The 288,358-nt window shown below is 44.7% G+C and overlaps 1 protein-coding gene across 1 annotated transcript; it reads left to right on the forward strand.

Annotated features, from left to right (window-relative positions):
- The first annotated feature begins 4,648 nt into the window (after nt 1-4,648).
- On the forward strand, nt 4,649-182,233 carry CHD7 (chromodomain helicase DNA binding protein 7). The gene is made up of 38 exons (XM_069731389.1): nt 4,649-4,986; nt 63,670-65,483; nt 106,765-107,174; nt 139,262-139,433; nt 139,712-139,849; nt 142,345-142,410; nt 147,028-147,083; nt 148,909-149,023; nt 152,808-152,891; nt 155,802-155,939; nt 156,039-156,160; nt 158,153-158,396; nt 159,241-159,417; nt 160,128-160,271; nt 160,386-160,647; nt 163,523-163,733; nt 164,177-164,372; nt 165,312-165,479; nt 165,819-165,998; nt 166,095-166,205; nt 166,286-166,491; nt 166,705-166,904; nt 167,461-167,620; nt 170,388-170,477; nt 171,383-171,486; nt 172,921-173,050; nt 173,137-173,209; nt 173,353-173,410; nt 174,409-174,634; nt 174,710-174,918; nt 174,999-175,673; nt 176,754-176,914; nt 177,776-178,003; nt 179,473-179,916; nt 180,152-180,373; nt 180,573-180,713; nt 181,006-181,110; nt 181,295-182,233. The coding sequence occupies exons 2-38, from the start codon at nt 63,840-63,842 to the stop codon at nt 182,192-182,194; spliced, it is 8,970 nt and encodes a 2,989-aa protein (XP_069587490.1). The 5' UTR covers nt 4,649-4,986; nt 63,670-63,839; the 3' UTR covers nt 182,195-182,233.
- The last annotated feature ends 106,125 nt before the right edge of the window (nt 182,234-288,358 follow it).

Genomic DNA, 288,358 nt, shown 5'->3' on the forward strand with positions numbered 1-288,358 from the left:
TCTGTGTTATGCAGAACAGAGATGAGCTTTGTAACCATTCACCTCTCGGGCCAGTATATGAGGATCCTATACAGAAGACCCCTCTAATAACTAAATTTTTTACATCGGTATTCCAAGTTCTGCAAGCCTTGCAAAAAAATGGACTTTGGTTATGCCTCAAACCAGGCATCCAAAACAGCCATGGCATCAGAAATGGTGTGAAATTTGGTACCCTTGAGGTGTTTCTTCAGGTTTGGAAACAGATGATAGTCGGAGGGAGCTAGATCTGGTGAATAAGGTGGGTGGTCACCCAGCTGGAAGCCCAGCTCTGTCTGTTTTGCCTTGGTCGCTTGTGCAGTGTGAGCAGAAGCGTTGTCTTGCAGGAACAAGATTCCTTTGGACAGCTTGCCGCACCTTTTGGCCATCAGAGCTGCCTTCAATAGGTCCAACAGTTCTAAGTAATACCTTGCATTGATGGTGGAACCCTTTTGAAGGTAGTCCACTAGTAGCACACCCTCCTCATCCGAGAACACAGACGCCATCACCGTAGTGGCTGATTTTTGCACCCTGAACTTCTTTGGACGAGAACCACTGTGCCACCTCTCTTTTGACTGCTCCTTGGTTTCAGGGTCATGCAAATACATCCAGGTCTCGTCCACAGTGATCAGTCGATCCAGGAATTTCTTATCAGTCTGGAAATGCTGACAAATGGACTGGGAAGTTTTCACTCGCATGCTTTTCTGATCTGTTGTCAAAGATTTGGGGACCCACTTTGCAGATAGCTTCTTCATGCCTAAATGTTCATGGATAATTACACAAACACGTTCATGGGAAATCCCCATGATGTCTGCTAGTGCTTTAGTTGGAATTCACCGATTGTCCAGGATGAGGTTGTGCACAGCATCGACAATCTCTGGAGCAACATCCACTCTTGGTCGTCCAGGACGTTCCTCATCATTGGTGCTGAAGTTTGGCAACCCAGTTCTTAACTGTAGAATATGAAGGGCATTGACCCCCCAATGTCTGCGACATATTACCATGAATATCATTTGAAGACGTTCCTTGCAGAAACAAGCAATTTATCACTCCTCTGCTCTCATTTGCTGTGAATATCGCATTAGACTCCACCATTTTGTTTTCCCGTGTGTTGCCATAAGCTAAAAACCACAAAATTTTGAAAACATATATTAGACATATAAGGTTTTCATGTAATGTAACATTCATTACCATAGAAACAAAAAAAGATCACAAAGTCAAAGACTTAGCAGCAGCCCCTCGTACCTCAGCAGTATAAGAAATGAAAGCTGAGCTGTGATTGGTTGTTATGGGGAGCAAAGGCAGATTTTGTCACAGTTCATAACAGCGAGGTGGTGCCCATAGCAACCAATCAGAGCACAGCTTTCATTTTACCTCAGTATAAGAACTGTAAGCCGCACTGTGACCGCCATTTTACAGTGAATGCAGCTGATGTCTTCATATCAGAATTATGGGCTGTAAACATGGATCACTGATAATCTGAATCATTTATTATGGTTTTTCAATGTGTGTGTCCATAAAAAAAATTCAATTTTTGATAAATTGTCCAGAAACAAAATGAACAGTCAAATTGGCAACTCTGGTTTCTTTTAAGCTTCACACAGAAATCAAGTTCTCGTTTCTCAGTCTTTTCCCGTCTTCTATTCACTTTTTGTTTTTTTCCGATTCACTATGAAATTTTTAAAACCATTTTTGATGAAAAAAAAATATTTTAAGTCTTCTAGTCAATCAGATGTTTGTCATAAAAGCTGACAAAGTGTCACTACAAGGGGGATCTCCGCTGCGGATAATCTCTGCATACAATAAACTGACGACAAAGTATCTCCTGACGGGAATCCGATAATCCGCGGGGAGATCTAGAAGTGAGGGTTCGATTTCCTGGCAGCGCCACCACAGGGGAAATTACACACTGCATGACCCAGGACAGGTCCTCCGGAGCGACGTTCTATGGGACGCTTTAATCTGGCCTGGAGATGAGGGTCCTGAACGGCGCACCCCCTAAAGTAACTGAGAATTCAGGATTTTCTCAGCAAAAACAAAACAAAACACATTTATTATTTATTGTTATAGCGCCATTTATTCCATGGCGCTTTACATGTGAGGAGGGGTATACATAATAAAAACAAGTACAGTAATCTTAATCAATACAAGTCACGACTGGTACATGAGGAGAGAGGACCCTGCCCGCGAGGGCTCACAATCTACATTTAGCTGTTTACTTAAATGAGAGATGGCATCTCTCGTCCTATCGTGAGACCATGAAGATTTGTCAAGATGTCCCCCCATTCCCTACACATAAGGCTCTCACATATTCTGCCACTTTGAAGAACAGTGCAAATTCTGGATTTGGACTATTTCCTTTGCTGTGTTTCCGACGAGTTATTTGCAGAAAAGGTCTTGAAAATCTTGCCAAAAAAAGTGAGGCATTACTTCTCTGAGGAGGAATCCTCCTGGGATCTGCTCCATGTTTCACTGTCAAGTCAAAAGGCTGCAGAACACCATGCGGAAGAATACGCTCCAAAATCTCTTCAAGAAAAAACACTCCAAAAACAAGCAGCTTTTCCTGAGGTGGAATCCTCTTGAAAAACTTATTTCTCCATCTCCAAAAAAACCCTGTGAAACCAGCCTTATTTATTTTACTCATGATACACCCCCATCATATTCCACAGCGTTTACAGACATCATTGGGGCTCAAACTCTACATCCCCTATCAGTATGTTATTAGAGTGTGGGACAAAATCGGAGAACCCGGAGAAAACCCACACAAACTCGGGGAGAAACCAGGGCTGCAAAGCAACAGTGCTAACCACTGAGCCACCATGCGGTAATGTAGTGCTAACCACTGAGCCACCATGCGGTAATGCAGTGCTAACCACTGAGCCACCATGCGGTAATGCAGTGCTAACCACTGAGCCAGCTCACCTCTGATATTTGTATTCTTTACACTGGGGGAGGGGTGTTTGTTTACTAGTGACATATCCCGTGGGTTCTATGCTTGTTTAAGTAAACAGTGCTTCCTTTTCAATGGTGCCCCCTCAGTAGTGCTCCCTTCTCACTACTGCCAACTCTTCTCTGATTCCCTCTTCCCATAAGTGCGTCCTCTTGACTAGTGTCTCCTTACCACTGCTCTCTCCGTATTAATGACCCCTCGTCACTGGTGGCTCTCCTCATTGGTGCCCCCTTCTCACTATTGCACCATCAGTAGTGCCCCCTCTTCTCTGTTACCCTCTCCTCATTGGTGCCCCCTCCTTACTATTACACCTACCTTCAGTGGTGCCCCCTCTTCTCTGGTGCCCCCTCCTCATTGGTGCGTGCCCCCTCCTTACTATTACACCTACCTTCAGTGGTGTCCCCTCTTCTCTGGTGCCCCTTCCTCATTGGTGCGTGCCCCCTCCTTACTATTACACCTACCTACAGTGGTGCCCCCTCTTCTCTGTTACCCTCTCCTCATTGGTGCCCCCTCCTTACTATTACACCTACCTTCAGTGGTGCCCCCTCTTCTCTGGTGCCCCCTCCTCATTGGTGCGTGCCCCCTCCTTACTATTACACCTACCTTCAGTGGTGTCCCCTCTTCTCTGGTGCCCCCTCCTCATTGGTGCGTGCCCCCTCCTTACTATTACACCTACCTACAGTAGTGCCCCCTCTTCTCTGTTACCCTCTCCTCATTGGTGCCCCCTCCTTACTATTACACCTACCTTCAGTGGTGCCCCCTCTTCTCTGTTACCCTCTCCTCATTGGTGCCCCCTCCTTACTATTACACCTACCTTCAGTGGTGTCCCCTCTTCTCTGGTGCCCCCTCCTCATTGGTGCGTGCCCCCTCCTTACTATTACACCTACCTACAGTGGTGCCCCCTCTTCTCTGTTGCCCCCTCCTCATTGGTACCTCCTCCTTACTATTGCACTTTCAGTAGTGCCCCCTCCGCACTATTGTACCCACCTTGAGTGGTGCCCCCTCTTCTGTTATCCTCTCCTCATTGGTGCCCCCTGCTCACTGTTGCACCCAATTTCAGTGGTGCCCCTTCCTCACTACTGCACCTACTTTCAGTAAAGCCCCCTCCTCACTATTGCCCCCACATTGAAGAAGTGCCCACCTCCAAGTTTAACCCACCTTCAGTAGTGCTGCTTCTCTGTTACCCCCTCCTCACTAGTTCACCCACCTTCCATAGTGCCCCCTCTTCACTATTGCACCCACTTTCAGTAGTGCCCCCTCCTCTTAGGTGATCCCCCCGTGCTCCCGTTTTTCTGAGCCTCTTCTCCGTTACAATAAGGCTGTGGACTCGCCACTACGGGGACTGTTGCTGTGACCGCCATTGCTATCACGCTCTCCCGTGCCTGCGGTGACACAGTGCGATGCCTGGTGCCGTGTGCTGAGGGCCCGGGGGTGTGAGGGCAGCAGTGTACACACAGTAGTGGGGCACAGGCGCGGGGCCCTTTAAGAGCGGAGGAGGAGGGGGACCTGAATGAAAAGCACTAGTGAATTCTTGCATAAATTATGCCTGGTGGCCGTGTGACGTCACGCCTGTGTGGCAGGGGAGCGGGGGAGAGGGAGGAGGAGGAGGGCAGTGTGGGCGGGGCTTCCTCTGAGTGTGCGTGTGTGTGTGTGAGAGTTGTCGGGGGCGCGCTCGGTCCTCGGGGAGGGCACATGCACGCGGCTGGAGCTGGTGCCCGGAGTGAGAGGATCCCGAGCAGTGAGTGTCCGGCGGGGCCGCGGGTTCGCCTCCTCCGTGCGGACGCGCTCGTACACTATCGGATTAAAAACTTGAGGCGAAATTAAAACACAAAGGGAAAAAGAAGGGAAGAGAGAAGGAGAAGAAGCCGGAGCTCAGGACGGGGATACGGATAAAGGTGGAGTGTGGGAAAGAGCGTAAACTCCAGGCACACACACGGCGCCTCCTCCCGCACAGCCCGGACCGGGGCAGACGCCAGTCCCGTCCTCCGCAGACAATAGGCTCCGGGGCCGCTCTCTGCCCGGTAAGTTGGGGATGGGGAGTTGTGTAGTGGTGCGGACCCCGGGCACAGCGTGGCCACAACAATGCCCACGCAGGACGCCATCCTGCCGGATCCACGCCGAACTTACTGCTCCCGGGAGCAACTTTGCCGGTGGCCCGGGTGGGGGGAGGGCTCCTGACCGCACCATCCGCCCGCTGCTGGCGATCACTGCCGGGGTGCTGGCGATCAACTTGTGCGAAGTGTGTGTGCAGCATCCCAGAGATGGAGGGCACTGCCATTCACCCTGGGGGGAGGGGGCGGCTGCAGGAGCACGAGGAGCCCAAAAGTGTCCAGGAGAAGTGTGGGGGGCTGGCTGACCCCAGGTGTGTGTGTGTTTGCCCAGAGATGGCTGCTGTGTGCGCACGCCCCCCGTCACCTCCTCAGCTGGGATAATGGGGGGCTGAGGAGAGGAGGTGGGTGTGGGTCATTGTCCTCTGCTGGGATGTGATGGGAGAAGACATGGCCTCCTGTTTATTCCCTGGTGGTGGAGCAGGGGGGGATGTGGGGAGGGAAGGATGAGGCTCATGGAGAAGGCGCTGCAGGCTACCAGCAGCCATCATTGCTCTGGCTCCATCTCCTCCTGATGGCCTTTCACTGGAGGGTACCCTGGGGTAGGAGGAGGAGGATGGGAGAGACCCCCGCCACACATGCCCGCTCACATACCCCATTGACTTGGGCACCTCTCTCTCTGCTTCTTTTTTCTGTAGCAAGTATTTTCTTTCACCTAACAAACAATAGACAAAGGACACAAAGTAGCAGTTGAGGAGGAGTTTCCTTTTGAATGGGAGAGATCACCGACCCGCACCATGCTCTGTGTGCTGTCCCCCCAAGCGGAGATCCTCCATGTGGGGCAGGTGCTGGCCCACAAAACTTTTATTCCTTCTTCTCAATTTGTTCCTGTGACTATGGAGATGTCCTCACCAGTGCCCCATATCATTTGTCAGCGCTGACCCAGGAGAGCCGGGTGCCACACATGTCACTGATGCCATCACTCCCCCAACCTCTCATCATTCTCACTTATTTGCAATTTTTCTTCTGAGTGGAAAATTTGTCTCAACTTTTCCAAATACCTATAAAATTCTATCTAGCGCTAAAAAAATAATAAAACTGTGTATAGTTGCCTAAATGTTGCAGCTTGAAAGTGTCGGTGAAGTCGCCTCATCTGCTCAAAAAAAAAAATTTATTTAACAAAAGTTGTTCCCCTATTCTGCCCCCGTGTGCTTTGTACACAGCGGCCTCCCAGTCACCGAAAATGGCAGCTTTCATTTATGTGGGACCATTCAGTGACACTGATAGCACCACAAGGGCACAATGGCCTCTCCCCAGGTTTTGTTCTACGCCGCGAAAGCCAGATTTGATTAAACGTCCCCTTATATTCATCGTTTTAATCGAATTTAATATAAGCTTTTTCTAGCATTGTTTACACTTGAATATAGTATAGAAAGCCTAAATTTATATAAAGTTTCTACAGCACAGATGGGTGTGATGTAAGAGGGGCAGGCTTGTTTTAATATTTTATTTCTAAAAAGAGGAGGGGAAACTTGTCTGAAATATACCGTAGTTTTGGTTTAAAAAAACAAAACTTCCATACAAGGACTAGATCAACACAAGTGAAAAGTGATTTCCTCTGTTTGATGTAACAGGTATTACTTTGACAGTTTGTAAGAGATGCTGGAGGATTAGAACTTTTATTTTTCTGTAATTTAATATTAATCTAAAAGTAATTTGACAATTCTGTAGGATTGACACTTTGACACTCTAATAAAACATGGATGCGTTTGTGAATATTATTTGCTTCTGGGACCATAGATCACGTGTTTGTGGAGTTAACTATTGTGGTTTTTATATGAATTGACATTTATATGTTTCAATATTTGTTAATTTTTTTTTAGATTAGCAGGAAAGAAGTGTAGTTTTAAATGGCTAAAGTGGATTACAGGAGTTTTGTTTGTTTTTTCCTTTGGTGGCCAAGATTTCCGAGCAAATGTTGTGATATTTAGTTGATTTTCTTTCCTTCTATTGGAAAATCTTTCTTTGTTTACAAACCTTATGCCGGTATGTTCCATCTTTGTGTTCAGTTTTTCTTAGTCAAAAATTAATCCTTTTTCTGTAACATCTACTCTTTATATATAAATTTGATTTTGTGCCACTGGCATTTTAGTTTTTTTTTTTTTTTTTGATATTGTCTAATTTTAACCAAGGAATTGTGCTTTGCTTCCTTCTGTGGACGCCACTTGTTTCCCCCTGATGTCACTGGCCGGTGTTTATCAGCAGAGGGTGATGGGAAGGATGACATCACATGTTCGTGGAAGATGTCGAATGTGTTCAGCTGTGTGGGGGTTAATTTGCCATGAAATGCCAATGTTTTTTTTACATTATTTTTGCACGTATGATCAGTGCACAGATTTTATATATTAACCTTAAGTTTGTTTAATATAAGCACACAGTGTATCATTGAAATGATCTCTCGCATTAAACAGCGCTCTGGCTAATATGTGCCATCTTTTCTGTTTTTATTTCCTTTCAGAGATTTATTGTATGCTCTTGATATGTTGGCAGATAAGGTGGCAGAATATACAAATTAACATCTGTCGATGATGGATGTCGGCGTTTAACCCTCAGTTGTCCTGTGCAGATAAGGTGAATGCCATGGCTGTGCCCAGCAACAGAAGGAAGTCTCCCTTTAATGCAGCCAATGGTTAATGTCCCTTATCTTGTGACAATTGTAACCAGAGAAGGCAGTACTGGAACCAGAGCCATATGTGGAGCGCTGGTGAAACTGTGGAGCCCATGTATAATTTACTATTGGGAACTTTGCTGTGACACTTGCTCTGTTGAGCTGATTGTGTCGGGTCTTTCATGTTCTGTCCCAGCCAGCGAGAGTTTACAAAGCAGAGTCTGATCTGCTACTTCTCTGTATTTCTCACTGCTCCTCCTGGGGCATCATGTACAACAGGTTACTGCGCACTTTACTTTTCCTATATACTTTTTTTTTTCTTTTGCTCAGAATTGTCTTCCCAAGCTAGCTCAACATGCTGAGGCAGGCATAACCAATCTGTTCCTTGGGCCTTTAATAACAATTTATCCTGTCATTTAGAAAGAGACACATTGTTTCCAAACCCTTTTATAAAGACCTTGGAAACTGTACTTTATAATTATTGTCTGAGCCACTTGCTCTTGTAATATTCCTTCCGCGGTAATACTTTGCAGGTGTAAAACTTTGCCAGTAATTCAGCTTTGTCTCCCGGACTGAGCTTTAGCTTGGATGTAAAGAAGTTGTAGAAACGTTTACATTTCGTAAAAACGCTACTTAGTGTGAATACTACTATAAAAACCGATCAATGTGAGACAAGCAGGTCCAGCAGAGCTCAGCCTGAATCTGATATTTTACAGAAGAATCGGCTGCTCTAATGAAGACATGGTGAATATCTGAAGACGTTGACCCCATTTTGCGTTTGTCATGTTTGTACCTTATACACACGTATTTCCTACGGATGGATCTTGTACCTATTAAAGTCTGTGGTCCTTTCCATGTGTCACAGCAACATGTCAGTTTTTGATATTTAATCGATGAGCTGTCCAAGATTATAACTCCAATTTATAAGATGTGAAATGTATTTTTTTTTTATCAGTCAAAATCACTGGTGGTTAAAACTGATAGACTGATGAAACTCAGGCTATATTTTTTTGGGTGTCAAATTCATATATCCGCGCAAATCATTCCAAAATCGGACAGCAGTGCATGGACTGGCTGCAGGTCTCCCGACTCCAGCGTACCTGCTTCATATATTTCAGTGAAGCAGTCACACTCGGATTGGGAGAACCACGACCAGGTCATGCAATGTGGTCCGATATTGGACCGATTTGCATGGATGTCTGAATGCGCCTTTGATTGCATAAAGAAATCATGGACCTCTAAGGCCTAAGAGTGCAGGATTGTAGATGTTTACGGTTGAATGTGACTGAGTCACTAATATATTCACTGTCCGGATTCAGCTATGCTTGATGGTTCCATCAATCGTCACATGACCACTTAACTCATGTGCAATTTTCATACTTACGGTCACGTGACAACAAGCTTTTCTTCCGGTTTTTCACTGTATATGGTGAGTAGGTCTTTGGCACTTGGGGAGGATTGGGTGCCAAACTGAATTCTTGCCCTGTATGCCAAAAAACCTAGATACACCTCTGTGTCTTTCGCCCTGCTTGCCGCATTTCCTGATTCCCGGCTTCTGCTCCACACAAGTCCTCCTTGACATGAGAGATCTTATGATTTACGTTATTACTCTACTAGTTTTCGGTCTACCTGTGCCCACAACAGATGTCCTTGACAAAGACAGCTCCTGGTAGGAATGTTGGACCATGTCTGATTTTGACTCCTTGCCGGATTAAAATAAACTATCACTGCAGCAAGACCTACAGTCTCATTTTCTTTTGTGGTGCTGGGGTTCCTTCCTCAACAAGTCTGGACCACGAGTCCCTTCCTCAAGCTCACAGTTTTTAATAGGACAATGTGACTGTCTTTCTTTTTCTAATGCGTGTCTGAAGAGTTACATATTTGTCACTGATGGAGAGGTTGGGGTTAAACGGCTGTGCTGTATAATAAGTAGGCTATGTATGACAACAGGGCACTTAAGGATGTTCTCCATAAGTAAGGGAAAGCTGATTACATCCGAGCAGCAGCATGGAGTTCTTTAAGCTCGTCCTAGGTAAGATTTAACATCTGAGATGCTAACGGGACATAATGTTTGTGAAGCAACATCAAAGCAATTAGTACAAGTGACACCCCCACTATACTACCCCTTGTTTAAGGATACACAATATAATGGTTACTGGAGGGTATGTCTGGGCCTGTGCTGCCACTATGCTGTAATCCAACCTTCAGTGTATGTTGTCTGGTCCTTCACTAGGCTGTAGTACAGACTTGTAATAGTGGCTCTATACTTACTGTGAAATGTCAAATCTCAATGTTCATTTAAAAGGGCTTGTCCCACCTCATGAACATCTATCAGGGCCAGCTCCAGGTCTTTGAGGGCCCCGGGCGAAAGAGTCTCAGTGGGCCCCCCCTTTAACACATACCACGATTCATGATCACATATAAACACAGCCCACGTAGCATATAGCACGGCCCACGTAGCTTATAGAACAGCCATCTAGTATATAGCACAGCCCAGGTAGCATATAACAGCCCACGTAGTATATAACACGGCCCACGTAGTATATAGAACAGCCATGTAGTATATAGACACTTGCCCCATATAGTGCTGCACAAACGTTATGGCCCCATAGATGCTTAATACAGACACTTGCCCCATATAGTGCTGTACAAACGTTATGGCCCCATACAGACACTTGCCCCATATAGTGCTGCACTAACGTTAATTATGGCCCCATAAGATGCTCCGTACAGACACTTGCCCCATTTGCTGTTGCTGCGATTTAAAAAAAAAATCACATACTCACCTCTCCGTCGCTCAGGCCCCTGGCACTTTCAATATTCACCTGTCCTCGTTCCAGCTGCTGCTCCATCTTCTTCAGCATCTTCTGCACTGATGCTCAGGCAGAGGGCGCGCACTAACCACGTCACCGCGCCCTCTGACATCAGGATCACTGCAGAAGACGCTGAAGACAGAGCTGCGCCCGGAACGGGGAACAGGTGAATATCGCGCAGTGCTCACCTCCCCGTTATACTCACCTGCTCCTGGCGCTGTGCAGTGCCTGCTTCCCCAGCGCTGGCAGCTTCTTCCTGTATTGAGCGGTCACCGTTACCGCTCATTACAGTAATGAATATGCGGCTCCACCCTTATGGCAGGTGGAACCGCATATTCATTACTGTAATGAGCGGTACCATGTGATCGCTCAGTACAGGAAGAAGCTGGGGAGCCGGGGACCTGCAGGAATCGTGCCAGCCGCCAGGAGTAGGTGAATATAATTAGACAGCCCCCGGCTGCTCCCCCTCCCCTGCCGAGTCCGCTCCGTTATGTGCCGCTAGCTGAGGGCCCCTGGGGGAGCGGTGGTCCTGGCAGCTGCCTGCCCCTAACGCCAGCCTTGAATGGGCCCCCGTGTCTCGCCAGGGCCCCGGCACTTGCCCGGGTACGCCGGCCCTGACATCTATCCATATGCCTCCTACGGTAGATTGTCTCTGCAAGGCTGTGTTCACACGGTCATATGTAAAGTGCAGCTGTGATTGGGTCCGTGTGCTCTGCCACATAGCTGAATGGCCCAGGAGCTGCCTGCTTTGGATATGCACCAGTTTTATCCAGTGACCAGACCAGACTAGTGCATGCTGGCTTTTTTTTTTTTTTTTGTATTGACATGGACCATTTATATTCACCTGAGGTCCATGTGGCACATAGGCAAACATTGGGTCCTTGCACTGTCTGTTTTCCACACGGAATGAAAATACTTTAGTCTGAAGGTTTCCAAAGCTGAGAGCTGCTGCAGAGAGTGAGTCCTGGAAAATATCGTATTGAGGGCGTTCATATGGGCTGATCCACTGTGGCAAGTGTTCACCAAACTGTGCACGTCCCGTGGTTTTCATTCCCTTTGATGCAGGTTTCATCCTTTATACAGTGAAGATCTTCAGGATTCGGGAGCATCCACACAGGCCACATACTCACGCATTGTGGAGAAAAAGCACTATTTAAATTGAGCAAAGCTGCTGATTTGACATCTGCATTCTATCAATTTATGATGTGGCTTTTGCTACCGATTTACCATGGATTTCGTCCTTTACTTTGCAAAGGATGCAGTCTGTGTTTAATTTGCAGTGAAAACTGCACCATTTGCTAAAATTGGATTGACATGTCTACAAAACATCTGCCCAGTGTGAATTTATCTTTATGGTGGGTTCACATGCAGTAGATTTATTGCCGAAATTTCTAACAAAAAATGAGCTCCATTCATCCAAATGAGGATGTTTTGGGGACAAGCGCATGGCAAGCCCCGTTCAGTTGGATGGGACAGCCGCAGAATTGATGGCATATTCACACACGCCTGATTTATTGCCATCATGAGGAAAAGTTGTCCTGATGAAGAGGTGTAGGGTGCAGACCACAGATCTGCGGTATGAGCCTACAGATGGACTGAATGTGTACTGCAGGTGTCCTCTCTCCAAGGATCTACAAGTAGTGTTAATGTGACGTTATTAATCTTCATTTATTAGGAATGGATTCAGTGTGAATACTAGGAGTGAAGTCTTGATGACACAGTAATACTGCTCCGTGTGGCTTCAATGGGAAATGCACTGTGGAAATAATAGCACTAATTGAGCAAGATGCAGTAAGAACCACCGCGCCTCGTCTGTCATTCCTAACCTGCAAGTCACATTTGCAGGTGGAGAAGCGCTATTTATTTTTCCCCATTTACTTATTTCAGTTGTTAATCGGTGGCCCAACCTGAAACTAAAGCTTGTAGAGTGTGTGCTTGTCGGAGCTGTCAAAAGGTTTTCGCTTCAGCGGAAGAGTGTTAATGCCCATCCTATGGTATATTGGGCGTTATTACCCCTTCCTGCCATTTTCTGTGTGATCACAGCCTGTCTGTAGTTTCTTGCATGTTATATCTTAGTGGCACCAAAATCTCTTGGCTTGTACAATGTGGGAGGCAAATGAATGACCTTTTCCATGTTGGGCAAACTGTTTAAACTTCTAATGTGAAGTAAATTACTGATTGCTATAATTGTGATGGGCCAGGACGATTAGTGAGGAAGCAGATTATTGATGATCGGTGGAGACCCTCAACTTTATTACAATCCTAAAGAAGTTGAGCTGATTTGTGCCACTGCTGTCATACAACATGGATGGTTCAATGTACTGCCGGTATCTATTGCTAAGTGACTCGTGATGGTTTTTTGAGAAGTCTTAAGTTAGCACCAAAATATAAGATTTTCTTTTTTTTTGTATAGTAATGCTCAGGATGTTTGTATGCAACATCTCATTATGGAATTTGGCCATGAACATTTTGGCTAAAAGCACGTAATCTACATAGACCTCATCTAGATACACTTCAGGAGCCTTAATGCTTCTGGAAGTGTGCTACTGACTACATTGTAGGAATTTTACTGCATAGCCACAAAAAGCGAATTCTCTCATGGAAAGAGAGGTTCAGCTGTCATCTAAAGTCAACAGTCTCAGCCATGTTCGGACTCGGGCTGAAATTCAGTCCTGGCATTTGAAATCACACGGGCCCATGTTGTCCCCGTCCCCAAGAACCAGATGGGATATATTACTAATATTACCCTGGATAGAAGAAGGATTTACTACAAGTCCAATATTTCTAATCATACCGGTGGCCTGGTGGGGTAAGTCAACAACTTTGTGCTCCATCACAACTCTTAACAGTATGGGTGTCTTGAGAACACTGATTCTGTTAACGTTGCAGACAAGGCAGCCCACAACCAGACAGGCCTGTCTGGCATTTGCCAGAATTGGCAGATGGCCAGTCTGGCCCTGGTCTCAGCCTTAGTCCGAAGTCACACTACCGTAGAATACGGCGAGGTACTATGCGATAAAACATCTCACAGCACTCGGCCCAGTGCTAATCTATGGGGCAGCTCACATCAGTTTTTATTTTCTCAGGCATATAATCAAACATGTTAAAGGTAAAAGCTATAAGACCTTCTCCGAGTAGTTTGATGTTCCTGTGACTACAGTTGCACATATTATTTAGAAATTTAAGATCCATGGAACTGTAGCCAACCTCCCTGGACGTGGCCGCAGGAGGAAAATTGGTGACAAATCAAAGAGATGGATAATGCGAATGTTAACAAAAGAGCCCAGAAAAACTTCTAAACAGATTAACCCCTTAATCCCATATGACGTACTATCCCGTCAAGGTGCCCTGGGACTTAATTCCCAGTGACGGGATAGTACGTCATATGCGATCGGCCGCGCTCACGGGGGGAGCGCGGCCGATCGCGGCCAGGTGTCAGCTGCCTATCGCAGCTGACATCCGGGACTATGTGCCAAGAGCGGTCACGGACCGCTCCCGGCACATTAACCCCCGGCACACCGCGCTCAAACATGATCGCGGTGTGCCGGCGGTGCAGGGAAGCATCGCACAGGGAGGGGGCTCCCTGCGGGCTTCCCTGAGACCCCCGCAGCAACGCGATATGATTGCGTTGCTGCGAGGGTCTCCTACCTTCCTCCCTGCAGCAAGGCCCGGATCCAAAATGGCCGCTGCATCCAGGTCCTGCAGGGAGGGAGGTGGCTTACCAAGTGCCTGCTCAGAGCAGGCACTTAGTAAGCCTGCACTGATCTGACATAGTGCTGTGCAAACTGTCAGATCAGCGATCTGTGACTTCCCCTTCCCCCGGGACAAAGTAAGAGTTAAAAAAAAATTTCCACATGTGTAAAAAAAAAATAAAAAAAAGTTCCTAAATAAAGAAAAAAAATATTCCCATAAATACATTTCTTTAAATTAAAAAAAAAAAACAATAAAAGTACACATATTTAGTATCGCCGCGTCCATAACGACCCCACCTATAAAACTGTCCCACTAGTTAACCCCTTGTGGAATAACATGCGATCAAAAAGACGGATATAAATAACCATGGTACCGCTGAAAACGTCATCTTGTCCTGCAAAAAAACGAGCCGCCATACAGCATCAGCAAAAAAATAAAAGTTATAGTCCTGAGAATAAAGCAATGCCAAAATAATTATTTTTTCTATAATATAGTTTTTATCGTATAAAAGCGCCAAAACATAAAAAAAAATGATATAAATGAGGTATCGCTGTAAACGTACTGACCCGAAGAATAAAACTGCTCTATCAATTTTACCAAACGCAGAACGGTATAAACGCCTCCCCCAAAAGAAATTCATGAATAGCTGTTTTTGGTAATTCTGCCTCACAAAAATCGGAATAAAAAGCGATCAAAAACTCACGTGTCAGAAAATGTTAATAAAAACGTCAACTCGTCCCGCAAAAAACAAGACCTCACATGACTCTGTGGACCAAAATATGGAAAAATTATAGGTCTCAAAATGTGGAGACGCAAAAACTTTTTTGCTATAAAAAGCGTCTTTTAGTGTGTGACAGCTGCCAATCATAAAAATCCGCTATAAAAGTAAATCAAACCCCCCTTCATCACCCCCTTAGTTAGGGAAAAATAATAACAAATAAAATAAAAAAAAATGTATTTTTCCATTTTCACATTAGGATTAGGGTTGGGGCTAGGGTTGGAGCTAAAGTTGGAGCTAAAGTTAGGGTTGGGGCTAAAGTTAGAGTTGGGGCTAGGGTTAGGGTTGGAGCTAAAGTTAGGGTTGGGGCTAAAGTTAGGGTTTGGATTACATTTACCGTTGGGATTAGGGTTTGGATTAGAGTTAGGGGTGTGTCAGGGTTAGAGGTGTGGTTAGGGTTACTGTTGGGATTAGGGTTAGGGGTGTGTTTGGATTAGGGTTTCAGTTAGAATTGGGGGTTTCTATTGTTTAGGCACATCAGGGGCTCTCCAAACGCGACATGGCGTCCGATCTCAATTCCAGCCAATTCTGCGTTGAAAAAGTAAAACAGTGCTACTTCCCTTCCGAGCTCTCCCGTGGGCCCAAACAGGGGTTTACCCCAACATATGGGATATCGGCGTACTCGGGACAAATTGGACAACGACTTTTGGGGTCCAAGATCTCTTGTTACCCTTGGGGAAAATAAAAATTTGGGGGGCTAAAAATCATTTTTGTGGGAAAAAAAAGAATTTTTATATTCACGGCTCTGCGTTATAAACTGTAGTGAAACACTTGGGGGTTCAAAGTTCTCACAACACATCTAGAGAAGTTCCTTGGGAGGTCTAGTTTCCAATATGGGGTCACTTGTGGGGGGTTTCTACTGTTTAGGTACATCAGGGGCTCTGCAAATGCATCGTGACGCCTGCAGACCAATCCATCTAAGTCTGCATTCCAAATGGCGCTCCTTCCCTTCCGAGCTCTGCCATGCACCCAAACAGTGGTTCCCCCCCACATATGGGGTATCGGCGTACTCAGGACAAATTGGACAACAACTTTTGGGATCCAATTTATTCTGTTACCCTTGTGAAAATACAAAACTGGGGTCTAAAAAATCATTTTTGTGAAAAAAAAAAAGAATTTTTATTTTCATGGCTCTGCGTTATAAACTGTAGTGAAACACTTGGGGGTTCAAAGCTCTCAAAACACATCTAGATAAGTTCCTTAGGGGGTCTACTTTCCAAAATGTTGTCACTTGTGGGGCGTTTTAATGTTTAGGCACATCAGGGGCTCTCCAATTTCGACATGGTGTACCATCTCCATTCCAGTCAATTTTGCATTGAAAAGTCAAATGGCGCTCCTTCCCTTCCGAGCTCTGCCATGCGCCCAAACAGTGGTTTACCCGCACATATGGGGTATCAGCGTACTCAGGACAAATTGGACAACAACTTTTGGGGTCCAATTTCTTCTCTTACCCTTGGGAAAATAAAAAATTGGGGGCGAAAAGATCATATTTGTGAAAAAATGATTTTTTATTTTTACGGCTCTGCATTATAAACTTCTGTGAAGCACTTGTTGGGTCAAAGTGCTCACCACGCATCTAGATAAGTTCCTTAAGGGGTCTACTTTCCAATATGGTGTCACTTGTGGGAGGTTTCAATGTTTAGGCACATCAGGGCTCTTCAAACGCAACATGGCGTCCCATCTCGATTCCAGTCAATTTTGCATTGAAAAGTTAAATGGCGCTCCTTCCCTTCCGAGCTCTGCTATGCGCCCAAACAGTGGTTTACCCCCACATATGGGGTATCGGCGTACTCAGGACAAATTGCACAACAACCTTTGTGGTCCATTTTCTCCTGTTACCCTTGGTAAAATAAAACAAATTGGAGCTGAAGTAAATTTTTTGTGAAAAAAAGTTAAATGTTCATTTTTATTTAAACATTCCAAAAATTCCTGTAAAACACCTGAAGTGTTAATAAACTTCTTGACTGTGGTTTTGAGCACCTTGAGGGGTGCAGTTTTTAGAATGGTGTTACACTTGGGTATTTTCTATCATATAGACCCCTCAAAATGACTTCAAATGTGATGTGATCCCTAAAAAATATTGGTGTTGTAAAAATGAGAAATTGCTGGTCAACTTTTAACTCTTATAACTGCCTAACAAATAAAATTTTAGTTCCAAAATTGTGCTGATGTAAAGTAGACATGTGGGAAATGTTCCTTATTAATTATTTTGTGTGACATATCTCTGTGATTTAAGGGCATAAAAATTCAAAGTTGGAAAATTGCAAAATTTTCAAAATTTTCGCCAAATTTCCGTTTTTTTCAGAAATAAACGCACGTTATATCGAATAAATTTTACCACTATCATGAAGTACAATATATCACGAGAAAACAATGTCAGAATCGCCAAGATCCGTTGAAGCGTTCCAGAGTTATAACCTCATAAAGGGACAGTGGTCAGAATTGTAAAAATTGGCTTGGTCATTAACGTGCAAACCACCCTCGGGGCTTAAGGGGTTAAAGGTGATCTCCAAGCTCAAGGAACATCAGTGATCACACCATTCGTAGTTGTATGAGCCAAAGTGGACTTCATGGGAGACGACCAAGGAGGACACCATTGTTGGAATAAAAAATCATAAAAAAGCCAGACTGGAATTTGCCAAACTACATGCTGGCAAGCCCCAAAGGTTTAGGGAGAAGATGGACAGATGAGACAAAAATGGAACTTTTTGGCAAGGCACATCAGCTCTATGTTCAGATGGAAAAATGAAGCATATCAAGAAAAAACACTGTCCCTACTGTGAAACATGGAGGAGGCTCTGTCATGTTCTGGGGCTGCTTTGCTGCATCTGGCACAGGGTGTCTTTAATCTGTGCAGGGTACAATGAAATCTTAAGACCATCAAGGGATTCTATAAAGAAATGTTCTGCCCAGTGTCAGAAAGCTTGGTCTCAGTCGCAGGTCATGGGTCTTGCAACAGGATAATGACCCAAAACACACCGATAAAACCACCCAAGAATGGCTAAGAGGAAAACATTGGACTATTCTGAAGTGGTCTTCTATGAGCCCTGACCTAAATCCTATTGAGCATCTTTGGAAAGAGCTGAAACATGCCGTCTGGAAAAGGCAACCTTCAAACACGAGACAACTGGAGCAGTTTGCTCTTGAGGAGTGGGCCAAAATACCTGTTGAGGTGCAGAAGTCTCATTGACAGTGACAGGAATCGTTTGGTTGCAGTGATTGCCTCAAAAGGTTGTGCAACAAAATATTAAGGGTACCATCATTTCTGTCCAGGCCTATTTCATGAGTTTTATTGTTTTTACTTCTGTGGAAGCATTGGTTGAAAAGCAGTGTCTGACTTTCATTTGTTCATTTTCATAGATTTCTTAATTTTTTTTAATTTATATTACTTTTGTCAGATTCAAGTTATTTCTGTGACCATTGTGGGTTTTTCTGTCATTAAACGAGGGGGACCAACAATCTTGACTGTTTATCTATCTAGCAATTCAGCAGCCGAATACAGTGTAATGTCACTCCCAGCAGGAGCCAACAGTGCGTGTGCAGCTTACTGTACATGTATTTAGTAAAATAATATTTTTCTAAAAAAAAAAAGGCTACCGTGTAATTTTCTTAACCATCAGAGGGAAAGGCGATGGCTGAGGGCAGATGTTTATAGCCTGGAAAGGGGGTAATACCAATGGAGCTTCCCAGGCTAATAATATCAGCGCACAGCTGTATACTTGGCCTTTTTACTGGCTATTAAAATGGGGTACCCTAAAAAAGACGTATGGTTCCCCTCTAATAACCAGCAAGGGTTATGCAGACAAGCGCGGGGCTGATATTAATTGCCTAGGAATGGGCCATGGATACTGCCCCCCCCCCCCCCAGCTAAAAACATCAGCTCTCAGCCATCCCAGAAAAGCTGCATCTCTAAGATATGCCAATTCTGGCACTTATCCTCGCTCTTCCCACTTTCCCTGTAGCGGTGACAAGTGGGATGATAGTTGGGGGGTTGATGTCACCTTTTCATTGTCAGGTGACACCAAGCCCCGAGCTTAGTAACGGAGAGGCGTCTATAAGAGACCCCCATTACTAACACCATAGTCACATTGTAAGAAAACAGTCACCCAGAAAAAAAGTCCTTTAATTGACACAGATTCCTTTAATATATCTGCATTAAACCATACCTGCGAGTTCGCCCATTCCACTGACGCCATTATCATCTGCAAAAGAGTTAAAAATAAAAAACAAAAAGGGACAATATATTTCAACTTTCCGCAGAGATACTGCTAATCCATTTGTCCCATGAGGGGTCTTACTATGCTACATCTAGATGGCAGGTTGCATGATGCGAGCATGCAGCCTGTCATCCAGCAGAGACCCTGAGCAGAGTGTGCTCAGTGTCTCCCTGTGAACCCCTATTCCCTGTCTGACAGCTCCGCGAGCGTTAGAAAGTTCTGCTTGCGGTACCGTCAGACAGGTCCTGTGATTTCACCTATCTGACCTCAGCTGGATCGCCATGGGAAAATTTCCCACATAAAAAAAAAAAATACACTGGTCAAAAAAATAAAGGGAACACTTTAGCAACAGAATATAACTCCAAGTACATCAAACTTCTGTGAAATCAAACTGTCCACTTAGGAAGCAGCACTGTTTGACAATCAATTTCACATGCTGTTGTGTAAATGGAATAGACAACAGATGGTAATTATTGACAATTATCAAGACACACTCAATAAAGGAGTGGTTCTGTGGGTGGGGACCACATCTCAGTACCAATACTTTCTGGCTGATGTTTTAGTCACTTTTGAATGTTGGTTGTGCTTTCACACTCGTGATAGCATGAGACGGACTCTACAACCCACACAAGTGGCTCAGGTAGTGCAGCTCATCCAGGATGGCACATCAATGCGAGCTGTGGCAAGAAGGTTTGCTGTGTCTGCCAGCGTAGTGCCCAGAGGTTGGAGGCACTACCAGGAGACAGGCCAGTACACCAGGAGATGTGGAGGGGGCCGTAGGAGGGCAACAACCCAGGAACAGGATTCTACCTCAGCCTTTGTGCAAGGAGGAACAGAAGGAGCACTGCCAGGGCCCTGCAAAATGACCTTGAGCAGGCCACAAATGTGCATGTGTTTGCACAAACTGTTAGAAACTGACTCCATGAGGATGGTTTGAGGCCCGACGTCCACAGATGGGGGTTGTGCTCACAGCCCAATGCCGTGCAGGACGCTTGGCATTTGCCACAGAACACCAGGATTGGCAAATTCGTCACTGGTGCCCTGTGCTCTTCACAGATGAAAGCAGGTTCACACTGAGCACATGTGACAGTCTGGAGACGCCGTGGAGAGCGATCTGCTGCCTGCAACATCCTTCAGCATGACTGGTTTGGCAGTGGGTCAGTAATGGTGTGGGGTGGCATTTCTTTGGAGGACCGCACGTCCTCCATGTGCTCGCCAGAGGTAGCCTGACTGCCATTAGTTACAGAGATGAGATCCTCAGACCCCTTGTGAGACCATATGCTGGTGCGGTTGGCCCTGGGTTCCTCCTAATGCAGGACAGTGCCAGACCTCATGTGGCTGGAGTGTGTCAGCAGTTCCTGCAAGATGAAGGCATTGAAGCTATGGACTGGCCCAACTGTTCCCCAGACTTGAATCAGATTGAACACATCTGGGACATCATGTCTCGCACCATCCACCAATGCTTTAGTCCAGGTCTGGGACGAGATCCCTCAGGAGACCATCCGCCGCCTCATCAGGAGCATGCCCAGGCGTTGTAAGGAGGTCATACAGGCACGTGGAGGCCACACACACTACTGAGCGTCATTTCCTTGTCTTGAGGCATTTCCACTGAAATTGGATCAGCCTGTATTTTAATTTTTCACTTTGATTTTGAGCATCGTTCCAAATCCAGGCCTCCGTGGGATATTGATTTTGATTTACATAGATAATTTTTGTTTTAGGGTATGTGCACACGTTCAGGATTTCTTGCAGAAATTTCCTGACAAAAACCGGACATTTCTACCAGAAATCCGCATGCGTTTTTTTGCGCGTTTTTCCCAATGCATTAAATAGAGGGAAAAACGCGCAAAATTAATGAACATGCTGCTTTTATTCAGTGATATCTAGGATGTGGTATCTTAGTGTTCTCTTTATTTTTTTGAGCAGTGTATATATGCTAGACTTGCTGTGTTATGTTGACTATGAATGACCATATGATCGGCTGAGGTCTGTATCCTAAAGTGAAAGATTTTTTTTTTTTGGGGGCTAAAACAATAGTCAAGGTGCATACAAATTCATCTCTACTGATCTTAAAGGGAACCTGTCACCCCCAAAATCGAAGGTGAGCTAAGCCCACCAGCAACATGGGCTTATCTAAGCATTCTGGAATGCTGTAGATAAGCCACCCCCCCCCCCCCCCCCCCATGTATCCTAAAAGATGAGAACTAACCTCTTTTTCTCATCTTTCAAGATACATCGGGGTGGTTTAGCTCATCTTCGATTTTGGGGGTGACAGGTTCCCTTTAACCCCTCTGTGACCTTAGACGTACTATCCCGTCGAGGTGCCCTGGGCTTATCTGACCCTGGACGGGATAGTACGTCATAGCCGATCGGCCGCGCTCACGGGGGGAGCGCGGCCGATCGCGGCCGGGTGTCAGCTGCTTATCGCAGCTGACATCCGGCACTATGTGCCAGGAGCGGTCACGGACCGCCCCCGGCACATTAACCCCTGGCACACCGCGATCAAAGATGATCGCGATGTGCCGGCGGTACAGGGAAGCACCGCGCAGGGAGGGGGCTCCCTGCGGGCTTCCCTGAGCCCCCCGCAGCAACGCGATGTGATCGCGTTGCTGCGAGGGTCTCCTCACCTCCCTCCCTGCTCGAGCCCCGGATCCAAGATGGCCGCGGATCCGGGTCCTGCAGGGAGGGAGGTGGCTTCACAGAGCCTGCTCAGAGCAGGCACTGTGAAGCAGCCTGCACTCCTATCAGATCAGTGATCTGACAGAGTGCTGTGCAAACTGTCAGATCACTGATCTGTGATGTCCCCCCCTGGGACAAAGTAAAAAAGTAAAAAAAAAAATTTCCAAATGTGTAAAAAAAATAAAAAAAAATATTCCAAAATAATGAAAAAAAAAAAAAAATATTATTCCCATAAATACATTTCTTCATCTAAATAAAAAAAAAAAACCAATAAAAGTACACATATTTAGTATCGCCGCGTCCGTAACGGCCCGACCTATAAAACTGGCCCACTAGTTAACCCCTTCAGTAAACACCGTAAGAAAAAAAAAAAAAAAACGAGGCAAAAAACAACGCTTTATTATCATACCGCCGAACAAAAAGTGGAATAACACGCGATCAAAAGGACAGATATAAATAACCATGGTACCGCTGAAAGCGTCATATTGTCCCGCAAAAAAAGAGCCGCCATACAGCATCATCAGCAAAAAAATAAAAAAGTTATAGTCCTGAGAATAAAGCGATGCAAAAATAATTATTTTTTCTGTAAAATAGTTTTTATCGTATAAAAGCACCAAACCATAAAAAAATGATATAAATGAGGTATCGCTGTAATCGTACTGACCCGAAGAATAAAACTGATTTATCAATTTTACCAAACGCGGAACGGTATAAACGCCTCCCCCAATAGAAATTCATGAATAGCTGGCTTTTGGTCATTCTTCCTCACAAAAATCGGAATAAAAAGCGATAAAAAAATGTCACGTGCCCAAAAATGTTTTCAATAAAAACGTCAACTCGTCCCGCAAAAAACAAGACCTCACATGACTCTGTGGACCAAAATATGGAAAAATTATAGCTCTCAAAATGTGGTATTGCAAAAAATATTTTTTGCAATAAAAAGGGTCTTTCAGTGTGTGACGGCTGCCAATCATAAAAATCCGCTAAAAAACTCGCTATAAAAGTAAATCAAACCCCCCTTCATCACCCCCTTAGTTAGGGAAAAATAAAAAAAAATGTATTTATTTCCATTTTCCCATTAGGGCTAGGGTTAGGGCTAGGGTTAGGGCTAGGGTTAGGGCTAGGGCTAGGGTTAGGGCTAGGGTTAGGGCTAGGGTTAGGGCTAGGGTTAGGGTTAGGGCTAGGGTTAGGGCTAGGGTTAGGGCTAGGGTTAGGGCTAGGGTTAGGGCTAGGGCTAGGGTTAGGGCTAGGGTTAGGGCTAGGGTTAGGGCTAGGGTTAGGGCTAGGGTTAGGGTTAGGGCTAGGGTTAGGGCTAGGATTAGGGTTAGGGTTAGGGTTGGGGCTACAGTTAGGGTTGGGGCTAAAGTTAGGGTTAGGGTTTAGATTACATTTACAGTTGGGAATAGGGTTGGGATTAGGGTTAGGGGTGTGTCAGGGTTAGAGGTGTGGTTAGGGTTACCGTTGGAATTAGGGTTAGGGGTGTGTTTAGATTAGGGTTTCAGTTATAATTGGGGGGTTTCCACTGTTTCGGCACATCAGGGGCTCTCCAAACACGACATGGCGTCCGATCTCAATTCCAGCCAATTCTGCGTTGAAAAAGTAAAACAGTGCTCCTTCCCTTCCGAGCTCTCCTGTGTGCCCAAACAGGGGTTTACCCCAACATATGGGGTATCAGCGTACTCAGGACAAATTGGACAACAACTTTTGTGGACCAATTTCTCCTGTTACCCTTGGGAAAATACAAAACTGGGGGCTAAAAAATAATTTTTGTGGGAAAACAAAAAGATTTTTTATTTTCACGGCTCTGCGTTATAAACTGTAGTGAAACACTTGGGGGTTCAAAGTTCTCACAACACATCTAGATAAGTTCATTGAGGGGTCTAGTTTCCAATATGGGGTCACTTGTGGGGGGTTTCTACTGTTTAGGTACATTAGGGGCTCTGCAAACGCAATGTGACGCCTGCAGACCAATCCATCTAAGTCTGCATTCCAAATGATGCTCCTTCCCTTCCGAGCCCTCCCATGCGCCCAAACGGTGGTTCCCCCCCACATATCGGGTATCAGCGTACTCAGGACAAATTGGACAACAACTTTTGTGGACCAATTTCTCCTGTTACCCTTGGGAAAATACAAAACTGGGGGCTAAAAAATAATTTTTGTGGGAAAACAAAAAGATTTTTTATTTTCACGGCTCTGCGTTATAAACTGTAGTGAAACACTTGGGGGTTCAAAGTTCTCACAACACATCTAGATAAGTTCATTGAGGGGTCTAGTTTCCAATATGGGGTCACTTGTGGGGGGTTTCTACTGTTTAGGTACATTAGGGGCTCTGCAAACGCAATGTGACGCCTGCAGACCAATCCATCTAAGTCTGCATTCCAAATGATGCTCCTTCCCTTCCGAGCCCTCCCATGCGCCCAAACGGTGGTTCCCCCCCACATATCGGGTATCAGCGTACTCAGGACAAATTGGACAACAACATTTAGGGTCCAATTTCTCCTGCTAACCTTGGAAAAATACAAAACTGGGGGCTAAAATATAATTTTTGTGGAAAAAAAAATATTTTTTATTTGCATGGCTCTGCGTTATAAACTGTAGTGAAATACTTGGGGGTTCAAAGCTCTCACAACACATCAAGATGAGTTCCTTAGGGGGTCTACTTTCCAAAATGGTGTCACTTGTGGGGGGTTTCTACTGTTTAGGTACATTAGGGGCTCTGCAAACGCAATGTGACGCCTGCAGACCATTCCATCTAAGTCTGCATTCCAAATGGCGCTCCTTCCCTTCCGAACCCTCCCATGCGCCCAAACGGTGGTTCCCCCCCACATATGGGGTATCAGCGTACTCAGGACAAATTGGACAACAACTTTTGTGGTCCAATTTCTCCTCTTACCCTAGGGAAAATACAAAACTGGGGGCTAAAAAATAATTTTTGTGGGAAAAAAATTTTGTTTTATTTTTATGGCTCTGCATTATAAACTTCTGTGAAGCCCTTGGTGGGTCAAAGTGCTCACCACACATCCAGATAAGTTCCTTAGGGGGTCTACTTTCCAAAATGGTGTCACTTGTGGGGGGTTTCAATGTTTAGGCACATCAGTGGCTCTCCAAACGCAACATGGCGTCCCATCTCAATTCCTGTCAATTTTGCATTGAAAAGTCAAACGGCGCTCCTTCCCTTCCGAGCTCTCCCATGCGCCCAAACAGTGGTTTACTGCCACATATGGGGTATCAGCGTACTCGGGACAAATTGGACAACAACTTTTGAGGTCCAATTTCTTCTCTTACCCTTGGAAAAATAAAAAATTGGGGGCAAAAATATAATTTTTGTGAAAAAATATGATTTTTTATTTTTACGGTTCTGCATTATAAACTTCTGTGAAGCACTTGGTGGGTCAAAGTGCTCACCACACCTCTAGATAAGTTCCTTAGGGGGTCTACTTTCCAAAATGGTGTCACTTGTGGGGGGTTTCAATGTTTAGGCACATCAGTGGCTCTCCAAACGCAACATGGCGTCCCATCTCAATTCCTGTCAATTTTGCATTGAAAAGTCAAACGGCGCTCCTTCCCTTCCGAGCTCTCCCATGCGCCCAAACAGTGGTTTACTGCCACATATGGGGTATCAGCGTACTCGGGACAAATTGGACAACAACTTTTGAGGTCCAATTTCTTTTCTTACCCTTGGAAAAATAAAAAATTGGGGGCAAAAATATAATTTTTGTGAAAAAATATGATTTTTTATTTTTACGGTTCTGCATTATAAACTTCTGTGAAGCACTTGGTGGGTCAAAGTGCTCACCACACCTCTAGATAAGTTCCTTAGGGGGTCTACTTTCCAAAATGGTGTCACTTGTGGGGGGTTTCAATGTTTAGGCACATCAGTGGCTCTCCAAACGCAACATGGCGTCCCATCTCAATTTCTGTCAATTTTGCATTGAAAAGTCAAACTGCGCTCCTTCCCTTCCGAGCTCTCCCATGCGCCCAAACAGTGGTTTACTGCCACATATGGGGTATCAGCGTACTCAGGACAAATTGGACAACAACTTTTGAGGTCCAATTTCTTCTCTTACCCTTGGAAAAATAAAAAATTGGGGGCAAAAATATAATTTTTGTGAAAAAATATGATTTTTTATTTTTACGGTTCTGCATTATAAACTTCTGTGAAGCACTTGGTGGGTCAAAGTGCTCACCACACATCCAGATAAGTTCCTTAGGGGGTCTACTTTCCAAAATGGTGTCACTTGTGGGGGGTTTCAATGTTTAGGCACATCAGTGGCTCTCCAAACGCAACATGGCGTCCCATCTCAATTCCTGTCAAGTTTGCATTGAAAAGTCAAATAGCGCTCCTTCCCTTCCGAGCTCTCCCATGCGCCCAAACAGTGGTTTACTGCCACATATGGGGTATCAGCGTACTCAGGACAAATTGGACAACAACTTTTTGGGTCCAATTTCTCCTGTTACCCTTGGTAAAATAAAACAAATTGGAGCTGAAGTAAATTTTTTGTGTAAAAAAGTTAAATGTTCATTTTTATTTAAACATTCCAAAAATTCCTATTAAACACCTGAAGGGTTAATAAACTTCTTGAATGTGGTTTTGAGCACCTTGAGGGGTGCAGTTTTTAGAATGGTGTCACACTTGGGCATTTTCTATCATATAGACCCCTCAAAATGACTTCAAATGAGACGTGGTCCCTAAAAAAAAATGGTGTTGTAAAAATGAGAAATTGCTGGTCAACTTTTAACCCTTATAACTCCCTAACAAAAAAAAAAATTGGTTCCAAAATTATGCTGATGTAAAGGAGACATGTGGGAAATGTTACTTATTAAGTATTTTGTGTGACATATCTCTGTGATTTAATTGCATAAAAATTCAAAGTTTGAAAATTGCGAAATTTTCAAAATTTTCGCCAAATTTCCGTTTTTTTCACAAATAAACGCAGGTACTATCAAAGAAATTTTACCACTATCATGAAGTACAATATGTCACGAGAAAACAATGTCAGAATCACCAGGATCCGTTGAAGCGTTTCGGAGTTATAACCTCATAAAGGGACAGTGGTCAGAATTGTAAAAATTGGCCTGGTCATTAACGTGCAAACCACCCTTGGGGGTAAAGGGGTTAAAGAATAACGAATGCCCCTGGTCTTGGAGAATTTTCTTTTTTTAAATTAAGGTATGTAGTTACTTAAAGTAATTATATTTTGTGAGTTTGATTGGCTGCAGATGTAGGCACATGTTACCTTGGTCCAACAGGTTTTATTGGCAGCATTTCAAGATTTAGGGTAAGTTCACACTAGGTGTTTTTACTGCAGGTGCTTTTTCGGTAGCAAAACCTGATCTCTTGGCAGGAAAGAAACTGCATAAAAAACATGATATTTTTTTTCTTGCGTTTGTTTGCAGCGGTTTTGGCATGCTAGATTTTTCTCTTGTGCATGGTGATAAAGTTTGGGGGGAAAAATAAAGTCCTATTCTATAGAATCCGGTTTTGGCACAAAAGAAGCAGCTAAACCTGATACCTGTGTTTTTTTTTCACCGCCCATTCATTTCAATGGGTGATGAGCGCTGAAAAAAAAAAAAAAAAAGACCCGTGACCTGCTCCATTGTGCAAAAAACCATGCAAAGCTTTGATGGTACTGTAAAACACAGCTGGAAATTTGCATAAAAAATGCTGCAAAAAACCGCCTAGTGTGAACTTAGCCCCAGATTGTGAATGGAGCCGCCTGCTGCAGTGTTGTAGCATGGGGACATGTGCGCACGTTTCTTATTTGCAGCAGAAAACGCTGCTTCAAATTCTGCAGTGTTGACAGGAAAAGCACTGCGTTAAATCTGCACCTTTTTTTCCATGTCATTCATTTGAATGGGTGAAAAACGCTCGTAGAATTGTCATGCGGCTGATTTGAAACTTCTTGAAATCTGCAAGATAAAAACCAGCAACGTTTGCATGAGAGATCGGAAATCTAATTCACTTCACAGGTGCTGTAAAAGACTGCTTTTTTCATGGCAAACGCAGCGTGTGAACATACCCTTACGGTACCTGACACCTGTCCACATGATGCTTCCATGCTTGTATTTTGGTTAGTTAACCTGGAGCCTCATAACGAATTCACTTTATTTTTTTGTGCTTTTTTTTTTTTTTCCTGCCATTTTTTATTTGAATTATTTTAAATGTATTTTCCACTTTAATACGCTTTGCAGCATTTGTGATGACAGATCAGCAGAGTCTGACAAGCGCTGTAGTGTTCTGTATGAATACTGTATAGCTTGTCCTGGCGATGGCGGGTGCATGAGTTGGCACTCTCGTCTCTATTCATTGTTGGGCTGTTATCACACAATGTCATTTGTGTTCTGCTCCGAACGCTCAGACTCCACCCTCCGTTCCTACTAAATAAACACGCGCGCTTGGTTTCGTTGGCAGCTCTCCCCTTGACGCGTAGACGGATGTTTAGCGCAGACCACCATCTACTACGTTAGCCGATCCCTGTTCTTAGATTGTCCTTTCTTTTGTGTGAGCCTCCGGAACTTCTTGTCTGGTTGAGGAAGCCGGGTTTGAATTCATGACTGCTTCTTAAAGAGTTCGCCTAAGGAGTTAAAAATATCAATATTTGTGTCAACAACCGGTGAGAATGTTTTGTAGACAGAAGGGAAGTGTAAGTACTGAGTGTATGTACCGTCTGCAGGACCATGGCTTCGTCAGCGCGCAATGGAGCAGAGCTCCAGCACTGGAAGGAAGCTGGCACCGCCTTTCTACACATTGCTGTCGCTTATTAAAACCTTTTAGAGATGTTTTCACACCTCGTCAGAAGTTATTCCTTCCTCTTTAAAGGGTTGTCTGTGCCCCAAAATTATGTATCTGAGCTTAAGAGTGAGTTCTACAACTTGCTGCTATTGTTCAGTTAGGCCAGGTGTCAAACTATAAGGGTTCCTGCAGACAAACATAAAAATCAGACTAGTGACATCCGTCGTTTTGACAGCTATCATTCATCCTCATGTTACTCTATGGGACCGTGCACACCGATGGCGTGTGTGACACCGATCCAGCGATGTCTTCACTGGTAACCAGGGTAAACATCGGGTAACTAAACGCAGGGCCGCGCTTAGTAACCCGATGTTTACGCTGGTTACCATGCTAAAAGTAAAAAAAAACAAACACTAGATACTTACCTACAGCTGTCTGTCCTCCAGCACTGCGCTCTGCACTCCTCCTGTACTGGCTGTGAGCCGGAAAGCAGAGCGGTGACGTCACCGCTCTGCTTTCCGGCTCCCAGCCAGTACAGGAGGAGTGCAGAGAAGCAGAGCGCAGCGCTGGAGGACAGACGGCTGTAGGTAAGTATGTACTGTTTTTTTTTTTTTTACTTTTAGCATGGTAACCAGGGTAAACATCGGGTTACTAAGCGCGGCCCTGCGCTTAGTTACCCGATGTTTACCCTGGTTACCGGCATCGTTGGTCGCTGGAGAGCGGTCTGTGTGACAGCTCTCCAGCGACCAAACAGCGACGCTGCAGCGATTCGGATCGTTGTCGGTATCGCTGCAGCGTCGCTAAATGTGAAGGGGCCTTTAGCTCACCTTCGATTTTGGGGGTGACAGGTTCCCTTTAAGATCAGTAGAGATGAATTTGTATGCACCTTGACTATTGTTTTAGCCCAAAAAAAAAAAAAAAATCTTTCACTTTAGGATACAGACCTCAGCCGATCATATGGTCATTCATAGTCAACATAACACAGCAAGTCTAGCATATATACACTGCTCAAAAAAATAAAGAGAACACTAAGATACCACATCCTAGATATCACTGAATAAAAGCAGCATGTTCATTAATTTTGCGCGTTTTTCCCTCTATTTAATGCATTGGGAAAAACGCGCAAAAAAACGCATGCGGATTTCTGGTAGAAATGTCCGGTTTTTGTCAGGAAATTTCTGCAAGAAATCCTGAACGTGTGCGCATACCCTAAAACAAAAATTATCTATGTAAATCAAAATCAATATCCCACGGAGGCCTGGATTTGGAACGATGCTCAAAATCAAAGTGAAAAATTAAAATACAGGCTGATCCAATTTCAGTGGAAATGCCTCAAGACAAGGAAATGACGCTCAGTAGTGTGTGTGGCCTCCACGTGCCTGTATGACCTCCTTACAACGCCTGGGCATGCTCCTGATGAGGCGGCGGATGGTCTCCTGAGGGATCTCCTCCCAGACCTGGACTAAAGCATTGGTGGATGGTGCGAGACATGATGTCCCAGATGTGTTCAATCTGATTCAAGTCTGGGGAACAGTTGGGCCAGTCCATAGCTTCAATGCCTTCATCTTGCAGGAACTGCTGACACACTCCAGCCACATGAGGTCTGGCATTGTCCTGCATTAGGAGGAACCCAGGGCCAACCGCACCAGCATATGGTCTCACAAGGGGTCTGAGGATCTCATCTCTGTACCTAATGGCAGTCAGGCTACCTCTGGCGAGCACATGGAGGACGTGCGGTCCTCCAAAGAAATGCCACCCCACACCATTACTGACCCACTTCTTTTGTGTGAGCCTCCGGCACTTCTTGTCTGGTTGAGGAAGCCGGGTTTGAATTCATGACTGCTTCTTAAAGAGTTCGCCTAAGGAGTTAAAAATATCAATATTTGTGTCAACAACCGGTGAGAATGTTTTGTAGACAGAAGGGAAGTGTAAGTACTGAGTGTATGTACCGTCTGCAGGACCATGGCTTCGTCAGCGCACAATGGAGCAGAGCTCCAGCACTGGAAGGAAGCTGGCACCGCCTTTCTACACATTGCTGTCGCTTATTAAAACCTTTTAGAGATGTTTTCACACCTCGTCAGAAGTTATTCCTTCCTCTTTAAAGGGTTGTCTGTGCCCCAAAATTATGTATCTGAGCTTAAGAGTGAGTTCTACAACTTGCTGCTATTGTTCAGTTAGGCCAGGTGTCAAACTATAAGGGTTCCTGCAGACAAACATAAAAATCAGACTAGTGACATCCGTCGTTTTGACAGCTATCATTCATCCTCATGTTACTCTATGGGACCGTGCACATTTCCGTTTTTTTTTTTTCCTCCGCAAATCGCAGCAAAAGACGAATCCAATTATCATCGCACTTGGCTATTCAAGTATATGGGTCCATGGAAAAAATGATATCTCACTCGGATGACATCCAAGTGCGGCCAGATTTTCACGGACTACCTGATCACGCTCTGATTTACATAATCTGATCGATTTTTTTCGGATGAGATAAAAACAGTCATGTGACCCTAGCCTAATAGTAAGTTATACTCATGGCAGAAAGTGTTGGCACCCTTGAAATTGTTACAGAAAGTTAAGTATTTCTCACAGAAAATTACTGTAATTGCACCTTTTGTTATACACTTGTTTATTTCCTTTGCGTGTATTGGAACACACCCCAAATTTTTTTTTTTTAAAAAAAAAAAGGCAAATTGAACATAATTTCACACACAACCACAAAAATGGGCCAGACACAATTGTTGGCACCCTCAGCTTAATATTTGGTTGAACACCCCTTGGAATAAATAACTGCAATCAATTGATTTCTATAAGCATCAACAAGCTTTGTACACCTCCCGACTGGAATTCTGGATCACTCTTCTTGGGCAAACTGCTCCCGGCCACATATTTGAAGGCTGGCTTCTCCCAACAGCAGGTCTAAGATCTCTCTACAGGGAGTTTAGGTCTGGACCCATTGCTGGCTCCTTGAGAACTCGCCTATGTTGTTTCCATCCCTTTCTGGGTGCTTGTTGAAGTATGTTTGGGGTCATTGTCCTGCTGGAAGACCCATGACCTAGGACGCAAACCCATAGATTGCGACCCAAAGTCCTCTGGTAATCTTCAGATTTCCTGATGCCTTGCACACAGTCAATACATCCGATGCCAGAGGCAGCAGAACAAGTAACAATTTGCCATGAGGCAACTAATCCCTTAACCAAAAACCTGAAATTTAACTTTTATTATTAATGACTAAAGGAAACAAAATATTAAATAAAACTCGCACAAAATCCGTTTGAATTGGTGGGCACCAGCGTGCTAGTATCAGCATACTTTGAGTACTAAAAGTCCTACCTATATATTTATATTATTTCATTTAGGTGTGTGGATCAAGGTACGGCCGCTACCTCTATACCACATCTATTGCCCCAAGAAAATTCATTGACCTGCTGTTAAAATCTGCCCTAAGCCTCCCCAACACGTTTCGCCAGTAACCCTGGCGTCATCAGGGGATTGAGGCTTTAGCTTTATAGGGTGCCATAGGTTACATACATAGGTTACAGGTCAGGGATCATCTATAGGGTGGACGTAGTGTGCACTTTTAGCATGGTGTGTGTTACTGTATGTTGTTTGTCCCTTTTTACTTGAATAAAGGTATAACTTTTTATCAGTCTTTAATGGGAAACAGTCGTTTACCCACAATTTTGGATGATTTTTGAGGTTTTGTGTGTACTTATGTCCAATTTCTCTTTCAACCCTCCCCCACCCCCCCTTCCCCGTGTTTTCATGTTGTTCCAATAAACACAAAGGAAATAAAAATAAAATTGCAATAATTTTCTGGGAGAAATACTTAATTTTGTGGAACAGTTTAAAGGGTGCCATCACTTTCGCCCATGATTGTATATAATATATTCTTTAAAGCTCATTTTTGCTTGCCAATCCCCTTCAGGGGGAGTTAATTTGGTGCTTTACTACTTTAGAAAATTCTGTTTCAAAAGCCATCCATTGTCCTGTATGGGAGAAAATAGTGCACAAAATACTTGAAGGTTGCCCCTTGTGATATTACACGTGAAAATGGGCAACACGGTGGCTGAAACGTGCTGACTTTCGCATTTGTATTGATTTACTGTCCTTATGACAATATAAGAAGTCTCGCAGTGGAAAATGTTTGGTTGAAGGTACGATTTGGTCATGTGGAATTTCAACCAATCTTTAAAGGGGAAGCCATGAGAAAATGACCGACGTAAATCAGGTTTTTGTCTTAACTTCCAAAAATAAAATTAATCCAATTTTTTTTTCCCCACATAATCTGTATTAAAAATAGAAGTCTTCCAATATGTACACTGGTCACGAGGGGCTTATTTGAACACTAACTTCCTCTGTGTGAAGGACACGTACGCTACATTAGCAGCAATGAGCAGACTGACCCCATCTTTTATATTTAACTAGATGGCAGCCCGATTCTAAAGAATCGGGAGTCTTGAATCCATATATACTTTATTTATTCAAATGTAAGAATAATACAATTAATAAATAATCGTAAGAAAGAACAAAAATAATAGGCAGTATATGGAGAAAACACCAAACAAAAGTTCAAAATTGGTGTGAAAATGTCACTGAACCACTTCACAACTAAATATATATAGTTTTGGTAAATGGTATTATCATTTTTTTGACGAAATTCGGCAGGAGCTTGAAGAGCAACGTCACTGGGCCCGCCTCCACGCAGTAGAAACTTGCTGTGAGGTAAAAATTCAAAAATCACACCAAAATGGCGGGCGGAGTGTGTCACAGTACGGCACGTTTCTGATTGGTCGCTCGCAGCAGGCGGCAACCAATCAGACACTGGACACTGTTGACGTCACTTATCTCCGGACATTATCTCCGGACATTATCTCCGGACATTATCTCCGGACAAAGCCACGGAAGTTGGCACAAATTGCAGGAAGTAGTATTCTAGGCAATTATATATTAGATCCTCTAATGAGCGCGTGCCGTGGCCAATTGTGAACGGTGGATCCTCTGTTATCTATCCTAATAATTCTTCCTCTGATGATAATGAGCCTGCTGAAAGGATACGAGTACAAAATGCCCCCAGTAGCCAGTTTGAAAACTGCAAGATTACTAATTTTGTTTTATTATTAAAAAAAAAAGTTTTTTTTTTTTTCCCCCTTATACTTGTAACACAAACCTGATTTTAAACAATAGTTGTTTTCTGATAATAGCCTGCTTTTATGCTGAGGGGTTCGGCAGCGATTATTTTCTACATTAAATTAAACATGCACATCTTATATATAATTGCCTAGAATACTACTTCCTGCAATTTGTGCCAACTGCCGTGGCTTTGTCCGGAGCTAATGTCCGGAGCTAATGTCCGGAGATAAGTGACGTCAACAGTGTCCAGTGTCTGATTGGTTGCCGCCTGCTGCGAGCGACCAATCAGAAACGTGCCGTACTGTGACACACTCCGCCCGCCATTTTGGTGTGATTTTTGAATTTTTACCTCACAGCAAGTTTCTACTGCGTGGAGGCGGGCCCAGTGACGTTGCTCTTCAAGCTCCTGCCGAATTTCGTCAAAAAAATGATAATACCATTTACCAAAACTATATATATTTAGTTGTGAAGTGGTTCAGTGACATTTTCACACCAATTTTGAACTTTTGTTTGGTGTTTTCTCCATATACTGTGAGCCCTCGCGGGCAGGGTCCTCATTCCTCCTGTACCAGTTATGACTTGTATTGTTTAAGATTATTGTACTTGTTTTCATTATGTATACCCCTCCTCACATGTAAAGCGCCATGGAATAAATGGCGCTATAACAATAAATAATAATAATAATAATAATAATATACTGCCTATTATTTTTGTTCTTTCTTACTATTATTTATTAATTGTATTATTCTTACATTTGAATAAATAAAGTATATATGGATTCTAGACTCCCGATTCTTTAGAATCGGGCTGCCATCTAGTCAGAGTTAAATAAATAAAATTCAATCTAGCTTTCTCTCTAGGCACCATCCATGGCTCACCCAGCTGTTGGGGCCCAGTTTTCTAGTGGGGATTCTCATAGCATAGAGCTATTTTTCGACATTTCCGGTAATGTGATGTGCTTCTATAATGGATCATTTGACAAGTATACAGTGGTTGCTTTGATATGGAGGTGTTACTGTATCTCTTTGATTCGGCTTTGCAGCAACTGTTCACTTTGCTGAGTGCTCTTGTGTCTTCGGCACATGATTGGGCAAATCCAGATGCAGAGTGAGGTGGCCGATGTACCTAGAATGCGTTCCTGGTAGCTAACTTTCTGTTGATGTCTATGAATAGACTGATTCCTTGGCTTCTAAAATCAGAAACTTCTGTGGTCTAACTCATGAGAAGAGGAAAACTGCTGTACCGCTATGTTCTTAGTCTGTAGCACTTGCGGTACATCACAGCTAGCATTCGTGTTGTCGGTGTTGGAGCAGCGCCTGTACCCTTCCATAAAAATAATTTGCTCCATTGATAAATTATCAGCATCATGATGGTGTTCAGGTTTTTCATCCGAAAGTGGAAACCATCTGAATTCCTTAGAAGGGTAGGTCCGTATTCTGTGCGGAAATGAACCGGTGTAAATTTTATATCCCCAGCATGTTGGTGACTGTGGATATAATCTATGGGGAAATCAAGAGTACGACCAAACTCCATTTGTCGCAGTTGTTGCTGCAGATTCTTAATGGATCCACGGTAGACCTCATAGGTGAGGGGTAACAAAACAAAAACGACCTACCTCCCTGGGGCTTTTGTGGCTCATTTGCCTGTAATGCTGGTGTTGGTGTCTTGGCCCGTCTGACCGTGGTTACCAAATCGCAGGCTACAGCGATCAGACATCTTGAGACCTCAGAGGTGACTAGATAATGCAGGGACTAGCAGTGCACCAAACAAGACCCACGCAAGCACATGTGGAGGTGAATATAGTGGTATATGTGTGTGTGTGTGTATATATAGCTATACAGGTCCTTCTCAAAAAATTAGCATATAGTGTTAAATTTCATTATTTACCATAATGTAATGATTACAATTAAACTTTCATATATTATAGATTCATTATCCACCAACTGAAATTTGTCAGGTCTTTTTATTGTTTAAATACTGATGATTTTGGCATACAACTCCTGATAACCCAAAAAACCTGTCTCAATAAATTAGCATATTTCACCCATCCAATCAAATAAGTGTTTTTTAATAACAAACAAAAAAACCATCAAATAATAATGTTCATTTATGCACTCAATACTTGGTCGGGAATCCTTTGGCAGAAATGACTGCTTCAATGCGGTGTGGCATGGAGGCAATCAGCCTGTGACACTGCTGAGATGTTATGGAGGCCCAAGATGCTTCAATAGCGGCCTTAAGCTCATCCAGAGTGTTGGGTCTTGCGTCTCTCAACTTTCTCTTCACAATATCCCACAGATTCTCTATGGGGTTCAGGTCAGGAGAGTTGGCAGGCCAATTGAGCACAGTAATACCATGGTCAGTAAACCATTTACCAGTGGTTTTGGCACTGTGAGCAGGTGCCAGGTCGTGCTGAAAAATGAAATCTTCATCTCCATAAAGCATTTCAGCCGATGGAAGCATGAAGTGCTCCAAAATCTCCTGATAGCTAGCTGCATTGACCCTGCCCTTGATGAAACACAGTGGACCAACACCAGCAGCTGACATGGCACCCCACACCATCACTGACTGTGGGTACTTGACACTGGACTTCAGGCATTTTGGCATTTCCTTCTCCCCAGTCTTCCTCCAGACTCTGGCACCTTGATTTCCGAATGACATGCAAAATTTGCTTTCATCAGAAAAAAGTACTTGGGACCACTTAGCAACAGTCCAGTGCTGCTTCTCTGTAGCCCAGGTCAGGCGCCTCTGCGGCATGTGGCACCTGTAGCCCATTTCCTGCACACGCCTGTGCACGGTGGCTCTGGATGTTTCCACACCAGACTCAGTCCACTGCTTCCTCAGGTTCCCCAAGGTCTGGAATCGGTCCTTCTCCACAATCTTCCTCAGGGTCCGGTCTCCTCTTCTCGTTGTACAGCGTTTTCTGCCACATTGTTTCCTTCCAACAGACTTACCATTGAGGTGCCTTGATACAGCACTCTGGGAACAGCCTATTTGTTGAGAAATTTCTTTCTGGGTCTTACCCTCTTGCTTGAGGGTGTCAATGATGGCCTTCTTGACATCTGTCAGGTCGCTAGTCTTAAGGTACTGTCACACTAGACGATATCGCTAGCGATCCGTGACGTTGCAGCGTCCTCGCTAGCGATATCGTCCAGTGTGACAGGCAGCAGCGATCAGGCCCCTGCTGGGAGATCGCTGGTCGGGGAAGAAAGTCCAGAACTTTATTTCGTCGCTGGACTCCCCGTAGACATCGCTGAATCGGCGTGTGTGACACCGATTCAGCGATGTCTTTGCTGGTAACCAGGGTAAACATCGGGTAACTAAGCGCAGGGCCGCGCTTAGTAACCCGATGTTTACCCTGGTTACTATCCTAAAAGTAAAAAAACAAACACTACATACTTACCTAACGCTGTCTGTCCTCCAGCGCTGTGCTCTGCACTCCTCCTGCTCTGGCTGTGAGCGTCGGTCAGCCGGAAAGCAGAGCGGTGACGTCACCGCTCTGCTTTCTGGCTGCCCGGCGCTCACAGCCAGACCAGAGAAGCAGAGCGCCGAGGACAGACAGCAGAAGGTAAGTATGTAGCGTTTGTTTTTTTACTTTTTAGGATGGTAACCAGGGTAAACATCGGGTTACTAAGCGCGGCCCTGCGCTTAGTTACCCGATGTTTACCCTGGTTACCGGGGACCTCGGGATCGTTGGTCGCTGGAGAGCTGTCTGTGTGACAGCTCTCCAGCGACCAAACAGCGACGCTGCAGCGATCCGGATCGTTGTCGGTATCGCTGCAGCGTTGCTATGTGTGATGGTACCTTTACCCATGATGGGGGTTTTGAGTAATGAACCAGGCAGGGAGTTTATAAAAGCCTCAGGTATCTTTTGCATGTGTTTAGAGTTAATTAGTTGATTCAGAAGATTAGGGTAATAGGTCGTTTAGAGAACCTTTTCTTGATATGCTAATTTATTGAGACAGGTTTTTTGGGTTATCAGGAGTTGTATGCCAAAATCATCAGTATTAAAACAATAAAAGACCTGACAAATTTCAGTTGGTGGATAATGAATCTATAATATATGAAAGTTTAATTGTAATCATTACATTATGGTAAATAATGAAATTTAACACTATATGCAAATTTTTTGAGAAGGACCTGTATAGCTATCTATCTATCTATCTATCTATCTATCTATCTATCTATCTATCTATCTATCTATCTATCTATCTATCTATCTATCTATCTATCTATATATATATCTATATATATAATTGTCTAAGGGTTTTTCCGTCTGTCTGTCTGTCCTGGAAATCCCGCGTCTCTGATTGGTCGAGGCTGCCAGGCCTCAACCAATCAGCGACGGGCACAGTATCGACGTAGAAATCCCGCGTCTGATTGGTCGAAGCCGCCAGGCCTCGACCAATCAGCGACGGGCACAGTATCGACGTAGATGTCATAATGGTTGCCATGGCGACGATGTCATAAAGGTTGCCTCGACCAATCAGCGACGGGCACAATCTGCCGTGAATTCTGGAATCATCATTGTCCATATACTACGGGGACATGCATATTCTAGAATACCCGATGCGTTAGAATCGGGCCACAATCTAGTATATCTATAATTTATTATTATTTATTTTTTCCTCAAATTAATGGGAACACTTAAAATAAATTCCCACATCCTAGATATCACTGAATGAAATATTCCAATTGTAAATCTTTATTCATTACATAGTGGAATGTGTTGACAACAATAAAACCTAAAAGTTATCAATGTAAATCACAACTAATATCCCATGGAGGTCAGGAGTTGGAATGATGCTCAAAATCAAAGTGAAAAATTAAGTTACATGCTGATCCAAATTCAGTGGAAATGCCTCAAGACAAGGAAATGATGCTCAATAGTGTGTGTGGCCTCCACATGCCTGTATGATCTCCCTACAACGCCTGGGCATGCTCCTGATGAGGCGGCGGATGGTCTCCTGAGGGATCTCCTCCCAGACCTGGACTAAATCATCCGCCAAATCCTGGACAGTCTGTGGTGCAACGTGACGTTGGTGGATGGCGCGAGACATGATGTCCCAGATGTGTGCAATCAGATTCAGGTCTGGGGAACGGGCGGGCCAGTCCATAGCTTCAATGCCTTCATCTTGCAGGAACTGCTGACACACTCCAGCCACATGAGGTCTGGCATTGTCCTGCGTTAGGAGGAACCCCGGGACAACCGCACCAGCATATGGTCTCACAAGGGGTCTGAGGATCTCATCTCTGTACCTTATGGCAGTCAGGCTACCTCTGGCGAGCACATGGACAGCTGTGCAGTCCTCCAAAAAAGTGCCACCCCACACGATTACTGACCCACTGCCAAACTGGTCATGCTGAAGGATGTTGCAGGCAGCAGCTCACGCTCCATGGCGTCTCCAGACTCTCACGTCTGTCACATGTGCTCAGTGTGAACCTGCTTTCATCTACAGCACAGGGTGTCAATTTGCCAAAATGCCAAGCGTCCTGCACAGTGTTGGGCTGTGAGTACAACCCCCATCTGTGGACGACGGGCACTCAGACCATCGTCATGGAGTCGGATTTCTAACCGTTTGTGCAGACACATGCACATTTGTGGCCTGCTGGAGGTCATTTTGCAGGGCTCTGGCAGTGCTCATCCTATTCCTCCTTGCACAAAGGCTGAGGTAGCGGTCCTGCTGGCTTGTTGCCCTCCTACGTCCCCCTCCACATGTCCTGGTGTACTGGCCTGTCTCCTGGTAGCGCCTCCAACCTCTGGGCACTACGCTGACAGACACAGCAAACCTTCTTGCCGCAGCTCACATTGATATGCCATCCTGGATGAGCTGCATTACCTGATCCACTGTGTGGGTTGTAGAGTCCGTCTCATGCTACCACGAGTGTGAAAGCACAACCAACATTCAACAGTGACCAAAACCACAGCCAGAAAGCATTGGTACTGAGATGTGGTCTGTGGTCCCCACCTGCAGAACCACTCCTTTATTGAGTGTGTCTTGATAATTGCCAATAATTTCCATCTGTTGTCTATTCCATTTGCAGAACAGCAGGTGAAATTGATTGTCAATCAGTGTTGCTGACAGTATTGTTTGATTTCGCAGAAGTTTGATTTACTTGGAATTATATTGTTGTTTAAGTGCTATATATATATATATATATATATATATATATATATATATATATATATATATATATATATATATATATATATATATATATAAAATTTTACCCTATCCAAAGCCATAAATCAACAGTCACCAAAATTGACATGATTTCATAAAATTTTTCCACAGCGGATGTCTTTGATTTTGCAAATATAAATATACCATCAACTTTTTTTTTGCTGTGACATTGCTGCTTTGTACCCTAAAATGAGTATGAGATTGGAAGTAACCGCTGTGTCCCGGGAGTCTTCTTGATACTGTAGACCAGTTTTTATGTTAATGAGCATGTCATTTAAAATTTTCCACTTGACGGACCAAATCGAGATGGCGTCTCCTCCGTTTTAACAGGACTTGTATGTCCATAATTGCCATTTTCTTGCAGATTCCGTCTAAAGCGTTCCGGGCTCTGTTTACTCGTGGTGCAGTGGAGCCGAGGGAATCTGGCTTTGACAAGCATGTTTTAGTCCAATTCACGACTAGCAAATCGCGTTGTCTGGTAGTAATTTGTGGTAAATAGTAAAATAGTTTTCCTAAGTGAATGCAGCCGTCTTTCAAAACTTTGGCCTGCGCTCAGGCTACTGGACATGGTGTAGAAATTGTAACCACTTCCAGGAACTCCGCGATCTGATCTCGTACACTTTGCACTATGTCTTTTCCAGGTGTTGTACCACATAAAGCTATAGAACAGTAAAATGTGTCGGCTTACTGTAACCTAATGTTACTATTATATAGTGTCATAATTTTCTTTATTTGGAAGGGTTTTAAAGGAAAACCCAGTGCTTTCAGCTGTTCCTCTTGGTATCTGGTTGGTCCATCGTAATGGAAGCACTATATGTAGTTGGATAGTGTCGGACAGGGGTCGGCTACCTGACATTTCTGATTTCAAGTTCAATGTGGCCTAAGTCATATATACTGCTGACAGCAATCTTATACTTGCTGGACTCCCATTAAAGGGAACGTTTCCAATTTATCACCCATTTATAAGAAAGGTGATAACTCGCTGATGGAAAAGAAGGGGTGGGGGGCAGTGGCTGTGAAAACTGGGACATCCACGTTTTTGCGCATGCACTTCGAAAAGCCCCGCAGAATACTGCACTCCATTGTCTCAGGTGATTGCTTGGGGGTGGGGAGGGGGATTGGACAGTCTTTTTCTGGCTGATCTTGCACATGGAGTATTTGTTTTATATATCGTTATGAAAATCTGCATGTATGTAAATATTAAAGGGAATCGGTCAGGGGGCTCATCCCTCCTAAGTCATCTATATGAACATGTAAGTCATAGGAAGCTGTATAGAATTATACCTTGATATCTGAAATCTGATGCTTATTCCAGATAATCAACGTTTTACTTAATATGTAAATGAGCTGTATAGGATTATGGTCCGGACACTGATCTACAGTACAGGCCAAACGTTTCGACAGAGCTTCTCATTTAAAGATTTTTCTGTATTTTCATGACTATGAAAATTGTACATTCACACTGAAGGCATCAAAACTACGAATTAACACATGTGGAATTATATCCTTAACAAAAAAGTATGAAACAACTGGAAATATGTCTTACATTCTAGGTTCTTCAAAGTAGCCACCTTTTGCTTTGATGACTGCTTTGCACACTCTTGGCATTCTCTTGATGAGCTTCAAGAGGTAGTCACCGGAAATGGTTTTCACTGTGCAGAAGTCTGGTGGATACACAGCTGATAGTCCTACTGAATTGCATCATGGCAAGAGAAAAGCAGCTAAGTAAAGAAAAACGAGTGGCCATCATTACATTAAGAAATGAAGGTCAGTCAGTCTGAAAAATTGGGAAAACTTTGAAAGTGTCCCCAAGTGCAGTGGCAGAAACCATCAAGCACTACAAAGAAACTGGCTCACATGAGGATCGCCCCAGGAAAGGAAGACAAAGAGTCACCTCTGCTTGTGCAAAGCAGTCATCAAAGCAAGAGGTGGCTACTCTGAAGAACCTAGAATATAAGACATAATTTCAGTTGTTTCACACTTTTTTGTTAAGTATATAATTCCACATGTGTTAATTCATAGTTTTGATGCCTTCAGTGTGAATTTACAATTTTCATAGTCATGAAAATACAGAAAAATCTTTAAATGAGGTGTGTCCAAACTTTTGGTCTGTACTGTATATGAGAATCTGCCTCCAGAGATTATTGTAAATTAAAGGGGAGTTACCAGTGTGAGACATTGTGTCATGCTGAGTGAGGGAGAAGCTAGGTGCACAACAACCAGAAGAGGGTGGGGGAGCCCAAACAATTGGAAAGGGGGAGTGGAGACGCCTAGGCAGATCTGATAGCACCCTGTCTGCCCTTACGTCCCTAAATAGGTTCCGCACCTATCGCCGAGCAGGAACCTATTCCCTTACCGCCCCTAGCGATAGGCCCTGGATAGTGAGGGGATGATTGTAGCGCTAGTAAATCTCCACTACAACTAAAGACAAATGAGGGAATACACTTGGCTTGAGGCTGCACAAGAGAGCTCATGCCAGCAATCCTCCAACAGGCTCCAAGAAGAAATTAGTCGACTTCTTGCACTTCCAACAGACAGAGGTAAATAGAGCTATTACCGGTGCCTTGCGGAAGCGACTAAAGGTATTTAAACATTCAGCAAGGGTGTGTTAATCAGCAGCAGACTGTGGAGATCACCACAAGGTCCTAGAGGGAGAAGGATCTCACTCCACAGCAGAGATGCAAGATTCAGAAGGTGTCTGCAGAGCCTGGCGCAATGACCTTTTACAGATGGAACCAGAATGACTGTCACACCTGACCCACATGTGACTCTGGTAATGTTCCCTTCCATTCAGCATCCCCTGTAGGCAGATTCTCAGGGAGATCTATGTCCAGCCCACAGATTTAGACAGCTCATTTACATATAAAATAAATGTGAATTTCTCTGGAATAAGACACCAGATTGCAGATATCGAGGTATCATTTTATTCCACTTCCTTTGACCTCCATGCCCATGTAGGAGGGTTGATCATACTGACAGATACTATTTATGGTCTCATTCAGACATCTGTGTGCTGGATGAGGTTTCGATCGTTTTTTTTGGGCTGTATGTCTGTCAGTATTTACATAAGTGTTTCATCAGTTTTCCTTGTTAGCAGCCCCATCTATTATAATGGGTATATATTTTCTCCATTTTTAAAGGACCAAACATCTGAATGAGGCCTGACTTGGAAATCTCCCATGGCCTCACAGCTCTGTGGCACTGGCTCCATTGTGTTTTATGCATGGACATATCTGCCTTTCTGACGTCAGGTTTACAGCATGCAGCATAGCAATATATAACGCAGTGTGTTTTATGTAAGGGTTTGCAGATTACATTTGGAACAGTAGCTACATATATATATATAATACTAGCTATTGAACCCGTTCTACGCCCGGGTGGCGAGCATTTATATTGGTATATGGTCTCCATCCTGGTATGTGCTGCTCCATCCTGCGCCCCCATCCTGTCATGTGCTGCTCCCATCCTGCGCCCCCGTTCTGTCATGTGCTGCTCCCATCCTGCGCCCCCGTTCTGTCATGTGCTGCTCCCATCCTGCGCCCCCGTTCTGTCATGTGCTGCTCCCATCCTGCGCCCCCGTTCTGTCATTTGCTGCTCCCATCCTGCGTCCCCGTTCTGTCATTTGCTGCTGCCATCCTGCGCCCGTTCTGTCATGTGCTGCTGCCATCCTGCGCCCGTTCTGTCATGTGCTGCTGCCATCCTGCGCCCGTTCTGTCATGTGCTGCTGCCATCCTGCGCCCGTTCTGTCATGTGCTGCTGCCATCCTGCGCCCGTTCTGTCATGTGCTGCGGCCATCCTGCGCCCGTTCTGTCATGTGCTGCTGCCATCCTTCGCCCGTTCTGTCATGTGCTACGGCTATCCTGCGCCCGTTCTGTCATGTGTTGCGGCCATCCTGCGCCTGTTCTGTCATGTGCTGCTGCCATCCTGCGCCCGTTCTGTCATGTGCTGCGTCCATCCTGCGCCCGTTCTGACATGTGCTGCTGCCATCCTGCGCCCGTTCTGTCATGTGCTGCTGCCATCCTGCGCCCGTTCTGTCATGTGCTGCTGCCATCCTGCGCCCGTTCTGTCATGTGCTGCTGCCATCCTGCGCCCGTTCTGTCATGTGCTGCTGCCATCCTGCGCCCGTTCTGTCATGTGCTGCTGCCATCCTGCGCCCGTTCTGTCATGTGCTGCTGCCATCCTGCGCCCGTTCTGTCATGTGCTGCTGCCATCCTGCGCCCGTTCTGTCATGTGCTGCTGCCATCCTGCGCCCGTTCTGTCATGTGCTGCTGCCATCCTGCGCCCGTTCTGTCATGTGCTGCTGCCATCCTGCGCCCGTTCTGTCATGTGCTGCTGCCATCCTGCGCCCGTTCTGTCATGTGCTGCTGCCATCCTGCGCCCGTTCTGTCATGTGCTGCTGCCATCCTGCGCCCGTTCTGTCATGTGCTGCTGCCATCCTGCGCCCGTTCTGTCATGTGCTGCGGCCATCCTGCGCCCGTTCTGTCATGTGCTGCGGCCATCCTAAGCCCGTTCTGTCATGTGCTGCGGCCATCCTAAGCCCGTTCTGTCATGTGCTGCGGCCATCCTGCGCCCGTTCTGTCATGTGCTGCTGCCATCCTGCGCCCGTTCTGTCATGTGCTGCGGCCATCCTGCGCCCGTTCTGTCATGTGCTGCGGCTATCCTGCGCCCGTTCTGTCATGTGCTGCGGCCATCCTGCGCCCGTTCTGTCATGTGCTGCGGCCATCCTGCGCCCGTTCTGTCATGTGCTGCGGCCATCCTGCGCCCGTTCTGTCATGTGCTGCGGCTATCCTGCGCCTGTTCTGTCATGTGCTGCGGCCATCCTGCGCCCATTCTGTCATGTGCTGCTGCCATCCTGCGCCCGTTCTGTCATGTGCTGCTGCCATCCTGCGCCCGTTCTGTCATGTGCTGCTCCCATCCTGCGCCACCATTGTATTATATGCCCCCCGCTCCAGTGTGTATGCCCCCGAATGCTGCTGCCATATAAAAAAAAAAAAAATACCATACTCACCTATCGTCCGGCTCCACTGCAGGTATGTCTTCAAGAAAATGGCGCCGGAAAGCGGGGACTGCGCAGGCGCCGATTCCGGCAGCAGGAATCGGCGCCTGCGCAGTCCGCGCTTTCCGGCGCCATTTTCTTGAAGACACACCTGCAGTGGAGCCGGAGTGTGTCTTCAAGAAAATGGCGCCGGAAAGCGCGGACTGCGCAGGCGCCGATTCCGGCAGCAGGAATCGGCGCCTGCGCAGTCCGCGCCCTTCGGAGCCGGGAGCAGAGGAGCCGGGAGACGGAGCCGCAAGCAGCGCTGGAACCGGGAAAGGTGAGTATACTTACCCTCCCTCCTGGCGGTCCCTGACTCTCCGGTGGAGATCGCGGTATGCGTTCAGTGCTTACGCATACCGCGATCTCCCGGGAGCGTCGCTCTGTGAGGCCCAGACTGCGCCGGCGCTTGCGCTTGCGCAGTCTATAGAGGCTTCGGACAGAGTGACGCTCCCAGCGTTATATTATAGATAATTTTTGCCGAATAAACCCTTCTGAAAAAGCCTACAGTGTTGTTTTTCTCTGTGAATTACAGACTTTTATGCCAAACCTGGTTGACTTTTTATTCAGACCATATGTGCTCATGTTTTATCCAGGCTCCCGCATAAAGTTAGGACTTCCACATCCCACTCATTCCTGATCTGGTCCAGGGACAGTGGGTGGCCACAGTAGTTGGGCAGCACTCGAGTCCTAGCAGTCTTTAGTTAGTGGGGGGGAGCTTCTGGTTTGTTTTTTTGTTTTTTCCATTGCCAGATGTAAAATCTTTAAATGGAAGATTTATACTAATTATTTTTTTTCCCCATCCAAATTACATTTCATGATTTACAAGTAATGTTTCATGTTTTATTTTTGTTTATTATTTGTATTGACATTTATTTCTGTATTTTTGTTTATTTTTCCAGACTAATTTCTGCATAAAATGATTATTTAAAATACCATATTTGCATCCCTGTTCTCGATTCTCTGTACGTGTCAGCCTGTGGTCTGAAATGCGAGTGTCCTAAGATTACACCTGTGAATTTCTATGTCAAACTTTAGCAGGGAAACTTTGCTACATGGTTATAGTTCTTACAGGCTGTGCTTTAAGCAGGACTGTATGGCCAGTACAAGCCAAGCGCGATATGGACACATGCCCCGACCGGAAGTAACCCTGCAGCCAGTTATGGTCACATGAAACTGGCCTAACCCTAAATTCAGATGTAGTGATATTAGATCAGGTAATCGGCATGTTGTGGATGAGAAATGGCATGCTACGGGTGTTCACCGCTGGGGTCGCCTCCTTCCTATAATGAGCTTTTGGTTAGTTGTTGACACTGTATTTTTGTTGTGCCAAAATGCAGCGTTTTACAGTTCCAGCAAACTGGATTTAGGCTATGTGCACACGTTGCGGATCCGCAGCGCTTTTTACCGTGCAGAAACGCTGCAGATCCGTAAGTGATTTACATTACAATGTAAATCAATGGAAAAAAATGCTGTGCTAATGGTGCGGAAAACTACGCACTGAAAATGCTGCGGGTTAAAAGAAGGAGCATGTAATTTATTTGTGCGGATCTACAGCGTTTCTGCACCCATTGACTTGCATTGAGTCGGGCACATCCGCAGAAAAAACGCAGATCTAAAAAAGATCTGCAGTTTTGCTGTGAGAAACGCTGCAGATCGGGAGAGGGGAAGAGTGCGTAGGCGGAGACTGTGTGTGTGCGGGGAAGATGTGCGTGTCTGTGTGCAGCGATCATGGGGGTCTGCGGCGGGCTGTGGGGGGGTCTGTGCCGGGCTGTGGTAGGCTGTCGGGGGGTCTGCGGCGGGCTGTGGGGGGGTCTGTGCCGGGCTGTGGGGGGTTTCTGGGGGTCTGTGCCTGGCTGTGGGGGATCTGCCACGAACATACAACAGAACATACGACGTACATATAACATGACAGAACATACAACATATGACAGAACATACAACATATGACAGAACATACAACATATGACAGAACATACAACATATGACAGAACATATGACAGTACATACAACATACGACAGTACATGCAACATAGGACAGTACATGCAACATAGGACATAGAGTACATACTCAGCATCACTTGTCACTTTGTTCCCCGAAGCCAGTGTAACGTGTAAAAAATATTAAAATAACAAACACTATACTCCCTGATCCGCAGAAATCCACGAGTGTCCCACGACGATCTCCCGTGGAGAGCAGCAGCATCAGCAGCTGATGCGACTGCTCTATAGGGGCTCCAGGAATACAGTGACGGGAGGGAGGTATCCTTCCACACTGTATTCCTCCACCACTGTAAAAAATGGTCCCTAGCCTCACTTTTGGCACTGCTGTGTGAGAAAGTTCCCATGCAGCAATTGCCATAAAGTGAGACCAGTGAACTACAGTAACCTCTCAGTGATGCACTGCAGGAGCCATTGTCTCCTGTCAGTGTGTCACTGAGAGTCCTATAGAGCAGTGACATCACCTGATGTCACTGTTCTATAGGGGAGATTGTCATGGGACACTCGTTATTAATTGGACTACGCCGGACAGGTAGTATACGGTTTATTATTTTACGTTTTTTGCAGGTGATCGAGTATGGTTAAATTAAGAATAATAAAATACTTTTTTCTGGCTGTGTTTTTTTTTTTTTTTTTTAACTCTTTCACTACTCTATGATTAATAATGGATAGGCGTAATTGACGCCTCTCCGTTATTAACCCGGCTTAATGTCACCTTACAATAGCAAGGTGACATTAAACCCTTATTACCCCATATCCCACCGCTACACGGGAGTGGGGAGGGGGACTAAGATGCGCCATTTCTGGGGTGGCTGGGTGCTGGTATTTGTAGCCGGGGTGGGGGGCAATACCCATGGCCCCTCTCTAGGTTATGAATATCAGCCCGCAGCTGTCTGCGTAGCCTTTCTGGCTATAAATATAGGGGGACCCCACGTCATTTTTTTGGGGTCCCCCTATTTTAACAGCCAAAAAAGGCTACGCAGACAGCTGCGGGCTGATATTCATAACCTAGAGAGGGGCCATGGGTATTAACCTCTTCCCAGGCTACAAATATTGGCCCCAGGCTGTCGGCTTTCCCCCTCTGGCGTAGAAAATTGCACGGGGGCCCACACCGTTTTTTTTATGTTCATTAATCAACATCGGCCTATCTATGGATATATCTATCTATAGATATATCTATAGATACATAGATGTTTCTATCCATATATCTATCTGGGTAATTTCACACATCAGGTTTTTGCCGTCAGGCACAATCCGGCGAGTTTTGAAAAAAAAGGATCCTTTTTTTTTTCTGCTGGATCCGTTTTTCTCATAGAGTTTTATTAGCGCCGGATTGCACCTGATGGCCGCATATTTCATCCGTTTTTTGCCTGATCCGTCAAAAAAGCTGTTTCCGCCGGACGGAAAACACATAAAAGAGGAACGGTTTTTCTGTCAGGCGAAAAAATGCACAGCGACGGATCCGGCGAAAAAACATATGAAACTGAGATGTTAGGCTTCTTTCACACTTCCGTCGGTACGGGGCCGTCACAAAGCGTCGGCGTGTCGCACCGATGGACGTTGTGAAAATTCGGCACAACATGGGCAGCCGATGCAGTTTTTCAATGCATCCGCCGCCCATTGTAAAGTCCCGGAGAAGAGGGGGCGGAGTTCCGGCTGCGCATGCATGGTAGGAATTGCAGGATCCGACATATGAAAAAACGTTCCCTTGAACGTTTTTTTCGCTATGACGGGCCGCCAAAACACGACGCATCCAGTGCACGACGGGCGCGACGTGTGGCCATACGTCGCGATCCGTCGGCAATACAAGTCTATGGGAAAATGCAGGATCCTGCATTTTCAAAAATCGACGGATTGCGACGTATGCAGAAAGACGGAAGTGTGAAAGAGGCCTTAAATGATGAATCCGGCCTCCGAATCCGGTTTTTCATGCATGTTTCCATTCAAATCATGCACATTTTCCGTTCGCTCTCTTTAAAAAAACAAACAAACAAAAAAAAAACGGATCAGTTGCATCAGTTTTTCACTATTTGCAATGGATCCGTTTTTTTCAAAAATTCGCCGGATCCTGCCTGACGGAAATAAACTGATGTGTGAAAGTAGCCTAACTATCCATATATCTATCTACATTTATCCATCTCATTCCTTCTATCTATCTATCTATCTATCTATCTATCTATCTATCTATCTATCTATCTATCTACTACATACTAGAAAAAAATGGAACAGCACAGATCCTATACTTATCTTCGGGTGCAAAGCCCAAACAACCCGTCCAATGGTTGTTATAAATCCAGATAGATCACAAAAGCAGGCAGCACTCCATGTTCTTAAAGGCAATATGTAGGTGTTTATTGAGCCCACATCTCCATGCAAAGTAGCCTAACTATCCATATATCTATCTACATTTATCTATCTATCTATCTATCTATCTATCTATCTATCTATCTATCTATCTATCTATCTATCTCAGGCCGGCGTCACACTTGGAGTAGGAAAATACGGTCCGTTTTTTATGGGCGCAGTACTCTGAAATGTTCCCAAAACAGTGTTCTGTATGTAATCCGTTGGCAAGACTTTCATTGGCGGAATTTTTTCGCAATACGCTGACAAACGCAGCATGCTGCGATTTTTCTACGCCCGTAAAATTCGGCTGCGAAATATACGGCAGATAGGAGCTGCCCCATAGAGAATCATTGGTCCATGTACAATGCGTTGTTTTGGCGCCTTTCATACGTCCGTAAAACTCTCTAGTGTGACGCCGGCCTCATTCCTTCCATCCATCCATCCATCTCATTTTTTCTATCTGTCTATCTGTGTGTAATGGAGTGTGGGTTGGACAAATGTAAAATAGGAGGTTGGACAAGAAATTACATCACAAATCCTTTTTTTTTTTGTAATAGATCTTTATTTAGCTTTCAAAAACGCATACAAAATCCGCATGGAAAAAACGCATCAAAAAACGCAACAAAACCGCACCTGCATTTTCTTGCAAGAGAGGGAAGAATCTGCAGCAGAAATTCCTAAAGGTACCGTCACACTCAGCGACGCTGCAGCGATATAGACAACGAGCCGATCGCTGGAGCGTCGCTGTTTAGGTCGCTGTAGAGACGTCAAACACAGCAACTCCAGAACGATGCAGGAGCGATCCTGTGACGTAACGGCGACTCACTTATCGTTCTCGCTGGTTGTTAGCTCCATGCAAAAACATTGCTGGCATCGTTGCTTTTGATGTCAAACATGACGATACACGCCGACCTGACGACCAAATAAAGTTCTGGACTTCTAGCTCTGACCAGCGATGGCACAGCGGGATCCAGATCGCTGCTGCGTGTCAACCATAACGAGATCGCTATCCAGGACGCTGCAACGTCACGGATTGTTGACATTCTCTTTGCAAAGTTGCTGAGTGTGACGGTACCTTTAGGCTAATCCGCAATGTGTGCACATACCCTTATAGAAATCTCCTGCCCACTGTGCTTCTTTTTTAATGCATCGTTACTGACCTGAGGTGCGGGTTTCAAATCTGCAGTGTGTCAATTTTTCTTGCGGGTAAACTGAGTTTTCTGAGCAGATTTTCCCCATAGATTTGCATTAGGTGCAGAAATTCCGCCGGTAAAAACGAACCTACGTTTTAAGTGTTTCCAAATCGGAAACTCGTACAAAAAAATATACACCTAAGTATATCAGTAAAGTTTTTTTCAAAGCTAGATACCAGGAAGTATCAAAAACAATGCAGCTTTATTTAAAGCATGACCTACCAAACGGACAAAAAACGCGATGAAAATTCTGTTTAAATAACCCCAAATAACCCAATGCCAATAGGTGCAAAATTTCTGCAACATCCAAAACTCAACAAGTGGTGGGAAGATAGGAGTAGTAGTCTGCGCTGCTGTGCTAGATTCAAGAAATCTAGAGGAAGTGATGAGGGATTAGACCATGCGGTGTATGCTCAACGCGTTTTGAAGTTGCAATAACGTCTTCATCATGAGAATCATAATCTAGCACAGCAGTGCAGACTACTACTCCTGTCCTCCCACCAGTTGTTTTACATAGTGGGATCTCCTAACCTGAGAGTACTGTAGCAGCGTTTATATCTTGATTTTTTTTTTTTCCCAGTTGTGGACCCCAAAACGTGAGCAATTCTTTTACCTCTCACCTAGACCGGTTTCTTCACCGGATAAGACCCTATTGCGCCTGATGTCTCCTCTTCTTTCTAAAAACTCCACAAAAGCTCATCCTGCGAACGCAGCCTGGTAGGGATTTGTAAGTAGTTTCACATGTGAAATATCCAGCAATACCGTAATTGTACGCAACAGATTTCCTAGTATAAGGTGGAAAGTAGACTTGTTAGAGTATAGGTTTAACTCCATGGACTTGTTGACCTAAGGCCCCTTCACACGTCCGTATAATATCAGTACTATTGTCCTCAGTGTTTTGTATCAGTGTCCCTTTTTTCTTCTGTTATGGCTCAGCAAAAAATAATTTCCAAAGCTTCTCCCATAATTTGCAATGTTAAACACTTACAGCACATGGATGCCACCCGTGTGCTGTACGTGTTTTACATGGATCCTCAGCCTTGTATTGGCCCTTGTTATCCGTTCTGCTGGTAAAACATGGACATGTGAAGATCACCATAGGTTATAATGGCTACATGGGGGGGGTTCGAGGTGCTACCATGTACTGCAGACACGGACAGCAGTGTTTCCCAAACTCCAGTCCTCCTGGCCACCAACGGGTCCTGTTTTCAGGATTTCCATAGTGTTGCATCGGTGAAAACATTCTTGATGCCGTGATGATACTTCCATCACTTGTGCAGTACTAGGGAGAGCCTGAAAAATGACCTGTTAGGGGGCCGTGAGGACTGACGTTATGGGAAACGCTGATCACGAGGAAGGCAGAAACCCCATGGGGCAGACCCTAAGGGTATGTGCCCACGATCCAGAAGCAGCAGCGCTTTAGACGCAACATATGTCCGCTACGTGCAAAGAGCTGCCTTCTATTGAACGCAGGTAAATCCACATGTGTTCCCTGCGCCCCATGTCGGTGCCCGCGGCTGATCTACCGGCGACTATGCACGTATAGTGGACATGTGATTTCTATAAATGCCATCCACTATGGTTTAACATCTGGCCGCTGCGGGTTTGACTCTGCATAAATACGCAACTTCAAACCCACAGCAATTCCTGATCGTGAGCACATGCCCTAATGGCTCCATATTAGGCCACAGTCAGTATTTTAAATCAGTATAAAAGAAAAAAGAAACCCACTCACCCTGTGTAAAGCGCGGACTCCAAGGGACTGCTTGAGAGGCAACAATTAAAGAAATAGAGGTCCAGCTTCCGATAATTTTTCAATAAATTCAAACTTTATATTCAAAGGGGAAAAATTCCTTCCCAAGCCACATACAACAGAGTAAGCCTATGACTAAAGGTGTGTATACGCCTAAAACGCCTCAGGTACGAGGCCTCTGCTTTTGATGTTTTAACCACGTTTAAAGAATCCATTTTATCCCTGGCAGTTGGGCCTGAATCTTTCTCCATTTTTCGTATATGACAGAGTAGTTCTCTGGATCAACGTTCCATTACATAATTTAGTGCCCATAATCTGAAATATTATATTTTCAAAGAAAGTCATCCTGACCCACATCTTTAGTAGTGAATCAACCATGACAGCATTATGTGGTAGAGCGTTCCATAGTCTCACTGCTCTTACAGTAAAGAATCTACATTTGTGATTATGATTGAACCTTCTTTCCCTTCTTTTCTCTATACGGAATGCCTCTTTGTCGCTGGTCTAAGTGTAAAAAGATCATTAGAAAGATCTCTGTATGGCCCCCTCATGTTTGTACATTGAATGTTAGAGTTGGAAGTGACTTCCAGGGTGACCATGTCCAACCCCTTGCTCAATGCAGGATTTGCTAAACTATCTTAGACAGAGATGTGGCCAACCTCTGTTTGAAGACTTCCATTAAAGGAGAACTCACCACCTCTTATGGCAACCTTTAGGCTGTGTGCACACGTTGCGGTTTTTTTCGCGGTTTTTCCCGATAAAAACGCTATAAAACCGCAAAAAAAAAACCCGCATACAATAAGCATCCCATCATTTAGAATGAATTCCGCATGTTTTGTGCACATGATGCGTTTTTTTTCCATGGAAAAAACCCATCGCGGTAAAAACTGCAGCATGTTCATTAATTTTGCGTTTTTTTTTGCGGATTTCCCACTACAAAATGCATTGGAAAATGTCCGGAAAAAACCGCGGCAAAACCGCATGCAGATTTCTTGCAGAAAATGTCCAGTTTTTCTCAGGAATTTTCTGCGAGAAATCCTGAACGTGTGCACACAGCCTTACTGTCAAAAAGTTTTTTTTCTAATGTCGAATCTGTATCTTCTCACTTTCAGTTTCGTTCAATTGCTTCTCGTGTTTCTATGTGCAAATGAGAATAAGGATGCTCCCTCTACACTGTGACATCCCTTCAGATATTTGTAGACCGCTATTACGCCTCCTCTTGGCCTTTTATTTTGCAAGCCAAATGTTCCCAGATCCTTTAACCGTTCCACGTAGGACTTACTTTGCAGTCCACTCACCACCGTGGTATCTCTTCTCTGAATTTGCTCCAGTTTTTCAATGTCTTTTTTTAAAATGTGGTGCCCAGAACTGGACACAGTATTCCAGATGAGGCCAAACCGACGAAGAATAGAGGGGGATAATTACTGCACGTTATCTAGACTCTATGCTACCCTTAATAGATCTTAAAACTGTTTGCCTGTTTGCTGCTGCATCACACTGTTGACTGATGTGCAGTCTATGATCTGTTAGTATACCCAAGTCTTTTAAACACGTCTTGTTGCTTAGTTCTATTCCTCCCATTCTGTAGATGTAATTTTTATTTTTCTTGCTTAGCTGTAGAATCTTGCATTTCTCCCTGTTAAATACCATTCTATTAAGGTACCGTCACACTAAGCGACGCTGCAACGATACAGACAACGATGTCGATCGCTGCAGCGTCGCTGTTTGGTCGCTGGAGAGCTGTCACACAGACAGCTCTCCAGCGACCAACGATCCCGAAGTCCCCGGGTAACCAGGGTAAACATCGGGTTACTAAGCGCAGGGCCGCACTTAGTAACCCGATGTTTACCCTGGTTACTGTTGTAAATGTAAAAAAAAAAAACACTACATACTTACATTCCCGGGGTCTGGTCACGTCCCTCGCCTTCAGCTTCCCGCACTGACTGAGCCGTAAAGTACAGCGGTGACGTCACTGCTGTGCTGTGCTTTACGGCTGGCCGGCGCTCACCAGTCAGTGCGGGAAGCTGACGGCGGGGGACATGACCAGACACCGGGAATGTAAGTATGTAGTGTTTTTTTTTTTTTACATTTACAACGGTAACCAGAGTAAACATCGGGTTACAAAAGCGCGGCCCTGCGCTTAGTAACCCGATGTTTACCCTGGTTACCAGTGAAGACATCGCTGGATCGGCGTCACACACGCCGATCAAGCGATGTCAGCTGGAGATACAGCGACAAAATGAAGTGCTGGACTTTCCCCAGCGACCAACGATCTCCCAGCAGGGGCCTGATCGTTGGTCGCTGTCACACACAACGATTTCGTTAACGATATCGTTGCTACGTCACAAAAAGCAACGATATCGTTAACGATATCGTTATGTGTGACGGTACCTTTAGTTGTTGCCCATTGTTCAAGCTTATCTAGATTCTTCTGAATCTTTTCTCTGTCTTTAGTGTTTGCTATCCCTCCTAGCTTTGCATCATCTGCAAATTTGATTAGTTTACCTTCAGTTCCCTTAACTAGATATTTTATAATAATTAGTGATGAGTGAGCTTACTCGTTGCTCGAGTTTTCCAGAGCACGCTCAGGTGGTCTCCGAGTATTTGTAACTGCTCAGAGATTTTTTTGTTGACGCAGCTGCATGATTTACAGCTGCTAGCCAGCCTGAGTACATGTGGGGGTTGCCTGGTTGCTAGGGAATCCCCACATGTATTCAAGCAGGCTAGTAGCTGTAAATCATGCAGCTGAGGCAACGAAAACTAAATCTCTGAGCAGTTGCAAATACTCGGAAACCACCCGAGCGTGCTTGGGAAAACCCGAGCATCAAGTACACTCGCTCATCAATAATCCTGTAAAACAACAATGGGTCCAGGACAGAGCCTTGTGGTACTCCACTTGAAACACTCTTCCAATTGGATGTGCAACCATTTATCACCACTCTTTGAGTATGATCACTGAGTCACTCCCATACTTGGTCATTTTTTCAATAAAGATAGCATGAGATACTTTATCAAATGCTTTGCTAAAGTCAAGATATAGTATATCTACCGCATTTCCCTGATCCACCCAGTTAGTGATTTCATCATAGAAGGAAATTAGATTGGTCTGGCATGACTTGTTTGCTACAAACCCATGCTGGGTCTGGTTAATTATTGTGTTCTTATCGAAGTACTCACATTATGCTGTTAAATAATTTGTTCAAATATCTTTCCTGGTATAGAAGTAAGGCTCACAGGCCTGTTATTTTCTGGCTCCATCTTCTTTAGTTTTCTGAAGATGGGCATAGCATTTGCCCTTCTCCAGTCTTCTGGGACTTCTCCTGTTCTTCAGGAATGTTCAAAGATTCTGGCTAGTGGTTCTGCAATTTCCTCTATCGTTTTTAGTACCCTAGGATGTAAATCACCTGGATTTTTCCTTCAATAGCACCGTGAAGATCAATTGATGTTACAATTGCTTTCTTAGAGAACCAGATGGAAAATATTAATTTTATGTTTGGCCTTCTCAACACCATTTTAACCACGTCACCCTTTTCCTTTTGTAAAAATCTTATAGCATTTTTGACTTTTCCTTTTGACATACACCAAAATCCTTTTTTATTGCGTTTGGTCTCCCTTGCAAGCCTCTCTTCATTACTGGCTTTAGCTCTTCTAACTTTTGCTCTTCATTCCCTTTAGACAGCATTATATTCTTTAGATATGCCCCCCTATTCCCATTTAATATACCTTTTCTTTTCTTTTCTTACTTGTGTTTAAGTTCTGTGTTCATCCATCCTGGTCCAATTCTTCCTACTTAGATTTCCCCCTAAGCATTTGTTTTTTCCATACTGAACCACCCCAAGTTTAACAACCTGTCTTGATATTGCAGCGCACCCATTCCGTTAATAACCTTGATCGATTTGTTATCGACGCTTCTGCTTTCGAAAGTTGGGTCTTTTGAGGGGTTGTCCTGTAGCAAAGACAAGTATTTCTTCAAGCCCTGTTCACCTCTATGGGGGCAGTTGCAGACATTTTTGCATGAGGACTTTTCAGTACTCTCACCTGTGCTGGTTTTACGTAAATCAAGTGTTTTCTCACAAACTCCATATGAATTTGCCAAAAAGGTGATTGGGGGGATGCGTAAATATACTCCATAACTACGGCTGTAGTTCTGCACACGTGGCAGCGAGCAAAAGCCATGCGACTAAGGGGCTATACCTCTCCGTTCACTGCTCCACGTACCCATTCTACAGTGGTGGGTGATGGAGGATGGCTTCTCTTCACATTTTTTGACTGTTTCCAGTTGTATCAAGGGTTCTGTAAATGTAAGCGGCAAGAATGGTGCCGTCTGATCCGCCATTATAGCTTCCGGAGCCGCTCTGGAAATTGGGTGGCCACCATTATAAGTCCATAGGCTTGGTCAGCGTCGATGTCGGGGCTCCCTTACCCAGGCCATGGCTAGGCTACATAGTGCAGGCGCCCGTTATGTGTGAATAGTGATTCATGCACATCTGGCTATTTTGTTTCTGCAAGGAAATGGTTTGTGTGGCCGCTATTTATTCAATGGTCACGTTTTTTTCTCTATAGTACATTGTGTGGTTCACTGCAGCAAAATGCTTTGGGTAATTGTGTGTGTTGTGGGGGGGTGGATGAGCGTAATACCCTCCAGCTCACTAGGCTGACCTTTGCCCCTTTGTATCCTGTGACACTCAGCCAGGCTTTGTGCTGCAGTTTATTCATGATGGTTCTGTTTCCCCCATCACATATGCCACAGTCTTCCAAAGAGAGGAGATAAATTATTTTCAGCTGCAGCTCCGGCAGAAGAAAAGGCCTTTGGAGGTGTGGAGAGGGGGAAGGGTTGACCGCACATTCTCCAGAGGATGGGCAGGTTATTGTAGATGCCTGCTGCTGCCTTTCCTAGGCTTTCGTCCTCCGTAGGGCCGAGGTCACACACGCCGTGCTGATAGGGTTTTTCTGCAGTACTGCATCACTGTAGAAAAACCACAACAGCCTGATGAGAGTTGTAGTGAATGGAGCTCTATTGTTTGGAAACAATGGTGCAGGTCTGTTAATAAGGTGGCGTTATTTGGGTGCAAAATATCTGTGTGCGCTGACGCGTTTAGTGACTCCTCAGCCAAACCCTTTTCCAATCCTTTCAGTGAGTCGTGAACCTCTAAGTAACCTCTAAGGCTACTTTCACACTAGCGTCGGATTCAGCCCGTCGCATTGCGTCGGGCCGAGATTCCGACGCTAGCGTTTGTTGCGCCGCACAACGGGTGCAGCGGATGCATTTCTCCGGCGCATCCGCTGCCCCAATGTGAGGTGCGGGGAGGTGGGGGCGGAGTTCCGGCCGCGCATGCGCGGTCGGAAAAAGCGGTCCGTCGGCAGCAAAAAACGTTACATTTAACGTTTTTTGCTCCCGGCGGTCCGCCACAACACGGCGCAACCGTCGCACGACGGCTGCGACGTGTGACAATACGTCGCAATGCGTCGGTAATGTTACTCTATGGGGCAAAAACGCATCCTGCAAACAACTTTGCAGGATGCGTTTTTTCCCCTAAATGACGCATTGCGACGTATTAAAAAATAAAACGCCAGTGTGAAAGTAGCCTAAGCCACAATTTACACTTGGCACCCAGCATGTCTGACACTTTATACAGTTTGTTCCAGAATTCTGGAGCCTTTCACTCTATGGCCGGATTATCAAGACTGATAGTGGGAACACTGGAGTAAGGTGCTCCAAATTAGTTAGGGCCATGCCCCTTTATTCTTCTGCATCGTCCCGCTGCTGTGCGCCAGTGTAAGGCAAGGTCTGGGGAACATGAGTGGTGATTTATGCCACTTTTGTTGGCCATATCACGTTGAATTTGCTGTACAGTTAACCACGTCCCCTCCTGGCTAAACTTCATCCCACCCCACGTGGGTATCAAAAGGATGGCAGAGCAGGCTGGGGGTGGTGGTAAAAAAACAAAAACCCCTATACATTGTGCAAAATCATGTGTTATTTGCCCTCCCCAGGTCCATGCCTGTCTCTGCCACTGCTCTGGAGATTGTGTATAGACTTCAGCTGCCAATCGCTCGGCTCAGGCTTTGCAGCTACATTTCTTTATTCCATTTTTGCGTGTATTTTAAAAATTTTTTACACTTATTAAAACTTTCTGTAAGGCCACGTTCAGTATTTTGTCAGTATTTTACCTCAGTATTTGTAAGCCAAAACCAGGAGTGGCTGATACATACAGAAGTGGTGACATGTTTCTATTATACCTTTCCTCTGATTGTCCCACTCCTGATTTTGGCTTACACTCATGTAAAATACCGAATGTGTGAACATGGCCTTAGGTTCACATTGCGTTAGTGCAGTCCGTTTAGCGCATACGCTAACGGACTGCGTTAACGCAATTGCCAAAAAGGGATTGCGTTATGCTAGCGCAGATGCTCTATCTGCGCTAGCGGGAACGGACCCAAAAACGCTGCAGACAGCGGCACATCACTAACGCATGCCATGCGTTAGCAATGCGCTACATAATTGCGGTCAATGGGTGCGCTAACGGATCCGTTACATAGCGTTAGTGCCGCTATGAAACGGATTCCGTCAGCGGACACCCACTAACGCAATGTGAACCTAGACTTGTACACAGCCCTATGATGGCGCCTTTATTTTCACTTTATTTTGCAGCCTTGTGTGCCTGAAATCTGCTGTGGAAGTCTGATGGAAAAATACCCTGCCCTGGCACGCAGGCTAGCCTAGGTTCTGGGTTAGTGGGTGCAGGTTAGAGGATTTTTCCATCTATTGGCCAGCCGCCTCCTGAACCCTCCAGTGGCCGCTTTGTCCATCACTTGATGATGAGTAATGGCCGTATTGTGACTGCTCCTCCACACTCCTCCCATCATAATCTATGGAGCATCCAGTCTGTGCTGACACAGAGCATGTCGGCCTACGGACCAGCTGCATCTGAAAACCCAAGGAAAAGCAAGGACGCTGCTTTTTTTATTTATATATATTTTTTGCAGTGTTTTTTTATTCAAATTAAAAACTCATTTTTACAGTACCAGCAAAAGCTGAGATTTCAGAGATGTCATGCATATGACTTTTAATTTTTTTCCCAGAGTTTTTTTTTCACCCATAGAAAGTGATGAGTGCAAAAAACGCTATTAGGTGTCCTTCACACGGCTGTGTTTCCAGTACGTGTTGTAGCTGCTTTTTTCTCCCCTGCCCCCCCCCCACGAAGAATAACACTCACCCATTATAATCTCCGGTGGTCTTCACATGTCTGTGTTTTTATACAGATTGTGTCCATGTAAACCATATGGAAGGAAACATGTTTTGTTTTTATATACTTGATGGTGAAATTATAGTAAAAATGCTGAAATAATTTACATGTTGCTTCTAAAAACAAAAAAAACCCCTCTGAATTTACAAATAAACTCCTCAATGTGGGAGAGATTATAGAAACTTTGGTAGTTTTGCTGCTGCTTTTAAGTGCTGAAAATTTTTCTGCCGAAAAAAAGGATGATTAATATCCTGTTATAATTTAGCGATTTTACTTGTGTTTTCTTCCTAAGGCCAGAGTCAGACTAAATGTGTGAAAAACCTGTCCTAGTCTCCCTGCGGAGAGTCGCACGAGTGTTCTCCGTATGTTCATCCGTGTGTAATGCGTTTGCAATGCGATGATGCGATTTTCCCCCACCCATGTACCCGTATGGCTTTACATTTCTCACTGATTTTTCCCATTGAATTAAATGGCTCAATGGGCTGAAATGAGGAAAATGGTTGCGTATTTGTTGCAAGCTAGACGGAGGGTCCGTGTGGCGTCAGTTTTTCTCGCACCCATAGGCTTGCAAGTCTCAGACGATATACCCGTACAGTTGGAGCATGCTGCGATTTTACATGCACGTCGAATAAAATTGAGGAAAAAATCCGGTGATTAAGCTGCCCCATAGATTAACACAGGGCCGAGTGCTATGTGATGTTTCGTGGCTTAGCACTCGGCCATATTCTACGCTAGTGTGTCTCGGCCTTAGTCCTCTTTTTTTTCCTGGTGATGCGCGTACAGGATGAGCTCCCTTTGGCCAATGTGGTAGGCGGGATGGCCAGGTTTCATTATGTAACGTGCCGATGTCATTCATAGGGATTGTGGTCCATGGGGCTAAGAAGTCCTAGAGAATTAGATGTATGCAGTTTAGCCCTGGGGGTCCGAGCTGTGAAGATTATTGGTCTAATTGTTGTGCAATAAAATACATTTCTAGATCAACGATCAAACTCCAGAATATGACACATACAGATTAGGTGTGTAGTGTGGATCCAGAGCCTTATGACCATCTCTGTTCATTGTCCAAGGACAAATGGCGATGCTGAGAGCTGTAGTTGGTCATATAGAGGGTCTGGCAGTTTCAGGTATATATTACATTGTGCACTACATACTTTGGTTCCCTTTTTATTGTTCTTAAACAAAATTAGACTTTTTTCATATTTGCACAATACCTGCCATTAGATTCTGTCAAAAAGGACTGGCAAGAATGCACAATCAGTTTTGTCTGCAAAGTACAGACACCGTGACTAAAACATGGTGGGCCCTATTATAGTCTACTAGATGGTGGCCCGATTCTAGCGCATCTGGTATTCTAGAATATGTATTTATGTATGTATATAGCAGCCACATAGTATATAGCACAGGCCACGTAGTATATAGGAGCCATGTAGTATATAGCAGACAAATACTACGTGGCCTGTGCTATATACTATGTGGCTGCTATATACATACATATTGTAGAATACCCGATGCGTTAATACAGGCCACGCAGTATATAACAGCCACGTACTATATAACACTGCCCACGCAGTATATAACACTGGCCACGTAATATGTAGCACAGCCATGCAGTATATAACACAGGCCACGCAGTATATAACACTGGCCACGTAATATATAGCACAGCCCACGCAGTATATAGCAGCCACGTAGTATATAACACTGCCTACGCAGTGTATAGCAGCCACTTAGCATATAACACAGCCCACGCAGTATATAGCAGCCACGTAGTATATAATACTGCCCACGCAGTATATAACAGTGGCCACGTAATATATAGCACAGCCCACGCAGTATATAACACTGCCTATGTAGTATATAGCAGCCATGCGGTATCTAACACAGCCCACGTAGTATACAGCAGTTTGGGCACCATATCCCTGTTAAAAAAATAATTAAAATAAAAAATAGTTATATACTCACCCCCTGGGATCCACCGAAGCTCCGGTGATACGCGCGCGGCTGCCATCTTCTGTTCCCAGAATGCATTGCGAAATTACCCAGATGACTTTGCGGTCTCACGAGACCGCTAAGTCTTCTGGGTAATTTCGCAATGCATCGCTGGGAACGGAAGATGGCGGCAGGTGCGAGCGGCTCGGCGGACTACGGAGGATGAGAATAGCAGGTTTTTTGTTTATTATTTTTAACATTACATTTTTTTTTTTACTATTGATGCCGCATAGGTAGAATCAATAGAAAAAAGTTGGGGACACACAGGGTTAATAGCAGCGGTTACGGAGTGCGTTACCCGTGGCATAACGCGGTCCGTTACCACCGCATTAACCCTGTGTGAGCGGTGACCGAAGGGGAGTATGCGGGCGCCAGCCACTGACTGCGGGGAGTAAGGAGCGGCCATTTTCTTCCGCACTGTGCCCGCCGCTGATTGGTCGTGGCTGTTTTGCCGCGACCAATCAGCGACTTGGATTTGGATGACACAGAGGCTGCGACCAATGAATATCCGTGACAGAAGAACAGACAGACAGAAAGACGGAAGTGACCCTTAGACAATTATATAGTAGATGGTGCCTGACAGTCGCTGTTGGTGTCCATTGTATGATTCCTAGTGCAGAATAACGGAAGTGACAGCGGGGCTCCCCGGAAGTGACGGCGGGGCTCCCCGGAAGTGACGGCGGGGCTCCCCGGAAGTGACGGCGGGGCTCCCCGGAAGTGACGGCGGGGCTCCCCGGAAGTGACGGCTCAGATGTGAACAGACCCTTACATTGCACTTTGTATGCGGCCAGATCACATTTGAGAAGGGTTGTAATGCCTTACTCAATCCAGCTTCCCCCCCTCATACACGTTCCCTTGTCTTTCTATGAGGCTTTTGTTATTACATGACCCAAATCCTGACGTTCCTTGAAAGGGCCCTCTCGGTGACTGCTCCATCTTAAGGCATGGTTCAGTGCTGTGGTAATTTTAGGCCGTGAAGGGGTTAATCGCCCGTGCAGCCATCTGTGACGTAGCCTATTCCTGGGGAAAGTTTTGGAGGAGTTATGAATCCAGCTACTTGTTCCCATTGCGTACCGCAGAAGCATCGGCCCACGACCATTAATGCTTGGAAAGAAAAATAAGATTGTGTTGGATTCGTCGTGACAAATTCCTCGCGTGGCTCGGATGCTTCAATACTCTCTTGTTCGCTTTGGTTGCTGAATTAATCATTTACTTTGCATTTCTTTTACTTTTTTTTTTTAAAATGTATTTTCCTGCAGTAGTAGTAATAGCTGGTAAAGGTGACCTTCACATCACAGTACTGGTGGTCTTGCTCCAGCATCAGCACAGAAAGGGTTACAAGCATGAAGCGTCTGGAGAATATAGTTCTCGTTATGATGGGGGTAGTCCTACCCAGTCTACCTTGCAACTCAAAATGCTGAGAAATGGCCCTGAAATGTCTTTTTTTTTGGCCATGAGCCGTGTTTGCAGCAGTGTCCTCCTTGGTAGCCTAATCAGCCTTCCCCTAATTCCATCTTGTAGGATCACACTGGTGTAACCGCACCATGAATCCAATCATTCAGGCAATTTGACCTTGAGCAGAGGTGCTAGAAGTCGTGGATTTGCGGTTGCTGGTGGAGGTGCTGTCCACACACACACCCATGTGGTTTGTAGAAGATGCGGACAATATTGCCCTATATACGGCACCCGGGCGGGGGTGGGGAGAAAAGCCTTCCGCAGATCTGGTTTGAAATGTATTTTCGGCTGCTTTTAAGGGGTCACTTTCTACCTTCTGGTGTTTGTTAAATGGACTAGCGGATTCTGCTAACTTTAGCTGATCCCAGCCCTGGATGCTGCTGCTTGCTCATCTGATTACACTCCTGGGGGAATAAGGTTAAGGACACGCTGTTGGTAACTAGAGCATTTTCAGGGCTTTAGTTTAGCAGATGGGATGCTTGGCTGTATCCATACATCTGTCCGCCTGCTGTGGCAGCTGATGCTACGGCTGCATTTTGTTCTTTTGTTCTGTTCCACCCAATAAATGAATGCGGCACAGCGTTGGTGTCTGTAAGTTTAAGAACTTTTCTTTTGCCCTTTTTGTGCATTTGAAAGGTCCCATTCATAGATGGATGTTCTGTTTTTCACGTGTTTTTTTTAATCTAAGTTTTATAAAAAAAATGTTAACAGTATATATATTTTTTTTTCCTCTTTTCATAGGGACAGACCCCCGTCTCCCTGACACTACATGGTCCGAAAGAATTGAGACAATATGGAATGACATGAAAGAGATTAACTAAGGATTAACGGCTCTGAGGACTAACACCTCTGTTGGGAGGTGAAGCACAATCTCGCACTGGTGGCTCTAAAGAGCCGTGTGCAGAAGCAAAATGGCGGATCCCGGCATGATGAGTTTATTTGGGGAAGATGGTAATATGTTCAGCGAAGGGTTGGAGGGCCTGGGTGAATGTGGATATCCTGAAAATGCTGTCAACTCTATGGCTCCGCAGATGCCATTGGATCAGGGTTTTGGTTCTTTACAGTCTCCGCTCCACCATAATCCCAGCAGTCAAAATCAAGCAAAGCTGACCCACTTTGATCATTATAACCAGTATGAGCCCCAGAAAATGCACATGATGGACCAGCCCAACAGAATGATGGCTAACACTCCTGGAAATGGGATTGCCTCTCCACATTCGCAGTATCACAACACATCGGTTTCTCAGGTCCCCCATGGTGGTGGCCAAATGGGAGTGTATCCTGGTATGCAGAATGAAAGACACGCACCGTCATTTGTAGACAGTGGTTCCATGTGGGGACCTAGGGCAGTGCAGGTGTCTGATCAGATAAGACCACCTTACCAGCAGTCACAGTCACAGCAGCAACCACCCACACCTTCCGGACCTCAGGGTCCCCCTCACCCTCAACATGTTCAACAAATGGGTAACTACATGATTCGAGGAGATTTCTCGATGCAACAGCATGGTCCACTACAGTCACAAAGGATGAACCAGTTTTCTCAAGGACAAGATGGTCTTAATCAAGGAAATCCCTTCATTGGGGCCGCAGGACCTGGTCATATGTCTCATGTACCCCAGCAAAATCCCAACATGGGGCCTTCACTACGTCACTCGGTCCAGCAGTTTCATCACCATCCCCCCACTACTCTCCATGGAGAATCTGTTGCTCACAGTCCTAGATTTTCTCCGAATACTCCTCAGCAGGGTGCAGTTAGGCCACAGTCCCTTAATTATAATTCTAGAAATCAGACTGTACCTTCACCTACGTTAAACAACTCAGGGCAGTATTCCCGCTATCCTTATAGTAACCTTAATCAGGGATTAGTTAATAATACAGGGATGAATCAGAATTTAGGCCTTACTAACAACACTCCAATGTCTCCGTCTGTACCTAGATACCCAAATGCTGTGGGGTTTCCGTCAAACAATAGTCAAGGACTGATGCACCAGCAACCAATTCATCCTAGCGGCTCACTTAACCAAATGAACACACAAACTATGCATCCTTCACAGCCTCAGGGAACCTATGCTTCTCCACCTCCCATGTCACCCTTGAAAGCAATGAGCAATCCAGCAGGCACCCCTCCGCCGCAAGTTAGGCCTGGCAGCGCGGGGATACCTATGGATGTTGGAAGTTACCCAAATATGCCCCATCCTCCAAGTCACCAGCCCCCCGGCAGCATGGGTATGGGACAAAGGAACATGGGTCCCAGAAACATGCCGCAGGGTCAGACATTCATAGGTATGTCCTCAACACCAAGGGAGATGGGTGGGCATATGAGACCAAATGGCTGTTCTGGAGTTAGCCATGCAGATCCACAGGCAATACAAGAACGGATGATGTCTGGCCCGCAGCATCCCGGGCATCAATCTTTTCAGCAGCAAATGGCAAACTGTCAGCCTCATCCAGCTATGCACCATCAGTCTTCACCGCCCTCACATTCTCATCACCAACCATGGACTTCGCTTCACCAGTCACCTCAGAGTACCCCCCAGAAAGTGCCTATCCATCAGGTAAGTGTGCCGGCACGCTGCATTCTGAACACAATGTACTGTTAATGTTTTGTTTTTCCTTTCCCCCTTTCTCTTGTTCTTGCCGGTACGTGTGGCTTTCTCATAACCAAGCTTGTGAACTTCCTGCTCTGCACGTTACTCTGATTTTTAAGAGGGGACCGAGCCGTATGCAACAACAGGAAGCTATATCAGTAGCGTCTGGTTATGAAACAGCTGCAGATTCACAAATTCTTGGCAGTCGTCAAATAACTTCTTCTTTTTGCAATCTATCACCACTTGACATTTCAGTTTTGTGTTCTTCAGGTAAAAAAATAAGGCTATACATATAGATAAATATAGATATATTTGCAAAATGAATGGGAAAGCACATTTTTGGTGAAGGTAATTAATGCTATCTAACTTTTTGTACAGTTTATTAATACAGTGGTAGTGTCAATGCCCGATCCATACCATGGCCTTGTCTAATAAACCGTAAATGAAGGGCAGGAGGTCCTTGTTCCATCAGCAGCTTGGTGGAAAAACTGACTGCAATTACATTCTGGCAGGGGTTGTCACCAAAAGCCCATAGCCCTGAATTGTGCTAAAAATGTAGCGCCCACCCAGCTCCGTGAAGGTGGAAGCTTGTGTGGACAGGAATGTTTTATGGGTCATTTTTATAAAATGGGCACTCTTACGGGAATGGATGGGGGTAAGTGCGTAATCCCGGACACTTTCTTTTAAAGGGTTTCTCCGCCGCTGCTCACTTCAGCGTCAAGAGTTGAGTGGCGCTAACGACATTGTGATAAGTGCCTGCAAGAAAGCTGGTATGGTTTCCGGATATCGCGCACCCGTCCTGCTCTCTAGCATAGGAGGCGTTCATGATGCTTACCAGCCATGCACGAAACCCCGGAGACACTGGTTACTGTAGAGCAGTTTAATTTCTCAGTGTGACTATGACAGCTGGTACGTGCTGCCCGAACCATGGCACGCATGGATCACACTGGCTGTATGCTCTGTTATGTATAATTGTCTCTATAACACATTTTGACACCTTTTTCAAAAATCGGTCAGAGAGGATTTAAGGGTGTGTTTATTCAGTATGGTGCTTAAATGGGTTGTCAAGTACAAAAAAAAAGTGATCACCTGTCCGCATTGATGAAGGAGGTGTGTGGTGAGTCCGAATACTGTGACCTGCACCCACCAGCAGACCTGAGAACTCCTATCCCCTTAGAATGGAGCAGCAGTGTGCATGCCTGTGCTCTGCTTCATTCATTCATTCCCTATTGGGCTGTCAGCCCTGTGCTCTGCCTTTCAACAGCACCATAGAAAATGAATGGAGCAGCAGCCGGCCGTCCAACCTGCCACTCTATTTTGTCATGGGATTAAAGCTCCACGTTTGGGGTAAATATTCCTTGTTGTGACGATTGGATCAAGTCCCAGCGGTGGAACACCTATCAAACTGGCAAGTTACCACCTAAAATGTAGATCAGTGACCTGACAACCATTTTATTTCAGTAGAGTCATTTTGAAATAATGGTAAAATTATCAAATTCGGGTCGTTTTGTGAAATGTGGGGACTGTAGAGTTGCTAGGGAGGAAGAATCTACGGTATATTGTACCGAAAGTCATTACATTTGTTGCAATGGTTATTTGTGACCTTTCTCCCTGGCCAGGGCTTTTTTTTTTTTTTTAAGTGGATGGAGTTTGCCATGAAGCGTGTGATTTACTGTAATATATAACATTAAACCTGCATGCATTATGGCTAAATTCTACATGGACAGTCCAAAGAGTTTGACAATTTTATTTAGAAGTCCGCCACTTAAAGGGAATCTGTCACCATGAAAGTGCAGTGTAATCTACAGGCTCCATCCATGTCATAGAGCTGTTATGGAGCTGAGCAGATTGATATATAGATTTGTGAATAATTCAGTATAACTTGATTTCTTCATCATGTATACTGCTGCTCTTTCTGGGATTCTCGGTCCAGTGGGCGGTCTGATCAGTGACGGGCAGGTTTCTTTGTATTAGGCTAAGTTCACACTAGGTCTTTTCAGGGTTTTTTATTTCTTTTTGCAGCAAAAAACTGATCTCTTGGCAGGAAAGAAGCTGCAGAAAAAAAGCATATTTTCCTTATTTTTTCTTGCGTTTTTTTTTTTTTTTTTTTTGCTGCTGTTTGGCATGCTAGATTTTTCTCTTGTGCATACTGATGCTGATTAAGTTTAGTGTTGGAAAAAAAGTCCTATTCTATAGAATCGGGTTTTGGCAAATAAATTAAAAGCAGAAAAACCTGATATCTGCGTTTTTGATGCTTTTTTTTTTTCAGCACCCATTCATTTCAATCGGTAAAAAATGCTGAAAGTGACATACTCCATTGTGCAAAAAACCACGCAAGGGCACAAAATCCTGATGACACAAAGACCCAAGCTGTGTGCATGAGATTTCTGAAATCTCAGACTTTGCTGGTACTGTAAAACACAGCTGAAATTTTGCATAAAAAGTCGCAAAAACACCTAGTGTGAACTTAGGCTAAGTGCCTACAGAGATGGGACCGTCCACTGGACCGATGATCCCAGAAGGAGCAGAGGTGTAAATGATGAGAACGCCGGTTATGCTGAATCTTTTGTCACAGCAATTTATCAGACCCCCTGCTTTAGATCACGGTGCCTGCAGATCGCACTGCATTTTCATGCTCACTCAGTTCCCTTTAAATTAATCTCTAGTTCAGCCTTTGGGTTCATATCTGGAATATGGAACGTGAAAACCAGCTTTGGGCTTCGTTCCCATGATGAGCTTTTGGGGCAGTTTCTCATGTTGCGTATTTTCGAAAAAATACATGTGACGTATTTTACTTAATGGGTGTCGAAATGGTGCAGAAAATCTAAAAGCTTATTGTGGGAATGTAGCTTTAATACAGGGTTGGCCGTTTATATGGATACACCTAAATAAAATGGGAATGGTTGGTGATATCAACATCCTGTTTGTGGCACATTAGTATACAGGAGGGGGAAAACTTTTCAAGATGGGTGGTGACCATGGCGGCCATTTTGAAGTCGGCCATTTTGGATCCAACTTTATAAATGGCCCACCCAGGTGTATCCATATAAATGGCCCGCCCTGTAGATTTCCTGCATGTGATTGTGTGGACTAGTGGAGTTTTGTCCATGGCTACTGTCATGGAGGTTGTGCGGTCACAGCTTGTAGTACATAAGTGTCTATCACAGATCTCGTCTCTTACGATGTTGTGGTGTTGGGTTTCTCAGCTTCTCTTTTCTAGAAGTGTAACGTACGGAGTCATAAAAGCAATCCTCAAGTGACTGGTACACCCAGAATAGCAGTGGTGGTCCCCGGTATCTTCATACAGAAGGCGGCACAAACTCACTAATGACCCGCTCCGAAGAATGCTCCGTAAACGGGAATTGACATTTTGTGCCGTGTTGTATGATAAGATCTTATCGGCTCTCACTTTTATTTGTAAATGGCAAAGGTCTATCAGGCTATGTGCACACGTTCAGGTTTTTAAGCGTTTTTTCGCGCTAAAAACGCTATAGAAACTCATTAAAAACGCATACATTATGCATTCTATCATCATTTAGAATGTATTCTGCATGTTTTGTGCACATGGATGCGTTTTTTCCGCGAAAAAAACGCATCACGGGGAAAAAAATTAACATGTTCATTATTTTTGCGGATTTTCTGCGTTTTCCCCGCAATTCTATGCATTTAGGAAAAAACGCAACAAAAACGCGTCAAACGCGAAAAAAACGCATGCGGAATTCTGGCAGAGATGTCCGGTTTTGTCAGGAAAATTTCTGCAAGAAATCCTGACGTGTGCACATACCCTCAAGTTGCTTCTAACCAGTTGTCACTTTATTTTTAGCTGCGTTTCCCATTCATGTTATCTTGGGATAAGGCCCCAGGAAATTCCAGACATTTTTGTGACTGAAAGATAGCTGATTTTTAGTTTTTTTTTTTTCAATGACAAATTCTTGTTTTTCTTTTAGCGGCTACAGCTGTCATTTCATCATGAGAAAGGTAGTTGTGTGTCTGCTCCATTGGCGTTTTCTGGGTGAGGAGCTACATTTTTGGGGCACGCTCGGCTTCTCGATAGACAGGTTTAATGAAGGCCAGTCAGATCCCTGTGGCCAATGTGCCGCGTTCTCTGCTACCCACACCTGATGTTTTGGTTTGGGTTCTGTAAAGTAGTCAAAAGATCTATTCCTATGAGATGTTTTTACATGACTGCTACATAGGAGGCCATGCAGGCAGGCAGATTTTGTACCATGAATTAGTGCCTATAGATGCTCCAGTACCGCAGGCACATTGTCCATAGCACCTCCCCGGTTTATACACCGTTCTGCTCCTGACAATGTTGATTTTTGACAGGAGAAACTGTCCAGTCAGCCGAGGAACAAGTGTTTTTTGCTCGTTCTTGAATTTTTTTTTCCTTTTTGTCTGATACCTGCTAATATAAAAGGACCCTTATGCAGAACATGATTGCACGCTGCAGATGTGTAAAACAATGGGCAGATTCCCTATGTACAGGAAGTACATCTTGGGGAATCTCAAAAAAAAATTAGGGCACCCTAACTACCCTACAGGTCATTGTAAACTCTTCCTTTTCATTTTCCTTTCTAGTTATTTTAATGCACTAACTATGCTAAGAGCATTTTGTTTCTCTGCTTTGCTTAGTAAGATCAGATTAGGTGAAGTTCCCACGGTGCGTTTTTTTTTCAGTGTCCAAAAAAACCCCGCAACATCGTAAAGTTCCAGCACAGTGGATTAATTATTTTCTATTTTATTGTGTAAATCTGCAACTTGTTAAATTTTCTATGCTGCATTTTATGTGCAGATTTTCCCCATAGAATTGCATCAGATGTGGACATTCCACAGGAAAAAAAAAAATCATATGTTTTTAGTGCTTTTCAGTTGTGGAAATGCCCTCAAAGCGATTGATATTTGCACTGGTCTGGCTTTGACACAACTTCTTAGATTTCCTGGTATTTGTATCAATGGGATCCAAGGGGTAGCATTTTTCCTTGTGAAGAGTGACAAGCCAGGCCTTGCAGGTCAGTGAGGAGACTTATAGGATATTGACTTTTTAAGATTGCTATTTCCAATAGGTGGCGCTAGAGTTCAAGTCCTTCTCTGAAGAGGCAATTTGCATATTTAATTTCCCAGAGGAGCATGCATGGCGTATAAGGCTAGGTTCACATTGCGTTAGTGCAGTCCGTTCAACGCATGCGTTAAACGGACTGCGTTAACGCAAGTGCCGAAAAAGATCACGTTATGCGATCGCGCTAGCGCAGATGCTCCATCTGTCCTAGCGGTGACGGCACATAGCTAGCGCATGCCGATTATGGCATGCGTTGTTGATGCGCCCGATAATAGGGGTTAATGGCAGTGTTAACGGGCTACGTTATGCCGTGGTGTAACGCAGTCCGTCTAACGGACTGCCATAAGGCAATGTGAACCCAGCCTAAGTCTCCTCACTCTGCCCTGCCAGGCCTTGCTTGTCACTCTCCACAAGGAGAAACATTACCTTTTAGCCCCAGTCTTAAGTCTCTCACCTAGCTAAATCAGATCTCATAATTTGCAAAACACCATGTTGTAAAAAATTGAGATTTTACCCCAAGTCACAAGAAATATAACCCCCCAGCAGCGTTATGTAAAAAGTAGCAAAAAGACACAAAAACACTAAAAAACTTAATGAAAAAACCCTGCAAGTAAATCTAATTTATCTAAAAAGCGCAGACCGTAACTCATTGTGGGAACCTGACCTTATTCTGCTCCCCAGTCCCCCTACCCCTGTATAGAGCCTTGTATCTAGTCTGGTTCTGGACATTGCGTCCTTGGTAGCAGTGATGGGAGGAATGCGTCTTCAGTATGTGAATGATGGCGGACTACGGGAAAGGTGCTGACAAGTGGCGGGCTCTCCGCCTGCGCGAGTCTACACCTTGGACCCGAAGATGCTCTGCACACATTGCCGCTCATTGAGCCTCTGGAATCAATGATTGTTTGTTTTCCTGCTACATAAATTGCTACTTGATGCTGAGACTTTACTGAGACTTTTTTTTCCTTGCCTCCAAACCACAGTGTTCCCAGTGATGAAACCCTGGACAGAGTAAATAAAACTGTCCACATTTTCTCCCGTGGTAAGGCAATGCTTCAGGTGGCCAGCAAACACAAGGTATTTCTGTGAAGATGCCGGAAATCTTCTGCCTGCTTTTCCAGGGAGGAGGGGGTCTCCGCGCCGAGCTGGGAGACTTGCCCAGACTTCTAAGAGCGGAGAGAGGGGGCCACTTCTTCTTTTTATATCTTTTTAACAGACGCTCTGACATCTGTTTTATGTCTAGCAGTTGATCACCATTATTTGTGCTGTAAAATGTCAGTGCAAGGAGTCTCATTCAGCACAATGTATCGCAGCTTCCCTCCAGCCCACTGGGCCCGGGGTTGTGCGTCTGCGGCCTCCTCCCTGCTTGGCGCTGAAACATCTTTGGAGTGATCAATCTCTGGGAAAATATCTCAATTTGGCTTCTTTAAGGGGGTAACTGGTATTGGGGTCTGTTTATTTTGGGGCTTTTTTTCCTGATACGGTGCCACTCTTGTTCAAAGTTTTACCCTGTTTACTTGAGTGCGGCTTCAATACAATTCCAGCTGCATTCTGTAAGCAAGAGTGGCGCTGTGTGTGGACTTCTTTTTTTTTTTTTTCTTTTTGTCTTGACCAATCCATGTAGACTGCAAGGAGCTGAAATGATGCTCATATACATTAGCTGCATAGCAACCGAACCGATCCGGTCAGCTGAAAATCACTGAAGGGGATCTGACTCCATCCTTGGTGTCCGGGAAAGAAAAATCAGGCATGTTGAATTTCAATATGCCCAGTCCTATATCATTATGGGAAGTAAGTTGCCATCAAAGGTGTCTGGTAGCTGCTCATTCCCTTGCATGCTTCTTTTCTCAGGCCCGCGCTCCCTGCAGGGGTAGGCCCGAGCTCCCTACAGGGGTAGGCCCGAGCTCCCTACAGGGGTAGGCCCGTGCTCCCTAAAGGAGTAGGCCCGCGCTCCCTACAGGGGTAGGCCCGCGCTCCCTACAGGGGTAGGCCCGCGCTCCCTACAGGGGTAGGCCCGCGCTCCCTACAGGGGTAGGCCCGCGCTCCCTACAGGGGTAGGCCCGCGCTCCCTACAGGGGTAGGCCCGCGCTCCCTACAGGGGTAGGCCCGCGCTCCCTACAGGGGTAGGCCCGCGCTCCCTACAGGGGTAGGCCCGCGCTCCCTACAGGGGTAGGCCCGCGCTCCCTACAGGGGTAGGCCCGCGCTCCCTACAGGGGTAGGCCCGCGCTCCCTACAGGGGTAGGCCCGCGCTCCCTACAGGGGTAGGCCCGCGCTCCCTACAGGGGTAGGCCCGCGCTCCCTACAGGGGTAGGCCCGCGCTCCCTACAGGGGTAGGCCCGCGCTCCCCACAGGGGTAGGCCGTCACTCTCACACTGCACTTTACAATTTAACAACATATGAATTTGTTGCAGCCTCTTTAACCACAGCATGTAGGAGACACTATTTTTTTTTCTTTACAGTTTTTTTCCTATAGACTTAAAATGTATGACACATCCATCCAGCATGCGTGTGTCCTGATTAGAGAGCCATGTGGATGAGTCTGGTACCTCCAGACACTTGTGGTGAGGCACATGCAGGTTTCAGACACCCCTGGTTCATTATGACGCGTGCTCCTCTTAATAAGTCGGGTGCCTCTGACTGCTCACTCCCCCCTCATCAAGACCATTGTAAGTGACCATGGTCTTGATGAATCCGGACACTTGTCCATTAAAAAAAATTAATATGGAAACTCCCCCTCTTACCCCCCCCGGCTTCACGGCTCAATGTGACCCACACAAGTCTGTGTTTCTGAAGATCATGGACACAATATGTGCGTTATCCATTTTTTATATTGTAATGGTAGGAGAAGCTTGAAATGTGTTTATTTTATATTTTTGGCAAAAGTGGCAATGTAACAGTGGATCTGTCACCAGATTTCAAAAGACAAACTGCATACATCTTTAAGGATGTATCTGAGGCTGGAGGAATTACTGTGTAAATCCATGTCAGAATGGCTGCATAATCCTTTGTGAAAGTTTAAATTGTCACCCTCAGTGTCCCTCCTCCCTGCTGCTGCTGAGATCACACACTGCTCAGTACAAGCTGCAGCTGTCGGTGAGGCTGGCTGTGCGGAGACAGATTACACTTGCTGCACTCATATAATTTTCCTTGCAATATGAGGATTGCACAGCCATTGTGTCATGGATTTTCCAAGTCATTACACCAGGCTGATCAGGTCCAAGAGATCTATTTAATATTGTATACAGTTTGTATTCTAAAATTCTGTTGACTGCTCCCTTCATCTCCATCATGGGGCTGATTGTTGTGAAGTGCCTGTGAGTGTTAATATCACTCCTAATCGTATGCCATCTGCTGCTGATGGGACTGATGTCGCCCAGGTTGCTCTTCCAGATCGCAGCAGCGGCACACCGTGCTGGGGGAGGCAGACATTACGGTCATGGAGGACCCGTTCCTTCCCTCTGTAGATGAGGCTCTGGGTCGAGTGTCTCCTGGCGCATTATCGGCCTGTGTGATATATAAAGGCTCGGCATCCTGTGTACAGCATTTCTCCAGCCACGACTCCTTATCTTCCTCATTCCTCTTCTCCATTACACGTACATAAGGGACTGTTTGCCCTTGAGCATGAAGACCTCTGGATGATTCCTCGGCTCAGGTACTCTGTGGACTGAGTAATTGGTGCCATTCATTATCTGCTCACCAGGCCGGTTATAGGCAGTTCCCTCCATTAACATAATAATGGGAGTCAACATCTGCATTGTGATTTGGTGGCGCTGAAGTCACCTGGCCTGTTACCAGAGGTTGAAATGTTGTATGAAGGTGATGCGGGGGATGGAGACCACCCTTTCTCTGCTGCGGCCTCTGGTGTGAATCTGGTTTTCTCTCAGACCTCTATTGTGACTGTACAGATCACCCATCTCCCTATGAAGGAGAGATGCTGCTGAAAAGGAAGCCGTCTACACACATATTAGTACCCCATGAACCAAAGTTTAACGTCCGCTGTCATCAGAAAATGACCTATGGTGTAAGGAGACGTCTCACCAGTTTGAGCACGTTAAACTGGTCACATGATGGAATAGTGGCCGCAAAGCTGAATAAAAGTAGTTTTCGTGTCTTTATTTCTACAGTCCTTTGCACAGATATTCACTTGTAAAGTGTAGATTCTATTTTATGATAAAGTACAACTGGGTGTGACTCAAAGATTCGTCTCCTAGCGACATATACGTCTTCCCCTGCATGACAGTGAGCAATCCTAAGCAGGAGGCGACATGCAGGGCACAGGAAAAGAAAAACACCCCCAGAGGAGAAAGGATGAACATACTTTCTACTATGAATCCTGTAAAGACAAATATCCCTGATCTCTATAGCTACTATGTAGCGCAGAGCCGGGTGTCATTACAAACACTTCCAACTTTTTTCATTTCATGGCACTCATTGTGAGGGGAATACAGCAGAGTTGACAGTGCTCTGAGAGGAGAGCTGCAATAGAGATTTCTAATGACTTTCAGCTGTATCTCCCCTCACACTACACTGACTGCAGTAAGGTGAAAGCTGGAAGTGTTTGTAATTACTTTCCATACTGGTACTACTGTGAGATCAAAGCTACATGTGTTTGTATTGAATCAGCCCTGGTATACTGGATGGAGTAGCTGCAAAGATCAGGGCTCTCATATAATTTCATGTCTCTTGGGAGAAGACATGTTCTTCTGACTTTTTGGGGTTGTGGTATTCCCCTCATCTTCACCTTTGCCTCCTGCTTATGATTGGGCAACTTCATGCAGGGGAATAAATACACCCCCCAGAGACAACTGTAGTAATGTCTATTGGACTTATCATAAATCTGAAATCTAAACTTTACAAGTAGTGATAAGCGAATGTGCTTGGATGAGGTGTTATACGAGCATGCTCGGGTCTAGCAAAGTGTCTTTGGTGTGCTTGAATAATAGTGTTGACTCCTCGCGGCCGCATGTCTTACTGCTAACAGCTGCGAGACATGCAGCCATGGTGACTCGATGTATTATTCGAGCAAGCCAAAGACACTCCGCACCCGAGCATGGTCGTATAACACCTTATCCGAGCACCTTCACTCATCATTATAAGCTAATCTCTTCACAACAGAGAGGAGAAATGTAAAAATAGAAACCTACGTTTTTTACCGCTCTGCAGCCATAATGATGGGCAGTTTAACATGCTCAAACTGATGAATGGCAGTCTTTAAAAAGATAGTAATATGAATAAAGAAAAAAAATCATTGCCAAAAAGTGCATGTAAACCTAAAAACCTGTTTTAAAGTGACAAGCAAACTTGGCTCTGATACAATTTTCACACTAGCCAATGGGGCTTTTTAAGGGCCCTACTTACGGTCCTTTCCTTTATAACCAGGACTACAATGACAGATGGTGACGTTGAGAAAGCGTCCGAGGACATGAAATGATGGCTGCTGCTGCATGTTTGTCTCCTGCGCTTTATCCTGTATGCACTTTATTCAAATAAATGTAGCTTTTGGATGAGGTTTCTAATGTGGCAAATGCCGTGAATCTCTCCCTACATGAATGATATCGCAGCTCACCCTCCTCACCTCCCTTCACAATGACCTTTGCACAGGCTCAGCACATACATCAGTGCAGAAGATCAGGTTGGGTTTATGCACGTGTTGTTTCCTTAAACAAAAAATAAGTTGGTCTAAAAAAAAACCAAACAAAAAAACCCCTAGTGGTCAGTGTGAAAACTGCCAGATTTCTATTTTTTATTTTGCATACAGATTGTGATATATTAAGAAATATTGCTAGTTAAAAAGAAAATATTGAAGACAAAAATATTTTGTATAACAGGTTATTTTCTGCTGATGTGATACATCAGGAAGTAGTTTCTATTCTAAAAGGTAGGGCTTGTCCCCTTTCAGATAATGTTCCTTCCTGTAGTTTGTTAAAGAATAAAACAAAAAAACCCATCAAATCACATAATACTTTCCTGCCCAGGATCCACTGATGAGTGTTCACCATGCTCCCAGTGTCTGGCATTGGACGTGGTGCTGCGCGGCAGCCAGTCTGTAAGCTTAGCTGTTCTGAAGGGGGAGCCTCATCTACATGGGCAGAGCCGCTGAGGTCTGAGAATAGCTGCCTGGCCATCGCTGTAATGTTAGCGCCAATGCCAGACACCAGGAGCAAAAGCGGAGGTTCGCTGGTGGACTTGGGGAAGCGGGGTACAGAGTGGTTTATTTTTTATTGGAGCTGGACAATATCTGAAAGGAACAATCCCTTTAAAAGATTGTGATGAAAGCCTTTATTGTTTAATTTCGCACTTGCACAACCAAAATAAAGTTAGTGACAATAAAGGGACTTTTTGTCAATTGGTTTCAATATCTGCATTACTCCTTAAAGAGGTTTTCCTACAAACAAAGTACCATACATTTTAATCAATGTATCTTGGAATAATACGTTCCACAATTGGATGTGTTAAAAAATGTTCCTGTGCTGAGATAATCTTATAAATGTGCAACTGCTGTGTACTGTGTAATGGCCGTGTCTGACATTGCAGGGACATGGTCTGATCATATCACAGCTCCTGGGCAGGGGGCTTGGGCAAAAGAATATACAGACATTACAGCAGGGATCACAGCTGCTGCTCTCTGTGAGGTAAAACATTTCCTTGCCTGTTTAAAAACTTGTTTTACCTCACAGAAAGCTGTGAATCCCATGCTGTAACGTCTGTATCCTGTTCTGTACTGGAGCAGCTCTGCAAGGCAAGACACAGCCATTACACACTACACAGCAGAGCTATATTTATAGGATTATTGCAGCACAGGAACATTATTTTTGTAACACCTTCACTTGTGGAACTTATTTTTATCCCAAGATCTATTAAGTAAAATGTACTTAATCCTTGGGACAAGTCCTTTTAAGGCCCATAACCGCCGTGGAATGGGGGTTTATTCAGCAGTGTGAATATAATGCGATGCCCAGCCTTTATGTAGTGAGGCTGAAGAGGACACCCCACTATTTTAGCCCTGGGTAGTCTTCTAAGACATCCTTGCCTAGCAGTTTACTGCACCGCCTCGTGACCAGGCCACCATTGTGCAGGGAAAACTGTGAAGCATTATGCTAGCGCTGCGTCCGCCTCATTGTTAGGGGGTCTCCTAGTCGTAAACAATTGCTTTCTGAATGCCTCTTTAATGTTTAAAGTAGTAATACAAAGTAGGATTGTTTTCGCTCACCCTCTCCACTAAACCGTGTACACGAATCCGGTAGGTGCACAGGAGAATTGTGCGAAAGTTGATCTTTAGTGTTAAGCCCTCAACCCTGGGCCGGAATATTGACTATACATCTCTCATTTATAGTCTCCCTACCTGGTGCCCTCCGTTTGCCTACAGCCGCCTCCTCTACACAGATCGGTGTTCCGTTCCTTCTGCTTCCAAGATGGCCGCCGCAATTGCATGGGGAGTCCTGTGGTAAGCCTTCCCTGTGCTATGGGATAGGTAAGGCAGGAGAGGGTATATTCACACATTGCAGATTTTTCTACGTCTTATTTGCAAGAGAATCTGCAGCAAAATCTACACCTTTCCCATGCGGATTTGGGGCAGATTTCATCCTTTACCACTGCAAAGCGTGAAATCCGTGCTGATTCTGCATAAAGGGCTGACATGCTGCAGATATTAAAGTCCACACCTCAGATCAGTGTCTTTCCAACATGTACAGATTTGTTGAACTCTCATCTGCGTTATATTATGCTATCGATTTTTTTTTTTTTTCCCCCTTGCAAATCTGCAACGTGTGAACCCAGACTAAAAGGGAATGTGTCTCTTATTTATTTCACTAATTAAAGCCAGGTAATAAAACCTATATTGTCCTCATTTGTTTTTATTGTCAGTGTAGAGTTTTCTTTTTATTCTGTTTTCTGCACATTATCTTGCCTGCAATGCTGTTGACATCTAGAGAGCTGCTTTGTAGTTGGCCCCCGGGTCCATTTTCTAGGCGCTGGTTCCATACATACTGGCCACGTACAGGGTTCATTCCTGGACTCTTATGGCCATTGCTGTGTCATTTAGCCTGGAATTACTATAAGCTGCATGCACCGGTGATTGGGTCAGTCACTTTCAGTGGTGACTTTTTTAAATGGGGGTCACACGACCTCACTCAATAGTAAAATGTCCCCTGTAGCCACTGCCCCGGTCATTGCATTGGCTTTCATGGTATGACCCACGCCGTTAATAAACAGGATATATCCTAATCTATTATCCCGGCCGGTACATTGTTATTCTCCACCAAGGAAATAAACAAAAAACAATAACATTTTGAGGCCGGCGTTCTCTGCACAGATCCGTGGGTTTGGGCGAATGTTCAACTAATTAACTTCTCGCTGTGTGGTATGTCCACTTTCTTGGCAGCGTGAAATTTTCACATTCTTTTCAGCTTCCGAACAAATGATTCTTTAAGCTTCAGTATGATGCCACCAGCTTCCTTTCCATGGTGGGTCCTGGGGTATATGCCATGATGTGAGCCCTCTACACAGTGGCAGGGAACAATCACAGGCCCTGATAGGCAAATTAGTCCAAACATCCTCGTGAACTGAACATTTCACCTTTCTTCCGCCCTTGTTTACTAAAGCACAAAGAACATGAATCACCATTGCATCATAGAGGTGAATAACGCACGCAGGCTTGTACCTGGTGTGCTGCAGCCGCTTTCCAGGAGGATGTCCGTGTACAGGACATGATCACCATATTGTGGGGCTAATGGCAGTTAGCAAGAACGTCATGAAATCCATGCTTTTCACAGATAACTCAATGTTTTTGGATATTGCAACATTTTTCTATTTTTTTTTTCAATGTTTGATGATGTGCTGTTTGCCCTGCCACCGTCAATAAGTTAATAGTTAACTTCACATAGTGCCCCCACCTCTTATAGGAGCTGTGACCCAGATGACGGACACTTCAATGTAGTCACTTCCATAGGAGATGATCCAAACGTGCCCTTGTTCTAAAACCCTTAAATCAAGCTGTGCTCCTGTATGTACCTCTGTGTCTGTTTTGATCAGCACAGACAATCTATCCCAAAATTTCTGCACATCGCTGTTTTGTTTTTTTTTTTTTTTGGTACCAAGCACAATGTCTGCTAATAAATCATCCAGGATTGTTTACATTTATTCTTTTGAGTCGGGCATCAGCTTTTCTTTTCTTTTTTTTTTCTTTGCTTCAAAGTTTCTCCTGCCCTTTAGACAGTTAAATAAAATAAAAAAAAAAAAAAAGGTAAAAACCCACTGGTAGTAGTAATAATATGGCGCCAACATAATCCGCAGCGCTTTACAGTTTAACAGTTTCAAACGCAACAGTCATAAGTAACAACATTAACAATAATACAATAATTAAAGCAAAATAAGACGATCCTGCTCGTGAGAGCTTACAATCTACAATGAGGTGGGGGAGATACAAAGTACAGGTGTGCATTTACAATGATGGTCCAGCCATCTTCACGGGGTGGGGGATAGGTGGAGATAGTCAATGGGCTTCACACACACTTACACATAAAATTACTTTGATTAGGGAACATGATAGGCCGCTCTGAACAAATGTGATTTGAGGGAGTGCCTAAAACTGTGCAACTTGTGGCTGGTCCTAATTTCTTGGGGTAGAGCATTGCAGAGGATTGGCGCAGCACGGGAGAAGTCTTGGAGTCGGGAGTGGGAGGTACGGATTAGTGCAGAGGTTAGTCGAAAGTAGTTTGCAGAGCGCAGTGATCGGCTAGGTCGATAGACAGAAATGAGGGAAGAGATGTAAAGGGGTGCCGCACTGTGGAGAGCTTCGTGGGTGAGAACAGGTACTTTGAATTAGATGCCATAATGGATGGGCAGCCAGTGTAACGACGGGCAAAGAGTGGACTCGTCCGAGTACCGATTAGCCAGATGGACGACCCTGGCTGCTGCATTAAGGATAGTCTGGACAGGGGAAAGTCGAGTGAGGGGGAGGCCAATTAATAGAGCGTTACAGTAGTCCAGGCAGGAGTGGCTCAGGGTGACGGTGAGGGGTTTTGTTGTTTCGATGGTGAGAAAAGGGCGGATTCTAGAGATGTTCTTTAGGTGTAAGCTGCAAGAGCGGGCAAGAGATTGAATATGGGAGCTGAAGGAGAGATTGGTGTAAAACATAGCACCCAGACAGCGAGCCTGCTGCCAGGGTGTTATGGTGCCACCCACGGAGAGGGAAATGTCAGATTTAAGGTACCTTCACACATAATGATTTCGTTAACGATATCGTTGCAACGTCACACTTTTTGTGACGTAGCAACGATCCCGCTAACGATCTCGTTATGTGTGACAGCGACCAACGATCAGGCCCCTGCTGGGAGATCGTTGGTCGCTGGGGAATTATCAGGACCTTTTTTTGGTCGCTGATCACCCGCAGTCATCGCTGGATCGGCGTGTGTGACGCCGATCCAGCGATGTGTTCACTGGTAACCAGGGTAAATATCGGGTTACTAAGTGCAGGGCCGCGCTTAGTAACCCGATATTTACCCTGGTTACCATTGTAAAAGTAAAGAAAAAAAAACCAAAAAACAGTACATACTCACATTCCGATGTCTGTCACGTCCCCCGCCGTCAGCTTCCCTGCACTGACTGTCAGCGCCGGCCGTAAAGCAGAGCACAGCGGTGACGTCACCGCTGTGCTCTGCTTTACGGCCGGCGCTGACAGTCAGTGCGGGAAGCTGACGGCGGGGGCCGTGACAGACATCGGAATGTGAGTATGTACTGTTTTTTTTTTTGTGTTTTTTTTTTTTTTTTTTACTTTAACAATGGTAACCAGGGTAAATATCTGGTTACTAAACGTGGCCCTGCGCTTAGTAACCCAATGTTTACCCTGGTTACCCGGGGACTTCGGCATCGTTGAAGACAGTTTCAACGATGCCGAAGTCTTGCCCCTGATCGTTGGTCGCTGGAGAGAGCTGTCTGTGTGACAGCTCCCCAGCGACCACACAACTACTTACCAACGATCACGGCCAGGTCGTATCGCTGGTCGTGATCGTTGGTAAGTCGTTTAGTGTAACGGTACCTTTAGGGAGGTTAGTTGACAGTGGGAGCAGAAGTAGTTCAGTTTTGGAGAGGTTGAGTTTCAGATAGAGAGCGAACATGATGTTGGAGACTGCGGACAGACAGTCACTGGCGATCTGTAGTACAGTGGGGGTAAGGTAAGGGGATGATGTGTGTAGTTGTCATCAGCATAAAGATGGTACTGAAAGCCAAATCTGCTGATGGTCTGTCCAATTGGGGCCGTGTAGAGGGAGAAGAGAAGGGGGCCAAGGACTGAGCCCTGAGGTACCCCAATAGTTGAAAGGAAGAGGGGATGAAGTGGAGCCAGCGAACAAAACACTGAAGGAGCAGTCAGAAAGATAGGAGGAGAACCAGGAGAGAGCAGTGTCCTTAATGCCTAGTGACTGGAGCCTAGAGAGTAGGAGAGTGTGGTCATCAGTTTCGAAAGCTGCAGAAAAGTAGAGAAGAATGAGCAGAGAGTGGTCACCGTTACATTTTTCTGTCAGAAGGTCGTTGGTCACTTTGATGAGTGCAGTGTCTATCGAATGTAGAGGGCGGAAGTCGGACTGTGAAGGGTCTAGGAGGGAGTGAGTGGAGAGGTAACTGGTAAAGCGGGAGTAAATCAGGCGCTCTAAAAGGTTAAGGTACCGTCACACTAAGCGACGCTGCAGCGATACCGACAACGATCCGGATCGCTGCAGCGTCGCTGTTTGGTCGCTGGAGAGCTGTCACACAGACAGCTCTCCAGCGACCAACGATCCCGAGGTCCCCGGTAACCAGGGTAAACATCGGGTTACTAAGCGCAGGGCCGCGCTTAGTAACCCGATGTTTACCCTGGTTACTATCCTAAAAAGTAAAAAAACAAACGCTACATACTTACCTACCGCTGTCTGTCCCCGGCGCTCTGCTTCTCTGGTCTGGCTGTGAGCGCCGGGCAGCCGGAAAGCAGAGCGGTGACGTCACCGCTCTGCTTTCCGGCTGACCGACGCTCACAGCCAGAGCAGGAGGAGTGCAGAGCACAGCGCTGGAGGACAGACGGCTGTAGGTAAGTATGTAGTGTTTGTTTTTTTACTTTTAGGATGGTAACCAGGGTAAACATCGGGTTACTAAGCGCGGCCCTGCGCTTAGTTACCCGATGTTTACCCTGGTTACCAGCGAAGACATCGCTGAATCGGTGTCACACACGCCGATTCAGAGATGTCTGCGGGGAGTCCAGCGACCAAATAAAGTTCTGGACTTTCTTCCCCGACCAGCGACAGCACAGCAGGGGCCTGATCGCTGCTGCCTGTCACACTGGACGATATCGCTAGCGCGGACGCTGCAACGTCACGGATCGCTAGCGATATCGTCTAGTGTGACAGTACCTTTAGAGATGAAGGGGAGATTGGAGACTGGTCTGTAGTTGTTTTTGCAGGATGGGTCGAGAGGGGGTTTCTTTAATAATGGAGTAATGATAGTGTTTGAAGGAGGAATGGTAAAAGCCAAAGGAGAGGGAGAGATTAAAGATTGTAGTTAGGTGAGTGGTGACAACTGGAGAGACTGGAGGAGATGTGAGGGAATGGGGTCAGTAGTTCATGTAGTCGGGGGAGAAGGAGAGGAGCCTGGAGACTTCTGTGATGGGATCAAATGTGGAGAGTGAGCCAGTGGAAATGCAGGGAGGGATGAGAGTCACAGCACCTGGTATTGGGAGCGGATTTCCTGAAGGATATTATCTATTTTCTCTATAAAGTGGGAGGCCAGGTCAGCAGCATAAATGTCTGTGATAGGGGCTTGTGCTTTTGGCCTGAGGAGGGAGTGAAAGGTGTGAAGAAGTTTCTTGGAGTTGTTGGATAGTGAGGAGATCAGAGTGGTGTAGTTGGTGGGCAGAGTTAAAGGTTCTTAACATAAATCTGAAGTGGATGAAGTGTTCTGGTGTGCGAGTTTTCTTCCACAAGCTTTCTGCACTCCTAGAGCATCGCTGGAGAAAGAGTTTGTGATGTGAGCCAGGGCTGTTTTACTCTGTGTTTGGAGGTTCTGAGGGTGAGGGGTGCTACTTAGTCAAGGGTGCTTCTAAGAGTGTCATTGTCACCCGCCGCTATTAACTAGTTAAATGCCGCTGTCAAACTCAGACAGCGGCATTTAACTACCGCTCCCGGCCATTGGGCCGGAAATGCGTGCATCGGCGACCCCCGTCACATGATCGGGGGTCAGCGATGCGTCGCCATAACAACCAAAGGTCTCCTTGAGACCTCTATGGTTGTTGATGCCAGATTATGAGCGCCACCTTGTGGTCGGCCCTCATAGCAATGCAGTAATTCTGCTACATAGAGGCGATCTGAGCTTCGCCTCTATGTAGCAGAGCTGATCAGGCTATGCCAGCTTCTAGCCTCCCATGGAGGCTATTGAAGCATGGCAAATAAAAAAAAAAAAGGGGTTTAAAAAAAAAAAAGAATTAGAAAAAAAGAAAAGTTTAAATCACCCCCCCCCCCCTTTCGCCCTATTCAAAGTAAAGCAATAAAAAAAATCAAACCTACACATATTTGGTATTGCTGCGCTCAGAATTGCCCGATCTATCAATTAAAAAAAAAAGGATTAACCTGATCGCAAAATGGCGTAGCGAGAAAAAAATTCAAAACGCCAGAATTACGTTCTGCGACATTGCATTAAAATGCAATAAATGGCGATCAAAAGAACGTATCTGCACACAAGTGGTATCCTTGAAAACGTCAGCTCGGCATGCAAAAAATAAGCCCTCACTGGACCCGAGATCCCGAAAAATGGAAACGGGTATAGGAATATTGCACAATTTTATCTATTTTTTTTTTAACCAAAGTTTGGAATTTTTTTCACCACTTAGATAAAAATAACCTAGACATATTTGGTGTCTATGAACTAGTAATGACCTGGAGAATCATAATCATAATTAAGCGAACCTAGCAAAAAAGCCAAGCAAAAAAACAAGTGTGGGATTGCACTTTTTTGAAATTTCACCGCGCTTGGAATTTTTTTCCCCGTTTTCTTGTACAAGACATGGTAAAACCAATGGTGACGTTAGAAAGTACAACTTGTCCTGCAAAAAACAAGCCCTCACATGGCCATATTGGCGGAAAAATAAAAAAGTTATGGCTCTGGGAAGGAGGGGAGCGAAAAAGGGCTGCGTCATGAAGGGGTTTATGGGGATTTTGAAGTCTCCCAGGATAAGGGTTGGGGATGAACACGGATCGAATCAAAGTGCGATCTGTTTTTTTTTGTTTTTTTTTGGGTCGATTCATCAAAGCTTTTAGGCCAGAAAACTGATATAGAAGCTTTAAAAAGCTGCAATGTTTTGGTGCAAATCCCTTGTTCAACACCTGTTGCGAATTTTGTCATCTTCCTGCCACTTTTGGATCGGCTTCATTGAAATGTGTGCATCCTAGATGGGGTTTGGCCACTGCCATCAAATCATTCAAAAAAAAGTCTGAGCTTTGTACATAAAAAATGCTGCTCCAACCATTTACTGTAGGAGCATTTCTGGTGCGGCCAAATTCATTGAGTGACACTTAGATGAGTGGGTGCTTCACCAGTCTTGATGTATCAACCAAACTGACTTGAATGTACGATCTTGGTCCGCAAATAAGATCAAAATTGGATCTATCTCCATATTTATTTATTTTTTGTACTGACAGTTGGGCCAAAAACACCCACTCAACCTATTAAAAGCGCCATAGTCTATAATGGGCACATGTTCTATTCGTGAAGCACAGACTTGAATAATGGGTATGTGAATGATGCCTTAGGTGCCAAAAGCTAATTTCTAATTTCCTGGATGAAGTAGGCATTTGGCTGGGCTCTGCTCACCTGTCCGTTCATCTATCAGTTTGTCTGTTCTGGTTTTGAACAGATAAATTGAATTGGCGTCTTGTGTGTCCCTGTTTCATACAGAAGCAGAGGGGCTCCTTTTATTTCTATGGGATCCGTCTGGCCTCCGTTTGATTTCTTTTCCGTTCTAAAAAGATCTTCATGCAGGGCTTTTTTCTTCTGGAGACCAGAGAGACCCCACATAAATGAATGAGGCCCCTTTGCTTCCCTGCGAAACAGGAATGTGCAGGATGCTAATAATTTCTGTTCCGTCCGTCTGTTCAAAACGGAACAGATACATGGAAAAGATAAACCGAGGAGGAAGAGTCCTAGTGGGGTAACTTTTTAAATTCGATTTTCTCTAAAATGTTATCTAAATAGACGTTGTCTCTCCTTATAATGTGCATGTGTGTATCTCGCTATCACCAGTTTGAAGGTACAGCGTTGTCATAAAAAATGGCTTCTCATTTATCAAGCTTGGTTACTTAATCACGTAATCTCATTTTAAATATACCGTAAATTCGGGGACAGCTGTCCCGGCTCAGATAGGATTAACCCTTTCAGGCTAGGGAAGGTGGAGAGTGCACTGTTCTAGGACGACGCTCATCCTGCCAGTTCAGGGGTTAAGGAGTGTTGCTTAGCAGGCTTCCCAATAATTACATCCATGCTGACGAGCAGTTGGTGGGAGAAAAAATAATTTAATCCTGGCTGAGCTCTCATACTGCAAAGTCATTTAAATGGCGACTGTTCTACAGAAAAGGTGTGTGCCGGTCCTTCGGAGGATGGATAATTGTCATGTGGTTGCCTTCTATGGAACCTCATCTTGATATCCTACATTTGCATTGTGAACTACATGACCTTGCTAATACAGGCCTTAGGTCAATGACCGACTCAAGAGCTACAGTATAGGTGGCTTGGCTTCTAGACATTGCGAACGTCTTTAGCATATACATATATTTAGCGTCATGATTTCTAGATGCGATCTAATTAGTCCTTGGCAGAATAATTGTTGTAATCCAGGTAAGAGAGAACGTAGCAGCACCACACAAATTACTCCGATAAACACCATTGTCCTTTATTCAAACAACATGCTGTGGACAAGGTGACAAGGCAGGACGAATTGCAGACAGAGCTGGTGCAGTCAAAAGACTATGGCCGTTTCGCGTATTCCACACTTCAACGGGTCCAGATCTGGAATACGCGAAACGGCCATAGTCCTTTGACTGCACCAGCTCTGTCTGCAATTCGTCCTGCACTCTGTCACCTTGTCCACAGCTTGTTGTTTGAATAAAGGACAAAGGTTTTTATCGGAGTAATTTGTGTGGTGCTGCTACGTTCTTTCTTACCTGGATTGCCGTACATGTGTTTTTCAAGCGAGCACACCAACTCCAGTGTATCCACCGTGGGTGAGGTCGTTGACTCAGCTGCTCCTGCTTCATTAGTGAGTATCCACCTGGTTCTTAGTGCCATTCAGCTTTTTTTCAGTTTTTTTTGTTGTGAGAATAATTGTTGTTATGGTTTTCAGTTGCTTAATTGAATGTTGTTGGCCATGGAGATCATCTCTTCACAAGATGTGCCTTCAGAAGTCTGCGTTAAGGTTTAAAAATTCCAGTTTGGTGTTTTGTAAAATTGCCCCTCTGTTATGTAATGAACAGAATGAATTTGAGCAATGAAGTTGCACTTGTAAGTGACGTATAGGAACCTTGTCCAGCAGCTGGTGGGGCCACCCAGTACCAGACGCAGCAGATGTGGAAAGTCCCTCTGTAGTGTCACTTTCCATTTAGCACCCCGCATGAGATGTCTCTTTAATGCCTTCACAGCTCTTTGATCCCCATGGAAAATAGGTTAATCTGGACAAGACGCAACTGCTCCTCTTGGTCTGGGTAGTCCCGCGGTATCCTGGGTGTGATGTATTGTTCTCCTGGTCATAGGCAGAAATGTACTAGATGGACAGCTACACGGCTTTCCTATTACCTTCCATGGTACCAGTGCACAGTCACCTTCTCCCGCTGTTCTTCAGGCCTTCGTATCTGTTGCTACATACTATCACCTGCAGTAATATCCTTTTTATAGCTTTAATTTTAATTTCATTTATTGAGTTTATATCAAACTGTCCCAGGACTTCCCTAAATAACATGTTCAACTGTGCCGAAGCACCCATCCCAATATATAGTGAATGTTTCTGTATGACAAGAAATATGACCACTATAATACCTTAAGCCTTACCACTTAGCTTTCCCAGGTGATGTACTAGGATGCCTAGAGGATCAATGCTGCCAGTTTCAGAAAATGTAGATGCCCTCCCCCAACCTTAGGGTGCCAATACTCATTTGACTAAAGTTCATAAAAATGGACGATTTCGGCCATAGTGAAAGTACTTTGGGTAATATTACCATGTCCAAGATCCTATCCAAATATGAAGTCGGTGTAATAATATTAGCAAATGCCTGCAGTTAGGAATGTAGTATAGTTTTTCTGATTCGTGATGTCTCTCTCCTCATGTGCAGGCATTGCAAGACCTTAGGCATCCATGGTTACAGCCACTAGAAACTCGTTGTCACTATATCAGTGGTCGTAACCATGGATACCTAAGGTCCTGCAATGCCTGCACATGAAGAACAAGGCATAGTGAATCGTAAGAACTATACTACATTTCTAATTGGAGGCATTTGCTAATAATATTATTATCATTACTACACCTACTGCATATTGGGATATGATTATTGTAGCAACCAATGAAAAACACATCAATGCCTCAGTCAGACATCCCTGAATGATATGCCTGTCTGACAGATAGAACATCTGCCCATTAGTCTATGGGGCTGTCCAAATGACTTTTTTTTTTCTTTGTAGACTGAATGGTCTTCAAAAAAATCATGGCGGCATATCCCAGTGACTGATCAAAATTACCAATACAAGTCTATGGGTCTGTGACAATCATTGATGACACACGGAAGGCATCATTGTGCTGCCCATGGAAGCTTTGTAATTTATTCACTTTTAATCTACAGTATTTTATCCGGAAAGAAATCAGTTCTTCGTGTTATGAAAGTTCCATCTTTCCCTAAAACGACGTTGCAGAAAAATGATTCCCACCTGGCCCGGTGTCACTGACAATGTACGGCCGGGTTGTATGACTACAATGTACATAGCTGTGTCAGTAAAGCGATCATTGAGCCGTTATACTATCACAAACCTTCTTCTCTTTAACACCTTTAGATAAGGAGATTGGTAACGCCCAGTTGTCCATTTTATTCCTATATTTCTCAGAGGAATACATGAGGAACAGGTGTTCCAGAATTTTTGAAAGTAGCATAATCTTTCTTTTCAGGTTTGCCTTTCCGGAGTAGAAATAAGCTTGGTACGTAATGGTGGTCACATAGGTCATTCATCCATCTTCCAAATCCATTAAAGGGGTTGTGGATTGCTGTGGGTCCCACTTCCAGGGTCCACACAGATCCCATGGTCCCTGTGTGCGCAGCACAACACCATTCATATCTGTCTCAGGTGGCAGGACCCCCCGAAACCTGGGATAGGTGATGACTTCTATTTATAGTCCATCCTCTTGGACAGGAGCACAGCTCCACTTTGTGCTGAAAGCATGCACTACCCACAGCAACCACATGCAGTAGTGGGCGCATCACTGCCGTCATCAAATATATCCTCCTTGTAGTTTTCCAGAACATGGCAGCAGACAGTGAACTTCCCATCCTTTTATTTTCAGAGTAAACAGAGCTGTGCAAACATTGCAGGATCAGCTCACCATCTGCTATAACCTATCGTACATTTAAAGGGCAACTTCCCATCAGATAGAAATCCATACCGGCGTGTGGTGGAGTGGCTGCACAGCCCTCCTCTCTCCTCCCCAGATCGTATTGTACAACTGGGCGTTCCCATCATTGTTACCCGAGCTGGAGGAGGATGTACAGCGCAGCGGTTATGTCTGTCGGCTGCAGCCTGCGGCTTTAGTCACTGCCTGATCTTACTCTGTACCTGACATTGGTTTAGTGTGAGAGATTCATGGTGACGCATTGTGCAACATCACAGTTTTTTATTTTTTTATTTTAACCCCTTGTGTCCTTGCTGTTCTGCAAACATATGCACAGAAATTCATGGCATGCGTATTAGGGTATGTGCACACGTTGCGGACTGCTGTGCGGATTTTTCCACACTGATTTTGATAAATCAGCAGGGCAAAAACGCTGCGGATCCGAGGTAAAAACCGCACCGTGTGCACATGGCCTTAGCCTTCGGCCGTATACGTTGACTGACTCTTCTGGGACCACTTTTTGCAGTGTTGTGTTTTAGGATCCCCCCCCCCCTTCCTTTCTCACACACCCCCCCTTCACACACACCCTTACTAGTTGACCAGCTACTCTTCCAGTTTTACTCTCCGAATTGGTCCTGGTGCTGAAGGTCCTAGTGCCCTAGACGTTGGTGCTGAAGGTCCTAGTGCCCTAGACGTTGGTGCTGAAGGTCCTAGTGCCCTAGACGTTGGTGCTGAAGGTCCTAGTGCCCTAGACGTTGGTGCTGAAGGTCCTAGTGCCCTAGACGTTGGTGCTGAAGGTCCTAGTGCCCTAGACGTTGGTGCTGAAGGTCCTAGTGCCCTAGACGTTGGTGCTGAAGGTCCTAGTGCCCTAGACGTTGGTGCTGAAGGTCCTAGTGCCCTAGACGTTGGTGCTGAAGGTCCTAGTGCCCTAGACGTTGGTGCTGAAGGTCCTAGTGCCCTAGACGTTGGTGCTGAAGGTCCTAGTGCCCTAGACGTTGGTGCTGAAGGTCCTAGTGCCCTACACGTTGGTGCTGAAGGTCCTAGTGCCCTACACGTTGGTGCTGAAGGTCCTAGTGCCCTAGACGTTGCACTTTGCATACAGTTCAGCTTTCACTTTCCCCCCCCCGGGTTGAATATTCCGTCATAGCCAGGGTCGCAGTTTCAGCTAGCTTTCTTTGGCTATGATGCATTCCCGACTCCTTTGGGAGTGATGGTTTGGCCTCACTTTATAGCATGTTAATCTATTTAGGCTCCAGTCTTACAAGCAGAGCCATTCTCCATAAGTGTTTCCGACAGGTCTGATTATAAACCGTCGTTCTACGCTCTCACCTTCTGTCAAGCCACTCGCTACAGAGATGCATGAGGGCTTGTTCAAGGTGACCTTTCCTTGAAGATCCCTTAATGATGGCTCCTAGCCTGGCTATTTGGTAATTGTGCAATGTACAGATTCCTTTCGTCATGACTAGAGAAGCGTGCCAGCTGTCCTGCATCGCCTCTGCCTGTGCCCAGATACCCCCGAAATCTCGTACTGAAACCAGGAGTCTATGACCCAGACTACAGGAGAATATACAGCAACTCCATCACATTTCGCTGCACTGTAATAGAAAATAGTCTTGAAATATATAACGGAAGACTAGAGAAATCCCCTGAAGCTGGGTAGTTTTTGTGCATGACATTTGCTTCAGAAGTTTTTTTTTTTTTTGGGGGGGGGTGGGGGGCTGGAGGGTTCCATTGATCCTGTTCCCAGGTGAAATCCTTTTGGACCTTTTCCTGTAGGTACTAACCATCTTACACTGGGAGCATCCCTACAAAACCTGCTGCTTTGGAGATATTCTGACCCAGCTGTCCATTCCGCTCTTTACAGTGCCCATTTGTTTGGCTTCTAACAGAGTTCAAGTATCCCACCCCTTAACAAGAGCCCACCTATTTAGAGAGAATCTGTCACCAGGTTTTCGTTGTGTAATCTGACAGCAGCATTATGTAGGGTCTGAGGGTCCTAATTCCAGCAATGTATCACTTAAAGGGAACCTGTCACCCCGTTTTTTCAGATTGAGATATAAATACTGTTAAATAGGGCCTGCGCTGTTCGTTACTATAGTGTATGTAGTGTACCCTGATTCCCCACCTATGCTGAGAAATACATTACCAAAGTTGCCGTTTTCGCCTGTCAATCAGGCTGGTCAGGTCGGGTTGGCGTGGTGCCATCGCTCTTTTCTTCCCCAGCTTTCCGTTGGTGGCGTAGTGGTGTGCGCATGTCGCAGTGACGAATCCACTGCGCGCACGTGAAGAAGCAGCGCGCGATCTGCGCTATTACCCCCTGTCATCGGTGGGGGCGGCCATCTTCCTGGGGCCGCGCGTGCGCAGAAGAGATCGCGGCAGCCATTTTCCCAAAGCCGAGATGCAAACTCAAATTTGCAAATTTATATCTCAATCTGAAAAAACGGGGTGACAGGTTCCCATTAAGGTACCGTCACACTAGACGATATCGCTAGCGATCCGTGACGTTGCAGCGTCTTGGCTAGCGATATCGTCCAGTGTGACAGGCAGCAGCGATCAGGCCCCTGCTGTGCTGTCGCTGGTCGGGGAAGAAAGTCCAGAACTTTGTTTCGCGCTGGATCTACCGCTGACATCGCTGAATCGGCGTGTGTGACACCGATTCAGAGATGTCTTCGCTGGCAACCAGGGTAAACATCGGGTAACTAAGCGCAGGGCCGCGCTTAGTAACCCAATGTTTACCCTGGTTACCATCGTTAAAGTAAAAAAAACAACCACTACATACTTACCTACCGCTGTCTGTCCCTCGGCGCTGTGCTTCTCTGCTCTGGCTGTGAGGGCCGGGCAGCCGGAAAGCAGAGCGGTGACGTCACCGCTCTGCTTTCCGGCCGCTGCGCTCACAGCCAGAGCAGAGAAGCACAGCGCCGGGGACAGACAGCGGTAGGTAAGTATGTAGTGGTTGTTTTTTTTACTTTAACGATGGTAACCAGGGTAAACATCGGGTTACTAAGCGCGGCCCTGCGCTTAGTAACCCGATGTTTACCCTGGTTACCAGCGAAGACATCGCTGAATCGGCGTCACACACGCCGATTCAGCGATGTCAGCGGGAGATCCAGCGCGAAACAAAGTTCTGGACTTTCTTCCCCGACCAGCGACAGCACAGCAGGGGCCTGATCGCTGCTGCCTGTCACACTGGACGATATCGCTAGCCAGGACGCTGCAACGTCACGGATCGCTAGCGATATCGTCCAGTGTGACGGTACCTCTGCTTCTTAATCACTAGGCTCTATGATGACATAGCAAAAATCTGATGACCGATTCCTTTTTGTTACTGCTGATTAGTTTTTTTTAGAAGATATTTCCAATGGTAATGTCTTGTTTCTCCAAATGGGCTTTACTTGAATAGATATTAAAGTAAAGTTTACAAATGACAATTGTGGCGCAACAACACAATTTTCGATCATTTGGAAACTGTCTTTATACAGGGGTTGTCCCCCCTTTTCAGTGTAGACATTGCTGTTCTAGTTGATTGGTCGTATGTACAGCTACTAAGATTTATTCTTGCTATCTCCGAGACCAGGGTAGGCAGATGGCGTGGAAGTGGCTGCTCCGTCTGACCTTCTTTTTAGATATTAGATGTTTTGAATCGACTCCGATTGCTGTCTCCTCTCCCCATGAGCTGGCTTCGCAGACTAAAATATTAATGATCTACTTTCAGGAATACTTCAGCATAAGTGGTTGTGTTTCAAATAACCTACTGTACGCTCTCACAGGAAGGATTTGGCCAGTGGCAAGCAGTCTGATGTAGGGGAACCTTCAATAAATAGCATCATCCTTCAGTATCGTGGTGTGGAGGCTGTGGCGGCTTTACTTATGAAAGCGCCCTATAGGTAAATGATGTCTGCGGGGAAGGGTTAAGTAGGGTTGTTTGGGTATAATCCGGATTGAAAGCACGCGGCCTTCCCCTAGTGTTACCTTTGTACCTTTCATTGGATTAAATTCTCATCCTGCTATCTTTACATAATAGACCCAGTTTGCTGTAAACCAAAAGCCTATGTCACTTGCTTTGTGAAAAGTTGCGCTACAGGCGGCCCCGGTCACTGTCCTACTTTGTAGCATTAATTTGCTGCTGGAATATGCTAAGCTTTGCTGTAGGTTTTATTATTTTTTGTTTATATAGGTTATTGAAATGTTTTGTGTTTTTCAAGGAAAAAGAACACTCTCCATATCACTAATTCCAATGTACTACTCACCACTTTGCCCAGATGGGAAACGTTGCTGAATTTTGTTTTTTCCCTTGCGGTTTTGGTGGGGTTTTTTTTTTTTTTTTTGGCATCTGAGATTTTACTGCCATTTCCAGTATATTTACTATATAATTGTCTAAGGGTCACTTCCGTCTGTCTGTCTGTTCTTCTGTCACGGTTATTCATTCGCTGATTGGTCTCGCCAGCTGCCTGTCATGGCTGCCGCGACCAATCAGCAAAGGGCACAGTCCGGAAGAAAATGGCCGCTCCTTACTCCCCGCAGTAAGTGCCTGGCGCCCGCATACTCCCCTCCGGCCACCGCTAACACAGGGTTAATGCCGGCGGTAACGGACCGCGTTATGCCACGGGTAACGCACTCCGTTACCGCCGCTATTAACCCTGTGTGTCCCCAACTTTTACTATTGACGCTGGCTATGCGGCATCAATAGTTAAAAATGTAATGTTAAAAATAATAATAAAAAAACCCTGCTATACTCAACCTCCGTTGCAGTTCGCGCCGGCCGCCATCTTCCGTTGCATGTTCCGGTGGCCGAAGGACCTGCCATGACGTCACGGTCATGTGACCGCGACGTCATCACAGGTCCTGCGCTACAAAGACCTGCCATGACGTCATGGTCATGTGACCGCGACGTCTTCACAGGTCCTGCGCTCATACCAACCCTGGGACCGGAACCTGCCATGGACTACAAGGGCTCCCTCGGAAAGGTGAGTATATGTTTATTTTTTATTTTTTCACATGTGACAAACCTGGCTGGGCAATATACTACGTAGCTGGGCAATATACTACGTAGCTGGGCAATATACTACATGGCTCTGTGCTGTATACTACTTCGCTGTGCAATATACTACGTGGCTCTTTGCTGTATACTACATCACTGGGCAATATACTACGTGGCTCTGTGCTGTATACTACGTCACTGGGTAATATACTACGTAACTGGGCGATATACTACGTGGCTGCACAATATACTACGTAACTGGGCAATATACTACGTGGCTGCACAATATACTACGTAACTGGGCAATATACTATGTGGCTGGGCAATATACATCATGACTGGGCAATATACTACGTGGCTGGGCAATAAACTACGTGGCTGCGCAATATACGACGTAACTGGGCAATATACTATGTGGCTGCGCAATATACATCATGACTGGGCAATATACTACGTGACTGGGCAATATACTATGTGACTGGACAATATACTACGTCACTAGGCAATATACTATGTAACTGGGCAATATACTAAGTCACTAGGCAATATACTACGTGGCTGGCCAATATATTACGTCACTGGGCAATATACTACGTCACTGGGCAATATACTACGTCACTGGGCAATATACTACGTCACTGGGCAATATACTACGTCGCTGGGCAATATACTACGTCGCTGGGCAATATACTACGTCGCTGGGCAATATACTACGTCGCTGGGCAATATACTACGTGGCTGGGCAATATACTACGTGGCTGGGCAATATACTACGTGGCTGGGCAATATACTACGTGGCTGGACAATATACTACGTGGCTGGGCAATATACTACGTGGCTGGGCAATATACTACGTGGCTGGGCAATATACTACGTGGCTGGGCAATATACTACGTGGCTGGGCAATATACTACGTGGCTGGACAATATACTACGTGGCTGGACAATATACTACGTGGCTGGACAATATACTACGTGGCTGGGCAATATACTACGTCACTAGGCAATATACTACGTGACTGGGCAATATACTACGTGGCTGGCCAATATACTACGTGGCTGGACAATATACTACGTGGCTGGGCAATATACTATGTGGTTGGGCAATATACTACATGTCTGGGCAATATACTACGTGGCTGGGCAATATACTACGTCACTAGGCAATATACTACGTGACTGGGCAATATACTACGTGGCTGGCCAATATACTACGTCACTGGACAATATACTACGTGGCTGGGCAATATACTATGTGGTTGGGCAATATACTACATGTCTGGGCAATATACTACGTGGCTGGCCAATATACTACATCACTGGACAATATACTACGTGGCTGGGCAATATACTACGTGGCTGGCCAATATACTACGTCGCTGGACAATATACTACGTGGCTGGGCAATATACTACGTGGTTGGGCAATATACTAGATGTCTGGGCAATATACTACGTGGCTGGCCAATATACTACGTCGCTGGACAATATACTATGTGGCTGGGCAATATACTACGTGGCTGGGCAATATACTACGTGGCTGGGCAATATACTACGTGGCTGCGCAATATACTACGTAACTGGGCAATATACTACGTGGCTGCGCAATATACATCGTGACTGGGCAATATACTACGTGACTGGGCAATATACTATGTGGCTGGGCAATATACTATGTGGCTGGGCAATATACTACGTGGCTGGGCAATATACTACGTGGCTGGACAATATACTACGTGGCTGGGCAATATACTACGTGGCTGGACAATTACTACGTGGCTGGGCAATATACTACGTCACTGGGCAATATACTACGTGACTGGGCAATATACTACGTGGCTGGCCAATATACTACGTCGCTGGCCAATATACTACGTGGCTGGGCAATATACTACGCGGTTGGGCAATATACTACATGTCTGGGCAATATACTACGTGGCTGGCCAATATACTACGTCGCTGGACAATATACTACGTGGCTGGGCAATATACTACGTGGCTGCGCAATATACTACATGTTTGGGCAATATACTAGGTGGCTGGGCAATATACTACGTGGACATTCATATTCTAGAATACCTGATGCGTTAGAATCGGGCCACCATCTAGTATTTGTATAATCTGCTAAAAGTGCAGACAAAACACAACACATTCTAAACAGGAAAACCACGCACTCTTTTACAATTTATATCTTCCCATAGTTTGGAAAACTGTAGCCTGCCCACAAACTGTAGTGGATAACCGCACACGGACTGTTCCATGCTGCACAGCTGTAGTTCAAATAGCAAATCCGAGGTAGAAACCCAATGTTTTGCTCCAGCTTTCTGCTGTGAGGTCCGCAGTAAATGGGTCACACATATATATTACATTTTTTTTCAGGGGGGGGGGGGGGAAACTATGTTCCTACAAAGTAAATGCTCAGAACTATTCTGAAACGAGAATTACACAGAATCCTCCATCTGATGAACTGATCCCACTCATACGACCGTATGATGACTGTAATTGTCAATTTGATAATTATAGTTTATTTTTGCATGCAAGATACACGGCTGGCCAAAATGCATTATTTCCTTTTTTAGGCCCCATGCAGACAGCAAGACGCAGTGCCCTGAGCCTGTAGGGTGGCGTATGGCGTCGCCACAGGTGGGTAGTTCATGTCACGACGTGTAGTGCCACAATTTTATTCTCACAGCTGTGTATGGATTGATGAGCGGAAACCCTGTGTATCTAATCGATTGCACATCGGGGTAAGGTATGAGCTCTACGGGCACCAAGTCATCATCCCTGCAACACAAATCCGGGATGCTTGTGGTTTAGTTACAGGTATTAAAATGAATGGTACAGATGTCTCTCACCGCTGACTTGTCTGTTCAGTAAATACTTTATATACCTGAAATGACAAATTTGGAATTTTTTTGTTGTTGAATTTTTTAGTTCTGCATTCTAGAAATGTATTAATTACTAGTGGGTTACCAATTTATAGTGTACCCCTATCTAGGAAAAGATGACAGTATTGACCCCTTACCATAACGTCACAAAATCTGGCCAGGGGCACCATACCAGGGCATGTCGTATACAGCCAGCATCCCCCTGTAAAAGCAGAGACTGTCTTATTTCCTATTTGTCGCTGTTGATCTGTTTAAATGCCATTGTCAGTCACTGTCCACAGCTATTAAACCGCTTAATCGCCAGTGCGTGCTTTCACTGGCTTCCATCGTCTCGCCCCGCTCTCCTCAGTCAGTGCTGGAGGTCTCCCAACACTGCCATCTTTGTCCCATTGGGAAGCTGAGGCCGGCTTCATAGTAGAAATGTCATTTTGTCTATATTTATTTTAATTTTACTCTGTGTGTGTAAAGATATTCCACAGTTCTTTTCGGACGGACATCACTGTCCCCATTGGGGCTCACAGTCCGTTCCCGATCAGTCGTGGGAATAAACTGGAATATCTGGAGGAAACCCACACAGACGGGGAGAACATACAGTGGATTGAACTCAGGTCTGCAAGCCAACAGTGCTAACTACTGAGCCACGGTATTGGCCACAATACAACCGCACTGCGGTGCACAGAACACGCGATCAAACAATCGTAGGGTCAAGTCTCCTAAGGAGGGCAAAAAATAGTTGTTAAAAGAATGAGAAAAAAATGAAATGCTGTAGAAAAAGTAAAAAGCAATCCCTACACCCCACTGCATTATCCCATCAATAAGAAATGTAAACAAAATAATACATACCGGTATTTGGTATCGTAGAATCCGGAAAAGTCCAATATATAGAATGTATTAATCCAAACTGTAAACGCTGCAATGAAGACATTTTTTTTCCGCTACTCTTAAATAAAATAAGCAAAAAATATACATGTTTGGAACCATAGCAATCACAATGACCTAAGGAATCATGTTGCCAGATCATTTTCGCCACATCGTGAACATCGGAAAAACAAAACCTAAATAATGGCGAGATTGCATGGTTTTACTACACCCCCCCCCAGTACTTTGTATGGTAAAGCAGTGTCATTGAAAATTACAAGTTATCTTAAAGAAAAGCCCTCACGTGACTTGTTATGGCTCTTGTAAAAACGGCAGGAAAACACAGAACTTTAAAAACTTCAATAATTGGGAGAAGGCGTTAATAACATTTCCATATTGTAAGAGCTGACCAGTCATCTTTAAGGGTATGTGCACACGTTCAGGATTTTTCGGATTTTTTTGCGATAAAAACGTGTAAAAAACACATATATATGCATCCTATCATTTAGAATGCATTCTGCAATTTTTGTGCACATGATGCGTTTTTTCCGTGAAAAAAACGCATCGCGGTAAAAAAAAGCAGCATGTTCGTTAATTTTGCGAATTTTTCGCCTTTTTTCCCGCTATGTAATGTATTGGGAAAAACTAGCAAAAAACGCGAAAAAAATGCTGGCAGAAATGTCCGGTTTTTGTCAGGAAATTTCTGCAAGAAATCCTGAACGTGTGCACATACCCTTGTTCTGTGTAAGAAATCTGCACCTTATAGGCAACCTGAGACTGTCCATGCATCCTGTAATGCCGCCACTCCCGGAACGTCCTCTGTTGGCCACTGTCATCCTTCCAGTTACTGCAGGGGGAAAGCAATGGCTCTTTACCTAGAAAGGGGGTTGGATCACCATAGAACCCTATATAATGGACTGGAAAAATACTGTAGAACTTAAAACACATCTACCGCATTCACAGAACCATGGCGATTTTTCTATGCAGACATGGAGATATTTGTAAAAATCAATTGGTAGACATTTGCTGATGCCACTTGGTGCATTGCCACCCCGATTTCCGGAGCTGCTCCATACCTGTACCCTACATTGTGTTGCCCTAAGTTCTCATGTGTGCAGTGAAGTAGAGAATGGCAGATCTTAGCGGGCTAAACTGTTCACATCTGCCCTATATTTATGGGGAATTCAGCTTTCCCCCATGTACAGTGGGGCAAAAAAGTATTTAGTCAGTCAGCAATAGTGCAAGTTCCACCACTTAAAAAGATGAGAGGCGTCTGTAATTTACATCATAGGTAGACTTCAACTATGGGAGACAAACTGAGAAAAAAAAATCCAGAAAATCACATTGTCTGTTTTTTTAACATTTTATTTGCATATTATGGTGGAAAATAAGTATTTGGTCAGAAACAAACAATCAAGATTTCTGGCTCTCACAGACCTGTAACTTCTTATTTAAGAGTCTCCTCTTTCCTCCACTCATTACCTGTAGTAATGGCACCGGTTTAAACTTGTTATCAGTATAAAAAGACACCTGTGCACACCCTCAAACAGTCTGACTCCAAACTCCACTATGGTGAAGACTAAAGAGCTGTCAAAGGACACCAGAAACAAAATTGTAGCCCTGCACCAGGCTGGGAAGACTGAATCTGCAATAGCCAACCAGCTTGGAGTGAAGAAATCAACAGTGGGAGCAATAATTAGAAAATGGAAGACATACAAGACCACTGATAATCTCCCTCGATCTGGGGCTCCACGCAAAATCCCACCCCGTGGGGTCAGAATGATCACAAGAACGGTGAGCAAAAATCCCAGAACCACGCGGGGGGACCTAGTGAATGAACTGCAGAGAGCTGGGACCAATGTAACAAGGCCTACCATAAGTAACACACTACGCCACCATGAACTCAGATCCTGCAGTGCCAGACGTGTCCCACTGCTTAAGCCAGTACATGTCTGGGCCCGTCTGAAGTTTGCTAGAGAGCATTTGGATGATCCAGAGGAGTTTTGGGAGAATGTCCTATGGTCTGATGAAACCAAACTGGAACTGTTTGGTAGAAACACAACTTGTCGTGTTTGGAGGAAAAAGAATACTGAGTTGCATCCATCAAACACCATACCTACTGTAAAGCATGGTGGTGGAAACATCATGCTTTGGGGCTGTTTCTCTGCAAAGGGGCCAGGACGACTGATCCGGGTACATGAAAGAATGAATGGGGCCATGTATCGTGAGATTTTGAGTGCAAACCTCCTTCCATCAGCAAGGGCATTGAAGATGAAACGTGGCTGGGTCTTTCAACATGACAATGATCCAAAGCACACCGCCAGGGCAACGAAGGAGTGGCTTCGTAAGAAGCATTTCAAGGTCCTGGAGTGGCCTAGCCAGTCTCCAGATCTCAACCCTATAGAAAACCTTTGGAGGGAGTTGAAAGTCCGTGTTGCCAAGCGAAAAGCCAAAAACATCACTGCTCTAGAGGAGATCTGCATGGAGGAATGGGCCAACATACCAACAACAGTGTGTGGCAACCTTGTGAAGACTTACAGAAAACGTTTGACCTCTGTCATTGCCAACAAAGGATATATTACAAAGTATTGAGATGAAATTTTGTTTCTGACCAAATACTTATTTTCCACCATAATATGCAAATAAAATGTTAAAAAACAGTCAATGTGATTTTCTGGATTTTTTTTTCTCAGTTTGTCTCCCATAGTTGAGGTCTACCTATGATGTAAATTACAGACGCCTCTCATCTTTTTAAGTGGTGGAACTTGCACTATTGCTGACTGACTAAATACTTTTTTGCCCCACTGTAAATGAGCACCGTACACCTTGGTTGTGGAAAGGAAATCGCAACCAAAACTATTGAAAGAATTTACACCCAGTTCACACAGGGGTTAAATAAAACACATTGCTAGTGTGAATAATTTTTCCAGAAAAGCCAAGCCGTTTGAAGCGTTTGTTATTGTGGCTGATGTGTTTCCCAGCTACTAGTTTTAGGGTCACAGCTGTTGGGGTGGGGTGCACAGTTCACTGATGTCATCAAACGACTCTTCCACCCTGAAACTGTAGTTGTTCTTCCACCCCATGGTCCATTCTTGTGCCAAGTATCAGAATTTGCAGAGTTTATTAGGCCCCGGAGTACCCATGGAAAGCCTCACCTCTTGTTTTTTAGCGTTTTTCTTTTTCGTGCTGATGACGTAGGTGATGCCGATAGAGCCTTGACCAGTTTTTTAGACTTTTTTTGGTATTTATTTTTGTGGGCATTAAAGGAGCTATGCAGTTGAGCTTTTTTTTCTGAACATGATTAGGAGAGACCATCTGTTCTTTGTTAAATGTTTACAGAAACAGCTTTCCCTAGAAGATGCGAGACGTTGCTGGTCTACGAAACATTGCTAAACTTCAGCCCCCCCACCCCCACTTATCACTGGTTTGTGTTTCAGATATTACATAAACATCTATTAGTGGATGTGGAGTTTCCGCTCTGTATGGTATCTGCTCTTTTCATACATTTCATAGACCTAATCGGTTTGTATCTGGCTACATCTGACGCTTTATAGGACATGATTGAGGAGATTCGCTGAGTCTTGTAAACCCAATCGGACTTAAGGGCCTCATACACATCTGAGAAAGGTCAGGCGAAACGGCAGATTTCAGTCATAATGAAGGAGCATTGGCGAAACGAACAATTGTTCGTTTTGACCGATGACTTACCAGCAAATGTCTATTACAATTCAAGAGGCTGATCGGACATTTTGGATTTTTCTTTTCAGCTGATCATAAGCTTTGGCTTTTGTTGGCCGAAAAAATCAAACATGTCCTTTTGTAGTCTGAGATGTTTTTTTTTTTTTTTACCTACCAACAATCATTCCTCTGCCTGGATTTGTCTCGTGTATGGAGGTCTTCATGTTCCTGCTTCATTAAAATTTTGTTCCAGATCTTTACCCAACAGTCAAACGATACAATTGTTTTATCATTGATCACATCTTTTCTGCAGGTCTAAGTATAATCTTTGGTCGGCAGCACACCTTCCCCTGTGTAAACATGAACTGTGCTGCAGACTTTTATGGAAATTGTACAGAACCAACAAACATATGAATGTTTGTTCCTTTCCAACCCTCCCAGTAATTGCACCACGTTTAATGTTTTGTGATGAATGCTGATAGACTTGCTTTTATTATGTGCAGTTTATCTGTAAAACGAGCCTAATGCTGGGTGTGTATGTGTAGGTGCGGATTAGTAAGCGATCGTTTCGTAGCCTGAATACATAGGCCGACTGCACTTTTATGCGCATAAAATGGCGCTTTGTGTGCAAAGTATAACCTTGTTCTCAGCAGCACAACACCGGAGGATGTGCTGCCTAGAACTATAATAATCACATCTGACAGATGAGCATTTTGCTTCTTCCTCGGGTAATTCCCATCCTGTTTAGATGCCCTGATTGTTGGGAACAAGCATGCCCAATTATTGGCCCATCATAAGTTTTCCTGTTAACATCCAATTTATGTTTAATTTTCACATATGCTTTTTATTGGGAGGAAAAAAAGCTGCAGCGTGCCACCTTCTTTGACTTTCTTTTAGTGGGTCCAATTTAGATTCTGAGCTTCCTTTGTTATGAATCATGGAAACAGGAACACATGGGCTACTTGCACAGTGAACAAGTCTGTATGATCATGTTCACACACCACCAAGAAACCTGAAGACACAAAAGAGAATAGTAAAACCAAAAACACTCAGTTTGAAAAAATGTTGCAGTAATCCGCAAGTGCTAGTAAAAGATGTAAAAAACAGGGTATTTGGTTGATACGTTTTTTGCAAAAAATGTATACTAAGCTGCTCTACCAATCTTCACGGTATACCCTTATCAGAGCAGTCCTAACTAATGTATGCAATCCCTATCTGATGTATTTAAAAACCTGATCATCTGTATATAACCTGTGTGAACAGGGTTCAGAGAGGAAAAATCCATGTGTGCATACAGGGTAGAACAGCTATTGTGCAGATAGCCCAAGAGGAGTGGTGGAACTCCCCAGTCTTGTAGACACAAGAGAACAATTATGGAAACAGGAACACATGGGCTACTTGCACAGTGAACAAGTCTGTATGATCATGTTCACACACCACCAAGAAACCTGAAGACACAAAAGAGAATAGTAAAACCAAAAACACTCAGTTTGAAAAAATGTTGCAGTAATCCGCAAGTGCTAGTAAAAGATGTAAAAAACAGGGTATTTGGTTGATACGTTTTTTGCAAAAAATGTATACTAAGCTGCTCTACCAATCTTCACGGTATACCCTTATCAGAGCAGTCCTAACTAATGTATGCAATCCCTATCTGATGTATTTAAAAACCTGATCATCTGTATATAACCTGTGTGAACAGGGTTCAGAGAGGAAAAATCCATGTGTGCATACAGGGTAGAACAGCTATTGTGCAGATAGCCCAAGAGGAGTGGTGGAACTCCCCAGTCTTGTAGACACAAGAGAACAATTATGGAAACAGGAACACATGGGCTACTTGCACAGTGAACAAGTCTGTATGATCATGTTCACACACCACCAAGAAACCTGAAGACACAAAAGAGAATAGTAAAACCAAAAACACTCAGTTTGAAAAAATGTTGCAGTAATCCGCAAGTGCTAGTAAAAGATGTAAAAAACAGGGTATTTGGTTGATACGTTTTTTGCAAAAAATGTATACTAAGCTGCTCTACCAATCTTCACGGTATACCCTTATCAGAGCAGTCCTAACTAATGTATGCAATCCCTATCTGATGTATTTAAAAACCTGATCATCTGTATATAACCTGTGTGAACAGGGTTCAGAGAGGAAAAATCCATGTGTGCATACAGGGTAGAACAGCTATTGTGCAGATAGCCCAAGAGGAGTGGTGGAACTCCCCAGTCTTGTAGACACAAGAGAACAATTATGGAAACAGGAACACATGGGCTACTTGCACAGTGAACAAGTCTGTATGATCATGTTCACACACCACCAAGAAACCTGAAGACACAAAAGAGAATAGTAAAACCAAAAACACTCAGTTTGAAAAAATGTTGCAGTAATCCGCAAGTGCTAGTAAAAGATGTAAAAAACAGGGTATTTGGTTGATACGTTTTTTGCAAAAAATGTATACTAAGCTGCTCTACCAATCTTCACGGTATACCCTTATCAGAGCAGTCCTAACTAATGTATGCAATCCCTATCTGATGTATTTAAAAACCTGATCATCTGTATATAACCTGTGTGAACAGGGTTCAGAGAGGAAAAATCCATGTGTGCATACAGGGTAGAACAGCTATTGTGCAGATAGCCCAAGAGGAGTGGTGGAACTCCCCAGTCTTGTAGACACAAGAGAACAATTATGGAAACAGGAACACATGGGCTACTTGCACAGTGAACAAGTCTGTATGATCATGTTCACACACCACCAAGAAACCTGAAGACACAAAAGAGAATAGTAAAACCAAAAACACTCAGTTTGAAAAAATGTTGCAGTAATCCGCAAGTGCTAGTAAAAGATGTAAAAAACAGGGTATTTGGTTGATACGTTTTTTGCAAAAAATGTATACTAAGCTGCTCTACCAATCTTCACGGTATACCCTTATCAGAGCAGTCCTAACTAATGTATGCAATCCCTATCTGATGTATTTAAAAACCTGATCATCTGTATATAACCTGTGTGAACAGGGTTCAGAGAGGAAAAATCCATGTGTGCATACAGGGTAGAACAGCTATTGTGCAGATAGCCCAAGAGGAGTGGTGGAACTCCCCAGTCTTGTAGACACAAGAGAACAATTATGGAAACAGGAACACATGGGCTACTTGCACAGTGAACAAGTCTGTATGATCATGTTCACACACCACCAAGAAACCTGAAGACACAAAAGAGAATAGTAAAACCAAAAACACTCAGTTTGAAAAAATGTTGCAGTAATCCGCAAGTGCTAGTAAAAGATGTAAAAAACAGGGTATTTGGTTGATACGTTTTTTGCAAAAAATGTATACTAAGCTGCTCTACCAATCTTCACGGTATACCCTTATCAGAGCAGTCCTAACTAATGTATGCAATCCCTATCTGATGTATTTAAAAACCTGATCATCTGTATATAACCTGTGTGAACAGGGTTCAGAGAGGAAAAATCCATGTGTGCATACAGGGTAGAACAGCTATTGTGCAGATAGCCCAAGAGGAGTGGTGGAACTCCCCAGTCTTGTAGACACAAGAGAACAATTATGGAAACAGGAACACATGGGCTACTTGCACAGTGAACAAGTCTGTATGATCATGTTCACACACCACCAAGAAACCTGAAGACACAAAAGAGAATAGTAAAACCAAAAACACTCAGTTTGAAAAAATGTTGCAGTAATCCGCAAGTGCTAGTAAAAGATGTAAAAAACAGGGTATTTGGTTGATACGTTTTTTGCAAAAACGTGGGTTTTTAGTGGGTCCAATTTAGATTCTGAGCCTCCTTTGTTATGAATCAGTAGGCAAATCCTAAATGAAATTACAATATTGCATAGCGATTTAAAGGGAAATTGACCTCTCCAAATACAGCCAACTATATATCGTGATCCTACACACATAAAACTGTAAACCAGCCCTTAGTCAAGAACATTCATGTGAATGTCTGAACCACAATAATCCTAATTTGTAAAATCACCTTCCTCTCAGGAGTCGGTAAGCCAAACCTCCAACTCCTCGATTTCCATGACACCGACTCCACCAAAATGGGCCCAGACTCCGACTTCATGACTCCGACTGCACAGCCAAACCTCCAACTCTTCAACTTCCATGACACCAACTTCGACTCTTGACTCCTCCAAAATGGGCCCAGACTCCGACTTCATGACTCCGACTGCACAGCCAAACCTCCAGCTCTTCAATTTCCATGACACCAACTCCGACTCTTAGTAACATAGTAACATAGTAACATAGTTAGTAAGGCCGAAAAAAGACATTTGTCCATCCAGTTCAGCCTATATTCCATCATAATAAATACCCAGATCTACGTCCTTCTACAGAACCTAATAATTGTATGATACAATATTGTTCTGCTCCAGGAAGACATCCAGGCCTCTCTTGAACCCCTCGACTGAGTTCGCCATCACCACCTCCTCAGGCAAGCAATTCCAGATTCTCACTGCCCTAACAGTAAAGAATCCTCTTCTATGTTGGTGGAAAAACCTTCTCTCCTCCAGACGCAAAGAATGCCCCCTTGTGCCCGTCACCTTCCTTGGTATAAACAGATCCTCAGTGAGATATTTGTATTGTCCCCTTATATACTTATACATGGTTATTAGATCGCCCCTCAGTCGTCTTTTTTCTAGACTAAATAATCCTAATTTCGCTAATCTATCTGGGTATTGTAGTTCTCCCATCCCCTTTATTAATTTTGTTGCCCTCCTTTGTACTCTCTCTAGTTCCATTATATCCTTCCTGAGCACCGGTGCCCAAAACTGGACACAGTACTCCATGTGCGGTCTAACTAGGGATTTGTACAGAGGCTCCACCAAAATGGGCCCAGACTCCGACTTCATGACTCCGACTGCACAGCCAAACCTCCAGCTCTTCAATTTCCATGACACCAACTCCGACTCTTGACTCCACCAAAATGGTCTCCGACTCCGACTCCACAGCCCTGCTTCCTCTGTTACAATGACTCCAGTGGCTTTGACCCTCTGGACCCTTACAAAATGTCCACAATTTCTATAATAGAAGTGACTTGTGGTGTTTCATTATAGTGTATCATATACCACATATACTGCTGCTTGGAAGACGGTAAATTAATTTTTCTACTCCTTATGGAATAGACTGTATGTAATGTTATAGTTCGACTACTACCATTCTAAACAGTAAATTTTCTGTTTCAGCATTCCCCATCGGAACCTTTTCTTGATAACTCTGTGCCGGATATGACTCGACTTGGTGGCCCCAATGCTCCTTTAATGACCACGGAAGACTTTTTGCCGTCAATGCAGTCTCAGCCTCCGCAGAAGAAAAGGAAGAAAAAAAACAACCACATTACTGCGGATGGTAGCAAAGTTTTCGGGCTGGAAGGTTTCCCAGGAGAAAACCCAGAGTTTTTAATTGAGGGAGCACCGGATGGGAAGAAAAAGAAAAAGCCCAAGGTTAAAAAAGAACCCAAGGAGCCAAAGGAGCCTAAAGCAAAGAAAGAGCCAAAGGAACCCAAGGCTCCTAAACAACCCAAAACTCCCAAAGAGCCAAAAGAGAAAAAGGTGAAGTCAACGACACCAAAAGCAAAGACCAGCAAGAAGGCAAGGTAAGCACAAGCCATGGCTTTATTCCAAGGTGTAGCCATATACTGAATTGGTAAGATAGTGTTGCGTTGCATATGAAGCTAAGTAATGCTTTACTAATTGGTAATAAATCCTTTAAGACCTACAAACATTCTCATATTTGTTGGTGAATGTAAACTGGTATTGGCAGAAAGAGGAAACTGTCCGAAATAGTGTTGGTTTACACACATCCAGCCTCCTATGTTGGCACATCACAAAGTGGAAGTGGGTGCGCTGTAATAATTCGGTGACTGCCGGAAATCTTCCTGCACTGGACATCACCTTCTGTATTTGTCCTGTTCGGTCATGCAGCCGTTGTAGATATTGTAGCTCTCGTTTCTCCTGTAGAAGTTCCATTGGTTGACAATTATCCGTTCACCTTTCAGACAAATTTTACCTTTTACATGTACAAGTCATTTACAGTCTGTACTGAGGTTCACAGCTGTATTCACAATTCCACAGGAGTCGGAGCTGAAATCTCCATCCTGCTTTCCGTCCCCTGAATCTGCGCAGTAATTGGGTGTTAGAATAGCATCCTCCCTGCACTATAGAAGCACAGACGCCCCCTATGGGAGCTGTATGTAAATTGGCCATGTTGATTGTTTCCTTTGGCAACCAACAGAAGTGCTAAACTGTAGTACGAGGGGTTGGGTCCAGCTGCTATGTTTGAAGTCCGTGGCTGCAGGCACCTGTTTTGATTAGTAAGCCCCCTCGGCGTCATGTGCGCGTGCGTCAGATAACATTTTGGAGCCTACTAATCACAAGAAACACCTTGGATTGCCAGTGACTACCACTGTGGAAATTAGACCAAGGTCCTGCAAATCTTTCTGCTTACCTCTGGTACGAAACGAACAATGCAGTGCATTTAAAAATGTATGCAGTATTATGTTTTTGGGTTTTGTAGCTGCACAAAATGTTAGATTGTGTGAAATGTTCTATAAATCTTATATGCCACAATATCCCAATATCTGTTCCCCTCTTGGACCCACTGCCATTTGTGGGTTTCTACCAAAGAGAGAGAGAGAGAGAAAATGATAGATCTTGCCCTTCCCTTTCCCATCTGTGTTGGCACATAGCTAGAGACATTCTTTAGAGGACGGACTGTTTCATGTCTCCCACCACCTCTTTTTGTCACGTCTGATGTAGAAACAAAAGGGGGCTGGTTTTGCTAGTGAAATGAGCCAGACAGCCAGTCCCCTTCACACACGTTCCCGCTACAGAAGGTTGGGTATATTATATGGCATTTCATATACAATGAAACTTGCTGTGAAACGTGGACATATGTGATCGGAACTAGCTTTATTTCCTGAGGCTGTAGTGTTCTGTCTTTTGCACAGTGTATTGTAGTAGTAAATTGGGTATATCCATCTGTTTAGGTGTGACTAGTAGGTGCCAGTAAGGCATTAGGATGTACGGGTAAAGTCTAATTTTTGTGTTCACATTTCAAAAACGTTTTCCAACTCCTCGGAACATCTGAACCTGCCTTTCAAGCTGTGGCCAGTGTTGGGAAGTATATAATTTCCAGATGGAGGCACAGTCTGAAGTACCTAATCCAAATCGGCTCTGAAACACTGTTTTCATTAGGATTAAAATATACGTCAGATTAGTGTTAGAATTTACAATGCTTTCTGAGAATGTTACAGTTTTCAGGCTTTGTGGAAAAGGCGTTTACGAGGAAGTGTCTGCGCGTTGCATTTCCTGTCTTGGAAGAACATCCACGCCATGTATTTCCACGTTCAGGGATGCGTCCAGAGATGGCTATCGCTGGAGATCTCTCGATACCGGTTACGTTAACAAGAACAACAATAAAGTTTAAACAATTTGTCACTTCCTAATTTTTTGGAAAATTGATTTTCCACATTAAAATTTCTCCAAGCCTCTAGGTGTCTTTAAGAATTTGGACCTTCCCAAAGCAGACCTAGGTAAAGGAAAGATCGTTACTCTAAGATTCAGAGGTGATCTCTTTTATAGGGACGTTATTTCCTGTCCTTGGCACAATTCTTAGTGGAAACCAGTGATTGGCAAATACAGTGAGGATAACGACAATGAGGCTTCAAATTGGAACTTGCTCCCACTCGCAGATTTTAGGCTTTGACCATCTGCAATTGTGTATGCCCGGGAAAAGTTCCCCGTATATACAGTCGTGGCCAAACATTTTGGAGCTGATGCAAATTTAGATTTTCCCAAAGTTTTGTTGCTTCAGTGTGATTAGATCTTTTATAGTCAGATGTTTCTGTAACTCTTTCAGCTTTTTATTGACAAATGCTGTCTTAAGGTACCGTCACACATAACGATTTCGTTAACGATATCGTTGCTTTTTGTGACGTAGCAACGATATCGTTAACAAAATTGTTATGTGTGACAGCAACCAACGATCAGGCCCCTGCTGGGAGATCGTTGGTCGCTGGGGAATGATCAGGACTTTATTTCGTCGCTGGATCTCCCGCTGACATCGCTGGATCGGCGTGTGTGACACCGATTCAGCGATGTGTTCACTGGTAACCAAGGTAAACATCGGGTTACTAAGCGCTGGGCCGCGCTTAGTAACCCGATGTTTACCCTGGTTACCATTGTAAAAGTAAAAAAAAAAAACACTACATACTTAAATTCCTGTCGCGTCCTTCAGCGTCAGCTTCCCTGCGTCCCCCAGTGTCAGCGCCGGCCAGCTGTAAAGCAGAGCACAGCGGTGACGTCACGGCTCTGCTTCCTGGCCAGCGCTTACACAGTGCAGGGAAGCTGACGCTGGGGGACGCGACAGGAATGTAAGTATGTAGTGTTTTTTTTTTTTTTTTTACTTTTACTTTACTTTTTTTACTTTTACAATGGTAACCAGGGTAAACAACGGGTTACTAAGCACGGCCCTGCGCTTAGTAACCCGATGTTTACCCTGGTTACCCGGGGACCTCGGCATCGTTGGTTGCTGGAGAGCTGTCTGTGTGACAGCTCCCCAGCGACCACACAACGACTTACCAACGATCACGGCCAGGTCGTATCGCTGGTCGTGATCGTTGGTAAATCGTTAAGTGTAACGGTACCTTTACTTACAGATTTATCAAACTAGTGCTATATAATTCTTAGACAGCAGACACTTTAGACTCTCTAGTCTTGATGCTGCTAATTTGCCATAATTGTGCATTCTGTTTGATAGACTGTGTGATAGAGCTGAGTGAATCTCCTGAAATTTGGTTTTGGCAGATTGGCTTCATTTTGGGAAGGGCGCAAAGGGGGTTTGTTTTTGCATTGTGTAAATTTGGGGCAAATCAAATCTACTCTACTTTCCTTGGCCCTCTTGGTCCTCCTGGTGCTGCCTCTTCTTTTGCCGCTTTTATCTTCCAGTTGTTTTGGGGTCTTTTCTATCCTGGCATGGCAATGTAGTCCCATTTGGCGTCACACACATAATTGGCAGTGATGACGTGCGTCGTGCCGCACGCGGTCACGAAAGACACAACGCATTTCGTGCTATGTTGCTGCCTTTCGTCCAGTCAGCAGCGGTGCCAGGAGAGAGAAAGCCAGAAGTGGACGGAAGGAGGAGACTAACGAGGAGTTCATCGGAGGTCTGGGTGATGGGGATGGCGCGGAGAGGCAAGCATAAGACTATTTTTTTTTTCTTATAAGTATACCCCTTCCCGGTCCATAGAAGCCAGCAAAATGATGGCTGGCTAGTCTGGATTGTGTTGGATTCACACAGTTAGATATTTTGGCGAAATTTGTTACCGTAGTTTAGAAACTTTGCTCATCTTTGCTGTCTAGTGTAGCATTAAGCCACTTAATTGGCTTGCTTCTTTCCATAAATGTATGCCAAGGTTTTGGCTCATGGTATTGCTCATTAGGCCATGTCCCTTTTAAGCGAGCTCACACCTCATGTTGGACAAGGTGCAGAAACTGTCTAAAATGCATAATAAATTCACAGGCCATAAAAAAAAATTAATTAATTTTTTGGCCACAAATTATACCAGGATTATAATAATAAATAATAATAATAATTTTATTTATATAGCGCCAACATATTCCGCAGCGCTTTACAAATTATAGAGGGGACTTGTACAGACAATAAACATTACATCATAACAGAAATACAGTTCAAAACAGATACCAGGAGTGAGGGCCCTGCTCGCAAGCTTACAAACTAGCTTACTATGTTATAGGATTATAATGTATTTTAGTGTGATTAATGCAACCTTTGGTGATTTTGGGAGGCTCTTCTGTTCCTATAATAGAGCACTGTCGTTGTGGGTCTCGGATCACCCCATTTCATCGCTCTGGATGATGTCTGATCAGTCGTGGAATGAGTTATGTGATCGATCAGTCCTCACTCATCCAGGCAAGATATCGTGTACGGGGTTGGAGAATGAAGTCTTCACCGTTGTGTATGGCAAGGCTGGTGGCGTAATAAGTGTAAAAGCACGGATCACAGAAAAGCCTTGGCCTAAAGTACTTTTTAACATGGAGGAGCTTTTACCAGGTGATATATGGGCAGTTTTTGCTGCTCTTTTATTTCCACTGCTCCTCTAAAATTATTTTTTTTAATCCGCCATACGTACCAGACATAGGGAGTAGTGATGATCTCACATGTAAAGCGCCATGGAATAAATGGCGCTATAATAATAAATAGTAGTAATAAAAATGAGTGAATATACTCGTTACTCGAGATTTCCAGAGCACGCTCAGGTGTCCTCCGAGTATTTTTTTAGTGCTCAGAGATTTAGTTTTCATCGCCGCAGCTGAATGATTTACATCTGTTAGCCAGCTTGATTACATGTGGGGATTCCCTAGCAACCAGGCAACCCCCACATGTACTTATGCTGGCTAACAGATGTAAATCATTCAGCTGCGGCGATGAAAACTAAATCTCCGAGCACTAAAAAATACTCGTGCTCCGGAAATCTTGAGTAAGGAGTATATTCGCTCATCACTAATAGGGAGCTTTCTATGTAGTGCTACTTTGTGTGGTCTTTACAAGGGGGCGTAGCTCAAAGTAATTATGCAGCATCCTAAAGACACTCCCTCAGAAAATCCTGCGAGCCACACCCCTTTGGAAAAGTCACAAAAAATTTGCACTACATTAAAACATCCAAATCTCTGGAATAGTATGGTGGATTTATAAAGAGAAAGGAAAAACTGCCAACTCTCAGCTGGTGACAGGTCCTCTTTAAAGGGAATCTGTCACCTAATTTTGGCCTATAAGTTTCGGCCATCAGGGGCTTATCTATAGCATTCTGGAATGCTGTAGATAAGCCCCCGATGTATCCTGAAAGATAAAAACAAGTTAGATTATACTCACCCAGGGGCGGTTCGGTTTGGGTCCGACGGGCGTCACAGGTCCGGGTCTGGCGCCTCCCATCTTCATACGATGTCGTCCTCTTCCTTGCTGCCATCTCGGCGCAGGCGTACTGATTTACCCTGTTGAGGGCAGAGTAAAGTACTGCAGTGCGCAGGCATCGGGTAAGGTCAGAGAGGCCCAGTACTTTACTCTGCCCTCAACAGGGTAAATCAGTACACCTGCGCAGGAGCCAAGATGGCAGCAAGGAAGAGGACGACATCGTATGAAGATGGGAGGCGCCGGACCAGGACCTGTGACGCCCATCAGACCCGAACCAGACCGCCCCTGGGTGAGTATAGTCTCACTTGTTTTTCTTATCTACAGCATTACAGAATACTGTAGATAAGCCCCTGATGGCGGTGGACGCAGCTTAGGTGACCGATTCCCTTTAAGGGTGAGCGAAGATTTTAATGCATGTATAAAGATGTTGTATTGGGCAGCGCCTCCCCCTCTTTGCCTCTAGACGTACTTACAGTATCATGTCTGCACACATTTGTCTACTACTGCATGTTCCATCGCACTGTGTACACATGTATCCAAGGCTTTACCTGTTACCAATTGTTTTTGGAGCCAACGTTTTGTGCATGTTAGTTTCTTGGTCTATCATTCTCTTACACATTGAACAGTTATGAAATGCAGGCTACCTGCAATCGCCACTAGGGGAGGCATAGAGCTATCACATGTGGCTTTACTATGGTTGAGCGCAGTAGATGAGTAAGCTCCCTCTAGTGGTGACTAATGGCAGTTGTAGTTTTGTCACAAACATTACTGCAGCGGATTGACTAAAACAATAAAATACTTTACATGGAATGAAAAATGTATTGGAAAGCTGAGGTTTAAAGGGAATGAATCATCAGAAAGTGATCTATCAGGGTTTTGTATGAGAGGCATCCAGGACTTTGCTTATTTTTTGCATTTGGCTAAGAACTTGCACCAAGTTGCTAACTACCTGTCTGTTTTGCCCGGTGATTCCCTGCCAGCTCGGGCGGTGACACTCCGGCTTCTTTTCACCTCTTCTAGACACAGCAGCAATTCCTTTACCGGTCTGCTCTGTTGATGGGCTGCCACTGCTGACGTCATGCTGATTGACTACAGGCTCGCCACAGTTAGGCCGGCGTCACACTCAGCGTATGAAAATACGGTCCGTTTTTTACAGCTGTAATACGCAGAAATGTTGCCAAAATAGTGATCCGTATGTCTTCCGTAGGCAGGGTGTGTCAGCGTATTTTGCGCTCCCGCGCAATTTTCACCGCCAGAGTGGGAAAGCCAGTGACTGAGGGCAGATATTAATAGCCTGGAGAGGGACCATGGTTATTGAACAGCCACCCCCCTCCCCCCTGGCTAAAAACATCTGCCCCCAGCCACCACAGAAAAGGCACATCTGGAAGATGTGCCTATTCTGGCACTTGGCCTCTCTCTTCCCACTCTCGTGTAGTGGTGGGATATGGGGTAATGAAGGGTTAATGTCACCTTGCTATTGTAAGGTGACATTAAGCCAGATTAATAATGGAGAGGCGTCAATTATGACACCTATCCATTATTAATCCAATAGTAGGAAATAGTTAATAAAACACACACACACATTATTACAAAGTATTTTAATGAAATAAAGACACATGGTGTTGTAATATTTCATTATACTCTTAATTCACCTGAAGACCCTTGTCACCTGGAACAAGGTTAAAAAAAAAAAACAACAATATTCCATACCTTCCGTCATTCAGTCTTGTCCCACGCTGTAAATCCATCTGAAGGGGTTAAATCATTTTACACCCAGGAGCTCTGCTAATGCAGCTGTTTTCGTGGCTGTAAAAACCCAGGGAATGAATGGAATGCAAGGGAATGACCTGTAGTTACCTTCAGTCGCGGTGATGCGCCCTCTGCTGGATGTCCTCACATGAACTCGAGCGTGGGAAAATATTCTGAAAAGTTCCCAGGCTCGAGTTAATATGAGGACATCCAGCACCCCTTCACCCCCACAGTAGTGACCAAGGCTGTGTCGGTAAGCCAAACCTCCGACTCCTCAATTTCCCTGACTCCGACCCCACTGCACTGGTCACTATTGAGCGCGTACATAAAGTGCAGCACGGATTCATATCAACTACAAGCCGAGATCCTTAGATCAGGAACAGAACAGACATTTATAGGTTTCATAACTTTCACAAATTCTTCTGAAAACATTTGGGCTGTGTGCACACGTTGCAGATTTTTTTTTCGCTATAAAAATGTATAAAAAACCGCATACATTATGCATCCCATCATTTAGAATGCATTCTGCAATTTTTGTGCACATGATGTGTTTTTTTTCCCGAAAAAAAAAAAAACCGCATGGCTGTAAAAAAAAACGCATCATGTTCATTAATTTTGCGGATTTTTCGCGTTTTTCCCACTATTTAATGCATTGGGAAGCTCTGAAAAATGCACAAAAAACGCGAAAAAAACGCATGCGGATTTCTTGCAAAAAATGTCCGGTTTTGCTCAGGAAATTTCTGCAAGAAATCCTGAACGTGTGCACATAGCCTTACAGCACATCCTGCATCGTACTACTGTACACAGTTTATTATATATTTTAGAAGTCAGTCCATTTTTTCCATCAGTATCACCTTTCTCCAGTTTCCCATATTTACCTCTCCATTCCATAGACCAGTATATGCACATCTAGCTTAGCTCTTCTGTCCAGGACTACTCGCAAAAGTCGCCATGTGGATACCTTCTCTTTCTGACTGGTTGCTAAACCTGGTAGACAGCCGCGAGCCACCCATCATGGGCCCACCAGACACATGTGGCTCCAGAGCTACAGGTTGGGGACCCCTGCTTTAGAGCTCATCGCAAGTCACAAGATCCCATATAGTTTTTCCCTTTCAACTAAATTTATAGTACAAGCAGCTGTGCTGTAAGAAACTAATGTATCTTCGAAGAGGAATCTGTTTCTTTCTCCACTTATGACCCATTTTTCCTCCTCCTTCCTGAACTCCCCATCAGTTTTATGAAAAAAACTCAACTCATCTTGCTTAAAGAGAAGATGGATGGGAGCATAGTGAGGTGTCAAAATAAGCATCCTATTGTAACTTATGGAGTGCGTAGTTGGAGAAAGTGCAGAGGGAGAAACAGTTTGTGCTGCAAAATTTTCTTGCGAGTTTTTACTTCTGTTAGAGCTGGATTCACATCTACATAGCTCAGTGCTGCTGATTATTGTCCTCCACGCTGCTGATGCTTCTGTTTTTGTGCTAACTGAGGAATGAAGAGCAGGAATCCCTCACTTTGTGATGTATGGAATCCTCCCGCTTGCTCAGAGTCAATTGGGAATTGAGAGAATGTGCAGGGGCCCTTTAAAAGGAATGGCTCGTACAGGTGGCTAGTAGCGGTTTATTCCATTGAAAGTTCACAACTCATTTTTGTAATGTTTTTCACACTGCAGCGTCATTAGTAATGGCAGTGTTTTCGTGTCGTTAGCTAAAAATGCTACACAAAATAATCGGAGCCGGGCCCGTGGCCTGCCCTCCACATAAGCAGCCATTCTCCTGTTTACAGATGAACTGTTTTATAAAATTAAGAACGCCGGTCATGAATATTTATAGGGAAAGCTTTGATTTTCCTCTTTACTGCTTAAAGCCTGAAAGTTGCCTCTGGTCCTCTTCAGTAGTCACTCTGAGGAGGGGGCGCTGGCTCCTAGGGGCTGTCAGGTTTAACCTTTTATGTTCTGGCCACTGAACAGCCACTAGCGCTTTACTTTTGACCCTTTCGGTTCATACCAGTATCTCTGGATTAATCCTGGGAGGCAACGAGTTAAATTTTTTTTATTTTATTTTTTTTTTCCTTCCTCAGTACTTTTTTATTTTGTTTGCTTGTTTTGTATTTTTTTTTTCCTCCCCTTTTGCGCTGATTCACTTGGATACTAATAAAATATATCTAAATAAAAGGGGAGCAGGAAAGGCGGCAGCGCAGGTGTCGCCAATGTTTGAAAGCTGATTGAGGGAAGCAGATGGCTGGAGTCAATGGCACCCAGCCAAAAGAGCAGGTGCTGGTCACGTGAGCACTGGTTACCAGGGTAATGTGATTGCTCTTGGCGTGCAGATGAAAGGAAGGGGCCCAGCGTTCAGCTGTAGTGTTGGATAATTTGTGGCAGTTAGAGCGGAAATAAAGGCTGGAAATGGAGCCTCATGCTATGGGAGGCTGCTGGCCATGTGCACCACAAAGCCCAGGACAGTGGGGAGGATGGCTCCCGGGTTGGGGTCTGCTGGGAGCTCAAGATTGGGGGGGGGGGTTTCGTTTTTTTTTCTTTTAAGTTTAACCTTTTATAGGAAACTTTTTCTCCGTGTGTCTGATCATACGTGTACGGACTGCAGGATCCTGGATGACGGAGCTGCGGCTCAGCTACGGCTCTCGGCCTAATCATTCCTTAGGCTGTGTGCACACGTTCCGGATTTTTCGCTATAAAAACGTGAAAAAAACCTCATCCATTAAGCATCCTATTAATAGAATGCAATCCACAATTTTTGTGCACACGTTGCGTTTTTTTTCTGCGGAAAAAAAAACGCATTGCTGAAAAAACGCGGCATGTTCATTAATTTTGCAGATTTTTTTGCGTTTTTGCAGCTATATATTGCAATGGGGAAGCTCCGGAAAAAAACGCACAAAAAAATGCAATGAAAAAACACGCAAAAAACGCATGCAGATTTCCTGCGGAAAAAGTCGGGTTTGGGTCAGGAAATTTCTGCAAAGATTCCTGACGTGTGCACATAGCCTAACCGTAGAATTTATGTAAAATGCTGAACCTGAAAGAAGGTAGATCATAAATACAATTTCATATATGTGGAGCAGCACGGTGGCTCAGTGGTTAGCAGGGGCGTAACTACCGCGGTAGCAGCGGTCGCCATTGCGACCGGGCCCAGCAGGTCAGGGGCCCGGGGCCGGCAGGTCGGACTGTCTATCGGCAGAAGAGCCGGTGCCAGTAGTGGGCCAATCGGAGGAGCCGTTGCCTTGGCAGTGGGTGTGGCTGGTGACGTCTGGGTGGGGCCGTTGTCCCTGTGCGATGCGGAAGTTGGCCCCCAGCAGTGAGGCGGGTGGACCGGAAGACTGTGTGAGGAGCGGGGATGTCCGGCTAGGGTAGTGCAGTGCCGGGAGTCCCGGAGTGTTACGGAGGGAGCAGTCGAGACCGCGTCCTGTTCCAGCTATGAGTGAGTGCTGGGGAAAAGTTCGGGTTGTAGTGGGGGGAGGTGGTCCGCAGCCGGGCAGTGACAGGAGCTGGGTGGCACACACTGTATATCCCGTCACCTGCCCGCTCACTGCTCTGCCACCTCCACAGTGTGGGGGCCAGGGTGAGCTGCTAATGGGTGACACGAGAAGGCTGGTGTCCTGGAATTGATGTGACACAGTGATCACTAGGGGTCTTCATACTGGTGACTCCTGAGTGATCCGTGCCCTGTACTATGCCCAGCACAGAGTGTAATGGCTCAGGTCTGTGCCCACTGTAATGTAGTACCCTGGACCTGTGGGTGTACCTCCTGTGTGGTCACATCATTAGTGCGACTCCTGAGTGATCAGTGCCCTGCACTATGCCCAGCACAGAGTGTAATGGCTCAGGTCTGTGCCCACTGTAATGTAGTACCCTGGACCTGTAGGTGTACCTCCTGTGTGGTCACATCATTAGTGCGACTCCTGAGTGATCCGTGCCCTGTACTATGCCCAGCACAGAGTGTAATGGCTCAGGTCTGTGCCCACTGTAATGTAGTACCCTGGACCTGTGGGTGTACCTCCTGTGTGGTCACATCATTAGTGCGACTCCTGAGTGATCCGTGCCCTGTACTATGCCCAGCACAGAGTGTAATGGCTCAGGTCTGTGCCCACTGTAATGTAGTACCCTGGACCTGTGGGTGTACCTCCTGTGTGGTCACATCATTAGTGCGACTCCTGAGTGATCCGTGCCCTGTACTATGCCCAGCACAGAGTGTAATGGCTCAGGTCTGTGCCCACTGTAATGTAGTACCCTGGACCTGTGGGTGTACCTCCTGTGTGGTCACATCATTAGTGCGACTCCTGAGTGATCCGTGCCCTGTACTATGCCCAGCACAGAGTGTAATGGCTCAGGTCTGTGCCCACTGTAATGTAGTACCCTGGACCTGTGGGTGTACCTCCTGTGTGGTCACATCATTAGTGCGACTCCTGAGTGATCAGTGCCCTGCACTATGCCCAGCACAGAGTGTAATGGCTCAGGTCTGTGCCCACTGTAATGTAGTACCCTGGACCTGTGGGTGTACCTCCTGTGTGGTCACATCATTAGTGCGACTCCTGAGTGATCCGTGCCCTGTACTATGCCCAGCACAGAGTGTAATGGCTCAGGTCTGTGCCCACTGTAATGTAGTACCCTGGACCTGTGGGTGTACCTCCTGTGTGGTCACATCATTAGTGCGACTCCTGAGTGATCCGTGCCCTGTACTATGCCCAGCACAGAGTGTAATGGCTCAGGTCTGTGCCCACTGTAATGTAGTACCCTGGACCTGTGGGTGTACCTCCTGTGTGGTCACATCATTAGTGCGACTCCTGAGTGATCCGTGCCCTGTACTATGCCCAGCACAGAGTGTAATGGCTCAGGTCTGTGCCCACTGTAATGTAGTACCCTGGACCTGTGGGTGTACCTCCTGTGTGGTCACATCATTAGTGCGACTCCTGAGTGATCCGTGCCCTGTACTATGCCCAGCACAGAGTGTAATGGCTCAGGTCTGTGCCCACTGTAATGTAGTACCCTGGACCTGTAGGTGTACCCCCTGTGTGGTCACATCATTAGTGCGACTCCTGAGTGATCCGTGCCCTGTACTATGCCCAGCACAGAGTGTAATGGCTCAGGCCTGTGCCCACTGTAATGTAGTACCCTGGACCTGTAGGTGTACCCCCTGTGTGGTCACATCATTCGGCTCTGGTCTGGAGTTATTGTAGGTGCTGTACCTATATCTGAGACAATGGGAGCCGCTGCACTGTTCCTCCCCCTCCCCCCGCCAGTGCCGCCGCCGCATTTAAATATACCGGTGTCTATGACCTGTATATACCCCTGTGTGGGCTGTGCTCTATATACTCCTGTGTTGGCTGTGCTCTATATATCCCTGTGTGGGCTGTACTCTATATATCCCTGTGTGGGCTGTGCTGTATATACCCCTGTGTGGGCTGTGCTGTATATACCCTTGTGTGGGCTGTGCTGTATATACCCCTGTGTGGGCTGTGCTCTATATACCCCTGTGTGGGCTGTGCTCTATATCACTGTGCGGGCTGTGCTGGATATACCACTGTGAGGGCTATGCTGGATATACCACTGTGAGGGCTGTGCTGGATATACCACTGTGAGGGCTGTGCTGGATATACCACTGTGAGGGCTGTGCTGGATATACCACTGTGAGGGCTGTGCTGGATATACCACTGTGAGGGCTGTGCTGGATATACCACTGTGAGGGCTGTGCTGGATATACCACTGTGAGGGCTGTGCTGGATATACCACTGTGAGGGCTGTGCTGGATATACCACTGTGAGGGCTGTGCTGGATATACCACTGTGAGGGCTGTGCTGGATATACCACTGTGAGGGCTGTGCTGGATATACCACTGTGAGGGCTGTGCTGGATATACCACTGTGAGGGCTGTGCTGGATATACCACTGTGAGGGCTGTGCTGGATATACCACTGTGAGGGCTGTGCTGGATATACCACTGTGAGGGCTGTGCTGGATATACCACTGTGAGGGCTGTGCTGGATATACCACTGTGAGGGCTGTGCTGGATATACCACTGTGAGGGCTGTGCTGGATATACCACTGTGAGGGCTGTGCTGGATATACCACTGTGAGGGCTGTGCTGGATATACCACTGTGAGGGCTGTGCTGGATATACCACTGTGAGGGCTGTGCTGGATATACCACTGTGAGGGCTGTGCTGGATATACCACTGTGAGGGCTGTGCTGGATATACCACTGTGAGGGCTATGCTGGATATACCACTGTGCGGGCTGTGCTGGCACCCAACACCATGTTGCAGTGCAGGAGATTCCTCCTGCACGGCAACAGTCCGAGGCGTATCTAAGGCAAGGGGGGGGGGGGGCCCCATTTGGAAGTTCGCACCGGGGCCCTTAACTTTGTAGTTACGCCACTGGTGGTTAGCACTGTCGCTTTGCAGCACTGGGGTAAAATCGCACCACCACACGTGCCAGGATTTTGTATCATCTCCCCGTGTTTGTGTGGGTTTCCTCCGAGTTCTGTGGTTTTCTTCCACACTCCAAAGACATACTGATAGGGGACAGTGATGATGTCTGTAAACGCTGTGGATATAATATAAGCAACTAAAATGTTTATTAACCAGGAAGGGAAGGAGGGAAACCTGTTAAAGGGGTGGGAGAAAAAGGGAAAAGGGTCCCAGAATTCTGATACGTTTACATATAATGGTATACATACACTAGCTATTGAACCCGTTCTACGCCCGGGTGGCGAGCATTTATATTGGTATATGGTCTCCATCCTGGTATGTGCTGCTCCATCCTGCGCCCCCATCCTGTCATGAGCTGCTCCCTCCTGCGCCCCCATCCTGTCATGTGCTGCTCCATCCTGCGCCCCCATCCTGTCATGTGCTGCTCCCATCCTGCGCCCCCATTCTGACATGTGCTGCTCCCACCCTGCGCCCCCATTCTGACATGTGCTGCACCCATCCTGCGCCTCCATTCTGACATGTGCTGCACCCATCCTGCGCCTCCATTCTGACATGTGCTGTTCCCATCCTGCGCCCCCATTCTGACATGTGCTGCTCCCATCCTGCGCCCCCATTCTGACATGTGCTGCACCCATCCTGCGCCTCCATTCTGACATGTGCTGCTCCCATCCTGTCATGTGCTGCTCCCATCCTGCGCCCCCGTTCTGTCATGTGCTGCTTCCATCCTGCACCCCCGTTCTGTCATGTGCTGCTGCCATCCTGCACCCCCGTTCTGTCATGTGCTGCCCTATTCTGTCATGTGCTGCTCCCATCCTGCGCCCCCGTTCTGTAATTTGCTGCTCCCATCCATATGCCCCATACGCTGCTCCATTATGGTTGATGGCCCCCATAAGATGCTCCATAGTATATGCCTCATATGCTGCTCCATTATGGTTGATGGCCCCCATAAGATGCTCCATAGTATATGCCCCGTACACTGCTCCATAATGGTTTATGGCCCCCATAAGATGCTCCATAGTATATGCCCTGTACACTGCTCCATAAAGGTTTATTAAGATGCTCCATAGTATATGCCCCGTAGGCTGCTGCATTATGGTTGATGGCTCACATAAGATGCTCCATAGTATATGCCCCGTATGCTGCTGCATTATGGTTGATGGCTCACATAAGATGCTCCATAGTATATGCCCCGTACACTGCTCCATAAAGGTTTATGGCCCCCATAAGATGCTCCATAGTATATGCCCCGTACACTGCTCCATAAAGGTTTATGGCCCCCATAAGATGCTCCATAGCATATGCCCCGTACACTGCTCCATAAAGGTTTATGGCCCCCATAAGATGCTCCATAGTATATGCCCTGTACACTGCTCCATAAAGGTTTATTAAGATGCTCCATAGTATATTCCCCGTAGGCTGCTGCATTATGGTTGATGGCCCCTATAAGATGCTCCATAGTATATCCCCCATACGCTGCTCCATAAAGGTTTATGGCCCCCATAAGATGCTCCATAGTATATGCCCTGTACACTGCTCCATAAAGGTTTATTAAGATGCTCCATAGTATATTCCCCGTAGGCTGCTGCATTATGGTTGATGGCCCCTATAAGATGCTCCATAGTATATCCCCCATACGCTGCTCCATAAAGGTTTATGGCCCCCATAAGATGCTCCATAGTATATGCCCCGTATGCTGCTCCATAAAGGTTTATGGCCCCCATAAGATGCTCCATAGTATATGCCCCCTGTATGCTGCTGCATTATGGTTGATGGCCCCCATAAGATGCTCCATAGTATATGCCCCGTATGCTGCTCCATAAAGGTTTATGGCCCCCATAAGATGCTCCATAGTATATGCCCCGTATACTTCTGCGATATATATAAAAAAAAAAATAACATACTCGCCTATCGTCGCTTGGCGCCGTGTGCTGGGGGGCCTGAGCAGGCAGGGACATCGGCGTGCTGTGGGGGTCAGGTGCCGGAGTCGCCGCTAGCTCAGGCCCCCGACACTTGCTATAGTCACCTAGCCCTGATCCAGCGCTGCATGCCGCTCCGTGTTCCGGGACCTCTGGCTGTGACTGTTCAGTCAGAGGGCGGCACGCATTAAGCGCGTCATCTCGCCCTCTGAATTGTGAACGTCACAGGCAGAGGACCTGAAAGATGGAGCGACGCGCAACGCTGGAACAGGACAGGTGAATATAGCTTATACTCACCCTCCTGCCACGTCCCTGCTTCTCTCTTGGAGATCGCGGTGTGCGTTCAGTGCTTACGCATACCGCGATCTCCTGGGAGCGTCACTCTGTGGGGTCCAGACTGCGCTTGCGCAGTCTATAAAGGCTTCGGACAGAGTGACGCTCCCAGCCTTATATTATAGATATACATGTATCCAGGGTAATTGTTCTGGTAATTATTTGGTAAAATAAGCTAGGGCTTAGATTCAGTGGAATAGCGACAACATGTTCCATAGCATTGTACATAGTGTCCCCCCACATATTATTTTTCTTCTCTCAGAGGTTGATCAATTGCCATTGACTTTGGGAGCCAGTGTTTAATATATATATATTCTAGAATATGCATGGCCACGTAGTATATTGCCCAGCCACGTAGTATATTGCCCAGCCACGTAGTATATTGCCCAGCCACGTAGTATATTGCCCAGCCACGTAGTATATTGCCCAGCCACGTAGTATATTGCCCAGCCACGTAGTAGATTGGCCAGTCACGTAGTAGATTGGCCAGCCACGTAGTAGATTGGCCAGCCACGTAGTAGATTGGCCAGCCAACGTAGTATATTGCCCAGTCACGTATTGCGCAGCCACATATATAGCACACCCCACGTAGTACGGTGTATTGCCCAGTCATGTAGTATATTGGCCAGCACAGAGCCACGTAGTATAGAGACGTAAAAAAATAAATAAACATATACTCACCTATAGCCCGTTGAAGTCCTGCTATACTCACCCTCCGCCGCCTTTCTCGCTCCTCGCCACGCTCCCGGGACCGTTCCATTGCAAGCAGCAGCTTGCGGTCCCGTCCCAGGGCTGGTGTGAGCAGGACCTATGATGACGTCGCGGTCACATGACCGACCGTGACGTCACGGCAGGTCCTTGTCGCACACCAGCCCTGGGACGGACCGGAAGCTGCCGCTTGCAATGGAGCGGTCCCGGGAGCGTGGCGAGGAGCGAGAAAGGCGGTGGAGGGTGAGTATAGCAGGGTTTTTGTTTTTTTTATTATTTTTAACATGACATATTTTAACTATTGATGCTGCATAGGCAGCATCAATAGGAAATAGTTGGGGACACACAGGGTTAATAGCTGCGGTAACGGAGTGCGTTACACCGCGGGCCGTTACCGCTGCCATTAACCCTGTGTGAGCGGTGAGTGGAGAGGATTACGGAGCGGACGCCGGGCAGTGAGTGCAGGGGAGTAGGGAGGGAGTAATCGGACTGTGCCCGTCGCTGATTGGTCGCGGCAGCCATGACAGGCAGCTGCCGAGACCAGTCAGCGAAGGAATAACCGTTACAGGAGGACAGACAGACAGACTGAAGTGACCCTTAGACAATTATGTATATAGATATATATATGTGCTTGAAATAGGCCTGATACTATCGCACCGGGAGTGCGGTGGAATGAACCTCTGTGTCGGGTACAGCGCGCAGTTGTGGCTGTTACTGGGCATGTGCGGGAATAGCGGAGACGTGTATGTCACTGGCGCAGTTCGTGGCCGCTAGTGACACTGCTGCGGTGCCTTCTGGGATTTGGGGACAGCGGCCGGCAGTCCCAACTGGCGGTTATATACAGTGGGGCAAAAAAGTATTTAGTCAGTCAGCAATAGTGCAAGTTCCACCACTTAAAAAGATGAGAGGCGTCTGTAATTTACATCATAGGTAGACCTCAACTATGGGAGACAAACTGAGAAAAAAAAATCCAGAAAATCACATTGTCTGTTTTTTTTAACATTTTATTTGCATATTATGGTGGAAAATAAGTATTTGGTCAGAAACAAAATTTCATCTCAATACTTTGTAATATATCCTCTGTTGGCAATGACAGAGGTCAAACGTTTTCTGTAAGTCTTCACAAGGTTGCCACACACTGTTGTTGGTATGTTGGCCCATTCCTCCATGCAGATCTCCTCTAGAGCAGTGATGTTTTTGGCTTTTCGCTTGGCAACACGGACTTTCAACTCCCTCCAAAGGTTTTCTATAGGGTTGAGATCTGGAGACTGGCTAGGCCACTCCAGGACTTTGAAATGCTTCTTACGAAGCCACTCCTTCGTTGCCCTGGCGGTGTGCTTTGGATCATTGTCATGTTGAAAGACCCAGCCACGTTTCATCTTCAATGCCCTTGCTGATGGAAGGAGGTTTGCACTCAAAATCTCACGATACATGGCCCCATTCATTCTTTCATGTACCCGGATCAGTCGTCCTGGCCCCTTTGCAGAGAAACAGCCCCAAAGCATGATGTTTCCACCACCATGCTTTACAGTAGGTATGGTGTTTGATGGATGCAACTCAGTATTCTTTTTCCTCCAAACACGACAAGTTGTGTTTCTACCAAACAGTTCCAGTTTGGTTTCATCAGACCATAGGACATTCTCCCAAAACTCCTCTGGATCATCCAAATGCTCTCTAGCAAACTTCAGACGGGCCCGGACATGTAATGGCTTAAGCAGTGGGCCACGTCTGGCACTGCAGGATCTGAGTCCATGGTGGCGTAGTGTGTTACTTATGGTAGGCCTTGTTACATTGGTCCCAGCTCTCTGCAGTTCATTCACTAGGTCCCCCCGCGTGGTTCTGGGATTTTTGCTCACCGTTCTTGTGATCATTCTGACCCCACGGGGTGGGATTTTGCGTGGAGCCCCAGATCGAGGGAGATTATCAGTGGTCTTGTATGTCTTCCATTTTCTAATTATTGCTCCCACTGTTGATTTCTTCACTCCAAGCTGGTTGGCTATTGCAGATTCAGTCTTCCCAGCCTGGTGCAGGGCTACAATTTTGTTTCTGGTGTCCTTTGACAGCTCTTTGGTCTTCACCATAGTGGAGTTTGGAGTCAGACTGTTTGAGGGTGTGCACAGGTGTCTTTTTATACTGATAACAAGTTTAAACAGGTGCCATTACTACAGGTAATGAGTGGAGGAAAGAGGAGACTCTTAAAGAAGAAGTTACAGGTCTGTGAGAGCCAGAAATCTTGATTGTTTGTTTCTGACCAAATACTTATTTTCCACCATAATATGCAAATAAAATGTTAAAAAAACAGACAATGTGATTTTCTGGATTTTTTTTTCTCAGTTTGTCTCCCATAGTTGAGGTCTACCTATGATGTAAAATACAGACGCCTCTCATCTTTTTAAGTGGTGGAACTTGCACTATTGCTGACTGACTAAATACTTTTTTGCCCCACTGTATGTAGATATTTTATAATTTGTGACCAGGCTCCCAGAACTTTAGGCGATGGGACTTGCAGTCGTGGCATGTGTGTGACACTATAAACATTTGGTGACTGCAGGAAAGCAAACCTGGCAAAGTTAGAAGTCAGACAGAACCTTCCAGCTTCAAAATGTTCCCTTATTGTGCAGTTAGTTTTGTGAAAACTTGAAGAGAACCTGTCGCCTGTGGGAAGAACAAATCGCCTGCGTGGTTACGTGTGAGGGTCCCGCATTTCAGAGAAAAAAATATTAACGATCCATCCGGGGACCTAGGGCGAGAAGAGAGCGGCCTGGTGCCGTCCTGCCACTGTGTTCTGCTCTCTGGGATTGACAGGTTTCTTGTGGAGGAGACTTGTCAGTCACTTCTAGCCGCACTGGGATAAGCCAGCCAAGGGTGGTGTAAGGACTAAGACTAGCCTAGTCTCTACCCATGGCCAGACCTCTTGAAATCATATTTTCGCTGGAATGCTTTCAAGAAAAATATACAGCAGTATAAATTATATTTTCTTTATTGAAATCCCTTCTTAAATGCTTAGGAGTCCAGTGGGCGGTCCTACTTGGTGACAACAGGTTTCTCTGTATACACAGGTTGCTAGTCACAGACTTGGACCGCCCACTGGACTCCTAAGTGTGAAAAAAGAAGGGATTTCAATGTATGAATGATTCCCATACTTCAGCCTGTGCTTTCTAGCCTTCTGTCTAGGGGTCAGGCACCAAGTTCAGTGTAACAGGTTCCTTTGTCAGTTGAAACTTATTAATTTTGTAAAAAAAATTTTTTTAAATTTTGTGATAACTTTTTTTCTTCTTTTTCTTCCCAAATAAATGAAGGTCACAAAGCTTGTGTCATTGTGAGCAGTTATTACGCAATCAGGAGGCAGAGAGAGGGATTTCCCAAAGGAAAAGTGTGTATGTGGGTCAAATCCAGAATGTCACGCTCATAAAGCCAGACAGAAACCACAGGCTTGTAATAAATTACCAGATGATGAAAGAGCCGCTGATGTCATCACCTGAGAGGAACTCGGTACATATGCGGACATGTCAGCTAGGGCCATGCAGGAGGGAGCAGCCGGCCCCAGCTCTGTGCACCCCCCGGCCAGCCGCCCTGCTACTCTGCTGTGCACCCCCCGGCCAGCCGCCCTGCTACTCTGCTGTGCACCCCCCGGCCCGCCGCCCTGCTGTGCACCCGCCGCCCTGCTGTGCACCCCCCGGCCAGCCGCCCTGCTGTGCACCCCCTGGCCAGCCGCCCTGCTACTCTGCTGTGCACCCCCCGGCCCGCCGCCCTGCTACTCTGCTGTGCACCCCCTGGCCAGCCGCCCTGCTACTCTGCTGTGCACCCCCCGGCCCGCCACCCTGCTACTCTGCTGTGCACCCCCTGGCGAGCCGCCCTGCTACTCTGCTGTGCCTCCCCCGGCCTGCCGCCTTGCTACTCTGCTGTGCACCCCCCGGCCCGCCACCCTGCTACTCTGCTGTGCACCCCCCGGCCCGCCACCCTGCTACTCTGCTGTGCCTCCCCCGGCCTGCCGCCTTGCTACTCTGCTGTGCACCCCCCCGGCCAGCCGCCCTGATACTCTGCTGTGAACCCCCCGGCCAGCCGCCCTGCTACTCTGCTGTGAACCCCCCGGCCAGCCGCCCTGCTACTCTGCTGTGCACCCCCCGGCCAGCCACCCTGCTACTCTGCTGTGCACCCCCCCCGGCCCGCCGCCCTGCTACTCTGCTGTGCACCCCCTGGCCAGCCGCCCTGCTACTCTGCTGTGCACCCCCCGGCCAGCCACCCTGCTACTCTGCTGTGCACCCCCCGACCCGCCGCCCTGCTACTCTGCTGTGCACCCCCCGGCCCGCCGCCCTGCTACTCTGCTGTGCACCCCCTGGCCAGCCGCCCTGCTACTCTGCTGTGCACCCCCCGGCCAGCCGCCCTGCTACTCTGCTGTGCACCCCCCGGCCAGCAACCCTGCTACTCTGCTGTGCACCCCCCCCGGCCCGCCGCCCTGCTACTCTGCTGTGCACCACCTAGCTTCAACTCTGTGTACCCTCCCCCAGCCACCCTGCTACTCTGCTGTGCACCGCTGCTTTGCTACTCTGATGTGCACCACCTGGCTCCAACTCTGTGTACACCCCCCCGGCCAGCCACTCTGCTTACTCTGCTGTGCACCCCTGACCCCAGCTCTGTGCACCCCCCCAGCCAGCCGCCCTGCTACTCTGCTGTGCACCCCCCGGCCCGCCACCCTGCTACTCTGCTGTGCACCTCCCGGCCAGCCACCCTGCTACTCTGCTGTGCACCCCCCGGCCCGCCACCCTGCTACTCTGCTGTGCACCCCCCGGCCCGCCGCCCTGCTACTCTGCTGTGCACCCCCCGGCCCGCCGCCCTGCTACTCTGCTGTGCACCCCCCGGCCCGCCGCCCTGCTACTCTGCTGTGCACCCCCCGGCCCGCCGCCCTGCTACTCTGCTGTGCACCCCCCGGCCCGCCACCCTGCTACTCTGCTGTGCACCTCCCGGCCAGCCACCCTGCTTACTCTGCTGTGCACCCCCCGGCCCGCCACCCTGCTTACTCTGCTGTGCATCCCCCGACCCGCCACCCTGCTTACTTTGCTGTGCACCCCCCGGCCCCAGCTCTGTGCATCCCCCGGCCCGCCACCCTGCTTACTTTGCTGTGCACCCCCCGGCCCCAGCTCTGTGCAACCCCTGGCCTGCCGCCCTGCTTACTCTGCTGTGCACCCCCCGGCCCGCCGCCCTGCTACTCTGCTGTGCACCCCCTGGCCAGCCGCCCTGCTACTCTGCTGTGCACCCCCCGGCCAGCAACCCTGCTACTCTGCTGTGCACCCCCTCCGGCCCGCCGCCCTGCTACTCTGCTGTGCACCACCTGGCTTCAACTCTGTGTACCCTCCCCCAGCCACCCTGCTACTCTGCTGTGCACCGCTGCTTTGCTACTCTGATGTGCACCACCTGGCTCCAACTCTGTGTACACCCCCCCGGCCAGCCACTCTGCTTACTCTGCTGTGCACCCCCGACCCCAGCTCTGTGCACCCCCCCAGCCAGCCGCCCTGCTACTCTGCTGTGCACCCCCCGGCCCGCCACCCTGCTACTCTGCTGTGCACCTCCCGGCCAGCCACCCTGCTACTCTGCTGTGCACCCCCCGGCCCGCCACCCTGCTACTCTGCTGTGCACCCCCCGGCCCGCCGCCCTGCTACTCTGCTGTGCACCCCCCGGCCCGCCGCCCTGCTACTCTGCTGTGCACCCCCCGGCCCGCCGCCCTGCTACTCTGCTGTGCACCCCCCGGCCCGCCGCCCTGCTACTCTGCTGTGCACCCCCCGGCCCGCCGCCCTGCTACTCTGCTGTGCACCCCCCGGCCCGCCACCCTGCTACTCTGCTGTGCACCTCCCGGCCAGCCACCCTGCTACTCTGCTGTGCATCCCCCGGCCCGCCACCCTGCTTACTCTGCTGTGCACCCCCCGGCCCGCCACCCTGCTTACTCTGCTGTGCATCCCCCGACCCGCCACCCTGCTTACTTTGCTGTGCACCCCCCGGCCCCAGCTCTGTGCATCCCCCGGCCCGCCACCCTGCTTACTTTGCTGTGCACCCCCCGGCCGCAGCTCTGTGCAACCCCTGGCCTGCCGCCCTGCTTACTCTGCTGTGCACCCCCCGGCCCGCCACCCTGCTTACTCTGCTGTGCACCCTCCGGCCCGCCACCCTGCTTACTCTGCTGTGCACCCCCCGGCCCCAGCTCTGTGCACCCCCCGGCCCGCCGCCCTGCTTACTCTGCTGTGCACCCCCTGGCCCGCCACCCTGCTTACTTTGCTGTGCACCCCCCAGTCCCAGCTCTGTGCACCCCCGGCCCGCCACCCTGCTTACTTTGCTGTGTACCCCCCGGCCCGCCGCCCTGCTTACTCTGCTATGCACCCCCCTGGTCCGCCACCCTGCTACTCTGCTGTGCACCCCCAGGCCCGCCGCCCTGCTACTCTGCTGTGCACCCCCCGGCCCGCCACCCTGCTACTCTGCTGTGCACCTCCCGGCCAGCCACCCTACTACTCTGCTGTGCATCCCCCGGCCCGCCACCCTGCTTACTCTGCTGTGCACCCCCCGGCCCGCCACCCTGCTTACTCTGCTGTGCATCCCCCGGCCCGCCACCCTGCTTACTTTGCTGTGCACCCCCCGGCCCCAGCTCTGTGCATCCCCCGGCCCGCCACCCTGCTTACTTTGCTGTGCACCCCCCGGCCCCAGCTCTGTGCACCCCCTGGCCTGCCGCCCTGCTTACTCTGCTGTGCACCCCCCGGCCCGCCACCCTGCTTACTCTGCTGTGCACCCTCCGGCCCGCCACCCTGCTTACTTTGCTGTGCACCCCCCAGCCCCAGCTCTGTGCACCCCCGGCCTGCCGCCTTGCTTACTCTGCTGTACACCCCCTAGCCCGCCACCCTGCTTACTCTGCTGTGCACCCCCTGGCCCGCCGCCCTGCTTACATTGCTGTGCACCCCACGGCCCACCGCCCTGCTTACTCTGCTGTGCACCCCCCGGCCCACCGCCCTGCTTACTCTGCTGTGCACCCCCCAGCCCGCCGCCCTGCTACTCTGCTGTGCACCCCCCGGCCCCAGCTCTGTGTACCCCCGGCCCGCCGCCCTGCTACTCTGCTGTGCACCCCCGGCCCGCCGCCCTGCTACTCTGCTGTGCAGAGCTACGCGCACATTCACCCCTGATCTAATGATGGCTTTAAGCACTTTTGATTCTTTTCTTGTTGGTGATTGAACACTGCGTTCTTGTGTGCTAGTTCTTACACAATTAATTAACACACGTTCCCTACCTGTATTCTCTTACATAAGTATGGAATAGCTAGAATACTTTAGAGACTCCTGCTGGCATAAATAAAATGTGCTTATCTGTGAGACAATTACTGTAATTGAAAAGTTCATCTCTGAGAAGGGGCAGACGTGTTACCTAAATGGCCACTAGGGGCACTGCTTCCATGCAGTAGATACTGTACTGCATGAAAACGTGTTGATCCGGAGCGATCGCTGATTTGCAGTGATCCATGAGGTTTACGTCTGATCACTGATGTTATTATATGAATGAAAAAACGACACATGTAAGGGGATAATCCTATTTTTTATGTTGATTAGGCTTCTTTCACACTAGCGTCGGAATCTCCCTGTCGCAATGCGTCGGGGAGAGATTCCGACGCTAGCGTTTAACGCTTTGCACAATGGGTGCAGCGGATGCATTTTTCCGGCGCATCCGCTGCCCCATTGTAAGGTGCGGGGAGGTGGGGGCGGAGTTCCGGCCGCGCATGCGCGGTCGGAAAAAGCGGTCCGTCGGGAGAAAAAAACGTTACATGTAGGGTTTTTTTTCCCCGACGGTCCGCCAAAGCACGACGCATTCGTCGCAAGACGGATGCGAAGTGTGCAAATCCGTCGCAAATGCGTCGCCAATAGAAGTCTATGGGGGAAAAACGCATCCTGCAAGCACTTTTGCAGGATGCGTTTTTTCTGCAAAACGACGCATTGTGACGGATTTACAAAAACGCTAGTGTGAAAGTACCCTTACTGTGTCTGTGGATTACACTGAGGTTTCTGAAATCCAAGAAATGACCCGGTCTTGGTATCTGTGGTCTCCATGGCATATACAGAAGGGTGGTGGGGGATTGAACTTGCAGTGCCATGTCCTAACAGAATAGTCTTTCATTGTGCTGGGAGCTGAGCACAGAGAATGTAATCAGATAAGGATGAAAGAGGCTTTATACCAAATACAGACAGCAAGTTGTGTATTTCTCAGGCCTGTCCCTCTGCTGCAGCCTGCACCTTGGCCACAAGTCATGCTCCACAAACTCCTTCTTTCACATGTGATTTTTATATTCTGCGCCATTTCTATATTATTTAGCGACAGAAACTGGCCCCTTATCCATAGACTTTAATGTCATCCATGGTGGTATATGGCAATGTAGTCAGACAGTATGGTTGGCACGAACCGGGTCTCTTGTAGGGATTATTATTGCACACAATATTGAAGGAAAGCCAAGGCACTCCAAAATTGCAGATGAGATGTAGTACGTTACTTTTATTGACTTATCCAGACGTGTAAAAAAAAATATATATATATAATCTACTATATAATTGACTAAGGGTCACTTCCGTCTGTCCTTCTGTCTGTTTGTCACGGATATTCATTGGTCGCGACCTCGGTCATGGAAATCCAAGTCGCTGATTGGTCGCGGCAAAACAGCGACGGGCACGCTCCTTACTCCCCTCCAGTCACCACTCACACAAGGTTAATGCCGGCAGTAATGGACCGCGTTATTCCGCGGGTAACGCACTCCGTAACTGCTTCGATTAACCCTGTGTGTCCCCAACTCTTTACTATTGATGCTGCCTATGCGGCATCAAAAGTAAAAAAATGTAATGTTAAAAATAATAAAAAAACAAAAAACCTGCTATACTCACCCTCCGTAGTCCGCCGAGCCGCACGCGCCTGCTGCCATCTTCCGTTCCCGGCGATACATTGCAAAATTACCCAGAAGACTTAGCGGCGAGACCGCTAAGTCATCTGGGTATTTTCGCAATGCATCCTGTGAACGGAAGATGTCGGCAGCTGTGCACGTATCGCCGGAGCTTCACTGGGTCCCAGGGGGTGAGTATATAACTTATATAACTATTTTTTATTTTAAAGGGAACCTGTCACCCCCAAAATCGATGGTGAGGTAAGCTCACTGTCATCAGGGGCTTATCTACAGCATTCTGTAATGCTGTAGATAAGCCCCCGATATAACCTGAAAGAGGAGAAAAAGAGGTTAGATTATACTCACCCAGGGGCGGTCCTGCTCCGATGGGTGTCTCAGGTCCGGAACAGCGCCTCCCATCTTCATTCCACGATGTCCTCTTCTGGTCTTCACGCCGCGGCTCCGGCGCAGGCGTTCTTTGTCTGTCCTGTTGAGGGCAGAGCAAAGTACTGCAGTGCCCAGGCGCTGGAAAGGTCAGAGAGGCCCAACGCCTGTGCACTGCAGTACTTTGCTCTGCCCTCAACAGGGCAGACAAAGTAAGCCTGCGCCGGAGCCAGAGCTGGGTGAGTATAATCTAACCTCTTTTTCTACTCTTTCAAGTAACATCGGCGGCTTATCTACAGCATTACAGAATGCTGTAGATAAGCCCCTGATGACGGTGAGCTTACCTCACCATCGATTTTGGGGGTGACAAGTTCCCTTTAATTATTTTTTTTAACAGGGATATGGTGCCCACAGTGCTGTATACTACGTGGGCTGTGTCAGATACCGCGTGGCTGCTATATACTACATAGGCAGTATTATATACTATGTGGGCAGTGTTTTATACTACGTGGCTGTGCTATATACTATGTGGGCTATGTTCTATACTGCATGCTATATACTACATGGCTACTGTTATATACTGCGTGGGCAGTGTTATATACTACGTCGCCTGTGTTATATACTGCGTGGGTTGTGTTATATAGTACGTGGCTGTTATATACTGCGTGGCCACTGTTATATATTGCGTGGCCTGTATTAACGCATCGGGTATTCTACAATATGTATGTATATAGCAGCCACATAGTATATAGCACAGGCCACGTAGTATTTGTCTGCTATATACTACATGGCTCCTATATACTACGTGGTATATGTATTGGCCAACGTTTTGGTCCAGATTAGAGCTTGATCATAGCCCCCTAAAAAAAAAATAAAAAAAAAAGTGTCCTGTAGATGAGTAGTTTATTTTTTCCTTTTAATCTCCTTCTGTGATCAAGATCTGATATGGCCTAACCATTTGCCAATTCTGTGTTGATGATGACTCGGTGAATGGAGGAACACTTTCTCATCTGCAGACGGCGTACTATGGTATGTGGTAATGGTCTTCTGATTGGGTGACTGTCAGTGAATGAAAATGCTGCGCTTTGTATGTGCACACGTCAGGATTTCTTGCAGAAATTTTCCTGACAAAAACCGGACATTTCTGCCAGAAATCCACATGCGTTTTTACCGCAATTTTACCGCGTTTTTGGTGCGTTTTTTGTGCGTTTTTCCCAAATGCATAGAATCGCTGGAAAAACGCAGAAAATCCGCAAAAATAATGAACATGCTCATTTTTTTACCGCAATGCGTATTTTTCGCGGAAAAAACGCATCCATGTGCACAAAACATGCAGAATGCATTCTAAATGATAGAATGCATAATGTATGCATTTTTAATGAGTTTTTATAGCGTTTTTAGCGCGAAAAAATGTGGAAAAAAAACGCAAAAAAACCTGAACGTGTGCACATAGCCTCAGACTGCCAGTAAAAAAAATTATAATTAGGTGTAGGTGATTTCTTTCATCTTTCTTCTCTTATCTCCTATGATGGACATTTGAAGGATATTGCATACTATATGGAGGCCACATGCTATCACATCGGGAGGGCGGTAATGTCACGATGGGGGCAGGCTTTGCAGCGTTAAGAATCTCTCCCCCCCCATGTGCTCACCCACCTAGCCACTCTCTCTTTCCCCATGTGCTGACTTCTCCCCTCTGTGCTCTCTCCTTTGACCTGTCTACCCCATGTGCTATATGCCCTGTTTTTGTCCCAATGATGCTGTTGCTCTTCAAGGGTCTAATTTTCCCGTTGTTGTCTTTGACGTTGTGCCTTTGCTGTTTCCTTTCATTATCATTGGCGTACTTTTTATGAGGAGCCATGTTGGAGTTGATATTTGCTTTTTAAAGGGGTTTTCCCACGAACGAAAGTTAATTTTAAAAATTGTCTGTGTCTGAACGTGTACAGAACATACCACAGCTCCTGGGCAGGGGAGGAAGCAAAAGACAATACTGACATTACAGCAAGAGATCGCAGAGGATACATTTTGTGAGGTAAAATATTGTTGAAAAACAGTCAGTGAAATATTTTACCTCACAAAATGAATCCACTGTGATCCCCTGCTGTAATGTCAGTATTGTCTTTTGCTTCCTCCCCTGTCCAGGAGATGTGGTATGCTCTGTACACGATCAGTCAATTTTTAAAATGATCTTTCGTTCGCGGGAAAACCCCTTTAATGTGACCGACTTCCTCTGCTTGTAGATACATCGCCCATCTGCCGCCGGGATCAGCCGAATGATTCACTGCACCTACGTTCGTGCAGCCGCAGTAAATCAGACCGCCGCCATCTTTGTGCAGACAGCGGCAGTCACATTAAAACTGTGCATGCGCTCCTCCTGTACAAAGATGGCGGTGGCCAGTGAATCATTTGGCTGATCCCGGCGGCATGTTTGCGACGGTGTTCCGCTGGTGGTACCGCGCAAGAGGCTGCGTACAGCATATACAGTGTGTGTGTGTGTGTGTGTACGGCGTATACAGTGTATATAGATCTTAGAATTCCAAGCGGCAGAAGTTCACTGACCGCCATATTGCGACACCCAAGTGATGGGTGACTCAATATGGAAACTGCTGATGGTACCAGCCTCCTGCGCGGTACCACCAGCACTGTCGCACCACACACACACACACACACACACACACACACACACACACACACACACACACACACTCACACACACTGTATATGCTGTACGCACCACACACCGGACACATCTGGATGGAACAGGATGTGAAGACATTACAAGGTAAGTATATATTAAGATACTGTAGTGCAGACTTTTCATATTTTGTACGTGTAGTGAGGGAGTATGTCCAACTGGACGGGTGTACCGATATACACAAGAAACGTTCAGCTTGTTGTCTGGTCCCTTTTATTTATATCTGTTTCAGTCTTTTTAAATCTCATCATCACAGAACAAGGTTTTTGGTGAACTGGTCTAGAAAAGTTTATTTGAAAGAGTAATTCCAGTGGAAAGAGTAGATGTGTAGATATTGATAATGATGCTCTCGGTATTTAACATTAAAAACAAAGTATTAATTTTATATGCCATTTTATACAGTAATTATCTGCTGAGCACTATCATAGGCTCCATTTATATATATTTATATATATATATATATATATATATATATATCTTTATATATATATATATCTTTATATATTTATATATATATATATATATATATATATATATATATATATATATATATATATATATATATATATATATATATATATATATATATATATATATATATATATCTATATATATCTCTGACTATATCGTGGGAAGCTCAAAACCCACGAGTTTTGGTTGGAGAGTTGGACCAATTTCTGCTCCAAAAAACACTTGAGGAAACAAAAACCCCTGTGAATTTACCCTAAAATAACTGTATGACCCCAGAGAGCTTTTTCCCCCGCTGTCTGGTAGTACACTGCCTGCGCTTGCCGTTTCCCTGCCTTTCTTATGATTGAGATAGCGGGCTTTTATGAGAGTTTGTATAATGGTTGTCATTTCCACTGTGCATAGAACTGAGATGGGTTTACCTTCAATTGAGTTAAATGAGTAATGCTTACAAGTGGCTTGGTTTTCAGTACAGATTTTTTTTTTTCATTTTTAAATATATATTTTTACTAGAAAAAAATAATGCACTTTGTAATCACCCGATTATGGCAGAAAAATGCACACCACTTATCATTCAACCTTCAGCCTTGAACACTTGTTAGATAATACGTCGTACCGGCTGCTTTTACAGCTGCATTGTAAGAATTTTTTTGTAATTTTTTTTTTCTGTCAGAGTAGAATGTAATTTGTGCGATTACCTAAAAGATAGCCTCAAACACAAATCTGCCATTCCTTAAATGTAATTTTGCTTGTTCGGATAATCGTGTTTACCTTGGCAGTACCATGAGCAGTCTGTTGTATTGTCTATCTATCTTTCTATTCCAGATCTATTTAATCTGTATTTATTTACAAATGTTCTGTATTGTTTAGTTCTCTCTCATATCTATCACATATCTTATTTTTCCGTCCATAACTATATCTATTATCTATCTATCTATCTATCTATCTATCTATCTATCTATCTATCTATCTATCTATCTATCTATCTATCTCATATCTTTCCATTTATCGATCATCCTAATTGCCCATTCAGACTCACCGATTATTGGGAACAAATTTTTTGCCAATTATTTAACTTGTCGCTAGTTTCTCAGGTGATTGGATCCTTCATGCCAGCATTGAATTCCTCATCCTTGGCAGCACACCGTCCTGTGCAAACAGATGATGTGCTGCCGATAGCAATATTTTACATGCAGAGGACAATCGTATTAACAATCATTCTGTGCGTGTAGAATTTTGGTCGGTCTGTCTATATAGAGACTGTTTGAAAAGTCACCAATTGGCTTTTATATAGCCAATCAGACGGACGTTTAGGCTATGTGCACACGTTGCGGATTGTATGTGCTTTTGCTCCGGTTTTTCGCAGCGAACACGCATACACAACTCAGCCCATTGAATTCAATGGGATTCAGCAATGCTATGCTAATGCTGTGTATTTTTCCGCGGCAGAATCGCATCGCGGAAAAATACGTAGCATGCTTATTCTTTGTGCGGAATCGCAGCGATTCCGCACACATAGGAATGCATTGATCCGCTTACTTTCCGCATGTGGCTATGCCCACCATGCGCAAAGTAAGCGGATCATGTGCTGATGGTACCTGGGTGTGGAGGAGAGGAGACTCTCCTCCAGGCCCTGGGTACCATATCCCTGTTATGAAAAAATAGTTATATACTCACCTTCTGGCGGCCCCCGGATCCATCTCAGGCCTGAGCGATGCTCCCGTTCCCAGTGATGCCTCGCGACAATGACCTGTGATGACGTAGCGGTCTTGCGTGATGCTGCGTCATCTGGGGTCGTTGTCGCGAGGCATTACTGGGAACGGGAGCTGCTGGGAGGATCGGGAAGGCTGCGGGGGCCGTCGGAAGGTGAGAATATCACGATTTTTTATTTTTTTTATTATTTTTAACATTATATCTTTTTACTATTGAGGCTGCATAGGCAGCATCAATAGTAAAAAGTTGGTCACACTTGTCAAACACTATGTTTGACAACTGTGACCAAGCTGTCAATCAAGTTTCCTAGTGATGCTACAGATCGCTTGGAAAATGCTAGCATTCTGCAAGCTAATTAATGCTAGTGTTTAGCGTGAAAACGCATTCCAATTCCGCATGCGTTTTACTTGCGGCAGGGAGTTGCGGAATTGCCGCGGCAATTCAGCAACGTGTGCGCATAGCCTTAATGGTAACAGAGGAGTCGTTTGTCGCTACACGCAGTTGTTGGATTGCTTGTTGATCACTGGCTTGTGTAGGCCTCCATTTACACGTTGCAGACGTAAAAGCGCAATGTTCTACAGCAAGCTGCACTTTTTTTGCTACTGCAATGTGTGAATGGAGCTTACAACATACTGGCAATCATCTGAAGAACAATCTGCCATTAGCTCGTCCTAGTGGGCCCTTACAGATCTTCTGCTCTTATGTCCTAGTGTGTGTTCATACAAAGCGTTATTTTTTCAAGTAGGTTTGGAGCGGGTCCGTTCTGAAAACTGCCTGAGAAAGCATAGAGAAAATTCCCAAAAGAATCAGCCTATTAATTTCTTTGTAAAAATTACTTGCTGTTCATATGATCAGGCTTTTGAACATCATCTAACCACTTAAGGCTTCAAAAAACTCAAAGTGAGCGAACCAAAAAGCCTAAGAACTTTCCACAACAAAAAACGTTTACAAACCTATTCAGGAAATGTCTGCGTAATGTGCACACAGGATCTTCAGGGAGAAAAACTGCTGGCCTTTCCTTATGTGGTTTCCACTGAAAAAAGCCTTGTTTGTTTAGCAACGTTGTGTGAACATACACTTAGAGGTTTTCTTTCTGTAAGCAGATTGTAGCCCTACTGGCAGAAGGTAGGAGGATATTTTAGTAAGAATAGTGATAGACCACAAATCACACTTCTGTTTGCCAGATCTGCATTCACAGTGTTGGCTATGATGGTATTGTGACTCCTGTCCGCCCAATAGGGCATGTGGAGAGGCACAACTGCACTCCTTGTGGGCCAGGTGCAGGGCAACCATCCGGCCCTACCTAGCCTGTGTATGGCTACCTTATAGCACGGTGCACACTGTTCGCTGAGCAGATGGCAGGAGTGTGTGTCAGCCGGGACATTTCATTATAATGCCTTATACCATGTCATTTATGAATAAACATGAACTTTAATAAGGTTTTCTTTTTTTTACCTTCTAGTAATAAGTCTGATGCTGAGGGAAGTGCACAAAAGAAGAAAGCTGTTAAGGTTAAGCCTGAAGGTGTGGAAGGTTCAGATTTGGACAAAACTACTACTAATACTGCTACTACTACTCCTCCTCCTCCCCCTCTTTCCCCACCACCAGAGGAAGAGGATGACTCTGGCATCCAGGTAATAAGAGGATGTAAATTACTTTTATAAATGTGTATAGATGGTTAATGCGAGGTGCTCGCCCTCACCCCATCCTCCGTCTCCACACTTTTCTCATCCACTTGTATTATATCCTATTGTAACCGGAGCGGTGGTTGTGTAGTCAGCTGCCATATTGATGCCCAGCACAGTGGTCAGTATCTGGTGGCACATATTGGGCAAGTCCAGATCCATATGCCAAATAAAGCTTTATGTTCAAAGAACTTAAAACAATAAACTTTTTTTTAATAATTTTTCAGAAAAGACGGTCCAGCAGGCAGGTGAAGAGGAAACGCTATACCGAGGATCTGGAGTTCAAGATTTCTGATGATGAGCCGGACGATGCTGATCCCTCCGGGAGATATTCTCCATCCAATACATCGCAATCTGAGCAGCAGGTTAGATTTTTTTTTCCTTCACTATCTCCTCTCTGTCTTGAATATATTTTTATGCTCATTCTACAATAGCCCTCTTAGGAGTAAGGCATCAGGCATGGGGAAATCCACCCTGCCCAACACCTCTCGTCATCGGCCTCTGCTGTTGGAGAACACATCAGAGGGCCTTATTTAGCCAAAATCGGGGGACTGAGCACTTCCAGCTCTTGTGCGTGGCCAGCTGTAGTTGCTGGGCATCGGCCATTAATGAAAGGGGCTGCCTGTGTAGGCGGACGGCGTGCTCTTACTACGTACACAGATTCAGGGTTTCTTCATGCTTCTGTGTTGGTAGTGCACTTGCTCTCTCGAGCTCGGATTTGCCATGGCAGAAACTAAGAAGTCTGCGAATCAAAGTGTTCTTTGAACCATCACAAGCCATTACCGTCCTTCCTTTCCTGATGTAGCCGCGCTTGTGAACATTGAGTCAGCAGAAAATTGCCTTAATAGAAAGCATTGGTGTATTTTACAGCCTGGAGCGCAGGACTTCAGTAACCAACCGCTGCTATAATGTCTGATTCATTACTCTTTATTTTTCTGCCATTAATGTAAGTGGCGTTATCTCGCCAGTCTCCTGTAAAGTAGGTTTCATGGGTAATGTCTCCTAGTGAGATGCCAGGGATGGCATAACGCCTGTGAGGCAGTGGCATAGCAAACTTTTCCTCAGTATTTACATAAATAAACATCAGTTATAAATCAAATCATGAAATTGGCGACTCAACTATCAATGCTCTAAAACGGGAGAACCACGAGTCAACAATAGCCAAAGGGTTAACAAACACATATAGTTTATTGAAAATTCTAATTTTCACATAGAGCAAACACAGTATTCCTATATAGTAGATAATTTAAAAAGATTGTGACTACATCCAAAGATACGAAAAATGACCCAATAACACAGTCCGGGACAGTAACAAATATTGCCACTGTTAGTAAATATGCAGCAAACGTGCTGTTACAATATACATGTTGGTGTCTGCCGATATATGGCGGCACAACCTAATATAAGCACATTAGTGGTGCTAGTGAGGTCGCCATATACCTGTGTGCAACAGGTGCGACAGGTGAAGTAAAAGGGAAATGAATTACCCATATGTAGTAGAAGTCCCGTCTGCATCCTGGTCACGTACCCCAACGCGTGTTTCGCGTGCAATTATTACCGCTTCCTCAGTATTGCCTACTAATGTGATTGGCAGAATAAACCTTTGCGTCTTGACACAGACGCAGCATATGTGGGGCAGTCATAACCCGTGTGATTAGGGATCACAGTAATTATAAAGGCGCTAAGATTTTAGCAGGGCTACTGGAAAGCCAGTGCTATGGGGACTCTGGGATTGAGATCTGCATAAAGCCTTAGAATAAGTGTCAGTACAGCTGACCATACACATTTAATTAAAAGTGACTAAACCTTCCAATTTATCGGGACCGTCCTATTATCTACTATGTATTGCATATTCTGCTGATGTGCATTTGGTAGATGTCGATGGAAAGAACGATCGAACATGTTGAATTTCACCCAGCCCAATACTTTGTTCTATTTGGAAGCAGCTTACTTCCCACTCTTTATTAAGACATGCACACTCTGCCGAAACAAGAGTGCATGTGATGGGTTTGTTGGAAGGTTTAAAGGGGTTGTCCAACACTTGGCCAACCCCTTCCCACTTACGATTTGTCCCCATGTAAAATAACCACCTGTAGTCCGCTTCGGTGCTGGTGCCATTCCAATGCCAAGGCCTTGGGGTTTGTGTGACATTATTATGTCACGTGAGCCCTGCAGCCAATCTGTTGCGGCTGATGGCCGCTTCACTCTCCTTTCCTTTGGAAGAAACTGTCATCAGGAGGAGGTCAGAGAGCATCAGCAGCTCTTCACCCAGATGTCAGTCTGAAGGAAGTGAGTGTAGCTGTATATTAGCAGCTGCTGATTGGCTGTGGGGCTCAGGTGACCGAATCGCTGGAAAGGCATCGGAGGCGAGTACAGGCTGTTATTGTACATTGGGGAATATAATCATTTAGGACGAGTTGTCCAAATAGTGACAACCTCTTTTTAGTTCGGCCATCTTAATTTGGACTATATTAGTTATACTGTGATACTCTTATATTGGGAGTAGCAGATGCTTAAACTCTACTTCATCTCTTATGAAGCCATGATCTGATTCATGTGACAATAGGTGGCCTATCCGTTCCAACTTTGAAGACCTGTTTTTTGTTTTGTATTTTTGTACTGATTTCTCTGGTCGCCGGGTGCCATGCTCAGGAGCTTGTGCTGATCAGGTCATTCGTTGAGCTCTGCTCCCAGGCATTGGTGCCGGTAACTGGATTCGGAGCTGGTTCTTTACGCAGCCAATATTGGAGTCATGTGTCTAGAACATCAAATGCAGGTTTTTTTTTGTTTTTTGTTTTTTTTTTTTATTTGGAAATTTTATTTTAAGTAACTGAGCATATTCCTTTTTTCCCCTCGTTAGGAGTCTCTAGATGCGGAAGGACCTGTTGTGGAGAAAATAATGAGCAGTCGTGTAGCAAAGAAACAGGTGAGTCTGTCTTGAGTTCTCAGTGATGAGCTGCTATATTAATTTTTGCTTGAAGGGTAAAGAAAACCTCTCTTCAAGAATAAGCCTAAAAAACCCACTTGAGCCTGGACCATTTACAGTTGTGATTTCCCATCCAACTCAGTTTTTTGACTGTAGTGAAGTAATCTGACTAATCGCCGATGGGCGTCTCCGTTTTATAGTCTAATATGTTACTTTTAGTGCGATGCTTTGCGTAATGTTTAGTAATATTAGGCCTTTCTCAGATTTGTAGGAAAATGTATTTTCAACAGGAAATGATGAGGATTTTCTTAGAAGTGGAGAGGGAGGAGGTTCTTCTTGGCAGATGTGATTTAATCAAGTGCTTGGATAGTACAACAAACCTCTTATATATACTTTGTTCCCTTGCATAATATTCATTGCTTATTCAACACCCTTTCAACGTGCAGATGTTGGGTAATAGGATTTTTCAGTGTTTCATAGACCAGCATAGGCTCTCATATTAGTGCCTTATATGTGACGCTGCAGGAAACTTGGCCAATAGCTGCCAAGACCTCTTATTATTGGAGTGCACAGAAGGTGCCCGTTCTTTTCTGGCCGTAGTAAGAAACATTATTCTATATACACAAATGCAATTTTTTTAAGACAATACCAGGAGTGTATTGAAAAGGAGGGACAAGTATAAAGGAATATGTATTTTTTACTTTTGAATACATTTTCTTGTTTGGTTTGAGAAACTGCCTCATAAAGCTACGGTATATGTAGCCCCATCCTTAAGAGCATCTGTTGCTTAGCAGGTCTCCACAGTTATGGCCACTTTACTTGGGTTATAATCACATTGTTTCATTCTGTTGAGCAAAAATGAGAAAAAATAGTTTGAAAATGATGGCCAAGCACGATATGAGCAGGCCCTAAGTTGGAGGCTGTCCCTGGTGGGCCCTAAGCTGGAGGCTGTCCCTGGTGGGCCCTAAGCTGGAGGCTGTCCCTGGTGGGCCCTAAGCTGGAGGCTGTCCCTGGTGGGCCCTAAGCTGGAGGCTGTCCCTGGTGGGCCCTAAGCTGGAGGCTGTCCCTGGTGGGCCCTAAGCTGGAGGCTGTCCCTGGTGGGCCCTAAGCTGGAGGCTGTCCCTGGTGGGCCCTAAGCTGGAGGCTGTCCCTGGTGGGCCCTAAGCTGGAGGCTGTCCCTGGTGGGCCCTAAGCTGGAGGCTGTCCCTGGTGGGCCCTAAGCTGGAGGCTGTCCCTGGTGGGCCCTAAGCTGGAGGCTGTCCCTGGTGGGCCCTAAGCTGGAGGCTGTCCCTGGTGGGCCCTAAGCTGGAGGCTGTCCCTGGTGGGCCCTAAGCTGGAGGCTGTCCCTGGTGGGCCCTAAGCTGGAGGCTGTCCCTGGTGGGCCCTAAGCTGGAGGCTGTCCCTGGTGGGCCCTAAGCTGGAGGCTGTCCCTGGTGGGCCCTAAGCTGGAGGCTGTCCCTGGTGGGCCCTAAGCTGGAGGCTGTCCCTGGTGGGCCCTAAGCTGGAGGCTGTCCCTGGTGGGCCCTAAGCTGGAGGCTGTCCCTGGTGGGCCCTAAGCTGGAGGCTGTCCCTGGTGGGCCCTAAGCTGGAGGCTGTCCCTGGTGGGCCCTAAGCTGGAGGCTGTCCCTGGTGGGCCCTAAGCTGGAGGCTGTCCCTGGTGGGCCCTAAGCTGGAGGCTGTCCCTGGTGGGCCCTAAGCTGGAGGCTGTCCCTGGTGGGCCCTAAGCTGGAGGCTGTCCCTGGTGGGCCCTAAGCTGGAGGCTGTCCCTGGTGGGCCCTAAGCTGGAGGCTGTCCCTGGTGGGCCCTAAGCTGGAGGCTGTCCCTGGTGGGCCCTAAGCTGGAGGCTGTCCCTGGTGGGCCCTAAGCTGGAGGCTGTCCCTGGTGGGCCCTAAGCTGGAGGCTGTCCCTGGTGGGCCCTAAGCTGGAGGCTGTCCCTGGTGGGCCCCAAGCTGGAGGCTGTCCCTGGTGGGCCCCAAGCTGGAGGCTGTCCCTGGTGGGCCCCAAGCTGGAGGCTGTCCCTGGTGGGCCCCAAGCTGGAGGCTGTCCCTGGTGGGCCCCAAGCTGGAGGCTGTCCCTGGTGGGCCCCAAGCTGGAGGCTGTCCCTGGTGGGCCCCAAGCTGGAGGCTGTCCCTGGTGGGCCCCAAGCTGGAGGCTGTCCCTGGTGGGCCCCAAGCTGGAGGCTGTCCCTGGTGGGCCCCAAGCTGGAGGCTGTCCCTGGTGGGCCCCAAGCTGGAGGCTGTCCCTGGTGGGCCCCAAGCTGGAGGCTGTCCCTGGTGGGCCCCAAGCTGGAGGCTGTCCCTGGTGGGCCCTAAGCTGGAGGCTGTCCCTGGTGGGCCCTAAGCTGGAGGCTGTCCCTGGTGGGCCCTAAGCTGGAGGCTGTCCCTGGTGGGCCCTAAGCTGGAGGCTGTCCCTGGTGGGCCCTAAGCTGGAGGCTGTCCCTGGTGGGCCCTAAGCTGGAGGCGGTCCCTGGTGGGCCCTAAGCTGGAGGCTGGCAGGGATTTAGTCAGAGTGAATGCCATGTATTCATTGCCACCATGGTCAAGGACATTCATGTATGACCAGTTATGTATGATTATTGCTTCTTCTCTCAATGTCTCCTATGTGTTTGTGAGAACAACAAAATGACATGTTATGGCAATATACTTTACGACTTTTACATTTGTGGTTGATGAAACGATATTTCACTATTTTGGATTGGAATGGAAAATATAATGGATGCCTTATGCTTTTATGATTTTCTCTATTGACTTTAAGGCTACTTTCCCACAATGAGCTTTTGATGTGGCTTTCATGCGGAATTTCTGCAGCATTTCTCCACTTATTTAAATTGGGTTAATTCTGTCTTTTCATTGCGTTATTGTGCGTGTTTTTTTTCTCTTCCTTTTAACGTGTGTATTTCGTGTTTGACGCTTTGTTTTTGATGCTTCCTGGTTTCTTGTTTTGACAAAACTTTGATATACGTAGGTGTGGATTACATGTGTTTTTGATGAGTTTTCGCCTCAAAAACAGACTAAAAACGCATTTTTATTTTTTTTGCTGATTTTCCCATGTAAGTCAAGAGAAATTGACACTCTGTGGATTTGAAAAACGCACGGCATGTCTGTGAAAAAAAAAAAAAGAATCTGAGTGGGCAAGAGATTTCTATAAATCCCTTCCACTTGGCTGGAACTGTAAAGCGCTATGTATTTGATGCTGGAAAAACGCACAGCGTCAAAACGTAACCAAGAAAGCATCGTGGGAACGTAGCCTCATAGTAAAATATGAGCGTGGGGGGATTATGTAAACAAAATAACATCCATGAATGTGCACTCGTGAAGGACTAGTCTCAAGTTTGAAAGTTGTCCACCATTCATGGGATAGGGTGTAACTTTCTGATCACTGGGGGTCCGACCATGGGATCCCCCACTGACCCAAGAACTAGGGTTCTGAAGAGCCCCATGTGAATGACACCGTGGCCGATCATGTGTACCGCCGCATTTATTGTGAATGGGTCCCTCTGAGGTAAGAGTGCAGCTCTTGGCTGGCCTTCGGGGCGCATGATCGAGCACTGCTGCATTTACACAGGGCGCTGGGTTCTCGGGATTGGTGGCAGTACGAGCCGCCCAAAGTAGTAGAATTATTAATGGACTTTACTGGGATTGTTAGTTCATTTTATTAATCAGTTAAGTCTATGATGGATATTGCCAGTGTAATATGCGCTTTACTGTGTAATATTGATGAAGGCCGTGAATCCCCCCGATCTGTTTCAGGGGCTTGGTTTTCAGCACCAGTGAGAATCCTGTGTAACATTCGCTTTCGCTTTGCTGTCGAGCCGTGACTCTTTCTAATATACGCCGGCTGACATCGTCTTTCCAGGAATTTTCTTCCTCGCGTACACATTGGCTTCCTTCAGATTCATTCATCTCTAGTTAAAAACAGCTCCGGAGAAAGTGCAGACTCAGTCCTTCAACATCTCCTAAATGAACGTCTTAACTGGTATCTTAACCGCCGTGGCGAGAGCTTTGTATCAAATCCGACTCAATCATGCACTCGCTGATGTCTTAAGTGCGAACACGAAAGCAATATAAATTGTAGACCACAAGCGTTTTGTAGTCCGTGGTTTGCTTCCTCTCAACACACAAGCGCACACCCCGTAGAAGCCAATTGTAAAAATGCAGCAAGACTGTCTTCAGCCAGCCAAAAATAATACATTTGGCATTAGGGAGTGCAGCTGCTAATTGGCTGCTGCCTGAGAAAATGGTACGCTTGGCGTCTACTTAACGCTGTGGGTTTGGCAGCCGGCCAGGTACAGGGTCAGGCTGTTGTGAATGAAACCGGCGTGTGGTGAGGGAGGAGTTAAAAATGAATCATGTCTCAGATATGACAATGCAGAATTGGACAGCTGTGCGTTCCCCAGAAACATTTGCTTTTTATTTCTAAGGATTTAATGGGTAATATGTGACCAGAACTGTATACGGCACGTGATAGACATGGAGTGACGGAGAGCGGGGTCTGCCGTCCAGACTACTACAAATAGTTGTGTCCCACCAGACAGTGTATGACCTGCATTCCTCATCACAAGCTCCTCGCTTGCCCGTAGCCGCGATTCACAGTAAAGAATGTCCTTCTGTCTTCTAGCTGGAGTCTGGGGAAGAAGTAGAAGTTGAAGAATTTTATGTGAAGTATAAGAACTTGTAAGTAAATGTTGTGACCGCTTCACTTTTTTTTGTTTGCAAGAATAGATGTCATAGCAGAGCAGAAATGTTTAGGGTAAGGGGCAGAAAACACTTAAAATTGTCAGATTTTACCAAATTTCATCAACACATTACATGAAAAATCCTCTTGGGTATGGAACCACAATGCAAGGGTTTTTTTTTCTCATCCATTCCGTGTAAATTTTGTGCTACAGTCGCTAATTGCGTAGGGTGAAGTGTATGGCAAATCATTAGCAAAATTCAGGGCATGACTCGTGTGGATTTTGCTGCAGATTTTTGAAGCCCAATTTAGTTACGAGATGAACACACCCTTAAATACATTTTTCAGTTATGAAAATGCACTATAACTGTACAAGAAATTGTGTAAATTGCAATTTCCCCAATACACATGTACGGGAGTGATCCAGTAGTATCGATGCTACGAAGTGTTGCAGATTCTCAAAATGTTAGGACAACTTGTTCTGTCTGCTGATGAATTGTCCAGGAAAAGTAGAGTGTACTACACTCCATGCATCTACGTCATTGACACATTAAAGTCTTGGAGGTTGGGATGCACGGCCGCGCTGCCTCTGGCGTCCTAGTCAGGGAGGTAAATATAGCTTAAGAAAGTTGATTGAAAATTGCTGTTTGGCACCAAACAAGCACCTTCCTCAGGCCGGTCAATGGTGTGGGCTAGACAAAGCCAATCATTGACGGGACTAGCTGAGCCACATCAGATAAAGCACCGAGTTTATCAAAACTACAGCAAGAAGCCCAATATGTGACCCTGCAATAGCAGAAGGGTCTCTGCTCTTTCATAATGCTATCCTTAGATTGGGACGCATGAACCTGGTGAGCACCCGCACTTAATGAAGATTTCCCAATCTCGGAATATCTGTTGTGCTCAACTTGAGCATTTTCGGTGTTCTGCGCTGATATCTTTAGTTTGGTGAACCCTTGGTAATTCTGGCATTTTAAAAGGGGTTGTCCATTACTTGAAAACCCCCTCTTCTTAAATTCTAAAATGCTCTCAATAAAATAAAAAATGCACATACCACCTGGACCCAGCACTGTTCCAGGGATGTTTGCCCCAAATTATTATGTCAGTTGAGTGCTGCAGCCACTGATGGTCTGTAGCCTTTACAGCTCTGTCTGTCAAAATTGTGAAGGCTGCAGCCCATCAATGGCTACTGATGGGCTGCAGTGCTCACATGACATGGCATGCCCAATTTTGCATCACAACACGTCCGGAGTGTGCCAGTGACTTGTTATTTTTACATTATGGCAATGTCACCTGACCGACAGGCTATACAGTGCTGACATCACTTAAACGGTGCTAGCCCAGGAGGTGTGTGCTTATTTTTTTATATTATTGGGGCTTTTTGCATTTGATAAGTGGTTGTCCAGTAGTAGATAATCCTTTGTTTTAAGTTATATGCATTTTTCCATTTGAAGAGAGGGCAGAGCCATCAATCCCATACAAGAGTGTGGCGCCATGGTTGAGCGTGTACGCGACTGCTCCGTTCACGTAGTGGGTCTTAGAACCCCGGTTCTAACAATCATTGGGGTCCGTGCTATCGAACCCCCATGGATGGTACATTTATCACTTGGCCTGATCAAAGTTGTTTAGTAAAATCCCTTTTTAAAGGCATGCAATGCAAATTACAGCGGAGATCTAAAAAATTGTAAAGAATTAAAAGAAAACCAGAAAGTCCCTTTAATGATGAACCTGCAGTGTAGACGGAACGTGTTATGTGATCTGTTCATCCGCTCACGTCCAGTGTTACTGCCATGTTGGTCACGGGAACGTCTCTCCTTTCTGTAGTTCCTATTTGCACTGCCAATGGGCATCTGTGGAGGAGCTCGAGAAGGACAAGAGGATTCATCAGAAAATCAAGCGTTTTCGAGCCAAGCAAGGCCAGAACAAGTTCCTCTCGGAGGTAAGTGGCGCGGCCATATGTACAGATACGTCTGAGAGCTCTGTAGTTTGAAGATTTCAGTGTTGCCGACAGGATACAAGTTGGCTTCCTGCTAGAATGCATAGTAAAACTTGTACTATGAATAATGGTGTGCTGTCCCGATCTCATGATTGACATCTCCCCACCTTCAAGAATAATAGTTGCCGTTTTCACCTAATTTGTAAATGGTTTACGATTGAACCTTCGCCCTGAGGAATAATCCGGGGCTTTGCTGTAATTATTTTTTGTGAGCAGGTGTTTAGGAAGCCGCCGTTATCGCATTAGATTCCTATTTATTTGCAGTCTGCACTGAATGTTTGGAGGGAAATCAATGCTCGTCTGATCGATCTTGTTTGATTTCAGTGCTCTTAAAGGCTGAATTATTTCCCAGTGCACCTCCTGAAAGGGTTCAGTCTGCTTCTTTGTAAAGTTCGCCAGAAAAATGAATCCGCAGCATCTGATCTCTTTTACTGAAGGAAAATTTCACCATTCTCCATCTAGCAGTGGGTGATCGGAGATTTTTGTGTGGTTCGCAAGAAAATTTAAGGTGGAACGGAGCAGGTTAATTATCCGCTATTATCCAGAATCTCCACCCATATGCGATGCTGCTATCAGAAGGTCGCCTGGCACCTAGTAAATTACATGCTGCCGTCACTTGTCCAATATTTCATTCATGCATTGTCTTTCGCTGATAATTTTTATTTGTCCTTCGAGTCCTGACGATTGTAAGGGTTAATGTGGGTGTAGTGTGTGAGCACTCATGCATATTCTGGTCATATCTCTCGGAGAGCTAATTATGCAGGGGATTGTGGCTGTCCTTCTCAGATTTGGACAATTACCCACATGGGACTAAGCTTCTGATCACCAATTTAATTTCACTTAGATCTGTATGTAGAGCCAGAGCAAGGGTCAGGCGGATGAAAGTCTTCACTGTTTCCCCTCTCGGTCTACCCTAGAAGTATAATACTTAAGTGTAATAACCGAGCCTTAAATTTACGCTTTCAATCGGGGAAAACTCTAAAATTAGCAGAGAGGTTCCTGTGCTGTCAAATTTGTCTTCCCTGACCTGAATTGATGAAATATTGTTCAACATATATGTTCACTGTCCACTATAATCTCTCAGAGTGTTTATAGGATGTGCACCAACAAACTGAAGACCATTAGTGATTACATAACTATATGTATTAATTGTGTAGTTGGAGGGATTTATAGAGATTGTGCTTTCTGTTTAATATAACGTCAGGAAATGAAGGCAGACCTATTAAGTCTCCTGACATGTTTTAAAGGGACTCTGTCAGCACAGAATGACTGTTCAATTTAAGTCCCACTGCTCGGTTCTTCACGGCGGGGCCAATCCTTTATATACACCTTCCCACCTGCTTGTTTCCCCTCAATCTCCATCCCCCTCTTCTCTGATTGACAGCTCTGGCTTTATAGAGCCAGAGAAGGGTGGAGATCAATGGCAACTAGGCAGGTGGGAAGGTGTATGTAAATGATTGGCCCCGTCGCAAAGCACCGAGTGTCTGGGCTTGTTTTTTTTTAGTCATTCTGTGCTGAAAGTCCCTTTAATGGCGGCTTTGTTCCTCCTGGAAAAGTAAGACTAGGTTAGCAATGGGTGTTATCATTCACCTTGTCGGTATCGCGTGTTTTTGCGCAATATGGCCCTGTACAATAAGTGTTAGATTGTATAAGGAAAATTGAGAAGTGGAATGGTGACACCCAGTTGTCAGTTCATGCCTACCTTTCCAGGAGGATTAATAAGGCTATGTTCACACGTTCCTGATTTCCCTCCTTTTTTTTCAGGACTAAAAACTGCAGCTCTTGGCAGAAAACGCAGGTCCTTTTTTTGGTGCTTTTTTGGTGCGTTTTTTGATGCTTTTTTTATGCAGTTTTCTATGCAGAGTCTGTGTGTTTTCTAGGAAGTTTTTTAGGGTTAAAATGGCTGAAAATACCCTAACCCTAACCCTAACCCTACCCCTAACCCTATTCTAACCTTAGTGGAAAAAAAAAAAATTCTTAATTTTTTTATTGTCCCTACCTATGGGGGTGACAAAAAAAATAGTAAATGACCCCCACCCGCCTTTATTTTGATCACTGAGATAGGTTATATCTCAGTGATCAAAATGCACTTTGGAACGAATCTGCCGGCCGGCAGATTCGGCGGGCGCACTGCGCATGCGCCCGCCATTTTGCAAGATGGCGGCGCCCAGGGAGAAGACGGCCGGACGGACACCGGGAGGCCGGGTAAGTATAAGGGGGGGAGATGAGGGCACGGGGGAAGGGGGCGTCAGAGCACGGGGGGGTGGCATCGGAGCATGGGGGGGTGGGATTGGGGCACGGGGGGGCAGCCACACTGCAGCGGTTCTGCGCCACAAACCGCAGAAAACCCGCAGATATTTTTTTTCATCTGCGGGTTTTACTGCGGGTTTGACCTCACAATGGAGGTCTATGGGTGCAGAACCGCTGCAGTTCCGCAAAAAGAAGTGACATGGTACTTCTTTTTTACCGCGGCTATTCAGCGCGGCTTTTTTCGCGATTTTCCGCAATGTGGGCACAGCAGTTCCTGTTTTCCATAGGGTACATTGTAATGTACCCTGCATGGAAAACAGCTGCGGACCCGGAGTGGGAAAATCGCGGCAATTCCGCATGAAAAAAAGGATGGTGTGAACATGGCCTAAGAGAAATGAAACACTGGTGTAGCATTGTGCCCCTTCTTTTCACTCCACAGTGGGCACTTGAAGTGGGTTGCAGTGCATTTCTCTGCACAGGTAGCTGGCGGCTCGTCATTGTGCAAGGGAAGCCGGTGAGGGCATTGCGGTGATGCTCTAGAGCTGCAGCCCCTTGGTTCTCAGGACCGTTAGGCGTCCCAGTGGTTGGACCACCATGGTCATAAAGTGTGGCTAGTGTTGAGAAAAACGTCAGAACCCTGATCCACTAGCTATGCCAGCAGTGAGTGGCCGCTGTTCCACAGTCCTATTGCCTGTGACATCCCTGGACCCTCTTCCAATTAGTAGCCCCCTGCAACCTCATGCATGCACAACGCCACAACATAATGATGGCGGCCTACCCATCAGAAGAGGTGTCGAGGATCCCTACGGCTGACGTGGCTTCTCTTCCAGGATCCTGTATATCCTTTTGCTCATCTCTAATGTGGGAATATTCTAGTGATATCCCAAAACTATGAGATGGGGAAAACCTCTTTAAAGGGCCATTAGTGGTCTGACTTCTTTTTCTCTCCCTTTTTTTTTTTTAATACATGATGAATGTTAAATGCCTAATATGATTGCCCTGCATTTAACAAATTAGACATCCTTGAGATCCCGCGGTTCCTAGTAGGGAATAGTAAATCCAGCACCAGCATCTATTTTTATAAACTGGCAGGAAAGTGGTTAACCCGACACCAGCACTTAAACCGCGCTCCTGCAAGCTGTAGATTTCGAGAAACGGTGTGAGCTATAAGCCCTTTTCGATTGCTCATTAGTGAATTGTAATTTCACACTTCATTTAAAATATTCTTCAACTTTCTCCTGCTGTAAAAGGTTTCACACAGTAATTAAGAGGCCCAGTTAACAAAGTCTGAGGAGTCTCTTACCCTCACGGGGAGCGGTGCTGCTGAATTGTACAATTTCAATTAGCATGTTCGAGGTTGTTGAGTCAGATTTCCATGTTTCTGTGACCCTATAGGCACAAATATGTCCTTGGTGCAGAAAGGTTTTTCCCTTAGGAGCACCGTAAATAAGACTCTGATTTTCCCGTTTGTCAACAGATTGAAGATGATCTGTTTAATCCCGACTACGTGGAAGTCGATCGGATACTTGACGTCTCCAATAGCACAGACGAGAAGGGCGAGGTAAGGGATGTTCTTAATGGACATTGTTTTTATTCTCCTTTTAAAATATAAATTGAAATGATCACATTATTTAATTTTTCCTTTTTACGAATGGATGCTCAGCAGATTTTCCTCCATGCATCTACATCCTGAAAATCCATTGCGTAGTACAGTGCCCTCATTGCAGACTAGATGAACTGAGGTTGTAGATGTGAAATCCTTAACATGTTAATTTAAGCTTCTGATTTTGCTGTGGATTTTCCCTATCAGTGAAATAATGTAGTAAATCCCAATAATTCCCTTAATGATCCAGCTGCAGATAAGCCCCCTGTGGTTGTACCCCATGGTCGAGAATTTCACAGCTGAAAAACAGGGCTTTTGAGTTGTTACTTAGTTTGTTCTCAGTCAGTCCGTTAGGAAAAACCTGCTGATCGATTTCCTTTTATTTCCATTGCAATCTAAAGAAAGCAGGTGATAGGGGCTGATATCAGAGATGCCATTTATTAGGCTGTGTTTTGTTTACTTACAATGAAGGTTTTATCACCAGGACATTATCACTGACTGGGCATCTGAGCCCCGGTCCAACCACGCCCCCTCCTCTGATAGGCCGCTCACTGTCAATAGACTAAGTTCATGGGAGCTGTGTTGTGGGTGGGTTTAGCTTTCTCAGCTCTGCTACATGCTGCGTCTAATAACTGAAGGTGTCACAACTGCTGCATCCAGTAAGTGATAAGTCGTTGTAATCAGGGTCTTTTTTCCTACATTATGCTGCGTTCAGATGAGGTAGGCTACTTTCACACTAGCGTCGGAATCTCCTCGTCGCAATGCGTCGGGCAGAGATTTCGACGCTAGCGTTTAACGCACTGCACAACGGAGGCAGCGGATGCATTTCTCCGGCGCATCCGCTGCCCCATTGTGAGGTGCGGGGAGGTGGGGGCGGAGTTCCGGCCGCGCATGCGCGGTCGGAAAAAGCGGTCCGTCAGGAGCAAAAAAAACGTTACATGTAGCGTTTTTGCTCCCGACGGTCCGCCAAAGCACGACGCATCCGTCGCACGATGGATGCGACGTGTGGCAATCCGTCGCAATGCGTCGTCAATACAAGTCTATGGGGAAAAAACGCATCCTGCAAGCACTTTTGCAGGATGCGTTTTTTCTGCAAAACGACGCATTGTGACGGATTGCAGTTAACGCTAGTGTGAAAGTAGCCGTAGCAAAAACATGGTGACCGATTCCCTTTTAAGTGTAACTAGTCCAAAGCAATATGTGCAAATATTTTTACACAGAATTGTGTGTACATATAAAGTCATCATATCATGCTTCTCTCTAACTAATTTGTTAGGAGACTACGTGCACACAAGTATACATAAAAAAAATCATCTGATCTCCTTCCAGAAAAAGCACATGATGAAATCCCCTATATTGTCTGGCATTTGCTTCTATACAGTAGCAGCTATTAATGTTTACAAGAACAAAAAACCATTTCCACTGTTAAGAATTGCAATGTGTTTTTAGAAGTCACCGCTGTACGGTTGATCTGCATGTGCTGTCCATGTAAGGTTGTTTTTTTCCAGACCGCACCGAAAATATGGTCTGTGAACATAGCCTCACTGTGCATTTGAAAATTAATCTGTCCGACAAGAATAAAACAAAGATGGGGGGTTATCCTGCACTAACAAGCAGCTAGTTGCTACCTACCTGCCTATTGTGCTCGGCGCCGTTCTGTGCCGGCACTGAGCGGTCACTGAAGTCTGCCGACGTCACGACAGCAGAGCAGCAGTTTCTCTTCCTGTTGACAGAGCGGGTCTACTGATGTCATGCTGATAGAAAGCTGGCCCTCCGCTGCCTAATTGGGGGAATTTGGCTGTCAATCAGCATGGCGCCAGTAGTCCCACCCTGTCAGCAGGAAGAGAAACTGCTGTTCTGTTGACGCTGAGCAGCTGACTCTGGCAGGCGTGCTCAATGACCGGCACTGGGTACAACATGCAGGTAGTTTCCTCTGTTAGCAACTACATGCCTATTAGTTCGTGGGCACATTTTTGTCTTTTTTTTTTCAGTCCAGGATATGCCCTTTAAATATAAAAATCAAAAGTGATTGAGGCAGCACACCATATTTAAAGTTGAAAAAAGTGCTTTTTAATGGCCCATATGGCGACGTTTCGATCCTAATTGTGGATCTTTCTCTGGCGACGTTTCGACCCTAGGTGTGGATCTTTCTTTGGCGGCGTTACGATCCTAGGTGTGGATCTTTCATTGACGATGTTTCGACCCTAGGTGTGGATCTTTCTTTGGCGACGTTTTGACCCTAGGTGTGGATCTTTCATTGACGACGTTTCGACCCTAGGTGTGGATCTTTCTCTGGCAACGTTTGGATCCTAGGTGTGGATCTTTCTCTGGCGACGTTTCGACCCTAGGTGTGGATCTTTCTTTGGCGACGTTTCGATCCTAGGTGTGGATCTTTCTTTGGTGACGTTTCGACCCTAGGTGTGGATCCTTCTTTGGCGACGTTTCGACCCTAGGTGTGGATCTTTCTTTGGTGACGTTTCGACCCTAGATGTGGATTTTTCTCTGGAGACATTTCGACCCTAGGTGTGGATCTTTCTCTGGCAACGTTTCGATCCTAGGTGTGGATCTTTCTCTGGCGATGTTTCGATCCTAGGTGTGGATCTGTCTCCTAGGAGACAGATCCACACCTAGGATCTAAACGTCGCCAAATGGGCCATTAACAAGCACTTTTTTCAACTTTAAATATGATGTGCTGCCTCAATCTCTTTTGATTTTTATTTATAAGAACTGGTATGAGGCTTTGCACCCTATCCTAACTGTGCTGTTCTATTTTTTTTCTGATTATTATCCTTTAAATATAGAGATAACGTTGCCATGTAAATACATTTTCACGGTTCTTTTTTTAACACTCCGTCTTGTCTCCGGAAGCCTATCACCCACTACTTGGTAAAATGGTGCTCCCTTGCATACGAGGACAGTACATGGGAGCTGAAGCAGGACTTGGATCCAGCAAAGATTGAAGAATTTGAGAAACTCCAGAGCAGGGAGCCAGAAGCAGAGCGCGTGGTAAGAATTGGCACCGCCGACCAGTGTTTTTATTTGAAAATAGCTCAGTTATGTGGTCTTTCGGAAAACCACTAATGGGATTTACTGCATTTGAAACAGGAGCGACCTCCTGCCGACGAGTGGAAGAAATCGGAGAGTTCCAGGGAGTATAAAAACAATAACAGTCTCAGGGAATACCAGTTGGAGGGAGTGAACTGGCTGCTGTTCAATTGGTACAACACGTAAGTATTTTTCCCACTCTCCTAGCAGTAGCTTTACTAAACTTTAATGGCTTTGTTTCATGGCACAGTTTAACCTTACAGATTTTATTGGCATCTTAGGACCGGAGTTTATACTCTGTAAAAAAAAAAAAAAAGAAAAAGAAAAATGTGGAAAACCATATTTTACTGCGCTCAGATCTTTTATAAGCTCTGGCTTTGTGTGAATGCTGGAAAATGTTTAGAGGCAGCGTTCTGCCGATATAGTCACATTAACCCTTTCCTCGAGCTCCTGTCTGTAGTGTGCATTTCTAAAAAAATAAGGATCTTTGTGGTTGTGTTAATCAGCGGAGCACAAGGCAGCTGCCCCCCTATGTTATTAGGAATCCCCCCCCAGCCTGTACACAGGCATGTATGTGATGGCAATGAATCACACAACACTACATCATCGCTGCTTTACATGTGCGCCGTTCCAGCTGCTGAACGATGAGGCATACTTTCCAAGCTGGAAGGAAAGTTTCCCCACTTCGTCTGTGCAGTAATAAACTGGGTCATAATATATGTGCCGTGCGTGACTGGTTCCTGGAAATGCGGCCTTTATTTGCCTTTTTTTTTTGCCGAGGATCATGGGAAATATAGTTCGTCCACCGCTGTGGTTTTGCCGCTTGGTATATAACTCATCAGACATCTTATGCTTCCAGTCATGCAAATCTAACCTGAATGACAGACATTGCCTGTGGCCTTGCTTAGTTTCCCGACTGCAGGGTAGCAGGCTCAGTATTTTACGGATGTAGGGTTTCTCTTCCAGCACCATCACAACCTATGCGGGCATTGGCACACAATGGGATCTGAATGGTTTGTGTTTACAAGCTAACCCCATACATTTCAAGTACACAAGAAACAGAAAATCCACAACAAATCTGCAGCAGCAAAATCCGGGATGTAGATTTATCCCCAATGGAAAGGGGTGACATTTTCAGCATAAAATAACAGGCTATAAATGACAAATATGAGCCGCACCGTTCAGTTTACGCTGCCTACTTTTCTTGGTTAAATTTCAATTAATCTCATCCTCAAAGCTGATGCTGTAATGCACAGCGGATTTTGTGTCCACATGAACTATATATATATATATATATATATATATATATATATATATATATATATATATATATATATACATATATATATATATATACCGTGTATATATATATATATTTTGTCCATATATACCCTTAAAGGAGTGTTTTCATGTATAAAAGTTATCCTCTTTCCAAAGAAATCCCATAGTCGGTCATTTAGCGATCAATGCCTGGTTAGCCCTCGCAGTCTTCGTCTTATGCCGATAACTGTACATTTATTGATCAGTTTATATATCCTAAGCATTCTGTGTACTGTTATTGTATGGGCAGATGGGGTTAGACATTCCCTTTATCGTGGACACGTCTATTTTTTCACATACAGCCAATTGGCTATTTTAATGGTTTTAATATTATGTGGGGGGTTTTGTCTCGGATCAGTAACTATGGATTCTTTGTAGGCGATCTCTTCGTAGTAGGATACTTATTTTTCTTGCAATTCATGTATTTTCTTCATTATGCTTTAGGTTGATCTCGGTTTATAGGGTGGTGTCCTCTCTGCTTTTTGCTTTCCGAAGGATATCTTATCTCTGGGGGTCCGTGGCCCTCACCCGCTCTGAAGAGCCTAATGGAGCGGAGGTCGATCATGAGCATTGCCTCATTATTCATTCTTAAAGGAACGGTTAGCACAGAATGGCTGTTCAGCAAAGATAGCTGGGGACACGAGCAGGTGGGACGGTGCACTTTCATGTTTGGCCACACCATGATGCACCAAGTTCCTGTGCTTGGTTTGAACAGTCATTCTGTGCTGACAGTCCCTTTATAAGAGCGCCAAGACTGTGATGGATGCTAGCATTCGCATTGCTCCATGAACATATGATGTGACGGTGCTATAAAGCTACTGAGTACAATTACCCTTCAATTTTTTTCTATTTAGACGAAACTGCATCTTAGCCGATGAAATGGGCTTGGGTAAAACCATCCAATCCATCACTTTCCTGTACGAAATCTACTTAAAAGGGATCCACGGCCCGTTCTTGGTTATAGCTCCGCTCTCTACAATCCCAAATTGGGAGAGAGAATTTCGCACATGGACCGAGCTGAACGTGGTCGTGTATCATGGAAGCCAAGCAAGCAGGAAAACCATACAGCTCTATGAAATGTACTTTAAAGATGCACAGGTTGGTAGAAGAATGGAGACTGAACAAAGCTTTATTCTTTTTCAATTTTTATTTAATAAGAAAAAAAAGGCTAATAAAAATGACTACTGCTGTTCAGAGTTCAATGATGCGCCTTTTTATTAACTCTGGATCTGATGGATTCTTTTCACCTTTTGTAACATGTAACCCATACACATTTCTACTCTTTTACAGGATGTTGAAAGGACATGGCTAGATAATGGTACAATTGTGTTCAGGGCAACTGGCTTTGTGTGTGCAAGGCCACATATCAGTGTATCAAAGCCGTGAGCCAGACAACACCACCATGAAGAGTAGATTATACTGCTTCCTAGACAACCACTCTCGTAGGACATAGCTGTGGTGAAAAGAGCCACAATTTGGGCTCCAGAAATAAGCAGGAACATGGTCCATGCTGGAGTAAATTAAGGCCTTCGCCATTCTAGAAATACCCAGGGCCGATGATTAGGAGGAGTTGGGGCTTGTATTTTTAGCGTTTCCCCGCTCGCTGTCCTTTCTGCTTCCTAGTTGGTCCTTCTGAATGATGTTCGTGATGTGTAACTTTCCAGCTGTTCCCAAACTACAAGAGCCACCTTGCTCGCGCTCTCTGCGGGTTGCTTGGGGTTAAAAGGCTGTTGGAAAGTAGCAATTTGCTTGAGGACTTATCCACAACTTCTAATTTTACTGCCGACGGTTCGGAGCCATACTTATTTGTAACGCAGCGAATTGTCGAGCACCAGCTTTAGGACGTTGTGAACATGTTGGTTTTCAGTCCTGAATATTAAGGAAAGTAATCTATTTATTATAACACAACCCTATTCTTCCTGCTCCCTCTATCTGAAACCAGGGCCGAGCAATAAAAAATACCCACCGGTTCCACGCCATCATTACAACATTTGAAATGATTCTGACAGACTGCCCCGAGCTCCGAAACATTCACTGGCGGTGTGTAGTCATTGACGAGGCTCACCGGCTGAAGAACAGGAACTGCAAGCTCTTGGAAGGGCTAAAGATGATGGCTCTGGTGAGTACGTCCTACATAGCTTCTCCCTGGGAGGTGCTTCATTTTCCGGGTGGGTGCCTTAATATTAATGGCATTGTTTTATTATCTACGTCTCCATGAAACACCTTTGTGTTCCTTGGAATATCACTGTAGATTTGTTTTTTTTTCTTCTTCTGCATTAGTCTTTTACACAAGAGCATTTTATGGCAGGAGGTGCCACGTGTGACTGCTGAATCAGCACTGCCGGGTTCTGGGGTTGTTACCAGCATCTGTTCTTTAAGCATTAAACTGGGAGAAAATGTCGTTTCTTACCATAAATTTGTGGATTTGGATTGAGGGTTGTGGCAGCCGTTCATAGCTTGTGGCTGCCCAGCTATAATACTGACTGTGCTCCAAGCGGGGCTGACAGGAACATGTTCTCCTCATTTATCTAGGTTTCCTTGCGTTGTGTAATTCTGGATAAATTCTAATATGATGAATCCCAGCTTACGGCTAAACTACTATCTTTTTATACTGTACCCTTTATGTGTGCGTCGGGATAGCCATACAGTCTGCATCCGTTTCCCTATACGCAGCTTGTGTTTTGTATTCCTTATCCCTAAACGTAGAACTGTTGGACCTGTTTTGTGCTGATAAAGGTCTGCCGCTTAGGTGTAGTGAAGGTTTGCTGCCTTTTGTTGTCATGTAGCTGCCTGTTCGCCGCTCTCATCTTTCCCTTGCTGTGCTTTCAGGAACACAAAGTGCTGCTAACAGGGACCCCTTTGCAAAACACTGTGGAGGAGCTTTTCAGCCTACTGAATTTCCTAGAACCTGAGCGCTTCCCTTCAGAGAGCAACTTCATGCAAGAGTTTGGCGATCTGAAAACTGAAGAGCAGGTACGACCCCAGTCAGTCAGTCTTTGCCTTTCCTACGGCAAGCTTTCATCGATCACAAAGTCTCCTCTTAATACGGGACAATGACAGGGTATTTTTACTTTCTCACGTTGCTAGGTACAAAAACTTCAAGGCATCTTGAAACCAATGATGTTAAGACGTCTGAAGGAAGATGTTGAAAAGAACTTGGCACCTAAGGAAGAAACGATTATCGAAGTTGAGCTGACAAACATCCAGAAGAAATATTACAGAGCCATTTTGGAGAAAAACTTTGCCTTCCTCTCTAAAGGAGGGGGTGGTGGACATGCAAATGTTCCCAATCTTCTAAACACTATGATGGAGCTGAGGAAATGCTGCAACCACCCCTACCTTATTAACGGTGAGCGCTTGTTGAGTCTATATGTGGTAGTCAGATTTTGGATTCTGGTGGCCAGTTGTTGGCTATGGAGCCTACAGATGGGCACGAAAATATTATGCACACTAAGATAATTGTGCTCTGCACCTCCACACAGCATCTGGATACATGGCATTGAAGAGGTTGTCTCATTATGAATCCCTTGTCTATATGTGTTATTATAGCACACGGGCATCATGGATGAGAGATCACCCCATCTGAGCCAGAACGGCTGGCCATTAGCAGTCATCATTTGTCATGTACTACATGAATAGCCATTTATTTCATTGGCTAGTATTGAATGCCTCTTTTATAGCCAGCGCAAAGTGGGTATAAGTAGCCCAACCTCCGAATAGGGGTTGTCTTCTGGAGACTACTCCTTTATTAAAGTGAATTTCTCACCAAGTGTTTGTTACCTCATCTGAGAGCAGCATTATGTAGAGGCAGAGACCCGGATTCCAGCTATGTGTCACTTACTGATGTAGTTTTGGTAAAATCACTGTTTCATCGGCAATAAATTATTACTAGAGGACAAGTAAACCTGCTGCCATGTAGTCCTCCATATTCATGTCATCCGATAGGCAGCTTTCTGTGTATACTGTCGATAGGGGCCTGGCCATACCAAATTTATAAATATGGAGGACTACCTGACAGCAGGTGTACTTGTCTTCTAATGATAATTTCCTGCAGATGAGTTAGCGATTTTATGAAATTAGCAAGCAGCTCAGTAAGTGACATATTGCTGGATTCAGGGTCTCTGCCTCTACATCATGCCGCTCTCAGATTAGCTGGCAAAAACCTTGTGATAGATTCCTTTGAAATAATATTTCTCTCTGGTTGACCGTTATAAACGCTTCCCCCAAATACCTGCTTACATCCAATGACTTTTCCCTCTTGCTAATATCAGGTGCATAGATGGGCTCATTAATTCTTGCTTTAGCCTCGCAGTAATGCTAGAGTTTGACTTTGATGCGCAAAAAGGATGCAGATCTTAACATCCTCAGGGTAAGGGCACAAGATTACCCGTTCTTCCTAAATCAAAATCTGCGCAGGCTTGTCTGCTGAACAGTATCTTATGCCTTCATCTTTATATAACCAGACGGTAATAAGCTAGCAATGTCTACGCAGATACATAGACCCTCCCTTACATTATGTAGTAGCCCTAATATCCTCCTCCTTGTGACCGGCTGCTGAAAATGCCTGACTGGTGAGACCTGACGCTATGACGTCTTTTTGAAGGAAGAAAAATGACAAAATCTGTTGCATATTTAAATGTATAATAAAAACATGAAATAGAATTTAAATACAAACTAATAATTAGATTCCATGTGACAAACTAAAATGACCATGGTGCCAATTCCCCATGATTTTGGATTTCTGGTTGGATTGCACTAAATACATATAAGCCCGGTATAGTTGATCAGGTGGCTGACCTCCATTTTGGCCTTTGAGCTGTTCCATACTTTGTCGTTCTTCGCTCTGCAGTAAATACATGTATTCTATTGTGCCTGCTGTGATGTTTCGGTAGATTAGAAAAGTCTGATGAGATTGCACAGTTCTTGTGGAGAGAGAGGAGAATGTGGGTGGCTGTCTCTTTAAGAGCGCATCTGCATTTCCACCTAACCCCCTCATAAAACTGTTTGCAAATTATATTTAATTACAACCTGGTAACCTGCAGTGATTGATGCGCGGCGTCCTCCAGCCCCCTATTTCCTTTTCCCTCAGGCTAAGACTCTCACTCACAATAACATTTTTAGACAAGGCTGTCACTCGTGGGGGCGGATTTCATCCTGGGCAGTTTGCCCCGGGCCCCTTGCTGCTGACTCAGTCAGGAGCTGCTTGTGCCGTCTGTTTGGATGTTTGCTGGCTTGTGCTTTCCTCGGGGCCCTGCTTGCTTTTTCTGCCCTTGGACTGTGAGCCCTCCCCTTTAAGCATTTACGATATGGCTTGCTTTTATAGTAGTGTTTCTCGTTTGTCAGTCCAACGGCCAACTAATTCTCGTCACATCCTGTTTCCAGACTCCTCAATCAATTAGCATGCGCCCAATGAACTTGCTTTAGCATGGATTTTCGGTTGGCGAAGCAGTGAATCATGGCATAACTTGTGCCATGCAAGGGTTAACGGATCTACATGATTTGTACTACTTACAATATATAACCTAAATATTACCTTTTGCAGTAAATTTTAGATGTGGTCTACATCGTGAACTCTTCATGGGACCAAATTGGTGCCTATACTTAAAGGGAATTTGTCAGCAGGTTTTTGCAACCTCATCTGAGAGCAGCCTGATGTAGGCAAAGAGATCCTGAATTCAGAGATGTATCACTTAAATTACTGGGTGCAGCCGTTCTGACACAATCAGAGGTGTAAGATTAAGCAATGCAGCAGAGCTGAGGAAGCTAACCCCGCCCACACCACAGCTAACCCCGCCCACACCAGGCCCTGTATATAGAATATCCATAGACAGTGAGGAGCCTATCCCAGGAGGGGGCGTGTTGGACTAGAATGCATGAGCCGCTGTGTCCCAGCAATGATAAGCAAGCAGAGGCATAGCTAAAATCTATGTATTAACCCCTACCTCATGAAGTCTTTAAGGTGTGCAATATTGCAAACTCTGTGCTAGCCGTGGGTGGCAAACACTTCTAACTACACAGGGTTAACTGGCCCCCTATTACAAGATTTTACATGTAAACACTCATGTCGTTAATCCACAATGTTCCTAATTAGCGATTTTCATCCTGAACACAAGTATAGATATTCCTTCACGTCTGCCATCCTCAGCGATAGATCCGAATTTCCACTTCTGAAATGCTGCACATCCCTGGCTCCCATTTTACCTTTACTCTCAAAATCTCCACAGGTGCTGAAGAGAAAATTTTGGAAGAGTTTAAAGAAGCGCACAATGGTGACCTTCCAGATTTTCCGCTCCAGGCTATGATCCAGGCCGCTGGCAAACTAGTCCTGATTGACAAGCTGCTGCCAAAACTGAAGGCTGGTGGCCACAGGGTGCTCATCTTCTCCCAGATGGTGCGTTGCTTGGACATTCTGGAAGACTACCTCATCCAACGCAGGTGAGTATGTGTGTGAGCGGAAAGATAAAGCGTGCGCTCTGTTTGCAGATCTGTCACTGCTTGACTGACTAGGAGAAGGCTGCAATGTTGCTCATCATCGCTTTCATATCAGGGTGTAGACTTTGGGCCTTGTGGCTTTAAAATTAAAAGCAATCTACGTTTACTGTCTGCTTCATATCGCCTTCATTTATTGATTGAGATTGAATTCCCAGAGCAGGCTCAGATTCCTTCTGAATGGCAAATGTGACTCGTAGCAGCAGGACTAGACTCGCTGCGGCGCTGCCGGTCCGGCGGCCACGAGGCAGGCAAGCGGCAGCTCTCATTTCAATTCCGTTCACAAGTTTGCAGTTGAAATAGATCAACCTTTTCAAGGAGGATGCTGTTGTTTTAAGTAAATAGAATAAATTGAAGTTCTGGTCTTGATAATAACCCGTCTTTTACAGATACCCATATGAGAGAATTGATGGCAGAGTGAGAGGCAACCTGCGCCAGGCTGCTATCGACAGATTCTCCAAGCCTGATTCTGATAGGTTTGTGTTCCTGCTGTGTACAAGGGCAGGAGGTCTGGGCATTAATTTAACTGCTGCTGATACTTGCATTATCTTTGATTCTGACTGGAACCCCCAGAATGACCTTCAGGTAAGAGTTGTCTTATTTCTGCACTGTTAGCCTTTATTTTTGTTTTTTCTTTTATGGGCTCATGTTTTGGGTAATGGATCTTAAGCGGAGAAAGTGTCTTAGAAGATTTTATCTTGACTCATGTAAATTTTATCTGGTCTTGTGTGTCATAAGCCAAGTGTGCCCAAATATTTTTTCAACTAAAGGATGTTGCTGCTTTTCAGACTGTGAGCTCTATTCAGGCAAACATCATTGTCTCTATCTTGGGCAGAGTCACAGCACCTAAGCTGGATTAGTTTTCAAATGTTCTTGCCGAATCTCACATGACTGCTGTGGAGCCTGTATTTTTAATGGCTACTTTTCAAAATACAGGAATGGGTAACAGTCCTATGCAGGCCGTAGTCCAATAGTGAACAGTGTGTAGAACATGACCCAAGTTTAGAAAGGAGGCAAAGAGACCTTACCCCTTTACACTATTAGATGGAAACGTAATTCTTAAGATCCCCTATCGATATTAGACTGCAGTCAGCTACATCCCCTTCAAAATCAACTAACAGACTATTGTATATGAGGTCCCTCTAACAGACTGACAGGGGAGCTAAGGATCTGGCTTGTCCTTTTTTGGATTGCTGATCCTGCTGTTCTCGCCGAAATAAGCCTCCACCAGTGGAGCATGGTGGTGGCTCTCCCGTAGTGAACACTGGAGCACTACAGAGTCTGGAGAACTCAGCAGAGATAGCTGTCGGCCAAAGATTTCTTCGGCTGGTCGCGCAGCTATCTATAGTGTATGGGGGAACCACTTAGCCTGAAATATTCGGAAAAATTCCAATGTTCATCAATTGTGTCTGAGACCTACGATTGTTAACAGGTAATGACCCGTACATTGAACAATGCTATACGTTTTCTGAGAACGTGCAGGTCCTGAGAATTTTTTGTTGAACTTTTGTTACTTTTTCTTAGGCACAGGCAAGATGCCACAGAATTGGGCAGAGCAAATCCGTTAAAATATATCGGTTGATCACAAGGAATTCCTACGAGCGTGAAATGTTTGATAAGGCCAGTCTAAAACTTGGCTTAGACAAGGCCGTCTTACAGTCAATGAGTGGACGGGAGAATGCTACCAACGGGGTAAGACTATTTCTTTATTTTTTACCCTGTATCCGGTTTGGCCATTTTTTGTTTATTTAGTGGTATCTGAGTTACCGCTTGTGTGTATATATATTATACGTATATAGATTTGTGTATGCGCAGGGTTATATCCATCTGTGAGGTGCTTAGAAGCATATTTACAAGTTGCCAAAGTGTGTATGTGCTTAATAACTTGTAAAATAAAGGTGTTACACAAACTAATAAGCTTCACAATCATGAAATCGTTAGCTAATTGTCTCCATGAGCTGCAAAGTGCATAATAAATGGACTAGTTTGCATTTAGAGCATAACTAACTGTTTCCCCTTTACTACCTGCAGGTTCAACAGCTTTCGAAGAAGGAAATAGAAGACCTACTGCGGAAGGGGGCATATGGTGCACTGATGGATGAAGAAGACGAAGGCTCCAAGTTTTGTGAAGAGGATATTGATCAAATTCTCTCCAGAAGAACGCACACCATCACCATAGAATCTGAAGGAAAAGGCTCCACCTTTGCGAAGGTACATGTCCTTTCCCTTTGCGTTTCCTAGATTATCCCCAGATGGTTTTATTTGTGTGCTATATAGGCTATTTTCATTTTTTTATGCTTATTTTAGGCCAGTTTTGTTGCCTCTGGAAACAGGACAGATATATCTTTAGATGATCCTAATTTCTGGCAGAAATGGGCAAAGAAAGCAGAGCTCGATCTTGATATGTTAAATGGAAGGGTAAGTGTTTCCACATCCATTAGTGTAAAGGGTACATGATTAGTTGAAATGCTTCATTTTTGCTTTGGTTGGCCCCGTAGAACACTCTGGTAATTGATACCCCACGTGTAAGGAAGCAAACCAGGCTTTACAGCGCTGTAAAAGAAGATGAACTCATGGAATTTTCTGACTTGGAGAGTGACTCCGAGGACAGGCCCAACTTCAAACCACGTCGTCCTCAGGACAAGTCTCAGGGCTATGCAAGGAGTGAATGCTTCAGAGTTGAGAAGAATCTACTGGTCTATGGGTATGTTCTCTGCCTCCGATCTGTGCAGTGTGTGTCCACGGTCTGCTATGTGACAAAGCAGAATGGTTGAACATGTTCTTTTCAGCACTTGGTTGATGAGAGCTGTAATTCTGAGCTCACGTCATCACCTATTAGGCATCTGAATTCTTGTACAGCTCTCGTTGCGGTTTGTCCTTTGGCACACAGTATGAACCCTTTCCAATTCTGTGGTAGGTGGGGCCGCTGGACGGATATTCTTTCCCACGGCCGCTTCAAGCGTCAACTTTCCGAGCAAGATGTGGAAACCATCTGCCGTACCGTTCTGGTCTACTGTCTGAACCATTACCGAGGGGATGAGAACATTAAAAGTTTCATCTGGGACCTCATTACACCAACAGAGGACGGGCAGACACGTGCTCTGGTGAACCACTCTGGTACGTTACACAAAGCGAGCGTTGTGTTCAGATGCGTTAACCCATTATGGCAACTTGTGTTTAAACCATTTATGAAAAAAAAAATGTAATAACTGTATTAAATCAAGACATAAATCAATATTTAAAAAAGAAAAATCATTGTGTTGCTTGGCTACAAGGCAGGCAGCCCATGAGTGACCACATGTAATCTGCATGCTATTTTGCACATCTAGTGTTTCATACATACAGATGAAGCGTTGGAGCTACTTATTCATGCCGGCCTGCGGCATCTCCTGTCCACACTGTGACCAATACTCTGCGTTGGATTGTTTATTTTTTCTCTCCTTAAATGTTGTATGCCTTACTAGCAATGGCCAGAGAGCAATGGACTATTCATTGCAATAGTTCCCCAACATTTTCTAGGCCTCTGCGTGATGTGAATATGGCTTTTATCCAATCACAACTGCAAACTTTTTTTTTTTTTTTTGCAAGATAAGTTCTTTTCCTAGAGGAGTACCCTATTATGTTCATGGAGAGCCGCACATTGTGCTGATTTTTTTATTTATTTTTTTCCTAGGTCTCTCTGCCCCAGTACCCAGAGGACGGAAAGGAAAGAAGGTGAAAAGCCAGAACGCCCAGCCTGTGCTCAAACACGCGGACTGGCTCCAGAGCTGTAATCCAGACGCCTTGTTTCAGGAGGATAGCTACAAAAAGCATCTGAAGCATCACTGTAACAAGTGAGTAGTGAATGTGGCTTTCTTCTAAGGTGTGACCACACGCCGGAGGCACACGGCAGTGATTCACACTCTGCACCGAACACTGACCTTTCTGTGGTCAAAGAAAAGCGCTCCTGTGATGGAGTGTGTGAAAACTCAGTGCATTGGTTTCACAGTTTTAGGTTTTATCTGTTGTTTTTTTTTTTTTTTGACTGCGGTGTACTGCTGCCTCAATCTTACTCAATTCTTGTGTCCCGGCTACATGGGGTTCCAATGATAATACAATTTTAAATGTGCACCCGATGTCGTGACTTTACGACCCTCGTTTACCAAATATGTAATAGGAAACATGCCTTATTGGCCTTGGCAACCCATTCCTATATATATAGCTTCCACTTTGAGCTTTGGATTAAAATCGTATTAGAAATGTGCTCCTAAAATACTGATATTTTATATTTTTTATTCTGAGGTTTTCATTTCTTAGCTCACTACTAAGTAAAGTGATTGCTGACGGAATCCCTGGTGCTTTAATTATGTAAAGAGGCATAGAGGTAATTTTAATTGGAGACATTATGGAATCTAAATCTGGCTAAACTGATCCAATTTGGGGGAAAATTAGCAGAAAATGGATCAGTTTCCCATCGCAAACAACCAAATTGCAGATCTTCTGTGTTAGAAAATGTCCATGTGATATTACCTTCCATTTCCAATATGCAATTTAGTGTCATTGTGATTTGCTGCATTGCATTTGCTGGAAGTGTCTGGATCCGAAGGACTGGTGGCCAAAGTGAATTCCATTTCCGAGAGTAAAACTTCAGCGCTCGCACGTCCCACTGCTGTAACCTATAGCAGGTTGTTTAGGTGACATTTTTACGCTTATTTTGAGACGTATTGAGTACTGCTGCAAGGGCGTCCATCACCTCATTAACTTTAACAAGTATTGTCCAAAGGCCTGCCACCTGCCGAGAGATGACGTTTCAGATGAAGGCCCACGAATGGCTTCTGCTGCGCAATACCACCTAGTGAGCCGGCATAGATAAATGAGTCCGTCGTAACCCACAGACCTGCATTCAAGCAGAATCGTCTCAACATCTGGCTAACCACTAGTCTCTGAAATAATGCAGCTAGCTATTAATTATGTGGCCAGCAAGCACCAGACTCCAAGCGGTAGAGTCCCAATAACTATGATTACCATGTGTAGCAGGGAGTCGTTCCAGTCTTATAATGCTTCAAGGTTTTTTTCTTGTAGGTTGTTTTTTTTTTTCTAAATGGAGAAATAGGTTTGTCACACAGTAAATTAATGATGAGCGAATATACTCGTTACTTGAGATTTCTTGAGCATGCTCGGGGGTCCTCCAAGTATTTTTTAGTACTCGAAGATTTAGTTTTTCTTGCTGCAGCTGAATGATTTACATCTGTTAGCCAGCATGAGTACATGTGGGGATTCCCTAACAACCAGGCAACCCCCACATGTACTTATACTGGCTAACAGATGTAAATCATTCAGCTGCGGCAAGAAAAACGAAATCTCCGAGCACTAAAAAAATACTCTGAGGACCCCCGAGCGTGCTCGAGAAATCTCGAGTAACGAGTATATTCGCTCATCACTAATAGTAAACCCCAAGACTATTTTTTATTTTTTTTTAATTTCCACTAAGACAAGCAGATTAGCCAAGATTCAAATTCAACAAATGTTGCAAATTTTTACAAGGAAATTTGATGATGATCGAAGCCATGACAAGCCTACATACCAGGCAGGCAGCGTGGGCGGTGATCTGAGTATTTTTAACAGATTGCCACCATTTTGCTTAATTCGTACACAGCAAATTGCCAAAAAAAATTGTGTTCGGGAGAATGCGATATCATGTAAAATTTGAGGAACATTAAATTCCGCTCCAATTTACTCCTCTCTAACTTGCGCCACGATCTAAAACTTTGAGTTTGCGGTTCATGGAGCTCCTGACGTCGCTGATCTCGCCCCTCCTCTCCCCTTGCATGTATTACGTCCCCCCCGTGAACTTCATCTGACGCCTGGCAAGGGTGCACTGAATGAAGTTTAGTCTTGAGCGGCTTTGCTTGAAAGAACGCCTCAAGTTCACCTGCAAAGTGACATTGCCGTTTCCCCTGTGCGGCATATAGTTAATCCTTGGCAGGCTGTGCGGACTTCCTGCAAGGAGCGGGCTGCAAGTGGTTATAGCTCTATAAAACTGGCTTTCTTACAGAAAACAAATAGTTATATAATCCGAAAAACCCACCATCCCATTGTGAGGGTTTATTGTTCAGTGGTTTAAAAAGACAGGAGGAAAAAAAAAACGATTATAGATCTCGTTTATCCTTGCAACTTCTGATGTGCTTCCAAAAATGGTATTAAGGCAGCAGCTGAGGAAATTTTATGAGATAATGAAGCAGAACAGTTACTGAAAGCCATCTGCTCAGTTGTTTACAAACTTGCTCCAGTACTTCAGAGGCAGCGGTGCAGTACGTGTCTGAACTTCACAAGCTGCACTAGGTAGGACTAAATGCAATGCGCCGGGGCTGGGCCCAGCCTGCTCCCTCCCTGTGCAGCGTGAGCGGTTGCCAGGCAGGCCCGTTGGAAGCCAGCAGAAAGCACCACACAGAGGTGATTATATGCCACCATCTGTCACGCTTCAAGCCTACCATACAGCATGGCTAATCAGCCTTGGCAGGATGATGGATGAACAGCAGCAGCTGCCAAAAGCCACTGTTGGCAAACAATTCTGAAGTTAAGAATTTCTCCCCTCACCCCCTCTCCTCGCCTCCTCTCCAGGGTCCTGCTGCGTGTCCGCATGCTGTACTATCTCCGGCAAGAAGTGATCGGGGACCAAGCTGACAGAATCTTAGAGGGTGCTGACTCAAGGTTAGTGAATGTGCGGCTTGTCCTTGTCACAGAAGAGCAAGGTCTGTACCTGCTGCTACTAATTATGCTCCTACGCCTCCTCCATTCTTGAGTTTTCCGTTAACCCTTTGCCAGCTGGGTCCTCTTTGCCTGCAGATTGGTGCAGTCAAATACAAGTGTATATTGCCTTTTGTGGGGTGCCACAAAATGAGAAATGGGCTTGTCACAAGTATAAAGCTAGAGGGGTCATAGTTGGTTCCTGCACTCAATATCAGAAATGAGTGACACTCTTATTTAGAAAAACTAGCATAGCCATTGGATAAATCTGGTCGGTGCAGATTGGCGGGGATATGGGCGGCACACTGGCGACACTGTTTACCTTGGTGACTTTTTACCACTGGATTAGGGATGGTTAATTGCGATCATTCTTATTCCCCCCACTAGCCCATCTACTTAAATGTTACTCCATTTTTTCCTTACTATACTTTTGACACTTTACTACTAATACTGATTTAACCTTCTTTTTTATTACAATTTTATTCACTATTATGTAGCGCCATTAATTCCACAGCGCTTTAGACATTATCCACACTTTCCCCATTGGGGCTCACAATCTAAATTCCCTCTCGGTATGTCTTTAGAGTGTGAGAGGAAACCCACACAAACACAGGGAGAACATAAAAATTTCTTACAGATGTTGTCCTTGGTGGAATTTAAGGCCAGAAAGCCAACGCTGCAAATCAACAGTGCTAACCACTGAGCCATCGTGCTTTGACCGACCTATTCCCCCCCACTAGTCCATTTATATGCGTCACTTTTTTCCCCTACTAATCTGTACAACACTTTACGCCTCACATTGATGTGATCTTTTTTGCTGTGTTTAACTAGTATCATTGGTGAAATTGAGGTCTTTGTGTCCTTTACAGTGAAGTAGACGTGTGGATACCAGAGCCGTTCCACGCAGAGGTTCCTACAGACTGGTGGGACAATGAAGCTGATAAGTCCCTTTTAATTGGCGTCTTCAAGCATGGTATGTCCTGGTTTAAGCTTCCATTGGCTCGGTCCTGGCTTACGGGTCTCTATAACTGCATGATGGACAAGTTGGGTCTTGATCTCTTTGAACATACATTGCAAGAAGTAGTAATAAGGAGAATCTCACTACTTCTTCTCTGTGGGTGGGAAAAAAAGCTCGGCCTGGTATAAAAGCACTGAACGTGACAGCCTGTTATACTCTTCATTGAATTTATCACATTTTCCGCAGAGATAGCGGAAGCTCTGAAAAATACTCCACTTTTTTTTTTGTGCGACGTCCAAAAGATGTGGGCGGGGAATGAAAATATTTAACTCTCATGTATAAATAAAGTAAATCCATATTTGTAGTAATAATGGCCGAGCGGCGCTATAGATCTCCATAAACTTAGCTTCTAGCACTGCGTTTCTTGCTAACTTTGCCAACCAGTGTCAAAGTGGATGGTGGGCTTAACCTCTGCTATTAATCTGTACAAGTGCCTCCTGGGCTTTGTTCCAAGCAATATTTCACAAATGTCAGCGCCGAGAACTCCCAGCTCCCTTGAGTGGGATGCAGCCTTGTTAACTTTGAAAGGCTCGGGGATGCAGAGCTGGCATGATATATACAGTGAGCGATTCCTGATTATAATCCCAATTCTCTGGAGGTCGCATGCGTATTCTCAGCAGCATGGCCCGACTAAAGGGGAGAATGATGGCTTATAAAACCTTTCATGATTACAGTTTGGCTCCAGGCTCTACAGCAGTTAGGAGAAGTGTGTTGTAGTACAAATCCTAATTGAATTGTGCTGTTCTGCCTATGTACGGCCGCCTCGTGCTCCTCTCGTAAATGGGGGGCCTCAGCTGAGGCTAGTCAGATCTGAAATCATTCTCCTGCCGTGCACTGTTGGGATCTGCCATTTTCTATATAGTCACTTCAGCCGGTTAGAAAAAAGGAAAACAAGTGTGTTTAAAACCGTAGAGGGAACAGTGTCATCTTTCTGACACACATCACATGAAACCTAATAAGACAGGTTCGATGGCCTTTCATATAATCCACGTTGGCTGAGTGTGTGGGGAGGGAAGAAGAGCAGTTAAAAATGAAGGCCGGAGCTTGGCCGAACGAAGGCAAACAATGGATTAGAATAAAGGGTGGGCCATGCGAAGTAGACAATGCGAAAGAAATCATTAACCTACTGTTCTCTTCCTGTTGTAGATGAAAATCAAATATATAGACCATGTTCTTCCTGTAATTGATGGCTACTTATTCCTTTTTCCTTTCTTTGTGTTACTATAATCTAGAAGTAATGGCTAAACCGCAGTTCAGATCAGGTGCAAAGCACTTGTATAAAAAGGCATAATACATCGGCCTTCCATACATCCGATGAAGTCTGAGGCTTTTTCATACTTTAATTTTTCCATTACGTGGTCTGAATTCTATACAATTATGCCTGTGTAGGGTACGAGAAGTACAATTCCATGCGGGCCGACTCGACTCTTTGCTTCCTGGAAAGAGTAGGAATGCCTGACGCGAAGGCAATTGCTGCGGAACAGAGGGGGACAGATATGCTGGCAGATGGCGGAGACGGGTATGTTACAGTTTAAGCAATATTTGTTCTCAGTGTAAATTATGTCTTTGGTGGTGACACTTGTGTTATTTTCTTTTTTTTGACAGTGGAGACTTTGACCGAGAGGATGAAGATCCAGAATACAAGCCCACGAGGCTTCAGTTTAAAGATGACATTGATGTAAGGACAGATAGTTACTTCTCGACTCATGGAATTTTTTTGGAACACAATTGTAAAATATTTTGACAACTTAGAAAGGTAGAAAGTCACGAGCAGACTCTGTAAAAACGATCATAACAGTGCTTTTTTGTTTTCGTTTTTAGGAGTATGCCAACTCTCCCTTAGAGGATAAGGAAGAATGCATGGACGTGGACATGCAAGGTAGGAAATCCCCATTTTGTAGTGGTGTCATACCTGTTTAAAGTTTTCTAGTTTTTTAAGGTTGATGGTAGACTTATGTCCATCGAGATCAGCCTATAACCTAACCTGTTGATCCAGAAGAAGGCAAAAACCCCATGAGGCAGACACTAATAGTCCCATATTAGGGGAGAAATTCCTTCCTGACTCCATACAGCTATCAGTCTAGTTCCTTGGATCATTGCCCCATCACATTATCTAGTACCCATAACCTGTAATATTACATTTTTCAAGAAAGGCCGTTGTGAATTTTTGTAGTAAATCAAACGTTACATCATATGGCAGAGTGTTCCATCATCTCACTGCTCTTACAGTAAAGAATCTGTAATTATGATTAGACTTTCTCTTTTCTAGACATAGAAGATGTCCTCTTGTCCCTGTTGCAGGCCTAGGTGACCAATATCCATGCTAGTTGTTCCATCTTTACTAGTTGCGTATGTGAGGTCAAACTCCAAACTTACTGCACTATAGTTCCATTCTTTTAGTTTAAAGTTTATGTAATTGAATTAGAAAAATATTTAGAATTGAGAGTCCTCAGTGGTTGATACCTTTTAATGGCTAACTGAAAAGATGGTAACAAATTGCAAGCTTTCGAGACTACACAGGTCTCTTCATCAGGCAAAGACTAAAACAAATTCTGAAGCTTGCAATTTGTTACCATCTTTTCAGTTAGCCATTAAAAGGTATCAACCACTGAGGACTGTCCATTCTAAATATTTTTCTATCTACTGGCTAACACGGTACCAAGATATATATCTTTCCTGTAATTGAATTAGTCTTTTTTTTAAACCTCTGTCTACGTTCACGTATGTGATTCAGCCATGAGTGATTCATGTAGTTTGAAATTGATCTGATAGCCCAAATGCGACTTGATAGGCTCAACATGTTGAATGCTTTGGGGCTAAATATGACTCAGTAATTGTAGAAACAGTAAAGGTTAATGCAACCTGTTGATCTTGCAGAAAAGAGTGGTGATGGCAGTGCAGAGGGCAAACTATACTGGCCTCATACCTCCGCTCTCACTACTCGCCTCCGGCGGCTCATCACTGCCTATCAACGCAGCTACAAGCGACAACAAATGAGGCAAGAAGCACAAATGAAGACGGATCGCAGAAGGAGACGGCCTCGGGAAGAAGTAAGGGCCCTGGAAGCAGAGAGGGAAGCAATTATCACCGAGCGAAGGCAAAAGTGAGTCCTTACATTTTTGTAGATCTTTTTTTAGTTTCAACGGATGAATACTAACACTGCTTCTATTTTGTGAAGGTGGACGAGACGGGAAGAGGCTGACTTCTATAGAGTAGTCTCTACTTTTGGAGTGATTGTTGACACCGCTAAGCAGAAATTTGACTGGAATCAGTTTAGAGCCTTTGCCCGCTTAGATAAGAAATCTGATGAGAGTTTGGAGAAGTATTTCAACTGCTTTGTGGCAATGTGCAGACGAGTGTGTCGCATGTCCAGTAAGCCTGAAGATGGTATGTAACATAGTTGTATAACTTACGAATGTCAGTCTTTTGGGGGGTTTTCTACAAATTTTGTCTTTTTCTGTTGACAGATTTTTGTGATCTTTCTATGATGATTGAGCCTATAACTGAGGAACGCGCTTCTAGAACTCTCTACCGCATTGAACTTCTGCGCAAAATAAGGGAACAGGTTCTTCATCACCCCCAGTTGAATGAACGGCTTAAGTTATGTCAGCCAAGCCTTGACTTACCAGAGTGGTGGGAATGTGGCAGAAATGACAGAGACTTGCTGATTGGGGCTGCAAAGCATGGCGTTAGTAGGACGGACTATCATATCCTCAATGATCCAGAGCTCTCTTTTCTGGAGGCACATAGGAATTTTGCTCAAAACAGAGGCAATGCACATCCCAACATGCCCATCCTTTTACCACCTGGATCTAGTTATAGTGATACACCACCCATAATGCCCTCCACTCCAGTGCGGGATGAGAAAGCTGGAGAGCTGGAGGAGGTAAAGTCCGAAAAGACTGAAGATGCTGAAGTAAAAGAAGAAGCTGAGGTTAAAGAAGAGGAGCCAGTGGAGTCTGAGGAGAAGCCTGTGAAGCAGGAAACTGAACCTGAACCTGTCCCCGTTAAAGATGAAATTAAGGATGGAGATCTGATACCAGATGTGGACCCAAAATCCAATTCTGAGAAGGGTTCTGAAGAAGATGATGAAAAATTGGATGATGACGATGACAAATCCGAGGAGTCCTCTCAAGCTGAAGGTACATCTGAAGTTTCATCATTTGTTTTCTTGGTTTGGAATACTGTACTTTTGGAAGCTACATTGATCCCATGATAGTTTAGCAGTTTTTATCTAATTGCTTTTTTTTTTTTTTTTTTGCTGCAGTGGTCCATCAGCTTTCCATTGCCAGTAATAAAAAGTGTCAGGAATTAGAATTCCTAATGAATTAATAGGGTTAGCCTGCTCTTTAATTTCTTAAAGACTATCTCTTCTCAAAGTCCTTTTGTAAAGGACAATAAAATTAAACTGACTGAATGGATTGGCCAGGATTAGAATAACGTGGTAATTTTTTATAACAAAAAACACAAAACTGGCATGCTTTACTCACTGTTGCTGGGTACACAGCTGTGTTTCCGACACTGGCCTGGGTGTCTGATATTGGCGGCAGCACTGACGTTGTCGATGGTGTGGCAGCCAATCAGAGAGCTTAACTGCTCTCTGTGGGAGGTTCCGTCTACACGGGCAGAACCGCTGAGCTCACTGACTGCTTTGATAGTGCTGTAGAGAATACCAGGCACCAGGAGCAGTTGCGGGGACTCGACACTGAACCCAGAGAAAGTGTGGTTTATTAAATTTCTTTTAGTAGCTAGCCGCACCCAAGGATTAAGATTTTTTTTTTTTTGTTAAAGGAGACATCCCCTTTAATGTGTCTACAGACTGTGTAGTATGGCAGCTCAGTCCATTTTAAGTGTAAATTGACTGTATTGTAAAGTGGTAAGTTATTGTAGAATTTAGCCATTTTGGGGGCATGCCCAACCAATTTTGTTGGACCCGGTCTATAGCCACTATAGAGTTCCCGGATTAGGGTGCTTTCACACTGTGTTCTGTGACCCCGTCGGGAAAACTGGATTCGGCCGTGTGCTCTGACTGGGCCATAGACTATAAGGGTGCAGATAGAGCAATCGTGTGCTCTGACGTGCATAGTTTTCGGGCGTGTGCGCCTACTGGAGAAGAACACTCCTACGTTTTAGGACTGATGGTTGTGTGGCCACATGTGGGCTCTTATTTTACATATATATATTTTTTTCCCTCTATATTTATTAATTTGTTATTGTTTCAGCTGGAATAAGGTCCCAAGATAAAAACTTTGATGAAGAAAGCAACGCGTCCTTGAGTACAGCAAGGGACGAAACTCGCGATGCTTTCTACTTGGAAGACTGCGATCAATCTGGACTTCATATGCTTCGCGAGAGGACATTTTCCTTTTCTTTCTGGCCCAAGGTATATGGCGGTTTGGAGTATACAATATACTCTGTAGTAAATGGCTGTGATGTGCTCGCTGTATGTTTTAGATTATAATAAGGCAAAAAAGCTTCCTAATCACCATGACATGGCCATCTGGTTATAAAAACAAGACACTAATAGGCTTATTCCTGTGGAAAGGAGGCGGTTTGCAGCAGCTGTTGTGCTCTGGTTGTGGTCTTTAAGCAGTGTCTCTGTTTTGGGAGGTTTTGCTTAAATTGCTTAAAAAAAAAAAAAGGGGACACTATGGAGACATGATAATGGGCCCTGCACAGTAACTGTTGCTTATGTGTATGTGCATTTTCGTGTGAAGCCACTTAGACATTTGGGAGGTGGGGGTTTAAAATAAAACATTTTTTCATTTCTAAATTGAGGTCTATGTTGTGGAGCAAGTTAAGTTTTCGAGGATTCTGGGGAAGGTTGTCTAATGCTGAACTTTATTAGTAGTGACGCTAATGAGGATCCACTCAGAAAGGAAGGCCGGCGTTCTTCAGAGTGCTAGATACTGGAAGCAGATGTTTCTTTCTTTGCTCACCAGCTGATGATTCTAAGAAACAATGCGCTACAGCCTGAAACAGTAGGAGCTCGGCGTATATGCAGACACTGCCTACGATTTTACCCCCCACAGTAACTTTTCTTTTGTCTCCAGAATACACAAGGCTAAAAGGGCTTCTTAAACTCACAGGGGTTAAATGAATGGTAACAAAAAAAAGTAGTAAAAAAAGCTTTTCTGAGAAATTGGCAGGAATCACTTTATTGTAAAAAAAAAAGAAAAAAAAGCGAGTGCAACTTATTTTGTTAATTTCTTCTGTCATTTGTGCTTTTCTTGGTATAATACAGGATCGTGTGATCATCAATCGATTAGACCACATCTGTGAGACTGTACTGAAAGGAAAGTGGCCAGTAAATAGGCGGCAGATGTTTGAGTTCCCGGGGCTCATCCCCGGCTACACACCAACTGCCGTGGACAGCCCGCTGCAGAAGAGAAGCTTCGCTGAGCTCTCCATGGTGGCCCAGGGCAACTTCAGCGGAAGTGAAGATATCAGTGCTTCACCACAACTGTCTCAGGCGAGTTCTGTCGTGGTGATGTAGTGCATGGTCTGCATTTTTGTTTTTTTCCTGGAACGTTACCTTTTTTTTTCTTCATAAAAATTGTAATTTATTCATAGTGCTTTTTGTGCATGTTTCCTGGTCATGACGTATACTTACTATGTGGACAAAACTATTAGGACACACCTGTTAAAGGGAACCTGTCAGCAGATTTTGCTGCTATAGGATGTGGCCACTGCCTTTCAGGGCTTATCTACAACATTCTGTAATGCTGTAGATAAGCCCCTGGTCTGACCTGCAAGTGAAGAAAAATAAGTTATATTATACTCACCCGAGGGGGGGGCGGTCTGGTCCGATGGGTGTCACAGGTCCGGCACCTCCCATCTTCTTGCGATGCCGCCCTCCTGCTTCATGACTTCCCAGTGTCTTGCTCCTGCGCAGGCGTACTTATCTGGGTAAAGTACTACAGTGCGCAGGCGATGGGAAAGGTCAGAGAGGCCCAGCGCCTGCGCACTGCAGGAATTTACTCTGCCCTCAACAGGGCAGAGAAGTACACCTGCGCAGGAGCGCCGATGCCGAGAAGCCATGAAGCAGGAGGGCGGCGTCGCAAGTAGATGGGAGGTGCCGGACCCGGACCTGCGACACCCATCGGATCGGACCGACCCACGGGTGAGTATAATATAACTTCTTTTTCTTCACTTGTAGGTCGGACCGGGGGCTTATCTACAGCATTATAGAATGCTGTAGATCAGCCCTGAAAGGCGGTGGCCGCATCTTATAACGGCAACATCTTTAATCATTGAATTCATTTTTTTTTTTATATTCAGTCCCATTGCCACTGATGTATAAAAATCCATACTCTAGTCATGCCGTCTACCTTAGCAATCCTTTGCAGAAATATAGGTCCTTCTAAAGAGTCCTTCACTGATAACCAGCGTGGTTCTAATAGGATGCCACCATTGCACTTCCAATCGCCTGTGAGTGATAATATTAAAATATGGACGGGTTTAGGAACCGCACATACTTGGTCACAAAGAGTCAGACCTCGCAAAGTTACAGAGCTCGATTGCTGAGGTGCACAGTGAATAAATGTCACCCAAGCTCTGCTGACTCCATAAGTGCAGAATCAAAACTTCCTCTGGCTTTAACAAAAACTATATACCGGGAGCTTTATGTCACAGGTTTTCGTGAGTGAGCAGCGGTATGCAAGCCTTACATCACCAAGCACAATATCAAGTAACCGATGGAGTGGTGTAAAGCCACCATTACGGGACTCTGGTGTACAGGAAACATGTTCTGTAGCGTGACAAATTATCCTTTTTTGTATATAGAATGGGAGGTCATAAAAGCTTCTGTAAGTGTTCCGATCTTCATATGTACATGGACCATGATATTTCATAATCCTACAATATTGTTTTATTTTGTGAATGTTCTCCCCTGTAAGGTTTTTTTTTTTGTAATATTAACAGTCCTCTGTCTATTTCCAGGATGCTGCATTGACTCTGTCTGTGCCACGTCAGCGCAGGCGGAGAAGAAGGAAAGTTGAGGTTGAAGCAGAAAGGGCTGCCAAGAGGAGAAACCTTATGGAGATGGTGGCTCAACTGCGTGGATCTCAAGTGGGGGCAGAAAATGGACAAGAAAGTGTTGTGGATTTATCAAATGCCTCAAGAGAGGCAACAAGTTCTACCTCAAATTTTGCATCTCTTACTCCTAAGTTTATTTTGCCTAATTCATCTACCCCTGCCCCTGATGCCTTCAAAACTCAAATGGAGCGACTGCAGGCAGGTCTTTCTTGCACACCGACCAGGCATCTTCTCAATGGTTCTTTAATAGACGGAGAGCCTCCAATGAAGAGAAGAAGGGGAAGGAGGAAAAATGTGGAAGGTCTCGATCTTTTGTTTATGAGCAACAAGAGGAGTTCATTATCTGCGGTAAGGGAACATGACAATACTACAGATATTCTTAAAGTTAACAGGCCAACTGGGGTGGCTAATTGCTTTCTTTAAAAAAAAAATCATTTTAAATGTTTTTGGATTTGTTATAAGGAGCAAGATGTATGTTCTTAACCAGCAAAAACATTGCATTTACAAAAAGAAATTGCAAACATTTTTTAAAAAGTAAGTATTCATTTATTTGTTAAAATGAACATAATTTTACCTTTTGAAGGAGGATACTGAAGTGACCAAAGCATACGAGGAAGATATTGAAACACCACCAGCCAGAAACATTCCATCTCCCGGGCAGCTGGAGCCAGAAACCCGGATCCCGGTTATTAACTTGGAGGATGGGACCAGACTAGTGGGGGAAGATGCGCCCAAAAATAAAGATTTGGTTGAATGGTTGAAATTGCATCCTACGTACACAGTTGATATGCCAAGTTATGTACCAGTAAGTAGGATAAATCAGCATTTCATAAAGTATAGCTGGAAAATTGAATATTTTTCCCATTTTATATAGACGTGTGTGTGTGTGTGTGTGTGTATATATATATATATATATATATATATATATATATATATATATATATATATATATATATATATAATTTTTTATTTTTTTTTTTTGATATTTTAATTGTCTTTGACAGAAGAGCACAGAGATGTTGTTCTCCCCATTTCAAAAGCCTAAGCAGAAACGTCATCGATGTCGGAATCCTAACAAACTGGATATTAATACATTAACGGGAGATGAGCGAGTGCCTGTAGTCAACAAACGAAATGGAAAGAAGGTAATGACCATTGAAAAAAGTACAATTAGTCTACTAGTGCTTCACACAGGATGTTTTCTCATTCTTAACTGAGCAATAGAAACATTTTCTCATAATAATGTGGTTTATATTTCCACCGGGACACTTAATTGAAGGGATTGGGGCTCAATGGACGTCCCTACTCCCATGAAGGGTCTGTCCTTACTTGGTTAAAATGGTTGAAAAAAGTCAAATTTTCATCACGTTCAACTGTAAAAAGTGAAACCTGTTTTGTTATTGGCTATAATGTATGTTTCACTCTCGTGCATTACAGATGGGCGGTGCAATGGCTCCTCCTATGCGGGATCTTCCTCGCTGGTTAGAAGAGAACCCGGAGTTTGCTGTAGCTCCAGACTGGACAGACATTGTTAAGCAGTCTGTAAGTACCCCGTTTTTAACAAGCTTTTTATTATGGGCAGCTGAGTTGTGCGCTTTCAGAACCATGATATCTTGCAATCTTCTTGAAGAAGTATTGGAGTTGGAGGTACACATTGTGTTTAGAGTTGTAGTCCTTCTTGCATTCTTTTTTTTTTCATTAGTAATTGCAAGTATTTTTATTTTAGGGATTTGTACCGGAATCGATGTTCAACAGACTTCTGACTGGACCTGTTGTAAGGGAAGAAGGAGCTAGCCGAAGAGGTAGAAGGCCAAAAAGTGAAATTGCCAAAGCAGCTGCAGCAGCTGCTGCTGCAGCTGCAGCAGCGACTACGTCTGGAATAAACCCGTTGCTGATGAATAGTCTGTTTGCTGGAATGGATCTTGCCAGTCTTCAGAATCTTCAGAATTTTCAGTCTCTCCAACTCGCTGGTCTTATGGGGTTCCCTTCAGGTCTCGCAACAGCTGCTGCAGCTGGAGGCGATTCTAAAAACCCTGCCGCAATGCTGCCTCTGATGCTGCCGGGCATGGCAGGGCTGCCCAACATGTTTGGGCTTGGTGGACTTCTAAATAACCCCTTAGCAGCTGGTAGTGGTAATTCTACTACTGCTTCCAGTCAAGGAGAAACTGAAGATGGCACTTCAAAGTCTGATGAGAAGAAGGCAGAAACTGATGAGGACGGCAAAGATACTGAGAAAACTACAGATACTGTTAATGCTACTGACTCTGGCGCTGCTGCTGCTGCTACCACCACAGCTGGGTTAGCTGCAAATCATCTGGCCTTCAGTCCTTTCCTACTGTCCACCATGGCTCCAGGCCTGTTCTACCCATCCATGTTTCTACCTCCAGGGCTTGGAGGATTGACATTGCCTGGTTTCCCATCACTAGCTGGACTACAGAGTGCTGTAAGCTCTAGTGAAGAAAAGGCCACTGACAAAGGGGAAGCAGAGAGTCGGGAAGCCAGTGATGTAGAGGAGAACCTGGACAAAACTGCAGATTCATCCGTTTTGGAAGATGAAACCGCACATGGAGAAGAAATGGACTCGCCCAGTGCCGGAGATGAAAATGACAAGGAAAACGATGAATAATCGTCTCAGTTACAGTGTTCTAATTTTTTTTTTTTTCAAGTGGTAGTCCTACTGTTTACACTCACAGTAAATGTCCATAACTAGTTTTTATAAGCTGTTCTGTAAAATAGTGTAGCAAAAAAAAAAAAGAAAGAAAAAAAAATCCAAGTCATGTCACACGGATGTGTCAAAAAGGTATTTTGGTCATTAAGTATTGTGCAGTGCATTATTTATAATTTGTTTTGGAGGACAGATTTTTTATTTTTTTTTCCTAAAGGAAATTTACATAATGCGCTGCAGCGATTTATTTTTGTTATTATTTTTTTACCGTTGGTATTATAAAAAGCAGCGACTTTTTTTTTTTTTTGAATAATGGTGCAACTCGAAGGACAGGCTGCTTAAGGAATTATGAAGTTATTTATCTTTTTTCGTTTGTCTTTTTTATTTTTATTTTGCTGTGAAGGTCAAGATGAATTTCTTACATATCATTACCTTTTTTGACTGTATATGAGGGTTCCACACACAAAACCGTTTCCGACAATCTCCATGATGTAGTGACGTCTCTGTCTAGAGGCACAGCAATACAAGGCAGCTGTTGAATGTGAAAAGTATCCTATTATTTTTTATTTTTATTTTTTCTTTAACACACACACTGCTAAAGTCGTTAGAGGACAAAACTACAGTTAAATCGTCTCATGAATTTTATAATGCACTGGTTTAAGCATAAAATTAAAATCAGGTACCTTTTTGTTTTTTCCTTTTTATTTTTAATTTAAAGGACTTTGTTACTTTAGCCACAAAGCTAAACAGCATTACCTCAACTCTAAAAACTAGCCTTGAAGTTTACAGACATGACTTTGTAAATGTTTGTGTTTATTTTTCTTTTCCTTTTTTCCTTTTTTTTTTTTTTTTCTTTTTTTTTTTGAAACTGCTATCATGTAAGATAAACTGTAAATTGCTGCCAACAGTAGTAATGATGCTTTTAATAAAAGTGATCCATGAGATGCAGTGATGTAATTAGAAAACGTAGAAGTGTCTAGGGAAACCAAATGAGAACTGGTGTACACCACTTTATATTTTGTATTCACAATAGAAGCAAATACAGTATTATGGCTTTTGTATATTTTTCTTTTGCTATTTTTCTAGTACGATCAGTTTTGTTTTTATTTTTTTAATGAAAATTAACTGTTTATATGGCATCCGAGGGAAAAGGAGGACACAACAATATATCTTCTGTGGTTCAGCGTTGGTCTCTGCGCACGCAAGGACTGCAAGCCCCTCCAAACATCGCTAACCTGGGAGATCTCCAGAAAACAAAAAAGTCCGCACAGAGAGATGGAGAAGTCTGAGCGACAAAGGGCTAAAAGGAAAATGAGGCTTTAATAGGCACAATATGTAGGTCATTCATCTGTGGTTAATGGGTAGAAAAACAATACAATGGTGTCGGCTAGAGGCTGACTCACTGGTATTCTGAGCACTGTGCAGCTTACGCAGCCAGCGAGTACTGTGCCAAATAAACATGCGATGAAAACTGACCCAGTTTTCTGACAACCAGAGGCTGTCCGACATCACGTATTGATTTTTCAGTATCCACTGACCTCTGACATTCATATAATGTGGTTACAGACCCACTGCACAATGCAGCAACCGTGCTATCGCCATATGGTCACAATGAGAAGCTTGAGTGCTCCATGTCCACCAAGATACTAATGTGACACTAACACACAGCATGCACCTCTACCCCTGTACCGGCGTAACACTGGCTTATCCAACATTGGATAAAGGTAAGCTTGGTTTGGAATATATCTTAAAGGGGGTTTTCTAGGCTTACGACTATTTCATCCAATATTGGTGGGCTTAGCTTACAGTCTAATGCGTATACGGGGCTCCCAACTCTCGAAAGATGATGTTGGGGGAAGGATACGGAATTTCTGATTACAGACTGCCAATCATTTTGTTCTCGGTGATGTAAGCCTCTGCCATAGGAGTATGGCAGCAGCTCTTATACAGTTTGGTCCAGAAATATTTGGGCAGTGACAGAATCTTTGTGATTTCAGCTCTGTAGGCCACTATTTTTTATTGAACCCCTTAATGACCGCCAATACGTCTTTTAACTGACCTGAGAATAGCATCCCCATACAGGTGACAATTCTGTAGGGTGCGGGCTGTACACTATAGCTGACAACTTGCTGTATCAGCCACGATCAGTGTTGGCACCCTCCATATCTGTTTAACCCCTTAGATGCTATTGTCAATAGTGACTACATCATTAAAAATGGTTAACAGAGTGTAGGGGCTCCTCTTTATCCCAATTGGTGTTCTCAGATCATGATTTTGTGATCCTAATGTTTGCCATGGCAATTCACAACCAAATAGCGGCCTTAGAGTCTGACGGCTTTTGTAACCTGTTCAGACGTTAGCGGCATTTAGGTTGTAAAAAATGCACATTTTCATTTCTGTCATGCCGCTTTGTATTAATTTCTGAAAAGCACCTGAAGGGTTAATAAACTACCTGACTACAGTGTTCAATATGTCAGGGGGTTCTGTTTTTAAAATGGTATCACTTTGGGGGGTTTCCCAATATATAGGACCCTTAAAGGCACTTCAAACCTAGATACGTCCCTACAAAAATACATTTTGTAAATTTCCTTGAAAAAACGCAAAATTACTTCTATTTTTTTTTTAACCCCTTTACCCCCAAGGGTGGTTTGCACGTTAATGACCGGGCCAATTTTTACAATTCTGACCACTGTCCCTTTATGAGGTTATAACTCTGGAACGCTTCAATGGATTCCAGTGATTCTGACATTGTTTTCTCGTGACATATTGTACTTCATGACAATGGTAAAAATTCTTTGATAGTACTTGCGTTTATTTGTGAAAAAAACGGAAATTTGGCGAAAATTATGAAAATTTCGCAATTTTCCAACTTTGAATTTTTATGCAATTAAATCACAGATATATGTCCCACAAAATACTTAATAAGTAACATTTCCCACATGTTTACTTTACATCAGCACAATTTTGGAACCAAAATTTTTTTTTTGTTTGGGAGTTATAAGGGTTAAAAGTTGACCAGCAATTTCTCATTTTTACAACACCATTTTTTTTTAGGGACCACATCTCATTTGAAGTCATTTTGAGGGGTCTATATGATAGAAAATACCCAAGTGTGACACCATTTTAAAAACTGCACCCCTCATGGTGCTCAAAACCATATTCAAGAAGTTTATTAACCCTTCTGGTGCTTCACAGGAATTTTTTGAATGTTTAAATAAAAATGAACATTTAACTTTTTTTCACAAAAAATTTAATTCAGCTCCAATTTGTTTTATTTTACCAAGGGTAACAGGAGAAAATGGACCCCAAAAATTGTTGTACAATTTGTCCTGAGTACACCGATACCCCATATGTGGGGGTAAACCACTGTTTGGGCGCATGACAGAGCTCGGAAGCGAAGGAGCGCCATTTGACTTTTCAATGCAAAATTGACTGGAATCGAGATGGGACACAATGTTGCGTTTGGAGAGCCCCTGATGTGCCTAAACATTGAAACCCCCCACAAGTGACAACATTTTGGAAAGTAGACCCCCTAAGGAACTTATGTAGAGGTGTGGTGAGCACTTTGACCCACCAAGTGCTTCACAGAACTTTATAATGCAGAACCGTAAAAATAAAAAATCATATTTTTTCACAAAAATTATCTTTTCGCCCCCAATTTTTTATTTTCCCAAGGGTAAAAGAAGAAATTGGACCCCAAAAGTTGTACAATTTGTCCTGAGTACGCTGATACCCCATATGTTGGGGCAAACCCCTGTTTGGGCACACGGGAGAGCTCGGAAGGGAAGGAGCACTGTTTTACTTTTTCAACGCAGAATTGGCTGGAATTGAGATCGGACGCCATGTCGTGTTTGGAGAGCCCCTGATGTGCCTAAACAGTGGAAACCCCCCAATTATAACTGAAACCCTAATCCAAACACACCCCTAACCCTAATTCCAACGGTAACCCTAACCACACCCCTAACCCTGACACACCCCTAATCCCAACCCTATTCCCAACTGTAAATGTAATCTAAACCCTAACCCTAACTTTAGCCCCAACCCTAACTGTAGCCCCAACCCTAACCCTAGCCCCAACCCTAGCCCTAACGGGAAAATGGATATAAATACATTTTTTTAATTTTTCCCCAACTAAGGGGGTGATGAAGGGGGGTTTGATTTACTTTCATAGCGAGTTTTTTAGCGGATTTTTATGATTGGCAGCCGTCACACACTGAAAGACGCTTTTTATTGCAAAAAATATTTTTTGCGTTACCACATTTTGAGAGCTATAATTTTTCCATATTTTGGTCCACAGAGTCATATGAGGTCTTGTTTTTTGCGGGACGAGTTGACGATTTTATTGGTAACATTTTCAGGCACGTGACATTTTTTGATCGCTTTTTATTCCGATTTTTGTGAGGAAGAATGACCAAAAAACAGCTATTCATGAATTTCTTTTGGAGGAGGCGTTTATACCGTTCCGCGTTTGGTAAAATTGATAAAGCAGTTTTATTCTTCGGGTCAGTACGATTACAGCGACACCTCATTTATATCATTTTTTTATGTTTTGGCGCTTTTATACGATAAAAACTATTTTACGGAAAAAATAATTATTTTTGCATCGCTTTATTCTCAGGACTATAACTTTTTTATGTTTTTGCTGATGATGCTGTATGGCGGCTCGTTTTTTGCGGGACAAGATGACGCTTTCAGCGGTACCATGGTTATTTATATCCATCTTTTTGATCGCGTGTTATTCCACTTTTTGTTCGGCGGTATGATAATAAAGCGTTGTTTTTTGCCTCTTTTTTTTTTTTTCTTACGGTGTTTACTGAAGGGGTTAACTAGTGGGCCAGTTTTATAGGTCGGGCCATTACGGACGCGGCGATACTAAATATGTGTACTTTTATTGTTTTGTTTTTTTTATTTAGATAAAGAAATGTATTTATGGGAATAATATTATTTTTTTTTTTTTCATTATTTTGGAATATTTTTTTTAATTTTTTTTTACACATTTGAAAAATTTTTTTTTTACTTTTTCACTTTGTCCCAGGGGGGACATCACAGATCGGTGATCTGACAGTTTGCACAGCACTCTGTCAGATCACCGATCTGATAGGAGTGCAGCCTGCTTCACAGTGCCTGCTCTGAGCAGGCTCTGTGAAGCCACCTCCCTCCCTGCAGGACCCGGATCCGCGGCCATCTTGGATCCGGGCCTGGAGCAGGGAGGGAGGGAGGTAAGACCCTCGCAGCAATGTGATCACATCGCGTTGCTGCGGGGGGCTCAGGGAAGCCCGCAGGGAGCCCCCTCCCTGCGCGATGCTTCCCTGCACCGTCGGCACATCGCGATCATCTTTGATCGCGGTGTGCCGGGGGTTAATGTGCCGGGGGCGGTCTTTGACCGCTCCTGGCACATAGTGCCGGATGTCAGCTGCGATAGGCAGCTGACACCCGGGCGCGATCGGCGGTGCTCCCCCCGTGAGCGCTGCCGATCGCATATGACGTACTATTGCGTCCTTGGGAAGTAAAGCCCACCCCACATGGACGCAATAGTACGTCTAATGGCAGAAAGGGGTTAAACCTCTTAAAATGTAGCAAAATAAAATAACATTTTACAAATGGTGCTGATGTAAAGCAGACATGTGGGAAATATTATTTATTAATGTTTTTCTGTGGTGTCACTATCTGGAGTAAAGGGATAATCAAAGTTTGAAAATTGCTAATTTTTTTAACATTTTTGTCAAATTTCTGATATTTTTTTTTTATAAATAAACAAAACATATCGACCTAAATTTACCATTATAAAGTATAATGTGTCACGAAAAAGCATTCTCAAAATCACTGGGATTTGTTGACGTTTTCCAGAGTTAGGGTATGTGCACACGTAGAAAGGAGCTCTGCGGATTTGAGAAACACAATGCCTTTTACCTGCGGATTTACCGCAGTTTTTATGCGGATTTTGTGCGGATGCCACCTGCGGTTTTACACCTGTGGATTCCTATTATGGAGCAGGTGTAAACCGTTGCGGAATCTGCACAAAGAATTGACATGCTGCGGAATGTAAGTGGAGACTTTCATGTTTAAAGGAGTTGAACAAAACTATCCAGTGAAACGTTTAGGAGTTGCAACCATTTTTCTACGAAACATCTTCATTTCAGGGGCTCAAAAGTAATTGGGCAAATTAACTTCAACATAAATAAAATGTTCATTTTTAATACTTTAGAATCCGAAAGAAAATGTACTCCAGAACAAAAAATTTAAAAATATATAATTTTTATTGAGTAGAAAAACACTTACGAATCACATAAAAAAGACACGGTTTAAAAGAGTGGGAACCACAAAATGCCACCATTACCCACTATAAAGCCATAAAGAGGCTGCACATAATAAATACGCCTAATAATGGCCCTCTATTCCCAATAAGTGGAGACAGCATGCGGTCATGGTGTCCCAGCAGAGAACACAAAAATAATCTGTACAGACTAAACAAGAAAAGTGCAGAAAGTATTACCTCCTAGTGGGTGATGGTGCTAGCCCCAACGCATTTTTTGGCATCTGCCTTCATCCGGGGGTGGCATCGGCATCACACCAACAGGAGTTAGGTTTTATAATCCACAATGACCAATCGAATGAATAACAACAAACAGTTTAGCAACAATATCTCCGATTGGTTCGATATACATAGGTGTGTCCGGAACTTCATATCCAAATGACAGAGGTGTGTTGGAGGAGACATAACAAAAAGGGGAGCCAATTGTATTCTAGGAGATGTTACTCATAAAGGGTATGCTGTCCAATAAGGTGTCTAGTTACATATATTAGGGCGTTGCTGCCACACCTACTAAACCCACCTCTTCCTTAAACAAAATAGTGCCTCCCAATAAACACTGTCTTTGTCTTAATTTTTAATATTTTGTAGAGAATCCTTTGCAGGCAATGACTGCCTGATTCTGGGTTTCCTCCTTTGTGATGCTTTTCCAGGCATTTACTGCAGCTGTCTTCAGTTGCTGCTTGTTTGTGGATCTTTCTGCTTTAGGTTTTGTCTTAAGCATATGAAATGCTGCTCGATGGGGCTGAAATCTAGTGTTCCTTGGCCATTGCATATTCCACTTCTTCACCTTAAAACTTCTGGGTTGCTTTGGAATTTTTTTTGTCACTGGACAGCGCATCACAGTACAGATGGAAAATCAACCTTGCTGTATTTTGTTGAATCTGAGCAGAAAGTATTGCCCTGTTTACTTCATCAATTCATCCGGCTGCTCCTGTCTACAGTCACATCATCAGTAAACACTAGTGACCCAGTGCCATTGGAAGCCATGCAAGCCCATGCCATAACACTGCCTCCACCATGTTTTGTAAAGGATGTGTTGTGCTTTGGATCATGAGATATGCCAAGCCTTCTCCATACTTTCTTCTCCCATCACTCTAGTACAGGTTGATCTTAGTTTCATCTGTCCAAAGAATGCTTTTCCAGACGTAGGCTTGCTTGTTTAGATGTTTTTTGGTAAAGTCTACTACTTCCTATTTTAAGGCTGATTAATCATTTACAACTTGTGGGGGATCCCTCCGTGTTTGCTCTCATGAAGTCTTCTTTTTATAGTAGACTTGCAGAAACACCTACTTCATGGAGATTGTTCTTTACTTGGGTGGATGCTGTGAAGGAGATTTCCTTCACCATGAAAAGGCTTTTGTGATCATCTACTGCTGTTGCCTTCTGTGGACATCCAGGCCCCTGTGTTCCCAAGCTCACCATTTTTTTTTTTTTTGTTTTGTTTTTTTTTCCTCTGGTATATTTTGAAATAAAAATTCTATGTGGCCACCTCCTAATATTTCTGCTATATCTTTGATGGATTTCTTAGTTGTTTTTTTTTTGCCTAAAGATGATCTGTTTTCCCTTTCACTCAGAGTTCCTTTGACCACATGTTTAAGGTTCACTGCAACAGCTTCCTAATGCAAATGCCACATCTGGAATCTGCTCCAGACCTATTACCTGCTTATTTGATGATGGATTAACGAGGGCATAGCCCATACAACCCTTTTAAAGAGTTTTGAGATAACTGTCCAAATACTTTTGTTTGCTTTTTAAAAAGAGGGAGCTACAGTCATGGACAAAAATTTTGAGAATGAGACAAATATTAATTTTTCCAAAGTCTACTGCTTCATTTTTTTTAATGGCAATTTGCATATACTCCTGAATGTCAGAGTGATCAGCTTAACAGCAATTACTGTACTTGCAAAGTCAATATTTGCCCAGAAAATGAACTTTAACCCCCAAAACACATTTCAACATCATTGCAGTCCTGCCTTAAAAGGAGCAGCTAACATCGTTTTAGTGATTGATCGCCAGCCCTGTCCTCCAACACCCACACCTGTGTTAATGGATCAATCAGTCATGATTAAGTAAGAATGACATCACTGGACACTTTAAAAGGAGGCTGGTGCTTGGTATCATTGTTTCTCTTCAGTTAACCATGGTTATCTCTAAAGAAACACGTGCAGCCATCATTGCACTGCACAAAAATGGCCTAACAGGGAAGAGTATCGCAGCTACAAAGATTGCACCTCAGTCAACAATCTATCGCATCATCAAGAACTTCAAGGAGAGAGCTTCCATTGTTGTCAAAAATGCTCCAGGGCACCCAAGAAAGACCAGCAAGCGCCAGGACCGTATCTTAAAACTGTTTCAGCTGCGGGATCGGACTACCAGCAGTGCCGAGCTTGCTCAGGAATGGCAGCAGGCTGGTGTGAGTGCTTCTGCACACACTGAGGCGGAGACTCTTTGAGCAAGGCCTGGTTTCAAGGAGGGCAGCAAAGAAGCCACTTCTCTCCAGAAAAAACATCAGGGACCGACTGATATTCTGCAAAAGGTACAAGGAGTGGACTGCTGAGGACTGGCGCAAAGTCATTTTCTCTGATGAATCCCCTTTTTGATTGTTTGGGACATCTGGAAATCAGCTTATACGGAGACGAAGAGGTGATCGCTACCACCAGTCTTGTCTCATGCCAACTGTAAAGCATCCTGAAACCATGTGTGGGGTTGCTTCTCAGCCAAGGGAATCGGCTCACTCACAGTCTTGCCTAAAAACACAGCCATGAATAAAGAATGGTACCAGAATGTCCTCCAAGAGCAACTTCTCCCAACCGTCCAAGAGCAGTTTGGCGCCCAACAATGCCTTTTCCAGCATGATGGAGCACCTTGCCATAAAGCAAAGGTGATAACTAAATGGCTCATGGAACAAAACATAGAGATTTTGGGTCCATGGCCTGGAAACTCCCCAGATCTTAATCCCATTGAGAACTTGTGGTCAATCATCAAGAGACGGGTGGACAAACAAAAACCAACAAATTCTGGCAAAATGCAAGCATTGATTATGCAAGAATGGACTGCTATCAGTCAGGATTTGGTCCAGAAGTTGATTGAGAGCATGCCAGGGAGAATTGCAGAGGTCTTGAAGAAGAAGGGTCAACACTGCAAATATTGACTTGCTGCATTAACTCATTCGAACTGTCAATATAACCTATTGGTACTCATAATATGATTGCAATTATATTTCTGTATGTGATATAAACATCAGACAAACACTAATAAAAACCAGAGGGCAGCAGAACATGTGAAAATATAATTTTGGTGTCATTCTCAAAAATTTTGGCCATGACTGTACATATTAAAGAGCTGTAATTTCTAAAGCCCATATCTTTTAAGCCCATATTGATTTTGTAACTATATCTTGAGTATGTTTTGGTAAACAGCTATAATGACAAAACTTGGTTTACTGTCCTAATATTTTTGGACCGAACTGTAGATTCACACAGAAGTAGTCAGCACACAGTACATGTGTAAGTAGGTGTCAGAAGAGATAGCTGTTAACCATCTCTCCTGACTCCTCCACACAAGCTCTATCTTTACTGTATGGGTGCCTTTAAGTGTATTGATGATCTCTTAAGTATAAGTAGCTAAAGAGTGAATGTTCGCAAATACTGCAACTGAGCTCCTATTAAAGTGTGATTTGGATATGCAGTACCTAGGACGAGCCACTAGACACAGCTGATCGGTGCGATGACCATGTATCAGACTCCACTAATCTCTTATTATTGACTAGAGTTAATGTTAATTGACTCCCATGACCCGGTCTGTCGGCAATGTTATTAATCTGTGGCTGCTTGAGACGACCTATGAGAATCGCCTCTATCTGCACACGTTGCGGATTTTTATTCGGACTCACATGACAGCACCGCGAGTGAGGGGATCCGCCCCTTAGGAACAGGAAACCCAAAGAAACAAAAGGGCGGCACCTCTCCCACGTATCAGTTGGTTTCCTGTTCCTAAGGGGATGGGATCCTACAGAATTTACAAAAGGATCCCATGCCGGCCAACTCAGGTAGCGGGGGGGTCTCCTACCTTGGCCGGTGCAGAGATCCTGGAGATGTCACGGTGGTCCTGGCAGGGCTGCACAGCAATGACATTTTGGCAGGGAGCGGTCGCCGGTGGTGTCCTGTCTCCGGGACCAGCGCTAGGTGAGTATGTCCCCTGGGCTCCTCTTCCCGGTAGGATGGTGTGACTGGGGGCTGTGTATTTGGTGGCACCACCCGGTGTGCTGCAGGCTAGCCGGCGTCCCACGCTGCTCTAAGCACCGACAGGAAGCGCTGGGAGCCGGGGTGACGTCGGAGGCGGAGCCGGCAGTCACTTCCGGGTTTTTGGGGTCCCGCGCATGTGCAGTGTATCCAAGATGGCGGCGCCCACCGGTAATTGCACACTGCTGAAATTCAGACCCCGGAGATGACCTGCACCTGGGGGGAGGCAGGCAGCAAATCAGGGGAGCATATGTGCTGACCGGAGGAGGGGTTATCTGAAGAACTCCGGATCGTGGGTCCTTGCTTCTGGCCTCATTTTGTGAGTATGGAGGACGAGCATGAACAGCAGCCTGAGCTGCTGGAAGAGGTGTCTCAGAAGCCCAAAGGAAAGGAACGCGACAGAAGGAGTAGTGAATCTGGCCGCAAAAGCTCCTCTAGACAAGGAACTGGAGCATCAGCCAGGAAGAATCCCCCTCATATTCCGGTATTTTTTGGGGCGGCAGCCGCTGGTAAGTGATCTTCGTGAAAGTTCACCCAGTGATGTGATTCCCCGTCATATGTATTATAGGGCAAGAAATGCATCAGTAAGGTGAAACGGAGAATGTGGCATCTGCGGGGTTCCCTTACCTGATTCGTGCCCTAAAAAACTACTGTATGTGCCCCCTGTATCCAGCAGATGGTGAAGTCTCAGGAAGGGGGAGGGGGTGAGAGCATTATATCTACATAGATTAGATTGGGGGTGAGAGCATTATATCTACATAGATTAGATTGCCTTACTTGCCCCCTCAGGTAGCGGAAGAATCCCTTACTATGGCCGCAAGCCTGAAAGAGTTGGTCAGGATGGAAGTCAAACAATCCATAAAGTGCCTATCTCAAGCGGGAAGTTCTAAATATAAAGCTCCATTGTTCTCCGATTCTTCAGCGGATAAGGATAGGGAGGAAGTTTTCTCCGGCTCAGCTGCATCTTCCTCGGACAAAGACACCGCTCGCTTCTGTCTACCCCTTGAGAGGATAGATAAGTTAAAGTGGTCAGAGGAACAATGGGCATAACAGAACCAAAACCCCAACTTTCCAAGGAAGAAATTATGTTTAGTGGACTGGAGCAAAAGAAGCGTAGAGTTTTTCCGCTCAATGAAAAAAATTCAAGAACTTATTAATAAGGAGTGGAAGAAGCCTGAGAGAAAAGGTTCCTTACCACCAGCACAGAAACGCAGGTATCCCTTTGATGACCCGGCAGTCATCAATTGGGAAAAAACCCCTAAGTTGGATGCGGCAATAGCCAAAGTGGCAAAACGGGCCTCTCTCCCCTTTGAGGATATGGGAACCCTTAAGGACCCCCTTGGCAGGAAATCGGACACTTTTCTAAAGGGTACCTGGGAAATGGGGGCCGGTTCCTTAAGACCTGCGGTAGCTTCAACCTGTCCAGCCAGATCAATTATGGTTTGGCTGGATCAGTTAGAGACCCAGTTGAAAGAGGGAGCTTCCAGGGTCTCTATTCTTACTGCTTTACCAGTGATTCAGGAGGCAGCTGCGTTCTTGTCGGACGCTTCCATTGACTCCGTTAAAATGGCTGCTAGAGCAGCGGGACTCTCGAATGCGGCTAGGAGAGCCCTGTGGTTAAAATGCTGGCCAGGTGATATACAAACGAGATCAAAGCTTTGTGCCATTCCGTGCAAAGGAGAATATTTATTTGGTCCCACCTCGGATGAACTCCTAGAGAAAGCAGGGGACGACAAAAAGAAGTTCCTTAATCTATTTGGGTCCTATCGTCGTCCCTTTAATAAGAGATTTGGTCGGGGAAGGAAGCGTGCCTTTTCACCTGTAAGAGATCGGTCTAGATGGGACGATAGACGTAGAAGAGGTACAGGATATATGTTCTGTCGTTCCTCAAAGGAGAGAAAGAAGGAGGACAAATGACTAGGAATCCTGGTGGGGGGTAGACTATTGCATTTCTATTCAGAATGGTCAGAGATCACAAATAGTGTTTGGGTACAAAACACTATTTCTCTGGGTCTCACGCTTCAGTTTATCCGTACCCCACAGAATAATTTTAAATTAACTCCTTTACGTTCTTCTCCCCTGGAACAATCTGCTTTAGAAGAAGAGGTGTGGTCTTTGTGCTAAAAAAGTCTTTATAGAGGTTCCAAAGTCTGATAGAGGAAAGGGGTTTTATTCTCCCCTATTTCTTATTCAGAAGCCTGATAAGACTTATAAGACCATTATAAATCTCAGACATCTTAATAGTTACCTGGCTAAACATACCTGTAAGATGGAGTCCATCAACTCAACAATAAAAATGCTGTTCAAAAATTGTTTTATGGTAATAGTCGATTTAAAAGATGCCTATTATCATGTGCCCATTCATGAAGATTTCCAGCAATTCCTGAGGGTAGCAGTATTAATGGGGGGAGTAGTTCACCATTTTCAGTACAGAGTTCCTCCCTTCGGTATAACTTCTGCCCCTAGAGTATTTACAAAAATAGTTGCGGAGGTTATGGCTCATTTTCAAGAATCTAATATTCTTATTGTTCCCTACCTTGATGATTTCCTCATAGCAGGGAACTCAGTGGAACACTGTCTCAATTAGAGGTAACTAAAGTTAAATTGGAACACCTAGGGTGGATAATTAATTGAGAAATCCTGGTTGCAGCCCCTAAAAATTCAAAAGTTTTTAGGGTTTTTAGATTCAACTACACAACAGTGTCTCCTTCCAGAAAATAAATGAAGTCAGATTCAACATCAGATATTAAAGGCAATCAATACACCCTCTATGACCCTTCGACAAGCTATGTCCCTGCTCGGGTCCCTTACATCATGCATCCCAGCAGTAAGATGGGCATAATTTCATTCCAAGCCCCTTCAAAAAGATGTTTTGAATAATGACAAAATCTTGAGGGGTGTATTAGGGGAAAAAATAACCTTGAAACTCGCAACTATTGAATCCCTAAAGTGGTGGCTGGATAGGGATAATTTATCGGCAGGAGTTCCCTGGGTATTAGATACTAACTATTGAACCCGTTCTATGCCTGGGTGGTGAGCATTTATATTGGTATATGGTCTCCATCCTGGTATGTGTTACTTCCATCCTGCGCCCTAATCTTGTCATGTGCTGCTACCATCTTGTGCCCCCATCCTGTCATTTGCTGCTCCCATCCTGCGCCCCCATCCTGTCATGTGCGGCTCCCATCCTGCGCCACCGTTCTGTAATTTGCTGCTCCCATCCATATGCCCCATACGCTGCTCCATAAAGGTTGATGGCCCCCATAAGATGCTCCATAGTATATGCCTCATATGCTGCTCCATTATGGTTGATGGCCCCCATAAGATGCTCCATAGTATATGCCCTGTATGCTGCTCCATTATGGTTGATGGCCCCCATAAGATGCTCCATAGTATATGCCCCGTATGCTGCACCATTATGGTTGATGTCCCCCACAAGATGCTCCATAGTATATGCCTCATATGCTGCTCCATTATGGTTGATGTCCCCCATAAGATGCTCCATAGTATATGCCTCATATGCTGCTCCATTATGGTTGATGGCCCCCATAAGATGCTCCATAGTATATGCCCCGTATACTGCTCCATAAATGTTGATGGCCCCCCATAAGATGCTCCATTGTATTGTATGCCCCATATGCTGCTGCGATATATAAAAAAAAAAATAACATACCTATCGTCGCTAGGTGCCGAGTGCTGGGGTGAGTGAGCAGGCGGGGACACCGGCGCGCTGTGGGGGTCAGGTGCCGGAGTCGCCGCTAGCTCAGGCCCCCGACATTTGCTATAGTCACCTGTCCCGTTGCAGCGCTGACTGCTGCTTCTTCCGGGTCCTCTGGCTGTGACTGTTCAGTCAGAGGGCGGCGTGCATAAAGCGCGTCATCGCGCCCTCTGAACTGAACGTCACAGGCACAGGACCCGGAAGATGGAGCGGCACGCAGCGCTGGAATGGGACAGGTGAATATAGCATACTCACCCTCCTGGCACGTCCCTCCTTCTCCATTGGAGATCGCGGTGTGCGTTCAGTGCTTACGCATACCGCGATCTCCTGGGCTGCGTCACTCTTGGGGTCCAGACCGCGCCGGCGCTTGCGCAGTCTATAAAGGCTTCGGACGGACAGAGTGACGCTCCCAGCGTTATAGATATCCCGGGTGATAACTATGGATGCTAGCTCAGAGTGGGGAGCTCACATGGATGACATGGTGGTTCAGGGACGATGGGAACCATACATAACGCCTTCATCCAATCAGAGGGAATTACTGGCAATTGAGTTTGCAATTAAAAAACTCATGTATCTGCAGGGCCACCACATCAGGATCCTCTCGGTCAACCAGGTGGCAGTCGCCTATATAAATCATCAAGGCGGAACACGTTCTGAGACTCTAATGCAGGTCACAGATCGACTGTTCCAGATGGCAGAGACGAATTTTCAATCTTTGACTGCTCTCCACATCAGAGGAAAGGAAAATACAAAAGTGGACTTTTTCAGCCGCAATATACTAAGACAAGGGAAATGGTCTCTAAATGGAGACGTCTTCAATCAGATTGCCTGCCGATGGGGTCGGCCAGTGGTGGATCTATTTGCTACAACAGACAACAAAAAAAGAACTTTTGTTCTCTGAATCCCAGGGAAAAATCTGTTGGCAGTGGATGCATTCCCCATAAAACAGGATTTTACTCTGGCCTACGCCTTCTCACCATTTAATTTGTTACCTCTAGTGGTGAGGAAAATCAGAGAGGATCATGCGAAGGTCATTCTGATTGCTCCTTTCTGGCCCAGGAGAACCTGGTCCGCATAGCTCAGAACAATGTCGGTAGGCGATCCCTGGGTGCTACCAGACATTCCGAATTTACTTTTCCAAGGGCCGATATTCCATCCACAAGTGAAGGGACTCCATTCAAGGGCTTGGAGTTTGAGCGGTCATTATTAAAAAAATAAAGGCTTCTCCCCAAATTTGGTAGATACCCTTTTAAAAAGTAGGAAGCAGATAACAACAAGAATCTACTCCAGAACCTGGAGAAAGTTCCTGACTTTCTCAGATTTTGACATCAATAAACGGGTACCGATACGCCAAATATTAGAATTTTTGCAGAGGGGGTTGGAGTTAAATCTCTCTACAAGCACTCTAAGAGTACATGTGTCAGGTGTCCTGTTCTCGTGTAATATTGCCAACCATTATTGGGTGTCGATTCATTAAGGCAGTCGGTAGAGCTAGACCGTTACATAAAAATAAAATGGTACCATGGGACTTAAAACTAGTCCTTTCTTCTCTAACAAAAGACCCCATTTGAGCCCTTAAATGAAGCCTCAATCAAAATGTTCTCTCTCAAAACAGCTTTTCTAATAGCTATAACATCAGCTCGCAGAATAGGAGACATCCAGGCGCTCTCTAGACTTCCCCCGTATGCGTAATTTTTTCAGGATAGAGTTATCCTCAGGCCAGACCCAGCCTACTTACCAAAGGTAGCATTGCAGTTTCACAGATTGCAGGAGATAGTTTTACCTTCATTTATCCCTAATCCTTCTAACCCTAAATAAAATGAACTCCATACATTAGATGTCAGGAGATGCCTTTTACAATATATTTCAGTTACTAATGACTGGAAGAAAGATAATGCACTATTCCTATCTTTCCAAGGTCCTAGGAAAGGGGTTAGAGCGTCAAAATACACACTAGCTAAATGGATTAGGGAGGCTATATCTCTGGCTTACACGGCAGGTGGGGGCGCATTCCACCCTAGCCATGGCATCATCCTGGGCGGAAAGGTCTGGAGTGTCAATCGACCAGATATGTAAGGCGGCCACATGGTCATCCCCTTCCACCTTTTTTAAACACTTTCGGTTGGACTTGGGGTTCTCCTCAGATCTCGCCTTCGGGTTAAGGGTGCTGCAGGCTGTGGTCTCTCCCTAAAATGGCTTACATCTCTGTAAATCTCTCGTGCTGTCATGGGAGTACGAATAAAGCATTAAGCTACAGTTAGGTCCATACAGTGGGGCAAAAAAGTATTTAGTCAGTCAGCAATAGTGCAAGTTCCACCACTTAAAAAGATGAGAGGCGTCTGTAATTTACATCATAGGTAGACCTCAACTATGGGAGGCAAACTGAGAAAAAAAAATCCAGAAAATCACATTGTCTGTTTTTTTTATCATTTTATTTGCATATTATGGTGGAAAATAAGTATTTGGTCAGAAACAAACACTCAAGATTTCTGGCTCTCACAGACCTGTAACTTCTTCTTTAAGAGTCTCTTCTTTCCTCCACTCATTACCTGTAGTAATGGCACCTGTTTAAACTTGTTATCAGTATAAAAAGACACCTGTGCACACCCTCAAACAGTCTGACTCCAAACTCCACTATGGTGAAGACCAAAGAGCTGTCAAAGGACACCAGAAACAAAATTGTTGCCCTGCACCAGGCTGGGAAGACTGAATCTGCAATAGCCAACCAGCTTGGAGTGAAGAAATGAACAGTGGGAGCAATAATTAGAAAATGGAAGACAGACAAGACCACTGATAATCTCCCTCAATCTGGGGCTCCACGCAAAATCCCACCCCGTGGGGTCAGAATGATCACAAGAACGGTGAGCAAAAATCCCAGAACCACGCGGGGGGACCTAGTGAATGAACTGCAGAGAGCTGGGACCAATGTAACAAGGCCTACCATAAGTAACACACTACGCCACCATGGACTCAGATCCTGCAGTGCCAGACGTGTCCCACTGCTTAAGCCAGTACATGTCTGGGCCCGTCTGAAGTTTGCTAGAGAGCATTTGGATGATCCAGAGGAGTTTTGGGAGAATGTCCTATGGTCTGATGAAACCAAACTGGAACTGTTTGGTAGAAACACAACTTGTTGTGTTTGGAGGAAAAAGAATACTGAGTTGCATCCATCAAACACCATACCTACTGTAAAGCATGGTGGTGGAAACATCATGCTTTGGGGCTGTTTCTCTGCAAAGGGGCCAGGACGACTGATCCGGGTACATGAAAGAATGAATGGGACCATGTATCGTGAGATTTTGAGTGCAAACCTCCTTCCATCAGCAAGGGCATTGAAGATGAAACGTGGCTGGGTCTTTCAACATGACAATGATCCAAAGCACACCGCCAGGGCAACGAAGGAGTGGCTTCGTAAGAAGCATTTGAAGGTCCTGGAGTGGCCTAGCCAGTCTCCAGATCTCAACCCTATAGAAAACCTTTGGAGGGAGTTGAAAGTCCGTGTTGCCAAGCAAAAAGCCAAAAACATCACTGCTCTAGAGGAGATCTGCATGGAGGAATGGGCCAACATACCAACAACAGTGTGTGGCAACCTTGTGAAGACTTACAGAAAACGTTTGACCTCTGTCATTGCCAACAAAGGATATATTACAAAGTATTGAGATGAAATTTTGTTTCTGACCAAATACTTATTTTCCACCATAATATGTAAATAAAATGATAAAAAAAACAGACAATGTGATTTTCTGGATTTTTTTTTCTCAGTTTGCCTCCCATAGTTGAGGTCTACCTATGATGTAAATTACAGACGCCTCTCATCTTTTTAAGTGGTGGAACTTGCACTATTGCTGACTGACTAAATACTTTTTTGCCCCACTGTATATATTTGGACAGAGACAACATTTTTCTAATTTTGGTTATAGATATTACCACAATGAATTTTAAACAAAACAATTCAGATGCACTTGAAGTTCAGACGTTCAGCTTTCATTTGAGGGTATCCATATTAAAATTGGATGAAGGGTTTAGGAGTTTCAGCTCCTTCACATGTGCCACCCGGTTTTTAAAGGGACCAAAATTAATTGGACAGATTCAATAATTTTAAATAAAATGTTCATTTTTAGTAGTTGGTTGAAAACCCTTTGTTGGCAATGACTGCCTGAAGTCTTGAACTCATGGACATCACCAGACGCTGTGTTTCCTCCTTTTTGATCCTCTGACAGACCTTCATGGGAGTGGTTTTCAGTTGCTGTTTGTTTGTGGGCCTTTCTGTCTGAAGTTTAGTCTTTAACAAGTGAAATGCATGCTCAATTGGGTTGAGATCAGGTGACTGACTTGGCCATTCAAGAATATTCCACTTCTTTGCTTTAATAAACTCCTGGGTTGCTTTGGCTTTATGTTTTGGGTCATTGTCCATCTGTAGTAAGAAATGACAACCAATCAGTTTGGCTGCATTTCGCTGGATCTGAGCACACAGTATGGCTCTGAATACCTTAGAATTCATTTGGCTGCTTCTGTCCTATGCCACATCATTAATAAACACTAGTGACCCAGTGCCACTGGCAGCCATGCATGCCCAAGCCATCATACTGCCTCCGCCGTGTTTTACAGATGATGTGGTATGCTTTGGACCATGAGCTGTACCACGTCTTCACCATACTTTTCTCTTTCCATCATTCTGGTAGAAGTTGATCTTGGTTTCATCTGTCCAAAGAATGTTCTTCCAGAACTGTGCTGGCTTTTTTAGATGTTTTTTAGCAAAGTCCAGTCTAGCCTTTTTATTCTTGATTCTTATGAGTGGCTTGCACCGTGCAGTGATCCCTCTGTATTTACTTTCATGCAGTCTTCTCTTCATGGTAGATTTGGATATTGATATACCTACCTCCTGGAGAGTGTTGTTCACTTGGTTGGCTGCTGTGAAGGGGTTTCTCTTCACCATGGAGATTATTCTGCGATCATCCACCACTGTTGTCTTCCGTGGGCGCCCAGGTCTTTTTGCATTGATGAATTCACCAGTGCTTTCTTTCTTTCTCAGGATGTACCAAACTGTAGATTTTGCCACTCCTAATATTGTAGCAATTTCTCGGATGTTTTTTTTCTGTTTTTGCAGCTTAAGGATGGCTTGTTTCACCTGGATGGAGAGCTCCTTTGACCCCATGTTTACTTCACAGCAAAACCTTCCAGATGCAAGCACTACACCTCAAATCAACTCCAGGCCTTTTATCTGCTTAATTGAGAATGACATAGCGAAGGGATTGCCCACACCTGTCTATGAAATAGCCTTGGAGTCAATTGTCCAATTACTTTTGGTCCCTTTAAAAACAGGGTGGCACATGTTAAGGAGCTGAAACTCCTAAACCCTTCATCCAATTTTAATGTCGATACCCTCAAATGAAAGCTGAAAGTCTGAACTTCAACTGCATCTGAATTGTTTTGTTTAAAATTCATTGTGGTAATGTCTATAACAAAAATTAGAAAAATGTTGTCTCTGTCCAAATATATATGGACCTAACTGTACTTACCAGTAGCGGCATTTTTCGGAGGCCCATGACAGCACCCTTAGTTCCCTCCCTATTCACGTGGGGGTTGCACATCCTTAGAATGTAAAAAAAAAAAAAAAAAAGATTTTCTCACATGTGATATCTGGATTGTTACTTTACTAAAGATATTGTATTTAACTGTATATAATGTGTTTGCTAGTCATTAAATGCGGTAGTCCTCTCAGGCTCTGTATTACAACTGATACAAAAGGGCGGCACCTCTCCCACGTATCTGTGGGTTTCCTGTTCCTAAGGGGTGGATCCCCTCTCATGGTGCTGTCATGGGCCTCCGAAAAATGCAGCTACCGGTAAGTAGCTTAATGCTTTCCACGCAGAATCTGAAAAATCCGCAGGTAAAACGTCCTGCGGAATTACCGCGGATTTACCATGGATTTTGTGCAGTTTTCACATGCGTTTTTACACCTGTGGATTCCAGTTATGGAGCATGTGTAAAACGCTGCGGAATCCGCACAAAGAATTGACATGCTGCGGAAAATAAACTGCAGCGTTTCCGCGCTGTATTTTCCGCAGCATGTGCACTGCGGATTTTGTTTTACATAGGTTTACATGGTGCTGTACACTGCATGGAAAACTGCTGCGAACCCGCAGCGTCAAATCCGCTGCGGATCCGCAGCCAAATCCGCAACGTGTGCACATACCCTGAAGTGCCAAAGCTTATGTGAATCTCAAAACTTTAGCCTTGACTGTAGATTCTGTGGTGAGATGTTGATCCAGGCAACTAGCATCATTGCCATTGATTTGGGAAGGAGATTTCTCCTAATGTGGGGCAATTAGCATTTTTTTTTCCTTTTAATCAACCTTTTATTTTTGCAGCCTTAAAGAAAACCTGATACATGCAGCCCAATCCACGGGCACCATGTATCAGACTGTGGCTGTACTATTTCATCCACATATGTTTAACTCTGAAACCCTGTGGTGTTTCCAGATGCCCGGCAGCTTCACCCTTCACTGGAGTGACAGGTCTCTCCCTATTCACGCACAAATGGAGAAACCTGTCCCTCTAGGAAAGCAGGTGAGCAGAAGTATCTTGGGACCTGTCTGTCTGACTAGTCTCCTACGTAGCTTGGTCCCAGCAGCTATTATGTTGGTATATGGATTGGGCAGCAAATATCAGCTGTCAGGTTCCCTTTTAACTGTGAAGAAGTAAAGAACCAGTTGGCAGAATCCTAATCTGTTTGGTGCTATGAAGTTCCCATGCATCTTTCAAGTAGAATAGTCCTCACACTCCAGGAATTATCAAATATAATTCAGTTTTTTAGAATTTATTATAGATTTATTAATTTTATGTAATTTATAAACATGTTTCAGGCACACAGGCTTTCCTCATAAAGAAAATGTGTATGGTGACTAAAACATGGTATGAATAGTGTAATGTATCCTGATCCCATTACTGCTCCATATTTTACTGTTGCCACCACAATAATCAGCAGTGATGGTATCCATCAATGGTGGAAGCAGCAAGGGTAAGTTTAGGTATATGACTATTCTAGTTTACAATGTTGTCATTGTTCCGTTTTCCATGTGTTAATTTGTAATACTCTACTTACAAAAAGATAGGGATATTTGGCTTTTGGGTGAAATTTCGGAATGATCCTAAAATGCCCTCCAACCTTTTCAGGTGAATTTAATGCAACTTTCCAACAGTTCAATGTTTCAGTACTTTTTGCACAACTTGCTGTTCTCTACCAAAGAGCTTAATGGCAAAATTCATAACAGATGATTGATCCATAAATCACCAATACATTTTGGGGTTCAATTAGAATTGGTATTAAACAATCCTCCTCATCATGCTGGTCACATTTTGACATCATGAGTACCCAAGATGACACCTAACACGTTATCAACAGTACCTCGCCATTGCGAGGCTTCAAACAGGATCTCAGACTGAAGTGGCCATTGAGCTTAAAGTATCATCAGCAGGTTGTAACAGAGACACTGGAAGAGTCAAGAAAGGCAGATAAATGGATGTCCTTTAGCTACATCCCACACTGATGACTGCTTCGTTATGAACAGGTACATTTCAGGGAGGTGAGAGGCACCCAAGTGTCACGCCAGACCATTCAAAACTATTTACATCACTGTGATCTGCGTGCTAAAAGACCTTAAAGGATTCTCGCTGAGGAGAAATGATGGCCAGGTAGCATCTCAGCTGGACGAAGAACCAGTGGGACTTAAGGTACCTTCACACTAAGCGATGCTGCAGCGATACCGACAACGATGTCGATCGCTGCAGCGTCGCTGGAGAGCTGTCACACAGAGAGTTCTCCAGCGACCAACGACGCCGGTAACCAGGGTAAACATCGGGTTACTAAGCACAGGGCCGCGCTTAGTAACCCGATGTTTACCTTGGTTACCAGCGTAAAAGTTTAAAAAAACAAACACTACATACTTACCTTCGCTGTCTGTCCCCCGGCGCTGTGCTTTCCTGCACTGACTGAGCACAGCGGCCGGAAAGCAGAGCGGTGACGTCACCGCTGTGCTTTCTGGCTGGCCGGCACTCACAGCCAGTGCAGAGAAGCAGAGCGCCGGGGACAGACAGCGAAGGTAAGTATGTAGTGTTTGGTTTTTTTTAACTTTTACGCTGGTAACCAGGGTAAACATCGGGTTACTAAGCGCGGCCCTGCGCTTAGTAACCCGATGTTTACCCTGGTTACCAGTGAAGACATCGCTGAATCGGCGTCACACACGCTGATTCAGCGATGTCTGCAGGGAGTCCAGCGACGAAATAAAGTGCTGGACTTTCTGCAGCGACCAACGACATCACAGCAGGATCCTGATCGCTGCTGCGTGTCAAACTGAACGATATCGCTAGCCAGGACGCTGCAACGTCACAGATCGCTAGCGATATCGTTCAGTGTGAAGGTACCTTTAGTGCTGTTCACTGATAAAAGTTGATTCATGCTGAGCAGAAAGGATGGCTGCAGACTATGTTGGAGATGTCAAGGAGTGCACTATGCATCAGTCACTGTTATCTTCAGACGAGCCTTTGATGTTGGTAGTGTTACAATGTGGACAGGTGTGTCTAGTCAATACAAAACTGCCCTAAACTTTGTGCATAGTACAGTGACAAGCCCCTACTGCTTGAATAAAATCATCAATCCAGTCTTTGTTCCTTTGCATGAACCACACAGGCCTAATTTCATCTTCATGGATGACAATGCCTCAGCTCATCGAGGTTACTTCATTAGAGAACGGCTGCTGGAAACTGGGGTACCTCAAATGGAGTGGCCTACACTGTCTCCAGACCTGAATACCATAAAAATCTATGGGATCATCTGTGTCGCCAAGTAGAGGCTCGTAACTCCACCCCAGGACCTCAATGACCTGAGGGCTGCCCTTCAAGAGTGGGATGCCATGCTTCAGAAGGTAATAACTCCACTTGTGAACAGCATGAGATGTTATTGTCAGCTGTAATTGATGCTCAAGGCCACATGACGAAGTTATTGAAACATTGACATTTTTGGGGGAGGGTATACCGATCACTTGTTGGCTTTTGTTTCAATACACTTGTTTGAGCGGCTGCCAAGGCGAACAGGATCATGGGATGCAATAAGAGGTTTGGATACACATGATGAGAGCATTATACTGCCTCTGTACAAATCCCTGGTTAGACCGCACATGGAATACTGTGTACAGTTTTGGGCACCGGTGCAAAGGAAGGATATAATGGAATTAGAGTGAGTACAAAAGAGGACAACAGAATTAATAAAGGGGATGGGGGAACTACAATACCCAGAAAAATTAGCAAAATTAGGATTATTTAGTCTAGAAAAAAGACTGAGGGGCGATCTAGTAACCATGTAGAAATATATAAGGGGACAATACAAATATCTCTCTGAGGATCTGTTTATACCAAGGAAGGTGACGGTCACAAGGGGGGATTCTCTGAGTCTGGAGGAGAGAAGGTTTTTCCACCAACATAGAAGAGGATTCTTTAATGTTAGGGCGGTGAGAATCTGGAATTCCTTGCCTGAGGAAGTGGTGATGGCGAAGTTAGTCGAGGGGTTCAAGAGAGGCCTGGATGTCTTCCTGGAGCAGAACAATATTGTATCTTACAGTTATTAGGTTCTTTAGAAGGACGTAGATCTGGGGATTCACCCAAAAGCCAAATATCCCTTTTGTGAGTAGTGTTTGTGGATCGTTTACCCTGTAACACACACAAGTTTGATGCTTTATAAATTTTGCATATATAAATTAATAGCCGTTCACAACCTGTATTTTAGCTGTATTATATTGCTTTTGATGTTTAGCAAGGTGTAGACTTTTGTCCCTTTTTTTGTAAATTTATTTTTTAGTATTCTTGTAGCTTTAGTTGTTTAATGGGTTCACATACAGGAATTTTAATGAATGTTGAATAATCCCATACTTTCTCTAATCAGCTTTTCACTGGGAATATTTTTTGTGAATATTTTTGTGTTTCCGTTGTTTTTTTCTTTTTTTACAAACAACAAAAAAAAGCAACTTAATTTTTAGTGGTCCTTTGAAAGCTGCAGGTCCAGTAAGTGGCTAATATACTGTCTTATACGCCTCTTCGAGGGTCTGACTTGTCATTACAATTACTGGTTTGTGATAAAAAAAGTATAAACCTATTTTTATCCACTCTGAACCTTAGCTTACAGCCAATCAGAACTGTGTTCAAAGCAGACCTTAGTGGAATCATATAACCCATCAGTCCTAAAGAAAAACTAAGCATTAGAGATGATTTTTAAATTGAACCGCTGCAAATCAACTTCAAATCGAATTTCATGGAATTCACAAGTCCTGGCAAATTTGAATATTTTACAATCGGCCATGTCACAGACACTTTAAAATTGGGAAGGTAAGGGCCTTTTAGGGGTTTACAGCCTATAATACATTATTAAAGGTAAGGATAGAAAGGCCTAAATCAGATTATGGTGTGCTATTGCAAAGAACATAGAAAATGGAAATGGTAGTCTGTGAATAATACACAGATTCAAGAGAGAGGGGGATTCTGAGCTCACAAAGTCTTTGTGGCAATGAATTGATTAATGATGTGCTGAAGTAATATAATAATAATTTTTATTTATATAGCGCTAACATATTCCGCAGCACTTTACAATTAAGCGAGGACATGTACAGACAATAAATTCAATACAAGTTAAGACAATTTAAACAGTGACATTAGGGGTGAGGTCCCTGCTCGCAAGCCTACAATCTACAAGGAAATGGGGGACACAATAGGCGAAAAGTGCTTGTTATTTCAGGTCTGGCAATTATAATAAACTAGATGGCAGCCCGATTCTAAAGAATCGGGAGTCTAGAATCCATATATACTTTATTTATTCAAATGTAAGAATAATACAATTAATAAATAATAGTAAGAAAGAACAAAAATAATAGGCAGTATATGGAAAAAACACCAAACAAAAGTTCAAAATTGGTGTGAAAATGTCACTGAACCACTTCACAACTAAATATATATAGTTTTGGTAAATGGTATTATCATTTTTTTGACGAAATTCGGCAGGAGCTTGAAGAGCAACGTCACTGGGCCCGCCTCCACGCAGTAGAAACTTGCTGTGAGGTAAAAATTCAAAAATCACACCAAAATGGCGGGCGGAGTGTGTCACAGTACGGCACGTTTCTGATTGGTCGCTCGCAGCAGGCAGCAACCAATCAGACACTGGACACTGTTGACGTCACTTATCTCCGGACATTAGCTCCGGACATTAGCTCCGGACAAAGCCACGGAAGTTGGCACAAATTGCAGGAAGTAGTATTCTAGGCAATTAATCTCCGGACATTAGCTCCGGACATTAGCTCCGGACAAAGCCACGGAAGTTGGCACAAATTGCAGGAAGTAGTATTCTAGGCAATTATATATTAGATAGGGATTTTCATATAAAGCTGCATGATCCGGTCAGCAGCCCATGTGTTTAAGTGCAATAGTCAAGTATCAAGTGCAGTTATGTGCATGGAGTGTGTGGAGACATGAATAGTAGGGTGCAGATTCAGAATAATATTTGGAAGGAGGGAACAGGGCAAAGTTAGTTTACTGAGTAGTTGACGTGGTAGGCTTGTTTGAAGAGATGGGTTTTTAAAGCGCGCTTGAGTAGGTTTGGGCTAGGTATCAGCCTGATCGTCTGGGGAAGTGCATTCCAGAGAGCTGGCGCAGCACGAGAGAAGTCTTGGAGACGGAGGTGCGAGGTTCAGATTATGGGGGATGTTTCTTAGGTCATTTGTAGAACGGAGGGCACATGTAGGGCGATAGAGATGAGAGAGGAGATATAAGGCGGTGCAGAACTGTGGAGAGCTTTGTGGGTGAGAGAGATGAGTTTATACTGGACCCTGTAGCGAATGGGTAGCCAGTGTAATGACTGGCACAAGATGGAGGCATCGGTGAAGCGGCTGGACAGAAATTTGACCTTGGCTGCCGCATTCAAAATGGATTGGAGAGGAGAAAGTTTTGTAAGAGGGAGACCGATCAGAAGAGAGTTGCAGTAGTCCAGACGGGAATGAATAAGAGCGACAGTAAGAGTCTTAGCAGTTTCAAAGGTGAGAAAAGGTCGGATTCTAGAGATGTTTTTAAGATGCAGGTGACAAGAGCAAGTGAGTGATCGGATTATAGGAAGTAAAAGAAAGTTCGGTGTCGAATGTGACCCCAAGACAGCAGCATGCTGCTTGGGAGTTATGGTTGAACCCTCCAGGGTAATATCGATGTTAGATAAATAACACAGTATACCCAAGATTGGTGTACATAAATTTCACCAATATAATATCACCCACAAAAAGTGATCTAATATATAATTGCCTAGAATACTACTTCCTGCAATTTGTGCCAACTTCCGTGGCTTTGTCCGGAGCTAATGTCCGGAGCTAATGTCCGGAGCGAATGTCCGGAGATAAGTGACGTCAACAGTGTCCAGTGTCTGATTGGTTGCCGCCTGCTGCGAGCAACCAATCAGAAACGTGCCGTACTGTGACACACTCCGCCCGCCATTTTGGTGTGATTTTTGAATTTTTACCTCACAGCAAGTTTCTACTGCGTGGAGGCGGGCCCAGTGACGTTGCTCTTCAAGCTCCTGCCGAATTTCGTCAAAAAAATGATAATACCATTTACCAAAACTATATATATTTAGTTGTGAAGTGGTTCAGTGACATTTTCACACCAATTTTGAACTTTTGTTTGGTGTTTTCTCCATATACTGCCTATTATTTTTGTTCTTTCTTACTATTATTTATTAATTGTATTATTCTTACATTTGAATAAATAAAGTATATATGGATTCTAGACTCCCGATTCTTTAGAATCGGGCTGCCATCTAGTATATATATAAATATATAAAATCAACCACCAGGGTGCGCTGTGCCCGATTGCAGTGAAACCACTGCTTAAGAAGGTAAAAGCAAGGCAATATTACAGGGACCAAAAAAGAAGAAAAACATACACGGCAAAGAACTATTAAAAATATGGCTTTATTAAAGGAAATGCCAATGATTACACAAATATAAAAAAAAATTTTAAAAACAGAAAAACCACATCCGCGAGGCAACAGGATTATGGAGCTGTATACATTAACAAGCAATATGGCCCCCACAATATCAGGATAAAAAAATAGTTAACAAGTTGTACAACAGACACTTTAACATGTAAAATTAATTAGAAAAAAGAAAATGCAATAAAAATTCTCCCAGTGTAAAAATATGTAAAAAATACTTTATATATGTGTAAAAGATTAAATGTTTATAAGAAAAATATCTTGTGCAAAATATAACAAATAAAAGTAAAAAAAATGTTTCACCTGACTACAAAAGTCCCATACATTTATAATGTGTCCATAAATATCTATTGCACAAAAAATGTTTTGTTTTTTTTAAAGCCATATTTTTAATAGTTCTTTGCCGTGTATGTTTTTCTTCTTTTTTGGTCCCTGTAATATTGCCTTGCTTTTAATATCGATGTTAGGTAGAGTGAGGTTAGTAGAAGGGAGAAACACAAGAAGTTCCGTTTTGGAGAGATTTAGTTTCAGATAGAGGGAGGACATGATTTTAGAAGTACAGCACCTTTAGTAGTCATGTTATTAAATTACTTTAGTTAGTATGAAAATAAGCACGTGCAATTGACTTACTTGTTCTATCTTCTGTCATTCTCCTGCAATTGGAGCTTTTATCTTTCATAGTGTACAGCAGGTTTACATGGAGCTATGCCACTAGTGCCTGCTTAGTCCAAAGCTGAATGTGCACAGTAAATCTATTCTAGGAGAGGAGTTAACTCCTAACATACCAGCTGCCTCCCCAGCCAATTGATTTCAATTCAACAGTTACCTGTTAACTTCCTTCCCTCTTCGCTTCTGATGAGATGCTATAATCTTGCAAAATCATCTTCCCGCCTTATTGACTTCTCCAAGATCAAGTCTCCTAATCATGGCTCTCACTGTCCCAAGCTGTATGCTTGTTCAAATGCTTTATCTCCATATGTAAATATACTGATAGCAGTAACGAATAAAGAAGAAAAAATAGCATATGGACGGCACTGCCCCAAACAGATCCATAATCTTCAGGAAAGCCGGTACAAAAAAGCTATATCTCATCAGCAATAGCCATACCAAAAAAAGATATTGGGTGCAAAACCATAAAGTAGCATATGTGTTCCAAGCAACAGAAGAAAAAAGCAGGATGCACTCACCAATCTTCAAGATAGCAAATTTTTATTGAGTCTTCACAAATAAAACTTCATGGCCGGGGGAGGAGGAAAGGAGCTCATGCACACTGACTGTGAGCGCCGGCCGGCCGGCCATAAAGCAGAGCACAGCGGTGACGTCACCACTGTGCTTTACGGCTGGTGCTCACAGTCAGTGCGGGAAGCTGATGGCGAGGGACGTGACAGACACCGGAATGTGAGTATATAGTGTTTTTTTTTTTACATTTACAATGGTAACCAGGGTAAATATCGGGTTACTAAGCGTGGCCCTGCGCTTAGTAACCCGATATTTACCCTGGTTACCAGTGAACACATCGCTGGATCGGCGTCACACACGCCGATCCAGCGATGACAGCGGGTGATCCAGCGACGAAATAAAGTTCTGGACTTCTAGCTCCGACCAGCGATATCACAGCAGGATCCAGATCGCTGCTGCGTGTCAAACACAACGAGATCGCTATCCAGGACACTGCAAGGTCACGGATCGCTGTCGTTCTCATTCAAAAGTTGCTGAGTGTGACGGTACCTTTACAGCAGAGCTTGTTCTGAGCTTTATAGTTCTTCAAATACTACAATTCTGTTGCTCGCCAGAACTGTCAAATATGGTGGAGTGTCCAACTTATCAGACACTAGTAAGTAAGAAACAACTTACCCCCATTAATAGAACAATTTTTTTCTATCTTGACACCATACAAATAAGGAAGGCAGTTTAATTCCCCTCAGTCCTAATTTTCCTACTGAAGAAAATATTGAAACCAAGAATTCTGTCCCAGGAAGTGTGCTTCTTGGCTTGTGAGACAGATAAGCTATAATCAACCTATTTTTCCATTTCCTAAAATTAAAAGGACACATTTAATTTTTTGCCACTCCAAAACATTGACTTTGTTATCCTTAATCCACTTTGAAACCAACTTGGCAGTTTCCTGACAGATATCTTGAGATGTTGCTTCATTATTGCCACATAATCATCTTTTCTCATGATGCCATCTATTTGGCGATGTGCACCAGTCCCTCCTGCAGCAAAATAACCCCACAATATGATCTACCACCCCCGTGTTTGACAGTTGGGATAGTGTTCTTAGGCTACCAAGCTTCTCCCTTTTTCCTTCAAACGTAGCAAAGGTCATTATGCCCAATATATCTCCAAAAATTAAGGTCTGTGTTTCTGTGTGCATTTGCAAACATTAATCTGGCTTTTTTATGTTTTTCTTTTGGAGTAATGGCTTCATCCTGCCAGAGTGATCTTCAGCCCAAGTTGATACAATACAGGTTTCACTGTGGATATTGACACAATCTTACCAGCTTCCGCCATTATCTTCACAAGGTCTTTTACTTTTGTCCTTGGGTTGATATGCACATGTCGGACCAAAGCACATTCATCTCTGGGACACACAGAACCCGTCTCTTTCCTGAGCGGTATGATGGCTGGACATGCCCATCTTGTTTGTACTTGCATAAAATTGTTTGTACAGATGAACGAGGCACCTTCATGTATCTTGAAATTGTACCCAAGGATGAACCAGACTTGTGTAAGGGTACCGTCACACTATACGATTTACCTACGATCACGACCAGCGATATGACCTGGCCGTGATCGTAGGTAAATCGTTGTGTGGTCGCTGGGGAGCTGTCACACAGACAGCTCTCCAGCGACCAACGATGCCGAGGTACCCGGGTAACCAGGGTAAACATCGGGTTACAAAGCGCAGGACCGCGCTTAGTAACCCGATGTTTACCCTGGTTACCAGCGTAAAAAAAAACAAACAGCACATACTTACATTCTCCCTTGCCGTCTGCTTCCCGCACTGACTGAGCGCCGGCCGTAAAGTGAAAGCACAGCACAGCGGTGACGTCACCGCTGTGCTCTGCTTTCACTTTACGGCCGGCAGTCACTGAGTGCGGGAAGCAGACAGCAAGGGACCTGACGGACACCAGAATGTAAGTATGTACTGTTTTTTTTTTAGTTTTACGCTTGTAACCAGGGTAAACATCGGGTTACTAAGCGCGGCCCTGCGCTTAGTAACCCGATGTTTACCCTGGTTACAAGCAAACGCATCGCTAGATCGCATCGCTAGATCGGTGTCACACAGCGATCTAGCGATGCCAGCGGGAGATCCAGCGACGAAAGAAAGTTCTAAACGATCTGCTACGACGTACGATTCTCAGCAGGATCCCTGATCGCTGCTGCGTGTCAGACACAGCGATATCGTAACGATATCGCTGGAACGTCACGAATCGTACCGTCGTAGCGATCGAAATGGCAGTGTGTGACGGTACCCTAAGTCCACAATTCTCTTCCTGATATCTTGACTGACTTCTTGAGACTTTCACATGATGCTACACAAAGAAGCAGTGTATTTCAGGTATGCATTAATATACATCCACAAGTGTGTCTCTAATTAGCTTTGATGTTCCCCCCCAAAAAACAAAAATCAGAAGCTTCCAAACACATGACTTTGTCATATGGGTAGTTCAGAATTGTTTAAAGGCACATTAAAGTTAGTTAATTCTAGTTTCAACTGTATGTACAGTATATGTGCGTGTATGTGAATATATATATATATATATATATATATATATATATATAATGTGTGTGTGTGTGAAATTCTTGCTGTATGCAGATGACCTAATGCTGCTGTCACCAACTGAGAAAGGTCTCCAAGAAAACCTGAAAATCCTGGAGAAATTCAGCTCCACATGGGCACTGCCGATCAATGCAAAGAAAACCAACATTATGGTGTCCCAGAAGAGAAAGCCAAGATCGAACCAGCACATTCCATTTGTGCTAAACAACTGCGCTCTTACAGAAACGGACAAATACACCTACAGTTAGGGCCAGAAATATTTGGACAGTGACACAATTTTCGCGAGTTGGGCTCTGCATGCCACCACATTGGATTTGAAATGAAACCTCTACAACAGAATTCAAGTGCAGATTGTAACGTTTAATTTGAAGGGTTGAACAAAAATATCTGATAGAAAATGTAGGAATTGTACACATTTCTTTACAAACACTCCACATTTTAGGAGGTCAAAAGTAATTGGACAAATAAACATAACCCAAACAAAATATTTTTATTTTCAATATTTTGTTGCAAATCCTTTGGAGGCAATCACTGCCTCAAGTCTGGAACCCATGGACATCACCAAACGCTGGGTTTCCTCCTTCTTAATGCTTTGCCAGGCCTTTACAGCCGCAGCCTTCAGGTCTTGCTTGTTTGTGGGTCTTTCCGTCTTAAGTCTGGATTTGAGCAAGTGAAATGCATGCTCAATTGGGTTTAGATTTGGAGATTGACTTGGCCATTGCAGAATGTTCCACTTTTTGGCACTCATGAACTCCTGGGTAGCTTTGGCTGTATGCTTGGGGTCATTGTCCATCTGTACTATGAAGCGCCGTCCAATCAACTTTGCAGCATTTGGCTGAATCTGGGCTGAAAGTATATCCCGGTACACTTCAGAATTCATCCGGCTACTCTTGTCTGCTCTTATGTCATCAATAAACACAAGTGACCCAGTGCCATTGAAAGCCATGCATGCCCATGCCATCACGTTGCCTCCACCATATTTTACAGAGGATGTGGTGTGCCTTGGATCATGTGCCGTTCCCTTTCTTCTCCAAACTTTTTTCTTCCCATCATTCTGGTACAGGTTGATCTTTGTCTCATCTGTCCATAGAATACTTTTCCAGAACTGAGCTGGCTTCTTGAGGTGTTTTTCTGCAAATTTAACTCTGGCCTGTCTATTTTTGGTATTGATGAATGGTTTGCATCTAGATGTGAACCCTTTATATTTACTGTCATGGAGTCTTCTCTTTACTGTTGACTTAGAGACAGATACACCTACTTCACTGAGAGTGTTCTGGACTTCAGTTGATGTTGTGAACGGGTTCTTCTTCACCAAATTAAGTATGCGGCGATCATCCACCACTGTTGTCATCCGTGGACGCCCAGGCCTTTTTGAGTTCCCAAGCTCACCAGTCAATTCCTTTTTTCTCAGAATGTACCCAACTGTTGATTTTGCTACTCCAAGCATGTCTGCTATCTCTCTGATGGATTTTTTCTTTTTTTTCAGCCTCAGGATGTTCTGCTTCACCTCACCTCACCTTTGACCGCATGTTGTCTGCTCACAGCAACAGCTTCCAAATGCAAAACCACACACCTGGAATCCACCCCTGACCTTTTAACTACTTCATTGATTACAGGTTAACGAGGGAGACGCCTTCAGAGTTAATTGCAGCCCTTAGAGTCCATTGTCCAATTACTTTTGGTCCCTTGAAAAAGAGGACGCTATGCATTACAGAGCTATGATTCCTAAACCCTTTCTCCGATTTGGATGTGGAAACTATCATATTGCAGCTGGGAGTGTGCACTTTCAGCCCATATTATATATATAATTGTATTTCTGAACATGTTTTTGTAAACAGCTAAAATAACAAAACTTGTGTCACTGTCCAAATATTTCTGGCCCTAACTGTACCTGAGCTTGGAAATTCACCAGTCAGGGAGCTTCAAACAAGCCATAGAGACCCTGAAGGACAAGGCCTGCAAAACCTTCTATGCCATCCGAAAGGAAACTCTACCATCTGAAGCCGCCAGTAAGGGTCTGGCTAAAAATTTTCGATGCCATAATCACCCCAATCCTGTACGGCAGTGAAGTCTGTGGCCCTCACACATACCCAGACTGGTCAAAGAGGGATTCCAGTCCAACAGATATATTCCACCTGGAATTCTGTAAACACCTTCTCCAGGTCCATCGGAGCACCACCAACAATGCCTGCCGGGCTGAGCTGGGCAGATTCCCACTGCACATAGCAGTAGTGAAGAGGGTGCTATCCTTCCAGGCTCACCTACAGAGTAGCAACCCAAGCTCCCATCACCATAAAGCCATGCTACATATAGGTGGTCCCCACAAACCAGGACCCCCAAAACAACTCACCCAAACCAAACCTGACCGAACCGTCAACCAAAACAACCTGACAAAAGTCACAATCAGGAAGATGGTAGAGGAGGGACAGAAGAAGTACGTCAGTGTCTGGAGGAACGAGATCAGCAGCTCACAGAAACTGACCATGTACCAGAGTCTACAGAGAGACTACAGACTGGCTCCATATCTGGAGAAACTCTCAGATCCCAGAGACCACCAGATCCTGAGCCGATATAGAATCAGTGCCCACAATATGGCCATCGAGGTTGGCCGGCACAGACAGCTACAAGCCCAGGGAGGACAGACTGTGCCTACACTGTGACCTGGAGGCCCTGGAGGATGAGACCCACTTCGTGCTACACTGCCCCAAATACTCAGCAGTGAGGGACACTCAATTTAGGAGACTTCGATCTCTTCCCGGATTTCAGCTCCATGATGGAGGAAGAGAAAACATATATCCTGCTGGGGGAAGAAGAGAGCGCAGTGTATATAGAATTGCAGTATGTGAGCGTGTGCCATAGACTGCGAGAAAGACAACCATGATATGCCATGGACTTCCTTACCCCCCACCCTGCACCCCATCCATCGTTCCCACAGTCCCCACCCATTATCCCCACAGTCCCTACTCCCTATTCCCTACTGTACTTGTGCTTTGGCAAAACTAATGTTTATTTGGTCCTGCCAATAAAGCTTATCTGAATTGAAATTTATATATATATATATATATATATATATATATATATATATATATATATATATATATATATATATATATAATATATATATATATACACACACACACTATACTATGGTCTGTTGATGTGTTTGGAAGCCTTGTACTTACCTGGCAGTTTTTATATTGCCCTTTTTTGCCATTGCAATTTTATTTGCATAGCAAAAAAATATGAGAAATTGCACTGAATGTAGACATTTTACTGGTGTGTTTTGTCTTATCTTATGTTTTAGTTTGCCGTTTGGAGACACCTAGACAGTCCTTCTGCTACGACATTCATGACCCAGCCTATTTTGCCCTTAGTGACCTGGCCGTTTTTTGCAATTCTGACCAGTGTCCCTTTATGAGGTAATAACTCAAGAACGCTTCAACGGATCCTAGCGGTTGTGAGATTGTTTTTTCGTGACATATTGAGCTTCATGTTAGTGGTAAATTTAGGTCAATAAATTCTGCGTTTATTTGTGATAAAAATGGAAATTTGGCGAAAATTTTGAAAATTTCGCAATTTTCACATTTTGAATTTTTATTCTGTTAAACCAGAGAGTTATGTGACACAAAATAGTTAATAAATAACATTTCCCACAAGTCTACATTACATCAGCACAATTTTGGAAACAAAATTTTTTTTGCTAGGAAGTTATAAGGGTTAAAATTTGACCAGCGATTTCTCATTTTTACAACGAAATTTACTAAACCATTTTTTTTAGGGACCACCTCACATTTGAAGTCAGTTTGAGGGGTATATATGGCTGAAAATACCCAAAAGTGACACCATTCTAAAAACTGCACCCCTCAAGGTGCACAAAACCACATTCAAGAAGTTAAAGGGCGTTAAACTAGAAGAAGAGGGGACGGGAAGAAAAACATTAGACTCGAACAAAGAAGACCCAGGAAAACATACTCAGAAGGGAGGTAAGAACATTTCTAAAACAATCCACAGCGAGGAGATTGGAACAAAATAAAATCCTCTAAACTGCATGCTCGCAAACGCCAGAAGCCTGACAAACAAGATGGAAGAACTAGAAGCAGAAATATCTACAGGTAACTTTGACATAGTGGGAATAACTGAGACATGGTTCGATGAAAGCTATGACTGGGCAGTTAACTTACAGGGTTACAGTCTGTTTAGAAAGGATCGTAAAAATCGGAGAGGAGGAGGGGTTTGTCTCTATGTAAAGTCTTGTCTAAAGTCCACTTTAAGGGAGGATATTAGCGAAGGAAATGAGGATGTCGAGTCCATATGGGTCGAAATTCATGGAGGGAAAAATGGTAACAAAATTCTCATTGGGGTCTGTTACAAACCCCCAAATATAACAGAAATCATGGAAAGTCTACTTCTAAAGCAGATAGATGAAGCTGCAACCCATAATGAGGTCCTGGTTATGGGGGACTTTAACTACCCGGATATTAACTGGGAAACAGAAACCTGTGAAACCCATAAAGGCAACAGGTTTCTGCTAATAACCAAGAAAAATTATCTTTCACAATTGGTGCAGAATCCAACCAGAGGAGCAGCACTTTTAGACCTAATACTATCTAATAGACCTGACAGAATAACAAATCTGCAGGTGGTCGGGCATCTAGGAAATAGCGTCCACAATATTGTACAGTTTCACCTGTCTTTCACTAGGGGGACTTGTCAGGGAGTCACAAAAACACTGAACTTTAGGAAGGCAAAGTTTGACCAGTTTAGAGATGCCCTTAATCTGGTAGACTGGGACAATATCCTCAGAAATAAGAATACAGATAATAAATGGAAAATGTTTAAGAACATCCTAAATAGGCACTGTAAGCGGTTTATACCTTGTGGGAATAAAAGGACTAGAAATAGGAAAAACCCAATGTGGCTAAACAAAGAAGTAAGACAGGCAATTAACAGTAAAAAGAAAGCATTTGCATTACTAAAGCAGGATGGCACCATTGAAGCTCTAAAAAACTATAGGGAGAAAAATACTTTATCTAAAAAACTAATTAAAGCTGCCAAAAAGGAAACAGAGAAGCACATTGCTAAGGAGAGTAAAACTAAACCCAAACTGTTCTTCAACTATATCAATAGTAAAAGAATAAAAACTGAAAATGTAGGCCCCTTAAAAAATAGTGAGGAAAGAATGGTTGTAGATGACGAGGAAAAAGCTAACATATTAAACACCTTCTTCTCCGCGGTATTCACGGTGGAAAATGAAATGCTAGGTGAAATCCCAAGAAATAATGAAAACCCTATATTAAGGGTCACCAATCTAACCGGCTAAATAAGATCAAAATAGATAAATCTCTGGGTCCGGATGGCATACACCCACGAGTACTAAGAGAACTAAGTAATGTAATAGATAAACCATTATTTCTTATTTTTAGGGACTCTATAGCGACGGGGTCTGTTCCGCAGGGCTGGCGCATAGCAAATGTGGTGCCAATATTCAAAAAGGGCTCTAAAAGTGAACCTGGAAATTATAGGCCAGTAAGTCTAACCTCTATTGTTGGTAAAATATTTGAAGGGTTTCTGAGGGATGTTATTCTGGATTATCTCAATGAGAATAACTGTTTAACTCCATATCAGCATGGGTTTATGAGAAATCGCTCCTGTCAAACCAATCTAATCAGTTTTTATGAAGAGGTAAGCTATAGGCTGGACAACGGTGAGTCATTGGACGTGGTATATCTCGATTTTTCCAAAGCGTTTGATACCGTGCCGCACAAGAGGTTGGTACACAAAATGAGAATGCTTGGTCTGGGGGAAAATGTGTGTAAATGGGTTAGTAACTGGCTTAGTGATAGAAAGCAGAGGGTGGTTATAAATGGTATAGTCTCTAACTGGGTCGCTGTGACCAGTGGGGTACCGCAGGGGTCGGTATTGGGACCTGTTCTCTTCAACATATTCATTAATGATCTGGTAGAAGGTTTACACAGTAAAATATCGATATTTGCAGATGATACAAAACTATGTAAAGCAGTTAATACAAGAGAAGATAGTATTCTGCTACAGATTGATCTGGATAGGTTGGAAACTTGGGCTGAAAGGTGGCAGATGAGGTTTAACAATGATAAATGTAAGGTTATACACATGGGAAGAAGGAATCAATATCACCATTACACACTGAACAGGAAACCACTGGGTAAATCTGACAGGGAGAAGGACTTGGGGATCCTAGTTAATGATAAACTTACCTGGAGCAGCCAGTGCCAGGCAGCAGCTGCCAAGGCAAACAGGATCATGGGGTGCATTAAAAGAGGTCTGGATACACATGATGAGAGCATTATACTGCCTCTGTACAAATCCCTAGTTAGACCGCACATGGAGTACTGTGTCCAGTTTTGGGCACCGGTGCTCAGGAAGGATATAATGGAACTAGAGAGAGTACAAAGGAGGGCAACAAAATTAATAAAGGGGATGGGAGAACTACAATACCTAGATAGATTAGCGAAATTAGGATTATTTAGTCTAGAAAAAAGACGACTGAGGGGCGATCTAATAACCATGTATAAGTATATAAGGGGACAATACAAATATCTCGCTGAGGATTTGTTTATACCAAGGAAGGTGACAGGCACAAGGGGGCATTCTTTGCGTCTGGAGGAGACAAGGTTTTTCCACCAACATAGAAGAGGATTCTTTACTGTTAGGGCAGTGAGAATCTGGAATTGCTTGCCTGAGGAGGTGGTGATGGCGAACTCAGTCGAGGGGTTCAAGAGAGGCCTAGATGTCTTCCTGGAGCAGAACAATATTGTATCATACAATTATTAGGTTCTGTAGAAGGACGTAAATCTGGGGATTTATTATGATGGAATATAGGCTGAACTGGATGGACAAATGTCTTTTTTCGGCCTTACTATGTTACTATGTTATTAACCCTTCAGGTGCTTCACAGCAGCAGAAGCAACATGGAAGGAAAAAATGAACATTTAACTTTTTAGTCACAAAAATGATCTTTTAGCAACAATTTTTTTTTATTTTCCCAATGGTAAAAGGAGAAACTGAACCACGAAAGTTGTTGTCCAATTTGTCCTGAGTACGCCGATACCTCATATGTGGGGGTAAACCACTGTTTGGGCGCACGGCAGGGCTTGGAAAGGTAGGAACGCCATTTGACTTTTTGAACGTAAAATTGGCTCCACTCTTTAGCGGACACCATGTCACGTTTGGAGAGCCCCCATGTGCCTAAAAATTGGAGCTCCCCCACAAGTGACCCCATTTTGGAAACTAGACGCCCCAAGGAACTTATCTAGATGCATATTGAGCACTTTGAACCCCCAGGTGCCTCACAAATTAATCCGTAAAAATGAAAAAGTACTTTTTTTTCACAAAAAAATTATTTTAGCCTCCATTTTTTCATTTTCACATGGGCAACAGGATAAAATGGATCCTAAAGTTTGTTGGGCAATTTCTCCAGAGTACGCTGATACCTCATATGTGGGGGTAAACCACTGTTTGGGCACACAGCAGGGCTCGGAAGCGAAGGCGCGCCATTTGACTTTTTGAATGGAAAATTAGCTCCAATTGTTAGCAGACAGCATGTCGCGCTTGGAGAGCCCCTGTGTGCCTAAACATTGGAAGTTTGACCCCAAAAGTTGTTGTCCAGTTTCTCCTGAGTACGCTGATACCCCATATGTGGGGGTAAACCACTGTTTGGGCACATGCCGGGGCTCGGAAGTGAAGTAGTGACATTTTGAAATGCAGACTTTGATGAAATGCTCTGCGGGCGTCACGTTGCGTTTGCAGAGCCCCTAATGTGGCTAAACAGTAGAAACCCCCCACAATTGACCCCATTTTGGAAACTAGACCCCGAAAGGAACTTATCTAGATATGCGATGAGCACTTTGAACCCCCAAGTGCTTCACAGAAGTTTATAACGCAGAGCCGTGAAAATAATAAATACGTTTTCTTTCCTCAAAAATAATTTTTTAGCCCAGAATTTTTTATTTTCCCAAGAGTTACAGGAGAAATTTGACCCCAATATTTGTTGTCCAGTTTCTCCTGAGTACGCTGATACCCCATGTGTGGGGGTAAACCACTGTTTGGGCACACATCGGGGCTCAGAAGGGAAGTAGTGACTTTTGAAATGCAGACTTTGATGGAATGGTCTGCGGGCGTCACGTTGCGTTTGCAGAGCCCCTGGTGTGCCTAAACAGTAGAAACCCCACAAGTGACCCCATTTTGGAAACTAGACCCCCCCAAGGAACTTATCTAGATATGTGGTGAGCACTTTGAACCCCCAAGTGCTTCACAGACGTTTACAACGCAGAGCCGTGAAAATAAAAAATCATTTTTCTTTCCTCAAAAATGATGTTTTAGCAAGCAATTTTTTATTTTCACAAGGGTAACGGGAGAAATTGGACCCCAGTAATTGTTGCGCAGTTTGTCCTGAGTATGCTGGTACCCCATATGTGGGGGTAAACCACTGTTTGGGCACACGTCAGGGCTTGGAAGTGAGGGAGCACCATTTGACTTTTTGAATACAAGATTGGCTGGAATCAATGCTGGCGCCATGCTGCGTTTGGAGACCCCTGATGTGCCTAAACAGTGGAAACCCCTCAATTCTACCTCCGACACTAATCCCAACACACCCCTAACCCTAATCCCAACTGTAGCTTTAACCCTAATCATAAACCTAACCCCAACACACCCCTAACCCCAACACACCCCTAACCACAACCCTAATTCCAACCCTAACCCTAAGGCTATGTGCCCACGTTGCGAATTCGTGTGAGATTTTTCAGCACCATTTTTGAAAAATCCGCGGGTAAAAGGCACAGTGTTTTACCTGCGGATTTACCGTGGATTTCCAGTGTTTTTTTTGCGAATTTCACCTGCGGATTCCTATTGAGGAACAGGTGTAAAACACTGCGGAATCCGCACAAAGAATTGACATGCTGCAGAAAATACAATGTAGCGTTTCCACGCGGTATTTTCCGCACCATGGGCACAGCAGATTTGGTTTTCCATATGTTTACATGGTACTGTAAACCTGATGGAACACTGCTGCGAATACGCAGCGGCCAATCCGCTGCGGATCCGCAGCCAAATCCGCACCGTGTGCACATAGCCTAATTCTGAAGGTATGTGCACACGCTGCGGAAAACGCTGCAGATCCGCAGCAGTTTCCCATGAGTTTACATTTCAATGTAAACCTATGGGAAGCAAAAATCGCTGTACACATGCTGCAGAAAAACTGCACGGAAACACAGCGGTTTACATTCTGCAGCATGTCACTTCTTTCTGCGGATTCCGTAGCGGTTTTACAACTGCTCCAATAGAAAATCGCAGTTGTAAAACCGCAGTGAAATGCGCAGAAAATCCGCAGTGCTAAACCGCTGCGGAAAAATCCGCAGAGGACCAGAATACGTGTGCACATACCGAAACCCTAACCCTAACCCTAGTTCTAACCCCAACCTTAGTGGGGGAAAAAAAAATGTCTTCATTTTATTATTGTCCCTACCTATGGGGGTGGCAAAGGGGGGGGGGGTCATTTACTATTTTTTTTAGTTTGATCACTGTGATAGGTTTTATCACAGTGATCAAAATGCACATTGGAATGAATCTGCCTGCCGGCAGATTCGGCGGGTGCACTGCGCATGCGCCCGCCATTTTGGAAGATGGCGGTGCCCATGGAGAAGACGGACGGACCCCGGGAGGCTCAGTAAGTATGATGGGGTGGGGGGGGGAGCACGGGGGCGTGGATCGGAGCATGGGTGGTGGATCAGAGCACGGGGGGTGGATCGGAGCACGGGGGTGGATCGGAGCATGGGGGGGTAGATTGGAGCACGGGGGGTGGATTGGAGCACGGAGGGGTGGATCGGAGTGCAAGGGGGTTGGATTGGAGCACGGGGGTGGGATTGGAGCACAGGGGAGCGTACAGGAGGATGGAGGGGAGCGGAGCAGTGTACAGGACTGATCAGAGGACTGGGGGGGGGAAATCGGTGGTGGTGGGGGGCAGACCAGTGTTTCCAGCCATGGCCGATGATATTGCAGCATCGGCCATGGCTGGATTGTAATATTTCACCAGTTTTAATAGGTGAAATATTACAAATCGCTCTGATTGGTAGTTTCACTTTCAACAGCCAATCAGAGCGATCGTAGCCACGGGAAGGGGGAGGGGGAAGCCACCGCCCCTGGGCTGTACTGCCACTCCCCCTGTCCCTGCAAATCGGGTGAAATTAGAGTTAACCCTTTCACCCGATCTGCAGGGACGCGATCATTCTGTGACACAGCATATGTGTCACAGGTCGGATTGGCACCGACTTTCATGACGCACACGCTGTGTCACAGGTCGGGAAGGGGTTAAACTTTTTGGTTTTGACATGTACATTTCCTAGCATTTCTGCTTGACTCCGCATTTTTACATGGTTGGATAACTTAATAAATGAAAAAGTGGCACTTGCAGTAGATGGGTAGTGTAAGATAAAAAGCAAACCGCTAAACATGTGTGATGCCCTAACAGTAGCTGCACATTAGTTGTACAAAGCAAAAGTTAGGCTATATGCACAGGTTCCGGATTTTTCACGTTTTTTCGCTATAAAAACATATCCTTTAAGCATCCTATTAATAGAATGCAATCTGCAATTTTTGTGCACATGTTGCATTTTTTTCTGCGAAAAAAAACGCATTGCAGTAAAAAATGCAGCATGTTCATTAATTTTGCGGATTTTTCACAGATTTCCCGCTATTTAATGCATTGGGAAGCTCCGGAAAAAAAGGCGAAAAATCAGCACAAAAAAAGCGAGAAAAAACGCAAAAAAAACACGCGTGCGGATTTCCTGCAAAGAAAAGTCTGGTTTTGTTCAGGAAATTTCTGCAAAGAATCCTGACGTGTGCACATAGCCTTACAGTTGTCCTCCTTTGCCTCTGCCAAGCATTTTAATGGCGAGGAAGTGGAGGATGAACTGAAATATGTGACACATTACTCATCTTAATCACAGCAGAATTATGTTACCTCTGACAGTGACACAGTCAGTGTTCTGTGCAGTTCACCTCCGCCAAGCCATCTAGGCTTTTATTTGCATCAAAGACTCCTCTATGCATTAGGCCCCTTTAGTCCCTAAACCCATAGCATCCAAGGGGCTAAGCAATATAATTCAAAAGAACAACTTCCAATTGATTTATTGGATGAGATGGACAGACAGCATTAGTACTGGGATGACGAGGCAAAAAGAGACAGAGGATTAAAATGGCCAGCTAGTTTCGGCCTCTGTAATGGTGGGGGAAGTGGTATTTCCTTTCTGAATAAGTCCAAAGCTAAAAGTGGAGACAGGGAGCTAAGGCTATTTTCCACACTGTGACAACTGTGAGCCGGGTCTTGGATGATGATGCTGCTGATGATTGGGAACCAGATTGGGTTGGTGAGTAGGTAATACCATCAGAGGCAGTGGGTGGTGTAGTGATCATTTAAAAAGCAGAACTAATATCCATGTACCAGATCTGGGGAAAGATCTGCTTCTTCTATTGTCAGTTCATCAGTAGGTAAAGTTGTGACTGATGTTTGGTGTTCAGCAGTGCTGAAGGTTCTGGTGGAGGTTGACTGTTTGCAAGTCCTTTGCGAATACTCTTTAACATTCCTGGAAGATCAAACTACTACATATGTTGGAAAATGAGCCAGGTACACCATGGCATGCATCAACTAGGAACTACATTTCTCCATCAATATGATTTTGGGCATCACCTACTCATTTGGGGAAAGCAAGATAAGCAATGCTTAAGCTGTCCAATTAATTGTCTTTCTGGTTGCCAGTGGCTATCCACAAGTTTTGCCTGGTCATTGTCATCATCCACATCATTAATGACTTCCATCTGCTTGCTGAACTTTGCTTACTCTCCTTCCATTGCACCATCAGTCTTTTGTGTGCTCAAGAAACATGCATTCTGTTGTTTGCGGGGAATCTGAACTTCCATATGTTCAATATCACCACACTCTATGCCAGATCACGTGAATTGTATTGCCTTTTGCAAAAGAATTGTGTTCTCCGCCTCAGGTCTGTCCCACACGTCCAGATAATTCTGGTACCGGAAAAATCGGTACCGGAGTTATCCGTGTCCGTGTGCTCACGTGGCACATCAGTGTGGCACACGTGCGGCAGCCGTGTGCCGACTGGGTACCACACGCACCGTGCAGGAGACAGCGCTAGAGTAAAGCGCTGTCCCCTGCTTTGGGTGCTGAATCCAGAATTCATTCCTTCTTCCCAGCAACGTTCGCTAGAGAGAAAGAATGAAAAATCTTTTTTTTTTTTAATTTTTGTTGTTAAAATAAAGTTCCCGGTAATCTCCCCTCTCCCGCCCCGCTGGCATTAAAATACTTACCCAGCTCCCTCGGCGCTTCCATCCTCTGTGTCGCAGCTCTTCCTGTATGAGCGGTCAAGTGGTGCCGCTTATTACAGTGATGAATATGCGGCTCCACCCCTATGGGATGTGGAGCCGCATATTCATCACTGTAATGTACGGCACCACGTGACCGCTCATACAGGAAAAGCTGCGACACAGAGGATGGAAGCGCCGAGGGAGCTGGGTAAGTGTTTTAATGCCAGCGGGCGGGTGCACAGGAGGTGGGAGGGGGGAGATTACCGGGAACTTTATTTTAACAACAAAAAAAAATTTTTTTAAATGATTTTTTCATTCCTTCTCTCCAGCGAATGCTGCTGGAGAGAAGAAATGAATGGGGCTTCAGCACCACAAGCTGGGGGGACAGCGCTTACAGTAGCGCTGTCTCCTGCACGGCACACGGACTGCACACGGACAGCATCCGTGTGCGGTACATGTTTTACACGGACCCATTGACTTTAATGGGTCCGTGTGATCCGTGCGTTCCCACAAACACTGACACGTCTCCGTGTTTTTCAAATGGACACACGGTCCGTGAAAACACGCTGACATGTGCACTGATGTGTGAAACCGGCCTCAAAGGAAGATTCCTAGATGCCATAACTTATTAGGCTGCCGTCACACTAGCAGAATTTGGTCAGTATTTTACATCAGTATTTGCAAGCCAAAACCAGGAGTCGGACAATTAGAAGAAAAGTACAGTCAGACCAAAAGTTTGAACACACCATCTCATTGAAATTTTTTTCTGTATTTTCATTACTAAGAAAATTGTACATTCACACTGAAGGCATCAAAACTATGAATTAACACATGTGGAATTATATACTTAACAAAGAAGTGTTAAACAACTGAAATTATGTCTTATATTCTAGGTTCGTCAAAGTAGCCACCTTTTGATTTGATGACTACTTTGCACACTCTTGGCATTCTCTTGATGAGCTTTAAGAAGTAGTCACTGGAAATGGTCTTCCAACAGTCTTGAAGGAGTTCCCAGAGATGCTTAGCACTTGTTGGCCCTTTTGCCTTCACTCTGCGGTCCAGCTCACCCCAAACCATCTCGATTGGGCTCAGGTCTGGTGACTGTGGTCAGATAGCCCTTACACAGCCTGGAGGTGTGTTTGGGGTCATTGTCCTGTTGAAAAATAAATGATGGTCCAGCTAAATGCACACCGGATGGAATAGCATGCCACTGCAAGATGCTGTGGTAGCCATGCTGGTTAAGTATGCCTTCAATTTTGAATAAATCCCCAACAGTGTCACCAGCAAAGCACCCCCACACCATCACACCTCCTCCTCCATGCTTCACGGTGGGAACCAGGCATGTAGATTCCATCCGTTCACCTTTTCTGCGTCGCACAAAGACACGGTGGTTGGAATCAAATATCTCATATTTGGACTCATCAGACCAAAGCACAGATTTCCATTGGTCTAATGTCCATTCCTTGTGTTCTTTAGCCCAAACAGGTCTCTTCTGCTTGTTGCCAGTCCTTATCAGTGGTTTCCTAGCAGCTATTTTACCATGAAGGCCTGCTGCACAAAGTATCCTCTTATCAGATGTTGTAGAGATGTGTCTGCTGCTAGAAACTTTGTGTGGCATTGACCTGGTCTCTAATCTGAGCTGCTGTTAACCAGCGATTTCTGAGGCTGGTGACTCGGATAAACTTATCCTCAGAAGCAGAGGTGACTCTTGGTCTTCCTTTACTGGGGCGGTCCTCGTGTGAGCCAGTTTCTTTGTAGCGCTTGATGGTTTTTGCCACTGCACTTGGGGACACTTTCAAAGTTTTCCCAATTTTTCGGACTGACTGACCTTCATTTCTTAAAGTAATGATGGCCACTCGTTTTTCTTTACTTAGCTGCTTTTTTGTTGCCATAATACAAATTCTAACAGTCTATTCAGTAGGACTATCAGCTGTGTATCCACCAGACTTCTGCACAACACAACTGATGGTCCCAACCCCATTTATAAGGCAAGAAAGCCTACTTATTAAACCTGACATGGCACACCTCTGAAGTGAAAACCATTCCCGGTGACTACCTCTTGAAGCTCATCAAGAGAATGCCAAGAGTGTGCAAAGCAGTCATCAAAGCAAAAGGTGGCTACTTTGAAGAACCTAGAATATAAGACATAATTTCAGTTGTTTCACACTTTTTTGTTAAGTGTATAATTCCACATGTGTTAATTCATAGTTTTGATGCCTTCAGTGTAAATGTACAATTTTCATAGTCATGAAAATACAGAAAAATCTTTAAATCAGAAGGTGTGTCCAAACTTTTGGTCTGTACTGTATAATAGAAACATATGCACCACTTCTGCATTTATCACCCACTCCTGGTTTTGGCTTACAAATACTGATGTAAAATACTGACCAAATACTGCTAGTGTGACGGCAGCCTTAAATGAAGCCATCTCTGATTTAATCCGGGACATTGGACCCTGAGGGCACAGAGCCAGAAGAGGCTGGGCGGGATGCCTCGTGGCGGCGGCGGTGCTGTGTCTTTGCCTCTGTGAAGAAAAAAAAAAAAAAAAAAATTTTTGAAAAAGGTCTGTTAGCATATATGGCCACACTGGCTGCCGGGGGGGGGAAGGGGACCAGAAACAAAATCCAAATAACATTTTTGTGGGAACCTACTAGGATCTGGAGGAGTTGACCCGGAGGGCTCCGGGACATTGGACCCTGAGGGCACAGAGCCAGAAGAGGCTGGGCGGGATGCCTCGTGGCGGCGGCGGTGCTGTGTCTTTGCCTCTGTGAAGAAAAAAAAAAAAAAAAAAAATTTTTGAAAAAGGTCTGTTAGCATATATGGCCACACTGGCTGCCGGGGGGGGTAAGGGGACCAGAAACAAAATCCAAATAACATTTTTGTGGGAACCTACTAGGATCTGGAGGAGTTGACCCGGAGGGCTCCGGGACATTGGACCCTGAGGGCACAGATCCAGGAGAGGCTGGGCGGGATGCCTCGTGGCGGCGGTGGTGCTGTGTCTTTGACTCTGTGAAGAAAAAAAAAAAAAAAAAATTTTTTTAAAAGTTCTGTTAGCATATATGGCAACACTGGCTGCCGGGGGGGGGAAGGGGACCAGAAACAAAATCCAAATAACATTTTTGTGGGAACCTACTAGGATCTGGAGGAGTTGACCCGGAGGGCTCCGGGACATTGGACCCTGAGGGCACAGAGCCAGAAGAGGCTGGGCGGGATGCCTCGTGGCGGCGGCGGTGCTGTGTCTTTGCCTCTGTGAAGAAAAAAAAAAAAAAAAAAAATTTTTGAAAAAGGTCTGTTAGCATATATGGCCACACTGGCTGCCGGGGGGGGGAAGGGGACCAGAAACAAAATCCAAATAACATTTTTGTGGGAACCTACTAGGATCTGGAGGAGTTGACCCTGAGGGCACAGAGCCAGAAGAGGCTGGGCGGGATGCCTCGTGGCGGCGGTGGTGCTGTGTCTTTGCCTCTGTGAAGGGAAAAAAAAAAAAAAAAGGTCTGTCAGCATATATGGCAACACTGGCTGCCGGGGGGGGGGGGGGAGGAGGGGACCTGCAACCAAACCCAAATCACATTATTGTGGGAACCTACTAGGATCAGTTGTCTTTGACCCGGAGGGCTCTGGGACTTCAGAGGCGGTGTGTGATGCCTCGTGTCTACGGCGGCGCTGTCTCTTTGCCTCTGTGAAGGAAAAAAAAAGTTCGGTCAGCAGTTAGCTGTGCCACATAGTACTTTTCACCGTTCATACTGTCCCATAGCTGTGGCACATAGTGGCTCTGCAACGTTCAAACTGTCCCATAGCTGTGGCACATAGTGGCTCTGCAACATTCAAACTGTCCCATAGCTGTGGCACATAGTGGCTCTGCAACATTCAAACTGTCCCATAGCAGTGGCACATAGTGGCTCTGCAACGTAGAAACTGTCCCATAGCAGTGGCACATAGTGGCTCTGCAACGTAGAAACTGTCCCATAGCTGTGGCACATAGTGGCTCTGCAACGTTCAAACTGTCCCATAGCAGTGGCACATAGTGGCTCTGCAACGTTCAAACTGTCCCATAGCAGTGGCACATAGTGGCTCTGCAACGTAGAAACTGTCCCATAGCTGTGGCACATAGTGGCTCTGCAACGTTCAAACTGTCCCATAGCAGTGGCACATAGTGGCTCTGCAACGTAGAAACTGTCCCATAGCTGTGGCACATAGTGGCTCTGCAACGTTCAAACTGTCCCATAGCTGTGGCACATAGTGGCTCTGCAACGTTCATACTGTCCCATAGCTGTGGCACATAGTGGCTCTGCAACATTCAAACTGTCCCATAGCTGTCCAACATACTTTTGGGTACCTGAGTACTAACCTCTGCTAATCTCCTGGCGAAGCTCCTGCAGGCGCTCTGGGCTTTTCGACTTGAGATCGCCCCATTTTTTAACAATCTGGGCCTTGGTCCGAGTTATCCCAAACCGCTTCCTGAGGCCCTCAGACACCACACGGACAACTTCCTCCTTGTGCTGGTTGCGGTGCAGCACCATCCCTGTGGTTTCATACTGCATCCTATCCATTGTTCCAATAAGGAACTTGAGCTCTGGGATGCCCATAGGTGGACCACGGCGACTGGCAGCCATTATCACGATGTCAGGGGACAAAAACAAGCTAGGGCAGGCACGCAGGAACGCTGTAACGTCATCACGCCGTCATAGACCACGAGCGTACTTAACGTGCCGCTCCGGCGTTATATAACGATACTTCGAACGGCATTTACTATGTGCGTTCCTTTCTTAACGCTCAGTCGTCACAAATGTGACGCTGTTCATAAACGGCAACGCTATTGCGATGCCAATGGCGCGGCAGGACGGCGGAGCGCAGCTCCTCCTCTGGGCGTTGCTCTTCAGGGTCATTCCATCTAAAATGGCGGCGAGAATGCGTTCTGCTCCTCTGGGGCAGCCAGAACTCCTTTTTTTTATTTCCCAGATGGATGCCATGGATTACGAGGGTCTGGAGAGCCGCCCTGCCCACCCACACATCCACAAGCGAGAAGTGCTTGGACAAATAACAAGAATGATGGAAAGGAGGTTTGGTGTCTGCCGCAGTCAGCTTCAGCTGCGTAAAAAATGGGCTGACCTCCGCTATAAAACGCCACAAATGTTTGCGGAGTTGCGTGCGGAGGCAAGGCGAGGCAAGTACTAGTACTAGCTTTGCTCTGCAGCACTCAACATTTGTGTGTAAACATTGTGATTCTTTACTTTAGGTGTAGAGAGACAGCGGCGGCAAGTCAGACACACCATTGCCACCAGTACCCCATCTTCAGGCACCAGTGGGAGCCCACAGTCCGGGACATCACGTAAGTTCACAATCATTTATTGCATTTTTTTTAACATCACACGGGACATAACAGGGTACCTGAAATATTTGAAGACATTACAGACGCAGTAATGACCCAGCGGCCTACCACACCTCCACCATCTGTTGCGACCATGCACCCTCGCACCCCTGTGAAGTGTGATATAAATTTTATGTTTCAGTATATTGTTAGCTTTGATCTGCAGCACTCTACATGTGTTTTTAAAGATTGCGTTTGTAAACTTTCTGTGTAGAGAGACAGCGGCAGCAACAGGTACCTGCCATTGCCAGCAGCACCACAGCATCCAGCACCAGCGGGAGCCCACAGTCCGTGACGTCACGTAAGTTAACAATCATAGATTACAATTTTTCAACTGCATACGGGACATAAGAGGGTAGCGGAAATATTTGAATACATTACAGACGCAGTAATGACCCAGCGGCCTACCACGCCACCACCAGAGAGCAGACGGCCTCGCACCCCTACACCACCCTCAACACCTCCCTTTCGACACTCCTCTTCCTCCCCCGGGTCGGCGGCATTCTCCCCAGAAGCTAACATACGTAAGTGACCAAAACTGCGAGCGCTTCCCAACGGCGTGTTCCATAGTTAACCAGATCTGTTATTATTTGCTTTTAGGTGCTGCAGCAGTGGCCAGATCGCTGGGATGGGACATTAGCAGCTCTGGTTCTGGCAATGAGGAACCGGCGTCCCTTCTCCGTAAGTATCAAGATAATGCGAGTGGTTTTCTGCTGGATGTCACCATAGACAACCAAAACTGTAAAATATATTAAAATTTACATCGCCCTGTGGTGCCAGACCAAATAGAAATTTACAACACAGAAAATTCGGTCCTGCCCCAGAGGTCGAGATGTATTTTCAGAGGAATCAACGTTGGTTCTCCAACCTCTTCTATCCACAGAAACGGCCACCGTAAGAGAGCTCCTGGCGAGACAATTGCGACTGGAGCGGACAGCAGCGCTCCTGCAGCAGACAGCAGCGCTCCTCCAGAGTCAAGTGGAGCAGCAGGGCGTGACGCTGCGACACCTCTTGGGCAGGAGATAATATTTTTTTTGGTGGGGGGGTTATGTTATATTTTGTTGTAAAATAATTTAAAACCAAGAAGTGTTACAAAAAAAAACAAAAATCTTCGCATTCTTTCTTTAATGTTTACCAAGCTATAAGGGTTAACAGCAACATTGTATAGGCATCACATTTAAAGTTATTTAGCGAGGTTTATATGACAGCAAAGCAAAAAAACAAATTTTTATGTTATACGGCGCGATCCTGCCACGGTACAGCTCCAGAACCATTAAAGTACTGACAGTATTTTTCGCGACAGTCCCTTGCATCGTCTGCCTGTCTGCCAGATCCAAGAGCTTGAAGAGCTGTAAAATTTTCAGGTTGTGTACGCCATTCCCCGGGCACAATATCTCCGGTTCGTGCGTCCACTGCATCAATAAACGAAGGAGGAGAATAGGAGTTCGTATCATGACGTCTCAGGAAATTATGGAGCACACAGCATGCCAAAACCACAATGTCTATAGACGGCAGCTTCAAGTTGATAGCTGTGTGGAACACTCTAAACCGATTTGCCATTATCCCAAAGGCATTTTCAACCACACGACGGGCCCTCGACAACCGGTAATTAAAGATTCTGCGCTCCGGTGTGAGTGTTCTCTGTGCAAATGGCTTCAGCAAATGTGGATGAAGAGGGAAAGCTTCATCAGCGATGAAGACAAAATTTAGGTTTGCTTTTGTGTCTTCATTTAGTGGCAACAGCAGTTCATTGTTCCTCAAGCTTTCCCCAAATGAAGTGTGTTCAAAAACACCACCGTCGGAGACTCGACCATTCATGCCAACATCCACATCGACAAACTCATAGTTTGCATTGACAAGGGCCATGAGGATCACACTGAAATATCCTTTGTAGTTGAAAAAAAATGATCCAGAGTTGGCTGGTTGCGTGATGCGCACATGCTTTCCATCTAATGCACCACCGCAGTTTGGAAACTGCCACAGCTCATCAAAATCGGAACCAATCCTCTTCCAGTCATCCGCCGTCTTGGGAAACTGCAAGATGAGAAGGAAACATGTACAAATTTGGTCAAATATATTATGCACATACACTCTCATGTGGACATCCTACAGCGATTGAGGCGCAGTATGGATTAGTATAACAAAGTCAACAACACAGAGTATGCAGGCAGCCATTTTTTTTACAGATGGCTTCGGTCACTCAGAGGGGGTGCTAAACAATATATCTAAATAATAGAATCAATAAAATTACGTTGGGAGCAGCAAATAAAAAAGGGTGGCGCAGGGTTGGAGCAGCACATATCAGAATGGAGACGCAAAATGGTAGCAGCACATGTCAGAATGGAGGCGCAGGATCACAGCAGCACATGTCTGAATGGGGGCGCAGGATGGGAGCAGCACATGATAGGATGTAGAACATATACCTATAGAAATGCTCGCCATCAGGGCGTAGAACTGGTTCAATAGCTAGTATAATATATCGACATAACACAGCAGCCAAAAAAAAATAGTAGTACCTCCATATAATGCCTTAAGCTCTGCACAATGGCCTCGCATGTCTCCGGAATCACAACGCTCAGGAAAGGTCTGGAAACAGCTGCGGAAAACTGCAAATCCTGAAGAGACCTTCCTGTTGCCAGGAAGCGCAGTGTCACCGCCAACCTTTCCTCCACGGGCACGGCTGCACGCATCGGCGTATCACACCTTTGTATGAGTGGCGTAACAGCAGACAGTATTATTTTGAAGGATTCCTCGGACATCCGAAGGTAGTTTCGGAAATCTTGAGGGTTATTGTCACGTAACTCTCTTATGAGACCCATGTGTGACAATGTGGATCTTTTCTGCAGCCAGCTCCGGGTCCACATGCGACGTTTTCGTTTAGGACGTCTCTCCTCTTGGAGACGTGCTGCCTCAAACACCAGGGCAGCAGCAACAACAGAACTCTCATCGGAAGTGAGCATAGTTCCTAAAAAGAAAACAAACGTACAATAAATACACGTGCTTACAAAACAATGTTCTGACCATTGATCTAATAACTATATATGTTACTACTGGTATTAAATGGGGCAGTCAACCATCTCGATCTGTAAAAGGATTAATTAATTGGGCCACGCAACAGCTGTGTACCTGAGGTTCTCAGGCCTACCCTACTCAAAGGAACAATCAACCACACTCCAGCGTTTATCCCCGTTGAAGCGCAACATATGCTACGCTGTAGCGTTATACATACATTTTGCGGTAAAAGTCTAGTAGTTAAAAGTCCAGGGAATCCAGCGAATTTAGGAGTTCTGTTCACAGCACGTGCTACAGAGAGAAATGAATAGCGCGCTCGAGAGCTCCGGTTTTATCCGCTGGGAACAATAGTCCTTTGTCGAATGAGCGCACAGTATTGTACCGCCCAATCAGCACACGGGAGGTGGAGAATTCAGCGCTCCTACGTAGCCAGCTCCTCCGCCCTTTACATCGTATACAATATCGTGCACACCTTTGTCACACCATGCGATCATGCCGCCACAGCGGGACACTAGACGACGAAAGAAAGTTTCAAACGATGTGCTACGACGTACGATTCACAGCGGGGTCCCTGATCGCAGGAGCGTGTCACACGCTGCGATATCGTACCTATATCGCTCGAACGTCACAAATCGTGCCGTCGTAGCGATCTAAATTGCACTGTGTGACGGTACCATTAGACTTTCAAATGGAAGAGGATGTGGTCCGCTCATTGGAGTTGACGTGCGGCAAGTTGCTCTCCACCATCCAAAGTAGAAGTTGCAGGCAGGGATTTTACATCTATGTTATGGCCCATTGAGTCCATGCTTTCCACAGTGTCGTTGCACGACTGGACTCATTTTATACTGGTGGCGAGGTGATTCAGACCAAGCGACGCTTCTCCACGCTTCCTCATTCTTATCAATGGATCTCTCTGTCCCAACTACCACTAGGGAATAACATTATATTAAATGTCACACAGGATGACTCGTAATCAACTACGACTGGGCAACCTAGCAAATGACAATAACAGAAACAATGTGGCTGCCATGCAATTAGGCAAAAGGACGCATGTTTATGGAACATTAAAAAATATATATATGTATATGTATTACCTATAATTCAGTTTGTGCTCATTGCAAAAAAAGTGTGAAAGCAACACATCCATTCTTATATGGAAAAGAACCGCCATCAGGATTTGTAGCAACAGAGTAGTATGTCTGAGCCGACAGTCGCAAAATTGAAATGTGATGGCATTTTCCACTGCAAATGCTGCAGCATCTGTACAGGCAACATCAGACAGTGAGGTGATGAATAATATTACGCCGCATAGAAAGTAAACTGGAGCTTGTGTGGGGTTTTTTTGTTTGTTTTTTTAAAATCTGACATTGCTAGTTCATGAAGGATGTGTGCCGCTAATTGAAGACTTTGAAAGAGGGTGCAAAATTATTTGTTTTCCAATTTTTTGTACTCGGTATTCTTCTCATTTTCACTGAATTTTTAGGGTACAGCGTATGGGGTTAAATCCCCAGGTCTTGGCACAAAATGTCAAAAATATTAGAACAAAATTCTTCATCTTAGATGACTCTAATTTGTGTTACTTCACAATGTATTATTCATTTTTACTGAAATATATATATATTTTTTTGGGGGAAGAGGGGTGTAAGAAGCATCTTTGATGAATTCTCAAGCTTTGGACCCTTTGAACGGTTGGCCACCCACACAGCTATGGGCTCAAAGGGCATAATTTGAAATAAAAAAAAATAAAAAAAATTGTTGGGCTTTTGACTCCCAATTTTCTTTAGGTCTTTACTTTCCTATAGAAAAATAAGGAAAGCACATGAAGAAATTGTTACAGGATAGAAGCTGTGTTGCTAGATTAGCTGTGAAGGGAACAATATCCTTGATATAAAAAAACCTCTCATCCAACATGTATTACTGGGAGAACACTCTCAAAAGAGAGAAATCTGACGCTTGGACCAGGTGGCAAAGTGCATATCAAGGAGTTTAAACATGATTGAAGTTTACAGACTGAACAGACTTATTAAAGGGAATTTCTCACCATGTTTTGCTAAATTATTTGAGAGCAGCATAATATTGGAAATGAGGCAGTGATGTGTCAGTTAGTTTACTGGGTGCATCAGTTGCTTATCAGAAGAAGGGGCGTGGTGGGACTAGGGCTCACAGGTGCTGTAGTCCAGGCACTGATAATCTCCCGATGATAAAACATTCATTGTACTGAAACAACACACAGCCTAATAAACTACACATTTCTGAAAATCTGTGTCTCGGCCCCTATGCGTTTCTCATGTTACACAGCAAAAGCTTGCTGAGAAATTCAGTATACATGAAGAGGTTGTTTTGATTAATTAGATACTAGTCTTTTGAAACGTAATAGCAAATTAAAGATCAACTATGTATTTATTTTTAAAACCTCACCTGGTCCAGCGGTAACGGAAATACAAATTTTCTTACATCATTGGCTGAGTAACCATCGGTTCTCAAAATGTGAGACGTAAGACGTCTCAGTCAGAGCTTGGCAGCAGCCCAATGCATGTGTGCCAGCTATACAGAGTTTAGCCTCAAGCTGACTGAGGCTCAGCCTTAGGGCTCGCTCACATGAGTATATACATTAGACGAGTGCTATCCAATGTATTATCAAATAGCACTCAGCCCAGTGTTTTCCTAAGGCCGGAGTCACACTAGAGCATACTACAGACGAGTGCTATGCGATTAAAAAAAATCGCATAGCACTCAGACTAGTATTCGTCTATGGGGCAGCTCACATAACCGTGTTTTTCCTTGGCCGTTTTCAGTGTGCGAGTGAAATGTCAGCATGCTGCGATTGTCACCAACACTCGGCCGAGTCTCTGCTCACTCGCTCCCATATAAGCCTATGGGTGCAAGTGAGATAACGCACATCACTCAGATACCATTCTAGTGTTGTGCACTAAACGCGGACCCCGGCAATAGAGGAGATGAAGAAATTAGTTTCTATGCCTCCTCCGCAGCTGTGCTCCGATCCGCTCTCTGCGAGAGGCTCGGAGCACAGACGCATGACACTCGGCTCCTGCTGACAGCAGAGCAGGAGCCGAGTGTCATTAGCATATCACATCCGATGCTCTCGCATCACATGCCATACGCTAGTGTGACCCTGGCCTAAGGGGCAGTGCAGATCAACATTTTTTTTCTCTTGCTGATTCGAAATGAACAAAAAAACGCAGCATACTGTGATTTTCAGTGAAATCAGATGGCACACATACATTCAAGTCTATGGGTGCCTGGAAAATATCGGACTGCACTCGGATGACATCCGAGTGCAGTTCGATTTCTGTGGACTCTCAGAATGGAGAACATGGTGAAATTTTGTTATCCATCTTCTCGTCCGAGAGCATCGGACCACACCAAGCTGTGTCACTACCATAATCGATCCAAATCTCTCGGAGGAGAGCATCATCGCTCGTGTGAACCCGGCCTTAAACTGAGAACACAGTGGCAGGCACAAGAAAAATGCCCAGAACTGAAACTGGTACAGTCCTGACTGCGTCTGCACCATGGGGCGCATATACTCCAGTGAAGACAAGACAAGTGCTTTATTCCCCTTTGTATTTTTTTGAGCAGCAGAAAAAGAAAAGTTAATTCTTGCTAAAGTACTGCACAGGAAATAATATAGCACTGCATGACAGGATTTCTTTTTTTTGTGGCTTGAATGGAATAAAGATTGTTTAAGACGCCCTCGTTAGTCAGGTTGTGTGCGCTTTATGGCAGCTGAAAAGGATTACTACCAACTCCGGGAGGAGAGGTTGGACAGTCACAAACCCGAGAGGTCCGGGTAGGATAGAGGTAGACATTCAGGACTTTATCTGATGTCATCAGAGCATGATCAACAACTTTATCTGCCAGTGCAGCGCTGACAGTTTGCATAGCAAAGGGATGCTGCTGCATCCCCATGCTATACAAGCTAACAGCCTGCAAAAAATGATAGTCCCATAGTGGGACTAAGTAAAATATTTTTAAAAAGTAAAATATTTTTTTTAAATAATTGTAAAAATATATAAAAAGACATAGTATCCATAAATAAATATTTGTATGGAAAAAAAGTGCACATTTGGTATCGCCATGTCTGCAATGACCAGACCTATAAAACTGTCCCACTAGTTAACCCCTTTAATGAACACCGCAAAAAAAAACAAGGCAAAAAACAACGCTTTATCATACTTTTGAACAAAAAGTGGAATACAACACGATCAAAAATAAGGATATAAATAAACATGGTACTGCTGAAAACGACATCTTGTACCGCAAGAAACAAGCCATATAGCTCCATAAGCGGAAAAATAAAAAAGTTATAGCTCTCAGAATAAAGTGATGCAAAAATAATTATTTTTTTCTATAAAATAGTTTTTATTGTGTAAAAGTGCCAAAACATAAAAAATATATAAATGAGGCATCGCTGTAATCACCCTGACCCGAAGAATAAAACTGCTTTATCAATTTTACCACACACAGTGTAGCATAACCCCTGCCCCAAAAAAAAAAAAAAATTCCAGAAATTCTGGTTTTTGTTCATTCCGACTCCCAAATATCAGAATAGAAAGCGATCAAAAAAGTCATGTGTCTGTAAATGGTACTAATAAAAATGTTAACTTGTCCCGCAAAAAACAAGCCCTCACATCACTCTGTGGACCAAAATATGCAAAAAATACAGCTCTCAAAATATGGTGATGCAAAAACTATTTTTTTTTCCAATGAAAGTGTCTTTAAGGCCAGTCTGAGGGTATGTGCACACGTCAGGATTTTTTCCTGACAAAATCCTGACATTTCTGCCAGAAATCCGCGTTTTTTTTCGCGCGGATTTCTCGCGGAAATTGCGCGTTTTTTGCGCGGATTTTTTGCGGAATTTTTGCGGATTTTTTTTTTTCCGGAATGTCCTTTTTGATAGGAAATCCGCAAAAAATCCGCAAAAAGAATGAGCATGTCTGTTTATTTTGCGGAATGTGTTTTTTTTGCGGAAAAAAATGCTAACATATGCACAAAAAATGCGGAATGCATTCTAAAAGATAGGATGCATAATGTTAGCGGTTTTTTACCGGATTTATAGCGTTTTTATAGCGAAATTCCGCAAAAAAAACGCTAAAAATCCTGACGTGTGCACATACCCTCACACGTCCAGATAATTCTGGTACCGGAAAATTCGGTACCGGAATTATCCGTGTCCGTGTGCCCGTGCGTTTCTGTGGCACATCAGTGTGGCACACGTGCGGCACATATGTGCCGCCCGTGTGCTCACTGGGTACCACACGCACCGTGCAGGAGACAGCGCTAAAGTTTAGCGCTGTCCCCTGCATCTGGTGCTGAAGCCACCATTCATATCTTCCCTGCAGCAGCGTTTGCTGTAGAGAAGATATGAATATTCTTTTTTTTTTGTTGTTTCTCGTGTTTAAAATAAATATCCATGTGCCCACTCCCCTCCCACCCCCTGTGCGCCCGCCAGCTGTTCTTAAAATACTCACCCGGCTCCCTCGCTGGCTGGCGCTGCTTCCTGTCCTGGCCGCACCTTCTACTGTATGAGCGGTCACGTGGGGCCGCTCATTTACAGTAATGAATATGCGGCTCCACACCTATGGGAGGTGGAGCCACATATTCATGACTGTAATTGGCGGCCCCACGTGACCGCTTATACAGTAGAAGGTGCGGCAAGGACAGGAAGCAGCGCCAGCCAGCGAGGGAGCTGGGTGAGTATTTTAAGAACAGCGGGCGGGCGCACAGGGGGTGGGAGGGGGCTGGGCACATGGATATTTATTTTAAACACGAGAAAAAAAAAAAGAATATTCATATCTTCTCTACAGCAAACGCTGCTGCAGAGAAGATATCAATGGCGGCTTCAGCACCAGTGGGGGGACAGCGCTTGCTGTAGCGCTGTCTCCTGCACGGCACACGGACTGCACACGGACAACGTCCATGTGCGGTATGTGTTTTACACGGACCCATTGACTTTAAGAGGCCAGATGGAGTCCAGAGTAACTCTGCTGCTTCATTATAGTGAATGGATCCCTCGGGGGTTTAATCTGAATCACTTCACTCATATTTAGGCCGGCCTCACACTAGCGAGTTTTACGGACGTATGAGAGGTGCAGAAAATACGGATTGCATACGGTACAATGATTTTCTATGGCCCAGCTCCTTTGTGCCGTATTTTACTGATCCATATTATACAGTCTTCTACGGCCGTAGAAAATTGCAGCATGCTGCGTTTGTCACCATATTGCGCAAAAAATACGCCAATGAAAGTCTATGAGGGTGAGAAAAATACGGATTACAGATGGACCAACAGTGTGACTTGCGAGAAATACGCAGCGGTGTTCTATAGAAAAGCGGGCAATTCAGTGCGGTGTATAGTAAAATCACACTGACAGGTTAGAATAGAATAGCTAAGATAAATGTCTACACATAGTATAGGGGTATATACTGTATATGTCAGTGAGACACATATATGTATATACAGTTAGGGCCAGAAATATTTGGACAGTGACACAATTTTCGCGAGTTGGGCTCTGCATGCCACCACATTGGATTTGAAATGAAACCTCTACAACAGAATTCAAGTGCAGATTGTAACGTTTAATTTGAAGGGTTGAACAAAAATATCTGATAGAAAATGTAGGAATTGTACACATTTCTTTACAAACACTCCACATTTTCGGAGGTCAAAAGTAATTGGACAAATAAACATAACCCAAACAAAATATTTTTATTTACAATATTTTGTTGCAAATCCTTTGGAGGCAATCACTGCCTTAAGTCTGGAACCCATGGACATCACCAAACGCTGGGTTTCCTCCTTCTTAATGCTTTTCCAGGCCTTTACAGCCGCAGCCTTCAGGTCTTGCTTGTTTGTGGGTCTTTCCGTCTTAAGTCTGGATTTGAGCAAGTGAAATGCATGCTCAATTGGGTTTAGATCTGGAGATTGACTTGGCCATTGCAGAATGTTCCACTTTTTGGCACTCATGAACTCCTGGGTAGCTTTGGCTGTATGATTGGGGTCATTGTCCATCTGTACTATGAAGCGCCGTCCAATCAACTTTGCAGCATTTGGCTGAATCTGGGCTGAAAGTATATCCCGGTACACTTCAGAATTCATCCGGCTACTCTTGTCTGCTCTTATGTCATCAATAAACACAAGTGACCCAGTGCCATTGAAAGCCATGCATGCCCATGCCATCACGTTGCCTCCACCATGTTTTACAGAGGATGTGGTGTGCCTTGGATCATGTGCCGTTCCATTTCTTCTCCAAACTTTTTTCTTCCCATCATTCTGGTACAGGTTGATCTTTGTCTCATCTGTCCATAGAATACTTTTCCAGAACTGAGCTGGCTTCTTGAGGTGTTTTTCTGCAAATTTAACTCTGGCCTGTCTATTTTGGTATTGATGAATGGTTTGCATCTAGATGTGAACCCTTTGTATTTACTGTCATGGAGTCTTCTCTTTACTGTTGACTTGGAGACAGATACACCTACTTCACTGAGAGTGTTCTGGACTTCAGTTGATGTTGTGAACGGGTTCTTCTTCACCAAATTGAGTATGCGGCGATCATCCACCACTGTTGTCATCCGTGGACGCCCAGGCCTTTTTGAGTTCCCAAGCTCACCAGTCAATTCCTTTTTTCTCAGAATGTACCCAACTGTTGATTTTGCTACTCCAAGCATGTCTGCTATCTCTCTGATGGATTTTTTCTTTTTTTTCAGCCTCAGGATGTTCTGCTTCACCTCAATTGAGAGTTCCTTTGACCGCATGTTGTCTGCTCACAGCAACAGCTTCCAAATGCAAAACCACACACCTGGAATCCACCCCTGACCTTTTAACTACTTCATTGATTACAGGTTAACGAGGGAGACGCCTTCAGAGTTAATTGCAGCCCTTAGAGTCCATTGTCCAATTACTTTTGGTCCCTTGAAAAAGAGGACGCTATGCATTACAGAGCTATGATTCCTAAACCCTTTCTCCGATTTGGATGTGGAAACTATCATATTGCAGCTGGGAGTGTGCACTTTCAGCCCATATTACATATATAATTTTATTTCTGAACATGTTTTTGTAAACAGCTAAAATAACAAAACTTGTGTCACTGTCCAAATATTTCTGGCCCTAACTGTATATATTAATATTTCATACAGCGCTAGATTCAATTGCCGGCTTTTGCTATCTCCTTCTCAAACCCGACATGATATGAGACATGGTTTACATACAGTAAACCATCTCATATCCCTTTTTTTTTGCATATTCCACACTACTAATGTTAGTAGTGTGTATGTGCAAAATTTGGGCGCTCTAGCTATTAAATTAAAGGGTTAAATCGCGGAAAAAATTGTCGTGGGCTCCCGCGCAATTTTCTCCGCCAGAATGGTAAAGCCAGTGACTGAGGGCAGATATTAATAGCCTGGAGAGGGTCCACGGTTATTGCCCCCCCCCCCTGGCTAAAAACACCTGCCCCCAGCCACCCCAGAAAAGGCACATCTGGAAGATGTGCCTATTCTGGCACTTGGCCACTCTCTTCCCATTCCCGTGTAGCGGTGGGATATCGGGTAATGAAGGGTTAATGTCACCTTGCTATTGTAAGGTGACATTAAGCCAGATTAATAATGGAGAAGCGTCAATTAGGACACCTATCCATTATTAATCCAATAGTATGAAATGGTTAAAAAAACACAAACACACATTATTACAAAGTATTTTAATGAATAAATACACAGGTTGTTGTAATATTTTATTATACTGGTAATCCACCTGAAGACCCTTGTCACCTGGAACAAATGTAAAAAAACAAACAACAATATTCCATACCTTCCGACGATCAGTCACGTCCCACGCTGTAAATCTATCTGAAAGGGTTAACTAATTTTACAAGCAGAAGCCTGCTAATGCAGCCACCCCTGCTTGTAAAAACCCAGCGAATGAATGGAATGTAGGTCAATGACCTGTAGTTACCTCGAGTTGCGGTGATGCGCCCTCTGCTGGATGTCCTCATATGAACTCCAGCATGGGAAAATATTCTGAAAAGTTCCCAGGCTCCCAGGCTTACCATTCTGGCGGAGAAAATTGCGCGGGAGCCCACGCCAATTTTTTCCTCAATTTAACCCTTTAATTTAATAGCTAGAGCGCCCAAATTTTGCCCATACACACTACTAACATTAGTAGTGTGGAATATGCAAAAAAAAAAAAAGGATACGAGATGGTTTACTGTATGTAAACCATGTCTCATATCATGTTGGGTTTGAGAAGGAGATAGGAAAAGCCGGCAATTGAATTACCGGCTTTTAAGCTATCTAGCGCTGTATGATATATTAATATATATATATATATATATATATATATATACATATATATATATATTTATATATATATAAATATAAATATATATATATATATATGTGTGTCTCACTGACAGTATAGACAGTATATATGTTTTTACGATTATTTGAGCCCATGGATCCATTGTATGTCCATATGTCGGTTTTGCAAGCCTGCGAGAAAATCTCGCAGTACGGATGCCATACGGATTACATACGGAGGATGCCATGCGCAAAATACGCTGACACACCCTGCCTACAGATGACATACGCTGACACACCCTGCCTACGGATGACATACGGACCACTATTTTGGGGACTTTTCTGCGTATTACGTCCATAAATAACGAACCGTATTTTTATACGGTGAGTGTGACGCCGGCCTAATTCAGATGTTCAGTGACTAGGGTTGAGCGACCTTGACCTTTTTAGAGTCGAGTCGTGTTTCACGAAACCCGACTATCTTAGAAGTCGAGTCGAGTGGAATCGGCCGATTATCGCGAAAAGTCGGGTATCGCCCGAAACACGAAACCCAATGCAAGTCAATGGGGGAGCATAGTCGGCAGTGAGTGGAGGCCAGGAAAACACCTACACTGCCCATTTTAATGGCAAAAACATCCATTCTTGTTACAGAAGCTTGTCAATCGTAATTTACCTTATAATAATTGGAAGGCATTTGAAATTGGGGGTCATTTGGCTAAAGTTGTGGGGGGTAGGGCTGGTTCAAGTAATTAGTGGACCCAGGAAATCTGGAACAGTGGAGCAGGGAGAGGTAAGTATTTCAACTTTGCAAGTGCTGAGATCCTGAGCAAGCAGGGGGGGCCCACTCGTTGGCATTGGCACTGGCACAGGGCCCCTCAAAGTACAGCGGTGTGTTTGCATGGCGGGGGCGCCTCCCACCGGCAGCAACACTTTTGCGTACTATGAGAGGCCCTGTGCCAGTGACGTCGCCAACTAGTATTCCTCCCCCCACCTGATGAAGGAACCTGCACTTTCATCTGCACCTTCCTCTTTGTCCCCGTGTAAGGTGGTATGGTATGCGGGAAGAGGAACCTGACTTTCAGCAGGGTCACAATCTTGCTGTGTAGCATGCATGGGGAATTTTGCGTTATGGGTCAATGTACCAGCAGACTCATCTATCACTGGCTGGGCAATGGGCAGGATGAGGAGGAAACACAGATATAGGCCCAAAGAATAAAGTGGGCTAAATGCAGTTCAAAATTGTTAACACAGGACTAACCAGGGGGCATTGCAGTGGAGGACAACTGGAATGAGAGGCTGACACAGAGAGTAGGCCCAAATCAGTAAGTAGTCGAAATGCAGTTCAAAATTGGCAACCGTAGTAAACAGGCGGCACAGCTTTGTTCAGTGGAGGAGAACAGCAAGGAGTGGCAGACACCGATAGTAGGCCCCAACCCAACTAGTAGGCCAAATGCAGTCTAACATTAACCCCTTCGCGCCATGCGCCGTACTAGTACTGCGCTGCCGGCACTGCATTAGTGCCAGCAGCAGTACTAGTACGGCGCACCGATCACCGCGGTCTCGCGCTGAGCGCCGCGGTGATCGGGTGCGGGGGTCAGCTGTATACGACAGCTGACACCCCGCAGCAATGCCCACGATCGGCGCTATCGCCGATCGCGGGCATTTAACCCCTCTGATGCCGCTGTCAGTAGTGACAGCGGCATAGAGGGGGATCGCGCAGGGACGGGGGCTCCCTGCGCTCTCCCACCGGAGCAACGCAATGAGATCGCGTTGCTCCGGTGACCCGGAAGGAGTCCCCGGATCCAAGATGGCCGCCGGACTCCTTCCGGGTCATGAAGTGACCTGGCTAGCCGGCGCCTGCTGAGAGCAGGCGCTGGAAGCCAGCTAAGCTGCATGTCAGATCGTTGATCTGACAGTGTGCTATGCACAGTGTCAGATCAACGATCTGATCTAATACAGAGATGTCCCACCCTGGGACAATGTTAGAAAGTAAAAAAAAAAAAAAATAGAATGTGTAAAAAAAAATAAAAAAAAATCCCCAAATAAAAAAAAAAACATTTCCCAATAAATCCATTTATTTATGTAAAAAAAAAAAAAAACAATAAATGTACACATATTTGGTATCGCCACGTCCGTAACGACCCGCTCTATAAAACTATCCCACTAGTTAACCCCTTCAGTGAACACCGCAAAAAAAAAAAAAAAAAAACAAGGCAAAAAACAACGCTTTATTATCATACAGGCAAACAAAAAGTGGAATAACACGCGATCAAAACGACGGATATAAATACCCATGGTACCGCTGAAAACGTCATCTTGTCCCGCAAAAAAAAAGCCGCCATACAGCATCATCAGCAGAAAAATAAAAAAGTTATAGCTGTCAGAATAATGCGATGCAAAAACAATTATTTTTTTATATAAAATAGTTTTTATTGTGTAAAAGCGCCAAAACATAAAAAAAATTACATAAATGAGGTATCGCTGTAATCGTACTGACCCGAAGAATAAAACTGCTTTATCCATTTTACCACACGTGGAACGGTATAAACGCCCCCCCCTAAAAGAAATTCAGGAATTGCTGGTTTTTGTTCATTCCGCCTCCCAAAAATCGGAATAAAAAGCGATCAAAAAATGTCATCTGCCCGAAAATGTTACCAATAAAAACGTCAACTCGTCCCGCAAAAAACAAGACCTCATATGACTCTGTGGGCCAAAATATGGATAAATTATAGCTCTCAAAATGTGGTGATGCAAAAACTATTTTTTGCAATAAAAAGCGTCTTTTAGTGTGTGACAGCTGCCAATCATAAAAATCCGCCAAAAAAACGCTATAAAAGTAAATCAAACCCCCCTTCATCACCCCCTTAGTTAGGGAAAAATAATAAAATGTAAAAAAATGTATTTATTTCCATTTTTGGGTTAGGGCTAGGGTTAGGGCTAGGGCTAGGGTTAGGGTTAGGGCTAGGGTTAGGGTTGGGGTTAGGGTTTCAGTTATAATTGGGGGTTTCCACTGTTTAGGCACATCAGGGGCTCTCCAAACGCGACATGGCGTCCGATCTCAATTCCAGCCAATTCTGCTTTGAAAAAGTAAAACAGGGCTCCTTCCCTTCCGAGTTCTCCTGTGTGCCCAAACAGTGGTTCCCCCCAACATATGGGGTATCAGCGTTCTCAGGACAAGTTGGACAAAAACTTTTGGGGTCCAATTTGTCCTGTTACCCTTGGGAAAATAAAAACATAGGGGATAAAATATCATTTTCGTGGAAAAAAAAATATTTTTTATTTTCACGGCTCTGCGTTATAAACTGTAGTGAAACACTTGTTGGTTCAAAGCTCTCACAACACATCTAGATAAGTTCCTTGGGGGGTCTAGTTTCCAATATGGGGTCACTTGTGGGGGGTTTCTACTGTTTAGGTACATCAGGGGCTCTGCAAATGCAACATGACGCCTGCAGACCAATCCATCTAAGTCTGCATTTCAAATGGCGCTCCTTCCCTTCCGAGCTCTGCCGTGCACCCAAACAGTGGTTCCCCCCAACATATGGGGTATCAGCGTTCTCAGGACAAGTTGGACAACAACTTTTGGGGTCCAATTTGTCCTGTTACCCTTGGGAAAACAAAAACATAGGGGATAAAATATCATTTTCGTGGAAAAAAAAATATTTTTTATTTTCACGGCTCTGCGTTATAAACTGTACTGAAACACTTGTTGGTTCAAAGCTCTCACAACACATCTAGATAAGTTCCTTGGGGGGTCTAGTTTCCAATATGGGGTCACTTGTGGTGGGTTTCTACTGTTTAGGTACATCAGGGGCTCTGCAAATGCAACATGACACCTGCAGTCCATTCCATCTAAGTCTGCATTTCAAACGGTGCTCCTTCCCTTCCGAGCTCTGCCATGCACTCAAACGGTGGTTCCCCCCCACATGTGGGGTATCAGCATACTCAGGACAAATTGGACAATAACATTTGTGGTCCAATTTCTCCTGTTACCCTTGGGAAAAAAAAATTGCGGGCTAAAACATCATTTTGTGGAAAGAAATAATGATTTTTTAATTTTCACAATGCTACATTCTAAACTTTAGTGAAACAATTGGGGTTAAAAGTGCTCACCACACAACTAGATAAGTTCCTTAGGGGGTCTTCTTTCCAAAATGGGGTCACTTGTGGGGGGTTTCCACTGTTAAGGCACGTCAGGGGCTCTCCAAATGCGACATGGCGTCCGATCTCAATTCCAGCCAATTTTGCATTGAAAATTCAAATGGCACTCCTTCCCTTCCGAGCTCTGCCATGCGCTCAAACAGTGGTTTATCCCCATATATGAAGTATCGACGTACTCAGGACAAATTTCACAACAACTTTTGGGGTCCAATTTATCCTTTTACCCTTGGGAAAATAAAAAATTTGGGGCAAAAAGATCATTTTTTGTGAAAATTAATAAAAAATTTTTTTTTACGGCTCTACATTATAAACTTCTGTGAAGCACTTGGAGGTTCAAAGTGCTCACCACACATCTAGATTAGTTCCTTAGGGGGTCTACTTTCCAAAATGGTGTCACTTGTGGGGGTTTCCACTGTTTAGGCACATCAGGGGCTCTCCAATCGTGACATGGGCTCCGATCTCAATTCCAGCAAATCTTGCATTGAAAAGTCAAATGGGGCTCCTTCCCTTCCGAGCTCTGCCATGTGCCCAAACAGTGGTTTACCCCCACATATGGGGTATCGGCGTACTCAGGACAAATTGTACAACGACTTTTGTGGTCCAATTTCTCCTGTTACCCTTGGTAAAATGAAACAAATTGGACCTGAAGTAAAAATTTTGTGAAAAAAAAGTTAAATGTTCAATTTTTTTAAACATTCAAAAAATTCCTGTGAAGCACCTGAAGGGTTAATAAACTTTTTGAATGTGGTTTTGAGTACCTTGAGGGGTGCAGTTTTTAGAATGGTGTCACTTTTGGGCATTTTCTGTCATATAGACCCCTCAAAGTCACTTCAAGTGTGAGGTGGTCCGTAAAAAAATGGTTTTGCAAATTTTGTTGCAAAAATGAGAAATCGCTGGTCAACTTATAACCCTTATAACGTCCTAACAAAAAAAAGTTATGTTTCCAAAATTGTGCTGATGTAAAGCAGACATATGGGAAATGTTGTTTATTAACTATATTATGTGATATAACTCTCTAATTTAAGGGCATAAAAACTAAGAGTTTGAAAATTGCTAAATTTTCATAATTTCCGACAAATTTTTGTTTTTTTCACAAGTAAATGCAAGTCATATCGAAGAAGTTTTACCACTATCACGAAGTACAATATGTCACGAGAAAACAGTGTCAGAATCACCATGATCCGTTGAAGCGTTTCAGAGTTATGACCTCATAAAGTGACAGTGGTCAGAATTGTAAAAATTGGCCCTGTCACTTAGGTGAAAACAGGCTTTGGGGTGAAAGGGTTAACAACTACTTAACGAGAGCCTGAAAATGGAATTTCAGGACAGGAAACCAGGAGAACAGCAAGGAGCGGCAGACACTGTTAGTAGGCCCCAAACCAACTAGTACGCCAAATGCAGTTGTTCCATTTAACCACTATTTAACAAGAGCCTGAAGATAGAAGCTCAGGAAAGGCAACCTGGAGAACACCTTGGAGTGGAACACACCGTCTCTACACCCCATACCCAATTTGTAGGCCTAATGCAGTGTAGTTTCCAACAACTACTAAACGAGAGCATTAAGATCGAAGCAATGGCGAGGAAACCTGGGGAACACCTTGGAGTGGAACACACCATCTCTCTACACCCCATACCCATTTTGTAGGCCTAATGCAGCGTAGTTTCCAACAACTACTAAACGAGAGCATTAAGATCGAAGCAATGGCGAGGAAACCTGGGGAACACCTTGGAGTGGAACACACCATCTCTCTACACCCCATACCCATTTTGTAGGCCTAATGCAGTGTAGTTTCCAACAACTACTAAACGAGAGCCTGAAGATAGAAGCTCAGGAAAGGCAACCTGGAGAACACCTTGGAGTGGAACACACCGTCTCTACACCCCATACCCAATTTGTAGGCCTAATGCAGTGTAGTTTCCAACAACTACTAAACGAGAGCATTAAGATCGAAGCAATGGCGAGGAAACCTGGGGAACACCTTGGAGTGGAACACACCATCTCTCTACACCCCATACCCATTTTGTAGGCCTAATGCAGTGTAGTTTCCAACAACTACTAAACGAGAGCCTGAAGATAGAAGCTCAGGAAAGGCAACCTGGAGAACACCTTGGAGTGGAACACACCGTCTCTACACCCCATACACAATTTGTAGGCCTAATGCAGTGTAGTTTCCAACAACTACTAAACGAGAGCATTAAGATCGAAGCAATGGCGAGGAAACCTGGGGAACACCTTGGAGTGGAACACACCATCTCTCTACACCCCATACCCAATTTGTGGGCCTAATGCAGTGTAGTTTTCTACAACTACTAAACGAGAGTCGGAAGACCGAAGCAATGTGGACGAAACCTGGGGAACACCTTGGAGTGTAACACACCATCTCTCTACACTCCATACCCAATTTGTAGGCCTAATGCAGTGTAGTTTTCTACAACTACTAAACGAGAGTCGGAAGACCGAAGCAATGTGGACGAAACCTGGGGAACACCTTGGAGTGGAACACACCATCTCTCCACACCCCATACCCAATTTGTAGGCCTAATGCAGTGTAGCTTCCAACAACTACTAAACGAGAGCCAGAAGATCAAAGCAATGGCGAGGAAACCTGGGGAACACCTTGGAGTGTAACACACCATCTCTCTACACCCCATACCCAATTTGTAGGCCTAATGCAGCGTAGTTTCCAACAACTACTAAACGAGAGCATTAAGATCGAAGCAATGGCGAGGAAACCTGGGGAACACCTTGGAGTGGAACATACCATCTCTCTACACCCCATACCCAATTTGTAGGCCTAATGCAGCGTAGTTTCCAACAACTACTAAACGAGAGCATTAAGATCGAAGCAATGGCGAGGAAACCTGGGGAACACCTTGGAGTGGAACACACCATCTCTCTACACCCCATACCCATTTTGTAGGCCTAATGCAGTGTAGTTTCCAACAACTACTAAACGAGAGCCTGAAGATAGAAGCTCAGGAAAGGCAACCTGGAGAACACCTTGGAGTGGAACACACCGTCTCTACACCCCATACCCAATTTGTAGGCCTAATGCAGTGTAGTTTCCAACAACTACTAAACGAGAGCATTAAGATCGAAGCAATGGCGAGGAAACCTGGGGAACACCTTGGAGTGGAACGCACCATCTCTCTACACCCCATACCCATTTTGTAGGCCTAATGCAGTGTAGTTTCCAACAACTACTAAACGAGAGCCTGAAGATAGAAGCTCAGGAAAGGCAACCTGGAGAACACCTTGGAGTGGAACACACCGTCTCTACACCCCATACCCAATTTGTAGGCCTAATGCAGTGTAGTTTCCAACAACTACTAAACGAGAGCATTAAGATCGAAGCAATGGCGAGGAAACCTGGGGAACACCTTGGAGTGGAACACACCATCTCTCTACACCCCATACCCAATTTGTAGGCCTAATGCAGCGTAGTTTCCAACAACTACTAAACGAGAGCATTAAGATCGAAGCAATGGCGAGGAAACCTGGGGAACACCTTGGAGTGGAACACACCATCTCTCTACACCCCATACCCATTTTGTAGGCCTAATGCAGTGTAGTTTCCAACAACTACTAAACGAGAGCCTGAAGATAGAAGCTCAGGAAAGGCAACCTGGAGAACACCTTGGAGTGGAACACACCGTCTCTACACCCCATACCCAATTTGTAGGCCTAATGCAGTGTAGTTTCCAACAACTACTAAACGAGAGCATTAAGATCGAAGCAATGGCGAGGAAACCTGGGGAACACCTTGGAGTGGAACACACCATCTCTCTACACCCCATACCCATTTTGTAGGCCTAATGCAGTGTAGTTTCCAACAACTACTAAACGAGAGCCTGAAGATAGAAGCTCAGGAAAGGCAACCTGGAGAACACCTTGGAGTGGAACACACCGTCTCTACACCCCATACACAATTTGTAGGCCTAATGCAGTGTAGTTTCCAACAACTACTAAACGAGAGCATGAAGATCGAAGCAATGGCGAGGAAACCTGGGGAACACCTTGGAGTGGAACACACCATCTCTCTACACCCCATACCCAATTTGTAGGCCTAATGCAGTGTAGTTTTCTACAACTACTAAACGAAAGTCGGAAGACCGAAGCAATGTGGACGAAACCTGGGGCACACCTTGGGGCGGCAGACACCGTTAGTAGGCCCTACCAAAGTTGTAACCCCAATGCAGTTTTAAAATTCCTAGAGGCTGAAAACAAGACTATTGACGCTCAGCTTTTTTCAAAGGAACACAGCTGAATTGAGTGGCGCAGACAGACACAGGTAGTAGGCCTTAAACCAAAAATTGTGGCTCACTGCAGCTTAAAAAAGGTTACAGGGGTACACAGGCAGCATTGCTCTGGGCAGTGGAGGACAATTTCAATAGTGGACCGCAGACAGACTTTTTACGCCTGCTATTAAAAAAAGGATGCTCTATGCAATAAAAAATAGGTTCCAGGGGTACACGGGCAGCAGTGGTCTGGTCAGTGTAGGAGTAGTAGAAAGAAGGGACCGCAGACAGGCTTCGAAGGCCTAACATAACAAAATAGGGCTGTTGGCAATTTCAAATTAGTTCCAGGGGTACACGGGCAGCAATGGTCTGGTCAGTGTAGTAGTAGTAGAAAGAAGGGACCGCAGACAGGCTTCGAAGGCCTAACATAACAAAATAGGGCTGTTGGCAATTTAAAATTGGTTCCAGGGGTACACGGGCAGCAGTAGAATGGTCAGTGGAGGCCTAGTGGAAGGAGGGACCGCAGACAGGCTTCGAAGGCCTAACATAAAAAAAATTGGGCTGGCTGTAGGCAATTTAAAATTGGTTCCAGGGGTACACGGGCAGCAGTAGAATGGTCAGTGGAGGCCTAGTGGAAGGAGGGACCGCAGACAGGCTTCGAAGGCCTAACATAAAAAAATTGGGCTGGCTGTAGGCAATTTAAAATTGGTTTCAGGGGTACACGGGCAGCAATGGTCTGGTCAGTGTAGTAGTAGTAGAAAGAAGGGACCGCAGACAGGCTTCGAAGGCCTAACATAACAAAATAGGGCTGTTGGCAATTTAAAATTGGTTCCAGGGGTACACGGGCAGCAGTAGAATGGTCAGTGGAGGCCTAGTGGAAGGAGGGACCGCAGACAGGCTTCGAAGGCCTAACATAAAAAAAATTGGGCTGGCTGTAGGCAATTTAAAATTGGTTCCAGGGGTACACGGGCAGCAGTAGAATGGTCAGTGGAGGCCTAGTGGAAGGAGGGACCGCAGACAGGCTTCGAAGGCCTAACATAAAAAAAATTGGGCTGGCTGTAGGCAATTTAAATTTGGTTCCAGGGGTACACGGGCAGCAATGGTCTGGTCAGTGTAGTAGTAGTAGAAAGAAGGGACCGCAGACAGGCTTCGAAGGCCTAACATAACAAAATAGGGCTGTTGGAAATTTAAAATTGGTTCCAGGGGTACACGGGCAGCAGTAGAATGGTCAGTGGAGGCTTAGTGGAAGGAGGGACCGCAGACAGGCTTCGAAGGCCTAACATAAAAAAATCGGGCTGTTGGCAATTTAAAATTGGTTCCAGGGGTACACGGGCAGCAGTAGAATGGTCAGTGGAGGCCTAGTGGAAGGAGGGACCGCAGTCAGGCTTCGAAGGCCTAACATAAAAAAAATTGGGCTGGCTGTAGGCAATTTAAAATTGGTTCCAGGGGTACACGGGCAGCAGTAGAATGGTCAGTGGATGCCTAGTGGAAGGAGGGACCATAGACAGGCTTCGAAGGCCTAACATAAAAAATTGGGCTGTAGGCAATTTAAAATTGGTTCCAGGGGTACACGGGCAGCAGTAGAATGGTCAGTGGAGGCCTAGTGGAAGGAGGGACCACAGACAGGCTTCGAAGGCCTAACATAAAAAAAATTGGGCTGGCTGTAGGCAATTTAAATTTGGTTCCAGGGGTACACGGGCAGCAATGGTCTGGTCAGTGTAGTAGTAGTAGAAAGAAGGGACCGCAGACAGGCTTCGAAGGCCTAACATAACAAAATAGGGCTGTTGGCAATTTAAAATTGGTTCCAGGGGTACACGGGCAGCAGTAGAATGGTCAGTGGAGGCCTAGTGGAAGGAGGGACCGCAGACAGGCTTCGAAGGCCTAACATAAAAAAATCGGGCTGTTGGCAATTTAAAATTGGTTCCAGGGTACACGGGCAGCAGTGGTCTGGTCAGTGGAGGTCTAGTGGAAGGAGGGAGCGCAGACAGGCTTCGAAGGCCTAACATAATAACATTGGACAGGCTGTAGGCACTTTATAATTGGTTCCAGGAGTACACGGGCAGCAGTAGACATGTCAGTGTAGTAGTAGTTGAAAGAACGGGCCGCAGACAGGCTTCGAAGGCCTAACATAATAAAATGGGCTGGCTGTAGGCAATTTAAAATTGGTTCCAGGGGTAGACGGGCAGCAGTGGTCTGGTCAGCGGAGGCCGATTGTAATGAGTGTCTGCCAGTTAGTAGTCCAAAACAATAAATAAATGTGAATGTCTCGCATTAAAACAAAACGAAAACACTAAAGGGTGCAATCATTAGGTTCAGGGGTGGGATCCTCTGCGTAGTTTCAGACCTACTAATTTAGCGCAAAGTATTTACTGTGGAAAATAGAGGACACTGCCCCTGACTATGTTAAGTACCATCATACATGTCAACACAATGGTATTGTCAGTGGCAGGAATGGAAGGATGTCAGCGCATAGACTAAACATTGGTGGAAGTGTGAGAGATAACTGTGGAAGTGGTAGAGCAATGTTTGACCTGGGGTTGGGTGAACTCTCTTGTGGCCGGCGGTACAGGCCCAGGGCCCCTCATGTTACAACAGTGTGTCTGACGTTGGGTGCGCACCACCACCGCCAGAGACACTTTATTGTACTATGAGGGACCCAGTGGCAGTGCCGTCGACCAAAAGCGGGCACACCCACCTCTTCAGACAAACAGCACTCTCACGAGTGCTTGCGCCAAGTCGCGATACCACGGCCCCGTGTGGGGAGTTTGGCCATTTAGGGAGGTGTAAATATGTTGTATGCTGGACAATCAGCTGCAGCAAATTAGACATTCGAAAAGTAATTCACAGTAGTCCACAGGCAAGAGCTTTTCGTAGGAAAGCTAGGTGTCTGCCGGGCAAGGTGGGGCAAAAGAATTCGAAATCCAGTTGTGATTCATTTTAATGAATGTTAGATCATCAACATTTTGGGTAGCCAGACGAGTCCTTTTTTCGGTTAATATTGAACCTGCAACACTGAATACTCTTTCTGATAGGACACTAGCTGCCGGGCAAGCAAGCTCCTGCAATGCATATTCTGCCAATTCTGGCCAGGTGTCTAATTTTGATGTCCAGTAATCAAATGGGAATGACGGTTGAGGGAGAACATCGATAAGGGATGAAAAATAGTTAGTAACCATACTGGACAAATGTTGTGTCCTGTCACTTTCAATTGATGCAGCAGTACCTGTCCTGTCTGCGGTCATAGCAAAATCACTCCACAACCTGGTCAGAAAACCCCTCTGTCCAACGCCACTTCTGATGTGTGCACCCCTAACACTCCTGGTCTGCTGCCCCCTGGAGCTCGTGTGAGAACGATCACGGGCGCTGTGTGCTGGGAATGCCTGAAGCAAACGGTCAACAAGAGTTGATTGTTTGGTTGCTAATATTAGTTCCAAGTTCTCATGTGGCATAATATTTTGCAATTTGCCTTTATAGCGAGGATCAAGGAGGCAGGCCAACTAGTAATCGTCATCGTTCATCATTTTAGTAATGCGTGTGTCCCTTTTGAGGATACGTAAGGCATAATCCGCCATGTGGGCCAAAGTTCCAGTTGTCAAATCTGCGGTTGTGATTGGTTGAGGGGCAGTTTCAGGCAAATCTACGTCACTTGTGTCCCTCAAAAAACCAGAACCCGGCCTTGCCACGCAACCAATTTCCAGTGCCCCCGGGAAAGCTTCCTCATTAAATATATACTCATCCCCATCATCCTCCTCGTCCTCCACCTCCTCTTTGCCCGCTAACTCGTCCTGTACACTGCCCTGACCAGACAATGGCTGACTGTCATCAAGGCTTTCCTCTTCCTCTGGTGCAGACGCCTGATCCTTTATGTGCGTCAAACTTTGCATCAGCAGACACATTAGGGGGATGCTCATGCTTATTATGGCGTTGTCTGCACTAACCAGCCGTGTGCATTCCTCAAAACACTGAAGGACTTGACACATGTCTTGTATCTTCGACCACTGCACACCTGACAAGTCCATGTCTGCCATCCTACTGCCTGCCCGTGTATGTGTATCCTCCCACAAAAACATAACAGCCCGCCTCTGTTGGCACAGTCTCTGAAGCATGTGCAGTGTTGAGTTCCACCTTGTTGCAACGTCTATGATTAGGCGATGCTGGGGAAGGTTCAAAGACCGCTGATAGGTCTGCATACGGCTGGAGTGTACAGGCGAACGTCGGATATGTGAGCAAAGTCCACGCACTTTGAGGAGCAGGTCGGAGAACCCAGGATAAGTTTTCAATAAGCACTGCACCACCAGGTTTAAGGTGTGAGCCAGGCAAGGAATGTGTTTCAGTTGGGAAAGGGAGATGGCAGCCATGAAATTCCTTCCGTTATCACTCACTACCTTGCCTGCCTCAAGATCTACTGTGCCCAGCCACGACTGCGTTTCTTGTTGCAAGAACTCGGACAGAACTTCCGCGGTGTGTCTGTTGTCGCCCAAACACTTCATAGCCAATACAGCCTGCTGACGCTTGCCAGTAGCTGGCCCATAATGGGACAACTGGTGTGCAACAGTGTCAGCTGCCGATGGAATGGTTGGCCGACTGCGGTCTGTGGAAGAGCTGTCGCTTCTGCAGGAGGACGAGGAGGAGGAGGAGGGGGTGCGAACGCCTACAGCCAACTGTTTCCTAGACCGTGGGCTAGGCACAACTGTCCCGAAATTGATGTCCCCTGTTGACCCTGCATCCACCACATTCACCCAGTGTGCCGTGATGGACACGTAACGTCCCTGGCCATGCCTACTGGTCCATGCATCTGTAGTCAGGTGCACCTTTGTACTCACAGATTGCCTGAGTGCATGGACGATGCGCTGTTTAACATGCTGGTGCAGGGCTGGGATGGCTTTTCTGGAAAAAAAGTGTCGATTGGGTAGCTCGTAGCGTGGTTCAACGTACTCCATCAGGGCTTTGAAAGCTTCACTTTCAACTAACCGGTAGGGCATCATCTCTAACGAGATTAGTCTAGCTATGTGGGCGTTAAAACCCTGTGTACACGGATGCGAGGATAAGTACTTCCTTTTTCTAACCAGAGTCTCATGTAGGGTGAGCTGGACTGGAGAGATGGAGATCGTGGAACTTGCGGGTGTGCCGGTGGACATGGCAGACTGAGAGACGGTTGGAGACGGTATTGTTTCCGCCGGTGCCCTAGATGCAATATTTCCTCCTACAAAACTGGTGATTCCCTGACCCTGACTGCTTTTGGCTGGCAAAGAAACCTGCACAGATACTGCCGGTGGTGCGGAAAATGGTGGCCTTACAGTGACGGAAGGGATGTTGCGTTGCTGACTAGCTTCATTGGCCGAGGGTGCTACAACCTTAAGGGACGTTTGGTAGTTAGTCCAGGCTTGAAAATGCATGGTGGTTAAATGTCTATGCATGCAACTTGTATTGTGACTTTTCAGATTCTGACCTCTGCTTAAGCTAGTTGAACATTTTTGACAGATGACTTTGCGCTGATCAGTTGGATGTTGTTTAAAAAAATGCCAGACTGCACTCTTCCTAGCATCGGATCCCTTTTCAGGGATTGCAGACTGAGCTTTAACCGGATGGCCACGCTGTCCTCCAACAGGTTTTGGCTTTGACACGCATTTTGGGCCAGATACGGGCCCGGCAGATGGAACCTGTTGCGATGTTGATGCCTGCTGCGGCCCCTCCTCCACCTCCGCTTCTGAACTACTGCCGCCTGCACCCTGTTCCCCCAATGGCTGCCAATCGGGGTCAACAACTGGGTCATCTATTACCTCCTCTTCTAGCTCGTGTGCAACGTCGTCTGTGTCACCGTGTCGGTCGGTGGTATAGCGTTCGTGACGGGGCAACATAGTCTCATCAGGGTCTGATTGTGGATCAGTACCCTGAGAGGGCAATGTTGTGGTCTGAGTCAAAGGACCAGCATAGTAGTCTGGCTGTGGCTGTGCATCAGTGCACTCCATGTCAGAATCTACTTGTAATGGGCATGGCCTGTTAAGTGTTTCACTTTCTAAGCCAGGGACGGTATGTGTAAAGAGCTCCATGGAGTAACCCGTTGTGTCGCCTGCTGCATCCTTCTCTCTTGTTGTTGTTTTTGCTGAAGAGGACAAGGAAGCGACTTGTCCCTGACCGTGAACATCCACAAGCGACGCGCTGCTTTTACATTTACCAGTTTCAGAAGAGGAGGCAAAAGAGCTAGAGGCTGAGTCTGCAAGGTAAGCCAAAACTTGCTGTTGCTGCTCCGGCTTTAAAAGCGGTTTTCCTACTCCCAGAAAAGAGAGCATTCGAGGCCTTGTGTAGCCAGACGACGAACCTGGCTCCACAGCTCCAGACTTAGGTGGAATATTTTTTTTCCCACGACCACCTGATGCTCCACTACCACTACCATCATTACCAGCTGACAATGAACGCCCACGGCCACGACCTCTTGCACCAGACTTCCTCATTGTTTTAAAAACTTAACCAAAGTAACTTTATTTGTTGCTGTCAAACAACTTACACGGTGAGCTATAACTTCAGTTTGATTTCAATATCCCTTTACAGGTTGGTGAGACCACAAGGAAAATCAGGCACAATGTTACACACTCTGTTTTCTGTGGCACCAAATCACAGAGATGCCACACACGCAGGACTGTCACTCAAGCCCAAATGTCAATATTAATCTCCCACTGTTTTATTTATTTATTTTTTTTTTCAGGGAGACTTTAGAAACAAAATTAAAAAAAATGATTTTTTTCAGGAAGAATTTAGAAACCAAATAAAAAAACAAAAAAAGGCTTTCTATGGCCCACTGAGTGAGAGATGGCACACACAGGAGTCAGGAGTGGCACACAAGCCCAGAGGCCAATATTTTTCTCCCACTGATTGATGTAGTGATTTTTTCAGGTAGATTTTGGAACCCAAATCAAGCAAAAAAAAAAAATAGGCTTTCTATGGCCCACAATTTGAGAGAGAGAGAGAGAGATGGCACACCCAGGAGTCAAGACCGGCACACAAGCAGAAAGGGCAATATTAATCTCCCACCTATTTTTTTTTTTTTTTTTCAGGGAGACTTTAGAAACAAATTAAAATAAAATGATTTTTTCAGAAAGAATTTAGAAACCAAATAAAATAAAATGATTTTTTCAGGGACAATTTAGAAACCAAATAAAAAAACAAAAAAAGGCTTTCCATGGCCCACTGAGTGAGAGATGGCACACACAGGAGTCAGGAGTGGCACACAAGCCCAGAGGACAATATTTTTCTCCCACTGATTGATGTAGTGATTTTTTCAGGTATATTTGGGAACCCAAATCAAGCAAAAAAAATAAATAGGCTTTCTATGGCCCACAATTTGAGAGAGAGAGAGAGAGATGGCACACCCAGGAGTCAAGACTGGCACACAAGCAGAAAGGGCAATATTAATCTCCCACTGTTTTATTTATTTATTTTTTTTCAGGGAGACTTTAGAAACAAAATAAAATAAAATAATTTTTTCAGGAAGAATTTAGAAACCAAATAAAATAAAATGATTTTTTCAAGGACAATTTAGAAACCAAATAAAAAATAAAAAATAAAGGCTTTCTATGGCCCACTGAGTGAGAGATGGCACACACAGGAGTCAGGAGTGGCACACAAGCCCAGAGGCCAATATTTTTCTCCCACTGATTGATGTAGTGATTTTTTCAGGTAGATTTTGGAACCCAAATCAAGCAAAAAAATAAATAGGCTTTCTATGGCCCACAATTTGAGAGAGAGAGAGAGAGAGAGAGAGATGCCACACCCAGGAGTCAAGACTGGCACACAAGCAGAAAGGGCAATATTAATCTCCCACTGTTTTATTTATTTATTTATTTTTCAGGGAGACTTTAGAAACAAAATAAAATAAAATAATTTTTTCAGGAAGAATTTAGAAACCAAATAAAATAAAATGATTTTTTCAAGGACAATTTAGAAACCAAATAAAAAAAAGAAAAAAGGCTTTCTATGGCCCACTGAGTGAGAGATGGCACACACAGGAGTCAGGAGTGGCACACAAGCCCAGAGGCCAATATTTTTCTCCCACTGATTGATGTAGTGATTTTTTCAGGTAGATTTTAGAACCCAAATCAAGCAAAAAAATCAATAGGCTTTTTATGGCCCACTGCGTGAGAGATGGCACACACAGGAGTCAGGAGTGGCACAAAAGCCCTGAGGCCAATATTTTTCTCCCACTGATTGATGTAGTGATTGTTTCAGGTAGATTTTAGAACCCAAATAAAGCAAAAAAAAAAAATAGGCTTTCTATGGCCCACAATTTGAGAGAGAGAGAGAGAGAGAGATGGCACACCCAGGAGTCAAGACTGGCACACAAGCAGAAAGGGCAATATTAATCTCCCACCTATTTTTTTTTTTTTCAGGGAGACTTTAGAAACAAATTAAAATAAAATGATTTTTTCAGGAAGAATTTAGAAACCAAATAAAATAAAATGATTTTTTCAGGGACAATTTAGAAACCAAATAAAAAAACAAAAAAAGGCTTTCTATGGCCCACTGAGTGAGAGATGGCACACACAGGAGTCAGGAATGGCACACAAGCCCAGAGGACAATATTTTTCTCCCACTGATTGATGTAGTAATTTTTTCAGGTATATTTGGGAACCCAAATCAAGCAAAAAAAAATAAATAGGCTTTGTATGGCCCACAATTTGAGAGAGAGAGAGAGAGATGGCACACCCAGGAGTCAAGACTGGCACACAAGCAGAAAGGGCAATATTAATCTCCCACCTATTTTTTTTTTTTTTTCAGGAAGAATTTAGAAACAAAATAAAATAAAATGATTTTTTCAGGAAGAATTTAGAAACCAAATAAAATAAAATGATTTTTTCAAGGACAATTTAGAAACCAAATTAAAAAAAAAATAAAGGCTTTCTATGCCCCACTGAGTGAGAGATGGCACACACAGGAGTCAGGAGTGGCACACAAGCCCAGAGGCCAATATTTTTCTCCCACTGATTGATGTAGTGATTTTTTCAGGTAGATTTTGGAACCGAAATCAAGCAAAAAAATAAATAGGCTTTCTATGGCCCACAATTTGAGAGAGAGAGAGAGAGATGCCACACCCAGGAGTCAAGACTGGCACACAAGCAGAAAGGGCAATATTAATCTCCCACTGTTTTATTTTATTTATTTTTTTTTCAGGGAGACTTTAGAAACAAAATAAAATAAAATGATTTTTTCAGGAAGAATTTAGAAACCAAATAAAATAAAATGATTTTTTCAAGGACAATTTAGAAACCAAATAATAAAAAAAAAAAAAAAAAAAAAGGCTTTCTATGCCCCACTGAGTGAGAGATGGCACACACAGGAGTCAGGAGTGGCACACAAGCCCAGAGGCCAATATTTTTCTCCCACTGATTGATGTAGTGATTTTTTCAGGTAGATTTTAGAACCCAAATCAAGCAAAAAAATAAATAGGCTTTCTATGGCCCACTGAGTGAGAGATGGCACACACAGGAATCAGGAGTGGCACACAAGCCCTGAGGCCAATATTTTTCTCCCACTGATTGATGTAGTGATTTTTTCAGGTAGATTTTAGAACCCAAATCAAGCAAAAAAATAAATAGGCTTTCTATGGCCCACTGAGTGAGAGATGGCACACACAGGAGTCAGGAGTGGCACACAAGCCCAGAGGCCAATATTTTTCTCCCACTGATTGATGTAGTGATTTTTTCAGGTAGATTTTAGAACCCAAATCAAGCAAAAAAATAAATAGGCTTTCTATGGCCCACTGAGTGAGAGATGGCACACACAGGGATGGCACTGTAGCAGAAATGCCAATCTTAATCTCCCACAAAAAAAAACAAAAAAAAAACAGGGACTGTCCTACAATTACTATCTCCCTGCAGTAATCTCAGCCAGGTATGGCAGGCAGCAATAAGGAGTGGACTGATGCACAAATTAAATAAAAAGTGTGGACAAACAAACAAGATAGCTGTGCAGAACGGAAGGAACAACAGGATTTGTGCTTTGAAAAAAGCAGTTGGTTTGCACAGCGGCGTACACACAGCAATGCAGCTATCAGGGAGCCTTCTAGGGCAGCCCAATGAGCTACAGCGCTGAGAAAAAAAAAAAATGTAGCTTCCACTGTACCTGCACACCGAAGGTGGTGTTGGACAGTGGAAATCGCTACAGCACAAGCGGTTTGGTGGTTAATGGACCCTGCCTAACACTATCCCTGCTTCTGACGAAGCGGCAGCAACCTCTCCCTAAGCTCAGATCAGCAGCAGTAAGATGGCGGTCGGCGGGAACGCCCCTTTATAGCCCCTGTGACGCCGCAGACAGCAAGCCAATCACTGCAATGCCCTTCTCTAAGATGGTGGGGACCAGGACCTATGTCATCACGCTGCCCACACTCTGCGTTCACCTTCATTGGCTGAGAAATGGCGCTTTTTGTGTCATTGAAACGCGACTTTGGCGCGAAAGTCGCGTACCGCATGGCCGACCCCGCACAGGGGTCGGATCGGGTTTCATGAAACCCAACTTTGCCAAAAGTCGGCGACTTTTGAAAATGAACGACCCGTTTCGCTCAACCCTATCAGTGACCATTCCAAAGATCAAACTTCTATAATCAAAAGAGATGGCATATCCATATGCCATTACTTACTCCTTGAGGGTAAAAGGTATGAATAATATTGTTAAATAACTAAACATCTAGATTATTTTCTGTGTGTTATATACATTATGCAATACATTAAGTGTGAGGCCGACATTAGATGGAAACCCCAAAGTAAGTGGTCAGTGTAGAGCGCCGTATAAATGTGATTTCTAACATTATGTAAAATGTTCCCAATAAAAACTTCAACTCAGTCCACAAAAAAAGCAAGCCCTCACTCAGGTCTGTCAGAAATACAGGGTCTTCCACATTATTGGCAGTGCAAAGGCTCTGGAAAAGGGAAATAGCTCCTCACCCTCCAAAAGAAATTCTCCACTCCCAAATCCAAATGCTCCTCCCTACTGAGTCCCACAGATTACCTAAGCCATATACAGCGTCCACATGTTTGGCATTTCTGAAGCGATGAGAGCCCGCCTAACTTACGGGTCTACACAAAAACGGGCTGGGCACAACGTACTGGTGACTGCAATGTACTGGTCACTGCAACAGCAATTTGCAATTTTCACTCGGCAATATTCATTGATGCTTGTTTCAGGAAAATATCCATGGAGTCAAACTCAGGACTACACCTGTAGATAAATTCCCAAACTGGAAAAATTTCCAACATGGGGGTTACTTGGGGGGAGTCTGCTCTTCTAGCAATTAGGGGCTCTGTATATGGAGTCCGCAAACTGCTCTAGGAAAGTCTGCGCTCCAGGAGGCAAGTAGCCATCCATTCCTCCAGAGTCTCTCTTTATGGCTAAGTAGTTCTGTACAGCCACATATGGGGTATTGCCATGCTCAGTAGGAACTGTGGGACAAATTGTGGTGCCATTTTTACCCACTTCTTGTGTAACAATGTAAAATCTGGGACTAAAACAAAATTTGGTAGTAAAAATGTAGTTACTGCCCAATGGCATAAAATTCTGTGACACCTGTGGTGTCAATATGATCACTGCACCTCTAGATGAATTCATTGAGAGGTGTAATTTGTAAAATGGGTTTACTTAAGGCCGATTTCACACGTCAGTGGCTCCGGTATGTGTGGTGACAGTTTCCTCACATACCGGAGACACTGACTCACGTAGACACATTAAAGTAAATGTGTCTCTGCACATGTCAGCGTGTTTTCACGGACCGTGTGTCCATTTGCAAAACACGGAGACATGTCAGTGTACGTGGGAGCGCACGGATCACACGGACCCATTAAAGTCAATGGGTCCGTGTAAACACGTACCGCACACGGATGATGTCTGTGTGCCATCCGTGTGCCACCTGAGGACCACACGGAACAGCGCTACAGTAAGTGCTGTCCCCTGTGTGTGGTGCTGAAGTCGGCATTCATCCCTTCTGTCCTGCTCGGCTGAAAGCAGCAGGAGAGAAGGGATGAAAAATCAAGTTTTTTTTTGTTAAAAATAAAGTTTGGGGTCACCTCCTGCCTCTCACCCCCATGCCACCACCCGCTTGCAGAGAAATACTCAGCCAGCTCCTGCAATGCCTTCTCTCAGCGCCGGCAGCTTGTCCTGTGTGAGAGGTCACATGGTACCGCTCATTACAATGATGAATATGTGGCTCCACCTCCCATAGGGTGTGCCTTTTCTGGGGTGGCTGGGGGTGGTGGGCATTACTTACTCCTTGAGGGTAAAAGGTATGAATAATATTGTTAAATAACTAAACATCTAGATTATTTTCTGTGTGTTATATATATTATGCAATACATTAAGCACTAGTCCAATGAGAGGTCATCATTTGTATTTTGAAGGATGTCTTTTGTCCTTGTTGTGTGCCAATGGAGTAAAGTGAGGAAGCATACTGTTGCATTTTAATCTGTGAACTCCTTTGTTTGTTTCCTTTGAAGATCAGGGGGCACAAGCTCTGTTTGACAGATAAGTAGGCTAAAGGCTATGCCATGGGTGGCCAGCATGAATTTATGATGTTAAACCCACCATATAGTTACATGAAGGATCCTGTAGGTTCAGGTCGAGCATTTATATATTAATTTGAAATCCAGGCACAGACTTTTCTGTGAAAGTTCATAAACAGGTATTCAGGTAATGACCTAGGTCTTCATAATTCTTTTGAAAACTAAAGAATCTTTTATGGACCATGACAAAGAAACCTCCATGAATAGATTCTAGTGTTTGTTTAAATTCCAATCACTAGATATACGATCTCCACTTATGCCCACATATTCATTTACTCAGTTTGGTAAAACAATTAAAGAGGTTATCCAGGACTATTTTTTTCTACAGGCCTAAGAACTAGCAGGCAGGTAGTTGCTAACCGTGATAACCTCCAACACAGGGATCACAGACCGCTGCTGACGGTGAATCAACAGCTTCCACTAACGTCATTTCGACTGAGTAGCGGCTTCTTTTCTGTTCTTCTCCGTTGCTGGTGTGTGACTGCCAACGTCATGCTGATTGACAGCCTGCTCCGCACTTCCTAACTTCAGGGGGGTCGACTGTCAATCAGCATGATGTCGGCAGTCACGCCTTGTCACCTGAGCAGCCTGAGAGAAGTAGATCTTCTGTGTTGACAAGGATGAGGAGATACATCGATAGGAACAGGTAGGTAGTTTATTGATAGTTTTTAGGCCATAGTAAAAAAATTAAAAAAATAAAATAGTTGTAGACAACCACATAAAAGACTTCTTCTATAGAAGATCTGTCAAATGCCATATCTTTCTTTTAGCTGTTTTTCTCGTTGCCATTTTTTACGGAAGCTCTCCTTTCCAATGTATGTTATCAATTAGCTGATGTATAAGAATATTATAATGTAGAGTCGGATGCTACAATCATAAAAAATTCTCATAAAGAATTTTATTGTTTGAGATCTAGCAGAATCCAGGTGAAATGTGTTCTCAAAAAATTATCTCTATGCCATACACATCTCCCCCTCCCAAGCAGAAATTTCTAGGAAAATAACCTCCTAATGATTTGCTGATTATTCAGTTATATCTGGATCTTAGACAATTTACGCATACATCCTCCTGTTGCTTTCTCAAGTCACCATCCAGAGCACATATACTGCATACAATGGTGTGTTAGATATCTGCCAAGCAAGGCCTGGAGGTGGTGAGATTGAGCCCTGTAGACGGCTCCAAGCATCTTTTCTTATTGGTTTAGCGCCATCCGTCTGCCTTGTTGCTGTGCCTGCCGAGAAAATGTGAATTCAAACAAAGTCAGAAGCCAAATTCACCCAAAGAGAAGGTGCAGCTGCCTTCCTCCTGATAACAGCATGGCTCTTATCTCCCTGCACTTGCTAACCTAGGTTGGAGGAGAGAAAGAATGGAAAGGATTATGATGGCTGTTGGAGGAGTGGAAACCAGAAAGGTGAGATAATTCAGAGGGTTTTAGCAATGATAGGGAAAAATAAACACATGAAGACCCGAAGAAAATGACAATGTGGAGCATAATGGGGAATAATTGATATAGTAATGATCAGGGAAAGATGTGCTGCTGAATTAGGACAGGAGCGTGAATGCTTGCTGGATAAGCGTAAAAAGCACCTTACATAATAGATCCAAAATCAGAGCTATGTAGATTTTAACACTTTCCTATCCTAAACATTTAAATGCTTAGGACGAATTTCATAGAGAAAAGTAGAACGGCACCTGCTGTTTTCTGTGGCTGCAGCAGCAAAAATTCCCTGTACAATATCAGGTGGTATCTTGCACTGGTTTTGTGGTGCTCAACATTGATTACCAGTCCAAGAGCAACATATACAAAGAAAGAAGAAAATGTGGCACTCACCAGCTTGTGCTGCGATAAAAAAGTCCATTATTGCGCCATAGCGTGGACTGAGGACATCATAATAACAGCTGCAGGTATATGCGAGGGTGTAAGGTGACCGAGGACGACGGCCGTTTCGCACGGACTGCACTTCAACGGGTCCAGGTGCTTAGCGTTACACCACAAAGATATGCTTTTTGACAGTCGCTTTTCTTGTTCGGTGATTACAGAGCAGAGCGGCCTTGATGCATTTCCACACCGGGCTCCATGTCAATGCTTTTCCTTAGAAGTGCCTCCATAGGTGAGTCCAGTGGAGCGTGCTGTGATTTTTATTTTTACCTTGGATTTGTACATGGACCTCTGTGGCTGGCCACCTTACTGTGGCTCTGTCCATTACAGTAATATAATATGACTCTGTGTTTGAGCCCTATGAAGTTGGCTGCCTTCACATCATTATGATCAACATCATTCTTGCAACTACTATTTACCACCTTTTATTTCCAGTTCCATTAAAATCAAGCAATTTTAGACTACTTTACTTCTACTAAATACACCTACAAAGAGAGGCACCACACGAAGACAATTTTAAAAATAATATTTATTCATGACAAAAAATATATAAAACAAGACCAAACATGGTCATAAAAAGCCAAAACAGGCACAGGTAAGAAACACCAGACACAGAAAAGAGGAGATGGACAGACCTGGAAGATGATAATACAACTACCTGTGTGTGAACATAACTCTCATTATGGCAAATAAGTGATAGATTTTTAGAAAAAAAGACACAAAATGGCACCTATTTATTTATTACTAGACAGTGCTATAACCTCTATACTAATGAATAGAGATGAATACATTAAAAATAAATATATAAATAAATAAATACAAAAAGATAGGCATGTATAGGGTATTAATAAATAAGGCTAAATATGTCATATATAGCAACATGCAGAGTATCCGAGTACAACCATCTTGCAAAAAAGTCTAATACAATACATAAGAGCACCTATTTACCAAGAAATATAGAGAGGGTCCAGGAGTCCACCACACCCGACGCGCGTTTCGCAATGAAATGCTTCGTCCACCCCTGGCATAATAGATATTTACAGCCTTATCTAAATATGCATAGAATAGATGAACAGAAGGCTTAGGAGTCACCATAAATACCTTGTCATGGATGTTCCACTAGACAATCGCTTGCATTCTGAGCACCGCTCCACCCAGTACCTATTCATCGCTCTGAGCTGTCTAATGCTTCTCTTTGAGTTTGGATGGCTGGGATAATTTGTATCTATTCTGTCCTGCAGAGATCTGCTTCTTCAGCATATTAACTGCCATCAGGTGATATATCAGGCGACTCCTTCCTCCATTCCTCGCCTGAGCTTAGGTTCCCAGTAACTCAGTCTCTAGTTCATGTTTGTGCATATTCATTCTCTCTCTCCTGTTAATGATCCGGCTCATTAACTGTTTATCCAGATCTCTCCACTCCTGATCTCGGCTAGGTATATTGAACCTGTGCTGCCTACTACGCCATCTGACCTTGTTTTTGTCTCGCCCACCTGTTCCCTGTACCCAAGTCTCTGACCCTTAGGTGAGCTGCTGCAGTCCCAGGGACTACCCTGGAGTTATACCTGGTGTCTATTGGTGGCCCAGCCTATCCTCACCATCACACACTCTAGTGAATACTAGGTAGACACTTAGTCATGCCCCTCCAGGGTAAACCCAACCCGTGGGGCAGTGGGTCCACACCGACCAGCTATTCAATGAACATTATTACCCATCCAACAGCAGCAGCACATAACTGAGATACTGCAGCATAAAGAAGTATAGCGTAAGAGAAGTGATCTTGGTTTTCTCAGATACCGGTCCTCATATGGAACCCAACAAAGTTTGTGGTTCTCAACTGGCTACAATCTGTGTGTTTCTAAGCCACACAATCAAAAATAATGACTTTCACCAGTTCACCGTATCTGCACGTTTCTCCTCCATTCTGAAGCATGGGCCAAACCAAAAGAGCATGCCAAAAAAATCCAATAATGGTAGAGTAAAGCCCAGTACACAGTGCGGTCGATCCCATCCTCCAAACTTACAAACATGATCCATTAAAAGAACTGCAATTTCTTATTCATGGTTTTCATAGATGAGAACTAAACCCAGCTATTATATATATATATATATATATATATATATAAAATGGGGGCCCGATGCTATCGCATCGGGAGGGCGGTAACGTCACGATGGGGGCAAGCATGCGGCGCTGTTGTTGCCTAATGGCATCATGTGATAATCTAATGACTTTTGCATCAGGGGACTCATGTGCTTGACGCCTATGCTTATATGCATTGTTTTTGTCCCAGCGATGCTGTTGCTCTTCAAGAGTCTCATTCGCCCTTTGTTGTCTTTGACGTTGTGCCTTTGCTGCTTTCCTTTCATTGTCATTGGTGTACTTTTTAGGAGGAGCCATGTTGGCATTGATATTTTCTTTTTAAAGGGGTTTTCCCACGAACTAAAGTTTATTTAAAAAAATGTTTGTGTCTGACCGTGTCAGAACATACCACAGCTCCTGTGCAGGGGAGGAAGCAAAAGACAATACTGACATTACAGCAGGAGATCGCAGAGGATACATTTTGTGAGGTAAAATATTTTTAAAAACAATCAATGAAATATTTTGCCTCACACAATGAATCCACTGTGATCCCCTGCTGTAATGTCAGTATTGTCTTTTGCTTCCTCCCCTGCCCAGGAGATGTGGTATGCTCCGTACATGGTCAGACACAGTCAATTTTTAAAATGAACTTTCGTTTGTGACCGGCTTCCTCTGCCTGTAGACACGTCGCACATCTGATGCTGGGATCAGCTGAATGATTCACTGCACCTGTGCGTAATTTGCGCAGGCGCAGTAAATCAGATCGCCACCATCTTTGTGCATTCAGATAGTGGTGGTCATATTAAAACTGCGCATGCACTCCTCCTGTACAAAGATGGCGGCAGTCAGTGAATCATTTGGCTGATCCCAGCGGCGGCGTGTTTGCTACGGTGTGCCGCTGGTGGTGCCGTGCAAGAGGCTGAATGTGAGTGTGTGTGTGGTGTGTATGGCATATAGAGTGCGTGTGTGTGTGTGTGGTGCAACGGTGTTCCACTGGTGGTACTGTGCAATAGGTTGGTACCAGCAGTAGTTTCCATATTGAGACACCCATCACTTGGGTGTCCCAATATGGCGGTCAGTGAACTTCCTCCGCTTGGAATTCTGGAATAGGTGACATCTGGACAGAACAGGAAATGAAAACATTACAAGGTAATTCTAAAAATATATTCTGCCCCCAGTTACTTTAAACCATTCATAAGAAAGCAACACCTTGCTGTTCCTAGCCATGTAGCCTATTGATGTAGACCCATAAAACACAGTAGTTGTGGTTACATAAAAACATTGGAGGCAGGAGGAGGTCTTGGAAAACACTTGTAATGCAAGCTCTATATTAAATGTCACGCACTTGAAGCTCAGTGTTTGAAGTTTTGACTATTCTGTTGGGTAATAAATATGTGAGATGTGAGATCGATCAGTTGTATGTAAGTCTATTTGGATCTGAAGAAGAGGTTTTATACCTTGAAATGTGTTTATCCATTTGACAATATAAATCTTAACTATACATGCATAGTCACCTGGTCATTGGGAAAAGCATAGCATCCCGAGGATTTTTCCGTGGCCGCCAACACCGTTCTACATTTATTATATCAAGCATTACTCTGTATCATCTGGATGATTTTTCTTTTATCACAACATAAAATTGAAGTAGGGGGATTTGTTACATTTTTGGTCTACAATGGACTCCATTTCTTGTTGTCTAGACATCTTGTACTGTGGTGTGGCTAACATTTACATACAACTTCCCACCTGCTTGGTTTCCATCTATCTTCTTCCTTCTCTGCCTCTATGAAGCCACGACTGCCAATCCAAGAAGAGAGGAGAGGATGGAAAAGAAGTAGGTGGGAAGGTGTATATAAATAATTGTCCTCGTCATGATGCACCTTAGTAGGCTTGAACCATCATTCTGTGCTGACAGAGTCCCTTTAAAGGCTGGCACATCTGACAGAAAGACTAAAGGCCCCTTCACATTAAGCGACGCTGCAGCGATACCGACAACGATCCGGATCGCTGCAGCGTCGCTGTTTGGTCGCTGGAGAGCTGTCACACAGACAGCTCTCCAGCGACCAACGATGCTGGTAACCAGGGTAAACATCGGGTAACTAAGCGCAGGGCCGCGCTTAGTAACCCGATGTTTACCCTGGTTACCTTCCCAAAAGTAAAAAAAACAAACAGTACATACTTACCTACCGCTGTCTGTCCCCGGCGCTCTGCTTCTCTGCACTCCTCCTGCACTGACTGTGAGCACAGCGGCCGGAAAGCAGAGCGGTGACGTCACCGCTCTGCTTTCCGGCTGACCGACGCTCACAGCCAGTACAGGAGGAGTGCAGAGCTCAGCGCTGGAGGACAGACGGCTGTAGGTAAGTATGTAGTGTTTGTTTTTTTTACTTTTAGGATGGTAACCAGGGTAAACATCGGGTTACTAAGCGCGGCCCTGCGCTTAGTTACCCGATGTTTACCCTGGTTACCAGTGAAGACATTGCTGGATCGGTGTCACACACGCCGATCCAGCGATGTCCACGGGAGATCCAGCGACGAAATAAAGTTCTGGACTTTGTTCAGCGACCAACGATCTCCCAGCAGGGGCCTGATCGTTGGTCGCTGTCACACATAACGATTTTATTAACGATATCGTTGCTACGTCACATCGTTAACAATATCGTTATGTGTGAAGGTACCTTAAGTTAAGGCCACCTTTCTGGACACTTGTGTGTTTAGTAAGGAACCAACATCTTTTCTTTTTTTTTGTGCAAATTGTTAATAAATATTTTAAAGTATTGTTGGCAATTTTTTTTCTTACAAACATAACATTGCTGAATCAGTGTTTGGTGCAGCCAGATATTATGTAAGTGTTTGAATTTCTGCTTCATTTTTGCACTCAACTTCCATCTATTTTCTAGTGTGCTGGGAACGTGTCACCAGATAGTTGTACTCCATCTGAGAGCAGCGTGATTCCAGCACTGTGTCACATCCTGGGCTGCTTGCTACAGTTTTGATAAAATTACTCTTTTAGCTATTGCAGACCTAGCAGTTCTCTGAACGCTAAGCTCTCTATAACCCCGTCAATCAGTGGTGGGGGCGTGGACAGGTTATACGCAGCTCATGAATATGGAGGACTACATGGCAGTAGATTTATTAGTCCTCTACTGATAATCTACTGATAGAACAATGATTTTTGAAAAATTACAGCAAGCAACCAAAGTAAATGATACATTGCTGGAATAAGGGTCTCTGCCCCTTCATCATGGTGCTTTTTGATTTGATGGCAAAACACCCTGTGACAGATTCACTGTAAAAAAGATAAGGATTTCTGATTAAAGATATATTATATACATTTCTTATATAAATTCTGTGTTGCTCTTAGAGCAATCACAAGTAGATAATAAAGTAAAAATAATGACCACATATATGACTCGTGGTTTGCACACAAAAAACCTTGCCTAGCACCATTTTTCACACTGCTGAAGCACCAGAGAACTGGTTAATGTCTTTTCCATGGCTGCACTGACTTCCCCATAATGCCATGCAGCTATACACTGGTACTCAGTAGCGGGGCCATCACAGATCAGAGTTTCCTCGTGGAGCACAGTCAGTCATTTTCCATCTCCAGGGCCATTGGGTAAGGGTACCGTCACACAGCGGCACTTTGATCGCTAGGACGGCACGATCCGTGACGTTCCAGCGATATCCTTACGATCTCGCTGTGTCTGACACGCTACTGCGATCAGGGACCCCGCTGAGAATCGTACGTCGTAGCAGATCATTTGAAACTTTATTTAATCGCTGGATCTCCCGCTGACATCGCTGAATCGGCGTGTGTGACGCCGATTCAGCGATGTCTTCACTGGTAACCAGGGTAAACATCGGGTTACTAAGCGCAGGGCCGCACTTAGTAACCCGATATTTACCCTGGTTACCAGTGTAAATGTAAAAAAAAAAAACACTACATACTTACATTCCCGGTGTCTGGTCATGTCCCTCGCCTTCAGCTTCCCGCACTGACTGGTGAGCGCCGGCCAGCCCTAAAGTACAGCGGTGACGTCACCGCTCTGCTTTCCGGCTGTCCGGCGCTCACTGTCAGTGCAGAGAAGCACAGCGCCGAGGGACGCGACAGGAATGTAAGTATGTAGTGTTTGTTTTTTTTTACGTTTACGCTGGTAACCAGGGTAAACATCGGGTTACTAAGCGCGGCCCTGCGCTTAGTAACCCGATGTTTACCCTGGTTACCAGGGGACTTCGGGATCGTTGGTCGCTGGAGAGCTGTCTGTGTGACAGCTCTCCAGCGACCAAACAGTGACGCTGCAGCGATCGACATTGTTGTCGTATCGCTGCAGCGTCGTTTTAGTGTGACGGTACCCTAAGTCTGTCTTTCCTCTAGAGTGTACGCTTTTATGGTCAGCAGGGTCCTCTCACCTGTAGAATGTAGCTCTTATGGTCAGAGGGGTCCTCCCTCTTTCATGTAGAGTGTAAGCTCTTATTGTCAGCAGGGTCCTCTCTCTCTCCTGTAGGGTGTAATCTCTTAAGGTCAGCAGGGTCCTCTCTCTCACCTGTAGAGTGTAATCTCTTATGGTCAGCGGGGTCCTCCCTCTCTCCTGGAGGGTGTAATCTCTTATGGTCAGCAGGGTCCTCTCTCTCTCCTGTAGAGTGTAATCTCTTAAGGTCAGCAGGGTCCTCTCTCTCTCCTGTAGGGTGTAATCTCTTATGGTCAGCAGGGTCCTTTCTCTTTCCTGTAGGGTGTAATCTCTTAAGGTCAGCAGGGTCCTCTCTCTCTCCTGTAGGGTGTAATCTCTTATGGTCAACAGGGTCCTCTCTCTCTCCTGTAGAGTGTAATCTCCTATGGTCAGCAGGGTCCACTGTTGTGAATTCTGTGGCAGAGCTCCCTCCTGTGGTCACAAGTGGTACTTCGGCTGATTCTCTCTGGGAGCTTCCGTTTGTGGAGGAAAGTGGTACTGCGGCTTCTGAGTTTCCTCCCTCAGGTGATCTGGTGAGGTCGTTAGGTGCTTCTCTACTTAACTCCACCTAATGCTTTGATCCATGCTTCCTGTCAATGTTCCAGTGTTGGACTTGTTTTTCCCTGGATCATTCCTGTGGCCTGCTGCTCTGCATAGCTAAGTTCTTCTTTGCTATTTGTTTGCTATTTTTTCTGTCCAGCTTGTCTAATTGTTTTGCTGGAAGCTCTAGGACGCAAAGGGTGTACCTCCGTGCCGTTAGTTCGGTACGGAGGGTCTTTTTGCCCCCTGTGCGTGGTTTTCTTTAGGGTTTTGTGTAGACCGCAAAGTTATCTTTCCTATCCTCGCTCTGTTAAGAAAGTCGGGCCTCACTTTGCTGAATCTATTTCATCCCTACGTTTGTCTTTTCATCTTAACTCACAGTCATTATATGTGGGGGGCTGCCTTTTCATTTGGGGTATTTCTCTGAGGCAAGGTAGGCTTATTTTCTATCTTCAGGCTAGTTAGTTTCTCAGGCTGTGCCGAGTTGCATAGGCAGAGTTAGGCGCAATCCACGGCTGCCTCTAGTGTTGTTTGGAGAGGATTAGGGATTGCGGTCTGCAGAGTTCCCACGTCTCAGAGCTCGTTCTATTATTTTGGGTTATTGTCAGATCACTGTATGTGTTCTGACCGCTATGTCCATTGTGATACTGAATTGCCTATCACAACAGTACAGGAAGCCAAAAGTGCTAATGATTCTCAATAGAGGGAAAAAAGAAGTTCTGAGACCATTTTTTTTCTTTGCACTGTGTTTTGCCTTTTTTTTCCTCTAGACATTTGGGTGGTTCAGGACACAGGTGTAGCAATGGACATTAAAGGTCTGTCTTCATGTGTGGTTCAGCTCACGGCAAGAGTTCAAAATATTCAAGATTTTGTGGTTCAGAATTCTTTGTTAGAACCGAGAATTCCTATTCCAGATTTGTTTTTTGGAGATAGAACTAAATTTCTGAGTTTCAAAAATAATTGTAAACTATTTCTGGCTTTGAAACCTCGCTCCTCTGGTGACCCAGTTCAACAGGTTAGGATCGTCATTTCTTTTTTGCGTGGCGACCCTCAGGACTGGGCATTTTCTCTTGTGTCAGGAGATCCTGCATTAAGTAATATCGATGCGTTTTTCCTGGCGCTTGGATTGCTGTACGATGAGCCTAATTCAGTGGATCAGGCAGAAAAAAATTTGCTGGCTCTTTGTCAGGCTCAGGATGAGATAGAGGTATATTGCCAGAAATTTAGAAAGTGGTCCGTGCTCACTCAATGGAATGAATCTGCGCTGGCAGCTATATTCAGAAAGGGTCTCTCTGAAGCCCTTAAGGATGTCATGGTGGGATTTCCAATGCCTGCTGGTTTGAATGAGTCTATGTCTTTGGCCATTCAGATCGGTCGACGCTTGCGTGAGCGTAAATCTGTGTACCATTTGGCGGTATTACCTGAGATTAAACCTGAGCCTATGCAGTGCGATAGGACTATGGCCAGAGTTGAACGGCAAGAACACAGACGTCTGAATGGGCTGTGTTTCTACTGTGGTGATTCCACTCATGCTATCTCTGATTGTCCTAAGCGCACTAAGCGGTTCGCTAGGTCTGCCACCATTGGTACAGTACAGTCAAAATTTCTTCTGTCCGTTACCTTGATCTGCTCTTTGTCATCTTATTCTGTCATGGCGTTTGTGGATTCAGGCGCTGCCCTGAATTTGATGGACTTGGAATATGCTAAGCTTTGTGGGTTTTTCTTGGAGCCCTTGCAGTGTCCTATTCCATTGAGAGGAATTGATGCTACGCCTTTGGCCAAGAATAAGCCTCAATACTGGACCCAGCTGACCATGTGCATGGCTCCTGCACATCAGGAGGTTATTCGCTTTCTGGTGTTGCATAATCTGCATGATGTGGTCGTGTTGGGGTTGCCATGGCTACAAGCCCATAATCCAGTATTGGATTGGAAATCCATGTCGGTGTCCAGCTGGGGTTGTCAGGGGGTACATGGTGATGTTGCATTTCTGTCAATTTCGTCATCCACCCCTTCTGAGGTTCCAGACTTCTTGTCTGATTACCGGGATGTATTTGATGAGCCCAAGTCCGATGCCCTACCTCCGCATAGGGATTGTGATTGTGCTATCAATTTGATTCCTGGTAGTAAATTCCCAAAAGGTCGACTGTTTAATTTATCCGTGCCTGAGCACACCGCTATGCGCAGTTATGTGAAGGAATCCCTGGAGAAGGGGCATATTCGCCCGTCATCGTCGCCATTAGGAGCAGGGTTCTTTTTTGTAGCCAAGAAGGGTGGTTCGCTGAGACCTTGTATAGATTACTGCCTTCTGAATAAGATCACTGTTAAATTTCAGTACCCCTTGCCATTGTTATCTGATTTGTTTGCTCGGATTAAGGGGGCTAGTTGGTTCACCAAGATAGATCTTCGTGGTGCGTATAATCTGGTGCGAATCAGGCGAGGCGATGAATAGAAAACTGCATTTAATACGCCCGAGGGTCATTTTGAGTATCTAGTGATGCCATTCGGACTTGCCAATGCTCCATCAGTGTTTCAGTCCTTTATGCATGACATCTTCCGAGAGTACCTGGATAAATTCCTGATTGTGTACTTGGATGACATTTTGATCTTCTCAGATGATTGGGAGTCTCATGTGAAGCAGGTCAGAACGGTTTTTCAGGTCCTGCGTGCTAATTCTTTGTTTGTGAAGGGATCAAAGTGTCTCTTTGGTGTGCAGAAGGTTTCATTTTTGGGGTTCATCTTTTCCCCTTCTACTATCGAGATGGATCCTGTTAAGGTCCAAGCCATCCATGATTGGACTCAGCCGACATCTCTGAAAAGTCTGCAAAAGTTCCTGGGCTTTGCTAATTTTTATCGTCGCTTCATCTGCAATTTTTCTAGTATTGCCAAACCATTGACCGGTGTGACCAAGAAGGGTGCTGATTTGGTCAATTGGTCTTCTGCTGCTGTGGAAGCTTTTCAAGAGTTGAAGCGTCGTTTTTCTTCTGCCCCTGTGTTGTGTCAACCAGATGTTTCTCTTCCGTTCCAGGTCGAGGTTGATGCTTCTGAGATTGGAGCAGGGGCTGTTTTGTCGCAGAGAGGTTCTGATTGCTCAGTGATGAAACCATGCGCTTTTTTTTCCAGGAAGTTTTCGCCTGCTGAGCGAAATTATGATGTGGGCAACCGAGAGTTGCTGGCCATGAAGTGGGCATTCGAGGAGTGGCGTCATTGGCTTGAAGGAGCTAAGCATCGCGTGATGGTATTGACTGATCATAAGAACTTGACTTATCTCGAGTCTGCTAAGCGTTTGAATCCTAGACAGGCTCGTTGGTCGCTGTTTTTTGCCCGTTTTGACTTTGTGATTTCGTACCTTCCGGGCTCTAAAAATGTGAAGGCAGATGCTCTGTCTAGGAGTTTTGTGCCCGACTCTCCGGGTTTATCTGAGCCGGCGGGTATCCTCAAGGAAGGAGTAATTGTGTCTGCCATCTCCCCTGATTTGCGGCTGGTGCTGCAAAAATTTCAGGCTAATAAACCTGATCGTTGTCCAGCGGAGAAACTGTTTGTCCCTGATAGGTGGACGAATAAAGTTATCTCTGAGGTTCATTGTTCGGTGTTGGCTGGTCATCCTGGAATCTTTGGTACCAGAGAGTTAGTGGCTAGATCCTTTTGGTGGCCATCTCTGTCGCGGGATGTGTGTACTTTTGTGCAGTCCTGTGGGATTTGTGCTCGGGCTAAGCCCTGCTGTTCTCGTGCTAGTGGGTTGCTTTTGCCCTTGCCGGTCCCGAAGAGGCCTTGGACACATATCTCTATGGATTTTATTTCAGATCTTCCCGTTTCTCAAAAGATGTCAGTCATTTGGGTGGTCTGTGATCGCTTTTCTAAGATGGTCCATCTGGTACCCTTGTCTAAATTGCCTTCCTCTGATTTGGTGCCATTGTTCTTCCAGCATGTGGTTCGTTTGCATGGCATTCCAGAGAATATCGTTTCTGACAGAGGTTCCCAGTTTGTTTCGAGGTTTTGGCGAGCCTTTTGTGGTAGGATGGGCATTGACTTGTCTTTTTCCTCGGCTTTCCATCCTCAGACTAATGGCCTGACCGAACGAACCAATCAGACCTTGGAAACCTATCTGAGATGCTTTGTTTCTGCCGATCAGGATGACTGGGTGTCCTTTTTGCCTTTGGCTGAGTTCGCCCTTAATAATCGGGCCAGCTCGGCTACCTTGGTTTCACCATTTTTCTGCAATTCTGGGTTCCATCCTCGTTTCTCTTCAGGACAGGTTGAGTCTTCGGACTGTCCTGGTGTGGATACTGTGGTGGACAGGTTGCAGCAGATTTGGACTCATGTAGTGGACAATTTGACCTTGTCCCAGGATAGGGCTCAACGTTTCGCTAATCGCAGACGCCGTGTGGGTCCCCGACTTCGTGTTGGGGATCTGGTTTGGTTATCTTCTCGTCATATTCCTATGAAGGTTTCCTCTCCTAAGTTTAAACCTCGTTTCATTGGTCCGTATAGGATTTCTGAGGTTCTTAATCCTGTGTCTTTTCGTCTGACCCTCCCAGATTCTTTTTCGATACATAACGTATTCCATAGGTCATTGTTGCGGAGATACGTGGCACCTATGGTTCCATCTGTTGACCCTCCTGCCCCGGTTTTGGTGGAGGGGGAATTGGAGTATATTGTGGAGAAGATTTTGGATTCTCGTGTTTCAAGACGGAAACTCCAGTATCTGGTTAAATGGAAGGGTTATGCTCAGGAAGATAATTCCTGGGTTTTTGCCTCTGATGTCCATGCTCCCGATCTTGTTTGTGCCTTTCATGTGGCTCATCCTGGTCGGCCTGGGGGCTCTGGTGAGGGTTCGGTGACCCCTCCTCAAGGGGGGGGGTACTGTTGTGAATTCTGTGGCAGAGCTCCCTCCTGTGGTCACAAGTGGTACTTCGGCTGATTCTCTCTGGGAGCTTCCGTTTGTGGAGGAAAGTGGTACTGCGGCTTCTGAGTTTCCTCCCTCAGGTGATCTGGTGAGGTCGTTAGGTGCTTCTCTACTTAACTCCACCTAATGCTTTGATCCATGCTTCCTGTCAATGTTCCAGTGTTGGACTTGTTTTTCCCTGGATCATTCCTGTGGCCTGCTGCTCTGCATAGCTAAGTTCTTCTTTGCTATTTGTTTGCTATTTTTTCTGTCCAGCTTGTCTAATTGTTTTGCTGGAAGCTCTGGGACGCAAAGGGTGTACCTCCGTGCCGTTAGTTCGGTACGGAGGGTCTTTTTGCCCCCTTTGCGTGGTTTTCTTTAGGGTTTTGTGTAGACCGCAAAGTTATCTTTCCTATCCTCGCTCTGTTAAGAAAGTCGGGCCTCACTTTGCTGAATCTATTTCATCCCTACGTTTGTCTTTTCATCTTAACTCACAGTCATTATATGTGGGGGGCTGCCTTTTCCTTTGGGGTATTTCTCTGAGGCAAGGTAGGCTTATTTTCTATCTTCAGGCTAGTTAGTTTCTCAGGCTGTGCCGAGTTGCATAGGCAGAGTTAGGCGCAATCCACGGCTGCCTCTAGTGTTCTTTGGAGAGGATTAGGGATTGCGGTCTGCAGAGTTCCCACGTCTCAGAGCTCGTTCTATTATTTTGGGTTATTGTCAGATCACTGTATGTGCTCTGACCGCTATGTCCATTGTGATACTGAATTGCCTATCACAACAGTCCTCTCTCCTGTAGAGTGTAATCTCTTATGGTCTGCGGGGTCCTCCCTCTCTCCTGTAGAGTATGAGATCTTATGGTCAGCAGGGTTCTCTCTCTCCTGTAGAATGTAAGCTTTTTTGGTCAGCGGGGTCCTCTCTCCTGTGGAGTGTAAGCTCTTATGGTCACTAGTAGGGTTGAGCGACTTTTACTTTTTTAGGGTCGAGTTGGGTTTCGCGAAACCCGACTATCTCAAAAGTCGAGTCGAGTGAAATCGGCCGATTATGGCGAAAAGTCGGGGATCGACCGAAACATGAAACCCAATGCAAAGTCAATGGGTAATTTTTTTTTCTCTATCTCTCTCTCTCTCCGTCCACGCCCCTAAGATCTATGTCATCACTCTTTCCACGCTCCTTCATTGGCTGAAAAAATGGCGCCAAGCGCATCATACAAAACGCGACTTTGGCGCGAAGATCGCCGACAGCATGGCCGATCCCACACTAGGATCGGGTCGGGTTTCATGAAACCCGACTTTGCCAAAAGTCGGCGACTTTTGAATTTGTCCGATCCGTTTCGCTCAAGCCTAGTCACTAGGGTCTGCTCTTTTGACTGTATAATGTAAGCTCTTATGATCAGTGTGGTCCTCTCTCTCCTCTCCACCACATGATTTACTATGCAATTACAAACTTTCTAGTATAGAGATTTGAGCATATTTAACCCCTTTCCCCACCAAGGCGGTTTACACCTTCATGACCAGGTCAAATTTTACAATTCTGATCACTGTCACTTTATGAGTTTATAACTCTGGAATGCTTCAAGGGATCACACTGATTCTGAGATTGTTTTTTCGTGACATATTGTACTTCATGTTAGTGGTAAAATTTCTTGCGTTTATTTGTGAAGCAAACAGAAATTTGGTGAAAATTTTGAAAATGTATCAATTTCTGCTGAATGTAGAAATACCCCAAATGTGGCTTTACAGTACTGCTTAGCCATACGGCGAGACTCAGGAGGAATAGAGTGCTATTGGCAAATATCGCACAATCCCTCCCGAGTTTCGCCATATGGCTAAGCAGTATTGTTATACCGGAGGCATCCTGAAGTGCAGAATTTTCTATAATAGTTAAGAGACTCCATATACAAAGCCCCCCTCAAGTGACCCCATTTTGGAAATTATACTCCTTTGAGAATTTATCTACAGGTGTCGTGACAATTTTGATTCCGTAGTTCTTTTCCAGAAACAAGCAGCAGTGAATGTTGCTGAGTGAAAATTGCAAACTGCTCTTGTAGTGATGAGTACTAGGCTTGAGTGAAACGGATCGGACAAATTCAAAAGTCGCCGACTTTTGGCAAAGTCGGGTTTCATGAAACCCGACCCGATCCTAGTGTGGGATTGGCCATGCAGTCGGCGATCTTCGCGCCAAAGTTGCGTTTTGTATGACGCGTTTGGCGCCATTTCTTCAGCCAATGAAGGAGCGTGGGCAGAGTGATGACATAGGTCTTAGGGGCGTGGACGCCTATCGCCATCTTGTCGCTTGTGCCCTGTGGCGAATTGCAATGTGTAACACCAGCTTTTCTGTTCAGGGATGGGAGAGAGAGAGAGAGAGAGAGAGAGAAAAAGAAAAGTTAGATTTCCCATTGACTTTGCATTGGGTTTCGTGTTTCGGCCGATCCCCGACTTTTCGCCATAGTCGGCCGATTTCACACGACTCGACTTTTGAGATAGTCGGGTTTCGTGAAACCCGACTCGACCCTAAAAAAGTAAAAGTCACTCAACCCTAATGAGTACATTGTGCCCAGCTCATTCACCCGTAAATTAGGCGGGCTCTCATCACTACGGAAGTGCCAAACATGTGGACTGTAGAAGGACAAGAATCCCCTCTAAAAATATTAACCTTATGGTTATTAAAGAAGAAACTCTCCCTGCACCTCTATTGAGGTCCGATATTAACTATTAATGCTAAAATTGACTATTAATAATTAATATCCACTTAATATGCCTCAACGTTACCTTTTCCTTATATTATATACCAGCTGAGACAAAACAGTGCATCAGTACAGGATATTTATTACACATACAAGTCTACAGTCTATTACTTACATATATATTTATACCCAAGCTGACGACTTTAAATATATATACACATACACGCTGATACTACAACACTAATGCAGTAATATCACCACAATATCACACAGTAAAAACCCACAATGAACTGTCCAAATTACCCAAATCACACATGGAATATCAGCCCTCCCAACTATGGCCCACTATAACTAATACTCAGCCATGTGGTCCTCATGTTGTTGTCCCGGAAAAAAGCAAGGCAAGAGAGACCAGAGCCACATGGTGTTGTCCCTTTTATGTGTCCAGCTAAAAGAGGTGTGTTCAGTCCCAAGTGTGGGGGATGAGATCATGAGTCTATTGTCCACTAAGATACCTCCCCCAACCTGTTTGACAAGCTCATGGCAGACCATCTTTGTAATACAGCAGGCTGGAGGAGGGGATTCCCTCCATGTGGCATACATGTGGGGGAATTGTATATAAATGTGTATATAAACAAAACATGCACTAAAAACATCTCTATATAAAGATATACATTTTGGGGCACTACTCTTCTACATGGACACTAACTGCGGTTTAGGCACACTGGGGTTTAGAAAGGAGGGGAGCATTTGGATTAGAAAGCACAGAATTTGCTGAATTTCTTTTGGGGGGTGAGGGCCATTTTGCTTTTCCAGAGCGTTTATACTACCAGTAACATGGACCCCCCTATAAACCGTTAACAGATGACAGACCTGAGTGGGGACTTGCTTTTTTTGTGGATTGAGTTGAAGCTTTTATTGGGAACATTTTACATAACATTTTGGATCACACTTATCCGGTGCTTTACGCTGAGTACTTAGATCAGGGTTTACCTTTAAGTCTTCGAGTGATGTAATTCAGATGAAACTCCCGAGGGATCTATTCACTATAATGAGGCAGCAGACTTTCTCTGGACTCCCATCTGGCCTCTGTTCAGCGGTGTCCTTTTTTTCTGAGGTCCACAAAACTGTGGCCTGACTGCACTATTATACACTCCTGATAAAAAGATGGACACCGCCGGATCACAGTTCACATAGCGTCCACAGTGCCTCCATCTGCTTCATTAAAGGAAATCTTCCGCCGGGGTTCCGTCTGAATCATGTATTTCAGAGATTTACACGGAAACCTGGATGTAAGCGCTCAGACTAGAGCACAGGATAAATGTGAGCCAAACCTTACTGTGATTTTTTGGGAGGCAGAATGAGCAAATCAACAGCAGATGAAGAATTGTTTTTATTTATTTTTTGTGCCATTCCTCATCCGGTATAAGTTATTAGACTACTTTATTCGGTGCGATTACAGCAAGACCAGATTTATATCTGGTTTTGTGTGTGGCTGCAGTCACACACTAAAAGACGCCTTTTAAAAAATAAAATAGTTTTTGCATTGCCATATTTTGAGAGCTATAATTTCACCATATTTCTGCTGACAAAGTCAGCTGAGGTAGAAAGACACAATGGAGCAACCATCAGCTCACGGGTTGGAGAGATTCCTAGAATAGGGGTGCGGAGCATGGAGACTTCAGGCTGGTTTCCCGAGTAAGTGAACTGTGAAAAAAAGGAAAAATCCAGGAACAGCAAAAGTCAAGAGCCTATGTAGCTCGAAACTTGTCGACCGTTATCATGTTTTTTAAATTTTTCCTTTTCATGTTTTAATCTACTAATAAATGTGATGTTTTATGACTTTTGCGGTTGCTGGATTTTCCCTTTTTTTCAAAGTCATGTGAGGGCTTGTTTTTTTGCAGGACAAATTGACGTTTTTATTTGTACCATTTTCAGGCTCATGACATTATTTAACCCCTTCACCCCGAAGCCTGTTTTCAACTTCCTGACCAGGCCATTTTTTTCAATTCTGACCACTGTTCATAACTCTGAAATGCTTCAACGGATCCTGGTGATTCTGAGACTGTTTTCTCATGACATATTGTACTTTATGATACTGGTAAAAATTTCTCCGATTTGACTTGCGTTTATTTGTGAAAAAAATGGAAATTTGGTGAAAATTTTGCAAATTTTGCAATTTTTAAACTTTTAGCTTTTGTGCCCTTAAATTAGAGAGTCATATCATTCAAAATAGTTAATAAATAACATTACCCACATGTCTGCTTTACATTAGCACAATTTTGGAAACATAATTTTTTTTGTTAGGAAGGGTTAAAAATTGACCAGCGATTTCTCATTTTTACAACAAAATTTGCAAAACCATTTTTTTAGGGACCACCTCACACTTGAAGTGACTTTGAGGGGTCTATATGACATAAAATGCCCAAAAGTGACACCATTCTAAAAATTTCACCCCTCAAGGTACTCAAAACCACATTCAAAAAGTTTATTAACCCTTCAGACGCTTCACAGGATTTTTTGGAATGTTTAAAAAAAATTGAACATTTAACTTTTTTCACAAAATTTTTACTTAAGATCCAATTTGTTTTATTTTACCAAGGGTAACAGGAGAAATTGGACCACAAAAGTCGTTGTACAATTTGTCCTGAGTATGCCAATACCCCATATGTTGGGGTAAACCATTGTTTGCGCACATGGCAGAGCTCAGAAGGGAAGGAGCGCCATTTGACTTTTCAATGCAAAATTTGCTGGAATTGAGATCGGACACCATGTCGCGTTTGGAGAGCCCCTAATGTGCCTAAACAGTGGAAACTCCCCACAAGTGACACCATTTTGGAAAGTAGACCCCCTAAGGAACTAATGTAGATGTGTGGCAAGCACTTTGAACCTCCAAGTGCTTCACAGAAGTTTATAATGTAGAGCTGTAAAAAAAAAGTCATATTTTTTTCACAAAAAGTGATATTTTTGCCCCAAATTTTTTATTTTCCTAAGGATAAAAAGACACATTGGATCACAAAAGTTGTTGTGCAATTTGTTCTGAGTACGCTGATACCCCATGTGTGGGGGTAAACCACTGTTTGGGCGCATGGCAGAGCTCGGAAGGGAAGGAGCGCCGTTTGATTTTTCAAAGCAAAATTGGCTGGAATTGAGATTGGAGCCCATGTTGCGTTTGTAGAGCCCCTGATGTGCCTAAACAGTGGAAACCCCCCACAAGTGACCCCATTTTGGAAAGAAGACCCCCGAAGGAACTTATCTAGATGTGTGGTGAGCACTTTTAACCCCCAATTGTTTCACTAAAGTTTAGAATGTAGAGCTGTGAAAATTAAAAAATAATTTTTTCTTTCCACAAAATGATCTTGCAGCCCGCAATTTTTTTTCCCAAGGGTAACAGGAGAAATTGGACCACTAAAGTTGTTGTCCAATTTCCCCTGAGTACGCTGATACCCCACCACTGTTTGGGCGCACGGCAGAGCTCAGAAGGGAAGGAGCGCGTTTGGAATGCAGACTTAGATGGATTGGTCTGCAGGCGTCACGTTGCATTTTCAGAGCCCCTGATGTACCTAAACAGTAGAAACCCCCAACAAGTGACCCCATATTGGAAACTAGACCCCCCAAGGAACTTATTTAGATGTATTGTGAGAACTTTGAACCCCCAAGTGTTTCGCTAAGGTTTATAACGCAGAGCTGTGAAAATAAATATATTTTTTTCCACAAAAATGATATTTTAGCCCCCAAATTTTTATTTTTCCAAGGGTAACAGGACAAATTGGACCCCAAAAGTTGTTTTCCAATTTGTCCTGAGCACGCTGATACCCCATATGTGAGGGGGAACCACTGTTTGGGCGCACGGCAGAGCTCGGAAGTGAAGGAGCGCTGTTTGGAATGCAGGCTTAGATGGATTGGTCTGCAGGCGTCATGTTGCCTTTGCAGAGCCCCTGATGTACCTAAACAGTAGAAACCCTCAACAAGTGACCCCATATTGGAAACTAGACCCCCCCCAAGAAATTTATCTAGTTGTGTTGTGAGAACTTTGAACCCCCAAGTGTTTCACTACAGTTTATAATGCAGAGCCGTGAAAATAAAAAATCCTTTTTTTTTTCCACAAAAATTATTTTTTAGCACCCAGTTTTGTATTTTCCCAAGGGTAACAGGAAAAATTGGACCCCAAAACATGTTGTGAAATTTGTCCTGAGTATGCTGATACCCCATATGTGGGGGTAAACCCCTGTTTGGGTGCACGGGAGAGCTCGGAAGGGAAGGAGCACTGTTTTAGTTTTTCAACGCAGAATTGGCTGAAATTGAGATCGGATGCCATGTCGCATTTGGAGAGCCCCTGATGTGCCTAAACAGTGGAAAACCCCCAATTCTAACTGAAACCCTAACCCAAACACACCCCTAACTCTAATCCCAACCATAACTCTAACCACACCCCTAACCCTAATCCCAACCCTTATCCCAACCGTAAATGTTGTCCAAACCCTAACTTTAGCCCCAACCCTAACCTTACCCTAGCCCTAACCCTAACCCTAATAGGAAAATGGAATACATTTTTTTAAATTTTATTATTTTTCCCTAAGGGGGTGATGAAGTGGGGTTTGATTTACTTTTATAGCGTTTTTTTGGCGGATTTTTATGATTGGCAGCCGTAATACACTAAAAGACGCTTTTTATTGCAAAAAATAGTTTTTGCATCACCACATTTTGAGAGCTATAATTTATCCATATTTTGGCCCACAGAGTCATGTGAGGTCTTGTTTTTTGCGGGATGAGTTGACGTTTTCAGTGGTACCATGTTTATTTATATCTGTCTTTTTGATCGCGTGTTATTCCACTATTTGGTCGCCGGTATGATAATAAAGTGTTGTTTTTGTCTCGTTTTTTATTTATTTTTTTGCGGTGTTTACTGAAGGGGTTAACTGGTGGGATAGTTTTATAGAGCGGGTCATTAGGGACGCGGTGATACCAAATATGTGTACTTTTATTGTTTTTTTTTCATTTATGCCGGCTAGCCACCTCACTTCATGACCCGGAAGGAGTCCCGCGGCCATCTTGGATCCGGGGACTCCTTCCGGGTCACCAAAATAACACGAACACATCGCGTTGTTCCGGTGGGGAGCCCAGGGAGCCCCCGTCCCTCCACGATACCCCTCTCTGTCGCTGTCACTATTGACAGCGGCATCAGAGGGGTTAAATGCCCACGATCGGCCCTAGCGCCGATCGTGGGCATTGCTGCAGGGTGGCAGCTGTCATATATAGCTGACACCTGCACGCGATCACCGATTGATGAAGTTTTCAGATATACAACTTTTTTTACATTTGTCTTTTTGATCTCGTTTTATGCCACTTTTTGTTCAGCAGTATGATGATAAAGCATTGTTTTTTGCCTTTTTTTACGGTGTTCGCTAAAGGGGTTAACTAGTGTGACAGTTTTATAGGTCGCGTCGTTCCGGACACGGCAATACCAAATATATGTACTTTTAATGTTTATATATTTTTTTCATAATATTTATTTATGGAAACAACATATTTTTTATTTTTTTTTAATTATTTTGTGATTTAAAAAAAAAAAAGAAATATATATATATATATATATATATATATATATATATATATATATATATATATTTTTTTTTTTTTTTTTTACTTATCCCCACTATGGGACTTTGATTTTCTGTAGTCTGATCACAGTTATAAGGCATAGCAATGCAGGAGCACCGAATGGCATCACAAGGTATTCAAAATATATACCCCACCAGGAAAATGGCCGCGGGATGCCGCGCATGCGCACAAGAGATCGCGGCGGCCATTTTCCTGAAGTCCCGTGCAGCAGAGCACTCTATCTGCGCACGCGCGGCCCCAGGAAGATGGCCGCCCCCACCGATGAAAGGGATGACAGCGCAGATCGCGCTGGGAATTCGGAACTTGGACATGCGCACACCACTACGCCACCAATGGAAAGCTGGGGAATAAAAGAGCGCTGTGAACACGCCCACCCGACCTGACCAGCCTGATTGACAGGCGAAAACGGCGACTTTGGTAATGCATTTCTCAGCATAGGTGGGGAATCATGGTACACTACATACACTATAGTAACGCACAGCGCAGGCCCTATTTAACAGTATTTATAGCTCAATCTGAAAAAACGGGATGACAGGTTCCCTTTAAGGGGTGTTTGCAATATTTTAAGAAAATTGGTACGAAAATTGGAAGAACCTATGGTAATAATTTCTAATTATTCACACCAACGGTGGTCTTTGCTTACTTCATGATCATTGGCCTCATTGACTACTGTGGTCACATGCACATGACTGGCATGGGACTGCTGCAGGAAGTAAGAGACCACCAGTGAGGACCAGGTATGAATTAAAAGATGCAAGTTTAGGTTTATTTCTTTGTTTTATTCCATTTCTTCTGGGCTATTTTCTTTAGTGTTGGCAATGGTCCAAAACATGGTGGCAAGTCAAGAACAGATAGGACCAAGCTAAAAAAAAAAAAGAATTATACCAGTGCATTCTGGGTAGCATTACAACATTTTTATTATAAACTGTAAAATGAGAATATTTGATGTGTAAGCTTGGATCTGCCATACGAACCTACAAGCAAAAGCTGGCTGATTATTCACAGTGACATTTTTTTTAGCCAGGCTTCCAGGAGCAGGATCTTTTGGCATTTATGAATAAGCAATCAAATTGATCAGGATTCAGGGACAGGCAAAACCTTGAGGGAAGGAGGGAGTGATAGTGCGATGTACGGTGTCTCACATATAATGTTCCTAATAATCGCTGTAGCTGACTCCTCACTCCATAACCTTCTCACTTGTGAAGGTCAGGCTCATATTGTCTGCGGCTGAGGAGCCGTGTGCCTCATCTTCTCTTAAATTGCAACAATAATTTTTGTGGTGTTTTAATTTCATGCATGTCTATTCTGCTCGCACTCCCACAATAATATGAGATGAGATAAATCAACATGGCTACACAAAGAAACGTCCTCTCCTGAAAGGATGCCATGGATGTTCTCTGCTGCCTGGATGCATTTAGTCAGGCTACATGTCTGAGATTTCAGAAGAAGCTTTCCACTCCACTTCATTTGCCAGCTGTGATATCAACCATTTCAGGCACATGTGAGAATGCTGAGCTCATCCTCTTTTGTGTTGTGTTATCCTTTATCAGTAATTCCACTGAGAGTGATGTGCTCTTCTCCTCATTGGGAATGATTTAGATATCACAGACAGACAGGGTAGAGATAACAGCCTTGGCTTTTAGGTGAAAGACTGGAGATCAAAGTGAACTGTTGACCTTCATTTTCTAGGTGTGTGCTGGTACCGTATGGAGGTGGTGGGAGACTTATGCTTTATGTAATACACAGGTCATTTGTAAAGAGTGAAATTTGTGTAAGTACCCATGCAAATTGCCTCATCATAGAGAAAGAGGACTTAAACTCTATAGTGCCACCTGTTGGAAGTAGCGATCCTACAAGTCACAATCAACGCTTTAACGAGTCATGCAATATGACTTGGGATAAAAGCCAAATCAGAATCTCAATTCGCAG

The sequence above is a fragment of the Ranitomeya imitator genome, chromosome 6 (assembly GCF_032444005.1).
Source record: "Ranitomeya imitator isolate aRanImi1 chromosome 6, aRanImi1.pri, whole genome shotgun sequence".
Classification (NCBI taxonomy): Eukaryota; Metazoa; Chordata; class Amphibia; order Anura; family Dendrobatidae; genus Ranitomeya; species Ranitomeya imitator.

What these genes read in the sequence shown, in the direction of transcription:
- CHD7 (XM_069731389.1), top strand. Translation starts at nt 63,840, where the DNA reads ATGGCGGATCCCGGCATGATGAGTTTATTTGGGGAAGATGGTAATATG. An exon ending in AAGACCAGCAAGAAGGCAAG is followed by an intron (nt 107,175 to 139,261) that starts GTAAGCACAAGC and finishes TTTACCTTCTAG; the next exon opens with TAATAAGTCTGATGCTGAGG. An exon ending in AGAGGAGTTCATTATCTGCG is followed by an intron (nt 179,917 to 180,151) that starts GTAAGGGAACAT and finishes TACCTTTTGAAG; the next exon opens with GAGGATACTGAAGTGACCAA.